This window comes from Haliotis rubra, unplaced genomic scaffold, assembly GCF_003918875.1.
Source record: "Haliotis rubra isolate DU_JTF1 unplaced genomic scaffold, ASM391887v1 Scf147, whole genome shotgun sequence".
In the NCBI taxonomy this organism is placed as follows: domain Eukaryota; kingdom Metazoa; phylum Mollusca; class Gastropoda; order Lepetellida; family Haliotidae; genus Haliotis; species Haliotis rubra.
In genome coordinates, this window is record NW_025765414.1 from 13,328 (window position 1) to 279,821 (window position 266,494).

Sequence of the window (266,494 nt, forward strand, 5' to 3'; positions counted from 1 at the left end):
TTTTTCCTATGAGCTATGACTAATCATTCTAAATAGTGATTCGTGTTAAATTCTACCATGGCTACGTGAAATGCTCGAATTTGATTGGTCAATCAATAAAATCAGACACGGTATCAATAGACCGACCCAGTCTGTCAATCAAAACTGGCGCATGCGTCAATTTTGGCCAATCAGCAGGCCGGGCGCGCTGTGTGGATTTGTCAAACTTATTTCCGGGGTCAAACGATGCATCCGAAGCGATGTGCTTCGAATTATGCCATTTACACTCGCTATATTTATTACATATTGCTGCCATTTGATGTGTATCTTAACAAAACCATTACGGCCAAGACAACAAAAATGGAGGCGGATCAAGAAGCGCGATAGGCCTAACGATCAGTTAAATGTCTGCACCATCGTTCAGGAAACCTACGTCTGCCTGCTGATGAGAATTTGCACGAATTTCCACACTTTTGCACATGTGCAAAATCATTACCAATTGATGACAACAAATAGCAGTTTAAGACTTTGCAAGTGTTATAAACACGGACAATTCTTGTAACTACAAAATTGTTTTGCTTAACGTTTTTAGTCACTACTAGGCATTGAGTTGGTACGCCATAAAGCTCAAATGAGACAGGCGAGAAAGCCGTGACACAACGTAAACAAATCTTCATTTCGGTTAGGGTCAACCGAAATAGCAAAACTTGTTACATGAAAGAACAATGTGGCGGATATTGTTCCCTTCGCTCTTAGATATTCTTCAATGTGTCACACATTGTAGGATGTTTTAAGTTTCATAAGCACAATCTGAAGGCCTACAGTATCTTGTTAACAGAGCAAAATATTCGAGGAGTAATATTTTATTCAAACGGAAATATTGTCAGTGTCAAGCAGTTGCCTATCATGCAATATCCAAGTATCAAAATTAGTTCATATGAGTGCCTATAAAACCATGCTTTAAATATTTCAGATTTTTTATAAAGAGTTGCATGGGACTTTGAACTGAATTACCTTCCTCCATCCAGGTTGATCGAATACGAAAACTATGTGAGAAGAATAGTGACTTTCTGGAGTATTGGACGGAGTGAAATAAAGTGTATATCTTAATTACCAGAACATTATTTGAAGTTTTGTTACCACATAAATTATTCACATATAATGGTACATTTTAGGAGTAATATTACAACTGTAATTTTGATTAATTCACTGGAAATGATAGCAAGGTATGTTTTAAGAATCTTGCTGTTTTTAGTAAACGTGGAAGGGTAATAAAATTAATAATAATCTAATCAATAATAAATAATTGTTCAATTGATTGACATATCAGATTTTTTTAGATTTTAAGGCAGAACTAGGCAAACAAACACCATACATATCATGGCAGGACAATCACTTGGTATTAAGCTTTTAGATGTTTTTTTAAATACTACATTTACTAATAAGATAATTCTGAAAGTGATTGCTAGTATCATAACTCATTAAAGTTATTTCAACATCCAGAAAATTTGAAAAAGCAAAGGCTACGTTTTGGTCAAACCCTGGTCAGGCATTATCCAGTCCTGGAACAGAATAACTTACAAAAATCTCAGGTGCAGACAGTATCTTGGATCTTCTTTGTGTTCTGGTGCTGTGACATACCTGTACATAAACGCTGCGAGTTCATGAAGTCCAGTATTGTGGAAGTTTGTATGTAAATTAGGATTCCACAACAAAGTACATATAGAAAAATTAAATGGAAATGATGATTAAAAAAATGATTTCCTTATATTCAGTGTCATTTTATCATGGTGTACAGACTTTGAAGAGAGAAACTTTACTGAGAGTTGCTGCAGATCAGCTGTTGAATATTTGCTTCTGGGTATGTCCAGATACGTCCATGGAAACATATTGTTTACAAGCCCAATTACTTTTTCCAGATTTCCAAATAAGATCAAATATGTTATGCTGTGATTGATTTGTTTACATTAATTGTACAGACAAATAAGGTGCATGAAGTAGTAGACTGGAAATATTTTTCTGCTTTTTATTTACCATTCTCTTAATTCATTAAAAGATAGAAACCCATGTTTTCAGATTATTGAACTAAATTTGAACAACGCCAACGGATAAGTAAAGGCGCCACGCGCAGTGTTGATAATCTTTTTATAGATACCGAAACGATCTGCAACATGAACATGTGGTTGTGTTCACGAGTTTAAAAAAATTATAAACCCAAACAACAAAATTCAGCTATCCTTCCCCTACTAATATCTGTGACGGAGGTGAATAATTGCCAGATAGATTAATTGATTCGAAAGAAATTAGAAATTCTACGCTTCCTACAGTCTCAGCAGCTAGTCGAGACGCTTTTTCATCGGGCATGTAACTCATTTTCACTCGCCAGTTGTAATCTGCCAGCTAAAATATATTAAAATTCACATACGTATAACTTGCCTCTTTAAATAACATTCACAAACGACGGATGCCAAAGTATCACAAGCAGAATTCACCAACAACGTTCGCAATCACGTAACGTTTCGCCGGCGGTGACGCCATTGTGATTTGCCAGTGGTTGTCCCCCCTAACGTCAAAAACGAAGTGGGCGGGGCTTATCGGCCGGGACTTTTTTGGATTGAAAATGCGTCTGATTTCACGGCGCTTCACTGCGCACGTATACAACACTGTCGCACTACTTCAGCTTGACCACCAACATGACTAATATCAACACAACAGACGTGATGTAAATGCTTATAAACCATTTATTAAAATTCGAAAAATACAATTATATGATTTTTCCTCCACAAGTATTAGCGAAACTCACTATCATATTACCTTCTATTATAAAAATATTCAAACTCAATTCAACCCACAGCCCCAAACATAAACAAACAATATCTAACTTATAAATCAGTAAGCCTTGTAAAAATGCATCCCCATCTATACCAAAAAAATAACAGCAAAACGTTGGTAAACATTTGCCTACCTTGTAAATGGTATATTTCTTTCCGTTTAGAATGGGAAATTCACAAGATAACGATCGGGCGAAACACCAAATTTATGCCACTCATACTCCATCATGTCCTGTTGCATCGTTCAAAAAATAGATGTCAAAACTTGAACCACCAGAAATCTGTTCTCTGCTAGCTTCCCCGCAAGGCTGTCACTGCTTTGACAAAATGCTTGGCCATAATCCAGTCCGAAGAGATGAAAACAATGTTCCAAGGAATCCAAAGCAGCACTGTCACTCTTCCGTCGCATGCGGGGGTGGAGGCACGTACGTGAAATCATGATCGACACTCGCCGGTCATAAAAATCAACAGTCTTTGATGAGTTACAGGTCGTAGGTTGATCAGGAAAGGATCTATTCTTCGATTCTGCAGGGTTCAGATTCGACAGTCAGTCAAGTATTTTCCACTGCCACTTCAAATTTCAACCTTTCTCAGAATGTAAACACTTGCTCGTCCGCCATTTCAAACTGTGGCGCTGTCAACAACTACTTCCAACATTCGTCACTACTCGCCCCTTTCCGTAAACTCCAAGAAGACTCGTCCCCCACTCGATACTTGTTATGTGCGAAAATACGACAAACCAATCAGAACGCGCGTAAATGAGCGCGGTGCTTTGATAAAAATAATCCCGAATACTTAAATCGTTTATGGCATTATGTCATTGTTTAAAGAATCATGAAAAATATATATCGTCATATTGAAAGTACAAAGAACGTAGCTAAAAGGATTTTGCTGCCTATCATGAAGTTTTTAATAAGAATCATGCGATTGACGGCGAGAGGTTCAAATATACGCACGTGCGTTTGTTGACATAACTGCTGTCATGGGTCCAACTGAGTGTATTTCTGACGATCTTGCGGGGCTTGTTATGGAGATTGTACGTGCGCTTCGACCAATTTTAGGACATGTAATTATAATCGCTACGAGTTTCAAAACAATAACATCGTATTTGTATGTAACTAATCAACCTTAATCTTTAACATTGGGCTTATATTTAATAGCTCTGGGGATATTTTAGTCTGTTTTGGGTCATTCATATTTTTTTCAGCGATTTCATTTGAAATTCCACCTGGGGTGTGACAGCAAGGTTACACGAATCTTCAGTTTGAGAAATATGTTAAAGTCATTTTTGAGTATCTGCTTTGGGATTTAATGTAGCTGAAATTTTGTTTTTTGTATATTCAATAAAACATTTCCAATTTGTGATGATTAAACCCTATTTAGAAAATTAACATAATTGGAAATATAAAGTGAACAGCTGGTAATAATTACATTAGAATATGTCTTTAACAAATATGTTTTTCTCCTTTTAGTTGTATCAAAGAGGTTTAATTCTTTAAAATAAATAAGTAAATAAAACCCCAAAACAACAACAATACAATGTATATGTGCTTCTGTGATTTTTAGAAACATTGGAATCAAACAGGGATAGAGTTATCGTTCTTGTTTCAAGTAGTTCTGATGTTCCATTCGTGACCAACTCGTGTTATTCCGGGACAAGCCGAATAGCGGCTGGTGCCCCTCTGGAAGGATTTCATATTGGCGCATGAACATCAGAACTACTTGAAACAAGAACGATCGCATGATTCTTATTAAAAACTTCATGATAGGCAGCAAAATCCTTTTAGCTACGTTCTTTGTACTTTCAATATGACGATATATATTTTTCATGATTCTTTAAACAATGACATAATGCCATAAACGATTTAAGTATTCGGGATTATTTTTATCAAAGCACCGCGCTCATTTACGCGCGTTCTGATTGGTTTGTCGTATTTTCGCACATAACGAGTGGGGGACGAGTCTTCTTGGAGTTTACGGAAAGGGGCGAGTAGTGACGAATGCTGATGTTCATGCGCCAATATGAAATCCTTCCAGTGGGGCACGAGCCGCTATTCGGCTTGTCCCGGAATAACACGAGTTGGTCACGAATGCTACTTCCAAGTAAATAAGTAGGTCAGACGATTCCATTATAGTGTGACCAGGGGGGTAGAGTAACACGGCACACAAAACAATAGGCTGGTTTCGGTATTGTGAAGTTGGGATTATATAAACCAAGCTCTTAGGTATCACATTATTGCATTGAATGTAGTAGTTTGTTTTCTTTGGACAGAATAATTTTTAAATGGCAGTGTTAAACAAAATACGAACGGCACCTACCACTCCCTTCACAGACGAGTTCAAATCGCTTCTCGACCCATGCCGGATAACGTAGTGTCTTCCGCAGAACGAAGAAGTTCCATTTCAAATCGAGTATGGTAGAATGGAGATAAATTTCAGAACACAGTACGTTTATCTCCTAAATGTTTCTAAATGCCAATCAAACAGATAAATAGTTTATGTTGGACGAAGCGCGCCATGTTTGTTTTTCGTACGTGTAACACGTTGGTTTTCTGTGGGCTTGTGTCGAAAATAATGAACCATAACACCTGAAATAAGGACTTGTGAATATTCATAAATGATATATTTTATTCTGCAGTTTTCATTACATGACACGTTGGAATAAACGTAATCCACTTGAATAATTATGTGATGAACGTTTTCGATTATTTTTTTTAGAAATGTTTTCGCACTGATGATTGCCGATACAAATATACGAATTTTAAGTCAGATAATTATGAGATATCGGAAATAAGAATATTGAAATCGGTTTGCGCTAATTTAACGATTTATTCAGGTTCCTTATATGAAACGCATTCCACTGTCAATCAAGTAATTCGGGTAGATTCAGGAAAATTTACATTATTTCCATTTGCCTTGTCATAAACCTCTGTATGTTTGAAATTATCAGGATATTTTTGAATAATATGTTCATTTTTCTATTTAGTATTAATGTGCAAAATATTTTTTTAGTTGTCCCTAATTTAATGACACGCCGACTGTTTGAAATCACCCATCTTCTTTACAACGCCTTATGCTGAAATTAATTCAGCAGGCTTAAGGAGACGCAATCAGCGGTAATCCAGGTAAATGACGGCAGTTGGTAAATAATTGGGTCTGGATCAAACAATCCAGTGATGTCGCATTGTCGCCCTTTTGTGAAACCCAAAATATCTTTCAAAGCACGACAATGCGACAAATGGCCAAAATGTCGCGCCATCGGATCATCGTGCTTTGGCGGATTTTGACACTTTATCCTTGTTTTGTAGTGAGTGAGTTTAGTTTTACGCCGCTCTTAGCAATATTCCAGTCATATGGCGGAGGTCTGTAAATAATCGAGGCTGGACCAGACAACCCAGTGATCAACAGCATGAGCATCGATCTGCGCAATTGGGTACCGATGACATGTGTCAACCAAGTCAGTGAGCCTGACCACCCGATCCCGTTAGTCGCCTCTTACGACAAGCATGGGTTACTGAAGATCAATATTCTAACCCGGACCTTCACGGCTATCCTTGTTTTGTAAAGACGACAATGCCCTTCTACGTTTCCATAGGTTTTGGTGATAGCCGAATGACATACAAAGGCACAGTTTAAATGAGGCCGACCACTTCTTGTTTAATCCCCTAAATGCCCGCTACCATGCAGGGAAACAACAAGTAACAGCTTTTTAACGCAGATTTGTTTGAAGCCTTCCATGGGATCGAAATCACTGACTGTTCGCTCTCCTGGCAGACTCCCTGTCCGCTTGACCAGAGAGGCGACCCAGCGTGTAGGTTTTCAACAATTGCACGCTCCCTTCCCCTCTCACTCACTCACTCACAAATAGTGGAATGTACATCTCTCTAAAAGGTTCTTCTGAATACAGTGGTGGACTAGAGATGGGTTTGGGTTTTTTTAATTTTGATGCTTTATCAGTAGTCATAAAAACTATAACCCACTCACTCACTCATTCACAGACCGCGCATGGACTTGACAATTCTCGAGGATTATACATGTGTGTCCTATGGACTGACGTCACGACGGGTGACAGGGCTGCTCAAGCGTTTGAAGAAAAATGCAGCGTTGAAGAATTTCAGGCAGGTAGTTAGATCACTCATGGCCGAATGTATATCGATGTGGCCTTTAAACAATGTCATTATTTTTAAAATGATGGCGGTTCAGAAAGTTAAATAGTGCATTCAATACACGCCGAGAACGCGGTATATCACGGTGGTCTGTCGCTTAAAATGGGGTCCATATGCTTAGAAGGGGCTGCTCAATAAGACAATGGGGCATTCCTGTGAACCGTAAACTGTATACCAGAACGATCAGTCGACAGCGAGTCAGGTCCAGCTGTCTCGTCCCTGTACCCATGCCACGTTCCTCCGAGCTCCTGCCACCGACAGCACGGACTATGCAAACTCGTCAGGTTCAGCTTTGTCTGATTGTGTTTGTTTAGCAGGAGACAGTTACGTAAGAGCTGTCGTCTGGCTGACCATGACCATGGTGCATGGGTCTAGGTTTAAGTGTGGGAATAACGACTGCCTTAGCGCTAAGACCGCTTTGTGGAACCGGATCCCGGGCTACTATTTCTCATTACCGCTACGACTGTCAAACGTCCATCTTTAACATATACTACTCAAAAGTTGCTAAGGATCACCATGTTAAAAAGTGAAAGTGTTCACGTGACACGTGTCACGCAATGCCAACAAATAATATTTGACCAACGATCAGTCAGATCACCTGTCAAGAGAAGTGAGTGAGTATGGTTCCACGCCGCTTTTAGCAATATTCCAGCAATAATACGGAAGGGGGACACAAGAAATGGGCCTCACATATTGTACCTATGGGGGTATCGAACCCGGGTCTTTGGCGTGAAAAATGCACAATTAGTTCTCAGTGTGAGATCCACGTGATCCGACGACAGCCTGGCTCTTTTTTATTTTATACTCCTCATAAATGTCCGAATGGTTGCCAAGGAAGATTGTTATCGTCTTCAGTAAGAGCATTCCCGAGTTCCTGAAAGCAGAGACCATATGAGAGAGGGACGGCCCTCAAGCCAATGCGCAAAACCATCAGCGCTAAGGCTTGTACTGCGCAGCCTATATCCGGAAGCTTCAGTCATCGATTTCGCAAAGGTAAGATGTAAATTTTTTTCATTTATTCTCATGTATATACTTATTTTTGCAACAGCGCATCTGAGGTTTGTTAGGGGTGCTAAAGCATATATTTGTCTTTGTATTTGATAAATACTGTCATGTGTGCTCGTTGTTCTGTGAGAACAATGGCGGAGGTGTAAAATCGGCGAAAGTACCGATTTTGATTTTCAATAACGGCTACTAATTCTCAATACAAATTGGAAAGTGTTTACTATTATTCAGGATTAAGAATGAATTCAGATAAAGCTAAGGCAATATGGCTTGGGTCAATGATTGGAAAGAATATTAAAGTGTGCGAAGATGTTAATCTAGATAGGGTTCATGGTGACTTTGAAGTTCTTGGTATTCAACTAAACGCAAATTTAGAAAAACTATGGGTTATCAACACCAGAAAAAGACTAGAAAACATTAAGAGACTATTAGCAAATTGGCGTAAACGTAAATTGACATTAATTCGAAAAATAACTGTGATCAAAACTTTAGCATTATCTACTCTTGTTCACATATTCTCTGCTTTGCCTCAACAACCCAAAGAATTTGTTGATGAACTAAGTTCAATTTTTATAAGGTTTATTTGGAACTCTAAATAAAATTCGACCGTCTGATAAAATTAAACGGTCGAATTTGACAAGAAGCTATGAGAATGGTGGATTGAGAATGGTAGATATAAATGTGTTCATATCATCGCTAAAGCTCAGTATCCTAAAAAAAAGCATGTTTAAGAACCTATATAAAAGCTACTTTCCTTTAAAACTCCTTTTTCAAATGGGTGCCCATGTACCGTCTTACAGACTTCGTAAAATTTATAACCCCTACTAGCAGGATTTGATATATATTTGGAGTAAATACTATAGGTCTCATTTGACAGATGCAAGAGATATTCAGGCTATTCTAGCTGAACCGATATGGTTTAACCACCAGTGTACAGAGGGGCGGTGGGGTAGCGTAGTGGTTAAAGCGTTCGTTCGTCACGCCAAGGACCCGGGTTCGATTCCCCACATGGGTACAATATGTCAAGCCCATTTCTGGTGTCCACGGCCGTGATATAGCTGGAATATTGCTAAAAGCGGCGTAAAACTAAACTCACTCACTCACTCACTCACTCACTCACTCACCAGTGTACAGACTCAAATTTTATTATAGAAAACTGGTTCTGTAAAGGAGTGCATTATATAAGAGACCTTTGTGACGAGAACAGGCTCTTATCCTTTGTAGACTTGACAAAAAAATTCAACCTCAAGGGTACTTATTTGGACCATCATCGAGTTGTTGGTAACCTCCCTAAAGAATGGATAAAGGTCATAGACAATTCTAAACCTATATTTGTCTACGATCTTAGGATTAATAACTTCTTATGGAATGGACTAAACCATCAAAGGGATCTCGGAAGATATATGATATACTTGTGCAAAATAATTATCTCCCTATTATCTGTAGTAAATGGCAACAAATGTTCTTAACTGACTTAAACTGGAAGGAAATATTTAGTCTTCCTAAACAATGCTGTAGAGATATCAAGCTACAAGATTTCCAATGTAGGTTTTTGCATCTCATTAAATACACCAAAAAGGAATTATTTAAAATGAAGTTGATCGACAATAGTATTTGTCAAAGATGTAACAATGAAAACGAATCGATCGTGCATGTATATTTTGAATGTCTACAGGTTCGTCATTTTTGGTACAATCTGGAACGATTTTTGAGACAACATCTGTGTTATGAGATTCAGCTTAATCTTAAATCCATCCTCTTTGGTATCCAGGGGACCGCAGACTTCAAACTGGTGAACCACATTCTTTCGGCCGGAAAAAGATATATATATATAAGTTGTATTAGAAATGAATCTCTATCATTCAAATCCTTTATTGCTACCTTGAAATATATTTTTCAAGTTGAGAGATCTGTTGCAAGAATGAAAAACCAAATAAATGAATGTATGAGCAAATGGCTACCACTACTCACAATATGGACTGAAGTGTCATGACTCTTCAACAGGCTTAAAGTGGAATTTTGAGATAGTGAATTACAATATGTGCCGATTCACGGACGGGAAAAGATATACATATTTATATCCATAAGCTGTATTAGAAATTTAATTTTGTCCTTAAAATCCTCCATCGCTTTTTGGAAAGATATGTTGCCAGAATGAAAAAAAACCAGCCAGACGAATGTGGAGTAAACGGGCACCCATTACACAACATGGTCTGATGTGTTATGACTCCTCAATGTATACAATCTATGATCTTTGTGCAGTAATACTTGAATGTACCTACTCATGTTTGAAGACTGATGTGTTGTGATCTGTCAACATGTACAAGCTTGTATTAGGCATGACATCTGTATAATAATGTATGAATGTTTCTACCTCTTGGTTACCCAGAATGATATGATGCTATTATGAAAACAAACCCAATGAACCCATGAGCAAACAAGTAATATTACCCATAGCACCGACTTACCTAATTGCTCAAGCTTAGACGATCCGCAATTATACAACCTTGATTGTATGATTTTTGTATAAAATGTTTGTAACTAGAACTGTCACCTGTCACTGTGTACGATTTTTGTATATAATGACTGTACCTACTGATGAAATAAATTCTCAGTACAAATCCTCAGTTACCGGGGTGTAATAAAAGCAGATAAGATAAAGATTGGTTTAGTGGCATTTATAAGTCTGTGGCGGTCGCGTAATTCCTTATTTTGACTCCTGCAATGCGACGAAATATGATGTTTTCCGAAATATTTACTCCACAACACTTGATTTTCGCACACTTTCACAAGAATAGTTTACTACTAGCATTTTTAAAATAAATATGTCAACATTCACGGCGATTTCTTTTTTTGCTTGGTAACAAATTTATATGGCTACGATAAGTATCTTATTTTTTATGATTTTTGACGTAAACCCATATTGGCGCCGTATACTGAACATTTCAATTACCTTGTAGCAGACGACATAACATTCCTTTTGTTTGTTAATATGACCCGAATATATCATTAAATCATTCTACAAAAATCTCATTCACCTAATCGGTTGAAAATAAATGTACTTTTTTCCATTATTGTTCACTGTGATGATTATGTTTGTAGAAAAGGTCCTTAGTTTATCATGACTACAATTAATAATATTCTTCCTAATGAAGTTTGATTATGAGTTTACCTGGGCTTAGACAGTACCAACAGCCTGTCTTATGCAACAATAAAAATGAACTCATTATTCAACATTATATTTATATCATAAAATTATCATTTGTTTTGTAGATGCCCATGGCAGGAAAAAGAAAGGTTTCATCGGCACTCATCGGAAGGGCTACTCAAAGAGCCTTCTATTAAGTACAATATTCCCATCTTGAGTAAGTAGATAGACCTTGTTTGAAAGAGCATTGGCAACCAACTATTGCATTATTTTAACACGTATTTAGAACACTTCATATTATTTTTTCTTTAATATTAATATTGTGTATCTCCTTTTTTCAGTTCTAGAGATGAACCCACAGATACCCTATGCCCGGAAGAAGCCACAAATGTCCATCTGGAAAATGTCCGAATGTAGTTTTCTTTAGACTCTGTACTTGTATGGAGGCTATCGATTAGGGCCTAGATGTTTTGGCCACTTCTTGTCTTCTTTTTAGCAGAGCATGGACAATATATCCAGAAATATAAAATAGTGCAGCTTGGTCATTTCGACTGATATGGTTTACTTGCTTACCATCAGCTGTCTTCATCGATTCCGAAAGAAAGTGAAAGAGCGTTTGAATGATGCGGTCTAGCAAACACTTGGTGAAGATGTGAATAAGTCTGATGTGATGGCTGCTGACTTCTTTTATATAGGTGTGCATGCTTGAAATACAATCTTCCTGTATGCACATCTGATGGATACCTGCTCCAAATTACCTCTCGGTCATTTGTTTTAAACATGTATTGTTTCAAGAGAAATAAATTTTGCAATTTGGATCAGATCTTGACCAACTATTGAACCTGACTGAGATGCATCCATCATAGGGTCGCAAATGATCAAATTTAATATGTAATAAATTACATGAGAAGAAGTTATGGAAATTAAATTCCAATGTATAATTCACTTCCTGGATATTTAAAATATCAGTTTACGAATGTATTTTAGATTGCGTACAGATTTGTATGGTTTCATGTTTTTCATTCACAATCTAAATCCTAAATGGACACCATAACTGTGCAGTTTGTGTTGCACCAAGTTTATAAGTTATCATGTTTTAATATTTTAATGAATTAGTATATTCTTTAGTCTTAAGTCTCAATTTCAAATTCAGTTTAGAGTTAATTAGCAGCAGTTGAAATTCATATTTACTGTGTTTTTAATGAAAGAATATCTGAATGGTTGAATTTAGTAATACATGATTGTGCATATAGATCTATGGTCCTATTCTACAATAAATACATTGTTCATATAAGAACGTGTGATGTTGTGTTTAATTTAACACGAATATTTCATGGGCTCGGAGGAAAGTGACTTTAGTATTTAGTGGCTTCCCTTTGAAAAAAACAAACAATTGTCTCCGTACGGCCCAAAGCATAATCACTGCTAGCCCCAAACTGGCATTATAAAAACATTAATGCTCTTGGATAATGTGAAATCGTGTTTCGTTGGGCCGGACACTTCTAGGTTGCACCCTACCCGACTGCGTTGCCGATCGCTACGCTACCATCGCATGCAATCGATTAAAACTTAATGTAATGTATTGATGATTGGCCTATCGAGCAACACTCATGACACCTACCAATTCTTTATTGTTGGGCCGGACACTTCTAGGTTGCACCCTACCCGACTGCGTTGCCGATCGCTACGCTACCATCGCATGCAATCGATTAAAACTTAATGTAATGCATTGATGATTGGCCTATCGAGCAACACTCATGACACCTACCAATTCTTTATTGTTATTTCTGCAAGCCGATTGAAAACCGATTTGGACTCTAAACGATCTTGACACAAATGGATGACGATATGTCCGCACACAACAGGGGTGTGGTCGAAGCAAGTCCTCTGATTGGCCAACGCTTGCAAATATGCACATTCTTTATAAATTCACGGGAATCGTTACTTTCATCGACTGCTTGGCTTAATGTAAATGTCTCCTTTACAAACATCAACCAACCAGAGGGCTTGCTTCGACCACACCCTCGTTCTGTGCCAACGAATACTTGCAAGTAAATCTTGAGTTAGCCATGTGATGATACGCGTAGCGAGCATCGGGGATATTGGCAACTGTAATGTTAAAACTGCCTTTACCTGACTGGGTTAGTTTGAATTTTGTATTTTTGGTTTACAGTATATTCTGTGTCCTGTCGTAGTCTGTAAATTCTCCTAGTAAAGTATCGAGGTCCAAGTCGGAATCATCCCAGTGAATGAATTAAGTCGTCCATGGCCATGCCGAATGTTGAAACAAATATTCCAGGCTTATGACGACACACATTTCGCGAATGATACATGTTCTGCGATGTTGTCAGCTGACATGTGCAAATGAGAGATAAGATAAAAATTAAGATTTGTAATCAGTTTATTGGAGCTGTCCATGTAATGTTTAACTGTCAAACGCAGCCGGTGAAATCCCGCTAAGGGAATTAAATCTCGGCCCGGATATTACGCAATATTGTTTACGTGGACACTCCGGGGCAGTGATGACTTAGCATAACGTCACTGCCATAGGCTAATTTGCATATCACGTGACCGGACTTTTCTCTTGTTTGTAAACAAACGCGCATATTCATAATAAGAAGAGACTGGCCTGGGTAGGAGATTGGTTGGCTGCATGGAGCTCTGGGTAGGAGATTGGTTTACGTGGTTACCAGAGTGCTCATTTGTGAATGTCTGCGCATATGTTGTCGATGTGTATCGGCTACATTCCAGGCCGTAGCGCTGATGGTTAGTGATAAACTGTTGGGAGGGCCGTCCCTCTATTATATGGTCTCTGCTGAAAGTTGGCGGAATGACGTGGCATTGTGACGTGTTCGAAAGGGTTTAGGTCTTGAGGCTGGGTACTCTACGCGGAGCAAGTGGGCATCAACGACCCGACGTCCGTGAGGAGGAAGTCCGATTGTCAGACGAGGCTGAAAAGTACCCTTGCAATCACAATTCTAGATATGGGACTTGCTTCCCACGGAAAGCACGTGACAGTCACGCATCGTACCTTTGCATGGCATCCTTGAGTGATTACTCCTGTTACCTTGTACATTTCATTTTCTCGCTAAAATGTATGTTCAGTATTTTACATGTTGTTAGAATTTGTAAATGATATTTAACATCACAATCAGTAATATGCCTCCTATATTAAACTGGGCGATGAGGTAGCCTCGTAGTTAAAGCGTTCGGTCGTCACGCCGAAGACCTGGGTTCGACTCCCCACATGGGTACAATGTATGAAGATAATATTTGGAGTCCCCGCCGTGATATTGCTGGAATATCGCTAAAAGCGGCGTAGAAACATACTCACTCACTCTAAGACAAACTATCTTCAGTTAAGACGTCTTTCGTTATTATTTGAGAGAGTAGTGAATGATTATTTGAGTGAGTGAGTATGGGTTTACGCCGCTTTTTGCAATATTCCAACCATACCACGACCTATATCTCTTGTCTATCCGCAACCTCCTTAATCTAAGTCAGTGGATTGAAACAAAATGATTAAATACGTCTGGATATGCATAATGCATAAGGAGGATGTTCACATTATGTATTGCATGGGCGGTGGGGTAGCCTAATGGTTAAAGCGTCCGCTCGTCACGCTGAAGACCCGGGTTCGATTCCCTATTTGGATACAGTGTGTGATGCCCATTTCCAGTGTCCCCCGCCGTGATATTGCTGAATATCGCGTAGAACCGTACTAACTCACTCACTCCGAGGCCATTATTGACTGAGTCACAGCTACGCTGCTATGTTTCAGGTTGATGGTGTACCACTCCCCCACTGTACAACATGACAATGAAATGGATGCAAGGGGTGGTGATCTGCCTGGTGGTGATTGTGACGTCACTAGCTGTGTTACTGTCCAGCCCCCTCCGAAAAAACATGACGTTACTAACAAGTGTTGATCGGAGTGGCTTCCAGGCGTGTCAGCGAGGTAAATGTGGGAGAGAGGGGTGCATGTCAAGATAAAATTGGGGCGGGTGGTATTTAGGGGAGTTTGTTGATCACGACCGAGTGATCAACGGCATGAGCATCAATCTACGCAGTTTGGTTACGATGACATGTGTCAAACATACACCCAACTGACCACCCAATCCCGTTGTTCGCCTCTTACGACATGCAAGGGTTACTGAAGACCAATTCTCACCCGGATCTTCTCTGGTCTATTTAGAGAGGAGGGTGGGACATGTGCAATTACACTTGTTTTGGAATACTGCCAGCTGGAGACCTCCTTGGTCGCAAGTCAGTGTGTTGAATCCCGTCAAACTATTGGGCTCAACGTTTGTTGACCCTCTTTTCTGTTTTTACTTTTTGCTCATTTTCCAAAATATACAAAAGAATAGGAATGAGGGAAATTTTGGGGTAAGCAATTGATATAACACCCGCCACTGAAATCGTTGTTAACCACGTCGTTCAGTAGCATTCACTCGCTTAAATTCCCAAGAGGTCGACATTATCGTGACACTGTTGTTTCCTATATGAAAAGTAGAGAACTGCATAAGATCCGGATTAGAATGAGCCTTCAGCAACCTGCTTGTCCTAAGAGGCCACTAACGGGATCGGGCTACCAAGGCTCGCTGACTTGATCGATGCATGTCATTATATCCCAAATGCGTAGATCGATGCTCATGATGTCAGTCCCTGGATTTCTCGTCCAGACTCCATTTTGTACAGGCCGGCGTGGTATGGCTGAAATAGGCCTGTAAGTCTCGCGAGGAGCTACTTCCGGTACTAAGCTTGTTCTCGACTCCCTTTGCGCGCGCCAGCTCTCGAGACGGGGCCCAGCTTACTTCCGGTACCAGATTTCCGTTGATAAACGTGTATTCAAGAACCAGTTCTGGAACTAAATTGCGCGACCGCCAGATATGACTTTAATAGACCGGACCAAGTGTACAACCATGCTTGGCCGTCACAGCTGATGACAGTCGTAATAGTTGGCTAATTTAGGGATGGTTAAATCGGAAATTTATTATTCATGGAAGGATTATCGGTTCCTTACTGCCATCTGACAACCATGAGACCATTCGGAAAGGTATGAAACGTTGTTTGTCATCGGAAGTACTAAGGTCTCGGGAAGTGCCGTGACCTACTTACGAGCCCTAGATTGGCAGGCGAGGCGTTGAACAACAAACGTCGTTGACGTTACCATGACCTTCATGTTTCAGGTAGGTCGGTGGCGGAACGTCTGAGCAGCGTCCGTCTTCTATGCTGGGTGATGACGATGCCCAGCAATTTGCAGAAGAAGGCTAGATACGTCAGAGAGACGTGGGGAAAGAGATGTGACGTACTCCTGTTCTTCAGCTCGGTAGAAAATAAAGCCTTGTCCGTCATCGGCCTCAACGTTTCAGAAGGACGGCGCCATCTTAGTGACAAAACCTTCAGTGCTTTCCGCTACGTCTATCAACATTATTTCAACCAGGCAGATTGGTTTCTAAAGGCGGACGATGACACATATGTCATCGTTGACAATCTCAAGTATTACCTGTCCAAGTTTGATAAGAATCGGGGACTATATTTCGGAGCTACTTTTTCGAGAATCACACCCCAAGGATACAACAGCGGAGGTGCCGGTTATGTGTTGAGTAAAGAGGCTTTGAAAAGATTTGGTGAGCGTGGAAGGAATCAGACGGCGTGTCCATATCACAGGGGCATTGAGGACGTGGCTATGGGGCACTGCATGTACAACTTGGGGGTCAAGCTGGTCAACACGCTGGATGAGAAGAATAGGACCCGGTTCCACGCCTACCACCCCCTCACCCACATGGAAGCTGGGGACAAATACCTGAACTCCGTGTCTGCCTATGGCTACAGAACTGTAAGTATAGAGCAAGTGAAGCAGTTTGTTTGTTGTTTGCCGTTGCTAATACATAAACACGATTGGTTGGTTGGTTGTTTAACAGCAATTCTTTTAGCTATATGGCGACGGTCTGTGAATAGTCGAGTTTGGATTGGTGGTGTTCCGATTAATTGAAATAATCGAAGATTGGTCGCAGTGACCAAACGACCAAGCAATCGATCACATTTTCTCATAATCGAACATGTACGATTTTGGAACTACTGTTTTAGTCTTTGCAACACTTGACAATGGAACATATCGTTGAAGTTGTCAGGGCCTGAAAACATGTTTAATTCTTAGAAAACTCACTTCACTAACTGAAAAGCCATGACTGAATATTTCTTGAAGACTCCGGGAAGTTTATGTTCATGATATATTAGTCATCACTTTAAAGTAGCAAGTTACATCATGTTATACATATCTGCAATAACAACTTGGATAGGAAAATCTGAAAAATGACGCTAACCAATTTTTTCAGATGATTGTTCGTTGGTAATGAAACAATCATCAATTGTGAAATTTCAACCAATTCCCAACACTAGTTTGGACCAGACAATCCAGTGATCAAGAGCATCGATCAGTGATACGATGACATGTGTCAACCATGTCAGACAGCCTGATCAGCAGATCACGTTAGCCGCCTCTTACGACAAGCATGGGCTGCTGAAGATCAAGATCCTAACCCAAATCTTCACGGGTCTTAGTGAGACAGTAAGAGTTGAAGGCCGCCCCAGCAATATCCCTAATAAGGGGATACGGTTGATTGAGCAGAACCAAGATGCATTAGGAATACCATTGGTACAATAAAAGATTTCGAAATTTGGCATGTGGTATCACAGATACAGGATCTAAGAGAAACACGTATGTATTAATTCTTTTACACCGGGGAACATATTGGCTTAGAAGCTCGATCGGTCTGTACTGGGTCGAAAAGGAACATTTCTTTATTTGGTTAGTTGTTTTAGGGGAAAAGATTATTTTCATCACGAATCGTGTATGGTTGCCTATGTGTGAGTGGGTGAGTTTAGTTTTACGCCGCACTCAACAATAGTCCAGCTATATGACGGCGGTCTGTAAATAATCCAGTCTGGACCAGACAATCCAGTGATCAAACATCGATCTACGCAAATGGGATACGATGGCATGTGTCAACCACGTCAGAGAGCCTGACCACCCGATCCCGTTAGTCGCCTCCTACGACAAGCTGAAGATCAATTCTAATCCGGATCCCATGCCGTCAGTAACTGCTTCAAAATGCGATTACTTAGCGATTGCCGTGATATTGAGGGAATGTTGCCGACTGTGGCATTAAATAAATTTCACTTACTCATACGTTGTCTGTTACAGGGAGCGATGAACATCAGTGATCTTCCCCTGACGTTTCACTACATTCAAGGCCGTAACATGAAGGCGGTTGAGTTCTACTTATACCATGTCCACCATGTTGGCGATGGAGGGACAGTCTTAACTTAGAGCAGCGATCTCTCGGTTTCCTTCCTCGCGTGTCCAGGGAATTATATATATTATATATTTATGTGTGGAGTCTACATTGCCACAGTTTCTTCTGAAAATGAAGAAAGTCTCTGGGCTTCCTTTTATTGTATTTAATTTTCATTTAAAAAGTTGTTTTTGTTTTTATTTTTATTTTTCTTCTGTAAAATATGTACATGTCAGTGACTAGATGTGTGTCTAAAATACCACCTGAGACTGTATATGGAAATGGATATGCATTTCACGTAAACAAACAACGAAGGAAATGTAGATCCGATGCTAAGCTTTGCTTGACCTGCGCTAGGAAGAGGGGCGGTTGGGTAGCCTTGCGGTTAAAACGTCCGCTCGTCAGTCAGAAGAAACCGGTCGAAGAATTAAAACGATGTTCAAATCATTTGTTCCCATTTGGCATTTTTTCGGTTTTGCTTCGGTCATTAAAACAATGCTGAAATAATATGCCAGCAGTCTGTCATACAGACACTGAATGGAAAATGCACCAAATACAGCCCATGCAAGTCTAGAATGTGTGCAGTCTACATTGCCACAGTTTCTTCTGAAAATGAAGAAAGTCTCTGTGCTTCATTTTATTGTATTTGGGGCGGTGGGGTAGCCTAATGGTTAAAGCGTTGGCTCGTCACGCCGAAGACCCGGGTTCGAATCCCCACATGGGCACAACGTGCGAAGCCCATTTCTGGTGTCCCCTGCCGTGATGTTGCTGGAATATTGCTAAAAGCGGCGTAAAACCAAACTCAGTCAGTCAGTTTTATCGTATTTAATTTTCATTTAAAAGTTGTTTCTTCTGTAAAATATGAACATGTCAGTGACTAGGTGTTGGTCTAAACTACCAGCTGAGACTGTATATGGAAATGGATATGGATATGCATTTAACGTAAAGAACCATTCTCGGAAATGTAGATCCGTTGCTAAGCTTGCTTGACTGCGCTAGAAAGAGAGGGCGGTGGGGTAGCCTTGCGGTTAAAGCGTTCGCTCATCACGCCGAAGACCCGGGTTCGATTCTCCACATGGGTACAATGTGTGGAGCCCATTTCTGGTGTCCCCCGCCGTGATATTGGTGGAATATTGGTGGAATATTGCTAAAAGTGACGTAAAACTGAAACTCACTGATCATTATATACTGCCCGTAACTCAATCATTCAATCTACACGTATTGATTAAGTTAAGTTAGCATACCTTTTTTTCTTATTCTTTTTTTTTTTTGCATCTTACGTATTTCAAATCAATCACAAAAGACAGTGACACGACGTTAAATGTACCCACTCGAGATGGACATGGTGAACGAAAGAAATTCTGTGAAGGCGGCGACGAAATGATGGTAATAGGGTTCGGGTATTTATCGTTTAAGGTGAGCTACATCACCCTGGGTTATAGAGGATGTTTGGTCCATGCAGACAGCCCTGGAACCAGTCCATCTTTGATGCAAGGGATAACATGGAACATTAACTCATCAAATCCATCAAGTGCTACAAAGAAATGGCCACCTTGTTGGACCCGTGCTACATTTAAAGAGACATCGTAGTGCCACATAGTGGATGAGAGTGATGTCTGTGAAAGGTGGAGCAATATATATGGTAAATAATTGTTGATTAATGTCTGGACCTGAATATGTATATTAAAGAACGCACGTCACCGGATGTGACTTTAAATTAAACTGCTTTTTCTGAGTTGACTGTTGTTCCTGGATAATATATAGTGCATGGTACTGATTGATTTATTGATTGATTGATTAATTGACGTCACACTCAGCAATACTCCAGCTATGTGGCGGTGGTCTGTAAGTAATCGAGCCTGGACCAGACAATCCAGTGATCAACAACATGAACATCAATCTACGCAATTGGGATACGATGACGTGTAAACCAAGTCAGCGGGCCTGATCACGTGCACCAGTCGCCTTTTACGACAAGAATGGTTACTGAAGATCAATTCTAACCCGCATCTTCACATTATTATCTTAGTATTATTTTTATTAAGTAAACGTAATAGTTTTAGTAATAAATATAGCTGCGAGCAGCGATGTAGGGCTCCTTGGATTGACTTCTTTCGAGCCTTTTGCATCTCTCACATATCTCATGAATGTAGTAATGGTATTAGTTAATATGAATCATATCACTGCTAGTGGAATTCTCTTCGACTGGAAGTACTGGGAGGTCATTAAGTTTCGATAAACTCATCACAAAACCTATTTTCGTACTTTAAATAATATTACTTAGGTATCATGAATATCAAAACAGAAGAACCCTTTGTTTAAACGGTCAAAGAAACAGAAAATTTTGTGGCCTCAACTAAATAATTTGAAACGTTCACTGTGACTGACATTATGTGAATCTAAATGTACGTCACATGTAGCTGACAAGTCGTGATTCACATTTAACAGTCAGTAAAGACAACTCATCTGTCATTTTACCGAAAGAAAGACATTTTCATGCTCTTTATTATGGTGCATTGCTACTGATAGAGGTACCTGGCGAGTTTAGTGCGGATTTTTTCTGCACTGTTGGTAGACACCATTTCCATCTAAATATCAACAGCAACCAAAAAGACATGTCGACACGAAGCACGTATTTCTGTTTTTTATCAATATCCATAAAGCTGTTCCTCTCACGCTGACACAAGTGAACATGTGGTTTTACAGCAACTAAGGTACTCAAGTAGGGGTATTCTCGGGACGTGGACACCCTAAGTCGTGTAAAAAACAAAGTCTAGAAAAATGTGTCCACTTTGGGTTACTAAGCTAATTAACCCTAGACAATAGACAGAGTTTGTGATTGCAAGACTTCGGGCAATACTAGACTGTGTAATTATAAGGAAACGAAACAAGGGTTTATTTACAGTTTTAATAAAATTATAATACACTGTGTCGGCAATGACGCTAATGTTCCCACGGTTATTAAGCATCGACAAATCTCAGTTTCATTTGGATCAGCGGGGTAATTGTGCGAGGATGTCGTTACCTGTAGACACAAGTGATTTACAACACTTGATGCCACAAACACCAGTCATTTCTTCTTCTCTTCAGGATTGTGTATGTGTGTCAATTCACGCAGAAATATCTTCCACCTCGAAATGTCAGAAGAAATTTGTAATCTAACTGTACGTTTGCCATAGTGAAAGATGCATTAACTTCCTCTTGTCAGAATTATATAGCACAATTTCCTGACACTGATTATTACTCACCTAGCGTGTACACTTATCGGAGTGAACACATTTTATGAATTCAGCCAACACTGCAAACGATTTCTGAGTGAACTCACTCACCTATCATAGTCACATGCTAACCACGCTTACAAGATTGAACTCCCAGAGTGAACAGAGTTCACGACACCTTCACAATTCGGATAACAGTTAAGATTTTAACACTTTCCGACCAGTTAATCCCTTACTTAAAACAGACGACATCAAAGGAAAACCGTCTGTCCACGTCCTGAGAAGACAGACAAATATTTATTTAAGTCTCACCTCATGTAAAAGTACAGATATATACACACTTTAAGGGTTATGAGAGACTATTACATAGAAGTGGCAGATATGACAAAAGTAACACTATGAAATTAGCCGCATAAAATAAGTTTTCTTCTTTGAAGAACGCAGGTTTTGGCTGTAAAATAAACATGTTCTTTAAATAGTAAAATCATTTTTTAATTATCACATAAATCTAGGAAGTTGAGAGTTTCGCAGATTATATAATATCACTTAGGTATCATGAATATCAAAACAGAAGAACCCTTCGTTCAAACAGTCAGAGAAACCAAATTTGGTTGCCTGAACTAAATAATTTGAAAGGTTCTCTGTGACTGACATTATGTGAATTTAAATGTACGTCATATGTAGCTGACAACTCGGATTCACATTTAACGGTCAGTAAACACAACTCATGTGTCATTTTACCGAGAGAATGATATTTTTATGCTCTTTATCATGGTGCATTGCCTACTGATAGAGGTACCTGGCGAGTTGTGGTGCGGATTTTTTCTGCACTGTTGGTAGACACCATTTCCATCTAAATATCAACAGCAACCAAGACATATCGACACGAAGCACGTATTTCTGTAGCGTTTATCAATATCCATAACGCTGTTCCTCTCACGCTGACACAAGTGAACATGTGGTTTTACAGCAACTAAGGTACTCCAGTAGGGGTATTCTCGGGACGTGGACATCATAAGTCGTGTAAAAGCAAAGTCTAGAAAAATGTGTCCACTTTGGGTTACTAAGCTAATTAACCCTAGACAATAGACAAAACAAAATAAAAATAAAGAAAAGAAAATAAAGAACAAGATACCAAGTGCATTTTATGTTCATACGTTGTTACTTGAATTCCGTAAAGCGGTTAGTTTCAGTTATATAATTCTGTACGGATTTTATATGATTTTCATTGTCTAAAGGAGATAAATCGTCATTGCCGTAACGGTATTTGCATTCTTACATAGCTTTCGGAACCATACACAATTCTCTCGTCATTGTCAATTGAAATTGACATCGTCTCCCATATCTGCACGTGGACCACACTTTGCAGTGGTAGGTTCTTTATAGAACATTTTATGAGAGGAATATTACGCCGACAAAGAGTCGCCAAGGCATCCCATGCACATGTTGATATGTAAATATGGATGTAGATGTTGTGACTGCATACTTACCAATTAGTTTCCATAACTATCCATGCTGACACGGTGAATAAACGTGTACAACCTGCTTGCGTCTGTGGGGAGTCGATAAAAAAACAGCTTGAGTTCGTGTTTGAAGGAGCAGACATAATCGTCCTCGCGCTTTCCTACAGACTGTCGCATGCTTTGCAAGCGGCCATAATCGTCCCCGCGCTTTTCTTCAGACTGTCGCATGTTTCGCACGGGTAACCTGCTGTATAGTTAATGTGGGAGAAACCTATGACACATTCGGTAATATAAACCTTGGCTGTCGATGATATAAAGTACTGCCATATAGCTTGAATATTGCTGACTGCGGCGTAAAACTAAACTCAATCAGTCAGTCACACTCACGCTCACGCAAGTGAACTTGTGATTACACAGCAGTTAAGGTACTTCAGTAGTTTTGTATCAGTATCCATTACACTGTTACACTCGGGCTGTTGCAATTGAACATGTGTGAATCGAGAGCAGGTATATATACTGGAAATACACCTAAACTCGATACAGGTCACCTATGAAGTTTTAAAATCCTTGCAAACAGCACCGAATTGTTAGCAAAAGCGTATTACTCTTCGGGCATTTCAAAGCCGGCGCCTGGTCGCTGTTGAACGATTTTACTAGCGTTTACTTCAGCTAGACCAGAGTTACCCCCCCTTAGACCACAGCTACAACTTTCACCACCTCTACTGCACTGTATTTCAATTTTCTGTAGCCCAATGGGTTTTTTGGCTCATAACAGATCTGCTTATTATTATTAACATTAGTATTACCTCTGTGCCAATCATTACATTGTTATACTCTTGGTCTGCATTAAATGCCATTACGTGTAGGTGACAAGTCGAGATTCACATTTAACTGTTTGTAAATACAACTCTTGTGCCACAATGAGGTTGGTCATATATCATAGCATATAGTGTTCTCTCTAAATACTCAATTCCTTTATTTATGAATGAATGAATGAATGAATGAATGAATGGATGAATGAATGTTTTTTATTTCCACCAATGGTTTGGAGAGTTATACATTCTGTTATGTATATATTTTTAGAGTATAACACACATATTTGTGAAAAAAATGGAAAGTTCAATATAACACCAGCTTGGTCGCCAGCTCTCGTCATTGTCAATTGAAATTGACATCGTCTCCCATATCTGCACGTAGACCACGCTTTGCAGTAGTAGTCTCTTTATAGGAGATATCGTCCTTGCGCATTCCTTCAGACTGTCGCATGTTTTGCACGGGTAATCTGCCGTGCTGTAAATGTCGATGAAACTTATGATACATTCGGCAATGTATCCCTGGGCCGTCGGTGATATAAAGTACCCGCCATAAAGCTTGAATATTGCTGGGTGCGGCGTAGAACTTAACTCACTCACTCACTCTCTCACGCTGACGCAAGTGAACTTGTGATTGCACAGCAATTAAGGTACTTGAGTAGTTTGTATCAGTCTCCATCACACTGTTACACTCGGGCTGTTGCAACCGAATTTGTGAATCGAGAGCAGGTATATATACTGGAAATACACGTAACAATTCGATACAGGTCACCTATGAACTTTTGAACTATATGCAAACTGTAGAAATCACAAATGGTACCAAAAGCCCATTACTCTTTGGGTATTGCAAAGTCGGCGCGTTGGTGGTGGTGTACGATTTTACTAGCGTTTCCTTCAGCCAAACCAGGGTTACCCCCCTTAGACCACAGCTACAACTTTTACCATGACCAAGAACGCTCATTCACTGACAATCTTTAAAAGCTGTCTAAAGACATACCCCTTACAAAAGATTGAATTACAATGAAGATATAACGCCGCTACTGCACTGTATTTTAATTTTGTGTAGCGCTATTCCAGATCTCCAATAAGCCAAAGATAGCGTGCTTAGACAAATTATTTCTTATTCAGTATCGTCCAGCTTGTGTTTCAACCCGCTGAAGTTCCAGTTCAGATTTGACAGCTCCTCGTCATTGTTAATTACATTTGTCGTTGAAATTCACTTCGTCTCCCATATCTGCACGTGGACCACGCTTTGCAGTGGTAGTCTCTTTATAGGAGATATCGTCCTTGCGCCTTCCTTCAGACTGTCGCATGTTTTGCACGGGTATTTTGCTGTATGTAAATGTGTAAGAAACTTTTGACACATTCGGCAATGTATCCCTGGGCCGTCGGTGATATAAAGAAGTCCCTATTTCATTAAATCTGTCCAAACTTTTGGGGTTTGAGTGTAAGTACTATTTATGATGACTGGTACGTTGTAAACAGTCTGTTTGCGTGATTTTTGGCGTGGTGTACCTGGAGATAAGGGTCAGTTTGTTTCGCACTCGTTTTCTTTCATTCGGGGAACGTCTCAAATAGTTTTTTCCATTTTAACTACCATACGCTGTATTCACATGGAATATGTTGCACAGATGTTTTGATCAGCAACTTTGATGGCACTCGTCAGAGGTGACATAAATTAATGAATAAGTGAAGTTTTCAAAACGTTTAAAGTGTTGTATGTGCTAAGTTTGGTTTGGCACAAAATGGCAAAGAAGCCCGTGAAAGTTTTTGAAGACAACTTTTGCCCAGAAGTAGCGTCCAACATGGCGGCCATCAAATACACATAGCCACATTTGACGATGCTACTGTGTAGTAAGGTGCATAGACACAAAGTATGCAAAGTTTGAAAGCCGTAGCTCTTGAAGTTTCAGTGCAGCACATTTTGGGAGGAAAGTCGTCAGCATTTTGCTGAAAAACATCACCAAAACTTCAATCCAAAATAGCGGCCAAACGGTGCATTTTAGCGACTTGAGCCGTCCAGGCGAAATTGTAGGCATTTTGATTGCGCGTCTGCTCAAGAACTTTGGCACACATTGGAGCATTAGTTTTGGAGATATTTGCATTTGAAATTGAAATTTTTGAATTAATTTTGAATTATCTGCCCTTTGCTATTGGGCCTACAGCCTAGAGATTTTAAAGCGCGATATCTATCCCTCGGTGGGCATCTGGGTGATTTTTGTCAAGGCATTCTGTCCAGCGGTGCTCTCTGTAGCTCTGGTACAAAATACGGCGGAAGAATAAATAATAATAATAATAATAATAATAATAATAATAATAAAACACGAACGATTACAATAGGTCTCCTGCCTAATGGCAAGGAGCCCTGCTGTTATTGTGTACTAGTAATTACAGAAGCGAGTGGCCTTGAGTGAACGAAATCACGTCAGCTGTTATTTATATTTCCCAATGACTACATGTCGCGTAATTCATTACATTGTTAAGTGTTACAGTGTGTTACAGACATATAAATATTTTGCGTATTAGCAGTGCAAGGGTCGAAGCCAACGCTGGACTTTGTTTAAGTGTACAAAGAGCGAACGCTACGCTTTTTTGAACAAGTCAAAACATTGATTACACAACAGTCTCGTTTCCTGTTGATTGGGTTCCGTCCTATTGCGCAACTTCAGTACAATAACCACTCCAGAATTTGAGACCATTCATTCAGCTGGATTCATAGATATTAATCAGTATTATTGGATACATCTAAGCACTTGTATATTGCGACACTATGCTCCTTGTAATCCTTGCAAACATGTCGTGCCGCGTGATCTGTCGTACAGCGAGCACTGACAAACAGAAACCTGGAAATCGTGAAAATCTCAAACGAGGCTCTGCCGCTAGAAAAGTTTGGCGGTCTGGTACGGACTTGATATTATATCAATCACATTGTGCCTAACAGAACTACACTGAATAAGCGCAAAAAAACACAACAGAGTGTAACCAGAGAGCCAGATGCATTGTGAATTTTACGACCTCATCAAACTGGAGTCGTCTGTGACGTCTTAGTTGAGGTCATGCTGCTACACCTCGCCATAAAATATAGAAATACAATGTTATTAAAGTTTAAAACTAAAATTCTTTGGTAAATGCCATTATTTTATGAAACAAGGAATTGGAATTCAGTGTAACCATAGTTGTTCGTGATGTCTATTTTCACTTTCACACGGGAAAATTCGGATCGGTTGAAAAGTAGGTCATTGTCTGAATAGGTTAATGAGACTCGTGTTTCGGTTTGATGTGTACAGAGCGAACGCTGTCCTTGTTTGAATTGTGTTCAGAACGAACGCTGTCCTTGTTTGACATGTGTACAAAGCGAACACTGTCCTTGTTTGAAATGTGTACAGAGCGAACGCTGTCCTTGTTTGAAATGTGTACAGAGCGAACGCTGTCCTTGTTTGAAATGTGTGCTGAGCAAACGCTGTCCTTGTTTGAAATGTGTACAGAGCGAACGCTGTCCTTGTTTGAAATATGTACAGAGCAAACGCTGTCCTTGTTTGAAATGTGTACAGAGCGAACGCTGTCCTTGTTTGAAATGTGTACAGAGCGAACGCTGTCCTTGTTTGAAATGTGTACAGAGTGACTACTGTCCTTGTTTAAAATGTGTACAGAGCGAAGGCTGTCCTTGTTTGAAATATGTACAGAGCGAACACTGTCCTTGTTTGAAATGTGTACAGAGCGAACGCTGTCCTTGTTTCAAATGTGAACAGAGAGAACGCTGTCCTTGTTTGAAATGTCAACAGAGGGAATGCTGTCCTTGTTTGAAATGTGTACAGAGCGAACGCTGTCCTTGTTTGAAATGTGTACAGAGCGAACACTGTCCTTGTTTGACATATGTACAGAGCAAAAGCTGTCCTTGTTTGAAATGTGTACAGAGCGAACACTGTCCTTGTTTCAAATGTGTACAGATCGATAGCTGTCCTTGTTTGAAATGTGAACAGAGAGAACGATGTCCTTGTTTGAATTGTGTACAGATCGAACGCTGTCCTTGTTTGAAATGTGTACAGAGCGAACGCTGTCCTTGTTTGAAATATGTACAGAGCGAACACTGTCCTTGTTTGAAATATGTACAGAGCGAACGCTGTCCTTGTTTGAAATGTGTACAGAGAACGCTGTCCTTGTTTGAAATGTCAACAGAGAGAATGCTGTCCTTGTTTGAAATATGTACAGAGCGAACACTGTCCTTATTTGAAATATGTACAGAGCGAACGCTGTCCTTGTTTGAAATATGTACAGAGCGAACGCTGTCCTTGTTTGAAATGTGAACAGAGAGAACGATGTCCTTGTTTTAAATGTGTACAGTTCGAACGCTGTCCTTGTTGAAACATCTACAAAGCGAACACTGTCCTTGTTTGAAATGTGTGCAGAGCGAACACTGTCCTTGTTTGAAATGTGTACAAAGCGAACACTGTCCTTGTTTGAAATGTGTGCAGAGCGAACACTGTCCTTGTTTGAAATGTGTACAAAGCGAACACTGTCCTTGTTTGAAATGTGTACAGAGGGAACACTGTCCTTGTTTGAAATGTGTACAGAGCGACCACTGTCCTTGTTTGAAATGTGTACAGAGCGAACACTGTCCTTGTTTGAAATGTGTACAGAGCGAACACTGTCCTTGTTTGAAATGTGTACAAAGCGAACACTGTCCTTGTTTGAAATGTGTACAGAGCGAACACTGCTTGTTTGAAATGTGTGCAGAGCGAACAATGTCCTTGTTTGAAATGTGTACAGAGCGAACACTGTCCTTGTTTTAAATGTGTACAGTTCGAACGCTGTCCTTGTTTGAAATGTGTACAAAGCGAACACTGTTCTTGTTTGAAATGTGTACAAAGCGAACACTGTCCTTGTTTGAAATGTGTGCAGAGCGAACGCTGTCCTTGTTTCAATATGTACAGAGCGAACGCTGTGCTTGTTTTAAATGTGTACAGAGCGAAGGCTGTCCTTGTTTGAAATGTGAATGGAGAGAACGATGTCCTTGTTTGAAATGTGTACAGAGCGAACACTGTCCTTGTTTTAAATGTGTACAGAGCCAACGTTGTCCTTGTTTGAAATGTGTACAGAGCGAACGCTCTCCTTGTTTGAAATATGTACAGAGCGAACACTGTCCTTGTTTGAAATATGTACAGAGCGAAGGCTGTCCTTGTTTGAAATGTGTACAGAGAACGCTGTCCTTGTTTGAAATGTCAACAGAGAGAATGCTGTCCTTGTTTGAAATATGTACAGAGCGAACACTGTCCTTATTTGAAATATGTACAGAGCGAACGCTGTCCTTGTTTGAAATATGTACAGAGCGAACGCTGTCCTTGTTTGAAATGTGAACAGAGAGAACGATGTCCTTGTTTTAAATGTGTACAGTTCGAACGCTGTCCTTGTTGAAACATCTACAAAGCGAACGCTCTCCTTGTTTGAAATATGTACAGAGCGAACACTGTCCTTGTTTGAAATATGTACAGAGCGAAGGCTGTCCTTGTTTGAAATGTGTACAGAGAACGCTGTCCTTGTTTGAAATGTCAACAGAGAGAATGCTGTCCTTGTTTGAAATATGTACAGAGCGAACACTGTCCTTATTTGAAATATGTACAGAGCGAACACTGTCCTTGTTTGAAATGTGTACAAAGCGAACACTGTCCTTGTTTGAAATGTGTGCAGAGCGAACACTGTCCTTGTTTGAAATGTGTACAAAGCGAACACTGTCCTTGTTTGAAATGTGTACAGAGGGAACACTGTCCTTGTTTGAAATGTGTACAGAGCGACCACTGTCCTTGTTTGAAATGTGTACAGAGCGAACACTGTCCTTGTTTGAAATGTGTATAGAGCGAACACTGTCCTTGTTTTAAATGTGTACAGTTCGAACGCTGTCCTTGTTTGAAATGTGTACAAAGCGAACACTGTCCTTGTTTGAAATGTGTACAAAGCGAACACTGTCCTTGTTTTAAATGTGTGCAGAGCGAACACTGTCCTTGTTTGAATATGTACAGAGCGAACGCTGTGCTTGTTTTAAATGTGTACAGAGCGAAGGCTGTCCTTGTTTGAAATGTGAATGGAGAGAACGATGTCCTTGTTTGAAATGTGTACAGAGCGAACACTGTCCTTGTTTTAAATGTGTACAGAGCCAACGTTGTCCTTGTTTGAAATGTGTACAGAGCAAATGCTGTCCTTGTTTGAATATGTACAGAGCGATCGCTGTGCTTGTCTGAAATGTGTACAGAGCGAAGGCTGTCCTTGTTTGAAATGTGAATAGAGAGAACGATGTCCTTGTTTGAAATGTGTACAGAGCGAACACTGTCCTTGTTTTAAATGTGTACAGTTCGAACGCTCTCCTTGTTTGAATATGTACATAGCGAACGCTGTGCTTGTTTGAAATGTGTACAAAGCGAACGCTGTCCTTGTTTGAAATGTGTACAGAGCGAACGCTGTCCTTGTTTGAAATGTGTACAGAGCGAACGCTGTCCTTGTTTGAAATGTGTACAGAGCGAACGCTGTCCTTGTTTGAAATATGAACAGAGAGAATGTTGTCCTTGTTTGAAATGTGTACATAGTGAACGCTGTCCTTATTTCAAATGTGTACATAGTGAACGCTGTCCTTATTTCAAATGTGTACATAGTGAACGCTGTCCTTGTTTGAAATGTGCAGAGCGAACGCTCTCCTTGTTTGAATATGTACATAGCGAACGCTGTGCTTGTTTGAAATGTGTACAAAGCGAACGCTGTCCTTGTTTGAAATGTGTACAGAGCGAACGCTGTCCTTGTTTGAAATGTGTACAGAGCGAACGCTGTCCTTGTTTGAAATGTGTACAGAGCGAACGCTGTCCTTGTTTGAAATATGAACAGAGAGAATGTTGTCCTTGTTTGAAATGTGTACATAGTGAACGCTGTCCTTATTTCAAATGTGTACATAGTGAACGCTGTCCTTATTTCAAATGTGTACATAGTGAACGCTGTCCTTGTTTGAAATGTGCAGAGCGAACGCTGTCCTTGTTTGAAATATGTTACAGAGAAGAGAGCGCGCGTGCGCCCCCCGCCCCCGCAAACCCCATTTAATTTTCATTTAAAAGGTTGTTTTCTGTAAAATATGTACATGTCAGTGACTAGATGCTGGTCTAAAATACCACCTGAGACTGGATATGGAAATGGATATGAATTTAACGTAATGAACCCTTCTCGGAAATGTAGATCCGGTGCTAAGCTTTGCTTGACCTGCGCTGGGAAGAGGGGGCGGTGGGGTAGCCTATCGGTTTTAAGGGTTCGCTCGTCACGCCGAAGACCCGGGTTCGATTCTCCACATGGGTACAATGTGTGAAGCCCATTTCTGGTGTCAGCATCAACCCTCGACACACACGCTAGCCATAAACCATGAACGGCCCCTAATCCTCAAAAGTGTTGCCTTCTGGTTTGATGTAATAACAAGAAGACAAAGTCATCAATATCCCCCGCAATGGCAAAATACTCTTCATGATTATGTCTACGAGTTATGATTATGTCAAATATTTAGGTGTGTATAAAGAAAAGTGGAATCTGAACAAACGTATTACCGGGAATGTGTGAAGCCCATTTCTGGTGTCCCCACCGTGATATTGCTGGAATATTGCTAAAAGCGGCGTAAAACCATACTCACTCACTCACCATTCCCGGGAGAGAGACGAATATCAACATATCGCGCTGTACATACATGACCAGCATAATATCTGCACATTGTTGTAAGTGGTGTCCAGTCCTTAATGACACTGTAACTTCATAACACAAACATTGGCGTTATCAAATAATATAATACTACTCGTTATAATATTATATAGACAGTATGTCCACCCTGCAGGCAAGTCAACGCTTGCCTTTAAAGGCCGGGGTTCAAACCGATACACAGATGGGGTGTGGCCTCCTTGCCTTGTCAAAGCTGTCTTTAGATGCAAAGCAATGTAGTATTCAAGTACATTCCATTAAATATCACAAAACTGACTTACCAGTTCAGGCTGATATTAAGTCATAGTATAAAGAAGTATGTTGTGAAGACTCACAGCAAAAAGTATGGATGCAGAGAGTCTACAAAACATACATTTTGAAAATATATTTCACATTTTTAAATCCAGATTTGAATTTCCCACTGTGTCAGTCAGGTGGCCAGAGGAGGTGCGTTTCCATAGAAACAAGCCTTGGAGTGGGAAAATGTTTCATTCAGGGTTTCATATTTCAGGCAGGCTGGGAAAATGCACACCCACAACACACACACACACACACACACACCATGCTGTAGGGCTAGGGTTGTCCACTTATCTGATGCTGACATCTCTTTGTGAAGATTTTATATTCAGAATATAAGTAAAAATTGATGTTTCATATATGATAATCAAATTAATCTCTTTAGTCATCAAAATATGAAGTGAAAGGGACATTTACTATAAGGCACATGTTTATTCTAGTAGTAAACTCCAAGGTTAACCTTTGACATCGCCAGGCTCTTGCCAGACACCCATAGCCGTTACAGCCTTGTCATTCACGGGCTGATAACATCTTCACTGCTGAGGGGTAGCAGATGGGAGACTATTTGGTAACCCACGGGGGTTGGGGCGTTTGCGCCCCGGTCTTTAAGGTTTTTAATAGTTACTAAAGCATAAGTAAAATAACTTCAAGAATTTCTTAAGAAGTGGCTAAAAGCAAAAATGATATGGAAGGTGTGCATTTATTATAAAAAGTATAACCACAAATGGTAAAACATGCAACTGATCAGGATATGTTTTCACAAAAGATCGCGTTATTAACGAAACTGTTTCGCACATTGTACCTATGTGGGGAATCGAACCCGGGTCTTCGGCGTGACGAGCGAAGCTTTAACCTCTGGTCTACCCCACCGCCGCAGAAAAATAATAACAACGGCTGTAAGGGAGCAACCATGTGATTTGTGATTTCTAAGGTGGGTAGTAATGGAAAGTTTGTGCAAAAATACACGCAAGATGAATAATGTGTTTTTCAATAGTGGCATTATTTATTTATTTATTTATTTATTTATTTATTTATTTATTTATTTATTTATTTATTTATTTATTTATTTATTTATTCATTCATTTATTCATTCATTTAAATTTATTTTAGGTATGTGTTTTGGTGATATTGAAAATACTTTAATGTAATAATTGTTTGTGTTGTTAGTTCAAATGAACATACATGTTGGTGGTGCTCGGTACAAACAATGTTTTCGTTAATGCAGCTGGGGAAAAAACAGATTGTATCCAAACAACAAAAATCTCTCCTCTTCCTTATTGCAGTATGAAATGGATGCTGCATAACATCTGATTTTAATAGGAATGGTGCCAATATTTGAGCCGACCAGACAGATTGAGAACAGGTAGCAAACAGTGAGCCATCATTTTATCTTTGATTGTCTAAAGTTAACATATTGTCTCTGAAAAGAGCACATCTGTACAAAATATTGTCATCGTTTATTGGCGAGAATATTTCTAGTGGTATCTGCGCTTATACTCATGACGAGTCGTTTCCCTTCACAGGGAACGCCGCGCCGGAAGTGTGTAAACCCCACTGTCTCCCTTTTAGAAACATACTGCCAGGTGCGTGGATGTATGAGATACACATGCGTTTGAATACGAAAATTCTTTATGATCGTGATCATTGTCATGATTCATACCACACGACATGAATTAAACACTTATAGTTTAACGTTTAAAGAAGTAATCGTTTCAATAACATGTCACATTTCCTACTTAACAAACTTTGAAATAACGTGTACCGCAAAAATGATGGTCCCCACTTCCAACATGGCTGCCCCCATGGTGCACGCTTTCCATACATATTCCGTCAATATTCGGAGAGAAGGAACTCTGGTACAAAAGTCCGTACAGCTGGAGACGTCCGCGCATTCTCTGTCTAATAGCGCGATAAGTAGCCATTTACTTTGGGCAGGACCTGACTTCTCATTCGGGATGATGTGAAAAAATGTGACTCGTAAGAATATCGTGTTGAAACGGAAAATAGATCGTGTCTAACATCAGTCTGTCCAGGGATTGGGAAAGGCAGATGCCATGGGCCATTTTGCACATAAGAGTAAAAAATGGCCCATTAAAATTTTGAAGTTTACTACTGATGCAAGGGCAGTGGTCTATTCTAAATTCAGGAAATGGGTAATAATCCTGAAAATGACCCATTGTCAAAGTTCTCTATCCCAATCCCTGTCTGTCTGCACCGCATAGATCATGCAGTGGCTTTTCGACCTTTAGAGTCTTTGTGTGGGTATCGTTACTCCCAACTCTCGATTGCACTGCTCTCTGTGATCCTTATGGTTCGGTACGTGAAGATCGTGGTTAGAATTTGTCTTCAGCAACACCTGCCTATCATAACAGGATCGGGTTGTCAGGCTTGCTTACTTTGATGAATGTCATCATATCAATTACTTTGATCAATGCTGGGGCAGCCTAGTGGTTAAAGCAGGATCACTCGAAGACCGGGTTCAATCCCCACATGGGTACAATGTGTGAAGCCCATTTCTGGTGTCCCCTGCCGTGATGTTGCTGGAATATTGCTAAATGCGGCGTAAAACGAAAACTCAGTCAGTTGATCAATGCTAGTGATGGTCAATCACTGGATTGTCTTGTTCAGACTTGATTCTTATAGCTGGAATGTTGCTGAGTGCGACATTAAAACAAATAAATAAATACACACACAAACTTTACTGTTGGGTAACACTTGCCTTTCAACAACCCCTAAGCTGATTTTTGTAACTATTTGTACAAAGGATGTGGAACTGGCTCGTTTGAACACTCAATAATTGACAGTGACCTGTCCTAATCCTTGATGCTTGCTTCAATCTTCAGCCAAGATGGCGGAGAACTGGGATGAATCAACAGCAGCAGCTGCCCCTGAAATTCCCGAAGTGAAATTGTTCGGCAAGTGGTCCTCAGATGATGTTCAAGTTAGCGACATCAGTTTGACTGTAAGTGTTGACACACTTTCCTTCATAAAATCAATGTAGACTACAAGGTGTTATCTTATATGGGTGGGTTTGTGGGCAGGATAAAGTGCCCTTAAAGGCAACAGATAACCAACATATCCTTTGGGGGCACATACAGATAAAGATGAAAATATGCAAGGTGAGCTTGGTATAGTCTGTCGTACAGACCCTGAAGCAAATATATCCAAGAAAGCCCACGCAAGTCTAGAAAATGTGGCAAGTCTACATTTGTTTAGTCTCTGAAAATGAAGAAAGTCTCAGGGCTCCTTTTCATCATATTTTCTTTTACTATGAACTTTTTTCAGTAAAATATGTTCATTTCAGAGACTAGTTGTTAGTCTAAGCTTGGTAGTACTGTCATTGTTTACAAACAAACATGGCAAAGCCCTTAAGTAGGAGTACACCACCTAGAATATGATAAAACGACCTTAGTTGTTGTTAACATTATGAAGACAATAGTCTAAGATGCTTGAAAACAGTTTCTGATTGAGATGTATCAGGGCACTTTACAAGTTTTGGCAAGGTTGTATGTATAAATATTAAAGCAATTTAGCAAGGACACTTGCCACTATCAGTATCCACATCCATGCTTCCAAACCTCTACAAGTTATGTCCTTTTCCCTAATTTATTACAGTTTGATTTGTCTGAAGTGTGTCCCAATTGACTTTGTTTCACTTTGGGTACATTTGGTTCTGTACTTCGTATTGTTATTACAAAACTACCTTTGATCAAGGGCAAAAGGCAAATATAATATTTTGTTTACAAATGTTACTTTGCTTGTATGAAGTTAACCACTGTCTAAGAAACAGGTTTCAGTTGGAACTATGTTGTCAGGGGTTCAAAAATCCCATCGTCCGACGCCCGGGACAAGTCCGTTTTCATTTCAGGCAATCAAATAATGGTATCTTACTTGTCTGTCGGCTTATAGATAATTTCCACTTATGGTTTCAAACTGCAAATAAACTTTGATTTAATTTCATATCTGCTTAAGTTTTGCAATGATAATAAAGTAGAGTTATCTTTCTTTGCTATTTATCACTTTTCAGTAAATAGTCCAGTAAACATTAACATCAAATACCATGTTGATTTATTCTTTCATAATTACATCATCATGATTATGTCATAAAATCAGGGCAAGTGGAATATTAGTCAGGACAAGTGACTTTCTTAAAGTCACTTGCCCTGTGGCAAGTGGCTTTTAAAAAAAAATTGAACCCCTGGTTGACTTTTGTCACTTTCCCACCTACATATCACTGACATTCTGATGTGATATATGTTCATGAGCACATTCCTAGGATGCTTGCGTGTTAGAAGTGAAAATAGTTGGGTTTTTTGAAAGATGTTAAGAATGACATAGATGGGAATAAATGCATTTGCTATTGAAAATACTTTTGATAGAGTAAATTATTTTGTGATGAAATGGCTGGACTAATGCAAAACTGTTCCCAACATATTTAAGATTTCACTGACCCAAGATCAACAGCATCAAACCTGGACGATCAAAGATGTTGATGGTTTGCTTCTGTTTTTTAGGATTATATTGCTGTGAAAGAGAAGTATGCCAAATATTTGGCTCACTCCGCCGGCAGATACCAGGTGAAGAGATTTCGCAAGGCACAATGCCCCATTGTGGAGAGACTTGTGTGTTCCCTCATGATGCATGGTCGTAACAACGGCAAGAAGCTCTTGGCCATGAGGATTGTGAAGCACGCCTTTGACATCATCCATCTGCTAACAGGGGAGGTAAGTCTGTCTGGATGTTCAAAACTTTGTAATTGATACCAAAAGTGTCTACAGAATATAATCTCATAGTAGGCCTGATACACACCACTTACCTATGACCATCTAGGTCAGAATTTGTCCCCAACAACATATATTTGTCACGCTGATTTGACATTATGCCCCATCACTGAGGATCATAGCTTGCGGTAACTGCTTGTTTGACTGGTACAGAGTGGAAGCAAGGTAGCCGAGTGGTTAAAGTGTTCGCTTGGCACGCTAAAGACCCGGGTTTGATTCCAGACATGGGTACAATGTGTGAAGCCCATTTCTGCTGTCCTCTGCCGTGATATTGCTGGAATATTGCTAAAAGCGTCGTTAACTAACAGGCAAAGCAAAGGAACAAACAAACTTTAGTCTGCTTGTTGTCCAGTCTCTACAACAATAATGGGGTGAGTTTCTACTCCCATCCATTTTACCATACCATGGTGGATTTGTTTGTACAGTCCTCTACAATGATCCAATGTAAACACATCACCCATGATAATCCAGGTTAGAATTGACCTTCAGTAACCCATGCTTGTTGTAAGAGACGACGAAAGGGATCGGTTGGTCAGGCTTGCTGGCTTTGTTGACACGTCATCATGTCCCAAGTGTATAGATCAATGGTCTTTCTGTTGATCACTGGATTGTCTGGTCCAGACTCTATTATTTACAGAACGGCGACATATAGCTGGAATATTGCTAAACTAAACTCACTCAATGCAAACATTCACGTGAAGTACAAACTGGTTAATTGAAACCTTGTCACCAAGCCCCTTGGAATTCCAGTCAAGATCAGTACAAATTGAATATCGTGTTAAAGACTCCTTGTAAAAATAAGAGACCCTTACTATATCTGTCAACAGTGCTGTTTTACTACCTAATATCTATCCAAGTTTCTGGTGTCCCCTGCCATCATGTTGTTTGGATATTGCTGAAAGCAGCAGTAAAACCAAACTCACTCACTCACTCACTCAACTATCGAAGTTAATTTAGGAATTTCTAATTTTACTGTGACATTCATGCATACTGATTTGACATGAAAGTTCATGATCTTAACTAGAGGAATTTTTTCTGCCATCAGAACCCCCTGCAGGTGTTGGTGAATGCCATCATCAACAGCGGACCCAGGGAAGACTCGACACGTATTGGACGTGCTGGTACCGTGAGGAGACAGGCCGTTGATGTGTCCCCACTTCGACGTGTCAACCAGGCCATCTGGCTGCTCTGTACCGGATCCCGTGATGCTGCCTTCAGGAACATCAAGACCATCGCCGAGTGTCTGGCCGATGAGCTCATCAACGCCGCAAAGGTAGTGATTTATTTTTACATAGAATTCACAGTACAGGGTTCTCTTGTAAATTATTCCTGTGCTTTTGTAACATCTTTCAAAATGCGTATTTTTGTAACATCACAAATGAAGTGTTATTTTTGGGAGTGATATTAAGTGTTAAAACATGGCTAAGAAATCTTGTCTTAATTAAAGTAAGTGTCCTGTTAAATGTGTCCTGCAAACAGTATATTCAATATATTTCTTAAAATGTTTCGGTATCATGCTACTTGGTAAAATATCTTGATTTTTAAAAATAATTTGAGTCTTAGAAGGGTCGGTGGGGTAGCCTACTGGTAAAAGTGTTGTCTTGTCACGCAGAAAATCCGTGTTTGTTTCCCCATTTGTAAGCCCATTTCTGGTGTCCCCACCGTGATATTGCTGGAATATTGCTAAAAGCGGCATAAAACCATACTCACTCACTCACTGAGTCTTAGAAATTCATAGAATGATGCAATGAAACAAAAGAAATGTTTAACCCTATAATTAAAATCTTAGCCATTGTCCACAATTTCTATTTCATCTGTTACCAGGGTGTAAATTAGTTCAAATAACTTTATCCCAATGACTGTCACCATAGCAACGGTATACTCAGTATTTCATGGTCTAAATTATGTGTTATTTGTGTGTTCCATGGAACTTCCTCAACTCTACATTATCTGTTTCGACCGCCTCCGTGGTGTAGTGGTTAGAGCGTCCGCCCGGAGAGTGGAAGGTCGCAGGTTCGATCCCCGACCGCGTCCTACCAAAAGACGTTAAAATATGGTTCTTGTTGGCCCCTGCCTGGCACTCAGCATTAATGGGTATAACAAGGACTGGTCGGCTCGGAGTCAGTATACTGTGTCTGAGTTGGGTATTCATGCTTCACTGCGGCATGGTATCTCAGTGGGCTAGCACTATAAAACCAGCTTCAGTCCGGGTTAGTACAAGCAGCCGCACATACACATGCATGCCTCGTCATATGAGCCGAAATATTTTCAAGCACGATGTAAAACCCAACTTCACCTCACCTCACATTGTCTGTTTCAGGGTTCCTCCAACTCCCATGCTATCAAGAAGAAGGATGAGCTGGAACGTGTGGCCAAGTCCAACCGTTAAACACTGTCAAATATGCCTGTATGCTTCTGGGGAAATTAAAAAAAGTACATGTAAATTTGTTGTGATGAGTTGTCCCTTAGGCATGTTGACAAACCTGTAACAGAGATGCCAACCTCTAAGATTTTATTGTAGTCGCTACGAATTATAGCCTCAAACTACGCCAGTACGATTGCACTAGAAATTCTACAAAATTTGAAGAAAATTCATTAAAATTCGGATATATAGACAAAAACATATATTTTCGCCTATTAAATACATTTTCGCCAATAAGAGACAAGAAATGTAAAGCTGATATGGAAATCTACTGTTGGAGGTATGGGACTTTATAGCTTCACTCTTGATTAGTGTCTTATCTTTCTCGGAATCCATCATGATTTTAAGTATTTACAGAGATGCCAACCCTTACGCTTTAGGCGTAATTATTATGATTTTGACCAATTACTTATGCCATTACACTTAATCTGCGAAAATTACGCTTTTCTACTTCGCTTTTCTCAAAATCAGTTAAGTGGATAAATGTTCACAGGGAAGTGTTTCCGTGAATGCACAGGGGCAGAAATGGCCTTGCACCGATAGGGAATCGCTTACTCTTAGCATCGCACTCATTCCAATAACTTGCAAGTATAATTAAAGATATTGAGTCACATGACCAACAATTTTTCGATGTATGGAGATTCATAATGATTGGTTACGCGTGTTTGTCTAGAATCTTCCTTTTCGTGAAAAACGTGTGCCATGTTGAAGGGATCGGGCAGACAAGTACTACACTTTTTAACCGCTAGTATTACACTTAGGGCCTAAATAGGGTTGGCATCTCTGTATTTAATTGAGTACTAATTTTATGGTTAAACTACTAATTTTGATCCTTGAAACTACTATTTGCAACACTTAGGGGGTGGCATCTCTCGGGGTTTGGTGTTTTCAGGGTTTGATTACAAACATAGTTAAATATTATCACACATACGTTGATGTTTGTACCGGTTTGCATTAATTGTTAAGACTATATTGAAAACAATGTGCTGTATCGCGAAGTACACGTGTTGATTATATGGGGGAAAAATTTCGATTTTGACACATTGAAGCAAAAATGTCAATTTAAGATGCCGTGTCAAGCCTTAATATCTCCGCATCAATTCAGGCATTCTCTGCTCCATAATATGCCCTTCATCAAAGTGATGATTGTCCGACACTAGCATGAATTTGGCTTTCCTCACACAATAATCTGACATGTCATGGCAACTTGACTAAAATATTGTGTTAAGCAGCATTGCACATGTTAGACTCAGTTTGTAACTGAGTACTGTAAACAGGACGTGCACCCATGAAGTTCCGGGTTAGAATGTTGATCTTCAGTAACCCGTGCTTATCATAAGAGGCGACTAATGGGATCGAGTGGTTGGACTCGCTGACTTGGCTGACACATGTCATCGGTTCCCAATTGCGCAGATCGATGCTAATGCTGTTGATCACTGGATTGTCTGGTCCAGACTCGATTATTTACAGACCGCCGCCATATAGCTGGAATATGGCCAAGTGCGGCGTAAAACTAAACTCACTCACTAAACAGGGCGTGATCTCTTGTTTATGCTGTACCTGTGAAGATCTGGGTTAGAATGGGTCTTCAGCAACCCAAGAGTCAACTAACGGTATCGGGTGTTCAGACTCCCTGGCTTGGTTGACACGTCATGCCATCTGCATAGTTAGATGCTCATGCTGTTGAATCACTGGATTGTCTGGTGCAGACTCATTATTTACAAACATCCGCCATATTGCTGAGTGCGGCGTTAAACATTGCTGATTTAAGTTTGATTCAATCCAGGCTTAATTTTGCATGGGCGTAAATAAGGAAAACCTACCAACAAATGCAAATATATTTGGTGTGATCCAACCACGGAATCGACCTGCTCTCTAGGCTGATGGCATAAACCAATACGTCACAGAGGTGGTCACCGTCATATGGTTGTGGCTGTCAAAAGCCCAGAAATTTACTCTCAGATCTACCTACAAATAACACAAACAGGAGTATATCTAAAAGGTTTATTTCTGAATAAGTACCTCTGTAAACAATTATTTCAGAGACAAACACAATATTGCAGTGATAGAATATGCTGAGAAATATGATGCAAGACTTTTCACACAACTTTCTTAAAGGGATCTGATAATGGCTGGTAGCCAAGGTACTAATCTCAGAATTTGAGGTATGCTCACCATCAAATTACTTACCTAATCTGGTTGAGTATATTTACTTTCCATTTATAAATTATAAAATACATCAGTCTACATTATCACCATACACAATTTCCTTGAAGGATGAATGGATGTATTTTAAGATAAAAAAAAATAATATCACTTTTGTCTCATATCCATGTGATTTTAATTAATTACTTAAATAAATGTTAACATGAAATAATAGACTACATTTATTAACACCACTACCACTTATAAGACCATCTAATGAAATGTATCATGTATGATATATATGAGATCACATCGGTGAATTCTTTCATCGTCGAATACTAATATGTACAGATAACAGGGTTGTAACCATCAGGCAATGGTCAGGTTACAGTCTTGGCACAACGCTCTTAACAGAAACTCTTCCCTCCTGTTCTCTGAAGACGATCTTTTCCTTTTAGCCTTTATTCATATCTTGTGATAACTTGCATTCTTGTAGTGAAGTCCATGGGTTGGATTCTCAATGGAGTAGTAGAGCAAAGTTGGTAGGGACGTTACTTTGTAAGCTGACTTGGTGGGGTAAAGAACCCAGTGCCCTGCTTGCTGGCGGCCCGGGACGGAGCGAGACCCAGCATTTTCTGGATGTTCTGAAACATGAGGGGAGTGAGAATGTTACTTGTGTTATGTTAATTTGTGTTAATTATACTAATATTATGTGGATAACCCAGACTCATGCAGATTACGGTATAGTGAGTGAGTTTTAGCAATATTCCAGCAATATCACGTCAGGGGACACCAGAAATGGGCTTCACATTGTACCCACATAGGGAATTGAACCAGGGTCTTCGGCATGACTAGCTAACGCTATAACCACTGGGCCACCCCATCACACCATTGCTGCTATGGACATCTGACACTTCAATGAAATTTACATTGGCAAGTTTCTTCGCAGTGTGTAACACCTTCATTGCATTACGTCAGTCTTCCAGTTCCTACAAAACAATTTAATAAGGAGCCCACTGAAATTTTGAATGATTGAGCTGCCTCAGCTCAAATTAAGAATTGTTCTGATCTCCTTTTGAATTATATGTATTCTTTGTTTGTGAATCCATATTTTATTAAGATTAGAACTTTATTTTTGGGACGAAATGTCATAGTTGCAACATGGTTCCATGACCTGTATAAATCACGGTGAGGCCCGAACATGTAGCAGGGTAACCCAAACTGATGCAGATTGTGGACAATGAACTTCAGTTCAGAGGGATACTTGCCCATGAAAAGTAGGTGAATATCGAGTTCCTTTGCAAGTATCGAGTTAAAAGGGTAATTTTGCTTGTTGGGACCATGAAATTATATCGAAATATCTGAACTAGCGAGACAACCGTATCGAGTTAAAAGAGCTTGAATAATGATAAATTATGAAGGATTTTGCTGGGACCAAGATGTTATATCGAGACAACCGAGATACCGAGTTATCAGAGTTCAAAACAACGGTGCTCGACTGTATATCTCTTTGGGATGCATCTACTTGTGTCCTGTTTACCTGAGGAATTGATATTTGTATAATGAGCAGGTTTTAAGATTGCATACAAGTAGAAAAAGCATGCCAATTCCTCACGTTCTCAATGTACTAATTACAAGATAGTTAGAATTTAAATAAAACGGACAAACAAAACAAATTATCTGAAGCATCATCACAATCATCATTTCTTGGTAAACATAAGAAGCAGTCAACTGCAAGTTCAACACTAACACAGTGGGAAGTTGTGACTAGGGCATGAATAGTATGGAGACCGCGGCAAGGAGCTATCACTGTGAGCTGTTTGCTGCTAAGGGAAGCAACTCTTCATTGAATTGGGGCACAGAATGACATGTAATCAGTATCTAAATGCCAAATATCGGCCGAATAACACTCGATCACCATGGCAACAAATCACCGCTGTATCTCAATAGCAACTCACCTGTCTGATGGACATGGTACAGAGAATGTAGAGGAAGATAAAGGAACAGTCAAAATAATCTTCTCCCGGCAAATTCCGATGTGAGATTCCTTGCATCAGTGAGATGGGCATAAATGGCAGCTTGGCAACAACTCGACCATCAAATCTGAAACGAAGAAATAGAATGATTTTAACGCTTTGTAAACTAATTCTTTCTTCTATGGCAGCACCATCTTGAGACCTGGGGAAGTGAATTACTCATCGCATCATGATTTAATGATTCTGGTACTCATGTAAAACTCCAAATTGGATCCGTATATCATGTACATTTTGAAACACTTGAAGTAACACAAACATTTTCAGACTCTTGCTCCAGTACATCATCATCAAGGATGTTGTAATCTTCAGTGAGTGAGTGAGTCAGTCAGTAGTCAGTGAGTGAGTTTAGTTATATTCCGCACTGAGCAATATTCCAGCTATATGACTGCAGTCTGTTAATAATCAGAGTTGGACCAGACAATCCAGGCATCAACAGCATGAACATCAATCTACGTAATTGGGATACGATGACATGTGTCAACCCAGTGAGCGAGCCTGACCACGCGATCCTGTTAGTCACCTCTTGCGACAAGCATGGGTTACTGAAGTTCAATTCTAACCCGGATCTTCACAGGTCAAGTCAGTAAGTAAGTGAGTGAGTTTAGTTTTACGCCGCACTCAGCAATATTCCAGCTCTATGGCGGTAGTAAGTAAGACAAGGACAGGTTTGGCACTGACAAACCTGGAAACATAATCAGGAATTATATATGGAAGAACAGTCAAGATTTAAAAAGCAACAGAATGATGGTGACCATGTCTGAAGAAATGCATCATCTGTACTAATTGTGTCTAAGAGGGAACATCAACTTACATTGAATTGAACATGCTTAGAAGGGCAGTAAACGCAAACCCAATAGCAAACATTGACTTCATTTTCACCTGAAACATAAAAAACCCAGATTACAACCATTTCACCATGAATGAGTCAGTGTTTCCGCTGACTTAATTATTTATCGGACACTGTGTCAGGCGACCTAAAATTTTACCGGTCATGAATGAAATTTGCCAATCGTATCCTATTGCCATACTGTGGGTACTCATTTTAAAGTTATTTTTAGCCTGGGAATTTTCGAAACAAAAGAATTTTTGCGACCATGAAAGCACAGCCAAGACTGTCATTTCGCTTTACCCATGTTTTTTTTATTTTGATACATGATTATTTACCGGACACAATGTCCGGATGGGTTTCAATTTACCGGTCCACAACAAATTTTACCGGTGATTTTCAGGTATATACCGGAGAACGGAAACACTGTGAGTGTTTGAACATTGTTACACAGTCAGGAATATTTCAGTACATCATGGTGGCATGTACCTTAATCAAGTCTGGAGCACGCAGTAGAACAAAAAATGTCCCTCCTATGTTTTCTGTTGTATGTTATCAAATGAAACTAAAAGTTAATAACATTCCATTTGCATATAATTTCTTTGTTTTATCTGACTGACAATGTTTTAGCTATGGATAATCAGTAAACCTAGTAATACAAAGATCGCAGGTTCGATCCCCCGATCGCGTCATACCAAAAGACGTTAAAATATGGTACTTGTTGGTCCCTCCCTGGCGCTCGGCATTAATGGGTACAAGGACTAGTCGGCTCGGAGTCAGTATAATGTGTCTGAGTGGGGTATTCATGCTTCACTGCGGTATGGTATCTCAGTGGGCTAGCACTATAAAACCAGCTTACGTCTGGGCTAGTACAAGCAGCCGCACATACACATACACACGCATGCACGTCGTCATATGAGCGAAATATTCTCAAGCACGACGTTAAACCCAATTTCATCTCACCAATTAATACAAAGGAAATGGCAGAAAAGAATGTTATGGTTACCATGGTTACAAACGCGATGAAATATTCATGGTTACCCATGGTTACCCTTCAATGGAGATAGTTGCAAAACAAACGATCAAGATTACAAAACTTACAAAAGACAAATCACGACTGTTGTTTTTCAACTTCTCTTCCTGACGTTCTGTAAAGAGAAGAAATCTTTGTCAATCATGAGTACATTAAATAATGATAAAAAGCAGCTGGTAGCTTTATGGTTCAAAGTGTTTGCTCATCACATACAACATTAGTAGTGTTGGGAATAGGAAACCAAATTCACTATCGATTATCGGAGGATTGTGGTGAACGATTATCTATTATAATCGAAATATATACATTTTTAATGAAATCACCAATTTGAAGGTTTTTTCCCCAGGTTTTTTCTAATAAATGTTTCTTATAACTAATACTGTCATGCAAGAAAGACACTGGAATTGTAATTAAACAATAAAAGTAGTTAAATTTTACAATGAGCATAGCTTTACGCTGTTGAGGGCATGTTTGTTCATGAATATTCGTCAAATTTAATCTCTAGTTTACTTCATTCAAGTGTCTTAAAGTAAAACAACAAAATTCCAATTAATCGAAAATATGTTTTTTTACAATCGATAATCATTTTTAATCCTTCTTTCGATGGATTTTCGATTATTTTCGATCAGCGGAACACCACTAAATATTAGTACAATGTTTGAAGCCCATTTCTGGTGTCCCCGCTGTGATATCATTGGAATATAACCACCTGCTTATATAACTAACAGTTCATTCATAAATGGGGCCTATTACACTTCTCATAAATGGGGCCTATTACACTTCTCATAAATGGGGCCTATTACACTTCTCATAAATGGGGCCTATTACACTTCTCATAAATGGGGCCTATTACACTTCTCATAAATGGGGTCCTTGTAAAGTCAGTTTTAAACAGCCTTGTACAATCAACCCAAAGAGGGCCCATTATAGTCACCACCTTTGACAGGCCAGTCAAAACACAGCTTTATTCAGTTAGTCGGTTTAATCTCCAAATATACTGAAGTAGTATTATGTTCACTTTTTTAAATGTATTTCACGTTTACTTCCCACTCACGGTTCATACCACTGGCTTCAAACACTCATACCGTGAAGGTCCGGGTTAGAATTCATCTTCAGTAACCCATGCTTGTCGTAAGAGGCGACTAACGGGATCAGGTGGTCAGGCTCGCTGACTGAGTTGACACATGTCATCATATCCCAATTGCGTAGATCGATGCTCATGCTGTTAATCCCTGGATTGTCTGGTCCAGACTAAATTATTTACAGACGGACGCCATATAGCTGGAATATTGCTGAGCGTGACGTAAAACTAAACTCACTCACACACTTATGCAACATTTTAATTTACTATATGTAGTGCTGGATCAATCAATCGATCTCACTTGCATCAGAGATTACCGATAGGCTCGGGAGACTAATCGATATTGATAAGAAAATTTAACATAAAATTTCACTTTAGAATGTATGTTCCTTATTGTAGTGTTTGTTAAATCAAGACATAAACAATTGCAATGTAAACAACATACTTTAGTGGTGAGGTTTACGATTACAATCGATCATTGATCGAAAACGATCACTCTGCATATTGTGAGCGATAACCAGCACTGATCAGTGATCATACCTAATTTCTTCTTCTGACCACGATCAGCTGCTTCTCCACCAGCCTCTCGCTGCTTCTCCACTGGAAAACAGGCAATAATAGTATCACCATGGCTACATGACGTTTATTATCTACATTTTCAACAAAAACTTACAAGTATACAAGTATTCCAAATTAATGATACGATCCATGTATAATATTATCAGGCTGTTCCTACTAATACAACTACATAATCATATAAAAAAAGACTGATCTTAAGATAATGTTTCACAACATTTTAACAAGTAGACAATACTTGTCAAAAAGTTCAATCAGTTATTTTTGTTTCTAAATGTGATATCCAAAAATGACTACATATCATTACAATGTTTTACAACCATTCAAGTCACCATTCAGACTAATTAATACTTTACAATGTCATTCAGTTATAATATCGTTCATAACCATGGCAACAGAATGTTTCTACATACACTTTTTGCTTTGCTTTTCTACTTCGGCTTTCAGCTTCTTGTACTTCTCAGTCCTGTAAACTAGTAGCCATGTTAAACCTGCAAGAAAACAATCAAAATTTAACTGTTGATCTGTTGATGACAGATATGGTCACATGAAAGTTAACATTTGGCATAAAAGTTTCCCCAAGGGCATAATTATTATCATTTTTCTGAAAATGAACCAGAAAATGTAGAAGGTATATTTTGAGTCTAAGAATCACTGTGAGCAAGTTGGTCTGAACACTGCTTTATACAGTATTCAAGTTAACCACTGCCTGTCAGCTTAATGTCATAATAATGCCTAAAGTGCAGTTCTCAAACATTTACTGCTGCATGAATATATTCATAGGTTGATCAAAATTACATGATCATAGAGGAAAATCTAACACACACTACCCATCCCCTAGTTCTCATATTCAATAGGGGCCGTGGGGTAGCCTAGTGGTTAAAGCGTTGGCTCGTCACGCTGAAGACCCGTTGAATCCCCACATGGGTACAACGCTGAAGACCCATTTCTGGTTCCCCCTGCCATGATATTGCTGGAATATTGGGTACAGTCAGTCAGTCATATGAATAGTCTAAGTAACAACACTGGTGTCCCCACACCATGATTATTGCTAAATATATTAACTAAAATGAAGGAACACAAAACAAACTCAGTCAGTCAGTCAGTCATATTCACACACACACACACACACACACACACACACACACACACACACACACACAAGTACACACACACACACACACACACACACACACACACACACACACACACACACACACACACACACACACACACACACACACACACACACACACACACAGGACACACACAAATGACACACACACACACACACAGACACACACACACACACACACACACACACACACACACAAAATTTGCACCCATCATTAGCTATCGTGTGAATTTGTCTTGCTAGCTTGAAGCCAGGGTTGGGTAAAAAGAAATCTTAACCAGCTGATTAACCCAGCAAAATTCTTTACTTATCATAATGGGTTTCTTTGAGAGGCATTTTAGAAATTGTAAGGATGAAGGAAAACCAAATTCTATGGGTAGTCAACTTCTTTATTGCAGTGAGTGCCACATTTTGGTGTTGGTACTAACATCACTTGCTTGATTTGGCTTGATAACCATGATAACGGTGTTAGTACCTACACAGAAAGAAAGAAGTTGACTCTCCATACGCGAGGAGGAAGCACAAACAGTCAAAGCTTTCTTGACCCGCGACAGGTTTATTACGTGAGTTTACAAAAGACGCGCCGGAAGAACGACGCGGATAACCCGGCTGGAATATGATGTAAGGTATTCCTAATAACTACTGGCGGGACCACTTTTTCTTCTCTTAACTCTTTAAGTTGAGAGTGACGAACTGGACAAAAGGCGAATGTTTAACGGAATGAACACTGGAATGGCTAACTGCCTGACTAGAATTTAAATGTCCATGAAAAGTGTCTGGAATGGAACGGAGAGAAATACAGAATTAAAAGTCCATATAGTAATCATCAAATCTTGTTGGTGGTCTCCTTGAACGTGAGGTGCGTCCGGCTGGAGTTACAGCACAGTCTCTGTTTGGGTGCTCGGACGTAGGTACTTCAGAATTGATACCTCCACAGGGTGTTTGGTCCTCAGGGGGATGAATCATGGGAGGTGGCTCATCTTCCATACTGGGAGGAGGTGTGTCACCGGGTGGGTGGGTGTGGTGTGGTGGTGGTGTGTGTGTTGTTATCTCCGTGGGGACATCTGACAAGCGAGGAGGGGGGCAGTCGCTGAGAGGTGTAGTGTCGTCGTCATGGTCCGAGTCACAGTAGTGGGGCTGGTACAGAGGTATTTGACTCGGTGGCTAACAGTCCGTTAGCTTGACACAGTAGGATGTGCTGCGAAGTTGGGAGCCAACAAACTTCTTGATGTTGCACCAAGCGCAGCCAACAGAAACAACAAGATATCGCTTACGACCATACGACTTAGTACCGTCAGAATGCAGGTAAACCAGATCACCGACAGTGATGTTAGGTGTAGGCATTGAGAGCGTGCACGAGTTCAGCCGTGCTACAGCTGTGGCCAGGGATAGGGGAGTAGTGGCACCACCAACTGGGTCTTGAGACAACTGTTCTTTTTCTACCTCCTGGATCGCTCTCTCCGCCACAGGGTTTTTGTTACGATTCTTGGTTCTTCCTACCTCCAAACAAAGATTGTGTTTTTGAGTAGGGGGTCGTTCGTTAGAGTCACAAACCCAGGAGCAGGATCCACTCTCACTACACTAGGGGGCCAGCAAGAGGTTTCAACTGAATGCATAGCTGGATGAGAGCATTTCGCAGGGATTCATGGCGCTCATCTTGTATGAGGCAAGCAGCGGTGTAGGAGGTTACATATTCACGCACAACAAGAACAAGTTGCCTCTCCCTTTCCATTACATCAGCTGCAAAAAGAAGACCGATAGATTCTGGAGGATGACCTGTAGACTGTGCTCCAACGTGTGAGGAATCCTTGCGAGAGAAGAGCACACATGACAGGAGGTGGTGGTGAGCTCGACAGCTGTGTCCAAGTCTGGGGCAAAGAAGTATCTGTGCATGACAAGTTTAAGCTGGTGGCATGACGGATGGTCGAGTTGGAGGTGTAGGGCTGTCACAAGGCCATCAAGTACATCACGAGGCACTACGATGCACTCACGGGTGGGAGCCAAAGGCTCATTCTGTTGCACAATTAATAACCCATCCCGAGCAATAGTTACAACGTTTAAGTAGCACTTAATGTACTTGACATCAGTCTGCTTCCTGGATGGTCGAGTTCCTTGTGCTAGGGGAGAGTGTCCACGTTGGAGATCGTGATTCTCTGACTGAATGGCATGCCATGCCGCTCTGTTTGTGTAGGGCAGTTTAGAGTCCCCATTGACAATATCCTGGACAGATACTTTCAACACGGTGGCTTCCTCAGACTTTCTAATGAACATACACACTTGGCAAAGTTCATCCTTGCATTCGGCAGCATTTCTACTGGCGAAGTCTGACGGGATGTTGGCACTACCAGATAGATGGCGGACGGAGGCTTGATAACGGCTTACTGTTGAGAGAAAAGGCGATACACGTGGGCTGGCTGAAAACTCACCACGACACAATTTCTCATATGCTTGGACGCAGGTTTTGCTGTCGGTGAGTATACAAGCCTTGTGTTTGGACTGGATGAGGTACGGTGAGAAGTGTTTAGTTGCTACACCTATGGCGAGAGCTTCGATCTCACAAGGTAGCCAAGTTATCAGTCGGACGCGGAGCTTGGCACTGAAGAAACCAGCGACTCTTGGCTTATCCTGTCTTGTCACATATAGTGTGGCACCGATCCCATTACACTTCACTGAACCGTCGGTGACAATCCATAACAGATCAGCTAGGCGAGGTAGAGTTATTGTTCTCGTGGAGTTGAGAGCAGCCTTAGCAGCTGTAAAGGTGTCCAAGAGGATATCCGTCCATGCAACTTTGTCTTGTGACTGTTTGCCTGCCTGGGCATTATCCAAGAGCGAGATGTACGATGCACAGTTAGGAAGGACACGTGCCAGGACCTTGTATGCCCCAATAAAGGATCTCAACCCTGTAACACACTCTGGTGGGGGCAGGAAGCAAGTGCAGATACACGATGAGAGCAAGCCGTGAGGGCACCTTCCTTCCATCTCCATCCGAGGATGCTGACAGAAGATGGTGCGATGAAGGTCTTCTTGGCTGACAAGCGGAGGTTGTTTCGGTAAAGTGCGTCTTGAACACGACGCTAATTTGACAAGAGTTCAGGGATAGAGTTGGCACCACAATAAAGGTCATCAGCCAGTTTAACCAAAATTCTTCTTAGGAAATGCTGTGTGACGGGTAGGGAGGGTCTGTTCATGATTATGTCTAGAAGTGGCAGCTCTCATAACTTTAACCTCTCCAGAAGTACGGACCTCATCCAGCAGTGAAGAGAGTGCCTGAGATATTTCCGGTTTGATGATAAAGTTCTTGATCGTATTCAGTACCATACCTTTGTTTCACCAATTTCGGCAAATCTTGGTGGAGCAAGGGCAACTACGTCCAAACAACAAATTTCTTGAGTGTGGGGGTCATATCTTCGGCTTGGTCTATGTTGGCACCAAGGTGACTGATACCCCCATTTTGGCGAAGAAGGTTGTCTTCAACAAAGGCAATTAAACGCTGGTATAAGTCCTCAGGCTTCTCATCAGGTTGTAACTGAATATCACTGAAATCAAGGAAGTGCCCTCCAGTGGACTGAAATCCATAATGGAGTCTAATAGTTTGCAATATCCCATCAACAGAGGTGGAGTTCTTAACAATTGTGTTTCTTGATATGACAGGACAATAGTTGGCTATCTGTCCGAGCATGAGCTCTAGCATGGTAACCTTCTGTTGTGCAGTGAGTCCTCCCCTAACGTCCCTACCATCATCCACGAAGCCACGTAATGGAGCTGCACGTGTTTTCTTAGCCCACTCAATACCAGTGAGGAATGGAGCAAAGCTTGGGTCATGGGAAAGTGTATAAATAATGTTCTGCTTCCAGTTTTCGAAAGAGTTCACTGTCTCTGACTTTGTCAAGCACCACTGCTTTGGTGCACGATGTGTGTTAGCCATTGTGTCGAGCGGTTAATTGAGTCGTACACGCTTGATATAAGGCGAGTGACTGTTCACTTATATTGTGAGGTACCTCTGAAGACGTGGATAAGATCAGCACTGCCACCACGCCAGGAGGAAGCACAAACAGTCAAAGCTTTCTTGACCCGCGACAGGTTTATTACGTGAGTTTACAAAAGACGCGCCAGAAGATCGACGCGGATAACCCGGATGGAATATGACATAAGGTATTCCTAACAACTACTGGCGATAGAAGTTAGAACTTGGTTTTCTTTGTTTGACCGGGGTATTTAACCCTAATTATCATAAATGCAGACTTGATCGGAAAGTGGATAACTTCACAAAACTTAAAGATCAGTGGAAAGAGGCACAATAAAGGGTTATATTTGCGCTTCCCCGTAAAGTCCAGTCTTTCCCATATGAACTGGACCTTTGTTTTCAATTGGATGGAAATTTGGGTAATAACGCTTCATTGATCGAAAACTGGACAAGCTATATTCTGAAGTACGATATGATTCCATATAACTGTTACATGGGAAACAAAGGAAACAACTTTCACACGGTGTTTATGCATCAATGGCGTTTCGTGAAATCAGCAATTACCTTCTCCAAGCAAAGCTGTACATATTGATATGAACACAATAAGAACACAGTCTCCCAACATCTTCGGGAATGATCAGATCAGGCACAAAACGGAAGCGGAAATAGCTGTCCCGTTAATAATAATTATGTAAAACTATTCTTTAGTCAAACATATTAATAACGATAATACTGAAAGAGATATGCATCAATTTAATTTTGATAGCCTTTAGTAATTTGATATATTATATATATATATATTATAACATATTATTCTCAATAATAATAGTTTTAAAACTATCTTTACGGAAGTAAAACACAAGAAATATATGAATATATGTTAAAAGTTGGTTTGAAAACAGTATATAATTGTGTCGCTTGTCAACTTCGAAAATGCTTTGACAGTGAACATTACGTTTTGTAAAAACATCTTCCTAACATCATTAGCAGTTGATAAACGACATCATGGAGCTGCAAAGTTTTGTAACTGTACAAATTCAAACATTTGATCCCAATGCAAATTTGGTGAAGGTAAGCGTACAATAATTCGCCATGCCTGCTTCGAACTTTTTCAAACAGTCGACAGGTGGTTACACCCTTCTGAACTGCTGTTTACTGACAGGCTGTGACGATTATGGCATAGGCGACAGCACCTATGGGTCAGAGTGACAAGATACCTCGTCAACCCACTTGTTGTCATGACATCAGAGCGATTATATCATAATCAGTGCAACCGAGTGGGAGTGTCATGAACTTGTTGGCCTCCCCTGCACTGGTTTTATAGTGTTTTAAGATGTCAACTGATTTAACCAAGTCATTTCACCAATATTACAGTTTACACAGGCCATGGACCCGTTTACATATATATGTAAACAATCTCTGAAGATTGAAACACCTATTAGTATTACAGAAAACTGATTAATATTTACCCTGATCGCAATACTGTGTTTCACTACTGGCTAGCGAACAGTTATCACCATGTAACAGATATCGCCAGTACATCAGTATCCCATCTGCGCAGTTCCAGTCAGTTACAATTCTGGTATTTCTTCCTACAGTATTTGACAATACAGGACAGAAAAAGAATATTCTTCACAGCAAGTAACATAAGAGAAAAATAAAACATAAAGTTATGAACCCAATGAAATTTTTTTAACTTAGTCAGGGGGATGTCCCATGACCTATATAATAACAAGTTAAAAAGTCATTAAGGCCTAAAACAAAATGTGGTTCCGATTACACGACCGACCCTTGAATTCTGGTGCCGACCCTAGTTTTTTTACAAGGTATGAATAAAATAAGCTTTCAGATACTATTGTTTTTTTCCCGGCACCAGCGGACATTGGTCTTTCTTATAGAGAAAGTCGACATTGATAAATGTGTTATTAGTTCTTAGTGTACTTCTAAAAAAATGTACAAAAAATTCCTTTCTACCTACCTACCCTAAATTTTAAAGAGGTGTAATCGGAACTACAACATTTGATTAATTTGGCCTAATTGTTTCATTCTCTATCAATCTACTGTAAAAGAAACACTCAAATAGTCACACAATCAAATATTCGAGGTTACTGTATGCTATATAATAAATATATATTATTTCACGAATTGCATGAAACTTTCTGAATGGCAATAACTGTTTCAGTTTGTTGTAAGAAACATCTATTTATACTTTCATGATTAACTTGCGTTATATAGAAACATGATCAGCAGCAGTGAACAAGCTGGACACACCGGTGAATAGCTAATTAAGTATCATAATTAATTCTGTTTCATTAATTTAACGAACGACGGAGTAATTTTGTAAATACCGCTAAAATATGGCGATAACTGTTTGCTAGCCAGTATTGCTTATTGAGTTCTGCCCATGAAGGGGTGTAGTCCTACACAGCTGAAGTCATGTTGTACTTCTATTGGAAAGACTTCTAATCAGATCATATTACCTGATTTTATATATCTTTTTCCCTATGATTATAATTTAGGGGGAATACGGGCAGAAGCCTTACCCTTCTATTACAGGTACCCTAGCTCTCATTTTATGGACTGCTTTATCATACTATTTTTGTGCATTTTTAGGCTTTATGTGTTCATAAACAAAGAGTCTAGAGACACATATGATGAACAAAGCCTTACAGAATCTGCAGGCATTGTAATATGTGTTCTATTTTGTTCAAAATGATAACTGCCTTTATTATGTTCACAATTCCTGAAATATTTCAACATTGTATTCATCATGTTCATTTCAACAGTAGACAAATAAACATTAGAGCCTGTCTTTATTGGTCCTACTATCAATGAAATACCAGTAAACCTGCAATGCAAAAAAATTTTTAATTCTGGTACTCTAATTTCATTTACCTTTAACCGCCTCCATGGTGTAGTGGTTCTTTTCCTGTTTCAAGTAGCTGTACTGTTGTCTTTCAGCTGTCGGTCCCTTCAGAGCAAGACGAGGTGTCTGTCCACACACTACATTCTAAAGTCTGTGAACACTTAGGTATGTGTAATACTGTATCCATTGGCTACCGGTACTTTATCCCAGTTCGCTGGGTAGATTGTAGTCAAGAGCCACACTAGGGACCAACAGCCGAGATGCAACCCTGCAATCATGTCGTGATGTTGGTCATTTCTTCACTGTTGGAGCCCATTGCTGCTCTTGGTTAGTTAGATCGACTCTTCAGTAGGAATCTTAGTCTGCCATACAGACCCTAAAGCAAATATATCCAATACAGCTCATGCATGTCTATGATATTTGATAAGTCTAGATTTCTGCAGTTTTTGAAAATGAAGAAAGTTTCAGGGCTGTTTTTCATTATGTTTTAAAACAAACTGTAGTTTTCTGTAGAATATGTTAATTTCAGAGATTAGTTTTCCATACTGGAATCTAAGACCCAGCTATCATTGTTGACTGTTCTAATTTCCCAAGTTTTTGTTTATATATACAGTAATAGTAACTGGCTGTACGGTAATGCTGTGGTCATTACTTAGGTGCCTTGAGAAAACAAGATTGTATTAAAAAATGAAATGATCCCCATCTGGAATGTGTTCTAACTACCAGTTACTAAAAACATTTATTTTGTCAAAATTGGCACCTTTTAAGCCTATATTTTCTAAAATTCAGAAGTTTATTTTCTTGTATAGTCTGTACAAGTTATCATTGTTAAGCATGTTTTGTTCAAGTGAAGTCGAATTGAACTTTGTAAGGCTAATGTTTGTCGCCCATGATTATTTTCATGGATGCATGTGTCATGGGTCATGTTATAAGATGTAATTCCTCAATACATGAGTGAATCATAGCACTTAAAGTCTTTATGTAAATATACCCATGCTGAGAGTTATTACCATGATTACTGATGCTGCTTGCACCAATCTCAGTAATATATCCCAAAGCGAGCTGAATTTGATGTTCTGGTGTTCTCGACAATTGCGTTGCTGGCTATATCGGGGGAGTACGTGCGCGATCGGTGAGCACAAGTAATTTCATAGGCAGGGCAGATGCCCAGTCACTGTCGTGAGAAGTTTTATTGACAATTGAAAACCGGAAGTTAAGTTGTTTAAAAAACATCAATATTATTTACCCGAGATCTTTAATATCACTTCAGATGCAAAATCAGTTGCCTTTATAACAAAAAATATCAAGCAAAAATTCAGTAAGATCATTCGTGACTGGTGACAGGCAATATTTAAAAAGAAAGCCACGTTATCACAACACTCCCTCGCAGTGCGGAGAGAAAAGTATGGCTCATCGTCGAAAACCCATAAAAAATCCACGGATGTGGCGAACGGCAACAGTTTCGCCAATAACGATGTCATCAACTTTATTTTTGTAGGAAACACTTGATATTTTTGTGTGAAATAGATGAATATATTCTTTATCACCCAAGGTTAGTAAAATTAAAACTTCAAATGATATTACAGATAAAAATTACGTTTTTATCTTACATCGTCGAAAACCCCTGATACCGGGATACTGTATATTTACAGTGTCTGAAATAAGGCCCGTCCAACCGCCTGAGACGGGCTAGATTTCTGCTGGACGGTCTAATGTTACAGCTAGCCAGTCTGATGGACGGTGAAAACAATATCTGGATAACGTGTCCACTGACACTGTCTATTTTGTATTTAGTGAGTGAGTGAGTGAGTTTAATTTTACGCCGCTCTCAGCAATATTCCAGCTATATGGCGGCGGTCTGTAAATAATCGAGTCTGGACCAGACAATCCAGTGATCAACATCATGAGCATCAATCTGCGCAATTGGGAACCGATGACATGTGTCAACCAAGTCAGCGAGCCTGACCACCCGATCCCGTTAGTCGCCTCTTACGACAAGCATAGTATTTTGTATTTAAGAAGGACTGGTTAAATCTCTTCTGGGCTGGTAAGTTTTTGGAGTTACTAGCCCTGGGGCTCCTTTCATGAAACAACCTTTACTAAGGTCAACCTTAACTCCCATTCTTTAACATGGCACTAAGGTTACCTTAGTGACTTACACCTTAGTGCAATGTTACAGAATGGGAGTTAAGGTTAACCTTAGTAAAGGTTGCTTCGTGAAAGGAGCCCCAGATGTCTGGCTTGGTTTTTGGTTTATTTCATACACTGATATTTATACATATTTTTTTATATTTTTATATTCCCTAGAGAAATGGACACAAAAGTAGAAGAATTTTGTTATTAAAGAAGTTGTTCTAAAATGTGAAAATGGTTTGACAGTTATAAAATTGTCCAGTGTAAAACATGCTGTGCTATTTGATTTAAACAAATTTATTCATTATGAGTAATGAAAAGGCTTAGCTTAATGCCGCTCCAATACAACTGCATTATGTACTACAGTCAGGCCGCGGTAATCCGGTCCTCGTTAATCCGAATCCACCGACTTCCGAACACTACTCACTGAGCACCAAATCATCTCCCTATATATTGTATATAATTGACACCTCGTGAGTCCGATGATTCAGTTTCCGCCTCCGAACGCTGGTCAGTCAGAACGGATTGAACTAATTAAGTTGTAAACAGCTGCGTTAATCCGAACGATTGAAGTTGACCGCGCTGCTGACTGGTCCACCCAAAGTGACACGTTGTTTGTTTAGCGACTCATCCCTTTGATCCCTTTATCATAAAGCCTAACCAGTCCAGTTAACACTTTAACAACTTTTACTCCAAATATATTGAGTGAGAAGTGTCAATGTGTGTTGTTAAAATATTCCGCTATAAATATGTACAGGTAAACATTTCACAAAGCAATGCATTTTCACTATGGCTAGCCAGCCTGCTAAGCGTAAGCGCTTCGAAATTACTGCTGCTCTAAAAAGGGAAATTTGCCTATACAAAGAAAGAAATCCTAAAGCCAGTTTCGATTTTTTAAGTAAACATTTTGGCGAAAAATTCGGTCATTCTGTCGGCAAAACTACTGTTTCGGACATTTGGAAAAGTAAGGATAAGTGGCTAAATATTTCGGAAGATTCTCTATCTCTCACAAGAGAACGAAATGCTAAACATGCCAAATTAGAGGAAACACTTTATCTTTGGATGACAGAAATGAACACAAAAAATGCTTCAGTAAATGACCAAATGTTAACTGAGAAAGGCATGGAATTGGGCTCAAAATTAGGAATCAATGATTTTGGTTATTCTCGCTTGGCTTTACCGCTTCAAATCCCGTCATCAAATTAAGAAACAAAATTATCAGGGGGAAGCTGCCAGTGCTGATAAGAATGCAGTAGTTAAAGGTAGAGAAGAATTGAAATCATGCTTGAAAAATTACGACGAAGACGACATCTTCAATCTTGACAAGACCGGCTTGTTTTATAAGCTCGGACCCAATCACACACTTGCCTCTAAGAAAACACCTGGTGTGAAGAAGTCGAAAGAAAGAGTGACAGTTGCATTATGCTGCAATGCAACAGGTACCATCAAAGTGAAACCCTTCATGATATGTAGGGGTGTCACGATACACCAATCTCACGATACGATACATATCACGATTTTAAGGTCACGATACGATACGTATCGCGATACATAATTTTCGCGCCTTTTCATAGCATTACCTTACCGGCAACGGACGCGCTCACTGATTGGTCCATCAAAATAGTCTAGCCAATCACAAAAGCTGTTAGTTTCCAACCTATTTTTTAAGTAAAGCTAGCTACATCTATTTATCGGAGCGGTCTGGTGTAATTTTACTATCAAGACTTTGACGGAGATGGATATAGCATAAAAATTTGAATCGATAAAGTTTTAAAATAGGAATCGATACACGCAAGCATGTATCGCGTATCGTATCGTCAGTAAAACTGTATTGATGCATCGATACATTCGCGTATCGCGACACCCCTAATGATATGTATGACATTTCAACAGTAAATAAGTAAGTGACATTGAATTTGATCAATGAAATGAATTCATTTACAGTAAGTTTACAGTTATGTATTACATTGTGTTTCAGTACATTACTTCTTAAAACTTAAATCGACAAGATTTTTCAATGAAACAATGAACAGATTTAACAATTTGCAAATTTTCAATTTCTGATGCTTGAATATTTCCATACAGGACCGATTTTAGATTGTATCCATTTCTATCAAAATGCATATCATTTCTTAAATTATCATAATTTGGACACAGAAAGAAATAGTGTAAATTATCTTCACAAACTGCAGCACAAGAACAAGATAGGTCATTAGATATAAAACGATTAACTTTGTTTAGATCACTACATCCTAATCGATGTCTGCAGTGTATAATTTGACAGAATCTGCTTCCAAAATTTGGATCTTAGGCAAATTTAATACCTGAGTTGTGTGAGATTTTATCTGTGAAAGATTTAGAAGATTGTATTCAGGGGTGGAAATAACTTTAAAATTGATAGTGTACTCCGTTACAGTGGCACATGTAAAGTCACTTGCCCTGATAATTTTTGCGCTATACAGACCGTTTTCTTGCTGATTTTTTAAATAAACAACATAATTAACATTGGAAAGTCAACTGCACACTGGTACAGTGGGATATACAAATTTGCTTGCCCGACAGAAAAAAACACTGGACTCGGACGTCGGGCAATGGGTTATTTCCACTGTATTTCTGCTGTATTTGTTTAATATCACCTTGTAAAAGGTTCAAAAGTTCTACAGTGCTTGGTAAGAAAGCGTTACTGTAGAAGGTTGTTCTTGAAGGAACGTTTTGTAAATTTGTTTAATTTCTCAAATCATAGGAAATATTTGCCGATATGGGTTTTGGAACCATATTACATAAATAGCTAGGTGCTACTTCATCACATTTACCTTTGCATTTGCCTGCTATGCACTTGTAACAGGGACCATATAATAAAATCTGTGCTTGTAATTGACAAACGCAACTCTTGATCATTTCAGGTTTGAAGAAGAGTAGCTGGAAACATTTTTGCTTATGTCAAGGTTTTGACAAACCTGTGAAGAGATACAAAGCTTCTGAGATGCTTCTGGTGCCTGTGAAAGGTGAGGACGATTTGGACATGGCAGCTGCATTTTGCTTTCTCCCTTTATATGTATTCTACACAGGTTTATGCTATCTCAATTGCCTCAAACAAGTGGTACACTTATACCTTATCTTACAAGGATCAGTGTGATCTTTTGTTTGGCCTGAAATAGTCAAGAATTATGACTTGATTGACATTTGTTGAATTTCAGTGTTCACGTATAGCGTCTGACCCTCTGACAAATCGGGCAGATTTGCCAACGGTCCGATAGAAGTCTACAACCCCCCGGCCCCAGTGTCCGACTGTATATTTCACAATGACTTTGACTGAAGTTGTTATATGGGACATGTGACACCTGTTTGCTGTTTATAAATCTTATGTTTGTTTATACTTTCATTGCCAATTATAAGAAATGTTAAATCTGAAATGTGTGTTTAATTTTATTCTATGGGTCCTGTGAATTTTCAATGGGTCAGACAGACATCTGAAACTTACAGGACCCAATGTCCTGTTCCTTTAAAACACCATTCGTGAACACTGGAAGTTTGTCTACTTTCAACAACTTGTTCAAATCTCAGTGCTATTCATACCCAAGCTGAGGGTGGTGGTGCAATACAGACAGGCCATGTTGGAACAATGGACACCAATCAAGGCCGCATTGCATACAATAGAGAGGAGCTGGTGGCTATTCCACAATCAGCATCAAGCCTTTCTAAGCCAAGACTTTCTCCTGGAATGTTTGAAAACCTCAATCAACTTGGGATTTCAGTTGTACAGAAAACAAAGAGAGGAAAACATGCTGGCAGAAAGTTAAAGAGAAATATTTGTGAACAAAATCTGTCAAAAGTTCATCCACAGACTTCCAGAAAATATGTGAGTGTGTCAGTGTGGAATTTACTATCATCAAACAAAAAACTTTAGATTAGGGACATGCTGGTCAGTGGAGATATTGATGTACTTTTCTTTACTGAGACATGGTTACGATCTAAATGGAGATAAGTTTACCAGATATAATTTATATCTGATAGTCCTGAATGTAACTGCGGGCATCACACCGAAGATGCGCTTCATTTCTTCCTCATCTGTTCCACATTTAACGACATAAGATTAATTAGATCAAACACATACTTCTTTAGTAGAGGATTTAATTTGTCATCAATCTTATATGGTCATTCAGGCTCAGTGAGTTTATTTGCCTTCAACGATTCTTTGCAAATTGTCACACATTATATCGTCAGTATTGTCCTTGTAGATTTCCAGTTATGTTTTCCATTTAATTATTAATGCTATTGTACCTAAAGTAAACCTTTGTATCTTTGAATATATAGACATTGTCATTTCATCTTTCAACACATCTCTCAGAATTGTCGACCGCCTCCGTGGTGTAGTGGTTAGAGCGTCCGCCCGGAGAGCGGTATACCAAAAGACGTTAAAATATGGTACTTGTTGGTCCCTGCCTGGCGCTCGGCATTAATGGGTACAACAAGGACTGGTCGGCTCGGAGTCAGTATAATGTGTCTGAGTGGGGTATTCATGCTTCACTGCGGCATGGTATCTCAGTGAGCTAGCACTATAAAACCAGCTTAAGTCTGGGCTAGTACAAGCAGCCGCACATACACATACACACGCATGCACGTCGTCATATGAGCGAAATATTCTCAAGCACGACGTAAAACCCAATTTCACCTCACCTCACCTCAGAATTGTCGGTTTATACTGCCCACCACGATCATCAAGAAATAAGCTCTAACATGCTGACTTTGACTGTGACTCTGATCACTGTGCTATGCGGTTGTCTCTTAACATGCAGAGGCCAAACAATGAAGTAGCTACAAAAGCAGGTCGTAATGTTAAAGGCAGGGGTTCACACCTATACACAGATGGGATTTGGCCACATTGCCTGGTCAAAGCTGTCTTTTTATGCAAAGCAATGTAGTATTCATGTACATTCCTTAAAATATCACAAATTTGACTTACCGATTCAGGCTGATATCAAGTCTTAGCATAAAGAAGTATGTTATGAAGTTATGGACGCAGAAAGTCTACAAAACATTCATTTTGAAAATATGTTTCTCATGTTTAAATCCAGATTTGAATTTCCCACTGTGTCAGTTAAGAGGTGTGTTTCCATAGATATGAGCCTATGAGTGGGGGAAAGTTTCATTCAGTTTCATATTTCAGGCAGGCTGGGAATATGACCCCCCTCCCCCACTCCCCTGACACCATGCTGTGCAGGGCTAGGGTTGTACACTTCTGATGCGGACGACCGCCTCCGTGATGTAGTGGTTAGAGCGTCTGCCCAGAGACGGAAGGTCGCGGGTTCGATCCCCGACCGCGTCATACCAAAAGACGGTAAAATATGGTACTTGTTGGTCCCTGCCTGGCTCTCGGCATTAATGGGTACAACAAGGACTGGTCGGGTCGGAGTCAGTATAATGTGTCTGAGTGGGGTATTCATGCTTCACTGCGGCATGGTATCTCAGTGGGCTAGCACTATAAAACCAGCTTCAGTCTGGGCTAGTACAAGCAGCCGCACATACACATACACACGCATGCACGTCGTCATATGAGCGAAATATTCTCAAGCACAAGGTTAAACCCAATTTCACCTCACCTCTAATGCGGACATCTTTTTGCTGACGATTATATTTTCAGAAAATAAGTAAAATTTGTAGTTTCATATATGCTAATTAAATTCATCTCTTTAGTCATCAAAATATGTACTGAAAGGATTGTTGGACATTTACTATAAGGCACATGTTTTTCGAGTTGTAAATTCCAAGGTTCAGCTTTGACATCGCCAGGCTCCTGCCAGGCACCCATAGCCGTTACAGTCCTGTCACTCATGGGCAGATAACATCTACACTGCCGAGGAGTAGCCAATGGGAGACTATTTGGAAACCCATGGGTTTTTGGGAGGTTTGCATCCCGACCTTTAAAGGAATTGACAATGTGAAATTCAGTCAAGATTTGGCAACATGGGATCTTGTCACAAATCCTGTATCAGACTGGTGGGCAGACTGCTTTGTATAACAACTCACTTCGCCAATTGCTGGACTGTCACGCACCTCCGAATGAACATACTTTAATACCGCGTACAGGATGTCCCTGGTACAGTGAATCTGTTCATGAAGCTAAACGTCAAAGACATAAAGCAGAACGTAGGTGGCGAAAATCTCAACATGAGATACATCGTCAAATCTATAAATCTCAAAGAAATGCTTTTTGCAAGATCGTCCGAGAGCAGAAGCATTTGCACTGTAAACATCAAATTACAGAGTGTGTAGGAAAACCTAGAGAGCTTCACAATTTCATGAAATCTATTATGGGCAAGACGAAAGAAGTTGTTCTTCCTCAAAGTGATAACCTTACACAACTTGCCAATGATTTCAACTCATTCTTTGAGAATAAAATTCTGGATATCCAGAAACTTCTCAGGGAGTATAAGCAGCCAGACATGGTGTTCGAGGAAACCTTGTTTGATGGCGTTCCTCTGAGGGAGTTCGCACTTTGTACTCCACAAGATGTTCTGACTCTCAGCAGGGCGGTGGGGTAACCTTGTGGTTAAAGCGTTCGCTCGTCACACTGAAGATCCCGGTTCGATTCCCCACATGGGTACAATGTGTGAAGCTCATTTCTGGTGTTCACCGCCTTGATAGTGCTGGAATATTGCTACAAGTGGCTTAAAACTAAACTCACTCACTCACTCACTCTGATTCTCATCAAATCATTCAACAAAACCACTTGTCTGAATGATCCAATGCCAAGCAATCTTGTGGTTGATCATCTCGATCATTTACTTCCAGTTATAACAGACATTATCAATAAAAGTCTTTCATCTGGTGATTTCCCTACATGTTTGAAAGGTGCTATTGTTACTCCAGTGTTAAAGAATTCCAAATTTGATACCAACACACTCAACAACTATCGGCCCGTTTTAAACTTGACTTTTCTTTCAAAACTTGTGGAGAAAGCTGTTACCAGACAACTGATGAAGCATATCCACCTCCATGACATCCTTGATGACTATCAGTCTGCTTATCGTCCGCAGCATTCAACAGAGACCTTGCTCCTGAGAGTTGTTAATGATCTCAGGTGTCTAGTGGATTCTGGTGACATGGCAACGCTGACTCTTTTAGATCTCAGTGCAGCGTTTGATACAGTTATTGATTCCAAGCTTCTGGATATTTTACAGCATCAAGTTGGTATCGGTGGAACAGTGCTCCCTTGGTTTGCATCCTATCTCCATGTCAGGCGACAGTCTGTATATGCCTCGGGACAGTTTTCGGAGAAGACAGTGCTCTCGTGTGGAGTCGCACAAGGCTCAGTGTTGGGGCCTGTGCTGTTTCTCTTATAAGTAAACTGTCTCAAAACCATGACTGACAAGTTTGAGACACCTCATTTCTCGTATGCAGATGATGTCCAACTGATGATTAGAATCACCGAATCAATGTCTGACACCCTACAACATATTGGAAACTGTACGTCTGAAATGAACTCATGGATGACTGAAAGAAAACTAAAGCTAAATGATGACAAAACTGAGGTATTGTTGAACATAGAGAATTATCTGGATTTCATCTTCTTTTTATATTAATAAAAATAAAATAGAAATAAAAAGAGCGATGTCGACTCGGAATTGACAGCCCTGTGATTTTTTTTCTGTAATGCCGACAATGTATCGCGTTCACGTTCTAGTTGTTGTTTGATCTCGCATATCTGTCGCAAATGAAACCTGTCTACGGTTTCCAGTGTTTTTGCTTCTTCGTCGGCAACCGGATACAGTCCCATCTTGTGTATAAGATTTTTTATAACATAATATTTAATTGTGTTTCCGTTAATATCCGATCGATGTATTTGAGGCTGATAAGGTTTAGATTATCATACACATAAATATTCGCGACACAAATCCAATTTTTTTTCTATAACACAAACTCCATCGAGGGTTACTAATGGTGTCGATCCCGGTCTTATGACGATATGACACCGTTGGTGATTGTGTCTGTCGAACCAGCATATTGTCAACCCAGTCAAAAGTGCTCATTCTGACCCACGAGCGTCTGCGAGATAGACTTCTATTACGAGCGTGGTGTGTGATTTTATAGTCAAATTTGGATCGAAAAAATCCCGTTGGTAATCGGGTACGTGGAAGGTAAATGTGAAGTCACCTCGTGTTGCCCGTGTGACCTGGTATTCGTAAAACTTGTATATCAAAACCTGGAGTGAAAGAAGTGAGAAGGATCCCGTTGTTCGTAATTTTGGAGACGTTAACATTGTTTTTAAAAGATAAGTGGGGTGAGGTGAGGGTCATGTCGATCAACCAGTCGGGCCGTTTGAAGTCTGCTAGTGACACCCGCTCGTATTTGTTTTCTTTTAAGTGCAGGACGTACAAGATGTTTTCCTCGCAGGGCAGATCGAATCCCCGCTTGTCCCCGAGATCGGCTAGCATTACGTTGGGATGATGGTTCATCGTTTTTTATACAAAATTACGAAACTGTTTTCAATTGGTTATCGGATTATTCCTCGGACGTGCACTTCAAACCCATGAGATGTATGTTGTTGAATAGGAAAATTTTGGTGATCGATATTGTGTCTTCCATGGTCACGGTGACTCCCTGCAGACTGGTGTAAGCGTTAACGTTCACCCGCACATAAACGGAGCAAACTTGGTATTGTTGTTGTTTGGACCAGCAGAGTTTTATCCCTTTCACGATTTCGATGACGTCACGCGCCGACGGTGGTTCGCCGAGGTAGACTTGGATGTACAGCATGGATTTCACCAGCAGATTTTCCAGGACATCTTCCACGCTGTCGAATTCCGACACCATTTGCAATCCCACGTTTTACGTCCCGGGTTTGCTCAACAGCATGTGGGCTACTCTTTGCCTCAACGCGTGCTGACATTCACGCTAAGCCACTAGCTTTCGGCCGGGACTTTCGCCAGGTAGTGATCTTTGTTGTCCGTGGAAAACGGAGGAGAGCGGATGTTGAGATGATTCCAGTCGATTTGGGATGGCACTAATACCCATTTGTTTTCGTCGTTGAAGAGAGTGTAGTGTGTGCTTCTTGAGACGTCCGTGGTCTCTACGTGGGGTTATCATCAATTATTGTCCTCCTCCTTGGCGGAGCAGGTCGTTACCGAAAGTGTTGTTGACTGCTCCTTTGGTATCGAATTTAAATCGCCTTCGAGTCGTTGTTCTTCTGCCACCACCAACGGCAGTAGAGGGCTGCAGTTCGACGCGGTTTGTAAATGTTGTTTTCACTTGCAAGCCGTACAGTTTGCCGTCGAATCCGCACTTGTCCCAAGGTCGGAGATCGCTATGTTGGCGCATTTTCTAACTCGTGTTCCTGTACGTTGAGACTCCGTCATTGTCGCATGTGCAGCGTCGCGCTGAGATATCCTCTTCTTACGGGATCGTGTTTAATGTCTAAAACCGAAATTTTCAATTCCGTGATGTTGCCTTGGATTAATTTCTTGTACTGCCGCGACGAAAACGATTCGGTTCTGCCGTCGTTGTACTTTTCCGTTTTCACCGGCACGGCTCTCAGCAGGGTCGAAGGTCGTTGGCCTTGAACGTTGTCAGTCGTGCTCAGCTGATCGAGATGAATGCACAGTTCGCGATACAGAACGAGATCGGGTAATTTTATGCTGATGACGGTGGTTTCCTGTGGTATGTCGTTTGACGTTAACCCGAGAGTGTTAGGCAACGTCCGACTGAGTCGTTCATTTTGAGTTCGGCTCCCATGGGTTTGAAGGTTTCTTCGTTGTGTGAGCACATGCTTTAGTAGCCGTCCATTATTTGGTTGCGAGCGTTATTGAAAAACAGCCTGTTGTTCCCTTGACGTTGACTGATGTTGGTCCATCGCGGGTAGTAGGTGATGACACAGAGCGTGACTTCGAGCTGACCGGACGTGTTATCGATCGCATGCAGCAGTTGAGCGGACTCGCCGCTCGTTATTCCCGGAAGCATCGCGTACATATTGAAAGGTAGATATGTATACTAAGATTAAATATATAACAATTCAATATGTACAAACCGGGAGTGTTTTATTCTAAAAGTGATAATATAAGTGCTATATCACGCAACCGAGTATTGTGGTCGATGCAAAGCATGGTTTACATTTCATGGTTCAGTTCATCGAGGTGTTTAAAAATTACGGGTTTTCGGTCACGAATGTGAAAACGGTGCACGATTGGTTTTACACGATGCAGGTCTAGCAGAATCAGTTCACTTTTGCCTTGTGGTGCACGACCACCGGGTGCAGCATGACGTTGAAGGACACTTGTCGCCGCGGTCCGTTGAGTCCGTCTGTGTTCCTTTTTCACGTGTACTACCAGATCAGACGTTTTTTGAAAGAGATCAGCACCGCGATTGCACAGGACAAGGCGTGGAACGCGGTAAACAATCCGTACGATCGACGCGTCGTGAACGAACGCTGCTTTTGTGAATGAATTTGAACTAGATCCTAAGATGGTGACGATTGCCAGGTCGCTTTGCGGTTTGGGCTTTCCCATCATTCAAAACATGTCTCTCGCGGAAGCCATCAAACAGCTGGTGAAAGATTGGGGTTACAAGTCGTATCATTATGTCACGAAGAACGAGTGGAACGACGATTACATGGCTTTCGATGACAGCAAGGATTACCTCGTTTGGAGGTTTGAGCAGGGACCCGCGGACGATTGGAAAATGTTCATGCTGGACACTTCGAAAGGGTTTACTCGTGCAATTGTCGTCAGATTGAACGATTTGATTCGAACGTATGTGTGGGCCGTGCTGGGCGCGCAGACGCAAACGTGTTCTGGCATCTTGGGTCATGAAGGGGCGGCTTACGACGACAAGAAACAGTTTGTGGCTAACGTCGAGGATGCCATTGCTAGAAGGGTCGATCTACCGAGTGCAATAGAACGCGATGAAAACACGCTGGAATACGCCCGTTCGAAAGTCGACTACGTGTTCGGTGCGGGACTGTACATGGCTCCGAACCACATGCAGCTGAGGGTGAACAGATTGGTGGGCTACAACAATGAAATCGTCATCGCCACCGGGGATCAAAAGTTGGGCATCGCCCGATCGCCAATAACGCGTAGAAGTAGAACCACCAACAGGCATCATGGCATTGCCACTGGAAGAAGTAGAACCACCACCACCACGACAACACGTGCAGGCAAACAATTAGCGGCACGTCGATTGCAAAACGGCTCTGGTGTTCGGCGGGATCGCGGTTGGACTGTGCCTAATTTGGTTAAAAATTCTTTAGCGGTGGCGTACACCAGACCCGCCAGGCCGACGACGACTGCCAACAGGTTCTGGCCAAGCCACGTGACAGTTTTCGACAACAAGCCCAGCAACCAGGAAACGATACTGCCCAAGATGCCGGGCAGGGCTTCGGCGGCTTTGCCGGCCAGTTTAGCTAGGGCTTCACCGAGCGATTTCAACTGTTTTTTTATCCAGTCTCTGACGTCGCTGCTGTCTGATGGTGTTGTTGGGCTTGGTGGTGGTGTGCCTCCCGTCAGTGCTAAGACGAGGGTCGATATGATGAAGCCCAAAGCCGTCAGAACGCTGACGATTGTGATCTCTTGCTCCCGGAACAACTTTCGGATCCTGTCAGCCAAAGTGGTGTCCTCTACGAGGACTCGGTCGATGGTTTCGCGCACGCGGCTGATCTGGGATGGAAGTGCTTCTCGGTTGTATGACGCCGCTTCTAATCGGGTGGATCGTTCGTCGCACAACTGACCGAGTCTTTTCCTCGATATGACGCCGGGCTGACATCGCCAGTCCATATCATCTGCTTGTTAAAGTTTAGTTTGTCTACCGTAGTTTATATGTTCGCTTAGTTCTTTCAGTTTGGCCATGTTGTCCACAAGCCGCATCCAATGCAATGTTTCTCAAGGCCTTGTCTCGCCGCAGTTCCCCTGAGGGGAAATTCAAAACCGGCATGGGTTCGTCTCACAGATGCGTGCAATATTTTTCGATGCCGTCCGGGCGAAGTTGGGGCACGCCTCTCAGATCGCCTCCGAAGTTCCGCCCCTTACGCTTGTGCAGATCTTGACCGACCTTTGGGCAGAAGTTGTTTGGGTCATGCGCTGACGTAATCACAGAGTTTAATTCGCCGCTAATGACGAATTGGACACAGTGTTTTCCGGCCGGAGTCGACAGAGCGAGCGTTTTTCTCGTGCGGGTGTTCATCAGATTGATCTTCACATCCGCTTTCAATAGCAGTGTGCCCTTCCTATCGATCAAAAACTTGGAATAGTCTCGATACGGTGGCTAGACGTAACTTTTATCTCGTCTCAAAGCATCGAAATAATCGTTGACGCTCAAGAGGTCGCTCTTAACGACGTGCATAATCTTCATCATCATCATGCAACAGGGTTCTATCTTCCCCAAATCGTCCATGGGAATATCGTCACCACCTTCGGCCATGGTTCTATTAAATATATGAAAACATACTTTCAATATAAAAGATGTCGTTGGCGTATGGACGAAAACTAGATCCTTTCCGAAGATTGAGAGAACCCCTGGCGGTCAAAGCTGTGCGTCAGTCGGTGACCATCACCAACAATCCGAGCATGGTCGATTAAAACCAAACGCTGCTGGTTCGATTCCCCATCCTGGGCACGAACGACAACATCGTCCCCGGCACGGCTCGACTGGCTTTTCAGATCACGTTGGGAGTCCACGAACAACAAACGCACGATCTCGCGCAACCTGGGTCATGCCATCGTCAAGAAAACCGCCATCAAAATCAGCGGGAACGAGGTGCTGAGCATCGACGACAGCAACGTGTTTTTAACTTACACGGACCTCTGGAGAACCATCAACGAACGCGCTGACATGTTGTATCAAGGACTTTGTTGGGATACCTGCCGTGCGAACGACCTACCTGTGGGAAAATCTTTCACGCAAGACGAAGATAGGATAGTGGCAGGGGACAAAGCCATCACCAAGGCGTACGGGAACCGGTTTTGCATACTGCTCGAGGGGCACATGCCGTTTTACCAGGCCGCGCTGGGCGACCGGCTGTAACACGAACTCACGTTCAACCTCTACGGCAAAGTTATCTTCACGCCAGATGGCACTGAGGCCAGCTACGTCGTCGACAACATCTCTCTGGAATTCGACATGGTCATGAGCACGGAGCTGGCCCGGCAGATTAGCAGCCAGTACTCGGGAAAGCTGTCCATCCTGTACGATCGCGTGCTACAGCAACGGACGGTCGTCAAGGACGAGTGACACGCTGTGGAACATCAACCTGAACGTGCCGGCCCGATCAATGAAAGGCATCTTGATCATTCCCGTGGCGGAATACGAGTTGTTTCGAAGAGCGAACTCACTTGGAATCCCGAGATCATGAAAGTGGAAGTGACCATCGAGGGCGCGCCCAACCAGCTGTTCAGCCAAGGCATGCGATGTCACCAGCAGTGGGATGAGATAAGAAAACTACCGGCCATCAAGAGACACTTGCCGGAAGTCAAAGAACTGGGTTTACCCTACATGACGCTCGGTATGTACCTGGATGAACATTACGCGCTGTGGCTGGACATGCAATCCATGGACGATGACAGACTTCACGCATCGACAACGGCAGCGAGGGGATCACCATCAAAATCACCAAAAAAGCTCAAACTGCAGGTAAATTAAACCTATATTTGTACGTTATTATGGATGCGCAGCTTAATATAGACAATGGAAGATTCATGCAAGCCCTCTATTGATCTGCCTCTAGAGCCACGCTGCGCCATCGTCAGACAGGATGTGGGAAGATATGCTGGAAGGGTACTATCGGGAGGTGTTCAATCATATCGTGATTCTTTGCCCTACGATACACGTGAATAAAACGTACACTTAGTGAGCATGGGTGATGAACGATGCGGAGGTGTATAAAATCGACCCGGGAGTACGTTTACAGGACTGGTTGCGAGACTTTCACGAGAAGTTCGAGGGAGAATCGACGCTGTTTATCCTAGACGATTGCAGCGCGAATAAAGAGATCACCAAAAAGAGAGACATGTTATCGTAGCTGGCGTTTTTGGGACGTCACATGATCTGTACTTGAATACAGACGTACTGCTGCTGGCCGACGTGTTCGAAATATTCAGAAAAACATGCTCGAAACAGTACGCCCTGGACCCCGCGTGGTATTTCTCATCCCCCGGTCTCTCTTGGGAGACCTTGTTGAAAAAGACCCGCGTGGAACTGAAACTACTGATGGATTACGACATGCACCTGTTCGTGGAGAAAGGTCTGCGAGGCGGGATTTCCATGACATCCAAACGGTATGCCAAAGCCAGCAACAAGTACGTTCCCGGTCACAACACGAACAAACCGACCAAACACATCCTCTATCTCGACGCCAACAACCTGTACGGCTGGGCAATTAGTCAGTATCTCCCCACCGGGGGATTCGAATGGGTCTCTACAACAGATATCGACGTGAATGGCATCGCACTGAATTTCGAACAAAGGCTACTTGTTCGAAATGGACTTTGACTATCCCGCAGAACTACACGAATCACACAACAGCTATCCCCTAGCTTCAGAACGATTGACGGTGAACCCAGACTGGATGTCCGAATATTAACTAAACTTGCTGGGAAACAACAAGCCAGCTAACGTTGAAAAACTTGTGCCGAACTTGATGAACAAGACAAATTACATCGTTCACTATCGCAACCTGCAGCTGTACTTGTCGCTGGGAATGAAACTCACGAAAATACACAGGGCTCTCCAGTTCGATCAAAGTCCTTGGATGGAGCCCTACATCAGAATGAACACGGACTTAAGAAAGCTGGCCACCAGCGATTTCGAGAAAAACTTGTACAAGCTCATGAACAACTCGGTGTTCGGCAAGACGATGGAAAATTTGAGAAAACGCGTTAACGTGAAGCTAGTCAGATCCAGCGAGGAAGAAAAACTCAGGAAACTCATAGCCAGCCCGGCGTTCAACCGAAGCAAAATATTCGACGACAACTTGGCAACGCTGCACATGAACAAAAGCCACATCAAGCTCAACCGGCCCGTTTACGTGGGGATGAGCATCCTCAACTTATCCAAACACTTGATGTACGACTTCTACTACAATGAGCTGAGGAAACAGTACGGCGACAAGTGCGAAGTGCTGTACACGGACACGGATTCCCTGCTGATGGAAATTCGAACCAAGGACGTGTATGAGGACATGAAGAAAAACATCCACCTATACGACATCAGCGACTACCCTATGCACAGCCAAGTCAACAAAAAAGTGCTCGGCAAATTGAAGGACGAATGCGCGGGCATGCCGATCGCCGAGTACGTCGGCTTGAGACCCAAGATGTATTCCATCAAGAAAGCAAACAACGACGAAATCAGAAAGGCGAAAGGCGTGAAAAAACGTGGTGAAAAAACACATCAAGCATGCCAGATTCAAGGAAGCCCTGTTCAAGAATAAAATGTTCAAACACCAAATGAACATGCTGAGAAGCGACGGACACAGGATATACGGACTGACAATCAACAAGACATCGCTGTCTCCCATGGACACGAAATGATAGATTGCCATCGACCGAAGTCTACCCGAGTCACCACTTACGCGTACGGACATGCACTTATTAAATAGTAAAAACGCACGCTATACATACATGGAGAAAATTTATTACAGCCCGCGTGGGTACTGGAAAGGCGTGGATGCCATCCCGATAGTCGCCAAAGTCGCTAGAGTCTGGGAAGATAAAGCCAAAGCCTGGCTTAAAAAACAAGCCATCTGACAAGTCTACCTGCCGGCACCTCGGTACAGAGACCCGTTGAAGCCATCAAAATGAAATCTGTCGAATCGTCGTCAGCAGCGGCACATCGCGATAAATCAGAGAAACAATTACCGGACCGGGTCAGCGTTAGGTACTTGTACCAGCTGGGAGAATACGATGGAGACAGCAGAAAACGTGCCACCGATCCGATATGGTCCATGAAAATGTACAACGTAGACCTGGTCGACATCAAAGACGGCGAACCGAACTTGTACTACTTGAAAGAAGGGCCTCCGATAGCATTCGTCCAAGAGGAATTACAAATCATACCACACGATACGTTAGCTGACTTCGATGAAATTATGACAGACCCCCATCCATAAAGTCATCGCTCAATATTACGGCTGCATTTTAGTATTTTTAGGTTCAAATAAAAATAGCAAAATGCCCTGTGACCACAACCCACGGGGAGGGAGAAATTTGTTTGTTTTGTTGGTGTGGCTGTTCTCCCATGGAGTTAGTGTCGACTAAGCCCTCATCGAGAGCTCCTGTTTGTACCAAAGTGTTTCAGTGGTGAACGGCAGGCTTGAACCTCAGTAAAGAGCTGCGTAACACTGCACCTTGATGCGTAAGCAGTCATCCGACTGACCACAGAGGACTATAAGCCATCGCGGTGTAGCCTATCCTGAGCATATCATCCTCTTAAGCTGAGCTCTGTCTATAGTAGACAAAGAGATTCTATAAGTTTATCCAATTTTCAGTTTCTTTCGGAAGGACCTGATGCCGTACCCGCTATTGTGTATACTACTAATGCCAATCAAGCATCTGAGGTAGTGTTGGTCAGAAGACAACAGCACATCGACAAGGTAGATGTTGAGCATGTGAAGATTGCTTCTGCCTGTATCTCCCCATCACGACAAGTTAAAGATCTTGGAGTACAGCTACAGTCTGACCTTTCCATGTCTGCACAAGTGGATCATCTGTGTAAGACATGCTACTTTCACATTCGTTCCATTGGCACCATCCGAAAATACATCACTAAAGAGAGTGTACATATCCTGGTCAGATGTCTTGTGTCTTCCCACCTATCCAAAGAACACATGAAAAAACTCCAGAAAGTGAAGAATACAGCCACTTGAAGTATATCTTCAAGTTCGAAATATGATCATATGACCCTTGTAAGAAAATCTTTGCACTGGCTTCCTGTTCAATACCGAGTTGACTTCAAAGTTCTGTGTACAGTCTTTAAGTGTCTCAACAACCTTGCCCCTCCATATCTCTCATCTCTCTTAACCCAGTATGTGCCTTCCAGAACTCTGCGTTCCCAGGATCAACAGCTCCTCAAAGTACCTCAAGCTCGGCTCTCCTCTTTCGGAAAGAGGAGTTTTCAGCATGTTGCGCCTCTCTTATGGAACTCTCTACCGCTCCAAATCAAACTCACCCCAACCCTGGACTCTTTTAAGAAAGCACTAAAGACATTCCTTTTTACTACCGCCTACAAGTGACTTTTTCCCTTCTGTAAATAGTTTCAATGCGCCAGGAGCATGTATGAGTGGGTGGTCACTGGCACTTTACAAATATCCACTATACAGCCTTGCCACATTTATCCGGACACTTGTGTTTTTCTTGAAATTATCTGGATAAACTAATTTCCGGATATCTGAATTAAGGACCATATGTAAAAAGACATACAAAGAAACGTAGTAGCTGATCAACTATATTTATAAATGTTCATACCCGTGAAGTTCCAGGTTAGAATATTGATCTTCAGTAACCCATGCTTGTCGTAAGAGGCGACAAATGTGATCAGGTGGTCAGACTCACTGACTTGGTTGACACATGTCATCGGTTTCCAATTGCGCAGATGGATGCTCATGCTGATCACATGATTGTCTGGTCCAGACTCAATTATTTACAGACTGCCGCCATATAGCTGGAATATTGCTGAGTACCGCGTAAAACTAAACTCTCTCACTCAATAAATGGTTCATTGTGAATATCCTTCTCTTGATAGATTTTAATTTGAATTGAGAAGTTGAAGGTGAAAACTTCAACAGTTGAAAGTGTATTTGCTTTTTACTTGTATTCTGTCTATAAAAATTATAATCATGATAATATTGTGTAAATTACTGTCTAAATAATTTATATACAATGTTCATAACATGCATATTGATTTATCTATTAATACATAATTCAAACACTAGACACACTGAACTTTGCATTTTGTTTCTCATAATTGGAACTAACTTGATTATCATATACATCGTTTACTTCAACCAGAATATTTCTGATGTAAACATTTATTATTTGGTTGATTTTTTAGATTGTGTCCATGATATATATGGTTTTGGTATTTTGTCCCTCTTGCCTAACATGCATGTTTTCTTTCAGATCTGAGTTTACAGAAATGGTGCTTCAACCCTGCCGATGAGAGGAGGATGCTGAAGACTGACAGTCAAGCAGTGCATCTTCTCAATCTCCAAGCTCAGTACCAGCTAAGTGAGGGTGAGTCCTCCGTGACAGGGGCTTCTGGTCCACTTGGTTCTCATGCTCACCTGCCATTTGGGAAGCCAGGTCCAAATAGGTCCATGTGTGTCATCCTTACCTGCCACTTGGAAAGCTGTGCACAAATAGTCCCCTGTATCTCAGGTTTAGATTTTTCTTCATTGTGATATTTGGCTGTGATCATCCAAATCCATTAAAGAATGAATAAACTTTAGTTTTTTGGACGCTTTTAAACATTACATATGAAAGACGTGTGGTTAGTCTTAAGCGGAACACCAAATTCATTCTTCAAAAACTTGTGGTTAATTAATACCGAGTGATTAAAAATTGCCAAAAATTCCTCTGCTACTCTCTTGCCTGCCAACGAAACCACAGCGAGGTTAAGTAACTCTGTCGCCAGAGTACTGCAGCGAACCGGAAGTGATTTTCAGTTAGTTGTATATAAAGTGTGTGACAAGCTCATCATTTTGCTGCTTTCCTGATGTCAATGAAGACTGACATGCCGAATCGTTGCGTTGCCATCAATTGCGCCCAGGGGTCGGGTGATGGTGTCACCATGCACAAATTTCCACCGGAACCCGCCAGTTTGTGCTATATGGGTTACTGTAAACGCATTCTATTTATTTTTTCGCGGAATTGAAAGTTTAGACTACATCGCTGCGGTCAATTATTCGCGCAATCAGTAATTGCCGGAACTGCCAGCTGTCTCTTTGGCCGCCACTAATAGCAGTGAAAACAAACAGAGTGGCTTTACCTGTCAGGTGGCGTTTATTGCTTACTCACAGGAAATCCCTATCTGTGCGATATACTAGTACACAGTAATCCGTTTACTCACGGAAGTGATGAAAAACACATCAGTCTTATGTTCCGCGAATTCTGACGATCTGACGAATTAACTTCTACTGTACTAGTATATGAAGCTCTTTGTGATTTCAAACAAGCCGGGTTGTTGTGAATGAGATGATTGAGTGTTAAGTGACTATTCGCTTCATGATGTACTGGTAAATAAAATCTTAATGAATAAATAAAATACTGCTGTATTATTTCTTTCCGAGTCGTTTCATGGTTATCTGTTTTGTATCAAACCATCTGTCATGTGACCAATTTCCATGGCGGCCACAACACACATTGCTGTTTTTGCTAATTCGGCGATGGGATTTCGCTCATTATTTAATTATGTTTTGGGAAATCCATTACAGCGACAGTTAAGTATGATTCTTTATGCTACTTGATGTGTTATGGTAACAACTCAGGGGCGAGCGTGGCTAGACTGAATGAATGACAGGTTTATTCGCGGTGTATAAATTTTCGCGCTAAAATGTTTTGCGAGAAAAGCGCGAAAATAAAACCTGCGCGAACTATAATACGTTTACAGTATATTTGTGAGCGCGAAGCGAGCGTTGTGGAACGATAGCTTACTTGTGTTCAGATCACTTCACGGAAGTTACACAAATCAAAACTATGTACTACTTGTAGTTAAATATGTATTTGAATCATGACCAAAAGGATTTTGCTTGACACAACTTGTAACATAACGATTTCCTCCTCTGAAGCGAGGTTGTGGTCGAAGTGACAATATCTATCAATATCCACACTAAAGGAACGATATGCCATTCGTCTGCAGCTGACAAATAATCCTGTGTCTGTTAATAGTCTAATATATGAAAAAGTTATTTATCATTTCAGTTTTTTCTCATTGGTGTATAGTCCCATTGGTCACCCATTGTTCACCCACACACCTGGCAACTAATTGCATGATTTCCGCCATTCTTTAAAAAAGTAATTTAGTTAACCAATAATGAGCAATCAATCATTGTGTTGGCGGTTAATCCTTTGAAAGAAGGACGTTGTATTTACACAGACACTTACGACAGGCTGTATTCAGTATAGATTATTAAAAAAATATATATATAAACACTACCTTTTAACAAATCTGCTGTGCAAGATAAAAGCAATTAGTCAATCAGAATGTTATTGGTTAATCCTTTGATCGATGTTTGTTTTTGTAACTCAGCTGATAATTCCTCTTGCTGCACTTCAATGTGCATATTACATAAGATGTAATCCTCTTGCCACATCAGACCTTAATTCCTCATGATGAGTACTCCAGACACGAGAAATGCCAAATGGGAACCTTTGTCGGGTAATCTGAGTGGTGTTGCCACTAATTATACCTGTTATAAATTCATTAACTGACCAACAAGTTAATGATGACAAATAACATGTTTGGGTTTACCACCAAACAAGGGTTACAGCAAGAGAGTAGTAATCGCTGAACTGAACTTCATTATTGCATAAGAAATGCATATAAGCATTTGCTGTGTACTTAGTTACAAATTGTTATAACCTATTTACCCAAGTAAATTTTTTGATTTTTCTAACAATGGCAATGTGGGGTTGTTTAGATTACAGATTCTTCTTTTTTAATATCGTAGCAGGAAATAGACATCATATTTTACATAACATGATTAAATGTCGAGGTAAAAACACAGAAATAGGATCATATTGGATCAGTCATTATACCATCCAAGCATTAGAAAATCTGAAAAATCCTACGCTGTTGGGATACTTATTACAATCAGACAAGAAGTACCGGGGATATATCTTCAAATTACGGCATCTGATGGGCATCCAACTTTCCTAATGTCCCACTATGATTTTGACAATCTTCTATGAAAACAAGTTGTAATTCGGAAGCTAGGCAAAGCAGGTGACAAGATTTAATGACAGTAGATTGTGAAAACATAAAGCTTTATTTTTCACAACAATTGTCACAATTTCAGGTTCAGACAAACCTGTAAACAAGATAATCTACCCTTGGAAATGTACATGAATTCTATATCGCCCCTCTTATGTATACCTCACATTATGTCATGGAGACACGCCCCTATGATTGATTGAAATTTCGTTCGCGGGGAGAGAATTGTGCACTGTTGTCATATAAGGTCAAATTAAGTTGATTAAATGTCGAAATGAGTAGTTTTAATGACAGGGTTTCATTTGTAACGATGCCTATAAATGATTTATGCATTTGTACCCCCCTAGGGTATATGTGATCTTTAAAAGTCTAGAATTAATTGCCTCAATTTGATGATCATCCTATAATCTGTACTTTTTTAGAGCAAATACATGTGAGTTATGGTAGCTATATACATGTAGTTGGAAGAAGGCATTTGTTGGTGTGTCCAACTCTTCATCATAATATTGCTGCAGTATTTCTATCAGCAACTTAAACCTGTCATTGTCCTTACATACTGCGTAGCAAATTGAAACTAAGACCTGTCAACCAACTTGTCACATGACAGAATTTCCATGTTCTTTTTCTTTCTTGGGGCGGTGGGGTAGCCTAGTGGTTGAAGCATTCGCTCATCTCACCGAAGACCTGGGTTCGACTCCCAACATGGGTACAATGTGTGAAGCTCATTTCTGGTGTCCACCACCGTGATATTGCTGGAATATTGCTATAAGCGGCGTAAAACACTCACTCACTCCTTCTCTTTCTGTATAGGTATATTACAGCCAACAGAAGCTGAGAAACTGAAACTTGAAGGTAGGATTATTATTTCAATAGGTTCTAAGAGAAAACAATTGACACAATTATTGTATTTGAAACAACAGATGTCTGCTAATTCAGACACATAAATATGATTTTAGGAATTACAAATTTAATTATCTCTTTGTCTCCGTATATAATTTTGGCAAAAATGTTGGGGCGCGGTGGCTGGCGAGCTGGCTAAGGTGCCAGGCTAGTGATCCAGCGAGGTTGAGGTGTCGGGATCGAGCCCACCTGTGACCGGGTGTAAAAACCTTGGAGTCAAATTTGTTTGCAGACTCTTTCAGTGTTGTCTCAACCCCTAGTGCACAGTACACAACCCAGCGCACTTAAAAGAACCCACGATTCCGTTGGTATGTGACCAGATGGTGGCCACATGAATACGTGCCAACACCTAGTTGCGGGTACAGCAATGTGCAGTCAACTTGGACAAAGTACTGTGACTATGTGTCCCAGTCCACCCAGCTGTGAATGGGTACCTCGTTAGGATGAGAAAGCCACAATAACTTGGTGTGCCTAGTGGCTGCAAGAGTTGTATACTCCCCAGGGAGTTGAGATTGATAACACGATGTGCCGTTGAGATTGACATCCAATGATTGAGAGAGAAAAAATACCAGCGCCTTGAGCAAGCACTTGTTTCCTGGATATGTGCGCCATATAAATATCGTATAAACAACAAATGAAACAAAGAATGGTTAAACAACAACACTTTCTCTAATTTAAAAAATAATTTTTCCTTATTACCCAGAATGCCTGGAGCCCACCTTTGTGATGGAGGAACAGTATGTTTCTCTGTGTCAGCAACTGCCCAACTACTACACCACCTGTGTCCGCAACTGCCAGCTATGTCACACGCTACAACTGCCGACATCGACCCCTGCTGTGAGTATATCTTCAGTGGAAGGTGGGTCACTGATGAGGGCTATGTCTCAGGTTAAAACGCATGTCATCGGTTCCCTATTGCGCAGGTCGATGCTCATGCTGTTGATCACTGGTTTGTCTGGTCCAGACTCGATTATTTACAGACCGCCACCATATAGCTGGAATATTGCTGGGTGAGGCGTTAAACTAACCTCAGTCAGTCACTCACTCAGGTTAAAGATTCACTCCACACACTCATGGGGTAGTGGGGTAGCCTAGTGGTTGAAACATTCGCTTGTCATGTTGAAGATCCGGGTTTGATTCCCCACATGGTATGATACTATCTAGTGCATGTAGCCCATTTCTCATGTCCTCTATTGTAATACTGCTGGAATATTGCTAAAAGTACGTTAAACCTCACTCACCATGAGTCATTGTCGTGTTTATTGTCAAAGTAATCTTACTGTTGATAGATTATAAATCTGTCTTTGTAATTTGATTTTTTTTCTGAATTGTTTTCTGTATTTTTAATGTGAGCATATCCTTAAACCAAACAAAAAAATGAAATGTTGTAACTGATCAAAAGCAGGGCTCCAGATAATTTTTCAACATCAGGAGTACGTACTCCATATTTTTTCACTACAGGAGTACTGGAAAACCTTAAGAGTACATTATTGTTTCGCTTCATATACTCATGCCAATAATGGTTGCCACCCCCCTCCCCACACCCACACCCCACACCCCTCTCCAATAAAAAAAATTGAAGGGGGTGACAACCATTATTGGCATGAGTATATATGCACCACAGCATTGATAGTCTTGTGTATACAGGTCAATAAACAATAAACCAATATTTTCCTTCAGATAAATTTGTCTGTAAGTGATTCTCAGACCGTACACTATTGCTGTGGTGCGTACCTGCTACGTTTTCTAAATTATTTGCTACCGTATTGTGCATATTTTTTATCCATACATACACCGATACGGCCCTTATCTGGAGCCCTGAAAAGATTCTTTTATGTCTTTAAAGTACCCACTATCCCGATACAGTGAATTTAGCTATGGACTGAATGCACTTCTTACCATTTTAAATGTGTATTTGCATGGATATTTTACAGGACAAAAGTAGTGCATCCCACAATAGTCTATTTTCTTATTTTACAGGTTCTCTTGGTACTTAAAGGGCTGATATTTTAAAACATAGTGTTAATGTTAATTTCAGGTTTCGAAAATATGTTAATATAATATGCAAACAAAAAGTACAAATATATAAAATAATTCCAAGTATACATGTTTTGTTTCTTCCCATTTCACTTTTACAAATATCAGATGAACCTGTAAAACAAGTAGATATATTTGACTTGATCATCTTTGTTTGGATTCTGAGAGAGTTTTTTAAAAGAAATTGTGGGGCGGTGGGGTAGCCTAGTGGTTAAAGCATTGGCTCGTCATGTTGAAAACCCGGGTTTGAATCCCCACATGGGTACAATATGTGAAGCACATTTCTGGTGTCCCACGGCGTGATGTTGCTGGAATATTGCTAAAAGCGGCGTAAAACCAAACTCAGTCAGTCAGTAAAAGAAATTGTTCCAGAAAATGAATAAGAACTTTTGGCTCACATGTGTTTTCTACAGAATCGCTGTTCCTATGACATGTTGCAGGGCATGAAAAATACAAAAATGAATTTGTTCAATTCCTCATTTCAGACAAACAATTTGAGTGGCTTAAAGTAGTGAAAAATATTCCCTAACCTTAATGGTCAGTCCCTTAAAAACAAATAATGTGATTGTATAGTTGTCTTAGATAGTTGACAGCAAATGGGTAGTTTGCACTCACAGTCTGATCCATCCTTGGTTACTTATTATGATTGATTGATGCTCATGCTGTTGATCACTGGATTGTCTGGTCCAGACTCGATTATTTACAGACCGCCGCTATAGCTGAAACATTGCTGAGTGCGGCGTTAAACCACAACCAAACAGATCCTTATTGTATGTTGTTTCTTTCCAGTGGCCGAGAAACAGTTTGTTGTCTGTTTTTGTTTCCAAGCATGGTTTGAAAGTTGTATCAGGTAGTTTGCTTATAATTTTCTTTGCTAATTTTGTGATGCCTTGTCAGTATTTCGTGGGTTGTTAAGAGATGTAGTGTAGCTGCAAAAAAAAGGGAACTACAATTATCACCTATATTCATGAGTCTGTTCCATAAACTACTAAATATAATGTCTTAAATTTGCCTTAGGGACCGTTCATAATTTATGGCAAGAGGGGGTGATGATGATTTTTATGGCAAAGCATGTACAATGTGAATGACCCCCCTAAAATTTATGTACAAAGTAATTCACACACTCTCTCTCTCTCTCTCTCATCACACCCTCTCTCTCTCTCTCTCACACACACACACACACATTTGCATATCATGTACAAAATCAATTATCACCCCCTCCCACTTCCCATAATTTTTCAGCACAAATCGTTTAAAATTGCTGACCCCCCTAATATATGTGTACAAAATTGATTCCCCCACCACCACCACCCCAGGACAAAATGGGTGACACCCCCACCCCACCCTGAAATCTGAAATCATCATCATCCACTCACTCACTCACTCACTCACTCACTCACTCACTCACTCACTCACTCACTCACTCACTCACTCACTCACTCACTCACTCACACACACACACACACACACACACACACACACACTCACACACACCAGCCATAAAAATTATTAACGGTCTCGTATAAGGCTACAAATATTGCTTTGGGGATGTCTAAATGCATTGTATTGTTTCCGGTAATAGCTTGAGTCACTGGTTAAAAACAGTGACTACACTGCCAAGTGTCTGTATTCACAGGCATAGTCGGAAAGTTGTGTATATGATTGTCTGGTCCAGATTCAATTATTTACAGACTGCCACCATATAGCTGGAATATTGCAGTGAACAAAGAAACAAATAAACCCATGAAGTATTGACAATAGTTGTGATGTTTTATAGATGATTTACTTTCATTAATATGTCAGTCCACACCTGTGAGAATTATTTCATAATCTAACAAACCCACAGTATCACTCACTCACTCCTGTAATGCTTCCAACATTGCTCCTGAGGCAGTCTAAGTAAACTTAGGCTCAGTATTATTCGTTACACTGCTATACTGAGTCTTACAAAACCTTATGGAAGGTCGCGTCAGGTAACCTTTTCAATTGACCAATCAGAACACAGCTTACCAAATCGCTGAAAGTTGACATTCGCACATACCTTTTGAACTTTTGAAAAAGTTTTGCAGCCGAACGATTCCGAATGCTATTTTCCGTATGATCGCTTGCGAGTGATGCACATGGAGCACGCCACAAGAGTGAGTAAACAGTCGCAGAAAATAGCGTTTTGTCAGTATTCAAGGGTGTCAGCTTGCGGAAATATTAGCTAAGGATAACCATGTCAACAGAAACCCAAAAGCGTATATTCTGCAGGTCATATATCTGTGTTTTATGTGGGTTTTCATTTGTTGTGAGATCAGTGTTGGTGACCGGGGAAGATAAAATCCATTTTGTAAGTCCCGCCGAATCCTAAATAGTAGCCGTTGTCTGATTGGTTAAATCCGTTCGGTTGTCTCGCGTTCGATTGGACGGTCATAGGTCGCTCAAAGGTTACTTGACGCGACCTTCCACAAGGTTTTGTTAGACTCAGTATAGCAGTGTAACGAATAATACTGAGCCTAAGTTTACTTAGACTTCTCCTGAAGCAGAATATGTCCTGGGCAGGAATTTGTGTGACCCTGATGATGATTGCTCATTGCTCATCTGGCATAGATTACTTATTGAGGGGCAAGGATGGCCGTGTTGTCTAAGGTACCCCATTTTTGTCCAGAGTTGCCTCCCTTGGACATGACAGAATGCTAAAAGTTTGGGTTTGAATCCAGCTTCAGTTATTTTCATAGACTTTTCAGCAGCATATCCTTGCTCATGGGTTTAGCTGATGTGGTGAAAATCTGAGACCTGCCTCACCTTGGGCCTTCTTCTCACATTTAGCTCAAGGTCCATTTTATTGGAACACTGTTCAAATTGACATTAAGCCCAGCTCAATCACACAGTAATAGTTTATGTTGCAAGTGTTTTTGTATGTTATAGCTGTAAATGGCCACCATGACTGACCATCTGCGTGCCTGTTGCAGACAATAGTGAAGAGCTAATCATATCATGGTATGAAGTTGTGCAGTGGGCATGGCATGAAGGGGAGAGAACTCTAACATACACAGTACAGCTACAAGAGTGTTCTCCCCTTGTTGAGTTACGTCTGATGACCATCCAGGCTGAATATCTTCTGTCAGCCACAATGGAAGGAGTGTTTTCACTTATGGTCAGTTCTTACTCATTCTTCTTTTTAGTAAATTTGTCAAAAAACATTTCACCAACAATGCCATCTGTAGTATAGGGAAAGATATACACGTAGTGCAGCTTTACGTGGGTACTGGGATTGTTTCATACTTCTTTTTCAAAGCAAAAACAGATGTAGTCTTCGATCTTGGTTCTTCTGAGTTTACACATTTTGTGGAAGTCGCGGTGGCTGAGCGGGTTAGGCGGCTGACTTTGAGTGCTGGCGATTAGGTGCCTGACTCTGAGAATGTGGGTTCGAATCCTGGATGAAACAAAAACGTAAAAAGTAGTAGAATTTGTACTTTGCTAAGAAAGTGTAATCCCAAATAGAACATGTTACATCATTTTACACATCCTCTCATTATTTCCATCATTTCCTGCACACACACAAACTATTTCTAAACAAAAATGAGACTAATTATTATTGTGACAGTGGTTGTCTGCTGACTGATGTAAATATAACAAAATATAATGATGTTAGATTACATTATACCGGTAAATACAGAATAATGAGGGTCTATTTTTACGTACGGCAGACAGTCCTTACATCGAAAATATTACCTACCTAACTTGCTAATCAAGCTTAGTCATATTATCTTTACTGAAGCGCTCGCAAAATATTCACAAAGTGACTAAAAATATAATCTCATATAACCGTAGATCTCCATAGATACATCAAGCTACATTTTGGCAGGGAGACCCACAATGCTCTAGATATTAGTGTCTCGGCAGCCAAGGATTATTTTAAGAGGTGAAACAAGGAGCCTTATACATAACTGGAAAAGTCATCATATAGGCTTTAGCATAGTGCTCCAACAAAAAAGGGCCATGTAATTACCTGTGCAGTGTTGTGTCCCTTAGCATGGCAGGATGCTATGATAATTGCAGATTTGGTTATGATCAAAGGATAAGGCGAGAACTGGTTGAGTAGTATCATTCGTAACTACTCGTGTCATTCCGGCAAGCCAGATTGCGTCTCGTACCCCTCTCGTGGCCATGTTTACGACTGGGCCCTGTCTAAGCGCAAACGGGCATGGAGATGAAAATAGTCTAGTGCTATTACCAAGGGAAGATAACTCTGAATTTCCAAACATGGCTCCTAGAATATCCTATATCCCGTGGGCAAAACAGCAATACAGTCATTCCCTTTGTAAATATGTTTCAGGATTTGAAGTTGCTGATCCTTTAGCTCAAAGTTTATGTTTATATTGTGCTTTGCATAGTTCAGCGGAGTTTCAAACTTCAACGGTGCCGCCATTTTCATGCTTCGAAATGCGGTTTACTACGAGCGATTTGATTGGTTTGCCACAATTCTTGGCAATAATGGCGTTTGATAAGGGTCCGAATCTTCTTGTAGGTCACGGAAAGAGGCGAGTAGTTACGAATGGGGTATTCTGTCTGAACTGTAGCACTGTATCACAGTGGGCTACCATTAAACATGCACACACGTACAAATTCACTTGCATGCATTTGTATAAGGGCAAATATGTTGAATGCATAATTAAACATCTTTGTAGACATGAATAATTTTACCAAGGTTTTGTAGAATCTAAACCCACTATGAACAAGATGGATGCCAGTTAGAGAGTTGTATGTTGTAGTTGACTTAAATGTCAGATATTGCTCCCCCTTCGTAAGAATATTTTGAATATTGCTCCAGGCGGATGACGATGATGCACCAACATTCCACGCCTCCATGATCAGCATGCAAGCAGACGGCAGCAAACAATGGAGCAACTGCCTGTTTGAACCAGCTAAAGCAGCAGAAAGCAAACGTCAGATGTAGCCTACGATGTTTGGCAGCTTCGTCTTTCAGATTTTGCCTGTGATATTTTTCAGTGTGTGGTGTTGAATTTTTGAATGAATTATTTTTTATCATAAGTATTATTCAGGAAGGTATACCATTTTTTAGAAAATGAAAGAGAATTTTGTGTTGTGATGAACATGTTCTAGAATTTCCTAGGATTCAATGATTTGTTTAGTGTCAAACACATGTATGTATATCATAAAAAAACAATCAAATTGTGACATTTGTTATCTCAATGTGTCTTTTAATCATGTTATTATGTGTTTCAAAATAATGGTCAGCTAATATTTCTTCTCTGACCACCTTAATATCAAACACGTGATGCTGTACTGTTTGAGGAGGTTGAGCCGATTCAGGTAACCAGTGGCCGTGAGCACATGTTTCTTGCCATTGTAGATACTAAGTAATAAGTTAACTATGCAGGAAGCCTTCAGTGAAGGTGTTACATATGTGTGTATGACTTGCCTATTTAGATGAGTTCTGTGTAGGTAAGACACTCCTGTGTTGACATGGCTTTCTTGTTTGGGTAAGATGTAGGTATAAGTTCTGTGTAGGTATGAGTTCTGTGGAGGCATGGCTCACCTGTGTAGGTATGAGTTCTGTGCAGGCATGGTTCACCTGTGTAGGCATGACTCACCTGTGTAGGTATGAGTTCTGTGTAGGCATGACTCACCTGTGTAGGTATGAGTTCTGTGCAGGCATGGCTCACCTGTGTAGGGATAACTCACCTGTGTAGGTATAAGTTCTGTGTAGGCATGACTCAACTGTGTAGGTATGAGTTCTGTGTAGAGGTATGAGTTCTGTGTAGGGATGACTCACCTGTGTAGGTATAAGTTCTGTGTAGAGGTATGAGTTCTGTGTAGGGATGACTCACCTGTGTAGGTATAAGTTCTGTGTAGAGGTATGAGCTCTGTGTAGGGATGACTCACCTGTGTAGGTATAAGTTCTGTGTAGAGGTATGAGTTCTGTGTAGGGATGACTCACCTGTGTAGGTATAAGTTCTGTGTAGAGGTATGAGTTCTGTGTAGGGATGACTCACCTGTGTAGGTATAAGTTCTGTGTAGAGGTATGAGTTCTGTGTAGGGATGACTCACCTGTGTAGGTATAAGTTCTGTGTAGAGGTATGAGTTCTGTGTAGGGATGACTCACCTGTGTAGGTATAAGTTCTGTGTAGAGTTCTGTGGGATGACTCACCTGTGTAGGTATAAGTTCTGTGTAGAGGTATGAGGGATGACTCACCTGTGTGAGGTATAAGTTCTGTGTAGAGGTATGAGTTCTGTGTAGGGATGACTCACCTGTGTAGGTATAAGTTCTGTGTAGAGGTATGAGTTCTGTGTAGATATGACTCACCTGTGTAGGTATAAGTTCTGTGTAGGCATGACTCAACTGTATAGATATGGGTTCTGTGTAGGGATGACTTAAATGTGTAGGTATAAGTTCTGTGTAGAGGTATGAGTTCTGTGTAGGGATGACTCACCTGTGTAGGTATAAGTTCTGTGTAGAGGTATGAGTTCTGTGTAGATATGACTCACCTGTGTAGAGGTATTAGTTCTGTGTAGAGGTATGAGTTCTGTGTAGATATGACTCACCTGTGTAGAGGTATTAGTTCTGTGTAGGCATGACTCAACTGTATAGGTATGGGTTCTGTGTAGGGATGACTCAAATGTGTAGGTATGGGTTCTGTGTAGACATGACTCACCTGTGTAAGTATGAGTTCTGTGTAGGTATGACTCATCTGTGTAGAGGTATGAGTTCTGTGTAGACATGACTCACCTGTGTAGGTGTGAGTTCTGTGTATGCATGACTCACCTGTGTAGGTATGAGTTCTGTGTATGCATGACTCACCTGTGTAGGTATGAGTTCTGTGTATGCATGACTCACCTGTGTAGGTATGACTTACCTGTGTAGATATGACTCACCTGTGTAGGTATGACTCACCTGTGTAGGTATGACTTTCCTGTGTGATCATTATTTATGGGTGTGGGTATGTATAACTTCAGTTGGTTACTTGGAGCAGGACAACATTTAATTCTTTTGTTTGTTTTAAACATGTTATTCATGAGAAAAGGGTTTCATTTTTTATTAATGGAACTATGAAATGGGCATGTACTCCTATAGCTGAAGTGTTTCCAATTGCACATTTTGTTGCTTTATATTGTTTATGCACAGTATACCTGCTGGTAAATCTCTTTAAGACATTTTGTCACTCTGTGGCTGTAATGCTGCCTCTTTGAAAGTCAGCTTTTATCAAAGACACGATCATGGAAAAATATAGGCCTATCACGACTTTTAACTATTATATTTCTAAGACATGCAAGTGTTTCTTTTAAAAATTCTTGTTTTTAATTAAAACTTTTATGACATTTTCCCCCAACACTTCTTTTTTTTAAGTGCTATTTTGCCTGTTCTATCAGGCCAAAGGACTTTATCAAACACCATTCTTTGATCAATGAATTAAAATCGAGCACAAATTAAACACCTTTTGAAACTAGTGGTGTTCTGATTAATTGAAATAATCAAAGATTGGTCGCAGTGACCGAACGACCAAGCAATCGATCACATTTTCTCATAATCAAACACATACAATTTTGGATCTACTGTTTTAGCGTTTGAAACACTTGACGATGGAACATATCTTAGAGGTTGTCAGGACCTGAAAACATGTTTACATCTTAGACAACTCCTACTGAAGGGTCATGACTGAATATTTCTTGAAGACTCCGGGAAGTTTATGTTCATGATATATTAGTCATCACTTTAGAGTAGCAAGTTGCATCAAGTTATACTTATTTGCAATAACAAAACTTGAATAAGAAAATCTGAAAAATGTTGCTTACCATTTTTTTCAATGATACCTTGTTCGTAATGAACCAATCATCAATTGTGAGATTTCGACCAATACCAACACTATAAGCAGCACATGAGATGTAACTATGGTTAAACATGAATAACTATGGTTATCTCACACTATAGCGTGACTATTGTTATCTCACTCTATATCATATGTATGGTTATCTCACACTATAGCGTGACTATGGTTATCAGACTAAGGTTATCTCACTATAGTTATCTCACTCTATATCATATGTATGGTTGTCTCACAGCTGTTATCTCACTGTAATCATGGTTATCTCACTCAATGCTGTAACTAAAGCTATCTCACTCTGTGCAATAACTATGGTTATCTTACAGTCTAAATAAACTTAGGCTTAGTATTATTCGTTAGACTGCTATACTGAGTCTAACAAAACCTAGTAGAAGGTTGTGTCAGCTAACCTTTTGGACTGACCAATCAGAACACAGCTTACCAAATCGCGAAAGTTAACATTTGCACATACTGTTTGAACCTTTACCTCGAAAAAGTTTTGTACCCGAACGATTCCGAATGCTATTTTCCGTACGATCGCTTCTGAGTGATGCACATGGAGCACGCCACAAGAGTGAGTAAACAGTCGCTGCAAATAGCGTTTTGTCAGTATTCAAGGATGTCAGCTTGCGGAAATATTACCTAATGATAGCCATGTCAACAGAAACCCAAAAGCGTATATTCTGCAGGTCATATATCTGTGTTTTATGCAGGTTTTCATTTGTTATGAGTTTTGTGTTGGCGACCGGGGAAGATAAAATCCATTTTGTAAGTCCCGCCAAACCCTAAATAGTAGCCGTTGTCTGATTGGTTAAATCCGTTCGGCCATCTCGCGTTTGATTGGACGGTCAAAGGTTACCTGAAGCGACATTCCACAAAGTTTGTTAGACTCAGTATAGCAGTGTAACGAATAATACTGAGCCTAAGTTTACTTAGACTGGGTTATCTTAATGTACAATTTAGAAATGAGATTCAATGTATTGAACCAAATATACTTATATGTACCTTGTCCTGTCATTTTATTGCAAGATTCAGATTTTATACCATTGATTTATAACCATGATTGAAGACCTGTTGCCAAGCTATGTGTTCAATGTTAATGTTTTTTCTGTGTTCATTTGCTTTATGGAGAGATAATGTAGCTTAGTGGTTAAAGTGTTTGATCATCATGCAGAAAACCTGGAATATTGCTAACAGTTCACTCACTCACTCACTCACATATTGACTCACACACTTACTTACTCACTCAGTATGGGATTGTGTGATGTCACGGTATGTTCCAGATGTATGATGGTGGCAGTTAATTAACAGTGTCTGTGTTAGTGAAACCTTGGGTTAATGGTTTCTCCAATGGTCCTTGCCTTAAAAAACTGTGATCTTTTTCAATCAACTCGGTAGCGAAGACTTATCTGACTAAAAACATGAGGAGAGTTTCTACCACTCATCTGACCAGAAAGGTCAAAAGAGTTTCTACCACTCATCTGGCCAGAAAGGTCAAAAGAGTTTCTACCACTCATCTGACCAGAAAGGGCAAGTGGGTTTCTACCACTCATCTGACCAGAAAGGGCAAGTGGGTTTCTACCACTCATCTGGCCAGAAAGGGCAAGTGAGTTTCTACCACTCATCTGACCAGAAAGGTCAAGTGGGTTTCTACCACTCATCTGGCCAGAAAGGGCAAGTGAGTTTCTACCACTCATCTGGCCAGAAAGGTCAAGTGAGTTTCTACCACTCATCTGGCCAGAAAGGTCAAAAGAGTTTCTACCACTCATCTGGCCAGAAAGGTCAAAAGAGTTTCTACCACTCATCTGACCAGAAAGGTCAAGTGAGTTTCTACCACTCATCTGGCCAGAAAGGTCAAGTGAGTTTCTACCACTCATCTGACCAGAAAGGGCAAGTGAGTTTCTACCACTCATCTGACCAGAAAGGTCAAGTGAGTTTCTACCACTCATCTGGCCAGAAAGGGCAAGTGAGTTTCTACCACTCATCTGGCCAGAAAGGGCAAGTGAGTTTCTACCACTCATCTGACCAGAAAGGTCAAGTGAGTTTCTACCACTCATCTGGCCAGAAAGGTCAAAAGAGTTTCTACCACTCATCTGACCAGAAAGGTCAAGTGAGTTTCTACCACTCATCTGGCCAGAAAGGTCAAATGAGTTTCTACCATTCATCTGACCAGAAAGGTCAAGTGGGTTTCTACCACTCATCTGACCAGAAAGGTCAAATGAGTTTCTACCATTCATTTGACCAGAAAGGTCAAGTGGGTTTCTACCACTCATCTGACCAGAAAGGTCAAATGAGTTTCTACCATTCATCTGGCCAGAAAGGTCAAGTGGGTTTCTTTCACTCATCTGGCCAGAAAGGTCAAATGAGTTTCTACCATTCATCTGACCAGAAAGGTCAAGTGGGTTTCTACCACTCATCTGGCCAGAAAGGGCAAGTGAGTTTCTACCATTCTTCTGACCAGAAAGGCCAAGTGAGTTTCTACCATTCATCTGGCCAGAAAGGTCAAGTGAGTTACTACCACTCATCTGACCAGAAAGGTCAAAAGAGTTTCTACCACTGCCTGGCCAGAAAGGTCAAAAGAGTTTCTACCACTGCCTGGCCAGAAAGGTCAAGTGAGTTTCTACCACTCATCTGGCCAGATAGGCCAAGTGAGTTTCTACCACTCATCTGACCAGAAAGGTCAAGTGAGTTTCTACCATTCATCTGGCCAGAAAGGCCAAGTGAGTTTCTACCATTCATCTGGCCAGAAAGGGCAAGCGAGTTTCTACCATTCATCTGGCCAGAAAGGCCAAGCGAGTTTCTACCACTCATCTGACCAGAAAGGTCAAGTGAGTTTCTACCATTCATCTGACCAGAAAGGTCAAGTGGGTTTCTACCACTCATCTGACCAGAAAGGTCAAGTGAGTTACTACCACTCATCTGACCAGAAAGGTCAAATGAGTTTCTACCATTCATCTGGCCAGAAAGGTCAAGTGGGTTTCTACCACTCATCTGACCAGAAAGGTCAAAAGAGTTTCTACCACTGCCTGGCCAGAAAGGTCAAAAGAGTTTCTACCACTGCCTGGCCAGAAAGGTCAAAAGAGTTTCTACCACTCATCTGGCCAGATAGGTCAAGTGAGTTTCTACCACTCATCTGACCAGAAAGGTCAAGTGAGTTTCTACCATTCATCTGGCCAGAAAGGTCAAGTGAGTTTCTACCATTCATTTGGCCAGAAAGGGCAAGCGAGTTTCTACCATTCATCTGGCCAGAAAGGCCAAGCGAGTTTCTACCACTCATCTGACCAGAAAGGTCAAGTGAGTTTCTACCATTCATCTGGCCAGAAAGGTCAAGTGGGTTTCTTTCACTTATCTGACCAGAAAGGTCAAAAGAGTTTCTACCACTGCCTGGCCAGAAAGGTCAAAAGAGTTTCTACCATTCATCTGACCAGAAAGGCCAAGCCGAGTTTCTACCACTCATCTGGCCAGAAAGGTCAAGTGGGATTCTACCACTCATCTGGCCAGAAAGGTCAAGTGAGTTTCTACCACTCATCTGGCCAGAAAGGTCAAGTGAGTTTCTACCACTCATCTGGCCAGAAAGGTCAAGTGGGATTCTACCACTCATCTGACCAGAAAGGTCAAGTGAGTTTCTACCACTGCCTGGCCAGAAAGGTCAAGCGAGTTTCCACCATTCATCTGGCCAGAAAGGTCAAGTGGGTTTCTACCACTCATCTGACCAGAAAGGTCAAAAGAGTTTCTACCACTGCCTGGCCAGAAAGGTCAAGTGAGTTTCTACCACTCATCTGGCCAGATAGGTCAAGTGAGTTTCTACCACTCATCTGACCAGAAAGGTCAAGTGAGTTTCTACCATTCATCTGGCCAGAAAGGCCAAGTGAGTTTCTACCATTCATCTGGCCAGAAAGGGCAAGCGAGTTTCTACCATTCATCTGGCCAGAAAGGCCAAGCGAGTTTCTACCACTCATCTGACCAGAAAGGTCAAGTGAGTTTCTACCATTCATCTGGCCAGAAAGGGCAAGCGAGTTTCTACCATTCATCTGGCCAGAAAGGCCAAGCGAGTTTCTACCATTCATCTGACCAGAAAGGTCAAGTGGGTTTCTGCCACTCATCTGACCAGAAAGGTCAAATGAGCTTCTACCATTCATCTGGCCAGAAAGGTCAAGTGGGTTTCTTTCACTTATCTGACCAGAAAGGTCAAGTGAGTTTCTACCACTGCCTGGCCAGAAAGGTCAAAAGAGTTTCTACCATTCATCTGGCCAGAAAGGCCAAGCGAGTTTCTACCACTCATCTGGCCAGAAAGGTCAAGTGGGATTCTACCACTCATCTGGCCAGAAAGGTCAAGTGAGTTTCTACCACTCATCTGGCCAGAAAGGTCAAGTGAGTTTCTACCACTCATCTGGCCAGAAAGGTCAAGTGGGTTTCTACCACTCATCTGACCAGAAAGGTCAAGTGAGTTTCTACCACTCATCTGACCAGAAAGGTCAAGTGAGTTTCTACCACTCATCTGACCAGAAAGGTCAAGTGGGTTTCTACCACTCATCTGGCCAGAAAGGTCAAGTGAGTTACTACCACTCATCTGACCAGAAAGGTCAAGTGAGAGTCTACCACTCATCTGATCAGAAAGGTCAAGTGAGAGTCTACCACTCATCTGACCAGAAAGGTCAAGTGAGAGTCTACCACTCATCTGACCAGAAAGGTCAAGTGAGTTACTACCACTCATCTGACCAGAAAGGTCAAGTGAGAGTCTACCACTCATCTGACCAGAAAGGTCAAGTGAGTTTCTACCACTCATCTGGCCAGAAAGGTCAAGTGAGTTTCTACCACTCATCTGACCAGAAAGGTCAAGTGAGTTTCTACCACTCATCTGGCCAGAAAGGTCAAGCGAGTTTCTACCACTCATCTGACCAGAAATGTCAAGTGAGTTTCTACCATTCATCTGGCCAGAAAGGTCAAGTGGGATTCTACCACACACAGGACAGTTGAGGTCGAGTGAGTTTCTACCATTCATCTGGCCAGAAAGGTCAAGTGGGATTCTACCACACACAGGACAGTTGAGGTCGAGTGAGCTACATCTCTGTTGAGCTGAAAGTAGTTGATGATTATGAGGCACCACATGTTTCACAGCTCATTGTCAGGAAAAGCAGTTCCCAAAATGTTCCCATACAAGATAAGTCCATTAGCAAATAAGCTGGGTGTGAACGGTTGTTATCCCCCGCAACGCGTTTTACGGGGGGGTATTAAAATAGACTCCATCCGTGCGTGCCTCCATGCACTTTTGTCTTTTCCAGAGCAGAACTCTAAAACCGTTCAATATTTCTTCACCAAACTTGGCACATACATGGATCTGATGGTGTACTGGTGCCTTTTGGTAGTTTTGGAATTCTGAATAAAAATATTTTTAGCGTTTCCATGGCAACAAGTTTGACATAGACTGAAATTGGTGGTAGTGCTCCTTTCTTGAGCAGAACTTTAAAAACCTTTCAATACTCTCCTTCCACTTTTCTATATACACACCTAAATATTTGACATAATCATAACTCGTAGACATAATCATGAAGAGTATCTTGCCATTGCAGGGATATTGATGACTTTGTCTTCTTGTTATCCTGTTCACATTGTACTGGAAACAACAACAGTGGATAAACTGTTTTCTCGTCACGCAGAAGAACCGGGTTCAATTCTCCACAAAGGTACAATGTGTTCAGCCCATTTGTAGTGTCGTACTTTGAATGATCAAGTGGTAAGGCCAAGTTACTGGGTTGATTTTTCATGTCATTGTAACAAGAGTGTTGTTCAAGGCTCATGGGGCGGTGGGGTAGCCTAGTGGTTAAAGCGTTGACTCGTCACGCCGAAGACCCGGGCTCGATTCCCCACATGGGCACAATGTGTGAAGCCCATTTCTGGTGTCCCCCGCCGTGATATTGCTGGAATATTGCTAAAAGTGGCGTAAAACTAACTCAGTCAGTCAGTCAATTTTGGCTCATAATATCAATCACTAGATTATCTGGTCCAGACATAATTACTTCAGACCTCTGTCATACAACTGGACTATAGTATTGTAAAAATACACAAGTATTGGTTGTTCAACTGCAACTGTGACGTTTCGCATGATCAGTAACATTGGAATATTCAATGACCTTGAAATGGTACACCGACCTTGACCTTATGCTAGTTGTTTGTACCCAAAAATTGGAGTTTGATAATTGAGTGGTCCCCTTTGAGCGGGGTAGAAAATTTCAATCTTTTTCCAGCTGTTTTACGTTCAGGTTCCAGTGATGATGGCGTTGATTTTGAAGGCTTGTTGGGGGAGGTGGCCCTCTATGTGGGGTTGCAGATATACTGCAGTATATGGTACTTAGTGTGTGGGGTGGTGGGGTAGCCTTGTGGTTAAAGCGTCCCCTCATCGCTCCTAAGACCCAGGTTCAATTCCCCACATGGGTGCAAAGTGTAAAGCCCATTTCTGGTGTCCCACACTGATGTTGCTGGAATATTGCTGAAAGAGGTGTCAAACCCAACTCACTCACTCACTCTGTGAACTATGTCTATATTTCATTTGGTAACAGTCAGAATTACAATACAGTACACTATGTTTACACGCTTATAATGGACTAACACATAACTATATTTGGGGGCCCAGCCACTTGTAAATTTTGGTCAAGATGCATCTAACGAGCCAAGGTCATAACGAACTAAAATTAATATTCCCTCGAGTTTGTTATGATTGAGTTTACTGTACTTGATGGAGCAGCTAAATGTCCCTTTCTAGATTCAGTATTCTACAAGTTGTATTTTCATTTTTGTATGTTTTTAGTATTTTTCTACATTCCAAGCATCATTGATAACCTTTATATTTTTTATTGTTGTGAATAATTACAATATTGCATGATTTTTATATAAAATCAAATAGATGTGTTTATGTTTTATACAGTGAATATTCTATGTTTATGCACAGGAACAGTTTCAGTATTGTATTAGTGCTCAGGGCTGTGACTGATATGATTGTACATGTATTATCACCATGACCTGTTTGTAATTCAACTACAGTCCGTTTGAGTCAGAAACGGACCGATGAATTACAAATTTTATCAGTGTACAAAATTGCCACATAAAAATATAAATAGTACACATGTTTATCATTTACGAATACCCAACAGCATTCTTATATTTGAAAATTTTCCGGTTCCCACCAAAAACCTTCTTTAAGAAACTATCATTAAAATTTTGACACAGTTCACTATTTATTCATAGGCCATAGAGGAGATAGTGCAGAGAAAGGGACAAACAAATCCTTCTGGCTTAAGAAACCAGGATGGATTCGGCACAGCACAGGCTAATGAATAAATAACTTAACATAGACTTAATATCCCTTTGTGGAACTTTTAATATAGCTTTGGAACTCAAAAGGCACAGATAACTATTTGCATTAGCAAAAGCTAAAGTCTGACTTAAAATGTGTACACAAGATAAAAAAATAAAATTTAAATTATAACTGTTATTGTATTTATAATAATCAGCTGAGAAGGTCTCAACATGACATCCTTGATTATCAAAATTGAGTCTGCTCTGCAGTTAAGCGTAGGTGGGATGAAATGGGTTTCAATAATGTGGTGTGATAGCAAGCCACAGAGTGAACATGAATACCTTTCGTAAGTACAGTATTCGGTCTCTGACCACTCCTGCTTTTTCCCTTTACTCCCAGCGACAGTCAGGTTGAGAAGCAACTTCTATGAGAAACATTTTGAAGTTGACAGGAATGATTGAGCATTAGAGGAGGATCACCTTGTTTGGTTATTAGAGGAGGACCAAGCAACTTCCTGAGTCACCTGTCCTTATCAAATGTCCAGGTAACCCGTATTGGTTCTTTCCTCTGAGTAAAATGTTTTATATTTATATTTTTAACTATGATTTTCCTGTAATTTTTTGGAATACATAACAGACTTTACTCATTGTTGATTATATATTTTTAGGGTGAAGATCTCTGGTGCAGCTGCATCATCATGTTGTTACAATGGCTACTTGAAGGGAGGTGGGCTAGCATGGCTGGGTTCGATTCCTACATGTCTGCTGTTCCCCCACTGGAATATTACTTTAAAAAGGCATAAAACTATAATCAACAAAAGTCTAACATGGGATTGTGCAATCATTGGGGTTTTTTTGTCAGATATCACCAGGGCTGTATCTATATAATATACAATGTTTACACGCTTTGTGTAGCTTTCTAGCTCAAGAAGAAAAGGGTCCTGAATTTTTTCCCTCTGTTGGAGGCTGATTATTATTCCATTATCATTCAGATGTTCTTGTTTTTCCTTTCCTTAAGGCAGACTGTCTCCACGTGAAGATCCAGGTTAGAATTGTCTTCAGCAAGCCATACTTGTCATAAGAGGTGACTAACATCGCTGACTTAGTTGACACATGCCATCTGATGCTCATGCTGTTGGTCACTGGATTGTCTGGTTCTGCCATTTTGCTGAGTGCAACAACAAACGCATTACATTCATACTCCAGACAAATACAACCATGCCATTATAGCTGACCACTGGTCAACCTATCTTTATTCCACTAGTGCATGTATTACAATGAGACTGCCATGTACAGCAACACGGTGGAGACAACAGTGACACCACTGAATACATACTGACAGTTACCATGGTGACCCTTGAAAGAAGGGAGATAACTCTGGCAGGATAGGTTTAGCACAGTGGAAGCAATGATTCAATCTGGTTTTCAGCATACAATACATTGTAATGTTTCTTACCTGACCCCTAAATATACAAATCCACACATTTCCCACTCTTACAAGGGTTTAGGGGCCCTTCAAAAGAAAAGTGTTAGACATGTAAAAGGTAACCTTGTCATCAAAACAAATTTAGATCAAATTCTGTATGACTTTGTTACCATGAAATTTTGTGTTACTTTTCAAAACATTTGTCAAAATTATATAAAAATAAAATCTGAATTCTGGTGTAAAATCACAATGAGAAACACTTGTGGTATCATGTCACATAATCCACAAACCAGTCATATACAGCAACAGACGACTGATGTACAAATAAATTACTGACACACAAGGACTTTCTTCCAGACATGACGAGAGCACATAATATCGCACATAACTTCCAGTGAAAGACATAGTACACAAGTTACCTTCAACGATCTTCATCTATGATCTCCAACCAAAGGCAAAAACTGGGCCAATGGGTAGCCAAGTGGTTAAAGCATTCGCTTGTTACGCCTAAGACCTGGGTTTGATTCCCCACATGTGTTAAGCCAAATTCTGGTGTCTCCCTGCTGTGATATTGCTGGGAAAAGGCTAAAAGCAGCTTAAAACCCAACTCACTTACTCAAACCAAAACTATGATCTGCAAATACAAATTCCAAAATTGACAAGTGTCATAATTTAATGGCTCACCAGTTACATCACAACATATCAGCTGAATATGGGAGAAATTCAGGTAAGATGACCATCTTTGAAGTCAGCAGACACAGAGGAACTTTGAAAGCCCAGAAAAGAAAACATAAATAAATATGCCCATTATTATATAAAAAAAAAAAAAAAAAAAATACACAAATTTGGTATCACAGGAATGGATAAGAGTTTAACAACACAGAAGTATGACAGAATGCGACATACATGTATATAATGTTTATAATATCAGTTACTGATGGTCAATCAGGACAATTTCTGAGGGGGACCAGACAAATTTCACTGTATATACCAACTGAAGATATATATATATATAAATTATTACTCATTTTAGAGTTATGTGCAGTTCCTTTCTATCTGTATTAGAAAACTATCAAGGGAAATGCTGTACGTAACAGGACGCAGACACACACAGAAATTACAAGAACATTAATAACTAATAAATAACATCAATCCAGGTAAAATGTATGAATAAACATTAGTTCCTCTTTCTACAGGCAAATTGCCTTCACCACATATACAAATTTATACATCTGCAGATGCTGCATATTCGATAATCTCCAAGGTTTACATTCCAATAAATCTCCACTAGTACCTGGATGCATCTATGGCTCGGCCCGATAATTTTATTACCTCCCTTTGCTGGGTCCGCCTTCTCACAGTAGCCAATCAGATAAGCTGTTACAACTGATCTTACCAGTTTCAATAAAGATACCAGCCGCAGCTGTTTGTTCGCTGTACAACTCAGACTGAGGGGAAAAATCATTGAAACAAATTGGCAGGTCTGAAACCTTAAAAAAATATATGCACAACAATTATGTTGCCAAGTTTAATCGGTTTGACAAAGAAGCGAAGGTGAGTTATTATAGAAGCCTTGTCTTCCCAGCATAGACACCTGATTGGATAAAAAGCCAGCAAAGGGAGGTAATAAAATTAATGGGCTGAGCAGTAGATGCATCCAGGGTACTAGTGGATATTATCGAGGATGTAGATGCTGGTGATGTATAACCATCACGAAAATATTTGACCCCATGAGTGCTATTGCTGAAGAATCTCTGCTCAAACGTGCTGCAATAAATACCATTGTTCCACCGTATTTGACCCAAATAGTGCAGAAGTGCTTAATAATAAATGACCCAGTTCATACTGTATTAGTATATAAGACATAAAAAAATATGAAAACTAGACAGGTTTTTTCATGACAGGTAAAAAGATGATACTTCCTGATATTAATCAGTTTACTCTGTTAGATGCTCCTAAATTTGGTATTATATCAGAATTTTACCAAATTCAGAAATATGAACATGATAAAAAGACAGTATATATTATGCTTCATTAAAGACAAAAAATGACTGGTAATAAGTTAAAAAATATAATTCTACAGACAAGCTGAGAGCCCCCGTACCGTTCTTGGTGGCTTATGAAGAAATAAATAGATAGATTGGTGACAATGTTTGTGTATCCTGAATACTGACAATGTTACCATTCCTTATTTTCATAAGTGTTACACACAAAAGTAGGATTATAGAATGGAATGAGAATATTTCTCACTTCTCTCTTAACAGGCAATATGATATGGTTAAGTGTATATTTTCTGTTCACTAAAATGAAAAGATTTACCAACATATACTGTAATAACTCTCAATTAGAATGTGTAGAACATAGAAAAATAAAACCTCCATCACATAATTTGTGAAATCAACATTGGCATATTAACACTGTCTCTACAACATTGCAACTTTGGCAACATCGGATACATGCAACATGATTACAATCTGCTGGTAACAGATAACATTGACATGGGCAACACTTTCCACACAACAACTTACATTGATAAATACAGAACAAATATTTTTAGGGATCATGTATATTTTGGGATAATTTTTGTAGTTAAGACTGAGCAAACAATTTTTAAAAATTCCCCATAAATAGTCATGTTCCCTAACATTTTTTGTTGAGTATATATACATCAGTGACTTCTAACCACAACCAATACTGTTCCCCTAACACAGAATTCCGACACAGATTTATAGGATGTGAGTATTCTGTATGTTACACACTCCGCCTGCTACAATGGCGACTTAAGTATTCCACATGTTATACACAGTCACACTGTTGTGTCAAACATACTGGTGTGTCAAAATGTCCCTTGAAGTAAAATTCCCTCTTTCCCTCTTTAGTCGTCAATTTGCGGTTGTATCAAACCGTGAGGATAATTTGAAGTATACTACCCATCAAAAGTTTAGACTCACTTAAAGCACTCACTATACCGGTATGTTACGTATATACATCTGGTTACATCGAAGATGAATTTCTCCACTAACTTTGCAGAATCACCTGCAAACCTTGCACGAGGATCATGCATCAAATTACTGACAAGCATGTGCAAATATCATGCATAAGAACAGATGCGTTTTGGTGTAAAAGTTTTGGTAAATATTCAGCCAGTTTTCACTGAGTTTCATCATTTATTGAACTCATGACAATAATCTTTTCAACGTTACAAATTTGTCTTACAATACATCAGTTAACGCGTAAACAGTACCTTTAAACATTATGGGATATTTTGCCAAATCTAGTTTAGAACAGTTGACTGAGGTAAGTGGCTACATTTACACTAGTGAGTCTAAACTTTTGATGGGTAGTATAGTTACTTAGGTTGGAGGGGTCGTCAGCAGGGGTAGTACAGATGTGTATCCCAGGTATGTTTACGTATACAGAAATGTACCGTAAACAAAATCAAAATACAGGAACCTACCCTTGGATGAGTCCATTCCGCATTGTGCCTTTCTCTTAGTTGGAACTGTCAAACAGTTGTAATAAATGCATTTCATTGTGTTTTACAAGAAACGAGGAATAAGGAATATTTCACGATGCACAATACCTCAGGCAATCAGTTGAACGGGAACAACAACATATGTTTGTGGTTGTGGAATATGGACTCATCCCTCGTTAGGGTACCAGGTGGGTTTCTGTATTATGACTTTGTTTAGGGTACATTACTGTATACAGAAAAGTACCTGGGGTACATATCTGAAGTACCTGTGCCGATAATGACCCCTTCAGCTTTACTTAGGTCTCTTTGACTAGGTCACCACTGTTTGATCGTTCTCCACCTAAGGGTTCTGACATTAAGGTTGTGGGAGGACCTTCACCACCTTGTGACAGGGATATTCAAACAAATTGCATGTTGTCTTTAGGGAACAATAATCATGGATTCAGTATGCATTTCATTATTATCAAGCAATGATGACGGTGTTAGTAGCTACACCGAAATGTCACTCATATTAATAATAAAGAAGTTGTATATCCATAGAACTCTCCCCACTCATCACACTAACTTCTACATGCCACTCAAAAAAGTTAATTTCATGATTACCATGGATACAATAAGCATTTCATTATCTCCATGGATACAATAAGCATTTCATTATCTCCATGGATACAATAAGCATTTCATTATCTCCATGGATACAATAAGCATTTCATTATCTCCATGGATACAATAAGCATTTCATTATCTCCATGGATACAATAAGCACATTATCTCCATGGATACAATAAGCATTTCATTATCTCCATGGATACAATAAGCATTTCATTATCTCAATGGATTCAATAAGCATTTCATTATCTCCATGGATACAATAAGCATTTCATTATCAATCACTGTTTACAATCGGTACAATCCTAAGAGGTTCAATAACAAGACTTAGTCCATGACTAGTACCATGTCCTTGTAACTACCAGACTTATCATTACATTGGTAGTACGTCCCCAGCAGATCACAGGGAAAGAAACCTATCAAAATTTCCCACTAGACCACAGGACCAGTGAGTGGACAATAATTATTGGTCATGTCTGTACTTCACTGGTCCAAAATAACATTGGTAGATTTACTTAACTATCAATACAAAATTCACTGGCCACAAAGACCACTGCAAGCTTATAAATTAGTGGTCCTGATGAATTTTTACTAGCCAGGGACCACAGGACCAGCATAATTTCGCACACTGGATCACCACTGCAAACTAGTGGCAACAATTTTATGAATATACTCATAGAAACCAATAAGGGAACACATGAAAGTACAAGTGTTCCTTTATTTATTTCCAGAATTTCACCCACAGTGCAATATATACCTTGTGAAAAAACCTGGAAAAGGATAAAGGAACACTTGTACTTTCATGTGTTCCCTTATTTGTTTCCATGAGTATATTTTCCAAAAATGTATATTTCTTATCATTCTTTGAGTAGAATATGCAATATAAATCTTGTTCTACATTTTTCAGGCATAACACTTCAGTAATCTCATGGACAAACCACCTGGTATCATGTAATCAAAATAATCATAATGTATTATGCTGTGATATGACCAAACATCAACAATGGTAATAAAGAAAATATGTCATTCATTTTCAAAGCTGACAAACAGTAAACACACACAAACATTCATACAAACGTATTGATTCATTGCTTGAAGCATTGTTATTACACACTCCTAACACTCTCCAGGGCTCCAGATAAGGAACATATCGGCGTATGTAAGGATATAAAATATGCACGATACGGTATGAAATAACTTAGAAAACGCAGCAGATACGCACCACAGCAATGGTGTACGGTCTTGGAATCATGTACAGACGTATATATCTGAAACATTATTGATTTATTGTTTATTGACCTGTTTACACAAGAGTAGCAATGCTGTGGTGCATATATGAAACGAAACACGATTACTGATACTCCATTTTATCATCCAAAACTGTGTTCCACAGGAGATATCGCTTGTGTGAGATCAAACGATATCTCCTAGGAGATATCGTTTTGACAGTAGATTTTGTACAATGCCCTGACAATGCTATGACGTCATGTACTTGATAACATCACAATGCTATGACATCGCTGCACTGCAAGGTCTAATGGCAGTACCATGTTCAGAGATGTACATTTTTCATTGAACATTAATTAAGAGTGATTTTTGATGATAAATAGAATCTCACCCTCGTGTCTTCTAATATCAAATATATCAACACTCGTTGATATAATTGATATCAGAAGACACTTGAGTGAGATTCTCTATAAATTCCATTCAGTACTCTATATGTACTCTTATTGTTTTCCAGTACTCCTACATTGAAAAAATAAGGAGTACGTACTCCTGATCATGAAAAAATATCTGGAGCCCTGACTCTCCCAATGTACACGTCACACAGGGGACGTGGGGTAGTCTACTGGTTAAGTGTTCGCTCATCATGCCAAACACCTGGGTTTGATTCCCCACAAGGGTGAAATGTATGAAGCATACTTCTGGTGTTCCCAGATGATGTAGCTGAAAACCATATTCATGTTATGCAATGGGAGATTAACTACAAATGTATAGAGACAACATTGACAACGATCTAGCGACATGTAAGTTTTTGTTTGTCGAGCCCCTGTAGAGGTTTGGTTGTGTTGAACTTTCAACAGGTGGACAAATGTTTCTGAACACAATACAAAATGGTGCCAGATGTGAAACTCTATGTGCCCTAGAAATATTGTGCAACATGTTTTGAGACATCAGTTCAAACTTGCTTCTTGTAATTATTTCTAGTTAACTTTAATAGTGTTGATATGTGATATATTTGAGCTGAGCTTAATAAATTGGAAGACACTTTTCAAGAGTGGTTCCCGTACAAATTTTTTAAAGCGTCTTTGAGATATGTAAAGTATTGGGCAATGTGTCAGTTTATCAAATGCAATCCTGTCATTTGAATCATTATTTTTATGATCTGCAGAACCACATAATGAGATAGCAATGTTTATAATTACGTACGAAAGTCAAAGGATCCTTATCAAAACCATAGTGTTGAATGTCAAAGATTTGGGGATTCAAATACTTATGGTTAAAAATTCTAGGAACCCCATTAATTTGGAACACTGATAGGCCAGTCTAAGTAAACATAGGCTCAGTGTTATTCGTTACACTGCTATTTACTGAGTCTAACAAACCCCAGTAGTAACCTTTAAGCGATCTATAACCATCCAGTCAAACGTGAGACAGCAGAACGGATTTAAACAATCAGACAACGGCTACTACTAGTATTTAGGGTTTGGTGGGACAAAATGTTTTGGATTTGCTCTTCCCAGGTCGCCGACACTGTGATCTCTCAACAAACGAAAATCTGCATAAAACACAGATATTTGACCTGCTTAGGGGTTTCTGATGATATGGTTACTATTAGCTTATATTTCCACACGGAATATTGACAAAACACCTATTTTCAGCGACTGTTTACTCACTGCCATGTATATCACTCGGAAGCGATCGTGCAGAAAATAGTATTCGGAATGATTCGGGTACAAACATTTTCGAGGTAAAAGTTCAAACGGTATGTGCGAATGTTAACTTTCGCGATTTGGTCAGCTGTGTTCTGATTGGTCAATTCAAAAGGTTAGCTGACGTGACCTTCTACTATGGTTTGTTAGACTCAGTATAGCAGTGTAATGAATAATACTGAGCCTAAGTTTACTTAGACTGGTGTTAGGCTTATCTGGAATTATCTAAGCTTAACGTGACGAAATATTTCAGTCATCTCGACATTCACACAATACCTCCATTTCCATTGACATCGGCTTTCTTGGAATACACACTCTCCCACTTCCGCACCTTGCACACGCACAGGAAGTAGTACATATTTTTGCACACACCCTCGTCAAATGGATTATAGTCATCATCAAGATATTTCAGATATGTGATCCTCTCCCGGGACGCAGCTTCCCATGTGGTCATCCCCTTGACCATCAGGTAGGAGTGGAAGCACAGGAGACCCACGACGACGAACCCTCCGAAGATCAGGATGATGATGTCGATGAAGAAGAGGAAGTTGGCTTTGAACCACTCTGACCAGTCCAGGCGGAACACGATGGCATTCCTGGGAATTGAGGGTAGACTGATATTTAGTCTCAGAAATATACTTATCTAAAAATATATATAAATATATTAATCTACAAAACAAATCCAAATGGTTGGTTTGTTGTATAAATCTGTATTCAGCAATATTCCAGCTGTATGAAGGCAGGCTGTAAACAAATAGGTCTGGACAGGACAATACGGTGATCAACAGCATGAGCATCGATCTATGCAATTGGGATACATTGTAAACCAAAAGTCACTGTGTTCTTTAATCTGATTGGTTGAAAAACCTGATCAAATGGTATTTGATTCCCGGTAATTCTCTGCGTATTAATACATACAAACATCGCTCACACCATTGTATTGTTACGTCATCAGCTCTGATGACGTCATTAAAATCATATTGTGTCCGCGTCACAAATGAGCAGTTCAGATGCTACCATGGGTGACAGCGAGCGGCCGGCTGATGACATTTCACTGCTGTACCGTACTTTCGATGTCAATGAGAGCAGACACAAAAACGCGTGTGGACCTTTCGGTTTACTTTTGTGTTTACAATGTCAATAAACATCATGTGTGTTGGCGAATTTCTGGGTGTTATTGAGTATTTGAAGCACGGAATTCCCATCATTTCAAATACTCAATAACTGGTTCCACATGAAGTTTATCTCCTAAAATGACCTATGTCAACCAAGTCAGCGAGAGTCTGACCACCCAATCCTGTTAGTTGCCTTTTCAACAAGCATGAGTTGGTGAATGCCAATTCTAACCGGTTTTCATTGAACCAGAACAATCCTTAATTTCTGGAGCTGAGGACATCTAGACTTGCCAAATCATTATAGACCTGACTAGGACACCTCATTTAATCACTACTTGGGTCTGATCCGTAAACTCCAAGGTTAGACTGGATCCCTACATACTTGTTGCTTGCGAAAAAATACGACAAACCAATCAGAGCGGCCAGAAATGAGGCGGTGCTTTGATAAAAATAATCCCGAGTACTTAAATTGTTTATGGCATTATGTCATTGTTTAAAGAATCATGAAAAATATATATCGTCCATATTGAAAAGTACAAAGAGCGTAGCTAAAAGGATTTTGCTGCCTATCATGAAGTTTTTAATAAGAATCATGCGATGCTTAGAGGTTCAAATATACGCCGCGCATTTGTTGTCATAACTGCTGTCATGGGTCCAACTGAGTGTATTTCTGACCCATCTTGCGGGGCTTGTTATGGAGATTGTACATGCTTCAACCAATTTTTGGAAATGTAATTATAATGCGCTCTGAGTTTCAAAACAATAATATCAGTATTTGTATGTAACTAATCAACCTTAATCTTTAACATTGGGCTTATATTTAATAGCTCTGGGGATATTTTTAGTCTGTTATGGGTCATTCATATTTTTTCAGTGATTTCATTTGAAATTCCACCTGGGGTGTGACAGCAAGGTTACACGAATCATCAGTTTGAGAAATATGTTAAAGTCATTTTTTGAGAATCTGCTTTGGGATTTAATGTGCTGAAATTTTGTTTTTGTATATTCAATAAAAACAATTCCAATTTGTGATGATTAAACCCTTTTTCAGCAAAATTAACATAATTGGAAATATAAAGTGAACAGCTGGTAATAATTACATTAGAATAAGTGTTTAACAAATATATTTTTCTCCGTTTTAGTTGTATCAAAGAGGTTTAATTCTTTAAAATAAATAAGTAAATAAAACCCCAAAACAACAACAATACAATGTATATGTGCTTCTGTGATTTTTAGAAACATTGGAATCAAACAGGGATAGAGTTATCGTTCTTGTTTCAAGTAGTTCTGATGTTCATGCCAATATGAAATCCTTCCAGTGGGGCACGCGAGTTATTCAATAACACGGAGTTGGTCCTTTGTATATTTAATTATTCACTTGGGTCTGATCTGTGAAAATCTGGGTTAAATTTGATTCTAAAACATAGAACAAGTTTAAGAATCACTAGTGTAAGCGTAGCCACTTCTGTTCTAAACTAGATTTTGCAAAATATTCCATTCAGTTTATAGGTACTGTTTACACATGAACTAATGTATTGTAAAACTAATTAAGTAGCGTTGAAAGATTATTGTCATGAGTTCAGTAAATGATGAAAATCAGTAAAGTGGCAAATTCTTAACAAAACATTACAGCAAAAGCATGGCTGTTTACATGAGCGATATTTGCACATGCTTTTTGGCAATTTGATGCATGATCCTCGTTACAATTAATCTGCATAAAGTTTGCAGTTGGTTCCCCAAGTTAGTGGAGAAATTCATCTTCGATGTAACCATATATATATACAAAGGTAACAATATAGTGAGTGCACACACACACACACACACACACACACACACACACACACACACACACACACACACACACACACACACACACACACACACACACACACACACACACACACACACACATATATATACATAACATATAGTGAGTGCTTTTCGTGAGACAAACCTTGTTAAACTAATCACCTAATGCTAAAAACACTAGTACCATTGTAATCAATGCAACACAAAGCATCTGTTCAATCATTATCAGGTGAGGTTAAATATGCTTTCCAGACAACAAAACTCATTTAGACACTGCTCCCCAGTACATATAGACCCAAGTGGACCATGTTTATCCCCTTCAAGGTAAGCCGAGATCAAACCTTTCCAGGCAGAATATCGACCTGAGTGAGTGAGTATGGTTTTCTGTTGCTTCTAGCAATATTCCAGCAATACCATCGTGGGGGACACCAGAAATGGGCTCCACACATTGTACCCATGTTGAAATTGAACCCGGGTCTTCAGCGTGACAAGTGAACGCTTTAACCACTAATCTACCCCGATAGGTTATTTGAAGGAATAATGGTTGACATTGGGGTTTGATATAAATACAGAATTATTTGCTGTTGTGTCACCCAAATCTGTAAATCTCATAACAAAAACTAAAACAAAGTAATGACTAAGTGGTAATTTGCGACAATGGTACATGTTGGTCAATGATAAACCTTGGGTTCTACAAAATCATATCAATATAATTTAGTTTAAAATAGATTCTGCCAAAATTGTTATGGTTGATAGGTCTGCATAGATGGTATAGGTCCAGTGAGTGAGTTTAGTTTTAAGCTGCACTCAGCAATATTCCAGCTATATGGCATTGATCTGTAAATAATCAAGTCGGAACCAGAACATCCAGTGATCAACATCATGAGCATCGATCTACACAAACTGGGATATGATGACATGTGTCAACCAAATCAGCTGGCCTGACCACCCGATCCCATTAATCGCCTCTTTCAACAAGCATGGGTTACTGAAGATCAAACCCGGATCTTCACGGGTTGAGTTTAAGTCAAATATTTCACATGACATGCTCACCAGGCAATGTAGAACGTCCACAACACCAACATGGCCGTGGCCAGGAGAAACAACAGGAAGAACTTGTGGTTGCGCTCCCCGACACATGCCTCCAGCCACGGACAGTGGTGATCATACTTCCTCACACACCGCTTGCAGTCCTCACAGTGCTTGGCTCTCATTGGTTGCTGCAAGTATATCATCATCATAGGATATTTATATAGCGCACATATCCACGCACTAGAGCTCACTGGTATTTTTCCCTCGATCATTGGATGTCAATCTCAACAGCACATCGCATTATCAATCAACAACTGGGAGTATACAACTCTTGCAGCCACTATTTCATTGCTTACTCACATTAAATGTCTACAGTGAGTATTTTCTTTACAACTGGAGTATATTCAAAGGTAAAATCATTGACAGTGATTGACACCAATTGTACATCCTTATTTTCTTTATATTACAGTAAAGGTTACGATGTGTGGGTCCGAATGGTAAGTGGCTGCCATCTTGTCATGGATACAGATGGCAGCCACTAAGTCCAAAACTAGTGGCTAAGTCCAAAATTTTCCGTGGAAACCATGAAAAAAAATGACAAAAATCTGCAAATAGCAAAAGGCACCACTTCATGATCTGTTTGATATATCTGCCAAGCCTTGTAGAAAGATACTGAACGGTTTTCGAGTTGTGCTCCGGAAATTATGCCCACCCAAGTCCGAAACCATGGAAACCAAGAAAAATAAATATGACAAATATCTGTAAACAGCAAAAGGCACCACTTTAGGTTCTGTTTGACATATCTACCAAGTTTCGTTGAAAACTATTGAACGGGTTTTTTAGTTATGCTCCAGAGACAAAATAATTACAGACGGACAGACAGACAGATGGACGGACAGACAAGCCGAGGCATTGACTAAATCCCCCCGCATTACATGCTGGGGTGATAATAATCACTTTCACATTTGCAATGGTTAGTCAATAAATACCAAATGGAATTAATTTCTGTGTAGATTTCTGTTTTTAAGATTTTAAAGACAAACCAATTACTGCATGTTTTTACCTTTGGACAGACAATAGAACTCACTACTTACAGTTAATGTCATTATTTGTCAGCATTTCACTGACACATCTTTCTCATTACTTTCACACATTACCACAATAATACACTTTCATCACAAAATAGGGCCCGTAAGTAGGTCACGGCATGCGAGACCTTAGTAGTTCTGGTGACAAACGTTCCATTACCTTTTTGAATGGTCTCATGGTTGTCAGTTGACAGTAAGGAACCGATAATCCTTTGCAGGAATAACAAATTTCCGATCTAACCATCCCCCAATTAACCAACTATTGGTATTACGACTGTCAACAGCTGTGACAGCCAAGGATGGTTGTACACTTGGTCCAGTCCAGTAAAGTCATATTTAGCGGTCGCAATTTGAAACCAGAACTGGTTTTTGAATAAACGCATGTCATCGGAATTCTGGTACTGGTGTTAAGCTGGTCCCCGTCTCTCATATCGCAAGTTGGCATGTGCAAAGGGAGCTGGGAGCCAGCTTAGTACCAGAAGTAGCACATAGCGGGACTTACAGGCCCTATACTACAAGTTTTTTCTGGCAATTAGAGTTCTCTCCCCTTTCATCACCATCATCATAAATATATTAACTGAAACATTTTGGTACAAGGTGATCATAAAACTAAATAAACACATTGACGTATCATTTGACCTTCTATGTAGCTCACCTGTATTTCACAGCATTCAAACCTGTTCCACTTAGCTCACCTCTATTTCACAGCATTCACACCTGTTCCACTTAGCTCACCTGTATTTCACAGCATTCACACCTGTTCCACTTAGCTCACCTGTATTTCCCAGTTGTCACCTGTTCCACTTAGCCTACCTGTATTTCACAGCATTCACACCTGTTCCACTTAGCTCACCTGTATTTCACAGCATTCACACCTATTCCACTTAGCTCACCTGTATTTCACAGTAGTCACACATGCGGTATTTGACATCTTTATCTCCATTCTTCAGCATGCTGCTGTCTTCATCAGAGCCTTCATCTTCAGAATTGTTATTGACTGATGCTTTCTGAAAACAAAACAATTCTTGCATTTATAACTACTTGCTACTGCTGCACAAAGATCTGAAGACAACCCATTACAGGTCAGGTCAGAATGACATTCTGCAGACTGACCGACCAATGAAGTGACTAACAGGAAGTTGACACTAACCAATGAGAAAGTAGCTTTCTTGAAGGTAACAGCACTATAGTACTGTCGGAAATAGAAAAAAACTGTTTTTAGGCTGTTACTCTGTATCCCTAAAATTGACACAATTGCAAATAGCATATGTCGAAATAACCCACTTCGGCCTAACTGAGTGTTCAGTGGGATGCGTAATACGATATCCAGAAAAGCATGTTTACTCGTAAAATCAGGCAAAACTGAGAAAAAATACAAATAGCTGCTGAAAACAATAGATCAGACTATAGATGACAATTAGGTCGCTCAGCCAGGTATGACGACGGACCGTCCACTCACCTGGCATGAAATTCCGCGATGCTGCCGACAGGCACAAAGGGGTCATCTCAAAGATATTTTGTGCTTTTCATGTGTGTTGACTATGTCTCATCTATTGATTAACATCTTTAGTGTCTTTCTTTCATAAAGTTTATGTTGAGATATGTAAAAGAGTATGATACCGAAAACCATAGAAACGCATCGTAGTATATAGGTGGCATGACCACCCGAAATTTGACAGGACTGGATATTATTTGGAAATTGTTATGACGTGCCGTGTACCTCCCCAGTATAATTGCCCTAAAGGATTATCTTATCTTAGCTGATATCTCTATCCCCAAGCCCGACCCCAGGTTTTGCTTTTGAGGCGACCCCTCCTATCTGTTTCCTTTTATAGTGACAGTGAGACTGCATGGTAGCTACATCCTTAATAGTTTCAGCATAAAAGTTATTATTTTTTATGTCAGCTATCGTTTATAATGAATCTACGTCTAATTTCAAATTGGGCATTTAAAAAGTGTCCTTTGTAATGCAATATCATCGCACACTAATTTGCATAAAGCCATGGTCTGTTCCAAATAAGCCTTTTTGGACTTAGAAAAAACCCGCATTGCTCATTTCTGCACTAATTTCCCTTCAGTAAAGTCCCTTTTCTCCGTTTCCTATCTCTCTACCACTGAGACTGTAGTTAGGCCGAACTTAGTTGAACAGATATTTCACACTTTCACATATCAACTACATAAATTGTAGAGATAAATGAGAAAATACAGGGTTTTTTCTATTTCCGACAGTACTATAGTCTCAAACTCGCTACATCCATCATGACTATCTGTTAAAACTGTTTTGATGAAGTACTCAATTCAGAGTTTGATAAGTGCACAAAAGAAAATCCTTTAACATTTGTTAAATGTCTAATTTATGGTTGAGATAGAAAGGCAATACTTTCTTGAATAGTCTTGTTTATCTGATTATCCCACTGAATCGAGATAGATGATGATCCTGTCAATACTAATTAATCCTCATTCTGTCATCTCTTTTACAAATACTGGGGTACCATTCTGATCTGGAAAGAAATCTAGTGCTGCCGAGAGTGTTTTAAAGGCTTGTTTGTTGCTATATCGAGGCAATGTTCTAGTTGTGCAGGGGCGGTGGGGTAGCGGTTAAAGTGCTCGCTCGTCACGCAGAAGACCTGGGTTCGATTCCCCACATGGGTACAATGTGTGAAGCCTATTTCTAGTGTTCCCGGAAAGACTTCCGCCCGTATCCCCCGTTAAATTTCATTCTAGTCAAATCATATCACCTGAATATATATTCCTCATCTGATAAGGATGAGTTTTAACATGTTTCTTTAATTGTATCTAAACATACTGAGAGACATATTCAACTTCTAAAAATGCCACTCAAAGTAATTTTTCTTTATCGTTATAATCTAGTGGGGATACGGGCGGAAGTCTTACCAACCAAACCCTAAACGTAACCCTAAAACCTCGAAATAATCCAAATAAATAGAATACATTTCAAGCGGGGTTTACGGGCGGAACTCTTACAAGTACCACGGTGACACACAATCAACCAAATAACCAAGTCTGCCCATGTCTCTTCCGGGACCAGATCTAACCTAGAATTCCTGCAGGGTTTATATAAAAGTGTGCAGACAGCAACAGGATTAGGGATGTAAGTTATTGTAACAATACATGAGGGTTGCAATGACATGTTGGTTGTGTTATGAGTAGATCCACGGAAAACGTATCCACACATATAAAATGTCATTTAAAAATCTGTGTTTGGTATTCCCTGTAGTCATTAGTACACAATAAAGTGGGACCTACCACTTTAGTGAAAGGGTAGAGGCAGTACAATTTGTAACCACTGGTGCGTAAAATTGTTTATTTAAGACTGAAGGCGTTATTCCCTGTAGGCATTAGTAGACTCAACTCCACTCCAGACCACACAACAATGTAAAATAGTTTTAATAATGGCAATCTATATATATGTACCAATATGAAAAGCAAGTATTCAAATTTTCTCAGGAAAATAATTAAATTTACTCAACAACCTTCTCATGATTGATTTATATTTCTACAATGGCTTGTTAGACACACACAACTGTAACTCTCTAACTTATGACTACTTAGAGAATAGTTGTATTTCATGTTATCTGTATATATTTATATATATTTAAAAATATTATATTTATGCAATGGTCAGTATCGATGACGTCAAATCCTCCATTTCATGTTGTATTATACATTGCATGGGAGCAGTGTTAACATAAGCAGTAATGCTTGTTCACCAACCCCATTTTATCTTCATGAAAAAAAACTATGTTTAAATCAAGTCTTACTTTGTTAAACAACTGTTCCTGTTCCAACTTACTCCTCAGAATAATAACACTTAATCCATCATATGAAATTCACTCAATACCAACATGGCATATTCAGTTCAAACTTGCCAACATGGCTAATCCTTTCATTTCATTTCACTCACGACCTGGGCACTGAGCACTCTGTGTTTTAACCTTGCTTGGAGAAGTCAAAAGCCCAAGCTATAATTATATAACCCCCTTTGTTGTCTGACCACCCCAGCTGAAGCATAGACAATGACAAGTGGTCAGTGGTAAGCAGAGTGTCTGAGTTAGGGTGAATAGGTATTTAAGAGAATATAAATATATTTGAAAATCAGTTCAGATTTATAAACATACATACAGATTTATACTAGATAGATATATAAGAGATTCTCATAACAATTAGTTTGTTCTTTAACGCTGCACTCAGCAACATTCCAGCTATATGTCAGCAGTCTGTAAATAATCCAGTCAGGACCAAATAATCCAGTGATCAACAGCACGAGCATCAATCTACGCAACTGGGATACAACGACATGTCAACCAAGTCAGCGAGCCTGAACACCCGATCTCTTTAGTCGCCTCTTATGACAAGCATGGGTTGCCCTATAGGTATCCCGATACAGTACTTCTGTTTCAGAAGTTGATAGTGATACTCCTTCTTTTCACAAGTGAATTACAACCCAGGGGTTTTAAGTTTCAGAGGCTAGATGGGATATTACAGAGCAAAAAACATACAGGCAAAAGAGCAAGGTAAATACCTAACAATATGCATTAGTGGTGATCCGATTAATTGATATAATCGAAGATTGGTCGCAGTGACTAAACAACCACTCAATCGATCATGTTTTCTCATAATCGAACACAAACAATTGTGGAACACTTGTTTTCATCAACAATATTTTTCACATGGTTGGTTTTGTCTGTTACATTTCATAAGCACTACAAGCTCGTTCCAAGTCATGATTGAATTTATCTTAAAGACTCCAGGAAATGTATTTTCCTAACATACTAGTCATCCTTTAAAGATGTGAAATGTTACCCAAAAACAAACAAAAATAACTACATTGTTTTCCTTATTTTTGGTGCATTAACAAATTTCATCAATGATGCAAACCAATTATTTTCGATGATTGATCGGTGGTAATGAACCAATCATCAATTATGAGATTTTAACCAATTCCCAACACTAATATACATAAGGTTGAAAGGTTTCTGTTTTGATCCAAAATAATTTCTTCATATGACATATACTGTTTAACAATGATTGGCGTCATTTCTCGCTTTTGCAATATTTATATAATCATTCACATTGTACATTCATCATGACATGTTTACTCTTCCTTCCATTGTATCCCGGAGCGGTATTCATATAAGCTTATGCTTGTTTTCCAATCCGGTTCCTTTCTTTGGAAATAAATATGTTTAAATCAAAGGTTTCTGTTTGTTAGTATTCATGTATTTCACGCCAAATTAATTTGTTTGTTTGTTATTTAACGCCATACTCAACAATATTTCAGGGATATTACATCAGTCTGTCAACAGTTGACATGCATCAACCAAGTTAGCAAGTCTGACCACCCAAACCTGTTAGATGCCTCTTACCACAAGCATAGGGTGACGAAGACAATTTCTGACCCAGATCATCAATATAATTTATGACCTAATGCATCCTTTGTATCATAATACAGGACTACTAAATCAGTGTACTGTATCATGAGTGAGTCATCAATATTATTATTTTATTATTATTGGATATTTATATAGCGCACATATCCACGCACTAGTGCATGCTCAAGGCGCTGGTATTTTTTCCCTCGATCATTGGATGTCAATCTCAACGGCACATCGCATTATCAATCTCAACCCCCTGGGGAGTATACAACTCTTGCAGCCACTAGGCGCACCGAGTTATTGTGGCTTTCTCATCCTAACGATCGAGGTACCCATTCACAGCTGGGTGGACTGGGACACATAGTCACAGTACTTTGTCCATGTTCACTGCACGTTGCTGTACCCGCAACTAGGTGTTTGCACGTATTCATGTGGCCACCATCTGGTCAAATACCAATATTCCAGCTAAATGGCGGCAGTCTAACATATCATGGGTCTCGTTTGGGGATATGATGCTGCATTGCCATGCTGCTACACTACTAATAATGGAGTACCTTCTTTTTGAGCGGCAGATATCCTGGGTCGATGAAGCAGGCAAGGTAATAGAAGATGATGGAGAGTGACATCAAGAGGAGATAAGCAATACCATACAGTAAGTCCTGTGTCTGTATCACCGCCCGACTCAAAACTGAAATGAAATGTTTGAGGCTCTGTAGTTCACCCGACGTACAAAGTTACAATGACATTACACTTTACACTATATCAGTACAAATATCTTGAGCCTTAAGTATCAGGCCTGTGACCAGATTTTATTAAAAGTAAGACTTGGAAAAAAAACTTGGAACTTATATACCATACAATAATATCCCATTGAGAATAACATGTGAGGTGAGGTGAAATTGGGTTTAACGTCGTTCTTGAGAATATTTCGCTCATATGACGACATGCATGCGTGTGTATGTGTAGGTGCGGCTGCTTGTACTAGCCCAGACTGAAGCTGGTTTTATAGTGCTAGCCCACTGAGATACCATGCCGCAGTGAAGCATGAATACGCCACTCAGACACATTATACTGACTCCGAGCCGACCAGTCCTTGTTGTACCCATTAATGCCGAGCGCCAGGCAGGGACCAACAAGTACCATATTTTAACGTCTTTTGGTATGACGCGGTCGGGGATCGAACCAGCAACCTTCCGCTCTCCGGGCGGACGCTCTAACCACTACACCACGGAGGCGGTGAGTATAACATGTACTAAAAGGATTAACCTGTACACTGATAGAGCCAATCATTCTGCTACCCGGAGTTCCTTGCTGCAAGCATAGGATCTTGTTTGAGTGGCATTTAGAAGTTGGTGTGATGAACAACAAGGAGAGTTCTATTGATATACAACTTCTTTAATATAATATGAGTGACGTTTTGGTGTAGCTACTAACATCGTTATCAAGCATCATCATCATCGTTGAGCATAGGACCTGTCACATTTTCAAAGTCATGTCATGTATTTTTCATCTGTATCATTTTACAGGAATCTGCATATCTAGATTTTCATTCCTATATTTCACCCCCACATGCTGTCATTCATGCCCTACTGTCACATGATGTGGAAAGCTATGATTTAAACAGTATTTTATTTCCCGGAAGACATGTAATATACATTAAACTTTAATAAATTACAAAAGCAAAAAGTATCAGAAAACAGGTTGCATCAGCCTATGTAAATACTTCTCCTAAACATAATATTATAAAGAAAGAGTTTATAAATACATTTGTGGAAATAAAAAATTCAATAATTTCAAACTAAGTACACCATATGGTACCACACTTTATGGAAAACAGCTGGTGTCATTTAAGAAATTATTAACCGATTTTATTATCAATTAATTTTCATACTGGGACAAAGATTCATCGCCGCTTAGAATAGCATGTAAACTTATATTATTTTGAAAGAAGTATTTATTAAATCTAAATCTATCATAAAGAGGACACTGAAGGAAATAATGGAAAGGGTCCTCTCACTGTTGAAGTGGTAGTAGTATATTTAAATAGTCATGCAAAAACAACATGGAAAGTGCACCCAAAGACTAGCGTTAAGAGTGTCGAGCGAACACTTTAATCACTAGGCTACTCCACCGCCCCTCTCAGCAGTCTGACAATCCAGTGATCAACAGCATGAGCATCAATCTACGCAATTGGGATACGATGACACATGTCAACCAAGTCATCGAGCCTGACCACCTGATCTCGTTAGTTGCCTCTTACGACAAGCATGGGTTGCTGAAGACCAATTCTAACCTGGATCGTCACGAGTCGGTCCGTAAAGTAGACTAACAACTAGTCTCTGAAATGAACATATTTTACAGAAAAAAGTTCATAATAATATATATATATATAATGAAAAGGAGCCCTGAGACGTTTTTTTATTTTCTAGACTTGTCACAGATTCTGGACTTGTATCAGCTTTTTTGGATATATTTTTTTCTGGGTCTGTATGACAGACTAGTCCCTTAAGGTGTAGACTATTCATTGGTTTCACATAACTTTTCAACTCGCTGTGCGCATGGGTTGGATATAGCGTGATTGCACCCCTTACCATTTGCACGTAGCAAAGTTTTAAGGGTTTTGCCAGACGAGAAAGTGGTGTCAATGCTGGCCATTTTCTTTAGGAGTCTGCTGACTTGGTGGCTGATGTTAACAGTTACTGTTCAGTTTTACCTGATGATGGGGCCAGAACAAGCCCTGAAACGTTGTACTCGAGAATAAAAAGAAGATGTAACCCAGAAAATATCTCTATGTTAAGGCAATATTAACATGGGGAAAAATACACTTTCTCATGTTGTTTGTTATCAGAAAGGATGTGGCTAAAAGATGAGCAATAAATACTAATTCTTAAAAAATACAGAAACATGCCAGCAAAATATATCTTGGCACGGTATGATATTGTACTTTCTACAGTTATAAAACGTCATTTTGCCATACTAACTTGTATCTTTGACCAGGAGCGTGACTGGCACTCCAACGCAAAGTGCCGTGTGGATTGTCCTCACGAGGATATTTGCGCCACATCTACAGTTCCAACAGAACATCATTGTCGAGATCTTTACACAGAATATCACTCAAACAATATTTGGCCCAAGGCGATCTGCCAAATCTGGACAGGAATATGAACCCCAAACCATCAGAAACATTCAACAATACACAAATGGTCCAGCGCGTTAAATCACATAGCAGATATTTCAAGAACACATGTGCCACACCAGTATGCCTTTTTGGTGTCCTAATTTAAATGGTATTCTTGAACAATCACACAAAAATGCAACAAATTGTAAAGGTGATTAACATTTTCTCGACATTCAGGAAGCCATAATTGCGACCTTGACCTTAGATCGGGTTTTACAATAACCCGGAATGAGACTAGCTGAAACGGACTAGGCATGCGTCGAAAACGGATCACACAAAAACGGAACTTGACATCACCTGGAATAACTTAATTATCCAGTTATTGGGATCCTTTGTAATTAAACATAGTTAGCATTTATAATCTCCATCATGATATAGTTGAGGTATGTGTTTAAAAGCCATGTTGACGAGATATTTCATAACAAACAGCTTACAACTCCTTATTGAACAGCTGTACGATATTTATCTCAAACATTTTATGTACTAACGGCATAAGCTGACGGAACAGAAAACAATGTGCATATAAAAATATCACTTACGATATCTCTATGCATGATCATCTGACAATCCATCCTTGAGAGATCGCATCAGGTGAATTTTCTTGTCAACCAATCAGGGTCGAAACCTTTTCATATTTGTGTATGGACAAACGAGGAAATCAGGGCAACATGTCCAATCTCTGCCTCTCTAAACGAACATATCTGGGCAGTTCCGAATGCACAAAATGATAAAGCCTGTGATATTATAATGTGGATAATTACTTTTGAGAGTTTTACATGTTGCGTGTGATTTTATTTCTTTTTTTGAATGTCGAAATTTCGCCCAGTGTTCTTTTAACGCCAGGTTTGCGAAATCTTATGTAGATAAGCATCGTAAAAGGACCATATAACTAAACGAGACTGTTTTTAAGGGGTACATAAGTTGGGCATCACTTTTCAACCGTATGTTTTTCATTCATGAGAACTGTATGATGTGAGAGACTTTAATTAACAATTTAACATACCCAAGGAGACGCATAACCAGGTTATTGTGACACATTTCCTTCCGGTTTATTCTACCAGCATTGGATACCCCCACCCACACCGTTACGCTTTCATCGCCATACCCATAGGCGGATCCAGAAATGGAAAGAACCAGAAATGGGCTTCACACATTTTGCTCATTTTTGGTATCGAACCCGAGTCTTCGGCGTGACGAGCGTACGCCTTATCTACTAGGCTACCCCACCGCCCCCAATCACAATGAAATGTTATGGTCTTTGGAAGCTGGTACGGACAAACCAATGTGTATGATTCTAGAGAAGTTGATCTTTTAACATTCATTTGAAGGTGTAGTAATCCAACCGTGCGTGAATTACATACAATCCACCTTAATCTGGTTAACACCTCTGCAGTTGATAAGAAAGTAAGATACTATATGGATGGCAACTTCTTTATTATATATGAACCCGTGAAGGTCCGGGTTAGATTTGACCTTCAGTAACCCATGCTTGTCGTAAGAGGCGACTAACAGGATCGGGTGGTCAGGCTCGCTGACTTGGTTGACGCATGTCATCGTATCCCAATTGCGTAGGTCGATGCTCATGCTGTTGATCACTGGATTGTCTGGTTCAGACTCGATTATTTACAGACCGCCGCCGTATAGCTGGAATATTGCAGAGTGCGGCGTAAAACTAAACACACACACTCGCTATTATATATGATGGCACGTTTGTCAAGCAACAGTATAAGAATCTATACCGAAACGTCGCATCATATATAATATAGAAGTCATCCATAAAGTATCTTACTTTCTTATTACTCACCAACTTCTAAAAGCCATTCAAACAGATCACTGCCGAAAATCTACTTCAGGATCTTATCGACATATAATCAACAAGACATATACAGGATCGGCTAACATACCAACACGTTCTCCAAAGCTGTTGACCAAGTCGGTTGTTTTGCAGTGTCAGTGTGATCCAACGCTCAAGTTGGCCAGCTGAGTGAGGTAGTTCGTTTAAGAAATTGTTGTTTTAAAAATGATGCCACCCATTGATGACTTACTGTCGGTGAATCTGAGCACATAAACGTCTCTTTCAGTTCACCCGTGAAGATCCGGGTTAGAATTGATCTTCAGTAATCCATGCTGCCCGTAAGAGACCACACTAACGGGATCGGGTGGGCAGGCTCGCTGACTTTGATTGACACATGTCACCTTTCCCCAGTTGCGTAGATAGATGCTCATGATGTTGATAATTAAATTGTCTGGTCCAGGCTCGGTTATTTACAGCCGGCGGCGTAAAACTAAACTCACTCATTCACTCCGTTGCTTGCTTGCTATATGGGTGTCAATGATTACAAGGGTATACCATTTGCACTTCACGCGGTTCCCGTCAACGATACTGGTTCACGGACGTGTCCCCTGTATATATATAATGCCGGGCTGTCTGCGCTATTGGTGGTTTATGGATATTGCCTGTATGGTCTAGAAGCCAGACCCCCCAAATGGTGAAAATGTGGTGCAGTTCTGGCGACCAAACGGGATGTGATTTTTCATAATCAGGAATGATTTAGCTTTGATTTAAAGCCGGTTGTCATCAGCTACCGTGCGTGACTACCATACAGAGGCCCTTTTAAGGTGCAACATGTCATGTCAGTTATGGCAATATTTTAACCGATTACTGGGTGGTTTAATTTAATAACTTTGGTTTGGAGTAACCGTTTTCATCAAAATAGTAGTTTTGGAATGCTCAGATCATGATTTAAAATTGTGGACAATAATATAACATATTTGCTCATCGCAAAAATATTTTGGTAAGGTCAAAGGTCAGTTTTAATAGAAAGGGCATTTGATGAGAAAATGTGAGTTGAACTTTACAAATCAAAGGTAATTGTTTCCAAAATTATGTTTTTCTAATTCAGCTATATCATTTGAAGATCATATATACCTTTGGTTGGCACTGCATGCATGAAACACAACAATTCAACTGATGTCAGAAGGAGATATGTTTTGATAAGAACGATGTCAATATTGTTCTATATATGTGTCACTTCACGCTCCAGCTGCAATGACATGCTGTGAAATGCACAGTTATGAAGTTGAAGAAGGTCCACTTTGCAACTTTATCAATTTTACAAATTTAAGTTGATGAATAATAATATGACATACCTTTGAATGAAAGGTTTACAAGTTTATATATGACATTATGGTGTTCCATTTTTACAAGTCATTATGTTTCCACACATGTGAAATATTACGACTTTGGTTTTCTTTTATTTATTTTACACCGGCAAAGATATGACACACTGATCAGAAAGGCGTTATGGTATCTTACCACCAAATATACACACCCGTCATATACCTCTGAAATACACAGTATTCCCAATACATTCCTGTTGATTGTAATAGGTGATGTAATTTCCGACTCTTTTCTAAGTTTACTTGGGTTCGAAATATGAATATTTCCTTAGGTGGGGAAACATTTGTAAATTTGCAAGTTTTCAAATGTTTTCATGGCTTAAAACTTTGTGCATCATTCCGGATATCAAGGGTATGTATTTGAACACTTTTATATGCTCATGTTACCAGTACTAAAACAAAATGGTCACAGAAAATCTGGGTTCATATTGTGTTATTCACATTGAGGTTTGATAGTTGTTTAGGCTATGCAATATGTTATTACTCTCTCCTGGTTTATTGGGAGTTCACTGACAACAACATTACAGTTTGCAACATGTTTCGCATCCATGTATTATACAGCGCAGTTCTTGATTCATGATTCATGCATTCAATCAAAACAAATCATCTGTAAAAATACTTGTGATCGGAACCTGCTTAAAACTGCATTGCTCACAAGTTCTTTCACACAGTGTTGTTTTACTTTTCAAAGTTCTTTTAGGTAAGCTTGTTTTCAAATGTATTGATTTAGTATTTCAAGCAACGCTGCAGGTTATCTGGATGTCTGGACGTATCAACGCATTAACGCCTTGAACATATACCTCCCATCTTTCCTCTATCTCCACTACCCCATGGATAATTGAAGAAAATAATCATCCTGATTAAGAGATCGCACAAGCAATCGTACATACAATGTACTTGGATTAACCTTTCCATATTCCATAAAATATCAAGCAGATATTCAATATCATAAATACACGACGTTTCTGGACTACTAAGAAGCAGCCTAGAAACGTTGTGTTGTAAATAATAAAGAAGTTGTAAATCCATACCATACGTTGTTATGTTAGCTTCCAACTTCTAAATGCCCATCAAGCATCTACATGTTGATCAGTTTACAGTGCAAACATTATGAAAGTTTACCCATGAATAAATATAGTGATTACGATGTAGTTGTGTGGCATTTCACCAATCAGGACACACACACGCGCGCGCGCGCACGCACGCACGCACGCACACACACACACACACACACACACACACACACACAAAATCAATTAATCCTGCTTAGGTGGATTTCATCTTGAATAGCCCCAGCCCATACAAATGCAACAAAGAAAATAATAAACAAACGCACGCACAAAACCCATTGCCATAAAAAGGCTACACAGCGTGCAAGTTTAACAACAGTTGTTAGTGGATCTAACAACAGTTGTTTAATGTGGGAGAAATTCAGAAACATAGATATGGTCTTGAAAAAACAATAAGCATATCCGGAGCATGTTTGGGTCCATAATTACAGGATCCTGGCACGTTATACCAAGCGGAAGCCTCTGAAAATAGGAAATTTTGATAGCAATACATAACTCCGTATATACTGAATTAGCCCCAGTGAGTTTGGAGATTCAGAACTAGACTGGCTTCATTTTGGACTATTGCATTACAGAAGGGGTTGGGCCGAAAGTTTGAAGTATGAGACAGACTACTGGCATGTGTAAGGTCCCAGCGATACAGAGCGAATGTGGTTCTTACAAGGAGGGAAACGCATTTAAAAACCTTAATCCTAGTAATATTAGCATTCGTATTTCGGAAACTAAATATATAGATCTAGGCAAGCAGGAGATGTCCTTCATTTGAAACACACTCTGCTGATCACAGCTGGTGGCTTCGTTATATCTGTTGGAACAATGCAGTTGACTACAGCTGACTTGGTAATGTTCATCTAGGTGAGGTCTGTCAATATGTTAGAGCTGACGTTGTACTGTCGACGTGCATCAGCTGATGAAGATAGTGATTCACGTGAGCCAATTCCATGATGCGATAACTATTGTCAGTTCATTCACTCTCTGCTTGAAGGACAACGTAGTCATGCGACATACTGAAATCGGGAATGGAACGACAGTTCGTCTTTTAGTATCCATCTAGACGAGGTCACTCAATACTGTCAATATGTATACACGATTCAAGGTTTTCCGCGCAAAATATAATTCTAAAGCGTCTGTCAACGTATATACATGTACCAACTTCTGTGCGTGTACGGAACAGCTGATATTAATTAAATGCAGCTTGACAATTGGCTCTCTGAGGTACGACTTATGCAGAGACCAGAAAAGATATTGGCGACATACATTCTGTTGTCAGTAATAGCATTTGGAATGATCTACAATAGATATCATGAGACTGACTATGCATTTATTCATTAACCATTCTGGCAGGTTCACAAATATGCTGGGTCAAATTTAATCTTCAGCAACCCATGTTGTAAGAGCGAAGTAATGTGATCGGGTGATCGTTCTCACTTACTTGTTTGATGCATGCTACCGTATCCCACTTGTGAAGATCAATGCTCATAGTGTCATGACCATGCTATGTGTAACTCTTTTGTGTATATCATTACATATTACTAAAACCGAAGTATGCATATTTTTATGAAGTTACAGTAGAAGCAAGATGTTTATATGAATATTGTCTAGGAATTTCTTTTTGAGTTGTCCACAAAACTAGGCACTTAATGTTTTGTATTTAAAGCAGTACGTTTCTTTCGCAATAGATCTTCATCAAATATTCCTCTGTTCCTCTGTGATAAGGTTGCAAATAAGTTAAGACTAAATCGTTTCCGTGGACCTTCTTCAACATATCTGTGCATGTAAACGCCAATGTACAGGAAGGTGTAACTGCAAGAGGTTGAACCTGTTGTGTGCTTCGGCATGTGGATGTGGACATGAAACATGTTCCCATGATCTTGACAATGTTGACATTGACTAACATGTCAACTGGGAATACACTATGACTATTAAGAACAATAAATACTAATTGATATGAAGGTAATGTTGCTTGTGTTATGATGACATGACTGTGTGTATATTTGGTGGTAAGATACCATAACGCCTTTCTGATCAGTGTGTCATATCTTTTACAATGTATCAATGATTGCCGGTGTAAAATAAATAAATAAAACCAAAGTCGTAATATTTCACATTGTAAACAGAAAAAATGGAACACCATAATGTCAATTGTAAACCTTCCATTAGGACGTCATATTATTATCCATCAGCTTTAAGGGTTTCACAGCATGTCAGTGCAATACTGACACTTATCAAAACATATCTCCTTCTGACATCAGCTGAATTGTTGTTTCTGCTAGAATGTCAATAAACGCAAATTTGTATGATAGTTCAACAGTATCTTCGACATATTTAGTATTGTTGATACTTTGTAAAGCATGGAGCTGAAATTATCTTATGTTTTGCTGATCTAAATACAAAGTACCAACCTTTATTTCCTTGTAATGGTTTTTCATGAATACAATGCCAACCAAAGGTATATATGATCTTCAAATGATATAGCTGAATCAGAAACACATAATTTTGGAAAAATTACCTTTAATTTGTAAAGTTCAACTCACATTTTCTCATCAAATGCCCTTTCTATTAAAACTGACCTTTGACCTTACCAAAATATTTTTGCGATGAGCATATATGTAATATTATTGTCCACAATTTTAAATCATGGTCTGAGCATTCAAAAACTATTTTTGTTATGAAAATCGGTCAAACCAAACCAGAGTTATTAAATTAAACCATCCAGTTATCGTTTAAAATATTGCCATAACTGACATGACATGTTGCACCTTAAAAGGGCCCCTACACGGTAGTCACGCACGGTAGCTGATGACAACCGGCTTTAAATCAAAGCCAAATCATTCCTGATTGTGAAAAATCACATTCCATTCGGTCGCCAGAACTGCACCACATTTTCACCATTTGGGGGGTCTGGCTTCTAGACCAGTATTGTCAGACTGCAGTAGAATACTGGATGTTCTTCGGCGCGAGTCCTGTAAAAACATCTTGGTCGTTCAGGAGTTTCCCTTTACATAGTGCTTGATACTGTCTGGATTGTTGAATGTTCGTTGGTGTGTAATACTGTCTGGATTACTGAATGTTCGTGGGTGCGCCCTGCATAGTGTGTCATGCTGTCTGGATTACTGAATGTTCGTGGGTGCGCCCTGCATAGTGTGTCATGCTGTCTGGATTGTTGAATGTTAGTGGGTGTGTAATATTGTCTGAATTACTGAATGTTCGTGGGTGTGTCATACCGTCTGGATTACTGAATGTTCGTGGGTGTGTCATACTGTCTGGATTATTGAATGTTCGTGGGTGTGTCATACTGTCTGGATTATTGAATGTTCGTGGGTGTGTAATACTGTCTGGATTACTGAATGTTCGTGGGTGTGTCATACTGTCTGGATTATTGAATGTTCGTGGGTGTGTAATACTGTCTGGATTACTGAATGTTCGTGGGTGTGTCATACTGTCTGGATTATTGAATGTTCGTGGGTGTGTCATACTGTCTGGATTACTGAATGTTCGTGGGTGTGTAATACCGTCTGGATTACTGAATGTTCGTGGGTGTGTCATACTGTCTGGATTATTGAATGTTCGTGGGTGTGTCATACTGTCTGGATTATTGAATGTTCGTGGGTGTGTCATACTGTCTGGATTATTGAATGTTTATGGGTGTGTCCTGCATAGTGTCAAACTGTTTGGATTATTGAATGTTCATCGGTGTGTCCTGCATAGTGTGTCATACTGACTGGATTATTGAATGTTTATGGGCGTGTCCTGCATTGTGTATCATACTGTTGGATTATTGAATGTTTATGGGTGTGTCCTGCATAGTGTGTCAAACTGTTGGATTATTGAATGTTTATTGGTGTGTCCTGCATAGTGTGTCATACTGTCTGGATTATTGAATGTTGATGGGCGTGTCCTACATTGTGTATCATACTGTCTGGATTATTGAATGTTTATGGGTGTGTCCTGCATAGTGTGCCCTGCTGTCTGGATTATTGAATGTTTATGGGCGTGTCCTACATTGTTTATCAAACTGTTGGATTATTGAAGTTTATGGGCGTGTCCTGCATAGTGTGTCCTGCTGTCTGGATTATTGAATGTTTATGGGTGTGTCCTGCATAGTGTGCCCTGCTGTCTGGATTATTGAATGTTGATAGGCGTGTCCTGCTGTCTGGATTATTGAATGTTTATGGGCGTGTCCTACATTGTTTATCAAACTGTTGGATTATTGAAGTTTATGGGTGTGTCCTGCATAGTGTGCCCTGCTGTCTGGATTATTGAATGTTGATAGGCGTGTCCTGCTGTCTGGATTATTGAATGTTTATGGGCGTGTCCTGCATAGTGTGTCCTGCTATCTGGATTATTGAATGTTGATAGGCGTGTCCTGCATAGTGTGTCCTGCTGTCTGGATTATTGAATGTTGATAGGTGTGTCCTGCTGTCTGGATTATTGAATGTTGATAGGCGTGTCCTGCTGTCTGGATTATTGGATGTTTATGGACGTGTCCTGCACAGTGTGTCATACTGTTTGGACTATGGAATGTTAATGGATGTGTTCTGCATAAAACATCATACGGTTTGTACTACTGGTTTTTGATGTGCGTGTCCTGCACAGAGCATCATACTGTTTGTACTACTGATTGTTCATGAGGATGTGTTCTGCCTAGAATGTCATACTGTTTGTACTATCGGTTCTTAATGGAGGATGTGTCTTGCATTGAATATACTGCATTGTATTGCATTGCCATACTGGTTTTTTACAATTGGTTGTTCATGAGGATGTGTCCCAAATAGTGTGTCATACTGTTTGCACTATTGCTTGTTCATGGAGGATGGTGGGTGTCCTGTATAGATTCAGTGTGTGTTCCCTGTTTAGAAAATCAGATTGCCTTCACAACTGGTGGTTCAATGGTGTGTTTACTGAATCGAGTATCATAAAGCCCATGTTTGAATGTCAACTATTTATCCACAGTCCATATATGTCCATCTAACAGAATAACAAAATAAAAACACAGCTTTAACATATATAACTTGGTTACCGTTATGTAGCACTTGAAAAAGGTCTTTCAACGCAAATTTAGCAGTTATTTTTACATTTTATTTACAAATTTCAATAATAGCTTTACAATAAGGTCGATGCCATTTTGACACAACATAAGTTACATCTGACATAATGCTAATTATGCAGCAAATTAAATAATTTTGTTTATGAAGACTTAGATCACAAATGGCACAGTCATCAAGACTACAGAGATATCTGCTAGCAAGAAGCCATGAAAGTAGGCTTTGTTTCAAGTGACATAAGCACCGTCTTCGTGAAAGTAGATCGCTACAAAATAATCCTTACAACATATTCATCAACTGTGAAAGTTTATTGGCCAGCCATGGAGGGAATAGGTCATCATGATATATACGAGTGAATGTTAATTTCTCTGCCCCGACAAAAACAGAAACAGATTTTGGTGTGTATTTTTATGTACTGACAGTGCACAAAAATACCCATTGCATATGTCACTTGAAACAAAATCCTTAAGAACTTATATCTGTACACAGAACATATCTGTTAGAATTGCACTCATTAAAAGTTATATAGTACACTATTCAAAACAAGTTAATGAACGCTGTGTGTCGCAATACCCACAAGCCATGACTAATTAACCATAGCCATATTAAAAAACAATTGTATGTTCCTTAACTTCTTTTGATCAGTATATAATCATCCAGTGTCTTTGTCTAATGAACACAGGTATACAAGTCTGGTATAAACAGAAAAAAAAGGAACCATTTTCTTGCAGTCATGATAGGTGTGGAAAATATCGTAATAAATAAATACTTAAAGCTTCAGGAAACAGCCTAGCATGTTTGATCTAATGTTTAATGCAGTTCCCCACCAACTTGCAAGTCAAAACCTAACAAGCTACACAACTGATGATGTACTTGACAAAAATCGATTCAAGTTCAAAATGGGCCATGCTTACAGTTTGCTAGGACATTAATATCATTCAGGAGAGATTTTTAATCAACATAATCACATCGTAAAAAGACTTAACGCACTTAAAATCAAAGGGAGATAAAAACAATATCACCATGCCACTGACAGAGGCCTAAGGCTCTCAAAATGTCAGAATATATTCTTATTCATACTTGATTAATTCAACCTCTTCCAGCCAAAGCTCAATAAGCTAACTGAGAATTGTCCCTAGGGCCCCACGAATAAGATCAAGGCAGAGTTAGTTCCCTTTGTTTGTAACATGATTATCAAATGTTAAATGGCAGCAATGATGTGAATCGAATCCGATGAAAAGAATATGGTCATGATCTGAGCAACTATTGTAAACAATACACCCGACATTGAGTTCATTACAATATGGCTTTGAAAGAGGCAACTTCACTAAAAGTATTATTTCAATAATCTGAGCAAGTAACAGAGACGCATTTTCTCCACAGGTGAGACGTTCTTATGTGATTACAGTCATAGCATGAAAAGCCTTGACACCAAAATATCCATTATTCGTTGGGAAAAAATGCAAACAAGAACAAAAGAAAACTCCAGTTTCCCCTACATCACAAACATTTGGTAACCATGGCAACATAAATATATATTTTTTTGACAACTGTAGTGTGGTTTGGTAATGTAGTCGTGTTTGAAGCAGTTTTAATCCTTTTTATCCTTTGCTCGTTGTCTGAACTGGTTCCTCGGTATATATTAGTCCTATAGGAATCTTGGTTTGAGGAACATCAAGAAGCAGAACAGAAAATGGATGAAGGTACAGAGGGAAAGTGGGTGGATATCTTCATCACTAACGATAGAGAGAAAGTGGAGGTTGGAGAGAAAGAGTGAGGGTAGAAGAGGAAGGGAGCAAAGATTCAGCCAATATCAACATATCTATATTACAGTGACCCACAGCAGGGAGAAAGAGCTTAAACACTAATGCAGTCCGGGCATGCTTGCCTCCACTTTCTTTATGAGCAACTAGATTCCAATACAACATTCTGTGGTACAAATGGAAGGGTGGACTGTGATGAGCAATTTCTATTTTACAGAGGCAGAACATGTATTGAAGCTTGCCTACAGTTCAAGGAAAACTAAATCACATGGTAGAAATGTTCTTGGACATACGTGTACTGACATCCACAAATTCACTGAGTGACAGCATCACTCTGATCCAAACGTTCTTGGTTGTTCACACAGAGATGCTGAGTTATCTGCAAAACGCAGAAACGGGTTACACCTCGTCTGCCATCTTAACAGTGCTGACAGCATCGCTGCAACTCACATCGAGGATAATACTATAGCACACACAACAGGTCACAAACATTCAATCAGCCTAATATCACTACTCTTGATTCTTAAAATACTCTCAAAAAGTATTTCCCGTCTGTAAATAAAGTCTGTATGTCCGTCCCTCCCTCGAGGTTTTATCACCCAGTCTGCCCTCGAGGGAAGGTGAAGTGGCTAAAAGGCCGTAGATATACAGAAATATCCATCCTCTCTGGAGAAGACCAAAGTTATCTCCCTCCCTCATCTGTCAATGACCCCCATAATTTCTTTATTCGTGCTCTGTATATCGTTAAGCAGCCTCCCACCCCCAGAAGGAGTGCTGCTTGTGTACGTTTTCAAATTCTGACTGTGGGACTGCAGCCGAGACAACAGCTCCTTAGCATGGAATTTTGCATGAGGGGGAAGGGAGTCAATGTATCGACAACACAGTGCATAGAATGCTTGGACCTCCTCCGAAAGAAGCATGAAGTTGGTGCTGGACTTATTCCCAGCCAGAGCCAGTTTGTCTATACAAGACCGCAGCTTGTTGGAAGCATCCATGATCAAATCTTTGGACACTGATGAAGTCTCCGAGTCTGATGATGGCGGGTCGTTGGCGTTGCTCTGACCCAGGTCGACCAGCGACCTCTCCATGGGATCAGTCTGCTTTAGTGGGTGTATGGGTACGTTGTTCCCAGCTACCGGTTTCAACACAGGGAATACTGGCTTATAAATACCTTCATCCTTTTCTTTAGACTTGTTGGAGGAATCATTTGTTCCCAGATTGTCAGCATTAACATGATCTAAGTTGGTCTCCTTTACAGCATTTGCTTTACCAAATGTCTTAAATGAGGACAGCTTATTGGTGGAATCCTCTGGTTTTTGTGACCCATGAAAATTGTAATCAAACTTATTTTTATCACCGGATGCATCAGCATTTTCTGAAGGTTTCGGACTTTCCTCTGATGATGAGGACCTCCCTTTAAAAGGAAAAGGAGGCCGGGGTGGCGCCTGTTTGGTGTTGTTCTCCATAGAACTGTGGTCCGCATTTCCTTCATGGGCAGAATCGGACCCCTGTTGGTGAGGCAACGGTCGAAGAGGCACTCGTGGTCCCGGGCGGGTGTCGTCTGCCAAAGAAGCATCTTTCACGTTAGAATTCTGCTCTGAATTTTCAGCAAATATTCTGGAAAACCTCGGACTCGGTTTGGGTTTACTGACAGACACATCAGTCTTACTCCCAAGAACCGATTCGTCCCCCTTGGTAAGATCTGTTTCCGATTTGTATGTGGACAGGTCCCCTTTGCTCCCCAAACCATTCCCCTTGCTCGATGTCAGATCCGACTTGTGCCTTTGAAGCAAGCCTGAATATTGAGACTTGGCCTGTGTAGGAGGCTGATTATCCACTATAACATGGGTCGATTGTGACTTAACTACAGCAGATGGTTTCACGTTAGGCTCCTGCTTGATCCCAGGATCACTGTCTTCTGCCTTAGTCGTGGGAGGGGGGTTGAAGACAACCGTAGGTCCCTGCTCTATATTGAGAGGAGGACATGATATCACACTGGCAGTATCCGTGCCGGAGTCATGGTCCTCCACCGTGGGCAAGTCACGACTATGATTGTTCTGCTCATGCTCCATAGAGGCAAGATATGCTCCAATACGAACACCTTTAGGGATGGTCCCATACCTATTTATCGCCTTAGCAACATTGGCCACATCCAGTTTGCCCACGGTGATACTGGAGTCCTCACTCTCATGACCTGAAGCTGCTTGTTTCGCATCTCCAGGTCTAGACGCGTCCGAGAATTTCTTCCTAGCACCAAGTTGATGTGCTGGTAGCGGTAGAGCCTTTTTGGGATACTGTCCCCCTAAATGAGGTGATTGCTGACCCTCCATCTCCTCTACCAATGATTCTTTCTCAAAGCGCGCGCGCTGATCGCTCCAACTTTTTATCTAGACTAGCACCATGAGGTAAGCTTTTCTTTCTGCCACTACGCCTTTCCTCAGTCCCTTTTTCAAAACTACGAGCATTTGCCTCTGATATCAGATATTTTGATTTGTCTATATGGGCATGTTTCAAGGAATCACTTTTGCCTACACCACTATCATCGGTCGATGGTTCACGTGCCTCATTCCGAGACAAGAATTTGGGCGAACCACTTTCATGTTTTGATCGAGGCGGAAACATTCCCGCACGAGCTGATTGTTCCATAATGGACATTTTACTGTCCCAGGGTCCCTCGTACATATTTTCCTCCACCTCAGGAACCACAGCACTTTCGATTTTGGCTTTCTGTAACTTCATTCTGGACTTAAGTTCAGAGTCCAGGTCTGGCTGCTGTGGCTGCTGCTGTTGTTGCAGCTGCTGCATCTGCTCTGGAGTTGGGTCTCTACACGAAGTGGTGCGCCGTGGCGGCGTGGGAGCGGGGCCACTTTTCTTCTTGGAGGACTTCCCGAGATAATATCTCAGACACTCTGTTGAGCGTAACGTCTGTGTCCTCCAAGGGAGGTAATACTCGTCTACCAGCAGGAGGGGTTGGACCTGCAGAGAGACAACAGTGATGCTGCATGGACTTGGATGATTCAGGTGGGAAAACCTCTTAGAGAATCATTTATTACTTAATAGAAAAGTGGGTGAAAATCTTTAAATCAAGAGGAAGAGGTTGTTTTTTACAAAATGGCATTTATATAACATCAAGAACTAGTCTGAAACAGTTAGTAGTAGTTCGATAGGAGTAATGGTGTTCAGCAAAAAAAAGTCTAAGTACTAGTTAATTTTAACTTTAAAATATTTTTCCAGTATATTTGATTTCATTTGCCTAAAATTGTTTGAGTGGCCAGCCAGTGTTGTATGGCTTTTATTAAGTAATATAATATTCAGAAACCTGTCTACACTTAAATGTAATTTGGGGAAAAAGAGCTACTTTTACAATTTGATGCTGGTGGTATACCACTGGGCCTCTAAAATGAAAGTGATCAGTGAAATCAACAAATATCTACCTGCACTACTGCGACCATCCCCGAGATGCTCTTGGCTCTCAAAACTCTGAGTCCGACCTTTCTTAGAAGGAAGCCCAGGAGCCTTTTTCTTCTCACTCTTTTCAAGTTCTTTTTCCACCTCTGTCAAAAACAAGTTGGAATAAATGAGTTCAATCATGCAATTATGTAATTTTTAGAGTAAAATTGATATTTTATACTTATCCTGACTCATGCTCTTTTGCTTGTCTTCTTCTTCTTGCGAACATAGTGGAACACTTGTATCTCCTTATTTGAAGCTCCCTTCAAAATAAAATCACTAATTGGTACTCACCACGAGTTGCTCCCCTTTGTCTCCCCTGGCGGGAAAAGGTGTCGCCACCCTCTGGCCATGTGCTCCACTCTCTCTGATTTAGCGAGCCCAACACTTGAATTTACAGGGAAATCCAAAGTGTTATGTGGGGAGGATGGGAGGAGCTAACCTCATGAGTCAGGATAAGTATAAAATATCAATTTTACTCTAAAAATTACATATTTTTCCTTATCCTGACTCATGCTCTTTTGCTTGTAGCATCCTCACGGAACGGAGGTGGGTAACAGAATACTTTGGATTTATAATTAGTGATTTTGTATAGATATACTGTAATATCCCCTCACGGGAACTTCATGAAGTCTTAGATTTAGGATGTTTCCTGTATAAAGAAAACCATAGGTTATATAAAGCCATTAAAGGGAATTACATTATGAATATATTGAACAATACATATAAATTATATATATATATATATATAGGTGACTCTGATAGAGGCACTGAAATTGACTATATCAAGTATATGCTTAAGGTAGAATACTTAAGCTGAACATATATACATAGCCCTAAAACTCCTTAGAGTTATAAGCTAGATGAGTATGTATAAAATACATATTAATCTTGTGAGGCTAATATTTTAACGCCTCTCTGAGGGACTGTCAGTTGCTGGCGAGGGACCAGTGGTCCGAATGGTGAATGCCAGAGACATCTTCTGTAGTGATGTCTCTTAGGTAGTGATTAGCAAATACCATGTTAGATTTCCAATAGCATCCTTCCATAATCGTGTTCAAGGAACAGTTACCGTGTAGAGGCTTAGGGTAGAGGCCAGTGCCCTGATCTCATGTGGATTTGATGCTGTTGGTGGGTCCAAGCCTGCTGCCTTGTAGGCACGAGAATGACAGTCCTTATCCAAATAGATATTGTGGTCCGTGACACTTCTGTTTGATTCAGAGGGCTTATAATGGGATGAATAAGCGTTTGAGAAATCTTCTCCTTGTTTTGGATCGTCAGAATAAACTTTTGAGCTCTTACCGGACACAGTGATAGGTCTTGTGTATCTTGTGATCCAGAATAGAGGATAGCGCCGGATGTGGAATAATCTGTCTGGTTGACCTGGCAGTTGATTCTTTGCAATGAAATCCCATCTTAATCCGAGGAAGCGCTGTGTTATGATTGTCATCAAACTGTATCCTCTCGTAATCCAGAGCGTGAATTTCAGACATTCTTGCTGCTGTGGCTAGCGATAGCAGAAACAATGTTTTCTGTGAGAGAAATTCAAAGTTTGTCGATTCCAAGGGTTCATAGACCTCACTCGTGAGGTGTTGTAACACTACATTCAGATCCCAAGCTGGGGCGTGGAACTTCCGCTTTTGGTCCTCAATCGAACATTTCGTGGTAAGGCCAGTAACTCTGGAGATCTTGTCAATTTGACACCCGTTCTCATGGTGATTACAGAGCTAAAGCGGCGGCAAGATATGTTGATATCGTTGAACCTTTTAAATGTTTGTTTTGGCTAGGTAACACAAATAGTCTGCCACTTGAGGTTGTGAAGCCTCTCTTTGCTGTAAAATATCCTTTCTTTGTTGCATAATTTTCCCGAAACTGTGCCAGTGTTGGTTGACCCGATTTCTTGAATTAGTATGGGAAACCATTCGGCTAGTAGGGCACCAAAGTGAGTTGTAGGCTCTGTGTTTGTCTGTAGAGTTGAGGTATTATTGCTGGCGGGCGGAACGCTAGGCCTTCCCATGATAGACTTAGAGTCCGTTGCAAGCTTGGGGGTCTGACTGCTTTTCGCAGCTGGCCTATCAGGCTCCCTAATTGAATATCCGGTCTCTCTGTTTAAACACAGTTTGTACTACAGTCCATTGAAAGCAGGTTCAAAAGTAGTTGGAACATTGCTGTCTAAGTACTCCAGTTAATTTTGTTTAATGGAGTTTGCATTCTTGCTGATTCCATAACCCTGATATCTTACAGATAGGTTTTGATTCCTGCTCTGCTAAAGATGTGGTCTGAGATAGGGGACGTAACAATCTGCCTGTGACAGTTGTCTTGGGCTGATGTGAGAAGACTTCTGCCATTGTCGCGAGTTAACGGAGAGAGTAGAGCTGTTGGAATGAATCTGTTGTATCTTGAGCCATCTTCTGGTACCATAATCCAGTATATTTGATTTCCAGGGGCTTTGAATTTCCTGGAATCGTGAATGGGGATGTGCCCATAGGGATCAATCATCTGGCTTAACTAAAATTGTCTTGGGATAGGAGTGATGAGACTCTTTTATCTTTGGTAGTTAACGGCAAAACTCTGAGTCCTTCTTGACCTTTCTTAGAAGGAAGCCCAGGAGCCTTTTCTTCTCACTCTTTTTGACAAGTTCTTTTCCACCTCTGTCAAAAACAAGTTGGAATAAATGAGTTCAATCATTCAATTAATCTTTTTCTGGAATCCTGAGTGATTCGAGTGAGTGAGTGAGTTTAGTTTTTATGCGCCGCTTTTAGCAATATTCCAGCAATATCAATGGGGACAACATAAACGGGCATGGAGATCTTCACACATTGTACCCATGTGGGGAATCGAACCTGTGTCGGTTCGCCGACGAGCGAACGCTTTAACCACAAGGCTACCCCACCGCCCTCTTTTTCCTGATGAGTATGACTGTGAACTGTGTTAGATTAGCGGTTAAGGTGTTCGTTTGTCACAATTAGATCCGGGTTCAATTCCCCACACTGGCATGAAGTCTATTTATAGTGTCCCCCATGGAATACTGCAAGAAGTGGCATTAAAGTAAATGCACTAATACCATGACACTGCCCTTAGTAAGGGTGAGTGATTTGGGTAAAACACCTCTTTGAACAGTTTTCTAGTTATAACACAGCTTGTCATCTTAGCGAGGGGAGTAAATACCCAAAGTGACGCAAGGGCTTAGACCCCTTTGGTGAAACCTGTGAGCACAGGTATGGTGCTGGCAAACCTAGAAATACAATCAGACTGGATTCAGAGATCACAGATTTCTGGCGTTTCCAATAAATGCAACCTTGCTGAGTGAGTGAGTGAGTGAGAGTGAGTGAGCGAGTGCATTTAGTTTTACGTCACTTTTAGCAATATTCCAGCAATATCACAGCGAGGGACACCAGAAATGGGCTCCACACACTGTACCCATGTGGGGAATCAAACCCAGGTTTTCGGCGTGATGAGCGAACGCTTTAGCTACTAGGCTACCCCACAGCCCCTCAACCCTGCTGAGAGAACTGCAGTACCTTAGACAATAGTAACAGAACCCACCAAATGTCACATAAACGTACATTTTCCTTTCTCCCAGTTTGCCAAATACATAATATGTTCAATCGACACTTCAAGACTAGACCCACAAAGTTGGAGTGTTTGTTAAAATGGAATCTGGATGGGAAACTGTTTATTTGTCTGTTTGTCGTTTAAAGATGCATGCAGCAATATTCCAACTCCCTGAGGGTGGTCTGTTTACCAGTCTTGACCAGACAATCCAGTGATTGACCTCATGAGCATCAATCTATCTGATACTATGACATGCATTAATCACATCAGCATGCCTGACCACTTGATCACATTAGCTGTTTAACGACAAGCAAAGGTAGCTGAAAACCAATTCTGACCCTGATCTTCATGGGTAGCCCAGCAATAATCAGTTCTGTAACACATTATTTTTAATAACCAGTCCTACCTTCACTGACACTGGACATGTCAAACATGTTCTCAAGGGCAAAATGGATGTCACGGAATGTTGGTCGATCCTTGGGCTCCCACTGCCAGCCTGCAACACAGTTTTGGCCAAACTCAAGACAAAATTTTCACATTCCTGGACTAAATTGTATATTAGTGAGTAATAAACTTTCAAATAAAGTCGATACATAACATATACTCAAAGTCAGTTTTCATGGATAGTGAGTGAGTGAGTGAGTGAGTGAGTTTAGTTTTACGACGCAATCAGCAATATTCCAACTATATGGCAGCGGTCTGTAAATAATCGAGTCTGGACCAGACAATCCAGTGATCAACAGCATGAGCATTGATCTGCGCAATTGGGAACCGAAGACATGTGTCAGCGAAGCCAGCAGGCCTGACCACCCGATCCCTCTTACGACAAGCCTCTTACGACAAGCATGGGTTACTGAAGATTCATTCTAACACGGACCTTCATGGGTCTTTCATGGATAGAGCTAAAATGTCACAAAAAGTTGTAACATCAAACTCCTTGAAATAACTTCTTTGAGAGGCATTTAGAAGTCGGAGCAACAAGGAAGGATAACAATGTTTGGATGGACAACTTCTTTAGTGAGAGCAGCATCTTGTCGGTATCATCCATATCCTTCCTTGATTTAAGGAATTAATTCTTTTTACATCTGATAACTAACAGTATCAATATTAAGACTGGATATGATCTTTTCAGGAAGTATGACTGATAACATCTGATCTTCAACTTTTGGATAGTATCAATATTAGGACTAGATATGATCTTTTCAGGAAGTAAGACTGATTACATCTGATCATGAGCTGGTAGACATTGGCAGGACATCCGGACGGCCTCTCCATGCGATACCCCCTCTCCAGCAGGTGGTACACGTCGGTCAGGTCCACCCCAGGGTACGGAGACATTCCATAGGTAGCCAGCTCCCACAGCAACACACCAAATGCTGAAACAAACAGGCACCATTACCACTAGTCTGTCTCACAGTCCCTGAACCACATTATTTTCCGCTACTGCCTAGCCCTCCCTGCAGTGCTAAAGCTCTAAATGAAGCAAGTCTAGATTTCCTCAAGTTCTGAATCTCTGGTCTCCCTGGGGCTCCTTTTCAATTTAAATGGGTTTATTTGTTACTATCAAAATTATTTATTCAGAGTAGTAAGCTTTAGTCTACAATACCACCAACATTATACAGGCTTTAGCACAATAGACATCAAGGCCTTCAAGATAGTGATCATTATCATCCATACCACATACACTGGGGCATACTTATAGTCACCATTAACACCCAAACTATACAGGTTTTACTGCAACAGGTATCAGATGCAGGATGGTAGTCACACTAATCACCGACAACAGAGGTTGTAGTGCAGCATGTAGACTAATATCTTGTCTCTGAAATGAACACATTGTTCAGAAAAACAGTTCTAAATTTATTAATAAAATATAATAAAAAGGAGCCCAAATACTGTCTTCATTTTCAGGAACCGTGGTAATTAAGACTTGCCACATATTTGGGGAGTAAGTCTGTCGCAATTTCCCACAGTATAGTGGTGCCAGTACAACAGCCACTGAGGGTATGGAGGTGTCGCTATATCACTCCATGGTGAAGAGTTTCAAATCCCCCAGTTTCTCTGCAACTTACCCCAAACATCCGACCTGGTAGAGAACCTATTGTATGCCAGTCCCTCTGGCGCCGTCCACTTGATGGGGAACTTGGCCCCTGCATGAGCCGTGTAGGTGTCGTCTTTCATGAGACGGGCCAGGCCGAAATCAGCCACCTTCACCAGGTGGTTCTCCCCCACCAGACAGTTTCGAGCAGCCAGATCACTGAAGTAGATAACATTTCCAGTGTTAAAACAAGAACGAACAAAATTGCTTCACACACCGTGATATGTAAAATTACAAACTATTTTATATACTATTTTATATATGCTATATGGTAGGGCAAGAGAGTGATTGACTTCTGTTTTATGCCGCTTTTAGCAATATCATTGCAGGGGTACATCAGAATTGGGTTTCACACAGTGTACCCATAAGGGGAATTGAACCTGGGTCTTTGGCGAGACAAGCAGATGCTTTAACCATTAGGCTACATGATTAGTACAATGGAACTCTGTTACCGCGTATTAAAACAATGAGGACTTGAGCAGTTTCAAATCACACTCACCGAGCCAAGTCAGAATGAGCCTGTTCTCTGATCAGCTTATTTCAAAAGCATACCGATTTGCTCTGTAGAATCCAATGAACTTGTGAGTAAGTGCGTATGGTTTTACGCCGCTTTTAGCAATATTCCAGCAATATCACGGCAGGGGACACCAGAAATGGGCTTCCACACTTTGTACCCATGTGGGGATTGAACCCGGGCCTTTAGCGTAACAAGTGAAGAACTTATTTAATAACCGGTGATGTTTGGCTGGTGTGAAACAAAGCAGTGAGGTGAGGTGAGGTGAAATGGGTTTTAACGTCATACTTAAGAATATTTTGCTTATATGACGATGTGCATGCGTGTGTATGTGTGGCAGCTTGTACTAGCCCAGACTTAAGATGGGTTTTATAGTGCTAGCCCACTGAGATACCATGCCGCAGTGAAGCATGAATACAACACTCAGACACATTATATTGACTCCGAGCCGACCAGTCCTTGTTGTACCATTAATGTTGAGCGCCGGGCAGGGACCGACAGGTGCCATATTTTAACTTCTTCTGGTATGACATGGCTGGGGATCAAACCCGCGACCTTCCGCTCTCCGGGCTCTAACCACTACACCACAGAGGCGGTGGAAACAAAGCAGTGACTGACCGGTGAATGAACATCCTCTCCTCCAGGTAGGCCATGCCGAGGCTATCTGGGTGGCCATGTACATGAGGACTGTGGGTCCCAGCTCCTCCTTGTTGCTGCCCCTCAGGAAGTCCAGCAGGTTGCCCTGGACCATAAACTCGGTGATGATGTAGAACGGCGGCTCCCTTGTACACACGCCTGGAGAATGGCATTTAGAAAATCAGGAAGAAGCTAACATTCATATATTTACGAATCCAACCTGTTTCAGTTTGTTCAAAATATACAAGTCTTGTTCCTACTGGTATCTTAGCATCATTTCATTTTCTAGGTTTGGGTGACTACATAATTAAATCAAAATTTGTTTATGACTTAAACTATCAGAAATTTTGTTGAACTTAAAAACATTCAACGTAACACAGATGGCTTCTGTGATATATATCAATATTACGGCCTACATTTTTATACCATGTATCCAGACTTTTCTGCTCTTTCCTGATTAGTGGAACACTATGGAATCCAGTTATCATTCTCTACTCCTTTACAACTCATATTGCGCTGGAATGTTTGTTCATCCACCTGACATATTGGGTAACCCTTCCCTGCTGGGTGAACAGGGGCACATTTGATCTCATTCGCCCAGGTAACATCACACCTTTTGACTTTTGTGTTCCAGGTGCATGAAGTATTCGTCTCATCACCTACTCTCTGATAATGGGTTTAGCTTAGTGAGTGAGTATGGTTTTACGCCGCTTTTAGCAATATTCCAGCAATATCACGGCAGGGGACACCAGAAATGGGCTTCACACAATGTGCCCATGTGGGGATTCGAACCCGGGTCTTCGGCGTGACAAGGGTTTAGCTTAAGCACACAGTGTGGGTGTACGGTAAGCTAGGGGTACAGACAATTCTGTAAAAACCTGTGAACCTAGTTGCTCCAACAACCACCTCGTGTACATTAGGAAACAACCACCCCAACAGGTGCTTGCTAGCTGGGTGCTTCAGACTGCACAAAGATTTCATCCGTTATTCAGATAAGTCCAGTCCAGAATTCAGACTTCATGCAATTCAGTGAGTACTTACCTAATAATTGCACTAAGTTGGGATGTTTCATTTCTTTCATGATGGTGGCTTCTTCCAGGAAATCTTTTAGAGCCATTGTGTCTTCCTGCAGAACACCAGTGTCACATGTATTGGTATACAGTAAATATACAACTAAGAGAAGGTGAGGTGAGGTGAAATTGGGTTTAACGTCATACTTGAGAATATTTCGCTCATATGACGACGTGCATGCATGTGTATGTGCGGCAGCTTGTACTAGCCTAGACTTATGATGGTTTTATAGTGCTAGCCCACTGAGATACCATGCCGCAGTGAAGCATGAATACCCCACTCAGAAACATTATACTGACTCCGAGCCGACCAGTCCTTGTTGTACCCATTAATGCCGAGCGCCAGGCAGGGGCCAACAAGTATCATATTTTAACTTCTTTTGGTATGACACGGTCGGGGATCGAACCCGTGACCTTCTGCTCTCCGGGGTGGACGCTCTAACCACTACACCATGGAGTCAGTTACTAAGAGAAGGAGCATAAATGGTCATCGTTTTTAATAGTTTCATATTTGTTTCCTTTACAAAAATATAGTTTCTGTACTTAAAGAGTTATTTTCTAGTCTATCTCCCACCCTCATCCCTCCCTCCCACCCCACCCCAAAAAGAACAATAATAAAGAAGAAACTACATAAAAAATACATTCCCAGTATATCATGTTATAGTATAAATCAGGAACAATGTAGTATAAGTGGTTTACTTCAGTAATGACATATTACGTATAAACAACATTACATTATAAAAGTGACAGAGAATTAATCTTGTTCCTTTAGGAAAAATGTTGTTGGTGTAAAAAATGTCAACACCAGAGAATACTGGCAACCAGTGTTGATTATCCATCACAACAGATTCCATTAGGTGTTAAAGGCAACATCATATCAATGGATCACTGAAAATCAGAGATGACACCAGGTGTTCACTGAAATGTGCATATCCCTCTCTACACACCCACAGTTTGTGTTAAGATTAGGGGTGGGTATTGCAGAGAATTTTCATACTGCGATATATTGCGATGCGAAAGCATATATTGCGATATGTATTGCAATATATTGCAAGAATGTTTTTGTGTAACAAAATCTATTTATAATCGAGTTAATGCTTGATTTATAAAGTAAAAACACAACTAAATCCTTATTCTTGATAACGCTTTACTAAAAACTTTTAATCATGACAAACAAAATAATATTTGGCACAAATGAAACAAGGAAAAGAACAATTTACCATCAACACAGTGGTTACTAGTTTGAACTAGTTTCTCCACTCTAAAAAAAAGCCCTGAGATTTTAGACAGCAAACTTGACCTGGTCAGGACATATCAGAGATCACTGGTCATTAATGAGTAAATATTTAACAAATTCAGATCCAAAACATTGCGAAACACTTGAACAAAAATTAAGAACACAACTTCAAACCGAAGAAGTTAACTTGACTTCCGGTGTGAAAAACGGAAATATCCGAAAATTTCTGAGTGTTACAAAGTTTTCCGAATGCATGTTGAAATACCGTTTTTTCATCAGCGTATTGCAATACGTATCGATTTCATATCTCAACCGGTAAATACCGGTAAACCAGTTATATTGTGCAGCCCTAGTTAAGATGTACTTGTTAACAAACCTTTAGAGTCTTGACAGCGACGGTTTTGTTGTACCTCTTCCATACTGCTTCATACACATCCCCGTACTGCCCTCCACCTGGAACACATGGACACATGGCGGTGAGGACACAACTACACTGAGCACCTGTCTGGGTCAAGAATTACTTTTTCATACCCAATTACTTTTCATACCCAATTAGCCAATTATATCCTTGTTAATAACAGCTTCTTCCACTGTTACATAGTGTCAAGTAAAGAACTTTCAGTGAATATGGTGGGCTTATTAAAAAATAAACCCATCAACTTAACAACCACCACTAGCATTGCTATTGTTGTACACTGTCATATATTTAGCTTAAAGCGAATTCAGTGGGCTTATTCACAAATACATTAAGTTGTGGATAATCACTTAACATCTGCTATTGTGGAAACTGTCCAATACTGAGCTTACAGAGAATACAGTGGGCGTATTCACCAATAAATATAAAGTAAATAAAGATCAGATCTACCACCTGCTATTGTTACATAGATTCAAATACCAAACACATAACTTGCAAATATATACCTGGCATGTGCTGTAGTGATACTATTTTAGACACACAGCTAACAGAGAATACAGCGGGCTTATTCACCAATAAAACCTAGAATCTGCTATTGTTACACAGGTCTAGCCATCAAGCCTGATGTGAATACATTCAGGTTTATTCATTCACTAACACATTAACTTGCAAATATATACCTAGCATGTGCTGTAGTGATTTTTATACAGTGGATTTGATAGCCAACACATCAACAATAAATACCTAGCCTGTGCTTCATGGCTATCTCCGTTCTCTCGATCTCCCACTTGTCGGGCTCCGGGCTTACACCGAACACAGTGGGCTTATTCCTCTTGGGTGCTGGGTACAGGAGGGTGGTGACGAGGCCGTCAGCATGGATGGAATGGTGGTGGACGAGTTCAGCTAGTGTGTTGAATCTGTGCTCAGATGTTACAAATACCTGAAATAATTGAAATATACACTAGTGGTGGTCCGTTTAATTGAAATAATCGAAGATTGGTCGCAATGACTAAACGACCAAGCAATCGATCATGTTTTCTCATAATCGAACACAAACAATTTTGGAACATGTATTTTGCTTTATCAATATTTTTCACAAGGTTGGTTTTGTCTGTCACATTTCATTAGCACAACCAGCTCGTTCCAAGTCAGGATTGAATTTATCTTAAAGACTCCAGCAGCTTTAGGTTCCTATCACACTAGTCATCCAAAAATGTAAAATTTGCAAATGCATTTTGTGCAATTTGCAAAAAAATCAAAAGAATTACGTGGGGTTTTTTTTATTTCTTGTGCATTAACAAACATAATCAGGAAAATTTGATAAATGACGATAACCAATTATTTTCGATGATTGATCGGTTGTGATGAACCAATCATCAATTATGAGATTTTAAACAATTCCCAACACTAATATACACATTTGATCATTGATACAAGATGACTGTATTGACTATCTTTGACAAACCATCCAGGTATAGTGTGAGCACATTGAGCATGGAGCTGCATGATTTGGTTTGGTTTGTTGTTTAACGCTGCACTAAGCAATATTCCAGTGGTGGTCTGCAAATAATCGAGCCCTGACCAGTCAATCCAGTGATCAACAGCATGAGCACTAATCTACACAAATGTGTCGACTAAGTTAGCGAGTCTGACCATCCGATCCTCTTATGACGAGCATGGGTTACTGAAGACCAGTTCTTAAACAAATCTTAACAGGGTGGAAGCTGCATGAAGTTGGCAGGATTGGAGCACTCAAACCAACCAGGAGTGAGCATCAAACCTGTACACTTGAGAATTGAGCTCCACTCAGTCAGGAGGTCTGGAGCACACAAACCAACCATCGAAAATATCAGCACCAAACCTGGACCTCAGGGCATAGTACAATACAAAATCAGTCAGGCTTGAGGAACATGGGAATATAAGTCTACCCTGAAGCACCATGATCAAGTTGAGTCATAATTTAAGGCTAAGGGGGGATGATGATGATATTTATGGGGAAGCATGTACAATGTGAATGTCCACCCCCGTTAAATTTTATGTACAAAGTAAGTAATCCCCCGCATGTACAAAATCAATGACACTTCATCCCACCCCCGATAATTTTTAAGCATATTTTAAAAATAATTCCTATGTACAAAATTGCTTACACCCCCTAGTACATGTGTACAAAATTGAAGGCTATAAATTATGAACGGTTCCTAAGTGCTAAATCATAAAATAGTACCGACTTTTTGTCATAAACCTATCCAGTATCCATATAATCAAAAGTGATATTATACACAAAGTCAGATCTCTTTATAAAGTCTATCTCAGACATGATTTTTTTACATCATCCCAAACAGGTTACAAAAGACAGAAAATCTGCAAAATGTAATCAAATTCATATGAATACAGACGTCATCCAAACCCTCTTACTGTACACATCCTTATCAACACCATCCCTGGAGCAACAACTTGAAACTTCTATTTTGAAAGTTTCAAAGTTTTAAAATGCACTTAAATTAAATTTATGAGATTTGACAAGCTGCCAGCATCAGTTTAATGGCTTGGGCAGGCTCCAATAAAACATCTATTTATACGAAGACTAACAGATGTTGTAGCATAGCACAAGCAGTTGGCCATCAAAACTAGATTTCTTCGGTAAATACACTTGCAATGCTGATCTGTCAGTCAATGATCACATCTTAATGAACAGATTCATTCAGGAATGAACAGAAGCTCCCATATTTTGCTTATAAGATTTAGCACTTTTATTCACACTGCTCAGTGTTTTTGATATTAGAAAGATGGCAATCTATTAGCAATGTCTTTCCCAAGCGGTTTGTTTATCCGTACAACACTCAACTATCACAAAGCAATCGAGAGCAGTGGTGTAGTCTTGTGCTGGTTTGATACGTTGTGTAAATCCATTCTTTGGTGTGATATTGCACGATTATTCTAAAAGGAGTAAAACATTTGGTTTGGTTGATGTTTAATGACACACTCAGCACTATTCCAGCTATATGACGTCAGTCTGTAAATAATCAAGTCAGGACCAGACAATCCAATGATCAACATCATGAGCATCGATCTACACAATTGGGATGTGTCAACCAAGTCAGTGAGCCTGACCACTCAATCATGTTAGTTGCCTTATACGACAAGCATGGGATGCTGAAGACCAATTCTAACCCGGATCTTCACAATTGAGTAAAATCAAATCCAAACAAAACAAAAGAATACGATTACTGATAAAAATGTGGTACATGTCAGTTCAACTCTTGGCTGAACTTTGTTAATCTGGTTCAACCAAGTTCTGGCAATGCCAAGTAATAGTCTAAATTATAATACTCGAAACTTGAGCCTGACACCTAATTCCTAGCCAAACAGCCTACTCTGTGCCTTTAAAATCAAAGTTAAGTAAGAGTGTGTCTTGTGTCTCACTGACAATAACCCCTGTAGTGCATCAGTACGTTCTAATCAGGACTTGGTTTAAGGAAATGGAACCTAATTGCGCCTGGTGCAAACGTAGGTAATAACCTTGCTGCACCAGACAAAAACTGGTTGAACCTGCTGCTCAATATAAAATTATATGCAATGCTTGTGTTTTGATATTGATGATTTTGAACATCATTATAACCAAATTATCTTGTGTAATATTTTACAAGAAATGAATAAAGTGAACAACGGTTACAACGCACTGAAATTAGCAGTCTCAATTGTCCGTTATAACTGTGGTTTTACTGTACGAGATGCTGAAAGCCATTCTTCCTTGAAACCCAAACTGGGTTCACCAACTCACCTTGCCAGTGTCCGTGTCTTCGCTGATCCGGTAGTGATACACCCGACCCTCAAAGCGGACTGATATTGACCTCTGACCTGGACTACTTTCACTTTCTCGGACCAGGAAGCTGCCATTTATTCCACTACTCAGCAGATACTCTGATGCATTGCGGGATATCTGTCCATGGTACCAGGAGAACTTGTCCAAGCTGTTGACGGGTGCGATGTAGTTGCTTCGGCACCCAGCCCACGTCTCCTGCTCGGTTCTTCACCTCACACCATTCTCCTCCCTTGTTGTAGCCGAGGATCGTCATCTGCTCGCCTGTTGTAACATGAACCAATGGTTAAAGACACAACGTCACACCACATTTCTCTCAATAATACTAACTACCAGCCATCAGGGAAGCTGCCATATAATTTATTCCCCCCCCCAAATTGCGTATTTAGATTTAAATTAAAGTTTGATTGAATTAATGCAACGTTGCATTAAATCGACTCCTGCGCCTTCTACCGACCGAGGGGCGGTGGGGTAGCCTAGTGGTTAAAGCGTTGGCTCGTCACGCCGAAGACCCGGGTTCGATTCCCCACATGGGCACAATGTGTTAAGCCCATTTCTGGTGTCCCCCGCCGTGATATTGCTGGAATATTGCTAAAAGCGGCGTAAAACCAAACTCAGTCAGTCAGTCAGTCTACTGACCGAACATTATTTCAAGCGAACCCCATAGAGTTATGTCCCTTGGAGTGCGCTTTACGATATCCTATAACGCCACTTGTGATTGAAACCAGTTCGGCAAACACACACAACACCACTTGCGACAGTTTTCGAAGTACATAGCAATCGTTTACATTCCATACAAAGCAAGTATTATCTGTTTGGAAGCTGTTTGCCACGAAGTTTCAATTATCGATTTCAGGTGAGTCGTAAGGGATATAAGTCTTTTATTGCATCAACAGGAAGCTAAAGTGAATGCTTATGCCCCCAATACATAAAATATAGGCCAAAATAATGTTGAAAATGTGTGACATTGTGCCTTTTTTTGTTCGTACGGCCACAGGGTGTATGATTTAGTTGAAATGCATCCAATGAAATATGGTTAGAACAAACTAAAATTAGTTGTCTCTTTGAGGTTATTAAAATTCCAGTTTAGTGATTTCAAGATACCATGGCAAAATGCGTAGAATGAACGACAGTTTTAACAAACGAAAAGTAGTGGTCCCATTGAGTTCATTATAACTTTACCCATGAAGATCCGGGTTAGAATTGATCTTCAGTAACCCATGCTTGTCGTAAGAGATGACAAACGGGATTGGGTGGTCAGGCTTGCTGACTTAGTTGACACATGTCATCATATCCCATTTGTGTAGAGGCTCATGCTGTTAATCACTGGATTGTCCAGTCCAGACTCGATTATTTACAGGCAACCACCATATAGCTGCAATATTGCTCAGTCCAACGTAAATCTAAACTCACTCACTCACTCATTATAACTCTAGTTTAGTGAATTCAAGTTACCATAAAGGTTATTCAGAATTTATGCCTTTCTTAAATAATCCAGTAATTTTAAACCTGTGAAACCCTGTAAATGCTGAAAATATTCTAGTTAAAGATGAACACAGCAGTTATTCTACAGAGAGGGTATCTGCATATGACTGCATGATGATATAGGTGAGCGAGTACAATACTCAAGCAGCAATCTACACTCTCCATGTGGGAAAACAAATCTGTGAGCTAAGTCTGTCACACTAATGACATAACCACAAAGCTACCCCACAACCCATAAAACTTAGGCAAGGAAAATACATTCAAACACATTCCTAACAGCACCCTACCAAACAAGACAATGTTCTATTTCTTCATCATAAACAAATGAACTGATTTATACAGACACCTGACTGAATCTAAACCTCGACCAGGGTTGAAGAATATTAAAAAATGTCCACTTATGACAATGTCCAAAAACCTAATAGGACAGGCCAAGTGAATCAGTAATTGGTCTGGAATTTTTCTTGTAAATGAACTGTTTTAAAGATAGCACCCCAAATAGCCCTGGAGGAGTGTGTTGAGAAATGGTTAAAATATTCATTTATTCTACAGCTAGGACTATTAAAGTGTTCCCGACAGCGACAAAAGATCCGGGAATAAATTGATCCTTGCCTGTTCCTCTCTTAACCTGAAGTGTCAGTAATCATTCCTCTGATACAGGGCACAGTATGTTCCTAATTCTGACTTGTAAATCTCTTGGTGGTGACTTTTTAGTCAATAGTTACCGTATATCACTCTGTACAAAGTGGGTTTTTCGTACCTATTACGAGAGGGACTGGAGTGAGTGAGTTTAGTTTTACGCCGCACTCAGCAATATTCCAGCTATATGGCGGCGGTCTGTAAATAATAGTGCCTGGACCAGACAATCCACTGATCAACAGCATCAGCATCGATCTACGCAATTGGGATATAATGATGTGTCAACTAAGTCAGCGAGCCTGACCACCCGATCCTGTTAGTCGCCTCTTACGACAAGCATGGGTTACTGAAGACCAATTCTAACCCAGATCACGGGAAGAAAGGGGCTGGAAGTGGGATCACCTTATGTATGGGGTAGAAGATCTCATGTTTTTTTCATAGTTGTATTACTTTCAAGTTCCATTGGCGACATCAACCAGCTTCTAATAGCCACTGGTGTTGTTTGACAGTAAAACTTCGCAGTTCGTCAGAAATAGTAAGTGAGTGAGCTGGGTTTTACGCCGCTTTTAGCAATATTCCAGCAATATCTAGGTGGGAGAAAAACGAAAATGGGCTTCACACATTGTACCCATGTGGGGAATCAAACACGGGATGTATTCGGTGACGAAATGGCACGCTTTAACCGCAAGGCTACCCATATCTAATCACTGCCTGTCAGAAGTAACTGTTCTAAGAACTATTTTGGTATTTAAACTTCCATTGTCTCCTAATTCCTTGTTCATACTGAACCTTTTCTGCAAATAAAGTATAAATCGGTCTTGCCTCAATCACGATCACCCAGGCGGATGGCACAGTGAAAATATGGAGAGCCAGAAGTAAATCGTGAGTGGGATCATCTTAATTTATCTGATAACATTTGGCATAACAGTTATTTATACATATTTATTTCATTTAAATCATCACTGCATATGAATTATTCACATAAATACATATCTAATTTAAGGTTGTATTGAAATAAACTATGACATTTTCAGTTGCCCATGTGAACTCATGCTATCCCACAAGTGAACCTGAAAATGAAATCAATTCCCTTCAGCAAGTGTTGGAGCAGGTGTATACCGGCTCATAGTTAAAACAAAACTAAGCCTGGTAAATGAACACATAGATAATTAGATATTAATTTGTCGGAAATTTGCCTCTTCGTCTGAATTACTTCAGTACTTAAAATGAACAGATTTATTTGTGCTCACCATGTCAACACACAATAGCATCATGTGCTTAAGTTAATATTGTATAAAAACAATGGAAGACAGATCTACAGATTGTGTATGTGTAGGTGATTTTCAGGATCCTTGTATAGATGGGGTATATAAATAAGCAGGGATAGAAATACTTTTTTTTCTAAGTGTGCCTTAGGGCATCAGACAAATATTTTAGGTGTGCCTTTCTGAAATCGAGTATGCCAACATATTTTTAGAATAAATGACAATGATGATGATCATTTGAAATTTATTGTTAAATAAAGAAATGGGTTTATGAGCATTCAAATATGTATGGTATTATTCAATTTGGAAAAAATAATTGTTTTGGGGATTAAATAACTAAATGTGAGTTATGTCTCTTAAAAAATTAGACGTGTCAAAAGGGCACCGAGAACATTTTTAGCCGTGCCATTTCTGTATTTACCGTGCCATGGCACACTAATATATGGGGTATTTCGAACCCTGATAAGCATCAATTTTGAAGGTTTTTACGGGTGGGGAGTCGCCTTATACATGGAGACGGTTTATGGACATCGGTATATGACATCTCACAAATTGCACATTGCCTTGGCAGCATGGGCTTCATGAGTGTCATGATCTGTAACAGTTCCCAGACATCTCACAATCAAGTCTTTATTTGTTCTCAGACGTATGACTTAGACATTGGCCTTTATGACTAAGCATAAGTAGCTCTTGTTCTTTTCTCACATGTATAAATGATGGAGGTATTGTGAACACAAAAATAAGCATACTGCGTAATTGTAAGCTAGTAAACCTCAAGTTCTTCCCGAACACCCATCGATGGCCTTAGCCAAAGAAGTAACAAAGTCTCAGTGTTATCAAAGAACAAGGAACCTATTTAAGCTTCAGAATCTAAACAAGAGCCCAAGAAGCTACATGAAATCTTTCTTATTGACTTACACTTTACCCATCTCACCAATTTGTTGGTGCAATATTTCATAATTTTCCATCTTGAAATCTTGGGTATCCAATGCTAAGGTTTAGTTCCATTACTCTGGGATAGTATTATTTCAGGGTCATTGTGCAATATCTCAAAATGGGATATCGGCACCATCAGCACAATTAGAAGGTATGGCTTCATAATTTTTGCAGCACAAAACTAAAATATCTCCACATATAATATTTATATAAAATACAAACTTTACAAAACTCGAAATCTTTATTATTTGCAATATTAAAATATCTCTAAATTCAAGAAAATATTAAAAATGTGTTTCTTTGTCCATTTGCCTTCAATTGACCTTAACTAAGAACTCCAACATTGATCCAAACATCTGTTGTTATGATCAACAAGTTTGCGAGGGTGCGCCTACCTTTGACGATGCTGAGTTGGTTGTCGCCGCCAGCCTGGAAGTCGTACAAGGCCACAAAGAGATTGGGATCCTCCTCCTGCTGACCCACCAACAGGTTCTCCTTGGACATCCATTTTGAACCCAGCACGTCCAGGGGCGCATCAGGCAGGGGACGGTTTTGGAGCAGCGCTTCTGAAGTACAAGCATCACAATTAGGGAATATGGTTTGGATATGTTGGGCAAAACGTGCAGCATATGAAAGCAGCAGACACAAGCAAGCGAAGACATCAAACTTAACACTGATCAGGCAAAAGAATCTGTCACTGTTGAGAAGTATCTGAAAAGACAAGTTTTCATGTAACCAATCTGGGTTAAGTTTGACTCGTACTGGCTGCAAAAACTCAGAAAAACTCAGACAAGAAAGCACACAGACCACTGAGTTGTGGGAAGGAAGAAGACGGCAGAATCGTAACAGGAAATTTCTTCATTTGACATGTAGATGATTTGCCTCTTCAGATGAACGCTACAAAACACTTGACCAAGCACCACCTTGTTATAAAACATACTGAAACGTCCACAACCCAGCCCGATCCACCATGGACACATACATATGGTTTCTGTCGAATACCAGGTTACAGGTTAAGTGTTCCTTTGTCTCCTAATTACCAAAGAACACAATCAATGATATGTATCTTGTAAACATCATCAAAATCTGTTGATGGAAATCGCACCAAAATTATCTACACGTGCGCTACATCAAAGCAAGAGTTGACATAAGGCTGATGATGAAGAAATCAATATGAAGGAATACAAACAATGTCTTCTAACCAACCAAACAAATATTTCACAAGGGTATGAGAGTGTTGTGGTGTTAAGGTTGGTCTCTACCATCAATAATGTAAGCTTGGTGATTAACTGGAGGCACCTTCAGATTATGTTCTCTATAAATAAACATTGCCATACCATACACAACATACATGTGTCGGGACAAAAGGCCATTGTAATCTGATTGCCTGCTGGTACAACACACAGTTACACCCTTTCCCTGAACTGAATATTTCTGTATCCCTCCCTCCCTCCCTCACAGTTACAGCCCAGCCCCCTCCCCCATTTTGTGTGTGTGTGTGTGTGTGTAAGAAAGAGAGAGAGACAGACAGAGAGAGAGAGAGACAGACACAGAGAGAGAGAAAGAGAGAGAGAGAGTGAGTGAGGTTAGTTTTATGCGGCTTTTAGCAATATTCCAGAAATATCATGGTAGGGACACCAGAAATGGGCTTCACACATTGTACCCATGTGGGGAATAGAACCTGGGTCTTCAGCTTGAAGAGCAAACGCTTTTACCACTAGGCTACCCCACAACCCTGAGAGAGAGAGAGAGAGAGAGAGAGAGAGAGAGAGAGAGAGAGAGACAGAGAGACAGACAGAGAGAGAGAGAGAGACACAGAGAAAGAGACACACACACAGAGAGAGAGAGAGAGAGAGAGAGAGAGAGACCCATCCCTGCTTATAGGCACACCCCATCCACTCCTTACAGGAAGGTAAACGGACACTGGTTGACAATAAGAAACTAACAAGGGATCATGGTAGGACTTCAAGTTTGAAAAGTTACAACAAAAGCTTGCCACTCCATGTTCCCATAAGACACAAAATGTAGGATGGCACTAAAATTAGGCACATGGGTCAGTGATGCCCCTGATGCTGGTAGATCCTAATATCAGACCAGCTTGACATTCCAATGTTTATTTTTTTGCATAAATGAATATCAGGCTGGAGTGGCATGTGCCTGGGCTCGTTACAGTGTAACTCATGACCTTTGCTGGGCTGAAGATACATTATAAACAGGGCAATTGTGATATTCCAGTCTGGCTGAGGAGCATCTCGCATCAGAGGGAAATGTCAAGTAAACATAGAACTGCACCCTCTTTAGTTTTGATGTATAAACTGAACTTGTCGACTTTCTAAACACATTTGCTAAAACTCTGGCATTGTTCAAAGCTATCAAGTCGTCAAAGAATCGAACACTGTGATAAACTTTCATCAGGAAACACAACTAGTATAAACATCTGTAAGGGAAGACCATCCCCAGGTCGAAATCCTTGACCTTAGGATCCACTTGCACAAAGCGATATTAGCGAAATGAGTGAGTGAGTTTAGTTTTACGCCGCACTCAGCAATATTCCAGCTATATGGCGGCGGTCTGTAAATAATTGAGTCTGGACCAGACAATTCAGTGATCAACAGCATGAGCATCGATTGACGCAATTGTGAACCGATGACGTGTCAACCAAGTCAGCGAGTCTGACCACCCGATCCTGTTAGTCGCCTCTTACAAGCATGGGTTACTGAAGATCGATATTCTAACCCGGATCTTCACGGGTAGCCTCTTAAGGCTGTCTTAGAGTACGGATGTTAAGATGATTGTAGCGCTCTTGTATTGCTTTGTACAAGAAGGGACCAGGGCACTCCAATAAATATTTGTGCTAATTTCTTTGGTAGTCATGCATACCCACAATAATATATACTTGTAGCCAACAACATGAGGGTTTAGCAATGGGTCTCAGGAAATGCTTTCATCACATTTTCCATATTTTACAGCAATCATAGTCAAGTAATGCTTATTATCAAGATATAACACGTTATTTGGGATTACATTTTCCCAGTACAGATTCTAGTACTTTTATTGGGTTGAGTCCCATCTGGGATTCGAACCCACACCATCAGAGTCAGCACCAAATGCCATCACACAAAGTCAGCTGCCTAACCCACTCATCCACTTATTATTAAGATAGTTTTACCATACCTTTAAGTATCTTCAATATTGAAACTACATAGAGCTCCCAACCCCAAGCATGTAACACTTAGCCCCTTTCAATTTTCTCCCAGTAGCTTGTAGTGAAAAGCTGTTCCCTTGTGCTATCTTATTTACAAATACCAAATATATGTACAAAACAAATCCAGAAGGAGCCCAGTGGAATCCTCAATACCTTTCCATAGAGCTAAGGCAATCTAGACTTGCCAAATCATTTTTGATGATGATGATCAGGGCTACAGATAAGGGGCGTACAGGCGTAATGTACGCCTCAAAATCAATTAAGTACGACATAATATAAGATTTCAAGCGTATCATGTACGCACATAAATACCTTTGTACGTCTAACATGTAATTTCCGTGCGTATCGTGCAAATGGAAATCTATTTCGGATAAATACTTGTCAAGTTTCTTTTGCGAAACACGATTTGACACATGAGGAAACCCCGACAGTAGGAATCCCTCGCGTTGCCATGCAACGATATGCGTCACTATTTTTCGATTGGCTAAAAACTACACTGTTCCTATTTATACCCAGTCGGACCTGACATTTCGCGCATCACACGGTCGCTCAGTTATTTCTCAAGCGTCTTCAAATACAAATACATGTTTGGCAATAGTGATCGATGAATCATCCAGACAAACCACATCACCAACTCGCTCACACAAAAACATGTCAGTACTCCTTCAAAATTCTCAGTACACCTCCACTTGCAATATGATGTGTAAGTACACTCACACCCCCAAAAGTTATCTGGAGCCCTGATGATGATGATGATGATAAATGATGATTTGGAGATTTAACATGCGCCTTCCGACTTATTTGACTATTATACAATTTATTCCCTATTCAGACTGTTGTTCCACCACCCAGAGCTAATACAAGTGACATCAGATATCTTTTGATGATGATGATGATGATTTGGAGACTTCTTCAACTATTGTTTAATTTATTCTCTATTCAGACTGTTGTTCCACCACCCAGAGCTAATACAAGTGACATGACATATCTCTCATGTAATTGAACCATTACATACCAGAACAGTGTTATACACACAGCTGGCCAGACACTAGCGTGTGTAACAATAATGACAACCACAAACAATACAAGGTGCATTTCCCTTGTTTCTGTGTCACTCACCAACACATCATGTGATGACAAGACAATGCAATCACTGGGGCTGTCAGTTTTCCACACAAACAATGGCAGACAAGGGGCCATCTCAAAGAAAATCATCAATAATTATTGATGACAAGGAACAGAACCTTGGGCTATTTCTACCAGATACGCCAATCATGTTGGTGAGGAGGGTTCACTGAACGAACAAGCACGATCGACTGATCCAGGAACCCTCAATGCTCATCACAGAGCAACGATTGTGTCCAACAATTCAGAAATCTTTTTACAGACCTCAAACATAAACAAACAAATGTGCTTGTGCTACATAGGAGTTCTGAATTCAGTCGGAAAGCTGCAGCAAAATGCTTTTATCTGGTGCATGTTATTAATGAGGCAGTTAATAACATCAACACAATTTGTTGTCTAAATAAGAGCAATTAACAATATTGGAAAGGCAGTATTCCTTTGAGCTGGAAAATATCTAATCATAAAGGTAATACAAACAGGAAACAATCTCGAAACAAACCATCCCATTCGCTGGTTATCACCCATGATGGCAGATACCAACGCCATATTGTAATGCTAATGACAGTCTGTATTGAACAACACAATGGACATCAATAACCGTGCTGTCGGTGGCGATGTGCATGTATTCTTTATCAGTCAGTGTGAACTGGATGTCAGCTTTGATCACAGCGGTGAAGGCTTTCAACATTGACATGAAGAGCTGATCAATGTTCAACAATTTCCAAGTCAGTGACCACAAAATTAACAAGCTGTAAGCAGCTAGTCAACTCAAATTGATCTTACAAGTTTCTGGACTAAAGCAGATGATAGACATATTACCTAATGGAACACGATGCCCTGCATATCATCTGAAGCAGCGCAAAACTTTGACTTTATTTTTATTTTATGATTTAAAAAATTTATTTGGTCTCGTTATCTGGACCACCCAACACTCATTCCAGGCTGTTTTTACGTTTTCAATTGCTCTGGGATATTTAGTTTGTGTTGGGACAAGTAAAATCAAGAGTGCAGAATAATATAGAGTGAACAGGCTTCATTAATAATTGATAGCAACACGACACTTACCAGAAAAATTAATTGATTACCTGCAATATTCTATCATCATGTGTATTCCATGCATGGCTGATACCGAACTAAGTGATATTATTACATGTATGAATAATTCTCTTCAAAGACGGATTAAACAGTACACTGAAGTTAAATTTGATGCCTCGTCTACACAACAAATAGTTAACAATTGATTACATGATGACAATTAGTGCCAGATGCTCATTTTAGAAATATTCCGGGACCAGCCATCAGAGCAGCTCCTTGACACTGGGAAACGAGAGCACTTTGCAGTGGATTTCGAATCAATAAATCACATAACCAGGCATTGACTTCACCGTAGGACGTGCGGCTGGGGAGAGGTGTGGAGGTATCAGCTGACAACGATTCAACAGGTACACGACATCAACATGTTATTGGAACACTCCATACATGAACAGACTTAGCAGGGCTTCAGGAAGGCAAACAGTCTCACATAAATTGTCCATATACTGGTGATCGTCCCTATATGCAGATTGAACAGGTGCATCAATCACTGAAAGCTCTACTTGAAGATGTGGCATGCATGCTAGGACAGTTTTAGCTATATTCTCCTGACCTTGAATCTCAAAAATACTGCTGCTGACTTCTTGGTATTGGTTTCACATAAACAGAGCCACCAGGTATTACCTGTATCAGTCTTACCCTGCTGACATTATTCCTAAGGGTTGCAGAATCGGTTATTTTAGATGGTCACCCTATCCCTAGGGGTATAGAATGGGTGATTCTGACTGGTGATCTTATCCAAAAGGATACACAATGGGTTATTCTGACTGGTGATCTTATCCAAAAGGATACACAATGGGTTATTCTGACTGGTGATCTTATCCAAAAGGATACACAATGGGTTATTCTGACTGGTGATCTTATCCAAAAGGATACACAATGGGTTATTCTGACTGGTGATCTTATTGAAGAGGATACACAATGGGTTATTCTGATGGGTGATCTTATCCGAGAGGATACACAATGGGTTATTCTGACTGGTGATCTTATCCAAGAGGATACACAATGGGTTATTCTGACTGGTGATCTTATCCAAAAGGATACACAATGGGTTATTCTGACTGGTGATCTTATCCAAAAGGATACACAATGGGTTATTCTGACTGGTGATCTTATCCAAAAGGATACACAATGGGTTATTCTGACGGGTGATCTTATCCAAGAGGATACACAATGGGTTATTCTGACTGGTGATCTTATCCAAAAGGTTACACAATGGGTTATTCTGACTGGTGATCTTATCCCTAAGGATACAAAACGGGTTATTCTGACTGGTGACCATACAACATGGGTTACTCTGGTTGGTAACCTCATCCCAAGGGGTATAGAGAAGGTATCTATGATGGTGACCTTATTAATATTCTCCCTTATTTCTCATTATTACAGTAGACAAGCACAGCTGATAAAGAGATGAGTGAGTGAGTGAGTTGGGTTTTACACCACTTTTAGCAATATTCCAGCAATATCACGGCGGGGGACACCAGAAACGGGCTTCACACATTGTACCATGCGGGAAATCGAACCCGGGTCTTTGGCATGACGAGCGAATGCTTAAACCACAAAGTTACCCCACCGGCCCTGATACAGAGATGGTTACAACATGGGGACTCATAAACGTATGTGAAGCGATTATACCCATAAATTGGTGCATGAAGATCATGGTGAGCAACTGGTGTTCAGCAATCCTTGCTTTAACTGACTGATTGACTGAGTTTGGTTTTACGCTGCTTTTAGCAATATTCCAGCAACATCACGGTGATACACACCAGAAATGGGCTTCACACATTGTATCCATGTGGGGATTCAACCCGGAGTTCGGTTTTATGCGAGCTTTTAAGCAATATTCGCAATATCAATGGGGGAACCATTAATGGCTACCCACATTGCTTTAATACATGTGGGATTCAACTTCGGTCTTTCTTTAAACCATTAGAGACGTTTTAAAGAGAGATGATTTATGGAATCATTCTGCTTGACACCCTGACTTGCTCGGAGCAGGTCATCATCGTATCTCAATCGCACAGATTGATGATCATGATGTCAATAATGGATTGTCTTGTCAAGATTTGATTATTTGCAGATTTTGATTATATGCAGACCCCCCGCTATCTCTATGAAATGTTGCTGAGGGTGATGTTAAACATCAAGCAAAACAAACAAAAACATAACAGAGCATCTCCACAAGTGCAACTTTACAGTGTACTCTGAAGGGTTCGCCAATCAGTGAAAAGTGTGAGCATCTCAGTTTATCAACTGATTTAGGGAAGTAGTATCCGAGCACAACCCTAGGTTGACTCATTCCAGGGTGCGGCAGCCTGGCATCTCGACACCACACAACCCGCTCACATCCCCACACCCATGAGATCCTTACAGTCATGTTTTTCCTGACAAATGTTTGTGTGTTATCAACCAATCGCCTTGATCCCCCAAACACCTATACAGTCAAAGAAGACCTATTTCAGTATCCAGAACACGTCTTGTAACAACCAATTTCATACAGTGAGTGAGTGAGTGAGAGAGTGAGTATGATTTTATGCCGCTTTTAGCAATATTCCAGCAATATCACAGCAGTGAACACCAGAAATGGGCTTCACGCATTGGACCAATGTGGGCATTCGAACCCGGATCCTTGGCGTAACACGTAAACGCTTTAACCACTAGGCAGGGGTGGAAATAACTTTAAAATTGCTAGTGTACTCTGGTACAGTGGCACATGTAAAATCACTTGCCCTGATCATTTTTCCACTATACCGGCCGTTTTCTTGTTGATTTTTTAAATAAACAACATAATTAATATTGGAAAGTCAACTGGACACTGGTACAGTGTGATATACAAATTTGCTTGCCCGAAAGAAAAAAAACACTGGACTCGGGCGTCGGGCAATGGGTTATTTCCACCCCTGCTAGGCTATCCAACCGCACCCCCATTCCCCTAATGAAGGAGTAAGAATATACTCTAAAATGACTTGTTCCTCACATTCCACAAGTTGAAATCCATAAACTTTCCCCCAATGTGTATCGCTTCAAAAAGCCATTCAAAAACTTCAATCTCATTGTAAATAAACCACATGCAAAAAACCAAACATTCTCTATCTTACTAACAAGCTCCTTTCCCACCAATCAGCAATCAAAACCGATCAAAGTAGGTCAGACATCTCATAATCCCATCAGTCCTCTTGAACTATCCAATCATCACTCAGAGAGTCATTATCCAACACATGTAATATATAGCATCAGCTCTTGACAGTGTAATACCAATCTAATCCCAGACAGAACCCCTGGGGTTAAGTCCTGTCTGGGGCCAGTGGAATCATCACATTCAGTAGATAATGTAACACAATGTGCCTCATTAGCGTTGGTCTGTCATAGAGACCCTGACACATACATCCAATACAGATGGTGCAAGTCTATCATTTTGGGCAAGTCTAGATTACTGTTGTAAAATGAAGAAAGTCTCCGGAGTTCTTCTGATTATATTTGATTATGGCAATTTAACTACTTTTCTTTCCCTATATTTTCATTTCAGAGCCAAGATGTTAGTCTATATAAGTTTCTGAAGACTCACAAGAAGTAACCACAGACTCAATATTGTCAAAGTTGGTACTGGAAACAGGACAACTTATGGCACTACAAATCGCGGTGGTGGCGCGTGGTCCTGTGCTCAAAGCTCAGGTCACAAAAATTGTTGAAGTTAAGCAGCCAAGCTCGGAGAGTCCTTGGATGGGTGACCGTGTTTGGCAGCTTGACTCCTGCGAGTTTCTAGGATCTTCAGTCCTGCCCCACAACGAAGCACATGTGACACATGTGGTCTCACCTTAGGCAAGTGAGTTTGTTCAAAATTGTCTCTGTTCACCCAGCAGGAAAATGGGTACCCGGTGGGATAAGTCATATGACTTATAACCTTCTAGCGCCTGGGCAGCTTTGGTTATCCGGGGTAATAATGTGCTGTGCCTTGATTGTTAGCGCTATGAGCATACCTAGTGTGGAGTTTGGCGCTATATAAATGGACACATTATTATCCCCATTGCATTCATGAAGTCCTTGACCTGTGAAGATCTGGGTTAGAATTGGTCTGCAGCAACCCATGCTTGTCATAACAGGTGACTAAAGGGATTGGTTGATCAGGCTCGGCTGACCCAATCAATGCCATCATGCTAATTGCATAAATGGATTGATCATGCTATTGATCACTGATTGTCTTATTCAGACCACCATTATTTCCATACCACTGGAATATTGCTGAGTCGCGGTGAAAACAACAAACAAATAAACAGACAGAAAAATTACACCTCTGATTCTCATTATATCTTTTAATAATTTAACTGTATTTATCATGAATTTAATACTTGTTTAGAAACAATAATATGGCTGAAATATCCGATGTGACTATAAATCTTAACTCACTCAAACCCTAATAGTTTCTTACTTAACAGTAATTTTATCCTTTTCACAGCAAGTATGCATAATACTGCAACGTGAAATCAGTGTACAATAAATATACGGTCAACAAGCAGAGACAAACTTTGCCCCTGTTCAGTCAGATGGATATTTGAGTGCTCACTATAAATCTGCAACTGTTTTTACAGAACTCCCCACAGAGTCCGAGGCAGCAATGTAAACAGGTTCTTGTGATGGAAGATAACATGGATGGGTTTTATTGGTGCTGTTGACTGGCTCAAGTCTAGCTCCTCACAGTGTCATCTTAAGGCAGCAACTGTTTATCTTCAGCTGTAATTGCTAAAAAGCCAGTAATTTGATCGCCCTTGCTAGAACTTGGCAGGCGCAGCTTGTTGAACAACTTGTCATTACTGGTGTAAATGGAATGACTCGAGGTCAACATGAACATATCCCTTCTCCCATTATGAGATAGAGATGATGTTATGGGACTTTTCTTGCAGACAGTATGCTTCACGACCACTTGTCATTAACAATAACATTAACGGTGAAAGCTGTACATTGTTCAGTATTTCGAATTCATTCTTAAAAAAAGTAAGAATTAATGAAATAAATGAATGAAATAACATAACAGGACAATCTGTCTCAAATAACTAGACAACTAGTCTCTGAAATGAACATATTTTACAGAAAAAATGTTTATAGTAAACAAAAAAAATATAATGAAAAGGAGCCGTGAGACTATCTTCTAGACTTGCCACGTTTTCTAGACTTGTGTGGGCTTTCTTGGATATATTTGCTTCAGGGTCTGTACGACAGACTATCGAATAACACAAACCATCAGAATTGTACAAGTTAAATATAAAAATACACAAAAATATAAACATGAATACAGTTGTCGTCATGGAGTTGCAAGTAAACCAAAAATCAAAGCTTATACATGCTGGATAACTGTTCATCAGTCAGGTAAGACATACTAGTGCTAGATTTCGTAGAACCGACAGTAGGCCAGGTCACATGACCCAGAGATGCTACAAACGAGCGGATATTTTATTCAATGAATGACAGCGTGACCGACCCAGTGATCAATACCATCCTGATGCCATCACCACGATGGGTGTTACTCATGCTGTGGGTGTGTAGCAATGCCGTGAGTTTACTGTTACAAGCCCTACACATCTCAGTCCCATTTACTGTCCGTTCATTGACCTCCCCGTCATGAACAATCACACCGGTCTTTATCCAGATATTCATTGATAACTCGGTGACTAATTCAATCATGGTTGAGTCAGTGTTCCACATGGGAATGCTGAGTCAGGCTGGCTGTGATTATTGACGTTGCAGCAGTATTACAGTGATTCATGGCGGTCTGGTTGTTGGGGGAGAAACTGCAGGAGGAACCCTTCATTATTGAATTATCAACAGGAGTAATGTCAAACTCTTTGTCTGTTGTATAACGATGCACTCAGCAATATTCCAGCTATATGACGGCAGTCTGTAAATAATCGAATCTGGACCAGACAATCCAGTGATCAACAGCATGAGCATCAATCTGTACTGAACATGCTGAAGTTCAACTACTGCAGCTCCAACACTTGATATACAAATAACCATATAACATTTTCCCTATCAGCCTGTTATGATGACAACACAACCATCCCGAAGAGAAGAAAAATGTATCTAACTTCCTAATACATGGATGTCTCTCCGCCCATCCCAGCAACATTTACACAGCTGCCAGCCATTCATTACTTTCTCAGAGAAAAAAATCAAACAAAATTGAAATAAGTTCCATGCGAGCTTCCTGCAAGTAATGAACCAACAGTCTCCTATTTGCCTCCAACCCTGACAAGACAGTTCAGTAGTTCAACAAATCTGTAAGAAAATCTATTTCAAGCCAACGTCGCACTTTGATTTTACTCAGCCATTATTCTATGGAAGCTGTGACGTTATATTCAGAACATTTTTTCCCACCCCTTTTCTATAATTACATGCCCAAGGCTACAGACAAAGTAAGGCAGTTTACCCCTCATTACTTGTAGCAGTTCGGACATGGAACTCTGTTCTTTCCATCAGCTTGCATAGACTTATCTCTACCGGCATCGGCAGATACGTTAGACATCCTCTCTGAGCCTTGCGCTGCTTATTAGGGGTTAACTTACCACACGAGACTGCAATAACACTTTGTTACCAACCTACTCATACATCACATGCCTATGGTCTCTGTAGACAGACCAAAGTGTGTCGCAAGCAACCTTTTTCCCTGCACCATCAAACATAGTGCAAAAACACTGTATCTTATGGGATGGTATATGGGTCTCGTATATACTCTAAACATCATGGCTTGTTGGTAATACGACAATGAGCCAACTACTTTTTCAGCATCTAAATATCACACCTACTTCAAAAACACTGTATATCATGGGATGGTATACGGGCCTCATATATACTCTCCACATCATGGCCTGTTGGTAATACGACAATGAGCCAGCTACTTTTTCAGCATCTAAATATCACACTTCAAAAACACTACATCATGGGATGGTATACGGGCCTCATATACACTCTCTACATCATGGCCTGATGGTAATACGACAATGAGCCAACTACTTTTTCAACACCAAATCATCACATCTATAACAAGAGCATTGTAAATTATGGCCAAGCATTTTCCTTTGATGATCAAAATAATAGCTGTATGAAGGAATGCCATATCATTGTGTCTGCATTATTGCCAAGCCATTTTCTAGCCATGATTCACAAGCAAATGATACAAATTTAAATCAGGAAACTATATTCATTTTCTGTAACACAAACCTTTGGAACTATTCATGTGGTTGGCAAAATTTTACAGTTGTAATCTAGAAAAGGCTTTCATCAACAGAAGAACCGTCAACATGTCTAGTATCGTCAGCACGTTCTAAATCTGTTTGTAAACATTCCAAAAGCATGTAGAAGAAACGCTTTAGTAAACAATGATGACAGAGTTAGACATGTCACTTTACTTTTGCTCTTGTGAACATGAAGACCGCTCCATCCATCCTCAATCGACCCCTACCATGATACATCAACCCACCCCTACAATATACCCCTCAATGATACCTCAATCGACCCCTACCATGATACGTCAACCCACCCCTACAATATACCCCTCAATGATACCTAAGTTCACCCCCACAATGACACCTAAACCCTTCCTGACAATGACACCTCAACTAATCCCTACAAAGACACCTACAGATACCTCAAACTCCTTTTACAATGACACCTAAACCAACCCACAATACCACCCCTACTTCTGTTGACAAGATGACAACCCCTTTCCCCCTACAGCCCCACCCCACCCCACCCCCGTCCACAAGCAAACCACATAGTTTAATGAATTCTGATGACACGACTTTTATGCACACAATCTTTGCATCTAATGCTCTTCTGAAAAGAAAACACTCTTCATATGACACGGTACTGTGAACATTCGCCATGTAACACACACTATAAAAGAAAACGAAATTTAATCTAATCTAATGCATCCTGAAGCCATATGTATGACATTCACGCCTCCATTATCCTTCTCATCAACCAAGGACAAGAGAAGGGGTTGTATGATCAAATCCAGTGTTCATGTTCAACACTTCTAACATTCATTTATTTTTCTAATAATTTTCAAGCACCACGCCACAGTGAACCAAACGAGTAATACTATTTAAAAATAGCACACTGGGTTGTGAGAACATCCCCAAGGCAAGATTGTGGGTCAGTTGAAGAAGAGTGACAGGTAGGTCAGGTGGACCAGCTGACTTTACCTGCCACAGGTAACGAGAAGTCGTTAAGAATCACTCATTGCACATCCCATCATGCAGGTGGCAGGAACATGTACATGGGTGACAAATTGCTGGTTGATTCTCACACTCGGCCTCACTGCTCCAGGGAACCCTCAGATCAACCAGAGCGGAAACTTATAAAAGGAATGCGAAATAATACAGAGCCACACATCCTTTTCAGGAAAACCTGTTAGCACATGTCACTAAATTCAAACTGACTGATACACTGACTACAAACATGATATGATTAAACAGGCTGGTCTTTTTCTGATCCTTAATAATGATGACTCAAATAACTGAGTTTTAGTTTTACGCCGCTTTTAGCAATATTCCAGCAATATTCCAGCAATATCACGGCGGGGGACACTAGAAATGGGCTTAACACATTGTGCCCATGTGGGGAATCGAACCCGGGTCTTCGGCGTGACAAGTCAACGCTTTAACCCCTAGGCTACCCTACCGCCCCAACTCAAATAACACTACAAACAGCAGCAGCCCACCGAGTCCCCAACCTCTCCACAAAATCCACCACCCACAATAACTACACCTTCCAAAACAATTCGATATCAACCTAACCAGCATACCATATCGATCATCATTTCAGTTCCCGGCTGCTCTTTCTCATAAAAGCTGATGGAATGACTTTATTGAAGCGGCTAAACAAACTCCGAACTCCAATAAAAATCCAAAAACCATGCCTAGTTTCCTGTGTTTTTTGTTCCCTTACCAATGGCAATGAAGATGCTCCTACTGTAGACGATCCCATGCTGCATGTTCCGAGTGGGCATGGCTCCAGATCTTAACACACGTGGAATCAGATTAGCTATGCCACAGGTCGTGTTTACACACCCATGGCAAAACAACAAACTGAACCAGTCCAGTTATTTGCATCTTGGCCAAGTATCCTCATGGACAGTTGTCAACATTTGCAACATATCTGAAATTGTCTCCACATGTACGACCCACACAATGATTATCCACTTTTCCTTGTGCAACTTCCTAATTCATTTACAAAGTATGTAACACTTCAAAGTCACCTGATACCAACTGGGAAAAGATTAGGGGACACAATAGTCAAATATTCAAGGATAATCCCTCCAAAGTATTCCAGGATGTCAAGGAAACGTGCTTGAATATTTTTCACATATATGCAGCTTTCCTTAAATGCAGGAAGTTTATGCTTTACATAAATGCCCTAGGTCATGTAGTGAGTTGCTTGTAAGTAAAAGATCTACATAGCTGAAACGGAAATGATAGTATTGCATAGGTGAGGTGAAATGGGGTTTAACGTCGCACTTAAGAATATTTTGCTCAAATGACGATGTGCATGCATATGTGTGGCTGCTTGTACTAGCCCAGACTTAAGCTGGTTTCATAGTGCTAGCTCACTGAGATACCATGCCGCAGTGAAGCATGAATACCCCACTCAGACACATTATACTGACTCCGAGCCGACCAGTCCTTGTTGTACCCATTAATGCCGAGCGCCAGGCAGGGACCAACAAGTACCATATTTTAACGTCTTTTGGTATGACGCGATGGGGATCGAACACGCGACCTTCCGGTCTCCGGGCGACGCTCTAACCACTACACCACGGAGGCTGTCCCTATTGCATAGCTAGTCAAAACATTACCAAAACACTGTCACATCAAATACATATCACATACAATTCTCATCTCTGCTGAAGAAGAGACACTGCCTTAAAAAAACATTAATATGCTAAAAAGCAACTTCCAAAACATAAATTCACATTTGATGTGTTTGTGCAAATGTTTTGCAGTGGTGTTTTACACTGCACCTGTTCTTTAATGGAATATATTTCATTGTATGGAATATATATATAAAAGCTTACTTCTTGTATCACATGCAAATCAGGCACAAAATGTTCACATGTACTGGATATCACAGCTCTGTTCTTCCAGATGAACACTATTTCACGTCTCAGGTAAATATTCGTAAAATTCTCCCCATTTAATTGTCCTTCCTCTTACAAATGAGTATAGTATACTAAGCTTGTAACAAACACATTCATTACAAACTGGCAGTGCTGTTTTTCTGCTCCGACCAATTGCTGTGTAGTTGAAATGCGTATTATGAACACACTTATAACGAACTTACTTACATATCCAGCTGTTTTTCTGCCCCGGCAACTTGAGGTATAGTCAAAATGTGTACAACAAACTACAGTTAAAACGAACTAAAACCATTTGTCCCTAAGTTTGTTAAAACTGTAGTTTACTGAATTTTTAAAGCTTTATCAAAAAGTAAAAACAGAAAAGTCAGCATTAATTTCAAATAATGAACAAGAAATAATAATAATGCCAAGAAATAATCTGACATTAAACATACAACTTCAGATACATCATACTCGTTAAAGAGTCGCTATACATAATCTTCAGTTGTTATACATAATTTCTATTGTTACTCTGACCTTTAAAGCATATGCGTTAACTGAATATTGCCACTATTTCTGCATGGAATGTTTGATCAAATATACCTTGTATCTACCAGAGAACAAAACTAACATGGTTTCACCTTGACCTATACAACAAGGCAGGGGTGGAAATAACTTTAAAATTGCTTGTGTACTCCAGTACAGTGGCACATGTAAAGTCACTTGCCCTGATAATTTTTCAACTATACCGGACGTTTTCTTGTTGATGTTTTTAAATAAACAACATAATTAACATTGGAAAGTCAACTGGACACTGGTACAGTGTGATATACAAATTTGCTTCCCCAACAGAAAAAAACACTGGACTCGGACGTCGGGCAATCGGTTATTTCCACCCCTGCAAGGGGTCCTCTTTGGACCCCTAATAACTACATTCAGATCCTAACAGGAAACATAAGGGTCCTGTAAAGTAAAAAGTGCAATGGCATAGTTTATAGTACTGTAACATTAACAATTCCTTTACCAACAGGAACTTTACATCTCTTCTCAAGAATTTACTGCAATAAATATCCCTTGACCCAATACAAAAATGTCTGTGTCTATTAAATACATTTAACATGGACATGCATTACTGCGCAGTGTTAAACCCTTAACTGATGTTGTGACCCTTGAATAATAAATCGTGGAAACTCTTGACATATTGACATGGACAAAGCACGACCTCTTCTCACATTCCACTTACCCAAGGACATAACATAAATCAAAGCATTCTTATTTGGGCTGTATGTTTTTATGTAAAGCATTTATTACATACATTAGAGTCACTACAGACAGTATCTTCCTTAATGGAGGAAACTAGGCTTTATCACACTTCCACAGACAAACAAGGGAACAACTGTTGTTGTCATGCTGACTTGTACTATCAGTGGCATCCAGGACTATCACCCTCCCCCAATATCCTGCCTTGCTCAGCCTTGAGGAAATGTGGGACCACAAGTCAAATTACTCAATTGTTTCTTATCCAGTCTGCGGAAATGTCTATGGGTCACCTCACATTCCTCTTGACAAGTTCACAACCTACCCCAAGCTGTAATTTCATCCAGATGCTCCCCCAGGGCCTTCTCAGAAACACCCCCACCCACTCCTGTCACTGGAGGCCTACTTTCACTACCAAGTCTCAACAGCCTGTTCTCTTGTCTGTCTAACAGTCCCTGAACCATATGATTTCCACTTCCCCCAAGGACTTTTTGCAAAGCAAAATCACTAAATAAAGCAAGTCTAGAGTTTCCAGGTTCCCATCTCAATGAGACACCTTGTCAGTTAAATGGAATTAACTGCTTCTGTCAAATACTAGTATTAATATTCTACTAGTATTATTAAGTACTGTTCTCCCTTTTCTCAACTACTGCTCTCCGTATAATCCCTCTTCTTTTCTGGGTCGTACAAGAATCATCCAGCTTAAAAACAGCATTTTTAGCTGGAAAAATTCTCAGCAATTTTTAAAGTATTTTACTTTCAATTTCACTAAATATTCAGTAAGCAAAAGACACCGAATGTTAATAGATATTCCTTAATCCTTGCCAAACTGTCACTGACCAATTAAGGTATAACGGCAAAGTAGAAATCTGCCATTTTTGAGGGCTTGGTTATGTGTTATAGTAATAAGAACCAGCAGACGATAATTGTCAATCTCTATTGCTGCATTTTACACAAAAATTCCTAACAAAAATCAAAACAAACTCTAATCCCAATCCTTAGACTCCACCCTTACCACGTACCTTCAAGTTCTTCCTACACATGGAACAAAATGTCAGCATTAAATAATAACAAATGTGAAATACCACAAGAAGATCAGATTCCTCCTTGCAGACAAATATTTAAAGAGAACCTGTTCAAACGACTGACTTGGCCGAGAAGTTAAGGATGTCAGCTACACCAGGAGGGCATCACTGATAGAAGCACAGATCTAAATATGGGCATACCAGCACCGTGGTTGTATATTGCTGTAATTGTGCAATCTTTATTGATCCCTATGCACAGAGAGTGTGTAATCCCCCTGACATTCCCACTTGCAGGCTGGCTGGCTGTCTTACGTGGCCAGACGGACTAGCTCCTCCGCTGGGAGAAAAATAGCAATATCCACACTTTCCTAGACCAATGCTTAGTCTCTGTATATATATAAGTTTGATAGTAGGCAATAAACCCATTTAAATTGAAAAGGAGCCCCAGTGAGACCAGAGATTCACCTGAACCTGAAGAAATCTAGACTTGCTTCATTTAGGGCTTCAGCACTGCATTGTCGGCTAAGCATTGGAGAAAATAATGTGGTTCAGGGACTGTGAGACAGACTAGATGGCTGGCTGTCTTACGTGGCCAGACGAACTAGCTCCTCCGCTGGGAGAAAAATAGCAATATCCACACTTTCCTTGCGAACCCTTCCTCACTGGGGAAATGTGTTGAAAGATGAACCATGTGTTGTGTCGTCAAGATTCTCATAAAACAGGTTTTATTATGGCATTAAGAATCTGTTTGTTGCTTTTTAAATAAGTCCATATTTTGGTTATAGACCCTGGTTTGTGTAACTTGTATGACACTGTCAATGCAATATTTCTTTTAAAAAACCCATTGATAATGAGATAAGACCTACAAATACTGAAGCTGACATGGACATATTCTGTAACAGATATACTTGACCTTTATACTTATTTTCTGGAAACACGATGAGCACCAACTTCAGGGATGTAATGACAAACCACTGGAATATGTGTTGCCTTATAACATATATACTGATGGAAACAAATAAGGGAACATCTGAAAGTGAGTGAGTGAGTTAATATTTAACGCCACATCGGCAATATCTCAACCATATCGATCTGCGCAATTGGGAACATCTGAAAGTGAGTGAGCAAGATAACGTCCACATGCTAATAGGTTAGCCTATTCTACCCCGGATCTGCTCCTGAAAGTGAGTGAGTGAGTTAATATTTAACGTCACATCGGCAATATCTCAGCCATATCGTGACGAACATCTGAAAGTGAGTGAGCAAGGGAGCTAAGGTTAGCTTTACACTGCTTTTAGCAATATTCCAGCAATATATCACCAGAAATGGGCTTCACATATTGTACCCATGTCGGGAATCGAACCCAGGTCCTTGGTATGACGAGCGAACACTTTAACTGCTAGGCTACCCCTCAGCTCAAAACACATGAAAGTACAAGTGTTCCTATATTCTTTTGTGGGTCTCTCTGCATGCTTTGTATTGCACTGTGGTGAAAATCTGGAAATAAATAAAGGAACACTTGTACTTCATGTGTTCCCATATTAGTTTCCATCAGTATATTCCAATGTTATCTTGCCAAACTGCCTTGCATAATGCATGTTTTAACACTGAAATTACACACAATTAATGTGCAATTCAGAATAAAATACAAAGCAAACAGCACTAAACAGCAGTATAGTTTGGTAAAAATCAGTAAAGATAAAACTTTGACACTGCAAGGCCAATTTGTCTATCATCATCTCCAAGTTGTTGAGAGTCCAGGTTTGACAAGTCTGAGATGACTTGAGTATCCTAAGCTACACCCAGACCTCAAACTATTGAAAACATCAGCCTCTGATCGTTGTGATCTGACATGCATGCCCAGTCATTCATCAACCGGTATGGCACTGGAATTCCCCCTTGAATGCTGCTATCTACCTCAGCAGGAACACCTCCTTGCTGACACAACAGATGATAGAGGCAACAAGGGACTATCCCTGTCTATCTGTTACTATCACATTCCCAGAGAGATTGACGCAACGTTATCAAGAAACTCAGGAACTGTTTGTGAACGCAGAGGTTTCACTTCAAGGCTAAATTGTTAGCTCTTACCAAACTGAATGGAAACTTCCAGGAATCAGACCAAAGTTTACACACTTCCAAGATTTATCTAACTGACTGAAGACGTGTAAGTGGTGAGTTTCTTTTATTATCTCTGTGTTACAGCACCATAACGAGTGAAGGAACCCAGAACTGACTCGTCAGACTGTACAGAAAACTGCACACCAGCATACCTACCAACCAAGTCAACTAGAAAACTTGACACCAGACAGAATATTAGAATCGAATTAAATCAAGACAAGAATGATCTGGCAAGTCCAGATTGCCACAGTTCTATGAATTAGCATTGTTCTACGACCCATTTGGATTTATCTTTTATTTAGAAGACATATTTTTTTTCATTAATAACTTTATTTCTGGAAATTAATGTCAGTCTACCACCCTGAGCTGCTTCCAAATGAAAAGTTTAACTCCTGAATATCAAATATCCGAGTATTCCGGCCTCATTTCAACAAACCCTACCTAAGTCACGGCAATCCCCAACATCGGTGAACACAAGGAAATATATATCAAATATTGGCCTTTAGATTTCCGCACAAGATTATATACCTTAGTCATAAATATTCCAGCAGCATTCCAACAAACCGTTCAACAACCACAACATACACAAAGCAGGTCTATCCCTCTTAGAGACTGATGTATAATATTTCTGAATCGTTATTTACATGGCCATCTGAAGCAGCCTCTCCCACAACAAACTGTGCAGTCTCCATCTCCAGCTGCTACCTATCAGGAATGTGCTGCCATCGCATCAACAATCTGTTTTGTCAAATATCAAACCTGCTACCTCACTGTTTCTCCCACCATGCAACAGCTGTCTATCCTTCAGCTATCTGTGGTAGGGACATACCCATACAGCATGGGCTCATGCTGCTCCCAAACATAAATCTCAAATTTTCTTTACACCAGGTCTTACAGCAAATATACCACAGGGATGATGTCCTTAAGTTTGATACCGCAATGTCTACGAGAATGGGTGTGTTTTACATCACAGGCAGGAAGTTATGCCATAGTCTGTCTCACAGTCCCTGAAACGCATTATTTTCCCTACTGCCTAGCCTTCCTGCAATGCCAAAGCCTAGTCTGTCTTTCAGTCCCTGAACCATATTGTTTTCTCCACAGCCTAGCCCTCCCTGCAATGCTAAAGCCCTAAATGAAGCAAGTCTAGATTTTCCAGGTTAAGGAATCTCTTGTCTCCCTGGGGCTCCTTTTCAATTTAAATGGGTTTATTTGTTACCATCAAATTAAATATATTCAGACACTAAGCGTTAGTCTATGCCAAAGCCCTGAATGAAGGAAGCCTAGATATCATCAGGTTCAGGTCCTCCCATCTCACTGGGATTCCTTTTCAATTCAAATGGGATTATTTGTCCCTATCAAAATTATATATTCAGAGACTTAAGCATTACTCTAGTTAAGCCAATACCATGCAAACTACTGGTAGACTGTAGTGAGCAAAAGAGTCATCCACACATCCAACTCTTGACCTCAAAACCAGCCATGATGATGTGTGGAAGGAGCCATCGATCCATTTCCTATATGACCAAACAAATAAATGGTCCATGTGTGAACAAGAGACATTCATTTACTATTTATAAAACCAGCGGTAGATATAGTGAGCAAACAGTCCATTTACTACCTTTGAACACATGTCTTCGTACCCCAATTGCAAAGATCGATGCTCATGCTGTTGATCACTGGACTGGTCCAGACTCAATTACTTACAGACCGCCGAGTACGAATATTACTGAGTGCTGCGTTAAACAACAACTCAACCAACCAACTACCCTCGACCATATTACAAACGTGTGACTGACTGAGTTTGGTTTTACGCCGCTTTTAGCAATATTCCAGCAATATCAGGGCGGGGGACACCAGGAATGGGCTTCACACATTGTACCCATGTGGGGATTCGAACCCGGGTCTTCGGCGTGACGAGCCAACACTTTAACCACTAGACTACCCCACCGCCCCCACAAACGTGTAAAGACCCTGTGCTAAGATGGATTTGAGCATTGACTCGGGTGAGAGCTACGACACCTTAACGACAATGTTACTTTAGACAGCTCCATGAATGGGCAGCTAAAGGTTTAACCTACCACTTAAGGCTTCCCAGTATTATGACTAAGTTTATAATGATAATGGAAGGTTATTTCCTATAGCTTGCAGCACTACAGCCTCATCTCTGAAAACAAATCCTCAGAAATACCTAAACCCTGAACCCACTCTTTGATGTACGACAGAATGACTAATAAACATTATACAGACAAAAACCTGCAATGCTGTGGAGGTAATGCAGATTATACTACAATCCCTTTCTTCAAAGAACATGTAGATTCCATTATGACAACACAAAGAGACAGCAACAGGATATCATAGGTTGGGCTGTGTTGATCTACAACCAGAGAACAAGACTTCGGCATGAATACTTCTGATGTGGCTGGAACTAACAAGATCATGTCTATGGTTCCAGGAAACACAATTACCAAAATAACTCCTACATTCCAGTGTTTAAGGTGTGGCGCTCCCATACAATGCTAGCAGAACAACAGGACCCCGAAGCAAACAGCCTTCCTAAACATACAGAAGAACAGGACACCACACACATTAGCAGGAAAACACCCTAGCCAGAACATGACTGGGCAAGCATACACACGCACATGCATGCATGTTGCTGCATGAGGGAAACAATCTTGAATGGGATGATGTGAAACTGCATTCTAATTCAAATTAGGAAAACCTCAAGGATTGGGGGGCGGTGGGGTAGCCTAGTGGTAAAAGCATTCGCTTGTCACGCGGAAGACCTGGGTTCGCTTCCCCACATGGGTACAAAGTGTGAAGCATATTTCTGGTGTCCCCTACCGTGATATTGCTGGAATATTGCTAAAAGCAACGTAAACTAAACTCACTCACTCAAGGAAAAGCAAAGCCTTACAGCCTTCGCCAAAACTGTTCACCCTCAAGCAAACGACCAAAAACACCTGTATTCCATTTCAACATAAAAGTCTAATTATAAAACTCACAATCAAACATCCAGTCTGTCTACATCCACAAGTCTTCCAATAGTAAGTGAGTGAGTGAGTTTAGTTTTACGCCGCACTCTGCAATATCCCAGCTATATGGCACCGGTCTGTAAATAATCGAGTCTGGACCAGACAATCCAGTGATCAACAGCATGAGCATCGATCTGCGCAATTGGGAACCGATGACATGTGTCAACCAAGTCAGCGAAACTGACCACCCGATTCCGTTAGTCGCCTCTTACAACAAGCATAGTCGCCTTTTATGGCAAGCACATGGGTTGCTGAAGACCTATTCTATCTCGGATCTTCACGGGTTCTTCCAATAGTACCCCATTAGATCTTAACAGTCTGGGAGAGTATTACTATTCTGTAGTACTGCAACGATTTGGTTCGATTGAGCGAAAATCGAACCTGTCACCTTAGATTTTCGATAACCATTATCACTATTTCAATTCGATACTTGAGTACCTATTTAGATTATTTCCTAATAGCCAGAATGAATTTTTGACTCCAACTCAAGTAGTTTCGAGTGCTGAAATAAGGCGAAACGTGATTGGTTGACGCCAGGCTAATTATCCAATGAGAATTGCTGTTAGTAGACATTGCCAAGTTGATGATGGATTTCATGCTAAAAAGCCGACTCTGAGAGTTAAATGAAATCTGATGTTTTCATTTGTATGAAGAATTGAATCGAAAATGATAGAATCGAGGGTCCAATATCAAAAATCGAATTAAATCAAGGTCTGGGTGAATCGTTTCATCCCTACTATTCTGTATCAGTTTACAGAAAGCAAGATATACACAGCTAAAGAAATATTGGTGTAATGTGTAGTGTCAACAGATTTACGTTTTCTGTTTTTTTATTAAGTTCTCAAAAGAAGACATGGTCAGACTGAAATGCGTCATTATAATAATGCGAGAAGAGTACAGACGCATTTTTCGCATTAATAAAATGCTCACATTAACTTCATGATTTACAGTATTGTTAACATGGATACCAAATATCAATGTTATATAAATATTATACAAAGGTATAATAACAGAGTCAGAAAGTATGGCTTGAGAACTGTCCCAGTGATCCTGTCAGATTTGACAGCCATAAAGGGAAGCAGTCTTGTCATCTATCTAGGTGAACACACACACAGCATTGTGTTTATCGTCAACATAGCTTTGATGTCCTCTCACCACCAGGTAACACTCACCTATCAGGGCTCTGTTATACATATTATCACACAATAGACCAACTGGAGAGAAAAGATCTGACAATAGTATCTGATAGAAAACTCTGTAGAAAACTGTACTGACTGACTGACTGACATACACAGACCAACAGACTAGCATCTGTGTATACCTGAAAGCCTGATTTTCACAGAGCCTAGTTTGACACAAGCTATATGGTGGTTATTTACATATAGCAATATCACTACACATTAGTTCAGTTAGGGAAAACAAATAGTGAAATGTCCAAAGTTCCACTGCGTGACTTCTAAAAGCTGCACTAGTAAAATATTTCAAATGAGTGGGTGAAAAACCATTATCACTTTATTGTGGATTTTCAATCTCTAACCAGTATGGGGGCGGTGGGGTAGCCTAGTGGTTAAAGCGTTGGCTCGTCACGCCGAAGACCCGGGGTTCGAATCCCCACATGGGTAAAATGTGTGAAGCCCATTTCTGGTGTCCCCCGCCGTGATGTTGCTGAAATATTGATAAAAGCGGCGTAAAACCAAACTCAGTCAGTCAGTCAGTCTAACCAGTATGCAGGCCTTGTACCGAGTGAATGAGTGAGTGAGTGAGTTACCTTCAGCAATATACAACAATATCACTGCTGGGAACCCTATAAATGAACTTGACACCATCCTTACAAGACAGCACGGCCTTCATACACATGTTCACGAACAAGTTTGTCTGAAGTTCTACGAACTATTACAGAAGGCCTCTGACCTAATACTGCACACACCCACATGTTAGTCTGAGATTGTGTTCTAGATAAATAATATAACATCAGTATTCATGCTATCACAAGGGAAATATTTCTATCAATATTCATTCCCATCCGTCTCATCATCTCCAGCCTTGCCCTTGCTTCAGTCTGGCATCCATTATTTGATGATGAAAGAATAATTCATTTACTAACTCCATGTGACCCTACGTAGTCTGAAGCCTCATTACATAAGCCACAGACTACAGGGCACACACCACATTGTGTCTAGTTGGCAGATTGTACCCTGAAATGATGATATATTCAATAATAAGTGCACACCACTCCTCGACCTATAGGAGACAGTAGTATACTTAATGTAACACATGTACAGGATGAAACAGGTATCTGGCTGACTGAGTTTGGTTTTACGCCGCTTTTAGCAATATTCCAGTAACAGCACGGCGGGGGACACCAGAAATGGGCTTCACAAATTTTACCCATGTGGGGGTTCGAACCCGGGTCTTCGGCGTGACGAGCCAACGCTTTAACCACTAGGCTACCCCACCGCCCCGAAACAGGTATCTGTGCACTGGAGTGAACAATATGTGCTGAGTCGGCAGATTTCACACTGCCATCAGGACATATTAAATAACAGGTACACAATACCTCTAAATTTTCGAAGCTCTCTTAGAGCTAAGATGGTCGTAAGTGCCATACATTAACATTAACTTACGACAAATCTTAGAGCTGAGAGAGCCTCGAAAATCAAGTCCGAGCTGTTATATATATATATGAGTATATTCAAAGTAACCAACAAGAAGAAAGCACATGTTTTAACATGTTAACCACATAATGAAACACAACCATCAAAATCCCATTTTGTCTGAATCTCAGGACTTCTTTAAAAAACACATTCTTTGGGGCCAATTAGCATTCAAGGCACGAGATGTGAATATTGGGAGCACCAGAGTACAGGGTAAACACTGGACATTATAATTAACTGGCACTTCAATCTGTATTAATTACACCAAAGCATAGTCTGCACTTGCTTAATTTTTTAAGTCATACAACCCCACAGCTGTTTATGATTTTCTTCAACACAAGTTTTAACTTAAAGACACGTGGAAGAAAATTTTAATAATGCAATATTCTGTTCCATTCAGAAACTGACTTGTTGAAACTGCCATGACAGCATGTTTCAGGGCTTTAACCTTAGCCAGATGGAAAGCCTCTTGCAAAGTCTGGGGAACTGGGAGCAATGAGTGCAGTCATGAGGCTCCTAACTAAGGCAAAACACCCAACTGTAAAATATGCATCATTTACACAACACAAATCATGAACAGCTACTTTCAGTTTCTGAAACATTAATAAGCTCTTCACAATTACAGCATGAACTAAAAATTGTCACAGGGAAATTAATTATTTGTAAAGAACATAATCCTCTTTCATCTGGGGCCTCAAAGAGATCTTGACATCTGCCTCTCAATGGAGATGGAAAACAACTGTCTGACAAGCTATAAGCTCTATACTGGCTGGAGAATAAATAGAGCAGTAAAATTGACTTTATCTCCCCATTACAATACACAGGGCTGCTGGACAAGTCTAGTGGAGGAGATGAAAGCGGAAGGGAAGGACTATCTGTTTATATCTTTAGGTTACAACACAGTGTTACTGGGACAAGGGTATGTAATACAGACTAGGTCAGATACAAGTGACACTTTGTATGTTTTGTCCCAATATAGACCATATACCCTGTGTGATATGCACATAAGTACATTATACAAGTAGTATAACTTTTAATATCCTATCTTTTTATTTCTACTATTTGTGGTGTACCAACCAGGACAGATACACTTGACTCTTTCTACCTTAATTGTTTGTCTCCATAAATGCTATCTATACACATATTATTCTACACTTCATTTTCCTTGAAAAGATTTTGAATTTTGGAAGCAAAAGCAATATATTAGTTGAATAGTGCAAACAATGTGGTAGACTAACATCTAGTCTCTGCAATGAACATATTTTCCACAAAAAACACGGTTCCTAAATGATATTCATAACATATAAAAAATGGAGCCCAGATTAGACTTGCAACAAAGTCTAGACTTACTGACTCTTTCTACCTTAATTGTTTGTCTCCATAAATGCTATCTATACACATATTATTCTACACTTCATTTTCCTTGAAAAGATTTTGAATTTTGGAAGCAAAAGCAATATATTAGTTGAATAGTGCAAACAATGTGGTAGACTAACATCTAGTCTCTGCAATGAACATATTTTCCACAAAAAACACGGTTCCTAAATGATATTCATAACATATAAAAAATGGAGCCCAGATTAGACTTGCAACAAAGTCTAGACTTACAGGGGCTGTATTGGGGATATTTGTTTCAGGTCTGAATAACAGACTAACAATGTGGCAATGTAATGAAGTGAACCCATGCTAACTTCATGACAATCCAACACACAACCTGGCCAGTTGGCTAACTAGGTCTGGGATGTATAAAGTGTCCCAATGTGTTCTCCAGATTGACACACAGAGGTAATGCAGCTGCCTTCTTCAAGTCAAAAGGACAGAAACCTGTGCAAGATGAAACTCTGAATGTAATTGATCTGATTCCAGGTCAATATCCACACTCTGAAGCTATGGAGAGAAACCCCGCCTTGAGAAGCAGTCAAGCCCAGAATGAAGGCATGAAGTATGCCATCAAATGTCTCAAAGGCCACTGCAAACTAGTTGCATAGGAGAGTGGGAACTACCATCCATTCCATCTGTCAAAGTAGTTCCACAGTTGTTGACACGATAATGAAAGATCCTTAATTACAAGCAGAAGACAGGAATTCAATGACACCTCCAAGCTGAGAGTTCCCTCCTGTGCATATGACAGTTTTTAAGATAACCACCCTACGCATGACAAGCAAGCACCTGCTTACAAATGATCAAATACCAGTGCTCTTGGTTCTGAAAAGGTTCTAGATGCAGTTGAGAGTAGTACCAACATCAAAGAAGCACTTAAAAACTGGAACCTTTATCGTCTAATTTTCACCATCAGATTCCACTGGTAGACACGAAGACAAGCATGTATGTTAAAAATCCCAGGTCTTCCTGTTGGCTCAGGTCCAAACAGCCACCTAATGCAATCTTCAACAGAGCGTAACACACACACATGATATCAGGTTTCATCAAGAGTGAAGGGAACATACTTCGGAAGTCTCCAGACCTAAAGTTGACCTGCAGTAGTCTCTTTTAGTCATTCATGATTCTAAACTTCAGAACCGAAATATTCTCCATTGGCATTAACACCAAAGGATGTTATTCATATCAGTAACAGACATTGACAGAAAAGTCTCATGAAGAACATGATTTTCTCTCATTGAGAATTTGTATCCTGTACACTGCTGACATATCCCTGTTAATATGAAACACTCTGCTTGTATATCCTGTTCATATTCCACACCCTATACCTTATCCCATATCCTATACATTGCTTACATATCTTGTTGATATCCCACATCCTATACACCGCAATTATATCCTGTTCATATCCCATATCGTATACACTGCTCATATATCAAATTTTATCTCCCCGTGAAGATCCGGGTTAGAATTGGTCTTGAGCAACCCACTCTTGTAAGAGGCAATCAACTGTATCGGGTGGTCAGGCTTGCTGACTTGGTTGACATGTGTCATTGTATCCCAACTGCGTAGATCAATGCTCATATGTTGATCACTGGATTGTCTGGTCGAAAGTCAATTATTTACAGACTGCCACCATCTAACTGGAATATTGCTGAGTGTGGCACTAAAGCAAACCAAATTAGAATTTTACCTCAACATCAATCTTATCCAAAACCTTCATGTCCTATATCTTGATTAAAGAACACTGTCACTGATTCTTCATGCAGCATTTTCACAATAAAGATTGTGTATCTTATGTCAACAGTGCCATATCCATATTGACATGCCATATCACATCCCATGATCAGCACAGATCTCCTATCAGATATCAACACTTCAAGATCCCTTAGTTTTAACATTCCATATCATCCTTCAATGCCAAGTTTTCATTTCCCATATTGACAGTTTCAAGAACAAGAGTCTTAATATTCCACATCAACCATCTCACTTCCCCAACCAGCATAGTTCCATATCTTACAGTGACAGTCTCACACCCAAGGAGACTTTTACCCCACAAATATCACATTCTGAAATGGGAGAGTAAATTCAATCTGTGATGCTGCTTGCAGGAAATTGGTGCTGAAGGACTATTGTGGTTATACCCTGACACTGCCAATAACTGTCATAATCAATCATCTGAACATGATCACTGATTGGATAAAGACAAGACACCACAGATTTTGATCTGGCCAATGGCATCCAATATTCACACAAACTGAGCCCATGGCCAAGTTGTTAAACAAATCAGTTATTCTCAGATAGTCATCAGTTCACTTCATCAAAATAAGGACACATACCATAATATTAATCCATATTTTACCCATGTGCTTGAATAAGCTAGATTACTACAAGTGTTACATGTAACAGTTAATATTTCTCCACATAAAAGTTAAAATGATCACAGTTTTGAAATCATCTAACATCATCAAGGACAACAAGGACATAAAGCATAATATAATTCCATAGTTTTACCCATGTATATGTAAAACTAAAATTGTCATATGTAACATTAATACCTGACATAAAACTTAAAATAACACATGAGAGAAAAATATTTAAAACTTCCAAACATTTGAGGATAGTTCTTCATATTTTCTTAGTGAGACATTATACAACCTCAGTTTAAAGAACAGATTTAAAACTGTATTGGGAGATCTCAACTAATTACACAACGGAAACGATGTCTCCACGACATGTGTTCCTGAATTCAGGTCCTGTAAAATATGTCCCTATATTTGTTTACCAGCAGCCTGGAGACCTTTAAATATTCCCAAATGCAAGGAAGGGCAGCAGGAAAGATCCTCACATTCTTCACAACAAGCCTGTACACTGAACCAGGTAGAGAGGATTAGATTACAAGACTCTCCAGAACACAACCTGCCCTTTGACCTCAATGAAAAGCAAAATCAGTCTGGAACCTCAAAAGGCCACTGACCAGAGTACCATAGTCTGTCTCAAAGTCCCTGAAACACATTTCTTTCCCTCAGTCCCCTGAAACACATTTCTTTCCCTCCACCCAACCCTTTCTGAATGCCAAGTCCTTTAATGAAGCAAGTCTAGATTTCCTCAGGTTCTGAATCTCACTTTTATGGCAAGCACATGGGTTGCTGAAGACCTCCTAAATGAATAGGATATTGCTGAGTGCGGCATAAAACTAAACTCACTCACTCACTCTCACTGGGACTTCTTTTCAATTTAAAAGGAATAATTTGTTTTGATCAAAATTATATATATTCAGAGACTAAGCTTCAGTCTAAGATTACCATTTCCCATGGCAACCTAAGACCTACTAGGATCTCAACACTATAATAAAGCATGCAAGTTATGTAACGTTTAAAAGCCCTTTGTGAACTCAGGACATACTGGATACAAAACAGCCTTAGCAATAAGATTATTGTTAATCTAAGATGAGGTATGGAGTTACTGTCATCTTAGCGCTAAGATCACTTTGTGAATTAAAGATCTACTGGGTGTCATTGTACAGAACAACTTTAGCACTAGAACTGTCAAAACTCTATGTTGAAGTATCTAAATAACTATCACCTTAGCACTAAGATCCTTTTGTGGAAGTGAGTGAGTGAGTTTAATTTTACGCCATACTCAGCAACACTCCAGATACATGGCGGCAGTCTGTAAATAATCAAGCCTGGACCAGACAATCCAGTAGTCAGCAGCATGAGCATCGATCTACGCAACTGGGATATGATGACATGTGTCAACCAAGTCAGCAAGCCTGACCACCCGTTAGTTGCCTCTTATGACAAGCATGGGTTACTTAAGATCAATTCTAACCCAGATCTTCACAGGTTCAGTGTGCAACCGTTATGCTGGGTGAATCATAAACCCTATTAACTCCATAGTAAATTCTACTGCATAAAAAAAATAAACAGTGGTTCCATACTTGCAACACAAGGGGCTGTAATTGACCTCAAATGACCATCAATGCTAGTAAGCTTACATCAGAGTAATCAGACAGACTAAACCTGGGACTAACATGGATCCCTTAATGCAGACCTGTCACACACTGAAACCTGGAGATTGTTTTCCAGTAAGTCTCATCCCAACTGCCACAGCAACATCAACACGGGCACTTGCCACAATACCGTTAATTCCACAAGTCAGAATCAGACTCCTAGTCACAAAAGCCGGATCCAATTCCTAATTTTTGACTCAACTTTACACCTCTTGGAGCAAACATAGACACATCAATTACTTCCAACAAGATCCTATTTGATCAGACACACATATCCCTTCCATATTTGCAATGGCCAGTCAATAATATTTACTTACTATAGAGCAGTGGCGATGCAGGTTGATAGAAAACTGAGGATGATTGGCATATATTTACCCAGTCTCAGACAGGTACTACAAGAGCAATGTGGTAACCTTCTTATAAGAACTTAGAACCTGTAAGATACACGATAATCAAACTGTAACATTGCTTAAATCAGTCTTCTATAAAATGGATTACTGACTTAGACAAATCTTACCATCACATTTGCAAAGGATAAACAATTTCACATTGGATCAGGTAATCTGAGCTATACCTAATTTACATATTTATTTAAGTAATCAGCCGGCTAGCTACAGGAGATGATTATACCATTTCAAGCCTCAAAAAGACTTTTTGTTCACATGGACAACAGTATGGTAACAAAATGAATAGAAAAACAGATACATACATACTTGTCATCACTAGATCAAGTTATGTTTTGCTTCAACTTTCAAAATAATGACTGTTTTATTATGTTTGTTCCACCAGACTTTTTTCTAGCCAACAATGCGACCAGCTTGGTTACAAGTCTAAGAGTCTGTTTCTTTGTTGATTACCCTGCACTCAGCTTTATTCCAGCTATATGGCAGTGGTCTGGAAATAATCAAGTCCAGACAATCCAGTGATCAACAGCATGAGCATTGATCGACGCAACTGGGATATGATGACGTGTGTCCACCAAGTCAGTGAGCCTGACCATCCGGTCCCGTTAGTCGCCTCTTACGACTAGCATAGGTTGCTGAAGACCAGTTCTAACCCGGATCTTCACGAATCTAAGAGTCATGCAGGAGAGTGAGTGAGTGAGTGAGTGAGTGAGTGAGTGAGTGAGTGAGTGAGTGAGTGAGAGTGAGTGAGTGAGTGAGTGAGTGAGTGAGTGAGGTTTAATGCCCACAAGATTTTAACGCTATCCCAGTGGGAACACCAGACATAGTTTTCACACATCTGCCACAAGTGGAACTGGAAATGAAAGGCCAGCACAGTCTACGGAGCGTGTAGCTCGAGTCTGTGTACAATAGCCAACACATTAAGGCTTTCCTGTGGTCATCTTGCAGTATTCTATTGATACAATCACTGGTAATACCACAAGCCTCCACAATCCCAACCAGGCCAGGAATGTTGGGGTGGTTTTCCTGTTATCTTAAGCACCATGTCCGTTTTCGTCACACTCAATCTAGCCTAACATAGTTTCATTATTTGGAAACCTGCCACTTCATAGTTACAGAAGAGGGCATGTACTTGTTGAGAACAATCAGCTGACTGTATGTTTACTGTCATGATAAGGATAGCATTATATCTGAAAGACAGATCCACTGGATATGAAACACATTTGACATTTTTTCTCAATTGGAAACATTGATGTAAGAGGCAGGATTGGGATAGAGAGACAATGGGCCATTTTCAGGATTAGTAGCCATTTTCTGAATTTAGAATGGGCCACTGCCCTTGTATCAATAGTAAACTTCAAAATTTTAATGGGCCATTTTGTATTCTAATGTGCAAAATGGCCCAGGCCCCTGCCTTTACCAATCCCTGAAGAGGTAAAACAATACTGAATCTCATTAAATTCAAATGATGTGAATTCTTACTGTTGTATTCGCTCGTCCCACTGAAGGCCCAGGTTCAATTCCCCACATGGGTATAATGTGTGGAGCCTATTTCTGGTGTTCCCTGTCATGATATTGCCAGAATATTGCCAAAAGCGGCGTAAAACTAAACTCACTCATTCACTTCTGTGGGAGGATATTCCGCAGCACTCCACAAAAACAATCTTAGTGTTATAATGGTCGTAAGTCTATGTTAAAGAATGGGAGCTGTGGGATGGGACCCTGGTTTCATGTTACCCGCTTTGCTGAACCCAACAGTCAAGATTATGGTGCTGGCAAACCAAGAAACAAAATGTGGGCAAACTCTTATTTAAATCAATGATCATAGCTTCCAGGCACGCCCACGGGATGCAACTCTGTACAGCAAATCTAGTGCTACATTTGCAACACTTTAGCACTAAACAAAAAGAGGTTCACCATGAATGGTTTAACAAATCTGAAAATCAACCCTGGCATACCAAACACTGCCCCACCCCAAGACTGACTGACTGAGTTTGGTTTTACGCCGCTTTTAGCAATATTCCAGCAATATCACGGCGGGGGACACCAGAAATGGGCTTAACACATTGTACCCATGTGGGGATTCAACCCTGGCATACCAACGCTTTAACCACTACTGCCCTACCCCAAGAGATGTCAAATACCAAATGAACCCATCAATCAACAAGTACAGAGATGACACTAAAATCAGCGATAATATCTTACCCAAAATCAGGATGCCTGAAAACTTGTACATGTGACAGTTTAACATCGACATTTATCGTGGAATAAGACAGATACCATTATTTATCCTTGTTTACGGTATGGACAAACATGACACATCTGATGTTTAGGGTAACATGATAGTTTTGCCTGCTTCACTTATCTATTACCTACAGCGAAACTACGGTCTGATAAGATACTTCCAGCATGGGTTTCATACGAACTCCAGGGAATACTGTTTTCAGTCAGTATTACCAGCATATATGTAAACCCCTGTATGAAACTGAAAGCTTCAGCAACATTTCTAGTAAGAATATGAACTATTTATGAAGAATCCAAGACATTTAAAGATGTTCTGTTGAACTTAGTGCTACACCTTATTTTTTTTATTTTTTTGAACGCCGCACTCAGCAATATTCCAGCTATATGGCGGCGGTCTGTAAATAATCGAGTCTGGACCAGACAATCCAGTGATCAACAGCATGAGCATCAATCTACGCAATTGGGATATGATGACATGAATAACAGCTTGACGAAAGTGTAACTCGTAGTAGATAAGCCGACCCCCTTCTACAGGCTGCTTTTTGGTGCTCAAAATTCAGCTTACCTACATTAATATATACGGTATGTTCTTGAGGAAAACAAAACGAATCTAGAAAATGTGAAAGCAAAGCTAGTTCTATTAAATGAAATTCGCATCAGGAAAAAAACATTTTACAGGAGAGATGTACTGTCATAAAATATTTCATGTTCGTCTATATATTGGAAATAGTTGTGAGTAGACAAATATCTAAGATACCACACCCAGTCACATCTGACCACATCTCATTTCAGTGACAGAAATGTTTAACGTAGTTTGTCCTTCAACACATTGTGACAGTTACCAAACACAGTAAGAACTGATCTTGTAAGATGCCAAGCAACAACCCACTTCACAAACGCTACTTACATTCGGACCAGGATCCAGAGATTTACTTTAGTTTGTGTGACTGGGTCAGTGGTCAATCTGGAGATATCTGTGGTCCATTCTCCACATACCTCCTAGCTGACCGTCCCACAACAAGCACCTGTCATGGCATCCAAGTCATGTTCAAGGGTAGCCACACAAACTCTCAACCTACTAATGTCAGCAAACACATGAAACACACAGAGGGGAATTAGCAATAATTCTCAAGTCTTGGCCAAATGTCAATTGGTTTTTACCATGAGGACACACCATAATGATCTCTCTTGGGTAGCTGTTGGTGTGGAATGAAAGTATCAGACTTTTTCATTTGGCGCTATTTTTACATCCAACAGTCTACTCACTTAATGAGTAAAAAATGCTTATTAACTGAAACCCTACGTGACGTGTAGACTGAGCAGGACTTCTGCTACACATTCAATTCAGATTCCAGTGAATGAATTGGATTTAATGCCACTTTGAACAGTAATCTAATTATATCATGGCATGGTAGGAAAGCCCGAAGTGATGTAGGCTTCAGACGTTTACAATTCCGAGAAACTGACATGCATGGACATGGAGTTAGAAACATAATCAAAGTGAACTGGGATTCAGCCCTTCATGCCCTCGGGGCACCTCTGCATGTAAAATTGCACCTCCTCAGATGACTGAATCATCCAGTCCCCAAACAATGAAAGTATGTGAAGTGTGAAACAGACCCAACAGGACTCAATTCAGAACTACGTTTTTAAAAAAAGAAGTCTTAAATATACCTGCAAAAAGGCATCTCAATAATGAACATCTCAGACAGCTTTACCTCCTTCAGTGAAACTTCATCAAAAGAAACCATCAACTGTAACTCACAAGGCATGGTGGCGGTGGAGTAGCCTAGTGGATAAGGCATTTGTTCATCACGCCAAAGACCCGGTTGATTCCCCACATGGGTACAATGTGTGAAGCCCATTTCTGCTGTCCTCTGCTGTGATATTGCTGGAATATTGCTAAAAGTGGCGTAAAACAATACTCGCTCACTCAAGGCATGATTCAACACAAGCCATCAACTTGCAAACTCTTGAGACTTGATTCGACACAGGCCATCAACTTTATAACCATCACTGATTTAATCATGAGCAGTCAAGAATTAAATAAACAGGCTGACAATATGGACATATTGTGCAGCAAAGTATCTCAGAATAAACAAACATGACCGACAGCTTCACCTCCTTTGGAGGAATTTCACTCTCTCACAACTACGTTCATGAACAGGCCAGACTTTACGAAACACAGACAATATGTGTGTATTGTGCATCAAAGTATCTCAGAATAAATAAACATAACACACAGCTACACATGAACTTCACAGACTCAAGGTATCAACTTCCTAACACTCAAAGCTTTACTTGAAACAAGCCATCGACTCCATAACTTCATGAACAGATAAGAACTTACAAAACACATATATGCACAGATTGTACATTAAAGTGTTGTCTGACAACACAAACAGTGTACGGAAGTATACATAAACACCAAGTCATGTTTCCTACAAAGCCCTGATTGTGAGACGATCACCAGATTACAGATCAATACTACTCCAGCTGGCAATGGGGAGAATTACTCTTCAACTGTAAACTGCCCATCAAACCTCCATAAAATCACCCACTTGTGACAACATGCAGAATGGTGTAGAGGGGAAATTGTCAGTGATCTGTACCGAGTTATCGAACACGCTCATAAATCTAACACCTAGGTGAACGCCCAGTCATTATGAGCAACTTTCATGCAATCACTAATGGCGGTATTTGGATGATGCATGGCGATTACTGACCTGGAAATTGAGAAAATAGTTTTTTATGGATATCTTTCTTCGAATTATTGATTCTAATTTGTCCTACTTCGTATCGTGATCACTTTGTATGAAGTGATGCATGAACAACTGGCCATTTATTAATTCTATTCCATGTATTCATTATCTCCAAGTTTATTATTAAAACATTACAGAACATTTCTGCAGGCATTATGAGCTTATTCAACGGTGATGTCAGACAGAAAACTTATGCAGCATTCTATATCATATTCTTTTTATTATTTCATACATGAAACACATTTGACATTTTTTCTCAATTGGAAACATTGATGTCAGACATAAAACAATACTAACTCTCACTAACTTCAAATGATGTGAATTCTTACTGTTGTATTCTCTTGTCACACTGAAGGCCCAGGTTCAATTCCCCACATGGGCATAATGTGTGGAGCCCGTTTCTGGTGTCCCCCGCTGTAATGTTGCTGGAATATTGCTAAATGCAGTGTAAAACCACTCACTCACTCACTCACTCACTGTTGTAACCTTTCCCACTGAAGGAATAAATAATTGGAGTTTTATGTCAGCTCCATATCATGCCAATATGTCAGGCTAACCAGAGTGATAAATGCATAGAACAGATATAATTTCTTCTGATGCCTGCAGTAATGGACCAAACAATGTCATAATACTAGCCTCAACAAACAGGCACCCACCAGTATATATGTAGAGCAAGGAAGAGCCTTCAACCAAAGAAGGAAAGAGCCTAGAGTCAACCTACTGACCTGGATAGGTTTTTTCACAGCTAGTCATTTCAATCACCCCGAAGGATCGGTTTGACAAGCCACAACTCCCCTCAGGACACATCAAAGCCTATCCTTCATAGTAACCAACTTACATTCTAATCATGCTGTACTTTGTTGATCTACTTCATGAAGGACACTGATAGCCACATCTTGTTATTTGAACATATGACCAACTACATGGTCGAGTGATTGATTGATTGAGTTTTACGCCGCTTTTAGCAATATTCCAGGAATAGCACAGCGAGGGACACCAGAAATGGGCTTCACACATTGCACCCATGTTGGCAATCGAACCCGGGCCTTTGCTGTGACAAGCAAACGCTTTAACCACTAGGCTACCTCACGTAGACCAGTGAACAGAGCTGCCTGGGGAGGGAAGGTCAGTGGTTTCATTCCCAGCCACATCATACCATAGAACGTAAGTCCCAAACACTTTCACTCACTCACTCACTCATACCATAGACTTTACGGAACTATGGAACTTGTTAACCTGCCTGGGACAAACAGGATAAAACAATAACAGGTTGGCTTGGAGTCAGTATAATGTTTTTGCGTCCATTTACACATCAGCATGTATGTCAGTGAGCTATAGACTAACGCTTAGTCTCTGAATATATATAATTTTGATTTTAACAAATAAACCCATTTAAATTGAAAAGGAGCCCCAATCAGTTGGGAGATTCCCTGAACCTGAAGAAATCTAGACTTGCTTCATGTAGGGCTTTAGCATTGCAGAGAGTGAGTGAGTATGGTTTTATGTCACTTTTAGCAATATTCCAGCAACATCATGGCGGGGACACCAGAAATGGGCTTCACATATTGTAACCATGTGGGGAATCGAACCCGGGTCTTCGGCATGACGAGCGAACGCTTTAACCACTAGAATACCCCACCACCCATTAGCATTGCAGGGAGGGCTAGGCTGTAGGGAAAATAATATGGTTCAGGGACTGATGAGACAGACTAAGTGAGCTAGTGCTGTACTGTGGACTAGTGCAAGCAATCTACACTCAAGTTATGTCAACTACCATGGGCTGTATTACATCACACATGCTGTCAGCCATAGTCCTAGGAGTTAACACAGGTAATGACTGCCAGCTAGTACGGGTACCAAACAGATCAATCAACATCATTATCATCTGGAACTCCATTATCGCCATATCGAGTGAGGAAAGAATGGATCTGCCAGTGGAGGGCAATCAGACAAAGCTAAACCCCTGGCAGAACTCCTCGAGCTGTCATAAGGATTCAACATCAATCTACGACTTATCAGACTCCACTCCCACTGAGTCTCTCATATCACAGCCAACATATCAGACTCGGCCATCACTTCCCAATGACAGCTATTTGATCACAATGGTCTGTGTCACATGTACAGGAGAATTCATTAATAAATAGGGCTGCTAAAGACATGATAATGATGATACTGTGTTTATGTTTAGGTAGAGAAGATTATGACCAAAAAGCAATAATTGAAATGTATTTCTGTATATTCTGAAAGCTAAACACATCCTAAGAAATCCTGCATAAACTGGTAAGAGTTTCTTACGTAGCCTCCACCTATTTTTTGTAAAAAATACAAATGTATACAAGTAATGAAAAGTACCTTATAAAATAGGTGGGGGGTATGTAAGAAACTCTTTCCCATAAATTTCATAATTGTTATTCGCAAAATAAATATATTCAAACTTAGATCTGTCATAATACAAACAATATCACTGTGATGTGCATCTATAAAAGAAAGAAAGGTTTGCAGCCTAAAATATGTTAAGCCTGAAACACTTCAAATGAGGCTTCTGGAAACAGTATGATATTTAGTCTCACTTTCACGATCACTGGACGTCTCTATAAGCAGCTCCAGATCATATATCTAGCAAAACAATCACATCACCCCTACACTAACAAGTAGTCTCTGAAATAAACATAAGAAAAGTTCATAGTAAAAATAATAAAATTTAATGAAAAGAAGCCATGACACTTTCTTCATTTTCAGATCTAGACTTGGCACATTTTCTAGACTTGCATGGCCTTTCTTGGATATATTTGCTTCAGGGTCTGTATGACAGACTATATCACCTCCTTCCCTTTCAGATTCCACCCCTTGTGTAACAGTGAGTGAGTGAGTTTAGTTTTACGCTGCTTTTAGCAATATTCCAGCAATATCACGGTGGGGGACACCAGAAATGGGCTTCACACATTGTACCCATGTGGGCTTGTGTAACAGGTTGACATACAGACCCCTGAACATACTACTAGTAAGTGCTGAGTGTGGTGTTAACCAACAAACTAACAAACTACCGTACTACTCAAAAGAATAGTAGTACAGGTCAACCTCAGGTCACATGAAAATATCACAAGGGAATCACTTGTACAAACAATGCTTTATTATGACCAAGAATTTGCTACTCTCTCTAAAAAAGAACAATTTCTAATAATTTTCACAAACAGAAGTCCTGAAACAATTCCCAAAATATGTCACCATCTTTACAACTTTAAATGAAATCTGTATATTACCATGGTCTCCTCATATATTATTTATTATATCCAGGTTATTGTTATAATGTACATCATTTATGTGTGAAATGTATCTATATTTCTTGTACCTGCTGTGTTTATATTTGTAGTTTATAGAATATTGCCACTGTTTCTTCATGGAATGCTATGCAATAAATATCTTATCTTATCAGGTTTCCTTTACTTCTTTTGAGCAGCATGACATTCATATCCACAACATTCACATCCCTTTCTCAGCTCAGAACCATTTCATATCTAAAACTACAAGACTAAAATGTAACCTAACATCTAGTGGTTGCTTAATTTTTTTAACCTTACATTTAACATTATTTCTGGGAATATAAAACAAGATCAATGACTACATGAATATATATATATATATATATATAAAAAAGATTTGAATATTTCACACACACCTTTCAATATCGCAAATACCAACTTTCTTACTAGGCATATCATTTAAAAAACATGCAATTTCAGCCAAATTCCTATCCTGGAGTTAATGAAAAACAACAAAGTTTACAAGGTAAATAATCCCGAAATAAAGAGAAAATGATTCATTACCTGTCTGTTTTTTGTGGAGACCAAACAGCTTGAGCATATTTCTACGTAGCAGTGTTGTCCTCTAGATGGTGTAGGAACTACAAACACCAGCTCTTTACCACAACACGCGACTCAAACATGTGATAAAGTTGCGAGAGCGGGCAGGAAATTATGACTCGTATTTTGAATATTTACACAACTGTTATCGCCCCACATCCATCTTGGTTTCAATGAGAAATCTTACTTAACTACTTCTGGTTTCGGAAGAGAACAATTACAGCAAGTGCAGGCCCTTAGCTGAGTTTTCACCATCTTGTTTGCACATAAGAGCCACAGGTTTCTGAAGCTGATAGCCAGGGCAGACTGGAGTTGTTTAATGTCCTTGTGTAATGTCATGGTAGTCTATCAACTCTTCATCCTCAGATTGGGAAAATGAGTTCGACAGCAAAAGAAAGGTTGAGGTGACACAGGAATTTGGTTTTGAGCAACATTCAATGGAATGAAAAGGTTAAAAAGGACAAATCAACACAATAACGTTTACACTGAATTTACAGAAAGTGTAATCATGATGTACGGAGATGGGTGTGAGGTGAGAAGTTATGTTTACATACAATTTGTATGAGTGAGTGAGTGAGTGAGTGAGTGAGTGAGTGAGTGAGTGAGTGAGTGAGTGAGTATAGTTTTACACCCGATAACAACATTCCAGCAATACCACTACAGGGGACACCAGAAATGGGCTTCACACATTGTACCCATGTGTGGACTCAAACTCAGGTCTTCAGCACTTTAACCACTAGGCTACCCCATAGCCCCATTCTATCAGTAAAGGTAACCTAAATATAAACATAGAAGTAAATATGTTTTTCATAAGGAGTCTGCTTAAATCAATGCCCTTGTCCCTACCTGTCACCAAGGACACGTACTCTCTACCCTAACTGTCACTAGGTTAATAAGAAAGGTAACTGAAAGTGATACTCTGTCCTATGTCCTCATTTACCCACTGCCCCAAAAGCTAAATACATTTCTTTGTCATGTCAACATGATTCTAGTACAGATAAATTTCATAACGATGTTGAGCTGGCCGATCAAAGAGAAGTGTAGACCTAAGCTCCGTGTGCCTGGAACAGAGGTTACCAATTAGCTGTATGTCCCTAATTAACTTCCTGAAGCAGTCACAAGAGGCATCACAAGCTCCAGTTTTGGTCCATACTTGCACCGACTCCAGTAAATCACAACTCTCTTCTATCCTATTAGCCAAAGTAATTACAGTGGATTTCGCACTCAATAAAATCAATTTTGTTTCACTTCCTCCCTTCTAAAAAAGTCGTGAAAAAATCGGTTAGTTTGAGAAATAGTCAACAGTGTTCAAAATTAAACACCAACTTCTAGGAGTCCTTGTCATGATCCTAATGTTACAGGTTAAAGATTGCGTGGGGTCCTGAGATTTAAATACTATAGGCCAGCAATGTTCTGATTTTGTCTCGGCAGGTTCAATACTTGATTTTCCACTCTGTTTGGTGATCATGTGATAAAGGACATACCAAAGGACAAAATGGCTACTGTCAAACTCTTGGTCATGTGATGTACTAGTCCTGTTAAGATCCATTCTTGTCTTCAGTGAATCAAACCGTATCCCTTCATGAATTCAATTCATTATTCTTGGTCACTAGAATCAAATGTTTATGAACATTTTTGAGAGTGTTTTTATTTCGCACTTGTTTGTTGTCTATCTAACATTGAAATACACAAAATGGAATATATCCAAGACACGCAGAACTTGTGTTATTTTGATAAGGCCCTTTACAGCACTGTCATTAGGCTATAAGCGACATTGTTCGCCATGTATTGCTCTTTTTGCTTTATAGAAAATATCATTTAAATTTTGTAACCTATTAAATAATTACATGACATGTTTGTTATTTTAATTTCTTCATATTAAACATTAGTTATTCATGAATAAATATTTATAATATATTGGGAAAAGATATCATATTCACTTTAAAGTGTATTTATTGTAGCCCTACAAGAGAGATATACGGATATGGTGACATCTGTATGAAGTTTAAATCCACCTTATACCACCTATTTACATACAGAGAATGGAAGCCATTGTTTCAATGTCTCCGGCAAGGTAGTGTGTCCTCAGTGAGTGAGTGAGTGAGTTTGCTTTTACGCCGCTTTTAGCAATATTCCAGCAATATCACAGCTGGGGACACCAGAAATGGGCTTCACACATTGTACCCATGTGGGGATTCGAACCCAGGTCTTCAGCGTGACTAGCAAACCCTTTAACCACTAGGCTACCCCACCACCTCAGTGTGTCCTCAGAGTTGTGTTACTTGAGAAATAACAGTCAGAATCTCTACTGAACTTGTGAACTGGAACATGGACTTAATTGTGAAAAATACAGATATAACATATGGGCAATATTTCCTTGAAAACCTAACCTTCATTACAATATCCTCATTAATGACAAGGACCTTTAAACACTGAAAGCACAACAAAGTGATGTGGATCAACAAGCAAGAACAGCTAATCTTACGGAAACAAGTTGTTTATCTACTACAGTCAGCACCTTCCCACTCTTCACCATAGTATTTCATTTGAAAGTTTCATGCTGTTAATTCAGACAAATATAGAGATTTCTACACTAGCCCAAACATAGGTGTTGGGTTCAACAACAAACCAACCTTCTTTCCAACCAACAGGAACACTAGTTAAAACGGATAACAGACAGACACACGATGAAAACCCATTAACTATCTTAGAAAGTATTAATCATCCGTTGGTCATTCCACACACAAACAAGTGGGCCTGCTTGTCTCATCCAGGTTGTTTAAAAGGCACTTTATTTCCCTGATAGTTGTACAAACATTCTATCTGTGCTTCACAAACATACTTAGCTTGCGCTATAACACTGTTTCACTTAACATCTGGCCACATGAAACATCCATTTTCTTTTTATTTAAGAGTATGAAATGTTCGTAATCTCAATTTAATGTCACTTTATGAAAGGCCATAGACTTCAATAAATGAAGTGCTTACATTACATTACATTACATAATCATTTACAAATAGATCCACAAGCTTCACTTCAATACATCTCTGATCTTGAAAACATATTTGAAATATAACTAAACAGGCTTTAAATCTTATATTTTTTTGGCAACAATATTTACATAATCTTTCAAGTTTTGGATGCTTGTGGCAACTCCCACTATGCAATATACCATACAAGTCATGTACAAATATTTGAAGCATTGAAAAGTGTGTTGCAAATGTACATAAAGTCAAATCTCAAAAAAGAAATTCTGCATCCATCCTTAACTTAGAAAAAGTGTACAACAGGGCTCCAGATAATTTTTCATGATCAGGATTACGTACCGGTACTCCTTATTTTTTCAATATAGGAGTACTGGAAAACAATAAGAGTACATTTAGAGTACTGAATGGAATTTAATGGCGTATCAGTAATCTTGTGTTTCGTTTCATATATGCACCACAACATTGCTACTCTTGTGTAAACAGGTCAGTAAACAATAAAACAATACTTTTTCAGATAAATACGTCTGTAAATGATTCTTAAACCGTACACCATTGCTGTGGTCCGTATCTGCTACGTTTTTAAAATTGTTTCCTACCGTATTGTGCTTATTTTATATCCGTACATACGCCGATAAGGCCCTTATCTGGAGCCCAGTACAACATTCAAATCACTTAATGTACAAAAATTATAAGATGGAAATGAATAACGGAACACACAACAGTACATTTTTGTTTCCCCCACAGTGTAACATGAAAAGAAATCAGGAAAAGGATATAGGAACACTTGTACTTTCACCTGTATCCTTACTTATTTTCATCAGTATATGTTAACCTGAGTGAGTGAGTGAGTGAGTGAGTTTAGATTTACGCCGCACTCAGCAATATTCCAGCTATATGGTAGCGGTCTGTAAATAATCGATTCTGGACCAGACAATCCAGTGATCAACAGCATGAGTATCTATCTGCGCAATTGGGAACCGATGACGTGTGTCAACCAAGTCAGCGAGCCTGACCACCCGATCCCGTTAGTCGCCTCTTACGACAACCATAGTCGCCTTTTGTGGCAAGCATGGGTTGCTGAAGACCTATTCTACCCCAGATCTTCACGGGTCTGTTAACCTGAAGACATGTAAACAAAGTCTACTTGTTAAACAAAGACATATTTTAGATGACAACTTACTGTGTTTTCCTTCTAAAACTTCACGACTCAATATCTTGGTAAAACTATCAAAGGGATGATCGTGTAAACTGATCAAGCATATTTTGTTTGTCATACACTTTGTCCAAACTCCACAGCACTAATGTAATTACACGTGTTTATGAATCCATTCCCATTTTTTATTACCTGGAGCCTGCAATACAAGTTGTTTCCTGCTCTCTGAGAATCATCAGTTCAGGATGTACAACTAATGTAAACAATCAGTTGTCTGGTGAATACATCCTATATCAACTCACATGAGAAAACCTGTTGCCTCTACCTCATTGCTTGCAACGCTCTGATAATTAGGTCAGATGTATTCTACAAATGTGGATTATACCAGTGCAAGGACACCTTGCTGTACTTACTACATGTTTAACCAAGTGAAAAACAGGTTCTCAAGGACACAGATACTTACAGGTTTGATTACACTAACTCTCCCTTTACTGAAGTCAATTTTCTCCATGATATTCACTTGACAAGGTCATTGACCCAAACAAGACTTATCCTGACATACTAATTCTAATTTTTGTCTGCTCTAAACACTTGAAATACTTTTTTCTCCAAAATACTGGTTTGGTTTGGTTTCAGTGAGTGTGTGAGTGAGTGAGTGAGTAAGTGAGTGAGTGAAGCGAGTGAGTGAGTTGAGTTTTACGTCATACTCAGCAATATTCCAGCTATTTGGCGGCGGTCTGTACATAATCATGTCTAGACCAGACAATCCAGTGATCAGCAGCATGAGCATCAATCTACTCAGTGTGGATACAATGACATGTGTCAACCAAGTCAGCGAGCCTGACCAACTGGACCCCGTTAGTCGCTTCTTAGGACAAGCATGGGTTACAGAAGACCAGTTCTAACCCGGATCTTCACGAATCTAAGAGTCATGCAGGTGAGTGAGTGAGTGAGTGAGTGAGTGAGTGAGTGAGTGAGTGAGTGAGTGAGTGAGTGAGTGAGTGAGTGAGGTTAAATGCCCACAAGATTCTAACGCTATCCCAGTGGGAACACCAGACATAGTTTTCACACATCTGTCACAAGTGGAACTAGAAATGAAAGGCCAGCACAGTCTACGAAGCGTGTAGCTCGAGTCTGTGTACAATAGCCAACACATTAAGGCTTTCCTGTGGTCATCTTGCAGTATTCTATTGATACAATCACTGGTAATACCACAAGTCTCCACAATCCCAACCAGGCCAGGAATGTTGGGGTGGTTTTCCTGTTTTCTGAAGCACCATGTCAGTTTTCGTCACACTCAATCTAGCCTAACATAGTTTTCATTATTTGGAAACCTGCCAGTTCATAGTTATAGAAGAGGACATGTATTTGTTGAGAACAATCAGCTGACTGTATGTTTACTGTCATGATAAGGATGGCATTATATCTGAAACACAGATCCACTGGTTTCCTTGTTTCCGAGTTAGATCAACAATATGGCTACCAAAGTGGTTGGAAGAGCCGCCACATGGATGACAAAGTAGGTTAATGGTCATAAGTAAGGCAGAATATGATATAGTAACTGAGTGACTGACTGACTGAGTTTGGTTTTACGCCGCTTTTAGCAATATTCCAGCAACATCACGGCAGGGGACACCAGAAGTGGGCTTCACACATTGTGCCCACATTGTGGGGATTCGAACCCGGGTCTTCGGCGTGACGAGCCAACGCTTTAACCATTAGGCTACCCCACCGCCCCAGTAACTGAGTGAGTTAAGTATTACACATATTTACAAATTAAAGATTATAACAAGAGACAGGTTTTTGCTAGTCTCAACATAGTGAATCCCAAAACGGGAGGTTTACATTATGCTTTGGTCTGCACTAAACTCAAAACAATACAATAGTATTCTTTTGACTTCAACAAATACCTAACATGCCTAAAAGGGCTTAAAAATCCTCACCACTAACTTCAAAATCTCTGTATGTCTATTTAAAATGGCATCCAAACAGATTACAGAAAGTGTAAGATAATAATGTGCAAAATAATGATTTTGTAATGCATATTACACAAGAGCATCCAAGGTTTACGATATTTGATGGCAAACTCTGAAATCGACCTGTTCAGAAGATTGATGTGAAAATTCCATAATGGCTATGTTATTACGACCGTTATTACATGGCGCCATGGCAGCAGCGTGTGAAACAGTGAGTCAGTACTAACCATGTCAAGCACCTGCACCAGTATCACTGATCAGCTACGAGTGTTTGTGTACCAGAACCTTGATCAGCACTCTACACCACTGCAGCTCTTATCAAACTCCTACAGCTCAACTGATGGAAGTGATAGCAATAGAACAACAAATGTTTACAGGCAGATTGTCATCTTACTGCAGACTTACGAAGTACTTATTTCATACTAATTACAGTTGGTGACAGCCTTAGAGAATAATGTAGATGGTTTATAATGCCTGAAGTGGACACTGTCATTAACAAAAATTAATATCTTTGATAGTTGGTAGGGTTTGAGTCTTTCTGTGCATTTAACGGCATGTTTATCTTGACTGATGGAATTGTAACTGTCAAATTCCTTTCTTTCACTCAAAATATTGACATGAATGAGTAACCATTTACTTATTAAATGTGCTAAGACTGATAAAATAGATTAATGTTCTCATATGCATGGCTCTTGTGAGGAAAACTGAATTTAGAGGCTGCCTTTGCTATAACCTTTGAGTCTAACACAAACTTGGCTCTTTGCATTTTCTTTAGTACAGTTTTGAGTTATTAACTTATTATTTGGACTATTATTAGCTTACAAGACCAAACTGATTTTTACTAGACTCAAGCATCAGACAAGCGGCTGAAGTCAGACTTTAGAGGTTTCCATTGGATACTTCCACATAATCCTGTTTTGAAGAATTAGATTCAAGCATTCTTTCATGTTGTGCGAATTACGCATACACCCCATTTTAGAAAATATGGGGAATTGAACCCCGGTCTTTGGCGTGACGAGCGACCACTTTAACCACGAGGCTACTCCACTGCCCCAAGTTAATTTTTTAATCTGGACATGAAGTTGTTGCAAACTGATTATGAGGATTGGGTATTTTTTACCCATGTAAGGTCTAATGAGGAAACTATAATTACTGTGAAAGTCTTACTCCAACTCTTAAAGACAATATACAGCTATGTTGTGTAGGTCAGGAAATGGAAACATGGTGAAAACAGGGTTTGATCACATCACCATCTGAAAGGCTGGCACACTCTGATACACTATCATAGCCATCTGTGGTTCCAAGCTGATGTAGCTATCATCAGTGAGACCTCCCCAGGATTCTTGTGCTTGAAGTATTGTGTGAGAATATCATGTAATCAGTGAGAAAGTTTCAAGAAAGAAGAGCATGTATAAGAATGATACCACATTGGTGATACTGCAAGTCTTGATGAAGGTCAAAGTGCCCACAATTTGCAAAATCCTGCTCAAATTTTGCAAAGTCCTCTCACATTGTGCAAACTCCATTAACAATCAGCAATATCTGCAAACAATTTACAACCCTCCATGATTCCTGATGTAGCTATCATAGATAAGATTTCACCTGGATTCTTGTGCTTGTTGCATCATGTGAGAATATGTGTGTAATCAGTGAGAATGTTTGCTTTGACCACACTTGGAAAGTAACTCAGGAAAAGTGGAGCATGTATAGGATTTATACAACTTTATACTGTCACAGTGGTCGTCATGCACAAAAGATGATAATCCTGGTGAATCTGAAATAAAAACTCTTCAAGAATGCTTGAAGAGCAGACTATGCTGGGTACCAACCTTCCAACTGACTATCTGGTAGCAGGATTGTCAGATGACAACCAGACAATAAACACTGTGTGCTCCAGACAGCAAGACCTTGCACACTGCTGTGAAATAACTGTAGTAAAGGACAGAACTTACTGTCTTGTCTGGAATGTCCTTCTCCATAAAATGTTCACAATTTGCAAAAACTGCTTACAATTTGCAAAGTCCTCGCAAAATCTGCAAAGTCCTCTCACAATTTGCAAAATCTGCTCACAAATTGCAATATCTGCAAACAATTTGCAAAATCCACTCACAATTTTGCAAAATTCTCTCCAAATGACACATATTCCTCAAACATATGCAAAATACAGTTACAGATGACAGAAGACCAAAAGTATCAAACCTCAGTTGCTGGTTTACCTGAACATCTATTGCAGCATCAAATATATAAGCAAGGTTGAAAAAGAATTACATTTCCGAGACACATAATAATCAGTGCATGCAAACCCTAGCAAAACATCAAATATAATCTCTTGACAGCATCACATCAAAACTTCGTCATCTGTCTTGGAATTACAAGGAATTTCACCGAGGTGGAACTCATAACCTTAACACTCCATTACGAACAGTTCATGCAGTTACAGAAGCAAGATAATAATCCATGTTATATAACATACATCTCGATCATCCGTCTAACATAATACAACCAGTTTCATGAATAATAAATATATCACATGGCAGTTTTCAAGATCATGCCTCGGTATAACAACCAGAACACATTGTAGAAGCCAGTATATTGTAGAGAAGGGCAGCCAGAAGATATAGCCAGGATATACGGGCAATACAAGCATTGATATACGTAAAGCAATAACATGTCATATTAGTCATTTGGTGACATCAACACAACTTGTAGTTTTCTAATACCAGGCTTAAAACATGGAATCTCTAGAATTCTGTCAACTTGCAATGTTTTCCTAGAAAATGACCCCATTTCCTCCAAAACAACAAATATGTATGTGCACAAACTTGCAATAGAGTTGGCACATCTTATCAGGCCTAGCTGGATTCCATTGATTTTGTTTTCAGGCTAAACTTTCTAAATGATTTAGAAAGAACAAAATGAGTTGAAATTGACCTTTCAGGTTTGGCTAAGATGGCACTAACATTTGAGACGACTAGATTCTGCTATCAATTTGTAATTAACCCAACAATAAATTCAGGTTGGACAAAATACTTCCTTAAACTGACAACCAGTAAGAAGGTAAACATTGCTTCAGATCCCATTGTTCTTCCTTACATGGTAGCACATTATATCAGGTAGCCATTGCATCTTGAAGCCTGGTATCACACAACAATTAGTAAAACTGCAAATAAAAGCTTGTTAATAAATAAACCAAAGATGTGTACAGAATGATAGGTAGAAGCTGAAGCTGTACAACTCAAACAAGTCACTGTGCCACCTTCCAGTCACTCCAGATAAACTCTTCTACTTAGCCGAGCTTCAAGCTGCTGAAGCCAGTATTAAGCCACTGCTCTCATTAACAAACAATTACTGAAAGCAGTTACCAGCCCTAAAGTATGGCAGCTACACACTGTTGACATGAAACTGGATGATGTCCGTTTTTGAATTCTAAGAAAATACAGATAATCGTAATGGTGAGGACACAGTCACCTAAATTTGGACCTATCGTCTAGGTTATGGTTGGGCCAAATGTTGACATCAGCCTCTTGACCCTTGTCTGGTAATAAAACGTGACAGTTATATTTTCCATATCTAATATTCATATCAGTGAGTCAGTGAGTGAGTGAGTGAATGAGTATGGTTTTACACCGCTTTTAGCAATATTCCAGCAATATCACGGCAGGGTACACCAGAAATGTGTTTTACATATTGTACCCATGGGGGAATCGAACCCAGGTCTTCAGCATGACGAGCGAACGCTTTAACTATTAGGCTACCCCACCGCCCAAATATTCATATCATTACTTCAAGGGAAGTAAGAACAATTTATGCTAAATTTATATATATGTTTATCCAGAGGCTTACAAGATCACCCACACAAACTCTGCTGATTACAAAATATGGGGAATCTGTTACAAACGTATCAGTGAAATAACGCATTCAAAGGAAAAACTGTGTCCATTCCCTAACATAAGCAATATCAAAGCAGATTCTCATTTCAACATTTCAAAAGGCATTACTTTTAACTGTTATCTATTCATACTACTGACTGCACAACTGCTTTCATTGTAACACACAACACCACATGGACTGCCTGCCTATCCAGTGTATAGCGATAGTTTCTCACTGAAAAGGTTATCTGGTGGAGTGACTGAGAAGATAGCACAGCGCAATACTAGAAATACATGATTACTTTTTGGAAGACTGGGATCATCACCTGGGAGAGAGCTGGGGCTCAAGGGCTGCTGTGGCGCCGGGTCTGACGACAGACAGAGATAGAAATGTACATTGTATCTGTCAGTGGATAAACACTAAACATACCATGAGATACGTCATGGTAATAACTGTCGTACTTACTGGAACAGGTATCATGGTATGACACTGTGGCACATACCTACAATATGTATCTGTCATGGCAATCACAATGTGGTACAAAATATGGATATGTTCCGGTACATCAACTGTGGCATGCACAATCGCAATACTAAGGCATTCTGTCATGACAGTCATAACGTAGTACACAAACATGGTTTAGTTACACTTATACACTGTGGCATATAAAACACAATACCAACAGGTGAGTAAATGTTATATTACACTGACAGCAGTAACAGCTTTATCACCTGTAAGTAAAAAAGCCTAGATCATGCAAACTTATGGTTGACAACAAGAGCAATAATCCACCTACTGTATGATGATAAACAATAAGGCCACAGAATGTGACCACCCAATACACATAGTTGAATAATGACAACGTGACTGAACTGGATTCAACACCTCTTTAACAGTATTCTGGTTCCATCAAAGCTTGTCAGCTCACTGTGGGAGGGAAGTCTGCAGTGAACCTGTCTCATGATGTTTATTCCAGTGAAGCTATTACGCATGGATATGGTACAGCCAAACCTTGACACATAATCAGGGCGGACCAGGGTTTGAACCCTCAATCATGGCCAATGTACGCAATTCTTTACAGCAAACAGTAAGGCTGTAACGATACACTCGCATATTTAGTGAATCAACAGCCCTTCATGAATTCAATTCGGCCACCAGAACCGATTCCGTTTTTACATGTTTTACTTGAACCCTTGTCACTTTTGGAAAGTGAGATATGCAGTAATGGAATATGTACTAGCCTGCAGTAAGTCATGGTTTGCCACACAATGCAAATATAACTATTACAAACCAAATTTAAGTGTCATAAGATGACTGGTTATTGCTGTGACAAATCAAAACTGTCAACATGGGCATTCCATATTGTACATCAATCACTTAACTACAATATTGTATTCGTGAATAATTATATTCATGAGACGTATCATATTCGCCACATAGTGTATTCGTTGCAGCCCTAGCAAACAGTGATACCTTAGACATCAGGGCCACCCATTCCACCGAAATCATGACATACTAAGGGCACACATTGCCTAACAGAATGTCTTGATCTTGCCACATTGTGGCACACATAAAAATACATCAACATGCATGTACCTAATATAATACCAACAGAAAATATGGGACCTTTGAATGCAGCTATTGTCGAGGTGTACATTTTCATTTGTGGGATGTTGCATCTGAATGCATCCCATGACCAGCATGTGATGCATACCCGATATAGATCTGCACGCCTGAAAATAGTTTAACACTCATTTAACACCATTACACCATCATTCAATACCTTCTCTTATTTTTGTCTGTAGTATGTTATTGTTTATTTGTTTATACACTGTGGTATGTAAACAAACACTTATGCTGGTATTCACAATCTGACACATAAAGTAAATGCCTGCAATAAAAGGTGTGATGAATCATGTATTCAAATATACATATGATGCAACACTAATGATGGTGTACTCAGGCCGTCCTCATGTCAGGCTGCCTGTGTCTACAGTGTGGGATGAATGTACATCAGCTTATGTACTTCATTGATTCATGTCTTTCTAAAGAGCATTTCATGTTACAAGTACAACATTTCATGTTACAAGTACAACATTTTTGTTACAAGTACAACATTTAACATTACATGTACAACATTTCATGCAAAATTGATCATTTCATGTTACTTGTTCAACATTTAGTGTTACACATACATTTTGTGCTACAAATACAACATTTTGTTACATTGTACATTTCATGTTACATGTTCAACATTTCATGTTACATGTTCAACATTTCAACATTTTACATATCAAGATACATGCACATGTACAACATGGCAAAAATGTCATCAAGGCATGTTTACTTATAAATTTTGACAGGGTATTCTTCTGTATCATTACCAAACCAATGTACCTGAATATGTTCAGCACAGACGCCTCTGTGGATAGAGCATCTGCTTAGACAGCGCAAGTTTGTTGGGTTAAATATATCAAAGATGTCAGAAGATGGTTACACTGGAACTCAGCATTAAAAGGATGACATAAGGACAGGTCATCACAGAAGATTAATGTATTACAGTAGTGCCAACTGAAACTTGATAATTCAGTGGGCTTACACTACATGACCAGCAAATGTCCAAACTAGACAAACAGCCACACACATATGTGCATGCACATCTCGATACCAGTCCTAAAATCTTGAATTTTATGTTAAACCATGTTATAACTCATTTCAACCCAGGTTCCGAACATTTCTAATGTCAATGTGACAATCCGATACATGATCATACACAGCACCTAGTCTGTATACAACTTTTAGAACCCGGCCTACCAGCGATTGTGATCCACATAATCTGGGACATGCTGACACATAGTCACCCACACAGCCTATTCCCTGATCCAATCTAGTTGCCCCTTACGACCATCAATCAGTGCCGTCAGGTAGGACCCTAGACACTGGTGTGATGGAATATTGATACTGATGTCACAACACTTCCTCTGATGCTCTATCTACTTGTTCATGAAAGGAGGCAAAATATGTATATATTGTTCTAAAATACATTATACATAGATCATTTATGTGCTGTCGGAAACAATCACATGAGTAAGTGAGGAGGTCAGGTTTATGCCTCTTTCAAAAGAATTTCAATTATTCTATCTGGGAATTTCAGCTTGATATGAGCAGAGCTACAGATAACTTTTTTGGGTCATTGAGTTTAGTACTCGGTTGTGTTCATCTCAATTGGGTATTCTAATTTTCCTTTGAGTAAAACCAAACAAATTATACCCACCTCACGCAAACTCAATTGGGTATTTTGCCATCTTCCATTAATTGTAAAAATAAAATAAAGTTTAAATATTGGTTTACATGTTTGTTATTTATATTTGATCTGTAATATGAGAAACGATACGAAAAACTGCAAGTTGCCAAGTTTATGTGTTGAAATAGAACCTCTCAATATAACTCAGCTGACTTGACATTTTTTGTGTGTACGCATGTACGATAAAATTTATTGAGTATTTACAAAACTTCAAGCGTACTTGTACGCTATAGACTTAATAGGAATTGAGTTTTCACATAAATATTTGTGCAATTTATGCAGATACGCAGCTTATCTGTACCTCTGTATGAGAGGTAAGACCTAAATGATTTGGTAACACCAACAAGCAAAGGTATTGTGCAGACTAACTTTGACACAAGCTTCGCAAAACTGGGATTCAAACCCATGACCATAGATTCCTGGCACACCTATCAGACTTTAATCCACGGAGCAAATTGTGGCACCATGGACAACTATACATTCATGCCCCAAATAAATCATAATAACAAAATCAAAATGGATTACGTAACTGACAACTGAAATTACAAACAGTTTAGACATTGAAAAACACGTTGACATTTAAATACATCACACGACTGAAATAAACAAAACGACAGCATTATAATGAGACACTGAGTCATTGTACTGTCACACCCTCCATAATCATCACAGACTGTACTAAACAGGTAATTAAATCAAATTACACATTTCATATCCAAGTTTATCGCATGGGAAACACAACAAATGCTCAAACCATTAGGTATTGATTAAGCTTCATCAATAAGACAAGCTTCTGGACCTATTGTCAGGGACATTTGACTGACTGAGTTTGGTTTTACGCCGCTTTTAGCAATATTCCAGCAACATCACGGCGAGGGACACCAGAAATGGGCTTCACACAATGTACCCATGTGGGGATTCCAACCCGGGTCTTCGGCGTGACGAGCCAACGCTTTAGCCACTAGGCTACCCCACCGCCCCAGGGACATTTGAAAGTGGTTCTTTATCACAGAGAGAGAGGTTAACCTTAACCTTGACATTGTACTCTTCCTGACCCTGACCCTGACCTTCTACATAACACCCTTGCTGAGTGAGTGAATATGCGAACATAACACAAGTGAATAAGTGAGTTTAGCTTTACACTGCTTTTAGCAGTATTCCAGCAATATCGTGACAAGGGACACCAGAAATGGGCTTCACAAATTGTGCCCATGAGGGAATTGAACCTGAGCCTTTGGCATGACGAGCAAACGCTTTAGCCACTAGGCTACCCCCATGCTTACACCCTTGCTGCATTACAAAGACAGCAGACCTGTGAAGGTCCAGGTTAGAATTGATCTTCAGTAACCCATGCTTGTCATAAGAGGCAACTAACGGGATCAGGTGGTCAGGCTCGCTGACTCGGTTGACACATGTCATCGGTTCCCAATTGCATAGACTGATGCTCATGCTGTTGATCACTGGATTGTTTGGTCCAGACTCGATCATTTACAGACTGCCACCATGTAGCTAGAATATTGCTGAGTATGACGTACAACTAAACTCACTCACTACAAAGACAGCACCCTAAGCCAAACCATGACATCTTTGAACCGGGAGAGACACCACTGGTCATATCTGACGAGTCGGCAGGTCATTGTGAAGAAGTGAAATAACTGAATAACTAAACAAATTTGCAAGTATGCTTTTTTATAACTTTCAGCATTTTCAGCAGCATCACAAAGGGGGAGGGACACTAGAAACGAAATAAAACAAATAATCTGCCTAGATTATCATTAGTCTCAAACTGTGGCCATATCTATCCTTGCTAAAGAGTTCACACAAAACCTTGCAAATAGAAGATTTTGTATACCTCCTAGCAATACATGTAGTTTGAAAAATGCAATATACACATGATAACTGTAGATTCTACAAATTATCTATGCAAAAGCATCAATCAATCTAACTTTCACTGGGTTTATATAAAATGTACGTCAGAAAACAAATTTTAGCAACAGAAGTACATTTCAACACTGGTACTGTGACTCCCATGAAATCATTAATTACACCCATCCCAATTGTTGAATCTTATTTTTAATCTAATGTCATTATTTTGACTTGTACCAATAACTAGGGCTACAACGATTCACCCAGACCTCAATTCGATTCGATTCTCGATATTTGACCCTTGATTTGATGATTTTCGATTCGATTCTCCATACAAGTAAAAACATCAGATTTCATTTAACACTCAGAGTTCAAGTGAGTCGGGTTTTCTATCATGAAATCCATCGTCAACTTGGCGATGTCTACTAACGACAATGCTCATTGGATAATTAGCCCAACATCAACCAATCACATTTCGCCATATTTCAGCGCTCAAAACTGCTCGAGTTGGATTAAAAATTATGTTCTCGCTGTGTGGAAACAATTGAAATAGATATTCAAATATCAAATCGAAAAGTGATAATAGTTATCGAAAATCGAAACTAACGACTTTTATTTCCCAGCCTCAAGGTCTAAAGCCTTTCTTTACCCTACCTAGTATGTAACAACTGACATCTCACCAGTGACAGTGAATAAATACCATCTGTCTCAAGTCTGATTGAAAGCCTACTTGTGTTATGCACAATCTTAATGCCCCTGACTGAATGTGTGTTGTACAATAGGTAATCACAGCTTGCAATAGCGTTTCCCCTTCAGTGGCCACTGAGAACTCGTCCATCATATGGAAAAGATTCAAATTCAGCCGATTTCTTACACCGATAGATTTCTTTCACACACTTAAGTTATGCTAAATCTTTTACTGAACAGGCCAACCAGAAAAGACTGTCATAATTTTCCTCTTATGACCTCCTTTCCCACAGTCAACAACAGATATGGCTTATATGTACAATGAGCTTATATTGAGCTTGGTAAAAACTCTTAGCGTGTGATAGCTCTCGCTTTTCTCATGGTATACCTGTTTGAAATGTACTGACAAATTGGTGACAGTTTAAAAGCTATTTCATGATTTTTAATAAAGTGAGTGAGTGTGGTTTTATGACCCTTTTAGCAATATTCGAGCAATATCTTGGCTGGGGACAACAGAAATGGGCTTCTCAAACTGTAACCAGTTTGAAAATTTGTCCTACTGGTGGGTGAACACTTTAACCACAAGACTACCCCCCAACCCCCCTGTATTTCACGCAATTTCTAATGGGTTTTTTTCATAGATTCAGCCAATTATATTTATGTACCGTCTAGGTAGCCAAGAATAACAATAAGCGAATATTTGAGGCGCCCAACCCCAAACCATCGGATCCTCCCACAGCAAAGGGAGGCAACTCCCTACTACTTAACCCTATAACATTTTTTCCAAAATTTTCTCTTATTTCACTATTTCTAAACATACTTTCCAGACTACAAAACAGAAATCTGCATAAAAGATTTTCAGGTAAATAATTTTGTAACTTAGAGTTGAAAATATATTCATAACTAACGGTACAAATATCTGTTTCTACAGCTTACAGCTGGAAAAACAATACTTGCTAAATCAGTCAGAAACACATTATTTTGTGTGGTATGCGAACAATGTGACAATACATAACAAAATGATTTAGCAATTGATTTAGATAACTGTTGGGCTGTTCAGGTTGAGTGTTGTTACCACAACATATAATGCTGCTTCCAGGATCACTTAGCAACACTCAACGTTGCTCAGTGACCTGGCGGTTCTTAACACCTGACTCACATTATTTGCTTCAATAATTATCAAAATTCACTTCACAATGTTTTTCTTGATTGTGGAATAAGAGCCTATTTTTGGATCACAAAAATGACATATTTGAAAGATACCTCTGCACTAAGTAACTTGAATATAGTCAAATTCAGTTATATTAGTGACAGACACTCTAGCCTGATATTCGCTTTTATCTGAATCTTGCCAATATTGAAAATATTGTTTGTATTATTTAATAATAACATGACCCTTCAAAACAGTCAAGTAGTCTAGTATTTAAATACAGGTTATTGACATCAAGGTAGCCTGTTTCACAGTCCCTAAACCACATTATTTTCACTGCTGCCTAGCCTTCCCTGCAATGCTAAGCCCTAAATGCAGCAAGTCTAGATATCTCATCTCACTGGTGCTCCTTTTCAATTTGGTACCATCACTATCATATATACATGTGGTGTCACCTTAAGCAAGTGAGTTTGCCTCTGTTCACCTAGCGGAAAATGGGTACCTGGTGAGATAAGTCATGTGACTATAACCTTCTAGCGCCTAACAGGCAGCTTGGGTTATCTGGGTTAATACTGTGCTGTGGTATATATTGTTAGCGCTATGAGAATACTTGGTGTGGAGCTTGGCGCTATATAAATGGACACATTACTATTATTATTACTCAGAGACGAAGCATTAGTCAAACATCAAGGCAGTTACAGCGACACAATTTGCTATGAAATATCGCAATACAAATGTGAAATGTCTAAATTATATATACAAATTATTAATATAACATGGTGAGGGATGATTTCGTGCTTTGACCTAATTCTACATTCTTTCAATCCATTCTGATCACAATAAACCCTTATGTCCCTGCGCAATACTGGAAGCTGCTCATATTGTACTCGAACCAATTTCCTCTTGGCCAAATATCAAATATGGAACGATTATCAACATAATTGTGCGTGATCTTGCTGAATGGAATGCAAAGCTTGGAACATACTGCACGATATGGAACGGTTTGTCATCATCAGAAACCCTACAGAATAGAATCAAAATAAGAGTAGGCGATATGAATATTCTACCTTTAGGGTGCTGGTACATCCCAAATGTGTATCCTCTACAGGTTGTTATCCAATGCTTACAGCATACAATATCCCTGAGACTAAATCCAGCAAATATCAGACTGTGTCAATCCGTCATGATGTGGTGCCACACCAAAATAATATGTCTGTAATTCTGTAATTCATGCCTTGATATTTTCACTCTTGACATTCCTTGTATCCCTCAGTATAACGCCCTCATTATAATGCAACTACTGGAAGGTGGCGACCACATGTTCAGGACATTGAAGGAAAAACGGAAATTTAATGTCAAAGAAGCATTAGACTCAAAGAGCAGAAATGCTGTTTTAATTCAAATTGGAAATAGGTCCATTAACTAATATTGATATGAATTTATGGTGTAACGAAAAACTTACTTTTTGTTCATGACTTCAAGCTGAGCACTGTATACAAGTCGAGAACAGACAGGAAACCTATTTTTGATTATGTAAAGAAAGCAACTGAAGATGTCCTCAGGCCCAAAAAGAACTAGGTTACAAGGTGTCTTTTGTTACTGTGCCAGGTTTTCGAAATATGGGTCACATTCAGCAAAACTTCAAATTATGGAGTTGTAGCGAGTGCGTATGGTTTTACGTAGACTAACGTTTAGTCCCTGAATATATATAATTGTGATAGTAGCCATAAACCCATTTAAATTGAAAAGGAGCCCCAGTGAGACCAGAGATTCCTGAACCTGAAAATCTAGACTTGCTTTATTTAGGGCTTTAGCATTGCAGGGAGGGCTAAGCATTGGGGAAAATAATATGGTTCAGGGACTGTGAGACAGACTAGGTTTTAGGCTGCTTTTAACAATATTCCAGCAATATCATGTATACCATAAGTCGTCAAGAATAAACAGGAATGAGAATTGTCACCTGCCACCGGTGGATCGTCAGAAACTGTAAGTCTCAGAACTCCAGGCTTGTTAATTCTGTCAACAGGGGTCAATATGTCTGGTGTTAATGGTATCCTAGGGGTTAGTGCATGAAGTAGATAATATTTGATTTGCCATCACTACTCATGATAATAAAAATTTCACATCAATTTGCATCCCTGACTACGGAGAAAGACCAAGTCAATATGTTTAATCAAAAGACTGACTGAGTTTAGTTTTACGCCGCTTTTAGCAACATTCCAGCAACATCACGGCAGGGGACACCAGAAATGGGCTTCACACAATGTACCCATGAGGGGATTCGAACCCGGGTCTTCGGCGTGACGAGCCAACGCTTTAACCACTAGGCTACCCCACCGCCCCTTTAATCAAAAGAATACACAAGCCCGTTCAAAATATGGCTTAAACATATTTGATTTAAAGTCAATGTCTTGAGTTACATGAGTCAATAGCAGGATGTATGGGGAGCTGACTTGGCTTGTTCACCATGAAACTTAGTCAAGGGGTGAACAAAATGTTCATCTTATAAAATCCTGGACACCCTGTATTTACACAGATAATGAGTTTAGATTTACAAATTCAAAAGTTGTGAAGAATTTCTGTGACAATTAGATTGACCTTACGACCAGCACGGACTATCAAGGAAACCTCACAAAATGAACAGGGCATTAATGACGTGGCATCACACTTAGGTTATGACATCCATACAAGCTTACCAGCATCTGTACAACCTTACCAGCAACTGAACAAGCTTATCATCAACTGAACAAGCTTATCATCAACTGAACAAGCTTTCCAGTAACTGTACAAGCTTACCAGCAACTGTACAAGCTTACCAGCAACTGTACAAGCTTACCAGCAACTGTACAAGCTTACCAGCATCTGTACAACCTTACCAGCAACTGAACAAGCTTATCATCAACTGAACAAGCTTATCATCAACTGAACAAGCTTATCATCAACTGAACAAGCTTATCATCAACTGAACAAGCTTTCCAGTAACTGTACAAGCTTACCAGCAACTGTACAAGCTTACCAGCAACTGTACAAGCTTACCAGCAACTGAACAAGCGTTCCAGCAACTATACAAGCTTACCAGCAACTATACAATCTTACCATCATCGGATATACAAGCTTACCAGCAACTGAACAAGCGTTCCAGCAACTATACAAGCTTACCAGCAACTATACAATCTTACCAACAAGTGAACAAGCGTTCCAGCCACTGAACAAGCTTACCAGCAACTGTACAAGCTTACCAGCAACTGTACAAGCTTACCAACAACTGTACAAGCTTACCAGCAACTGTACAAGCTTACCAGCAACTGTACAAGCTTACCATCATCGGATATACAAGCTTTCCAGCCACTAAACAAGCTTACCAGCAACTATACAAGCTTACCAGCCACTGAACAAGCTTTCCAGCAACTGTACAAGCTTACCAGCATTGGATATACAAGCTTACCACCATCCATACAAGCTTGCAAACCTTTTTCACCATACAGTATATGCCACTTTGGATACTTGAGTTTAAGAGTTTACCCATGTTAGCACCACAAGTCATACAAGAAAACAAAGTCTGAACCTTGGCATTTGCCAAAAGGGCTTTTTACCCATTGTTCTGTTACTCATTCATTTTGTACTGTCATTCAGCATTCATTTTAACATTAAACATCATCAAACAAACACTTAATGTTTCACACACACAAAATGTCCAGACATAACTGTGATAAATGTAACCAATATTTCCATCCTTGCCTCTAACAAATTATCCCATAATTATGAGGCAATATTAGTGGCCCAGCATGAACAATCAGTTCTTATCCATTTGAAGGCTATTATTATCATGATTATCCCAGTTTCCACATCAACTAATGCTCCCTCAATCAATGGCTGGAACAAAATTGCTTGTGAAAGATCCCTATGTGACTGTTTAAAAATTTGAACCAATCATATTGCTACAACTGACTGCCATAAATAGCAAGTGCTGATGCAATATTTCTTCTCTGATGGTCGTTATAGGGTTACATTGTGTCAACAATAAATTGATGACCAATTATTTCATTCAGTGTTGGATAAATGAAAAGATTGTTCACCTTTTTATTCTGCACTGATTCCATGACATTAAATCCATAATTTCAAGAAACTGATGCTACTACATTTTCATTTAACTTCAAAATCTTACATCTCTTCATTTGAACATGTTGAAATCCAGGAACAGTTTACGACAGACTTTTGAACAATGAAGACTCTTAAACAAAGATACCGCCTCCGTGGTGTAGTGGTTAGAGTGTCCGCCCGGAGGTCGGAAGGTTGCGGGTTCGATCCCCGACCGTGTCATACCAAAAGACGTTAAAATATGGTACTTGTTGGTCCCTGTCTGGCGCTCGGCATTAATGGGTACAACAAGGACTGGTCGGCTCGGAGTCAGTATAATGTGTCTGAGTGGGGTATTCATGCTTCACTGCGGCATGGTATCTCAGTGGGCTAGCACTATAAAATCAGCTGCAGTCTGGGCTAGTACAAGCAGCCGCACATACACATACACACGCATGCACGTCGTCATATGAGCGAAATATTCTCAAGCACGACGTTAAACCCAATTTCACCTCACCTCACCTTAAACAAAGAACCCTTGTCAAGCTTATCCCTGACTTACATTATACATCCTTATACACGAATTGATCACAATATGTTTGTCTGTTTCTTTGATACTGCACTCTGCGATATGGTCACTAGAGCATAGGTTGCTGGAGACCAAATCCAATCCAGGATCACCAAATGGAGGTCCTGCCACATATAATCGAGTCTCGAACAGACAACTGTACCTCCAGTTTGACGGACTGATTGATTGTTGTTTAACGTAGCTCTCAGCAATTTTCCAGCTAAATGGTGGCGGTCTGTAAATAACCAAGTTTGGACCAGGCAATCTTGTGATCAACATCATGAGCATAAATCTACGCAATTGGGATACGACGACATGTGTCAACGAAGTCAGTGAGCCTGACCACCCGATCCCTTTAGTCAACACTTACGACAAGCATAGGTTGCTGAAGACCAATTCTAACCCGGATCTTCACAGGTGACATGTTTGCAAAAAATATGGACCATAGAAGAATATGGAGACTATGGAGACTCCCCAACACTGCATCCTTCTGCATTACCCGGAGCATCAGAAGGACTGTGCTCCTAGTGGAGAACCCCGGCACTCTCCTGATCAGGAGGTACCAAACCAAGTACACAAAAAACAATGGGAGTCAGATGACAGTGTACTTATAATGCAAAGGAGGCATTTCAAAGGCGAGATCCGCCAACTTAGCATGCTTTTCCACAATCTTGCCAATCACACTGCTGTCAAAAGGGACAGAAACTTCAATAACATAAATAAATTATTGCTATTATTATTAATATTATTACTTTACGTACAATCCAAAGGATCAATGCAAAGAGGATCTGTATAACTGTCATCCATCCATCCCATTGTCAATATAATTCTTTACAGGGCATTTTGTTTTTAAATGCCATGTCCACATTCCTTGTCCACAAAAAGTTACATAAATCCTTGCGACATGTAGCCACACCTTTTCCTTCACAGTCAACAACTACCAAGGTCAGCTGGACTAACACAATCCCCAAGTATCAGATCTAGGTGTTTGTGTTGGGCAATGGCAGGTACAAGGAATGCTCATTTAAAATCAAGGTCACATTTTTCAGGTGAACATATCAAAAAAGAAGACTTAAATTACCCATTTCTTACTATGTTCACTACAACAATATCGACTGATTGTTAGTTTTCTCCCATAGTGTTCCAACCAAAATCAGCATTAATAAACCTCCAAATAATTATAAGCCAAGTAGAGAAGGAGGTTAAATTTTAAAACAATCTAACAATAGCAAGAAGCAACTGAACAATTACAGTAAAGGTTATGGTAAAATTAAGTGTTTTAATTTAGTGATTATAAACAACTAATTCACATCTTCTTTATCAGTAGTCATGGATTTTAAGACAATACCTGAAAATGATATCAATCTGGGTTTTGTCTATGGTGAGTCAAGTAAGTATCAAATGAACATGTCACCAAATATTTTAGGTCCAATTGGGATAACATTGGTTGGAATATCAAGGTATGTTACTCATGACTATTTGTTTTGTTTTTCTCTGTTTAACACATTTAACGCCATTACTCAGGCTGTAATTAAACAGACTGACATCAAGAGCATCCTTCTACATAGCTGGGATATGATGACATTAGTCAACTAAGTCAGCCTGACCACTTGATCCTATTAATCGCCTCCTAGTACGAACATAGAAACAGAAATCAACTTCACACATTGTACCCTTGATAGTTGTCATTTATGACAGGCACACTTCTAACCCTGATCATTCTGGATCTGCACAGTCACAAGTCAGCATATCATCATGACAGTGAGTGAGTGATTTAGTTTAATATTACGCCCGATCAGCAATATTCCAGCTATATGGCGGCGGTCTGTAAATAATCAAGTCTGGACCAGACAAACCAGTGATTAACAGCATGAGCATCGATCTGCACAATTGGGAATCGATGACATGTGTCAACCAAGTCAGCGAGCCTGACCACCCGATCCCCTTAGTGGCCTCTTATGACAAGCATAGTGTTGCCTTTTGTGGCAAGCACATGGGTTGCTGAAGACCTATTCTACCCCGGATCTTCATGGGTCTCATGATGACAGAGCCCAGGTTGATAAAGACCAGTTCTAACACAGATCATTCTGGATCTCATCACAGGTCAGCATATCATGATGACAGAGAGATTGTAGATCAACCCATAAATGGGAATGGTGATATATTTTGCTGACCATTTAGCAGGTGCTTGGGATAACAAGTCATTAAATCCATCCTCGTCCCTAATGGACACATGTCTCTGAAGGGGTTTAGTAGCTCTTTGAAAATACATCAACAGGACTTCAAAGGGTGATATTATTGGCTGTTAATGGTAACTGAACACCACTCCAGTATATTGCTGTGACCATCACTGCATATGGCTAACAGCAGGATCACGCTGACCAGCCTACAACACAGGCAGGGTTCACTGACCCCTCAGCAGGCACTTGCCATCACTTGTACATCAAGCAGGGTTCACTGCAGGTTCCCCAGTTTAAGATGGTTTCATGACCTTGAAATCAGGTACATCACTGAGTTTAACCCATGACATTAGAACTAGGCATTATAACAGTATCCTTGTATTCAAACTGTCAATATGATGAATCAGTTTGCAGGCACAACTGAGCCTTAGTGGGGTCAGTTTGGGATACAAGCCAAACAAAACCTTACATGAATATGGAATCCAGACAACTTTATAGACCATACATATGGCTGTACTTGAAATATGTATTTCGCTATAAAGACATGATGATTCATTCTTCTGAAAAAGCTCTTTTCAACCGTTCTATTGCAAGACAATCAATACTTTGAAAATAGCAAGTATCTTTTTAGCAAAAATTTATAATGCACCAGATTTCACATGACACTACATTATCATTACCCCAATTAAAAGGATCAGTGTGCACATGATTTTTCAATCCCAGCTCCCTGGGGAGTATACAAGTCATACAAAGATTAAAGCTGCCTGCAAGTCACCAGAAAGTTAAAAGACAACACTACCATCTCATTCTACCTGTTACCCATTAACTGCAAGGTGAACAGTGAGTGACTACCATCTCATCCTACCATTTACCCATTAACTGCAAGGTGAACAGTGAGTGACTACCATCTCATCCTACCATTTACCCATTAACTGCAAGGTGAACAGTGAGTGACTACCATCTCATCCTACCATTACCCATTAACTGCAAGGTGAACAGTGAGTGACTACCATCTCATCCTACCATTTACCCATTAACTGCAAGGTGAACAGTGAGTGACTACCATCTCATGCTACCATTACCCATTAACTGCAAGGTGAACAGGTGAGTGACTACCATCTCATCCTACCATTTACCCATTAACTGCAAGGTGAACAGTGAGTGACTACCATCTCATCCTACCAGTTACCCATTAACTGCAAGGTGAACAGTGAGTGAGTTTAGTTTTACACCTTTTTTAGCAATATTCCAGCAATATCACGGCAGGGGACACCAGAAATGTGCTTCACACATTGTATCCATATAGAGATTGGAACCCGGGTCTTTGGTGTGACAAGCGAACACTTTAATCACTAGGCTACCCCACCACCCCTCAAGGTGAACAGAGGTATATTCTGAAGAAATTGACTTGAATAAGAAGACCACACATTTGTTACATGTGCTTCAGTGTGGATCAGAACTGAAGCCCTTGAAACGCTCAGGTGAGGTGAGGTGAAGTGAGGTGAATTTGGGTTTAACATCGTGCTTGAGAATATTTCGCTCATATGACGACGTGCATGCGTGTGTATATGTATATGCGGCTGCTTGTACTAGCCCAGACTTAAGCTGGTTTAATAGTGCTAGCCCACTGAGAATACATGCCGCAGTGAAGCATAAATACCCCACTCAGACACATTATACTAACTCCGAGCCGACCAGTCCTTGTACCCATTAATGCCGAGCGCCAGGAAGAGACCAACAAGTACCATATTTTAACGTCTTTTGGTATGACGCGGTCAGGGATCGAACCCGCGACCTTCCGCTCTCTGGGCGGACACTTTTACCACTACACCACGGAGGCGGTTGAAACGCTCAGGAGTTACACCCTATTACAAACAGCAGTTTACAATAGCTTTTCCCATTGGACTATTTTGGTTAATAGCAAGCAAAGTCACAATCTGAGGAAAGAAATGCTTAGTTCTCATTCTGACCATTCTGTCACAGGCGATCAAATCACAGTATTGTTGGTATACCAGAATTATTTGTGCTGATTAACCTAGAACCTGTACAAAAATCATTCACAAAAGATGTTTTAGAAGTGACGGATAAAATGGCAGAATAGAACGGTGGAAATTTGCTGTCATCTTGTTATTCCCTATTACAATGGGCCCGTACAATCATTCAAACACTTTAGCTCACAACATACCACAAAGCATACTGCAACACACACATATGTGTACATATCTACAGACTGCAATATATTGCATTACAAAATTCTTTGCCCAAACTGTAACAAACCAAAGTCTGAGTTATTGCATGAGGTTTACCAACTGACAGACCATAAGATAGCCTTGACCTGAACATCATAGAACATGGCTCACTGACCATGTAGCAGGTGCTTGTGTTTATTTGCGCAGCCCCCTAAATCCTCCCAAGACCCCTTGTGGCGGACTATTTCACAATAGAATGACCATGCCAAAACACAAATCCCTTCATCGATTCACAGGTTGGATGTAAGACTGGAATGTAAAGAAGATTCATAATGGTTCATTCACCAAATGTCTGCAGGTTGTTCTGTTTATTTTCCATAAGGGACGTACCCAGGTGTATTGTGGGAGGTTCAAGTAGTCAATCTGGCTTGTAAACCTCATGCATTGGACTGTTTCAAAGCACTTATGATAAAAATTTCTTAAATTGGCCTGTTCTTACAATGACAATATTTTTTCAGTTATGTTCTAGAATGCCCAATGTACATTTTTGTTTCCACTTTTCCACTGTGTATAGATTAATATTTTATATCCTTATCACTCAAATGGCTTCTACACATCCAAACTGACGTGGAACACGTAAGAAAACTGAACATGAATTATTGTGTTGTTTGTACAAATATTCCCAGAAGACTGTTCTTGAAACATACTGCTATCCCTGCCAACATGTCCAAATCCAGGGCTACAACCGATCAAACCAATAGATGTACTGACATTGAGCACAGTCTAATCTTAATACATCATTGACGAGTGAGTGAGTGAGTGAGTGAGTGAGTGAGTGAGTGAGTGAGTGAGTGAGTGAGTGAGTGAGTGAGTGAGTGAGTGAGTGAGCATGGTTTTACGCTGCTTTTAGCAATATTCCAGCAATATCTTGATTGAATCAAACCCAGGTCTTCAATGACAAGTATTTATCAAAGTCGTGACTTTAACCATTGAGAAGCTACCCAACCACCCCTCATTGACAAAGTATTTATCATTGAGTGACACTGTATACAGCTGACAAATGTTTTTATATGAAAAACATGCTTTTTTTAGCAATATTCCAGAACAACATCTATTGCAATGGTAAAAAACAAGTATGCTTTCAATCTGTGACAGTATTGTCAAAACATATTGACTCAATTCCTGTATTGCCTTCAGCAATCAATTCGGTGGGAAACAACAGAAATGACCTGCACACATTTTACCTACTGTGGAATTGCATTTGACTTACTGACTGACTGAGTTTGGTATTACGTCGCTTTTAGCAATATTCCAGCAACATCACGGCAGGGGACACCAGAAATGGGCTTCACACATTGTACCCATGTGGGTATTCGAACCCAGGTCTTCGGCGTGATGAGCCAACGCTTTGACCACTAGGCTACCCCACTGTCCGTGAATTGAATTTGAACCTGGGTCTTCAACATAACAAAAGCTTTAACCACAAGGCAACACCCCCACCCGTTATATACGAAGATGTCAAGTCTGTTGGAATTACATCTTGCAAACAAATGTTTACAACTGAATACATCATCATGATGTCCATGACGTTGATCACTGGATTGTCTGGTCCAGACTTGACTATTTACAGATCACCACCATATTGCTGCAATATTGCTAAGTGTGTCATTAAACAACAAACAAACAAAACAAAATAAGATAAAATATAATTATTGCAAAAATCATTCCATTAAGGATACACACAATGCTTTATTATGACCAAGAATTTACTACACTCTAAAAAAAAAGAACAATTCCTAATAATTTTCACGAAAAGAAGTCCTGAATTAATTTCCAATATATGTCACCATCTTTACAACTATATCTTACCATAGTCTCCTCATATATCATTTCCATGTCATTATACCACATGATTTCTAAAAAATTGTTATAATGTACATCATTTATGTGTGAAATGTATTTATATTTTTTGTACCTGCTGTGTTTATATTTGTAGTTTATAGAATATTGCCACTGTTTCTTCATGGAATGCTATGCAATAAATATCTTATCTTATCTCAAGGATGATAAGCAATTTTGCAGACATACACACATTATCTCATCAACATACAATCTAATAAAGTGATAAAAAAACAATCACATTCCATAAGGGTCTCATCCACAGCTGATGAGAGATGAGGGATGGGAAGTGATCCTCCCCAGCATCAGTTTGTGGAGAACATGTGTTGACCTGCAGGGTCAGGTAATCAGAGATCACAGGACCCCAACACTAACATACACAGATGTTACAGTACACATCCAAGCCGTGGATGGGAGGGGCTGAGCTACATGGGCCACATGTGGTATTGTCAGTCAACTGAGGGGCATCTGTCAGCACCCTGATGTAGTGGTATCAGAAGGAGCATGCACACTGAAACAGGATACTCTCGGGGCATGAAGCACATTTTTTGTTTATAATCGCAGTGTAACACACACAAGGACTGATAACAATCTATTCTCTGGCATTGTCCTTCAAATGATGGTCAGTTCCCAAACCTTCTGAGCCTGGTAGCTAGGACCAGGTTCCTTGTATCATTTTCAGTTGATTTCAGTGTTATAATATGAGTCATATTTCTGTGCTTACAAAATCAAACAAACTTGTACTAGACTCTGGTTTCGGGCTATTGGCTGACTGCCTGAGTATTGATTTACGCCGCTTTTAGCAATATTCCAGCAATATCATGGCAGGGGACAACAGAAATGGGCTTCACACATTGTGTCCATGTGGGGAATCGAACCCAGGCCTTCGGTCGTGATAATCGAACACTTTAACCACTAGGCTACCCCACCACCCACTATTGGCTGAAATCACATACTCCAGGGTTCAAATTAAGCAAACGGGTCCTTGTCGTAAGCCAAATATTAAAGAGTAAGGGTTATCAGAGTTCCTGGTTTCAAAACCTAAAGGACCATACCTGAAGTCCTCCAGGACCTCTTAATTTCAAACACGGCATGATACAGATGACTTTTATAAGGCTTAGGATAGATGCAACTCTATCCACTGCAGTTGACACTAGTCAAGGCTCTTGCACTTAAGACATACAATACCATTTTAGCCAATATTTGTTAATTCTTTGACATGAGGGGCAGCGGGGTAGCCTCGAGGTTAAACATGGCCCAGGTTTGATTCCACACATGGGTACAATGTGTCACAGTGTGAAGCCCATTTCTTGTGTCACCCGCCGTGATATTGCTGGAATATTGCTAAAAGGGTCATAAAACTTAACTCACTCACTCGCTAACTCACTCTTGTACTTGAGACATTCAATACCATTTTTGCCAATATGAGTTAAGTCAAAGACCTAAATGTAGTAGTAAATCCAATATTAGATGGTTAACAACCTATTTGGTCCACCATTAGGTAGCTCACTGAAACAATTCATGAAAACTAGAAAGTTTTAACTTGGCAGGTCACTGAGATGATGTTGTATACACACAATAACTATATCAAAGTCAAGGGTAGGAGTATATCAAAGCTGTTCCCACCATTCATTTATCACTTAATTGGTTCAGGAGCCATTAGCATGTAAATGATGGTAGGCGTGCCCTGAAAACAGCCAAAAATTATGTCACTTCCGTGTTCCCGATATGTCATCTAATCATGAAAGATAGACAAATAGACTAAGAACTTGTTTGATGTATTTTATTATATCCTAAATTCAGTTTCATCAGAACTATCAAAAGTGCATTTTTCTATTGGTTATCAACTCAAGAATGAGTGAGTGACTTGGGTTTTATGCCAATATTCCAGCAATATCACGGCGGAGGACACCAGAAATAGGCTTCACACATTGTACCCATGTAGGGAATCAAACCCAGGTCTTCACTTGAACATGTTTAACCACTCGGCTACCACACCGCCCCACTAACCTATGAGTGAGTGAGTGAGTATGGTTTTACGCCGCTTTTAGCAATATTCCAGCAATATCACGGCGGGGGACACCAGAAATGGACTTCACACATTGTGCCCATGTGGGGATTCGAACCCGGGTCGACAGTTGCGTAACGAGCCGACGCTTTAACCATTAGGCTACCACACCACCCCACTAACCTATGAATCATGCCGCTGGGAAATAATCAGATGTTCTGCTTGAAGCGAGCGTGAGTAAGTTAAAATTTTACATTGCATTGGCGTTCTGCTTTTAACCAAAATGTGTCTGACTTGGTACATAATAAAAGACCCCAACTAGTGTCATTTTATCAAGGACCCTTATGAAACTGTCATTTCGCTAGAAGCAGCATTGTCATGATGCCATGTTTGTTTTAAACACAATATGACGAAATGTTTAACCTTTATGACTAGTTCAATATTTCAATTCATTATAAACATAAACTATTCATCAAAAATAAATATTCGTATCCATTTACCTAAATTCATGATACATATCGTACTCGCCTCATAATATATTCATTGAAGCAATACTCCCATGTAATATTGACAGTTATGTAGAAACTTCAGTTGTCACATGTAATACAGTCACTCTTGTACGCAATTAAATAGTCATATTCAATATTGTCAATCTTGCACAAAATCAAGTAGTCATGTTATGATGTCCATCTTGCATAAAATCAAGTAGTCATGTTATGATGTCCATCTTGCATAAAATCAAGTAGTCATGTTATGATGTCCATCTTGCATAAAATCAAGTAGTCATATGTAACATTGTCAACCTTGTACGAATTCAAGTAGTCTTATGTAATACTGTCAATCTTGCATAAAATCAAGTAGTCATATGTAATATTGTCAATCTTGCACAAAATCAAGTAGTCATATGTAATATTGTCAATCTTGCACAAAATCAAGTAGTCATATGTAATATTGTCAATCTTGCACAAAATCAAGTAGTCATATGTAATATTGTCAATCTTGCACAAAATCAAGTAGTCACATGTAATATTGTCAATCTTGCATGACTGCGCTGTCATCATGGTCACATCAGGGTATGACACTCCCAAAAACTTCAGCCATATACATGTCTAAATTTTAACCCGAACGTCAGGCAGGTGAATTTGAGAATCTGGCAGTCTGTGTTGAAAATAACCCGTCCATGACAGTCGGGTAGGCAGGTATTTCGAACGCTGGTCACATGTAATAATGCTCACTACAAAGCACTTCCAATAATAACCCTAAGAAAGTGCCAATGGGTTCGTTCCCATAGAAATACACTGGGATCATTAGGATGGTCACATACAATGTACACATGGCATAATGTGTGACTTAAAATGATATAATTACATATACCTTGAGGCTTCGAGCATGAAGTAATAGGTCTAGCTTCACCATTCACTGTTAACATTCATTATGCCTGCAGCTTTTATTTCAGAACTATCCCAATGTAAGGAGGTATCAAGTTGCAATTTGATACATGTAAAGATGGTGAAGTCACAATACGATACACATGAAGATAATGAAATCGTATATATGATATAGTGAAGTTGCAATAAGATACGTATCAAGATAGTTAAGTTGCTAGAACTGGAAGCACAAACATTGCATAAATTACAGCAAACATTAGAGAGAGAGTGAGTTTAGTTTACCCCGCTTTTAGCAATATTCCAGCAATATCACGACGGGGGGACACCAGAAATGGGCTTCCCACATTGTACCCATGTGGGGAATCAAACCCAGGCCTTCGGTGTGACGACCGAACACTTTAACCACTAGGCTACCCCACCACCCCTCAAACATTGGACATTAACCGAAACTAGGCATGAAATAACTACCTGAAGTTGCTGAACTAATGCATATTCATTTGAGTCTGAAATCAAAACCAACAAATTCAAAATAATGCCTTCCTTCGGTATTGAACAGTAATTGGGTAAGAACAAAATCTGAATCTCTGACATTTTAATGATGTCCAAGTTGGCAATTGCTGTCACATTGTAATGACCCACAGTCACATGTGAGTATGGAATGTTTTGGCCTTCACGTCAAAATCGTTCTAAAAAACAACAGGTCTGGCATTTCAAGTTAATTTTTTTTACGCTAATGCATTCTAAGCCAATTGGTGATAGGGAATGTCATATCTTCACCCGAGACATTTCATTTTCAGAAGCCATATCTCATCTCGGAGCTATCATCAGATAATTAATAAATTCCTATACGTAATGCACTATCCAACACATTTGCCAAGGTTACGCAGAACAAATGCCAACATGTCTCTCAGACAAACGTGATAGCATAACATACACAACTCACAACAAGTAAGAAAGATGACACTGTTTTAAAAATACCAAACAAACCCAAACAATTCAATCAAGCCGATATCATTAACAGTTAACACAAATCTTGAAGAAAAAAACCCACTGCAGCCATCCATCTCTGCCAAACAATAACCAATGCCTGCCGCGGTTAAAATGAAAGCCGTGTACTCACTCCTCCCCATAGATATTGTATACACATTAGCTCCTGTTGAGATCCAGGTTGGTAATAGCTCTGCCACTATCCCAGTGAACAGTTCCCGATCACTTTCCCTCTCCCAAGCAGCCCTTGGGCCATGTTATGATCGTGTGAGCCACACCTGCCTCCGTCATCACACCATCAAACATGCATTTCACACACCTCTGCTCAACAGCTCATGATCATATATAAATATAGATATTACAAATATACACATCTACATGTAAAAGTCTATGTCATTCCTATTAATAAGATAATCATTAAACAGTCTGGGCCAAAAAATGTCGTGGCCACTGGCCCATTTACTGTTATTACATCGCAGCTTTTAAATTAACTTGATGTTTGAGTGAGGTGAGATGAGGTGAGGTGAGGTGAGTGGTTGAGCAAGTGAGCGGATGGGTGAGTGAGTGAGTGAATGAACAAGTGAGTTAGTTTTTTACACCACTATTTATCAAAATTTCAACAATATCAAAGTGGGTGACATCAGAAATGGGTGTGACACATTGTAGCCATGTGGAGAAATGAATGTCTCTTCTGTGTAATTAGCTAACACTTTAACCTTTAGACTACCCATTGCCTCTCAACTTTTAAAATTTGAAGTTTGACAAGGTCCCCTCAACTTTCATGTTGAACACTGGACAATTTTGAACACTGGACAAAATATAATTGGTTGAGCTCACTCAGTGAGTGAGTGAGTTGGGGTTTACGTCGCTTTTGCAATACTGTACCCGTGAGCTTACTCAGCTGAACAGAATTTTACTAGACATCAGGCTTCAAGATGGAGACTAAAGTTGTATGTGGTATGACACATTTACTAATTTCACACCAACAAAATATATTATTACTTCTAGCAAAAGTTACTCATCTTTGACTGTAAAAGGGACATAAAGAAAACATATGAGAGTGTGCAATTAAAGAAGTGTATGCTCTATACATGAGTTATGCTATTGTCAAGCCCCAATGTGTAACTGTATAACTATGTAACAGTCAAAATTGGACCAGACTAAAGCAGAATCACTCCACTTCTATCCTGGCATTATAGCTGCTATTCCATGTTAAATGTCCAAAAGAATTTATTCCCAAAATTACAAAATAGTAAACAATGAGAATATATTGTTTATGACAACCAACATTGTCACTTGCCATAAATACAAAAAACCTGATGAAGCCTTACTCTAATATTAGTGTTAATTAGTGGTGGTCCAATTGATTGAAATAATTGAAGATTGGTCGTAATGACTAAACGACCAAGCAATCGATCACATTTTGTCATAATCGAACACAAACAATTTTGGAACACTTGTTTGCATTGACAATATTTATCACAAGGTTGGTTTTGTTTGTTGTGTTTCATAAGCACTACAAGCTCGTTCCAAGTCATGATTAAAATTTATCTTGAAGACTCCAGGAAATTCATGTTCCTAACATATTAGTCATCCTTTAAAGAAATGAAATTTGCCAAAACAACCGAAAGAACTACATGTATTTTTCTTTATTTTGTGTACATTAACAAACATAACCAGGACAATTTGATAAATAACGCTAACCAACTATTTTTGATGATTGATCGGTTGTAATGAACCAATCATCAATTATAGGATTTTAACCAATTCCCAAAACTAGTGTTAATAAACATACATGTCTCTGAACAAAGGTTTTCAGGGCTTCCTACAATCACTGTGAACATGAAAAAACATGTAAAAAAGTAAATCAAAGTTTCTTTATTTGTATGACTGAGAGACAAGCCTGAACCTCTTGTACTACACACATAAGCATGACTAGGACAACATGACAAGCATTGAAACGTGACCTATTTCAAGATCCTGAATCTAATGAGGTCAAGGGTCAAGTGACAGTGACACCCAACATAAGCCATCAATAATGACAGGAGGAGGACACGAAATTTCAGGAAGTCCTACTAGAGCTTTGTACATTACTGTACATGAAAGCAATAGCCTCATTAAAAAAAATATTTAGGGTTGACAATTAAAAATTTTGACTGTCAAATACACTCTTCTCACATCCATTTCATTGCATGGGTTGCTGAGACCAATTCTAACCCAGATCTTCATGGTCTGTCCAAACTGGATGCATAAGCTAAATTAAGATATGTGCTCTTTCAGTATCTTCTGCATTACAAAATAACAATATTTATGTCTCTTCATCAACATCATTGTAGTGATTATTTTCAGCTTTCACTCCTAATGACAAACCTTAATTTCCAAAACGCATGATTCAGAAATTGTAAAGCATAATTCACACTTGCTTTGGCATGTTCATGAACACTTAATATTCTGGCAGAACATAATTAACTGATAATTAGTTTTAGATCAGTGGAAACTGGTCACGATAGTTTTCAGCTCTTGGCCGTGGGAAACACTCCTCTCTAACCAGTGAGGTTAATCACAAATAACTGCATTTCATTGGCTCAGTCATTACTGGTAAATAAGATACCTTGCAACTCAGCTAGTATCATCCTTCATTCCACTATCCCTTTCACTAGCCAAAAGCTAAGGTAAATTTCACCTGATCATTGGCATATAAATCACGGGAGAGCCATGTATTTGTAATGAGCAAAGACTGACCGACTGACTGAGTTTTGGTTTTACGCCGCTTTTAGCAATATTCCAGCAACATCACGGCGGGGGACACCAGAAATGGGCTTCACACATTGTACCCTAGACTAAGGCTTAGTCTCTGAATATATATAATTTTGATAGTAACAAACAAGCCCATTTATATTGAAAAGGAGCCCTAGGGAGACCAGAGATTCAGAACCTGCGGAAATCTAGACTTGCTTTATTTAGGGCTTTAGCACTGCAAAGAGGGCTTGGCGGTAGGGAAATTAATGTGGTTCAGGGACTGTGAGACAGACTAATTGTACCCATGTGGGAATTCAACCTGATCTTGGCATATAAATTGAGCCATACCCGCGTAATGAGCAAAGAGGCGAAACACTCAAGTCAGCATGCTGCCATATAGCTGTAATATTGCTGAGTGTGGCGTAAAACTAAACTCACTCGCTCACTTAAGCCAGCAATAATGACAAAGTGACACAATGGTTTGTTTGTTGTGTCATGCCGCACTCAGCAATATTCCAGTTATATGTCAGTGGTCTGTAAATAATTTAATCTGGACCAGACAATCAAGTGATCAACAGCATGAGCACCAATTTATGTAAATGGATATAATGATGTGTCAACCAAGTCAGCGACACTGACAACCCAATCTCGTTAGTCACCTCTTACGATAAGCATGGGTTGCAAACCCAGATCTTCAGGGGTTTCCACAATGGTAAAGCAGTTGAAGATTGTAAAATAAGCATAGTCACATACTGGTCTCAGAAATATTCCTGGCTGCAAAACAGCTGATGCACTACCACACAATCTTATCGCATCTTTTTACTACATGAATATGTAAAGGTCGTACTGCAAAGGCTGCTGGTGAGTAAAAATATCCACTCTCAACAACAGTATGTACATCATAGAAGCACTAGCAGGTGAGTGAGTGAGTGAGTGAGTGAGTGAGTGAGTGAGTGAGTGAGTGAGTGAGTGAGTGAGTGAGTGAGTGAGTGAGTGAGTGAGTGAGTGAGTGAGTGAGTGAGTGAGTGAGTGAGTGAGTGAGTGAGTGAGTGAGTGAGTGAGAGAACGAGTGTTACACTGCTACATCTACATTCCAACAATATCACGAGGGACATCAGAAATGAGGAATCGAACCTAGATCGTTGGCATGATTAGTTAAGACTAGGCTAACAATTGCCCCTTACCTATAAGATTAGAGGGGCGGTGGGGTAGCCTAGCGGTTAAAGCGTTCGCTCGTCATGCCGAAGACCAGGGTTCGATTCCCCACATGGGCACAACGTGTGAAGCCCATTTCTGGTGTCCCCCGCAATATATTGCTGGAATATTGCAAAAAGCGGCGTAAAACCCAACTCACTCACTCGCTATAAGATTAGAGTTATGACAAGTATGTGAGTGGAGGTAAGTCCCAGCATGAACTGTAGTTCTTGAGTAACATTATGGCAAGTTAACCTGAAACTGACAGGAAAGCCCACAGGAGGGCAGATGTTTACCTGTTAGCTAAAGCCACAAACACAGGAAAAGAGAAAATAAACCAAGGATATTAATCAGCACGGATCTTTGATTTGACCTTAGATCATCAGATCCTGGCTCTGTTATGGGATGTAACTCTGCACAAACAAACAAAGCCCTGACACAGGAGGAAAATGTGAAGGTCATTCTGGTCACAGAAATATGACTGCTATATGATCCTGTTTACTCTTACTGAAGTTGCAGGGTTTTCTTGAATTTTAATTATTTAAGTCATATGCGTAACAAGTGAAAAAGCATTATTAGCTAGGTATCCTGTAATTTGTACACTGGAGAATCTAGTTGAACAATATGTCCCACTGGGCAGTGTTCACGAATAGCGTCTGACCCTCTGACAAATCCGGCAGATTCGCCAACTGTCCGATAGAAGTCTACAACCCACTGGCCCCAGTGTCTGACTATGTTTCACAATGACTTTGACTGAAGTGGTTATATGTGACATGTCATGTGACACTTGTTTGCTGTTAATAAATAATTTCAATGCCAATTATAAGAAATGTTAAATCTGAAATGTATGTTTAATTTTATTCTATGGGTCCTTTGAATTTTCAATGAGTCAGACAGACATCTGAAACTTACAGGACCCAATGTCCTGTTACTTTGAAACACCATTCGTGAACACTGCACTGGGTGCACCCCAATCTGGAATAGTTTGAAGTGGCTCTATATACCACAATAAAACATGCAATGGATGAATGTGATGTTGAAGTCTCCCCTAAATCACAAAAAACACTCGACTCCCATGCTTAATTTCAATACTGCATTCACTAAATCCTTAACTTCAAGAGGTTTAATACTGATTTAAGTATGTAAAGGTTACTTATTTGTAAACATAAAAATGACGGACCCCAGGGATTGGGAAAGGCAGGGGCCATGGGCCATTTTGCACATTAGAATACAAAATGGCCCATTAAAATTGTGAAGTTTACTATTGATATAAGGGAAGTGGCCCATTCTAAATTCAGAAAATGGCTAATAATCCTGAAAATGGCCCATTGTGAAAGTTCTGTATCCCAATCCCTGCGGACCCCAAACCAAGTTTCCCTGTTTGGAACTTGGATGCGTTGCCATCACTTAAGATTCTTTGGATACAAGGCCTCAGGGCATCACTTAGAGAATAAATGCTGTTATAAGTTACAGTCAGTATATTCACATACTTATCACTGAGGCATGGAGGCATGATCAAATCTAGACCAGACAAACCAGTGACTGACAACAGGCATGGTTAATGCCTCCGGCTACAATGACACAACCATCAAGGTCATACACATAGTACCGAATGAGTCAAAATCTTCTCAGCGTACCAATCGAGTTCAACACTTGTAATATTTCTTGATAAACTGTATTAGCTTAACTGTTATAAACATACTTGACTATTCATCCATGCATAATGTAGTCTGTGACTTCATTCACTTGCCACAGTTCCAGTCTCATCTCTCTGATCTAGTAAGCTGGGTACTAAGCTCATCAAATATCATGCAATATGTTAACACTACAATGTACTACACATGATGAGCCCAAATGTTGGGATCGTGCCTTGTGGCTATTCTGGAATAAGGTCTCTTGTTTTTAACTTATTTAACTAATGCCACTTCAGGATGTACCAACAAAATATCCCAAACATTCTGGACTTTGCATTTGGTGATGGTAAAATCATCATGTCGGTTGTATGAAGTGCAATGATGAGTAACCACCCACTTAAGTTTAAACTCTTTGAAAAGTATAATAACACATGTGCATTCCTTACGGGAGAAGTGCCAACGTAGCTTGTGGAGAACTAGGGTTACTGTTTTGTGACTAGTAAAAAATATTACAAATCTTGCCAGATATCATTTGCTTGATAACAGTGTTAGAATCTACACCAAAACTTTGCATCTATTACAATAAACAAGTTGGGTATCCTTAAAAAGTGTTGCTCTTCCTCATACCAGCTTCTAAATGCCACTTAAAGTACTGAGTGAGTAAAGTTTTACGCCGCACTCAGCAATATTCCAGTTATATGGCTGCAGTCCATAAATGATCGAGTCTGGACCAGATAATCCAGTGATCAACAGCATGAGCATCGATCTATGCAATTGGGATACGATGACATGTGTCAACCAAATCAGCAAGTCTGACCACCCAATCCCATTTGTCAGCATGCTTATCGGTATAACGTAAGATATTAACATATTCCTTCCAGCAAAGTTAGACTAACATAAGTCGGAAAGAAATCTTATTTAAAATATATATTAACATTAACATGAATATTCAAGTGGATTCCAGGACAATTGTTAAATTCAGTAAGAGAGTGATTCTAGGTTTATGCCACACTCTGCAATATTCCAGCTATATGGCGGCGGTTTGTAAATAATATTGCCTGGACCAGACAATACAGTGATCAACAGCATGAGCATTGATCTATGAAATTGGGATACGAAGACATGTGTCAACCAAGTCAGCGAGCCTGACCATCCGATCCCGTTAGTCGCCTCTTACGACAAGCATGGGTTACTGAAGATCAATTCTAAACTGGATCTTCACAGGTTACTTAAAGAAGTCCAGATAACCAGATTAGAATCCAAATTCATTTATTCCTGTTCCTTATCATAATCCAACAGACAGTGCAGGAATATTAACTAAAAAACCAAGGACAAATCTGCTCAACATTCCCCTGGCAAATATATTTCGATTCAGGACTAACTCGTCCATGTCATTTGTCTCAAATATCAAAAAACTAATTAACAAACAGACCTTGATTAGGTTACCATTGTTTACCTAACTAATTAGCTGCTCCACAATGGCCTACTCTGACCAGTCACTAATTAGTAACACACAGCTCTTCCTTTACCCTCCCCACAGGCTCTCCACCACCAACTGACAACAGAGGTGCTTAATAACAAGGCCAGTAATCCTATCAGCTGGGGTATCAGTGACGCTCAGTGTGTGTATTACATCCCATTAGGATGATGTAAGCTCAAGTATCTCAAGTAACACCACAATATACACCAAATGACATAACTCAAACCCACAATTAAGTTCAAAGGTTAACTTTCCTCAAACCCAGTGGTCTATGTACACATGTACACAGGGACTGCCGTGAAGAAACACACATGCCTACACTGTAGGCATCTACCTGGAGTAACTATGACACTCAGTCCTGTGCATAGACTTACCTTGAAACTCTAGGTAAAAAATTATGGCGACCATGTCATGAACAAGAACAGGGTCCCAGTCATGAGCATGAAGGTTTTGTTCGTTGTTTAATGCCACACAATATTCTAGCCATATTATGTAAATGATTGTGTCTGGACCCTACAATCCAGTGATCAACATTATGAGCATCGATCTACACAATTGGGACACAATGACATGTGTCAAGAAGTCAGTGAGCTTGACCCTCGATCCTGTTTGTAGCCTCTTACAAGAATCATGGGTTGCTAAGGACCAGTTCTAACATACATCTCCACGAGTTTGACCATGGAGGTCCAAGGCATGAACACGAAGGGTCCAAAGTGTGAACATGGGGTTTCAAAGCATTAACATCGAGATCCCAGGATGGCAACATGTGGCAGACCTTCCTGATATTATTTGACTGCACATGCTCATAAGCCTTAGTCTATTATATATTTAGATTTCAGTAAATCAGCCACTGATACTGAAACTTATTTCTCAATAGAACAAGAAATGTCTGTGTATGTGACATGCAATCTACAATTTTAATTTGTTTAATGGAACCAAACAGCAAATTGTTTTTTGCTCCCCGAGGACTCACAATGTAAATTATTTGCACCCATTGATCCTGTATACAGGATGCTATGTTTTGTCCAACCCATGCCACAGGTATCACCTAAACTGTATTCAAGCCTAGAATGTAAACGATGTGGACAGTGACAATGATCATTAACAGAGCACCCCTCAACAAGTTTGGAATTACACCAACTCTCAGGTTACCTCTCAATATGATGAAGGGAGAGTGTATTACAGATTTATGCCCCTTTCCAGTCGTGGTCTATAGTCTGAAGCTTACAGAATGTTTGTGATGTTTCTGGCATGTGCAGTATATCACTTCATTCATGAACAAACTGTCATAGTAAAGCATTTCCCTATTTTCATGCAACATACCATTGTATATGAAAGTAAAAATCAACATTCTCACTGAAAAGTCACCTTGTAAAACACCCATCTCTACAGTTGGAACACCTAAGCATGGCAGTACTGACTGTTCAGTTAACAAAATGACAGTGTTTCTACTTACATGACTATTAGCAATCCTGCAAATACTTGCAATATTTTCATTAGTAGTCAAATATTGAATAAACAGTCAACTGCAATTCCTTTGGCTTCAGCCATGATCAATGTGTCTTTTGTCAAAATAGATATCCCGTGAAGGTCCGGGTTAGAATGTGCCTTCCGTAACCCATGCTTGTCGTAAGAGGCAACTAACGGGATCGGGTGGTCAGGCTCGCTGACTTGGTTGACATATGTCATCGGTTCCCAATTGCACAGATCGATGCTCATGCTGTTGATCACTGGATTGTCTGGTCCAGACTCAATTATTTACAGGCTGCAGCCATATAGCTGGAATATTGCTAAGTGCGGCATAAAACTAAACTCACTCACTCACTCCAAAATAGATATGCTTTAACAGTACTAGACCTTACTGACCATCATCTTGAACTCCCTAACAGTTCATATTGGGGGCGGTGGGGTAGCCTTGTGGTTAAAGCATTCGCTTGTCACGCTGAAGACCTGGGTTCGATTCCCCACATGGGTACAATGTGTGAAGCCCATTTCTGGAAGTCCCCAGCCGTGATATTGCTGGAATATTGCTAAAAGTGGCGTAAAACTAAACCCACTCACTCACTTATAATGCCTTCCTGAAAAAACAATTACTGAGGTCAATCCCTTTTTGGGACTAGTGTGACCATTGAGTCCTGTGTCCCAAATCAGAGTCCAGTAAAATATCTGCTTGTTCAATAATCTTAAAGAAAAACACACCTGGTGACTGTGTGGTCAAACATTGATTGTCGTAAGCAGCGTCTTAATCCGGTAAATGGATCATGTGGGCAGACTCCACGACTGGGCTAAGTCGGTTAATTTCAGGTAACTGTACACCACTTATTTGTCTGGCTCAGACACACTTATTTACCAATCACAGTGATATTACTGATAAATCAAATGACATTATCACATTACTGACAAAATTGAAAAAGTGCTGACTGCGGCTTTAAAACAAACAAGAGTGAAACAACAAACCCTGACAATGTTTCACTTTTCTCAGAAAAAAGCACTTACAATCCTAACCTTATGCATTGTGAAGGCCATGCAAGGACAATTCTCCCTCCTAATTAAGTATCTTGAGAGTCTGAGTGAGTATGATTTTACACCGCTTTTAGCAATATTCCAGCAATATCACGGCGGGGGACCCCAGAAATGGGCTTCACACATTGTGCCCATGTGGGGTCTTGAAAGTCTGATAAAACACACTAACCCTTTACACATCACAGCATCCATAGAGTAAATTCAACTCCATAACCCATGCAGTTTGACTACAAACTAAGTACAGGCTTTAATTCAAGTTCAAACTTCAATTCTACTGTTACGATTCATCACCTCTGAATCACTGCCTGCCAAATGGCATCATTCGCTGATTCTCATCAATAGATCTCTCTGTGTAAGGAGATATCACCAGCATCAGGAGCATGCATCCTCATTATTTATCCTGCACTGCGTGTATTTATAGAACTCAAGTCATAATCACAGCATGGGATGCCATGCTGTGAGAGCCCCCCTTTGCTGTACTTGCAAGTAGTGAATGATGGACATTCCAAATAGTTTGATGAGGATCAGATCACAAATGAGGATGATTATTCCATAACTATATGCAATGGTTCCATATAATTTCTCTCAAGCATATAATATCTATTCCGCGTAAGGTAACTGTTTCTAAATAATCCCTAACATGTTTCCATAGTTACAAGGCAGCAATGCTGTTCTAATGTTGTCATGAGATGTATACATTTCTCAAAAAAAGATTACAAATGAATTTTTATATGATCAAGGTAAGTTGATATGACATGACATTATGACTCTAGGCATATTAAGTTAAAGAAAAAAAATCAAGTTTTCTTTGTAGTACATATTTCAAATTCACTCATTCGCTCTACTGCATCAACATGATCAAATGACAAAAACACTCTTCCCCTTGTATTGTGCAGACCTGCTTATGCTGATTCAGCAAAATTTACAGTAAAACGTGTCTCTGTACCCTGGCTAATTTCTACCTCCCAAGGTCAGCGTAGATCATTTCTGAATTACCCAATCATCTAAGCTTAAGAATAGGAATATGCTCCCATAGTAATTTTCCCTGGAGACTAATCAAGATATCTGAATGTAAATCAGTTTCTGATGAGCTATTTATGGGCCTTGATTTGTCTCAACAAGCTAGCTTTATGGTGATAGGAATTCAATCAATATTGTCCTTGGTATATTTCCAAATTCTAAAAACTACACTTTGAGAAAAGACAGCATTGCAGACAGGCACGTCATGTCGTGGAAGGTTTTGAATTGTACCATATGGCATTATAGTCATGACACTTGGTATTTCCTCTGTAAATTAAAACATGGCATTGATGATTGTTTAGTTTGTTTATTTATTGTTTAATGCCACACACAGCAATATTTCAGCCACACTGCGCAGTCTGTTAATAATTGAGTCTGGACCAGACACTCCCATGATCAACAGCATGTTTTATGCGTAAAACCATTTCTGGTGTCCCCAGCCGTGATGTTGCTGGAATATTGCTAAAAGCGGCGTAAAACCAAACTCAGTCAGTCAGTCAGTTTCTGCGTAACAAGCAAATGCATCAACCACTAAGCTATGCCACTGCCCCAGACATTACAATGATTATTGGTAAAGTCAAATGTGCCCTTATATACTGGACAAAATAAGTTAGGGATATTGGTATTTTTATGATTGATATATTATCAGTGTGTCACTGAATAAATAGTTCATTATTCATAATTTCAAAATTTACATATATCCCTAACTATTTTTGTCCAGTATAGATCGGACCTGTATGTAGTACCTCGGGTTGACATCAATGCTCACATTCAACAAGTTCTCAGGTCTTTTCCGACTAGTAGATAGATATGAGGAGATAATAACTAGCCCCAGTACATTTTCACTAGTCTCGTACCAACAGACTAGAGTGTATGTCTGTCCCTACAGTACGCCATACGATGCATGCTGGTATGCATTCGTCAACACACCCCGCAACTGACACTGTCATGTATGATTGTTGTAATGACTGACACAATGTAAGTCCATTAACAATGACCTATCACCAACAGGAATCCAAGCCAGTAAGCCAAACCACAATCACAATATGTCATGATCTATCAAACAAAAAGGGAATTATCTAACACTTTGACATGTTGCATAATGCTTACAGCAGAGATGGTATTAGCTCCACAAGATTCCTTGGCTCAAATATTTTAGCTTGTAATGTATGTATTATATTTTGTGTGAAAACATTAACATTCAGAATGATTTATCTCTATATATTTGTAGTATAATGTAATCTTGGCACAGCAGTTAAAAAGTCCAACAATATGCACTGTGTAGATACTTTCCCTTTTAACAGATTTAAAATGTAGGAACACGGAGATGACACAAGTATGGTACTGACAAACCTAGAAATATAATCAGGTTGAACCGGGATTCAAACCAACAATCACAGGTTTCTGGCAAGCCAAGCAAAGCATCAATCAAGGAGTAACATTTAAACAATTTTTATCATTATTCAAATCCACTTGTATTTATGAGGATGCAGATAATAAGACTGAGTGACTGAGTATGGTTTGACACCGGTTTTAGCAATATTCCAGCAATATCACGGATGGGGACTCCAGAAATGGGCTTCACACATTGTACCCATGTGGGGAATCGAACCCGGGTCTTCAGCCTGACGAGCGAATGCTTTAACCACTAGGCTACCCCGCAGATAATAGGAACATAAAAATATATATACTTATTGTGGATCTGTAATTAATAATTAAAATTTGTATAAATGTTATTCCACGATACACCTCTCCACATTGAATTCCAAAGCTTTAGATGACTGTACCACCTGTGCCTCCATGTTGAAGGTGATAGTTGAATATTCTTAATACAGAACATCCTGATAATAATATCTAATGTTATCTAAACATGCTGAAAAGAAGTTCATGTCTGACATCTACAAGAAACAACAGCATAGTTTCCAAAAGCTGCAAATACCTGAGGTATTGCTGGTGCAGGTTAACCAAGGGCTGATCAAATTTCAGGCTTTTAAGGGGTGTTCTAACATGTTATCACTATTCAGGTCATGTTTTAGGTTTCAGTCTGGATTCATGTTGTAGTCAAATGTATTCACAGGAATATAGCAGTGTTCACGAATAGCGTCTGACCCTCTGACAAATCCGGCAGATTCGCCAAGGGTCTGATACTGATAGAAGTCTAAAACCCACCGGCCCCTGTGTCTGTCTGTATATTTCACAATGACTTTGACTGAAGTTGTTATATGTGACATGTGACACTGTTTGCTGTTTATAAATCTTATGTGTGTTAATAATTTCAATGCCAATTATAAGAAATGTTCAGTCTGAAATGTGTGTTTAATTTCATTCTATGGGTCCTGTGAATTTTCAATGGGTCAGACAGACATCTGAAACTTGCAGGACACAATGTCCTGTTACTTTGAAACACCATTTGTGAACACTGATATAGTGCATGGGTAAGTTGATTTTTCGACAGTATTCCAGTTATCACAGTTACATCATGGCTGGCCAGCTTTTTGCCTGAGGGAGGAGAGCTTCAAGGATGTGTGTCATTATATTTAGTACTTTGTGACCCCCACAGCAGAGCCATGGTTGAGACAAACCTAGAAATCTGACCAAACCAGGATTTGAACCTACAATCAAAGATATTTTGCATGTACAGTCAGCTGTGACACCTGGGCCATCTGATACCCTCACAGGTTTTACCTGTATGATACTTTACATTTTATAGGTAAAAGCATCATTTGATCTACTGCCAAATAAAATATAACTTTTGGCTAATAGTGAGTGAGTGAGTTTAGTTTTACGCCGCACTCAGCAATATTCCAGCTATATGGCGGCGGTCTGTAAATAATCGAGTCTGGACCAGACAATCCAGTGATCAACAGCATGAGCATCGATCTGCACAATTAGGAACCGATGACATGTGTCAACCAAGTCAGCGAAACTGACCACCCGATCCCGTTAGTCGCCTCTTACGACAAGATAGTCGCCTTTTTATGGCAAGCACATGGGTTGCTGAAGACCTATTCTACCCCAGATCTTCACGGGTCTTTTCGGCTAATACTAAATAGGTCCTGGCATCCCTCAAGTTTGCTCCTGTATAGTATCTCAGTTTAGGGATCTTCTACATCGTCCGCCTTTGGGGAATGACAAGGGCACAATGACTTCCATCCTTAATTTCAAACACCTTTTTCATATTGGTCAGTGTTGGAAATTACCACGAACGTCGAAGATACCTAGTTATTACTATGATACCTATAGTTTTAACCACAAAGATATATTGTGTCTTAGATTCAAACACTACTGGAGCAAACTCTGATCACCAACTTCCTCTCTTATCGTCCATTATTATTACAACTACTAGTCCTGACAACCTTTCACCATGAGTCTGCTAGTCCCAGACTAGTGGAAAAAAAAGAGGAACTAGTTGCTTTCTCACACAAACCACTAGTCTGAAATGAGCAGTGGACTAGTTACATATGGTCAGTTGTAGTTCATATGATTATGAATAAACTCGTATTCCAGCCAAGGCCACACCTTGGTATTGTGCAAAGTCGTCTAGTTATATGCTGGACTAGGTCAGTGGTGACTTTCCCTGCTGTTGCTGACTAGCAGCCTACTGTTAAATCCTGCTTAGAAACCCTACATCCTGTGATGCATGTTATACAGAACAGATATTAGTCATAATTGGCCTTCTTGATGTCAATATCCAGTTATAGGATTGGCAAGATGAAATGCCTTGCATTACCATAATTGCTACCAGCTTCCACTGTCAGTAGATGTTGCAATGTGTAACATTCAATGTGATACAAGCCATGCTTAAAGGATGCATCATTTCTACATAACCAGACAATATAAAAGCTGGCTGTATATCACAGCATCACATCTCAACAACAGAAACAAATCACTATAATAAACTTAAACAATAAACTCTATTGAAATATATTGAATATATTTAAACGGTTTTTAACAACAATACATCATGATGAATCCTGTTTGCTACTGATAACATTTCAAGATTTAAATACTGAATATGCATCTTTAGACATGAATTGTAAGAATTGGTGTTTTTCAATTACTCAAAATGAGACCACTCATCATGTTAGTAGATGATCAATAGAAAATTTAATAGGGTGTTTTGGTATATTGGATGCACTTCATCAGTGAAACTGAGAAATGCATCACCTCTCTAACCTTATGACAGTCTGTGATGATTAGGCTGACCCATGTCTAGCTGAGTATGACAATCTGACATTCAGACAATGACATTGACAACCGTTACATGACATTTGATGTTTGACAACACAGTTCACTAACGAAAGCTTATGAGTGTCATGTAAATAGGTATTCAAACATAGCAAATAAAAACACAAGCAATGCATCAATATGAGATGAAATCTCTCTCCTGGCGAGAAATCAGTGATAAAACATCATCCCTGTCACATTACTCATAGGCTTGCATGGCTAGACAACACAACGTGCGGGTGTGTTTACGTTGCAAAATCTCAGACCTGTGCAAATAATTTCGCATCGAAAATGGCTAAAATAGCAAGTTCTATTACAGTTAAGCTTACCATTATGTTCGGCAAAAATATTTCCAGACGAAACCCTTGGTTCTTTTGTCTTAGCTTTAGTTTTCCCGGAACTAACCCGAGGTTCCTTCCCCTGTTGGGCTCCCATTATTGGCGAGAGCAGACGAGGCTCCTAAATTAAGCCCTTGCGGCACAGAAGCAGGCATTAATCCATATTTGACACCATCTCCATGTATTTCAACCCGAATCAATGCATACAATATACTCCAATCCACATGGTTGTGTGTAATAGCGTTGCAATTTCAGCGAATATCTCTTTACTTCCTCCCTTATTCGGTCGCCGCCATCTTGACGAATTAGAACACGAAAGCGAGGCCGACAGGCACTAGCTGAACTTTGACCTCCCTTGTCACAGCCAAACGTCGCAGACAAGAAGAGTTTCATTTTTGGTAACCTTCAACATTGTAGTATTTAGTAAAATATGTTTTTGCTGCTTTTTCACATTTACGACTTTAAATATATCTAAATAGCTTCCATGTCACTTTTTCAACGAGGAAGGTGCATGGACCATTTTTACGGCCAACTGGAATCGAACAATAAAACAAGAGAAGATAATAGACAACTTATCGGTTAAGCATGGGGATGTTTAAACATTAATCAAAACAAAAACAAAACCGTGAGAACTCTTCTTTATATTTATCATTTAGTTTGTAATCATAACTTTTCATTCGGTGTAGATATATTATCCAGCTTATCAACATAGATCAAGATTGACACTATATATTTCAGAAAATATTATCTAATTCTTGAACATTTGAGGGTTGGTACACATATACTTTCTATCAAACTGTAGATGATTTGTACAGTCAGCTCTCGTTAATCCGACACTCGTTAATCCGACAATCACGTTAATCCGACAAAAACTTAGGGAACCATTTAAAACAGTGATAATTACTCTCGTTAATCCGACATTCTCGCATTCCGACTCCGACACACCATGTATTTGTATTTTTTTTTAAAAAAGGCAACACACCCAGATAATATAATTATAAATACACATCTTGCTTGGAGCCTTCTAGTTTTATACCCGTGGGCATTAGCCTTATCAAATGTGACCACAGATTTCTCTAAAGTCCAGGGTGCTGGAAAGGCTGCAAAGAGTTGCTACCGCTGGGCAGACCAGAGTGAGTGAGTCAGTAATATTCCAGCAATATCACGGCGGGGGAGACCAGAAATGGGCTTCACACATTGTACCCATCATGGGGAATCGAAAACGGGTCTTCAGCGTGACGAGCGGGCGCTTTAACCATTAGGCTACCCCACCACCTCTGGGCAGGCCAGAAACGTAACATGGTGTGTTCGTATCCCGATTTTCCTTCAGATGTAATTGTAAATCTGCCAGAAACTACCTGTGCCTGGCTGGTGATACACATTTAGAACCCGCAGCGCTTCAGCCATTACTACAACGTTAACCTGTCTGGCCATGATGTATATGGACAACTGTTCAAAGCGGCGTAAAATGAAACTCATTCATTCTTTTCAAATAATTCAATTCGGTCACTTAATCATTCTCATCTAGTTTCCCAGGCCGATTCTAGGGTTGTTTTGTTGTGAAACCTTACACACAACTATTTTTGGGGACTGGGTACTTTCATGCCCCTTGCCCTGCTAGTTGCCCCCGGAGCTCGTATGTTGCCTGCAGCGTTTTTATTTGTGGCAAGCGTATATTGTTCTATTTCACTGTGGCCATGTAGGTCTGTAAATAATAGAATATGGATCAGACGCACCGGTGATTAATGTCATGAACAATGCTCGAGCTATCGAGGAAATATTACTCTAAATCAAACAGTAAACAAGGTCTGCCTGACCGCCAGAGTTATTTTGACGCACCGTTCCATAAGCGAGGATGAATTTGGATGCTTGAGTCTCTGTGGTGTGGGCGAGTGAATGCATATGGTTTTACGACGCTTTAGACAATATTCCAGCAATATCAGGAAGGACGGGGGAACCTGGAAACACGGAAGTAACCAATGGGGAATTCTGTACACATCTAAACAATGAGATCAGGGGCGTAGCTACCATTATATAAAAACAAAGCCCGGGCTTACACATGTTTGTTGCTAAAACGATTGGGCAAGCCCTCAATACTATCTAAATATAAAGCTTTGCAACGTATCGGGCTTACACGAAAAAATAGGCTTGCTACGCACCTGGAGATGCAAGTATTCCAACATTGGATACCGTTTATACTTCTATATATTCTTTCATCTGGAGCAATTAAGAATTAGCACTGAAACGTCGTACAAAGAATAAAAGGTGAGGTGAGGTGAGGTGAAATTGGGTTTTACGTCGTGCTTGAGAATATTTCGCTCATATGACGACGTGCATGCGTGTGTATGTGTATGTGCCGCTGCTTGTACTAGCCCAGACTTAAGCTGGTACAAAGAATAAAAAGAAGTTGTTATCCATAAATACGTGTCATGTATTTCAAAAACTTTGTTGTTACCTTGCCTGACGCTTCAAGGTAACAACAAATACGATGTTTTTCAATCCTTCAGTGTGCCGCGGCCAAGGCTCTACCCGCCGACCTCCCTGTTATGAACTGCAATACTAGTTTGTCCTACTTGTTTGTTCGTTGTTTAACGCCGCACTCAGCAATGTTCCAGGTATGTGTCAACGGTCAGTAAATAATCGAGTTTGGACCAGACAATCCTGTGATCAGCAGCATGAGCATAGATCTACGCAATTGTAATCGATGACGTGTCAACCAAGACAGCGAGCCTGACCACCCGATCCCGTTAGTTGCCTCTTACGACAAGCATGGGTTGCTGAAGATCAAATTCTAACCCGGATCCTCACGGGTACATAAGTATCTCCACAAAAGTTGTCCTTTTCATAATCCTTTAATTTTTCAGAAAATATCTCCATATTTTCGATTATCTCTTGTAGCCCATGTGTTAATTCATACGTAATTGGGATACGATGACATGTGTCAGCCAAGTTTTAACCAGGTTCCGTAGTCCTTTGATAAAATCCACAATGTAAACAGATACCCATGGCTTTGTATAATAGAACCCAACTCATCATTGCACCCATTCCCCATCCAAACCCTTTTAATGACTTAGTGTATTGCGTATATCCACTGTTTACTATGAAAGGGAGAAACGTGTCTTTGTTATTGACTATAAACACGAGTCACCAATCAGAACGGTGATCCATCTTGTTCATTCTTGTGCAATATCCAAAGGGATTTCACAACATCAGAAAATTTGAAATCAGGACACGGATATTCAGTTTCCTTTGAAGATTTTATAATTGTATGTATTTTTGAAACCCTTTATTCGAAAAGTTAAATAATAGATATTGGTTAGGGATTCTATATATACGTTTCTGCAGACTTTCTGATGAAGTGCGTGCAGGTTGTGCTGCCCTTTTATACACTGTCGCCAGTCACGTGGTCTCCTGCTAAAGTTGAAGAACCGTGAGCGGGGATTATTTACGAGTTGAGTGGTTTTGAATGAAGTGCGAAACTATTTTAGGTCGCGTGGTGTTAGGGAAAAAAAATAATTTGATAAGCAGGTTCTCTCGCTCAATGGATAATTGTAGTTCCTAACCCTACACCGTGTGGTGATTTTGAGATCATTTTATCGCTGAGCGTTCAACACAGCACTAACACCTTTGCCCTCCGCGGGATCATGGCCTCGTCGATGCAGCTCGTGACATCCTGGCGCGTGGAGCGTCGCAGCTTCCGGTCTACATCCGGGCTAGCAAAGATGGAACCTATGGCTTCGAGAGTAAAGCGAATCGGTCGTCTCCGGCGCAGGATCGATGTTGAGCTTTGCAGATGACTGGTTTTAAATAGGCCACTAGACTGGTCACAAGTATTAATAGTATTAATGATTAATTGAATCCGTATAGTACCAGAGGTGTCCTAAATATGCAATTGTTGGTATTAAGATCGCGTGTATAGAGGCTCGTTGGTTCCAGACTCTTGGGATCGGGCTATTGTAAGTTTCTAACTTAGGTTTCCAGGCCCGGACAATCGAGACGAGAAGATGCGAGCAATCAGTGCCTCTATTGAACCTATCTACGATCTACAAGGCTGGATTTGGTTATATTATTTCCATGTTGCGTGATTTAGACCTCTTGATGGGAAATCCCACACAAGCAAGATACCATCGTCTGGTCGAGGATACAGGACGGTCGGGTTGTTGAGAAAGAACACTTACCACGGCAGACAATAGAAACGGACTAAATGAAGGGTTGTCTGTGTCATATAGAACACTAACAACGGGAGACAGCAAAAAGTGATTAAATGAATGGGTGTTTAAGTCAAATGGTGAGGTGAGGTGAAATTGGGTTTAACGTCGTGCTTGAGAATATTTCGCTCATATGACGACGTGCATGCGTGTGTATGTGTATGTGCGGCTGCTTGTACTAGCCCAGACTTAAGCTGGTTTTATAGTGCTAGCCCACTGAGATACCATGCCGCAGTGAAGCACGAATGCCCCACTCAGACACATTATACTGACTCCGAGCCGACCAGTCCTTGATGTACCCATTAATGCCAAGCGCCAGGCAGGGACCAACAAGTACCATATTTTAACGTCTTATGGTATGACGCGGTCGAGGATCGAACCCGCGACCTTCCGCTCTCCGGGCGGACACTCTAACCACTACACCACGGAGGCGGTCCGTTTTAGTCATATGGAGCACTAAGAACGGAAAACAATAGAAAGTGACTAAACGAAAGGGTATCTATGTCATAAAGAGCACTAACATCGGGAGACAGCAAAAAGTGACTAAAGGGGTAGTGGTAACAGCGTTCTCTCCTCACGCCGACGACCCTGGTTCGATTCCCCACGCGCGAAGGCCATTTCTTGTGTTCCCCGTCTGGAATATTGCTAAACGCGGCGTAAAACTAATCTCATTCACTCAATATCCCGTGAAGATCCGGGTTAGAATTTGTCTTCAGTAACCCATGCTTGTCGTAAGAGGCGATTAACAGGGTCGGGTTGTCAGGCTCGCTCAGTTTGTTGACACAAGTCATCGTATCACGATTACGTAGATCGATGCTCCATCTGTCAAGCGCTAGATTGTCTGGTCCAGAATCAATTATTTACAGAACGCCGCCATATAGCTGGAATAAAACTAGAATCACCCACTCAATATTCCTGCAATATGACATCAAAAATGATCTTCACACATTGTACCCATATTGAGGAATCGAACCCAGGTCTTTGGCTGTACGATCGAACACTTTAACCACTTGGCTACCCCACCGCTCTCGTAACGCTGAAGTCAGAATATTCCCTAGTGAGATGTTAACGGTGACCGCGTACTTAAACAACAACATAATCTGTGTGACTATAGGATTCGACCCCGACCGACAGGTCCAAGTTAGGTATACAACGGCCAGTGATAATATGTTTACGCCGAAGGAAAGAAAAACATATTTGATTTATCCCTGGTTCCTGATGCGCGAAAAATATTCATGATCGTGATCGTGTTATGCAAATTAGTGAATGGCCAGTCACACAGACACCACTGTGATAGTGTAATAACATACGACCATTACGTACACACAGGACAGAGGGCAGGCGAGGGCGTGAGTGTAGATAAGCAGGAGCCCTGTGTCGACGGGGGCATCAAGTACATTGGTTTTTGTAGACCTCAGCGTTATTTTAGCTGTTGGTTTTAGTATGTCACTGTATTGAGTTCATTGGCCAAATGGGCAAGCGTAAGCAGCTTTTTCGAAAGGGGGGTGTATTTTTACTAAGTCATCAATCTTTGCCCAATGAGTTGGTAGTCGTGTCATTGGATGTGTTCTTTGAGAAGCGTATGCTTTCATCTATCTATATTATAATCACAAAAAAGACCTCAGCGTTATTTTAGGTTGGTTTAGCATGTCACTGTATTGAGTTCATTGGCCAAATGGGCAAGTGTAAGCAGCTTTTTCGAAAGGGAGGTGTATTTTTACTAAGTCATCTTTGCCCAATGAGTTGGTAGTCGTGTCATTGGATGTGTTCTTTGAGAAGCGTATGCTTTCATCTATCTATATTATAATCACAAAAAAGACCTCAGCGTTATTTTAGGTTGGTTTAGCATGACACTGTATTGAGTTCATTGGGCAAGTGTAAGCAGCTTTTTCGAAAGGGAGGTGTATTTTTACTAAGTCATCAATCTTTGCCCAATGAGTTGGTAGTCGTGTCATTGGATGTGTTCTTTGAGAAGCGTATGCTTTCATCTATCTATATTATAATCACAAAAAAGACCTCAGCGTTATTTTAGGTTGGTTTAGCATGTCACTGTATTGAGTTCATTGGCCAAATGGGCAAGTGTAAGCAGCTTTTTCGAAAGGGAGGTGTATTTTTACTAAGTCATCTTTGCCCAATGAGTTGGTAGTCGTGTCATTGGATGTGTTCTTTGAGAAGCGTATGCTTTCATCTATCTATATTATAATCACAAAAAAGACCTCAGCGTTATTTTAGGTTGGTTTAGCATGTCACTGTATTGAGTTCATTGGCCAAATGGGCAAGTGTAAGCAGCTTTTTTCGAAAGGGAGGTGTATTTTTACTAAGTCATCTTTTGCCCAATGAGTTGGTAGTCGTGTCATTGGATGTGTTCTTTGAGAAGCGTATGCTTTCATCTATCTATATTATAATCACAAAAAAGACCTCAGCGTTATTTTAGGTTGGTTTAGCATGTCACTGTATTGAGTTCATTGGCCAAATGGGCAAGTGTAAGCAGCTTTTTCGAAAGGGAGGTGTATTTTTACTAAGTCATCTTTGCCCAATGAGTTGGTAGTCGTGTCATTGGATGTGTTCTTTGAGAAGCGTATGCTTTCATCTATCTATATTATAATCACAAAAAAGACCTCAGCGTTATTTTAGGTTGGTTTAGCATGTCACTGTATTGAGTTCATTGGCCAAATGGGCAAGTGTAAGCAGCTTTTTCGAAAGGGAGGTGTATTTTTACTAAGTCATCAATCTTTTGCCCAATGAGTTGGTAGTCGTGTCATTGGATGTGTTCTTTGAGAAGCGTATGCTTTCATCTATCTATATTATAATCACAAAAAAGACCTCAGCGTTATTTTAGCGGTTGGTTTTAGCATGTCACTGTATTGAGTTCATTGGCCAAATGGGCAAGTGTAAGCAGCTTTTTCGAAAGGGAGGTGTATTTTTACTAAGTCATCTTTGCCCAATGAGTTGGTAGTCGTGTCATTGGATGTGTTCTTTGAGAAGCGTATGCTTTCATCTATCTATATTATAATCACAAAAAAGACCTCAGCGTTATTTTAGGTTGGTTTAGCATGTCACTGTATTGAGTTCATTGGCCAAATGGGCAAGTGTAAGCAGCTTTTTCGAAAGGGAGGTGTATTTTTACTAAGTCATCTTTGCCCAATGAGTTGGTAGTCGTGTCATTGGATGTGTTCTTTGAGAAGCGTATGCTTTCATCTATCTTATGATCACATATCTGTATATCTACCACAAAACGACTGACTTATAGAGTTGTACATTTACGATTACCTAATATGTTTAACCAGGCTGGGTTATCCATTTTTATATCACCATTCTATAAAGTGGATAAAAAGGGTAATATTTCATATGTTCAGACTCGAGAACTCTAAACATAGACTTATGGAGTTGTCGTACATTTAACTAAGAACAAGCGATTACCTATTAAACCACGCTCGATTATCCATTTTTTTATATCGCCATTGTATAAACTGGATAAAAAGGGTAATATTTCAAACTTTCAGACTCGAAAACTCTAAACATGACCCAAGATTATTCAGTACATGATTTTTGTGTTATCGTCAGAAAACTTCCTTTGGGTCAAACACTTCATCATTTCTAAAAAAATTCATTTCCTGAAAAAGGTTTCGACACATTTGAATTTAGGTCCAGTTCCATAGTGTTTCTTTGTTGTTTGTTGCCGCACTCGGCAATGTGCCAGCTATATGACGGCGGTCTGTAAATAATCGAGCCTGGACCAGACAATCCAGTGATCAACAGCATGAGCATCGATCTACGCATTTGGGATACGCTGACATGTGTTAACCATATCAGCAAGCTTGACTACCCGATCCTATTAGTCGCCTTTGATGACAAACATAGATTGCTGAAGACCAATTCTAACCCGGATCTTCACAGAAGATCAATTCTATCCTGGATCTTCAAATAAGATAATTTATTCCAATACGTCGTACCTCTCTCAAAGTCGAATTATTATTCATATGAACACATGTGATAACTTCCATCATTATTTGTAAAGCTTTTCCTCATATTGTTAATTATGCACGGTTGGTCCACACGTCTGAGGCGCTGCGATTTGCTGTGCAGAGTTGCGTCCCTTTGACACACCAGACACCAGTGATCGTAGGTTTGAATCCCAGTTCGACCCGATTATGTTTCTATGTATGTCAGCACCATACCTGTGCTTGTGGGTTTCTAAACGTCTAGGGGCGGTGGGGTAGCCTAGCGGTTAAAGCGTTCGCTCGTCACGCTGAAGATCCGGGTTCGATTCCCCACATGGGCACAATGTGTGAAGCCCATTTCTGATGTACCCCGCCGTGATATTGCTGGAATATTGCGAAAAGCGGCGTAAAACTAAACTCACTCAGTCTAAACGTCTAAGACCTGTAACAAATAATGTCAAGCTTATTAACCAGATCTATATTAAAATATCTCCTTATTATGTAGCATACAATGAAACTGGTTTCATAGTTTAGGACTGTTATGTTTGTTTTGTTTCGGTCCGTTTTCTGCCTAGGGCCCCGTTCCTGAAAGCGTTCGTAGCGCCCATAATTTAACATAGACTTACGACTGTCTTAGCGCTACGATCGCTTTGAGGAACGGGGCCCAGGTAGATTATGACAATTTTGTAATGTTTTAATAATTTCCAAGTGCAGTCGACTATGGTTATAACGAACTTAGTGGGACCTCCGATCATAGTTCGTTTTAATTGTATACGCTTTACGCATTTCGAGTAAAATATATCAGCAAGACACCGAAAAACAGTTCGATATGTCCGACACTTCCTTATATGCGTGTTCGTTATATACGTAGTCATAGGATTGCATATGCTTCCTTTTGTTCTGGGGTGGTCGGGTAGCCTTGTGGTTAAAGCGTTCGCTCGACACACCGAAGAGCCGGGTTCGATTCCCCATTTTCATCCGTTTTCACGAGAGTTTCAATGGTCATTTAATAAACTTTCGGGACAAAAGGGGAGGTGCGCACCCCTGCACCACGCCTTTGTATCCGCCTGTGACCGCCGTGATATTGCTAGAATATTGCTAAATGCGGCGTAAAACTAAACTCACTAACTCAATCCTTTTGTCCTGCGCTTTATAAGCTCGGGTTACACACGTGCTTGTCTCGGAGGGGCTATCAAGCCATTAAACACCAATTTGCCTGTCTGCTAGCTTAAATCTTTGTTTGTCCAATTGTTGAGTAATTGTCCGTTACGTTACATAAATTATACACCAATGTCTCAGTTACACACATGACACTGACATTGCTGGGCGACCATTAGACCGTGCAGCGTACAGGCCGCTGTAAGTACCCGGAGCAGACTAAGGACGCCAGTCTGTTAGAGAACGGATTCTTCTCATTCATATATATTTGTTAAATACATTATCATTTAAATTAACTCCATTTGAAACTAGCCCCGGTTAGCGAGAAAAAAAACAAGAAAAAAGCCACAACAACAAAAATCTAAATAAAAATACCCAAACATAACAAAACAAAATAACAACAAAAACAAACCACCAAAACAAAAAAAACAACAACATCGAACAAAAATAAAACACCCACACAAAAAAACAGACCAAAATACACCTAAACACAAACTGCAAACAACAAAATAAGCCCCAAACCCCAAAACTAGGCACCTTACGCTACTACGCCCAGTCCTTATTGTTGAAAGTAGGCACGATAACAACAAATACCATTCTTTTTCTTCTTATTACGCTACCTGCATGGGTCAAAGAACCATTATATAATGGAATACTTGACTTGAAGATGCAACTTCGGAATTCGTTACTGTACGCAAAATACTTCACATTTGCACATTTTCAATCGACACGTGTAACGAACCACGCAAATGAATCTGAATAGTCTCGCAAAATACATGGATCAGTAAAAAATAATTAAAAATAATGTGTTTAATGTACAGCTACGAATTCCCGTGAACCTTCCCTCTTCCTTACTTAACACGTTCCTCTATGAACTTGTATTTGTTTGTTTGTTGTTTAACGCTGCATTCGGTCTATAAACAATCGTGTCTAGACCAGACAATCCAGTGATTGACGTCATGAGCATCGGTCTACGCAAATGGGATTGGTAAGTATTGCGATATGCATCACAAATACCCACTGAAGATATTTCAGAGTACGAGGACCGCCTCCGTGGTTTAGTGGTGAGAGCGTCCGCCCGGAGAGTGGAAGGTCGCGGGCTCGATCCCCGACCGCGTCATACCAAAAGACGTGAAAATATGGTACTTGATGGTCCCTGTTTGGCGCTCGGCATTAATGGGTACAACAAGGACTGGTCTGCTCGGAGTCAGTATAATGTGTCTGAGTGGGGTATTCATGCTTCACTGCGGCGTGGTATCTCATTGGGCTAGCACTATAAAACCAGCTTCAGTCTGGGCTAGTACAAGCAGCCGCACATACACATACACACGCATGCATGCATGTCGTCATATGAGCGAAATATTCTCAAGCACGACGTTAAACCCAATTTCACCTCACCTCACCTCAGAGTACGAACTAAGATGTCTGTGAAATTCCTTGATACTCTGTCATGTACCCATATCACAATTCTGATCTCGGACGTATGACAGCAACTGCCGTCTCGAGAAGCGGTACAGTGCTTCGTCACTGCATTGTGCTGGAGTCGTGTTCATTGTTGTTAGGCCGAGATTCACCGGGACGTTATGTTCACCTGCGTCATCTACACACAACAGCGACTGGAGCGGCCGTTGTTTAGCGTGGTCCCCTCAACGTACTAACCCCTAGCCAAATAAACACTGACATGCCTTCGTCCCGGCCGAGGTCGAGTGGTGTAGTGTCTGTGTGTAGACAACACATTAACGGGGAAAAGAATTGGTGGTGTTCTTGCGACGCATTTGTCGTTAGAGAACACGTTTCGCACGACTGTTTAGTAGACTAACGCCTAGTCTCTGTATATATGTACTTTGATGGTAACAAATAAACCCAATTTACATTGAAAAGGAGCCCCAGTGAGATGGGAGATTTAGAACCTGGGGGAACCTAGACTTGCTTCATTTAGGACTTTAGCATTGCAGGGAGGGCTTGGCAGTCGGTAGACTAATGCTTAGTCTCTGAATATATATAATTTTGATGGTAACAAACAAGCCCATCTAAATTGAAAAGTGAGCCCTAGGGAGACCAGAGATTCAGAACCTGAGGAAATCTAGACTTGCTTCATTTAGGGCTTTAGCACTGCAGAGAGGGCTTGGCAGTGGGGAAAATAATGTGGTTCAGGGACTGTGAGACAGACTAGGCAGTCGGGAAAATTATGTGGTTTAGGGACTGTGAGACTGTTTATAAAATCTAGTCTCTGAAAGATACAGGGACTTGTACCGCAAACATAAATAAATAAATGAACAAATGCTATAAGAATGTTGCATCAAGATATATTTCGTCACTATTCAAGAGGAATTTTGTGATCTATGTCTTATTGTGTAACTAACTCTATAAATTTGAAAAGCATGTATAGTTTTATAGAGGTATTTACATTGAGCATTCGTGAATTCACCCTGGGAAATGAACTCGGTGTGTAGACCTCGTTACACCCCTTTCGTTTTACATACTAGTACTATTTTACATACTAAGATCCCGACAGTGACAATATATACTTTGATGACATTTTTCAACGTTAAATTCATTCTTTTGAAATGAACACATTTTTCAGAAAATATGAGTTATTTAGTTATCTTAGTTAATTATATTATTAGGGAGCAAAGAGAATGTCTTAATTTTCTGTAATGACGACTTGTCAGATATTATTGATTTGCATTGGTTATTGGATATATCTGTGTCAGGGTCTGTTTGACAGACCAGTTATAGATATAGTTAGTACAATGATCGAATATCGTGATCGATAACAAAGGACTTGGGTTTCTGAAGAACATGAACATGTGCTCTAAATATATGCTGTCGGTTTAAGCAGGTGTTGTATGTCTGGATAACCCGTACACTCAACATTCACGCTTGTTATCGAAATACAACATGAAACTAACAATGAAGCGGACATAAACGTCCCAAAGAGCGCCTGAAGTCCTGACCTAGTTATCTCCCCTGATCTTGGAAAGCGCTTTTTGTGATACACATTTCTTATTAATTTCTGACCATGTACGCCTTATCATAACCATAGGCGGATCCAGAGAGAGAGAGAGTGTGTGTGTGTGTGTGTGTGTGTGTGTGTGCGTGCGTGCGTGCGTGCGTGCGTGCGTGCGCGCGCACCTCCCCTTTTGTCCTGTAAGTTTATTAAATGACCATTGAAACTCTCGTGAAAATGAAGTGTGCACCCCTCCTTTCTCAATAGTGTGCAAACCACCCCCACCCCCTTTCTCAAAAAGCTGTATCCGGCCCTGATTATAACCTGCTGGTCATATAAATGATTCGCATTTTGGCTGGCATGGCAACATTTATCAACAAACAATGTTTTAAGAGTTCTTATTACTTAGACACACACATACTTGTTCCACTAATCCTTGTACAATTTAAGCAATGTTTTTCCTCTTTATGAGAGCCATGCCAGGGCTAGGCGCGACAAAGTAGGCTTCACACATCCCAGTTGGAAATCGAACCCGGATCTTTGATGTGGCGGGCAAACACTCTACCATCTCCGCTACCTCACCACACCTGATATTATTAATTTACAGGATGGCCCTGGACTGTCAGTAGGAGATGACAGTGTGATTTCCGGCTGTTAACTGGGAACTCGCAACTCATCGTGAAACATCAATTGAAAGTAAGCCAACTCCGCAATAACCTATCATGTGTCCCCGTTATCTGATCAAAGATGTCGTTATCACATTAATATTTCACTTTATCATCCTGATATTGATTTGAACAAAGCCTTAATTTCCTTTTCCTACGAACTAATTGATATTCAGTTTGCAACAGCATATTTATTTTATTAATGGATTGTGTTTCGAGGATTACATAATGTATATAATTTGATTGAGTAATTACATTAACACGCCTACATTGCTCTGTGTTGAACAATATGGGAGTTTAGAGTGTTCTGTAGAATTCATCTTCAGTAACCCATGCTTATATTGAAAACGCAAATATTATGGTTGACAACTTCTTCTCTATTGTATGTCACAACGTTTCTGCGATATTCATTGCCCCTTCGTTAAGTGGATTTATATTATGGATGACAACGTCTTCTCTATTGTATGTCACATCGTTTCTGGGCTATTCCTTGCCCTTTTGTCAGGTGGACAAGCCTTACAATACAGGCTTGTCCATGTGACCTTTGGGCTACGACGTAGAAAAACCTACAGTCGGCGTAGAAGCTACACCTACAATGACGTTGACAAACAAAGGATCGTATCACGGGCAAATCTAGGATTCGCACTCATGATAAGCGGATCCTTGCTCGACAAAGGAAAGCAACTCTGCACGGCGGTTTTATACGCTTTAGAATACTAAACCTCATATCCCGATGCCTCGATCTCATAGGAAATCCATTGTTTGTTTGAACATATTTTATTCAGTGTTGAAATGGATTGGGCACAAGTTATGTAACTTATTACCGCCCGCTCCCATCAGAAACATGAACAATAATGAACAATAATGATTGGACGTAATGGATGGATATAATAATATTGAGACATATTCATTGAAGCGCTTACTTCGTACTGATGCTATGACCTTCTCTGCTTTTAAATGACAATGTAATCAATATATGTCTTTGAAATAAAACTCATTCCGAGTATGTACCTACAATGTTTACTAATGCAAACTTGTTCTCGTCACTATATGGCTGGAATAATGCCGATGTGACGTAAAGCCCAACTCAACTCAACTCAACTTACTTCGTACAATGTATTTATGCACATGTCTAAAGATTTTTTCATTGATAGTATTTGGCAGAGCAGGGTTGCCGTAAAGAATGGTATCAATGTCGAACTGAACTTTTTGATAGTTCAAAGTCTTTCTTCAGATCAAAACTGACAAATTTTGGACATTTTAAGAAGAAATGGTTAGCATCTTCCACCGGAGCACCACAATTGCAAGCTCTACTCTCTGATAGATTAACACGAAACAGATCTGCTTGTAATGAACTACACGAATGTCTTAACTTCGTGTGTAGTATATTTGTCTTTCTTTCACCAGATAGAAAATATTTTGGAATGGAAATCCATTCGTCGTGCATTCAACGATAACATACTGCTACTTTGCTTTTAACCTGCATAATCAGCAGAGACTAGAGTCAGTATTGACAAATACCCCATAGCATAGGAAAATCACATGAGAGGTATCGTTAAGGGTAGCAACCCTCACCCTATCGTTGCGGGGGCGTTGGGGTAGCCTAGTGGTTAAGGCGTCGCTCGTCACGCCGAAGACCGGGTTCGAGTCCCCACATGGGTACAATGTGTGAAGCCCATTTCTGGTTTTCCCCGCCGTGATATTGCTGGAATATTACTTCAAACTAAACTCACTCACTCAGCGAGGTAGAGTTTGAATGAGTGTAGATTGACGTACAAAAGAAAGCTCACACCTGGTGCTTTGGGATTATTTTCCCCCAACAACGTAAATATTTTGAAATGTGTTTTGATTACGACTTACAAGCCACAAACATTGTGTCCGTGTTACCAAAACTGAGAGAAAAAAAACACTCCCAAAGAACAGGTGTGCATTTTCTTTACATACGTCAGTTTATATAGCTGGCAATAATCCGGGAGGAACGCAGCATGGTGCAGATTTTGACAGACTCATGGGTTAAACAGACTCAGGAAGACGATCACGGAGAGCTGAGATTCGAACCCGTGACCTTGATCTTGTAAAACAAACTGAGACGACTTGGACTACTGGGCCACCTGTGTTCATCTTTTCTGTTGTGATTCTGAAGCACATTCGCACATAAATAACATAAATGACTCATAAATGACGAATATACCTTCGCGCTCACGTAACCACAAACGCATACACGCACACACACGTGTATATATGCTGACATAACACAGTTATTATCAATTTTATCTTAAACCAAAAATATTTCATGGTTCTTTACACAAACAGTCCGTTTTGACTAGAACCCAGGCTATTCTATAGTTTGAATGAACAAGTGGGCTACAAGAGATACTTGTAAATGCATGTATATTTTCGCAAGGCCTAAAGCATCTCCATTGCATCTCCTCTATTGTGCTTAAGTATAATATTAATACAACAGTTGGCCTTCTCGTAAGTTAGGAAAATGATGTAAAATCGAACGAAAATTGATTTTTCCAAGAACATGTTTACAAGCCAGCAAGGTACATTTTACGTCCGTTTCCTAAAGTTTTTAGAAACTGTGGTGGAAACGAAACGGCGATAAACGTTGCTACAGATTTTCCTTTCTGTTTGTAGGACAGGTGAAACACTGTCCCTAGGGTTTGGTTAGAGAGGGTTGGTGATCGAGAGGGGACATCGCTTTATCGCCTTCATTCACGGGAGACGAGAATGCATATGGCTTTGTCGCCTGGTGTGATCACTTTCTGGTCTCGCGTTATCACTTTCTGCTCTCGCGTTATCACTTTCTGGTCTCGTGTTATCACTTTCTGGTTTATTGTTATTGCTTTCTGTGTTTGTATTGTGGCTTTCTGGGTCTCATGTTGTGGCATTCTGTACCGTGTTGTGGCATTCTGGTCTCGTGTTGTGGCTTTCTGGGTCTCATGTTATGGCTTTCTGGGTCCTGGGTTTTCTGGGTCTCGAGTTATGGCTTTTGGGGTCCACGGTTTTCTGGGTCTCGTGTTGTGGCTTCCTGGGTCTCGTGTTGTGGCTTTCTGGTCTCGTTTTATGGCTTTCTGGGTCTCGTGTTGTGGCTTTCTGGTCTCGTTTTATGGCTTTCTGGTCTCGTGTTGTGGCTTTCTGTGCCCTGGGTTTTCTGGGTCTCGTGTTATGGCTTTCTGGGTCTCGTGTTGTGGCTTTCTATGTCTCGTGTTGTGGCTTTCTGTGTCTCGTGTTATGGCTTTCTGTGTCTCGTGTTATGGCTTTCTGGGTCTCGTGTTATGGCTTTCTGGGTCTCTTTGTGGCTTTCTGTGCCCTGGCTTTCTGGGCCCTGTGGCTTTCTGTGTCTCGTGTTATGGCTTTCTGGGTCTCGTGTTATGGCTTTCTGTGCCCTGGGTTTTCTGGGCCTCGTGTTGTGGCTTTCTGTGTCTCGTGTTGTGGCTTTCTATGTCTCGTGTTGTGGCTTTCTGTGTCTCGTGTTATGGCTTTCTGTGTCTCGTGTTATGGCTTTCTGGGTCTCGTGTTATGGCTTTCTGTGCCTCGTGTTGTGGCTTTCTGGTTCCTGGTTTTCTGGGTCTCGTGTTGTGGCTTTCTGGGTCTCGTGTTATGGCTTTCTGGGCCTCGTGTTATGGCTTTCTGTGCCCTGGGTTTTCTGGGTCTCGTGTTATGGCTTTCTGGGCCTCGTGTCATGGCTTTCTGTGTCTCGTGTTGTTATGGCTTTCCTGTTATGGCTTTCTGTGTCTCGTGTTATGGCTTTCTGGGCCTCGTGTTGTGGCTTTCTGTGCCCTGGATTTTCTGGGTCTCGTGTTATGGCTTTCTGGGCCTCGTGTCATGGCTTTCTGTGTCTCGTGTTATGGCTTTCTATGTCTCGTGTTATGGCTTTCTGTGTCTCGTGTTATGGCCTTCTGGGTCTCGTGTTATGGCTTTCTGGGTCCTTGGGTTTCTGGCTCTCGTTTTATCACTTTCAGGTCTCTTGTTATTGCTTTCTGGGTCTTGTGTTGTGGCTTTCAGGGTTCTGGATTTTCTAGGTCTCGTGTTGTGGCTTTCTTGTCTCGTCTTGTTTCTTGCTCGTCTCATGCTACTGCGTTATATAAGGCGATAAAGCCATGCCGCTTCTCGGCCAAAACAGTTCGGTGACATTTGACTAACATCTTGTTCTGAAATGAACATATTTTACAGATTAAAACAGTTATACAAGACAAATCTTATGGATAACAACTTCTTGATTTATTTTTCACAACAAATAAATCAGGAAGTTGTTATCCATAAGATTTGTCTTGTATTACTACACCAACTTATAAATGCCTTTGAAGAATTTCAGATAAAATGGTTCCTAAATTTTGATCATTAACTGCAATAATAAGGGGCGCTTGCTTTATTCCCAGGGTAATAACAAGTACCGTGTTATTTGATCTGGCGCACACGGGAATCGAACAATCGACCGTTCTCTCTCCAGGCTGACGCTCTATCCACTATCCTATAGAGTGAGTTGGGTTTTATGGGACTTTTAGAAACAGTCCAGCAATATCTAGGCGGGGGACACCAGGAATGAACTTCACAAAATGTGCCCATGTGCAGAATCGAATCCGGGTCTAGGCGTGACATTCGGGCGCTTTAACCACTGGGCTACCCCACCGCCCCCCTACACCACGGTGGGGGTCTGTCAGTAGGTAAGGATACGATTACAGTTGTACGTCTTACAGGTAACGCTAGCGGCATTAACTGCATTAACATCACATATTGATCATGAAATAAAACACAGTCATATATGTCGTGGCAAAACTTCACAGGTGTATAGTTTGAGTAATTGAGATACTCGCGAACATCCGTGTTAGAATTGTTCTTCATCAACCCTGGCTTGTCTTAAGAGACGACTGACGGGATCTGGTGGTCAGTCTTGGCTAGCACCGGTCATCGTTTCCAATTGCCGTAAATACATGCTCATGATGTCAGTCACTGGATTGTCTGGTCTGTGACTGGACATCATATGGTAGGTCAGTCTGGTCAGCGATATTGCCGAGTGTGGCGTTAAACAACGAAAGAGTAATATTGAACAGTTTTCAAGTCGTTACATTTCTTGACAAACCTATGGAAACGTCTATGTTCCTATATTTTGACGTTCCAGTACATATTCCTGTACCGTTGTGAGGCAAGGACTGACTGACTGACTGAGTTGGGTTTTACGTCGCTTTTAGCAATATTCCAGCAAAACCACGGCGGGGGACAGCAGAAATGGGCTTCACACATTGTACCCATGTGGGGATTCGAACCTGGGTCTTCGGCATGACGAGCCAACGCTTTAACCACTAGGCTACCCCACCGCCCCTTCAGGCAAAGACTTTGCACAAGAATCTGTGTCCAAATGTCGCACCCACGAAATAGAGAAGTTGCTATCCATACCATTTGTCTATATTGCACTTCCCAAAATCTAAAATGCCACTCAGAGAAATTACATTTCTTTATTGCATAAAAGTCCGATAGTTCGATATAAAATAATGAAATATTTTGACAGGAAGAAAGGGTGTCGCATCTCCTCGTGAGAATATTCAGTCTTTATCGGCGTTGAAAATAGATTTTTGTTTGATAATATACTGCCTTTCAAACGTTGAGACTCACTTAAAACCCTCACTATATGTTATATATATATTATGATTACATCGAAGATGAATTTCTCCACTAACTTGGGAGAACCACCTGCTAACCTTATGCAGATTAATTGCACGAGGATCATGCATCAAACTGCTGAAAACCATGTGCAAATATCGTGCATGTGAAGAGCTGCGTTTTGGTGTAAAGTTTTGTTAAGAATTCGCCAATTTCCACTGAACTCATGACAATAATCTTTTCAACGTTACGAATTTGTTTCACAATACATCATTTCATGTGTAAACAGTATCTTTAAACAGTATGGAATATTTTTCGAAAATTCAGTTTAGAATGGTTGCCTGAAGTAAGTGGCTATATTTACACTAGTGAGTCTAAACTTTTGAAAGGAAGTAAAAGTATATGAAAATATATCATGTTATTGTATGTTGTACTACAGTAACGGTAAACAGTAGTTGTGCGGGGGCGGTGGGGTAGCCTAATGGTTAAAGCGTCGGCTCGTCACGCCGAAGACCCGGGTTCGAATCCCCACATGGGTACAATGTGTGAAGCCCATTTCTGGTATCCCCCGCCGTGATGTTGCTGGAACATTGCTAAAAGCGGCGTAAAACCAAACTCAGTCAGTCAGTCAGTAGTTGTGCGAGTGTGAAATGCATTGTATATGTATGTATATGTATATGTACACATGTTACGACAGTCCACCATCACCTGCAGAGCTACGTTCCTGTTACAACCAGATTTCTGACACCGATACGACACAACCCGACATGCATGTTTGAGCAGTTCGAGGAATGACCTTTCCAGACCTTTTGATTCTGGCAAAGAGTGTGAATATACTGAAATATCGTATGGATCCTGGTTTGAATGTGGCAAGCATATGATCCGTACCCGGAAGCGTACCCACATGTGACTACACTCGTGTTTTGTGTCTCCCACTTAATGGTGTCATATGTTGAAGCACCATGTGTTATCCTGGTGCAATAGTATAAATACTGCTGAAACACAACGTTACCGAAACAGTCGACATCAAGAAGTTTGCCGCGGTCCTGGTGTTGCTCTTCTTCACCGTTGTCGGTGTTGCTGCCGGTGCTGCCGGTGCTGCCTTTACACCTGGAGGGTCATTCGAAGGTAAGGAGACTGATACGTAGCTTTAATTTAGTTTTGTAAACACTTTGTGAATCCTTCACAAAAGGTTACGCATATGTGATAATGAAAATATTCATTCCATTTATTTTAGAAAACTTTCGGTTATAACATAGTGCTTCTGCTTCTTATAGGTCACGGGGCGGTGGTGTAGTGTAGTGGTTAAAGCGTTGGCTCGTCACGCCCAAGACCCGGGTTCGAATCCCCACATGGGTACAATGAGTGAAGCCCATTTCTGGTGTCCCCCGCCGTGATATTTCTGGAATATTGCTAAAAGCGTCGTAAAAGCCCACCCACCCACCTCTTTTAAGATCTGGAACAGGGTCTAGATCTAGATTTTCGAAGCTCTCTTAGCTCTAAGAGAGTCGTAAGTGCCATACATTAACGTTAATTTACGACTATCTTAGCGCTGAGAGAGCTTCGAAAATCTAGGCCCAAAACTGTTCTTCAGCACCCATGCTTGTCGTAAAAGGCGATTCACAGGCTCGCTAACTTGGTTGATAACCTCAGCTGGTAGATGCTGCTGCCTGTCTAGTCTAGATGCAATATTTTACAGACTGTCGTCATATATACTCCCCATCAAAAGTTTAGACTCACTAGTGCAAATGTAACCATTTACTTAAAGTCAACTGTTCTAAACTAAACTTTGCAAAACTTTCCATACTGTTTAAAGGTACTGTTTACACATGAACTGATGTATTGTAAAACACATTTGTAACGTTGAAAAGATTATTGTCATGAATTCAATAAATGATGAAACTCAGTTAAAATTGACGAATTCGTAACAAAACTTTACACCAAAACGCAGCTGTTCACATGCACGATATTTGCACATGCTTTACAGCAATTTGATGCATGATCCTCGTGCAATTCATCTGCATAAGGTTGGTTCCTCCAAGTTAGTGGAGAAATTCATTTTCGATGTAACCATACATATATACATAACATATAGTGAGTGCGGACCGCCTCCGTGGTGTAGTGGTTAGAGCGTCCGCCCGAAGAGCGGAAGGTCGCGGGTTCGATCCCCGACCGCGTCATACCAAAAGACGTTAAAGTATGGTACTTGTTGGTCCCTGCCTGGCGCTCGGCATTAATGGGTACAACAAGGACTGGTCGGCTCGGAGTCAGTATAATGTGTCTGAGTGGGGTATTCATGCTTCACTGCGGCGTGGTATCCCAGTGGGCTAGCACTATAAAACCAGCTTAAGTCTGGGCTAGTACAAGCAGCCGCACATACACATAGACACGCATGCACGTCGTCATATGAGCGAAATATTCTCAAGCACGACGTTAAACCCAATTTCACCTCACCTCACCTTTAGTGAGTGCTAATCACTGATGGGTAGTATAGATGGAAAATTGCTGAGTGTGGCGCCCAGCATGTATGACATATACCAGGCTGTCGCTGTACTACGCGATGGTAGCGCTAAGGTGATCGTAACTCGAATACCTTCACACAGACTTACGACATTTGGTTCCATATCTAACAAGTGGTGTTGGTGTTAGAATGATCATAACTCCCATTCCTTAACATAGACTTACGACAATCGTATTTCTACGAACGCTTTATTTTCGAAGCTCTCTTAGCGCTAAGATAGTCGTAAGTGCCATACATTACGACTATAGTCGTAAGTCAATGTTAAGGTATGGCACTTACGACTATCTTAGCGCTAAGAGAGCTTCGAATATCTAGGCCCTAGAGCTAATAAATGGCTGGCCAAGCACTCAGGGGTTGGTGCATTCTCTTACCACAGAGGTTACTTGTCATATCTTTCGTAGGAGGCGGGATTTAGTATTTTATAGTAAAGGTACACTTCGTTGTGTCGAAGCTGAAGAACCTACGTAAATACTTCGAATTATCCGAAACTCGGCACAACTGCAAAACGATGACTAAATTAGGAACAGACAAGACAAAGCTTTCACTTCGAGACAACCATTTGTAAAGCACAACGGTGTTTGACTATACACTCTTCAAAAAAAGAAACGCATAAGCCAATTTTAGACGAATTTATTGCGTTAGTTTAAGAGCAATTAGTTCAAGTAATTTCAATGGTAAAAAGGTGAAAATCAACACGTCGATAGACAAAGAGTTCGCCTTTATTGTTGGGTTTCTGTTTACTTGAGTCCACAAGTCAGTACTTTGCATGGACACCATCGGCACCGTCTCGGCTCAGACTCCGAAGTCGACGAAGCCGCTCATTTCCCCCATGCTTCCTGTAATGCTATGGCCAGTTGTGGAAGTGTATGCGGCGTGTTTTGACGTTGACGTACACTTCGATCGACTTCATCCCATAGGTGTTCTATCGGGTTTAGGTCTGGTAACCGGGAAGGCCATGGCAAGACATTGACATTAGAATTTTCAAGGTAGCGGGCCGTGACGCGTGCTGTATGTGAAGTAGAGTTGTCATGTATGTGACGGGCAAGTATGTGACGTATGTGACATGCAAGGACTTCGTCGATGTACCGATTTGTTGTCAAGTTCCCCGGAACCACCACTAAATCAGATCTTTCTGTATTGGATATCCCAACCCAAACCATGACACTGCTTCCCCCGAATCTGTCGACCTGTCGTATGCAATTTGGGCCAAAACGTTCATTTCTCCGACGGTAAACACGTTGTCTTCCACCTCGAAGAAGAAGAAATCGTGATTCATCACTGAACCAGACTCGCCTCCAGTTTCTAAGGTTCCAGTTTCAGACTCTACGACACCACCGCAAGCGATTGCGCCGATGGACGTTTCCCCAAACAGGGGAGACAACTGGCCTTCTTGGTCGAATCCCGACCATCGTAATCTTCATCGTAATAGAAACAAACGACAGCTTGGTTGGAAATTATTCTCAAACCAGGGATGCGTTGTGCAGTCTCTACGGCTGTGGCAAGACGATGAGGCAAGTGAGCAACCCGAATGTAGCGGTCATGGGCTTGTTTGATAACTCTTGGATGGCCGCTTCTCGGGCGATCTTGGGCGGGATTGGTCTGCAGGAAACGATTCCAAAGGCGAGATATGGTGCTCTGATGAACGTTGAAATGTCGAGCAACTGCAGATTGTGACTCCCCAGCTTCAAGGCGGCCTATGACAGTGTTTCGATTGGCTGCACACATGCAGTCGTGGCATGATGATTTCCTCTTTTCCAGGCAAAAACGAATGACAAAATTATACACAACGTTTACCTTTTTTATAGTGATCGATACCGCATGTTTTTCCGATTACGTTTTCTTGGTAACGTTGTGGCGAATATTTCTTCAAACGCTTCTAAAACAAGGGGGAAAGTTATAATTGCCGCGTTCTTGCTGTTTACAATCACACAAAGATGACGTTTTGAAAAGAAATAGTATATCTGTATTGTTTTTGCCGCAGCTACATGATTGCAATATTCTCTAAATCACCTATGCGTTTCCTTTTTTATCGGAAGAGTGTATAAATATAACAGCATCACCGTGAAGGAAGGATACTTCAGCCACGTTAAATGAAGTTTGATATAGGGTGAACCTTTGGATCTGGTTTCAGAACGTTCGGGAGAGAAGATCGTTGATGGCATTGATGTGTCCAAATTAGACAGCCAGTCCCTGAGCGCCTTCATGGACGCGGAGGATGAGAAGCTTGTTGGTGAACTGGGTGAGTACTAAGATACTGATTGTTCTGGTTCAAGATGTATCCCGGGGCATGTTCTGCAGGGTGAGTACTAAGATACTGATTGTTCTGGTTCAAGATGTATCCCGGGGCATGTTCTGCAGGGTGAGTACTAAGATACTGATTGTTCTGGTTCAAAGACGTATCCCGGGCATGTTCTGCAGGGTGAGTACTAAGATACTGATTGTTCTTGTTCAAGACGTATCCCGGGGCATGTTCTGCAGGGTGAGTACTAAGATACTGATTGTTCTGGTTCAAGATGTATCCCGGGGCATGTTCTGCAGGGTGAGTACTAAGATACTGATTGTTCTGGTTCAAGACGTATCCCGGGGCATGTTCTGCAGGATGAGTACTAAGATACTGATTGTTCTGGTTCAAGACGTATCCCGGGGCATGTTCTGCAGGGTGAGTACTAAGATACTGATTGTTCTGGTTCAAGATGTATCCTGGGGCATGTTCTGCAGGGTGAGTACTAAGATACTGATTGTTCTGGTTCAAGACGTATCCGGGCATGTTCTGCAGGGTGAGTACTAAGATACTGATTGTTCTGGTTCAAGATGTATCCCGGGGCATGTTCTGCAGGGTGAGTACTAAGATACTGATTGTTCTGGTTCAAGACGTATCCCAGGGCATGTTCTGCAGGGTGAGTACTAAGATACTGATTGTTCTTGTTCAAGATGTATCCCAGGGCATGTTCTGCAGGGTGAGTACTAAGATACTGATTGTTCTTGTTCAAGATGTATCCCAGGGCATGTTCTGCAGGGTGAGTACTAAGATACTGATTGTTCTTGTTCAAGATGTATCCCGGGGCATGTTCTGCAGGGTGAGTACTAAGATACTGATTGTTCTGGTTCAAGATGTATCCCGGGGCATGTTCTGCAGGGTGAGTACTAAGATACTGATTGTTCTGGTTCAAGATGTATCCCGGGGCATGTTCTGCAGGGTGAGTGCTAAGATACTGATTGTTCTGGTTCAAGATGTATCCCGGGGCATGCTCTGCAGGGTGAGTACTAAGATACTGATTGTTCTGGTTCAAGATGTATCCCGGGGCATGTTCTGCAGGGTGAGTACTAAGATACTGATTGTTCTGGTTCAAGATGTATCCCGGGGCATGTTCTGCAGGGTGAGTACTAAGATACTGATTGTTCTGGTTCAAGATGTATCCCGGGGCATGTTCTGCAGGGTGAGTACTAAGATACTGATTGTTCTGGTTCAAGACGTATCCCAGGGCATGTTCTGCAGGGGACAAGATTCATATGATTCACCCAGTGTATCAAGACACATCACAGTTAACAAGCACTGGCTCCTGAGTCGTTCTTCTGTTTACTTTTAATTTTGTTTATTTGTTGTTTGACGCCGCACTCAGCAATATTCCAGCTATATGGTGGCGGTTAGTAAATAATTGAGTTTGGACCAGATAATCCAGTGATCAGCAGCATCTACGCAATTGTAATCGATGACGTGTCAACCAAGAACATGTTGAAAGACAGGAACAGTTTACAACAGACTTTAAACAATGAAGACTCTTAAACAAAGAACCTTTGTCAAGCTTATCCCTGACTTACATTATACATCCTTATACACGAATTGATCACAATATGTTTGTCTGTTTCTTTGATACTGCACTCTGCGATATGGTCACTAGAGCATAGGTTGCTGGAGACCAAATCCAATCCAGGATCACCAAAGGGAGGTCCTGCCACATATAATGGAGTCTCGAACAGACAACTGTACCTCCAGTTTGACGGACTGATTGATTGTTGTTTAACGTAGCTCTCAGCAATTTTCCAGCTAAATGGTGGCGGTCTGTAAATAACCAAGTTTGGACCAGGCAATCTTGTGATCAACATCATGAGCATAAATCTACGCAGTTGGGATACGACGACATGTGTCAACCAAGTCAGCGAGCCTGACCACCCGATCCTGTCAGTCTCCTCTTACGACAAGCATGGGTTACTGAAGACCAATTCTAACCTGGATCTTCACGGGTATTTTACTTTTAATAAAAAGCAGATAACATATGTTGTTTTTTTAAATATAGGAAAGAGGACAGAAATGCTTCTTACTGTGTGTTTAGGTCCCCTAGCCATGAAGACTTGGTGAGCTCATGCTGTCACAAGTCGTTCTTCGTCCATAACCTTTTGCACTTTCGACTCGAGAACTGACCAAAATGTGTTGTGCTTTAACTGCGCCATAAAGGTAAATGCCGGTGTGACCCTGAAAGATCTTAAAATTGATCTTCAGCAACCCACGTTCATCTTAAGAGGCGGCGAACGGGGTCGAAGGTCATGTTCGTTGACATGGTTGATGCATGTCATCGTATCCCAATTGTGTAGGTCGATGCTCATGGTGTTAATCACTCGATTGTCTGGTCCAGACTCGATTATTTACAGACTGATGTCATATAGCTGGAGCATTGCTGAGTGCAATATTCAATATTCAACAAACAAACTTGTTTGCCCACAGTGTCAATTCGCGAAGGAAGAGTGTGAAACATTGCCACATGGAACTATTGTTCTGTTCTTCCATGTTTGTCTTTCCTGTAAAACAATGCCATTTTTATGTTTCTTTCGCAATCATATTTTTGTTGTTAGATCTTTAAGTTGCAAGTCGAATTCTGTCAAGCAACACGACGGAACAAAAGAGATGGTTTTCCCTTGTGAGGTATGGACCAAGAATTTTCAAGGCGGCAAGAACCTTCTACAGAAATTTCCGACGCACCCCGGTGTAAACCTCCCGGAGAGGAAAGTGGGTCACTCGCCAGTACACGAATCCGTCAGGCACGTTCGGGCAAGCAAAGAGGGACTTTTTCAAAATGAAACCGACCCAGGTGAAACCAATAAATGGAGGATACAGAGTAAACTGGGAAAACACAACATCATCGTCCGTCAAAAAAGCCGACCTACAATTGAGATTCAGACAAGGAAACCAAACATGAATCTGAAGAGAAAGTTCCGCTACGGCCCTGGTAACTAACACCGAATCGTCAAAAGACCTCCTGGACTCAATAAAGTAATTGCATGAATCTGGTTCTGTTTGCATTTTCCCTAGGTCGTAAGTATAGGTTTATACTGCTCAAAACAGTAGTCCAGCTTTTAGGGGCGGTGGGGTAGTCTAGTGGTTAAAGCGTTGGCTCGTCACGCTGAAGACCCGGGTTCGAATCACCACACGGGTACAATGAGTGAAGCCCATTTCTGGTGTCCCCCGCCGTGATATTGCTGGAATATTGCTAAAAGCGGCGTAAAACCAAACTCAGTCAGTCAGTCAGTCCAGCTTTTAGGAGTGAGTGATTTTAGTTTTACGCGGCTTTCAGCAATATGCAGCAGGGGACACCAGAAACGGGTTTTACACATTGTACCTATGTGGGGAATCGAACCGGGTCGTCAGTGTTTGAGTTCCATCTGGGATTCGAACCCACACACTCAGAGGCACCACAGTTCGACAGCACACAAAGTCAGCGATCTAAACAACGTAGCTAGTGCTGCAAATCTGGAAATCTGATAACTGGTAGTCTAGATCGGTACATTAAGTTTGAATCCGGATGGGATCTCGAAATATGAAAAGACTGGTTCGGTTCCTTTGTGGTTAGGCAAGTGAAAACCCTACATAAATAAAACCAGAGTCAACAAAAGTACTGAGTATGAGTTCGTTTTGCGTTTATGTCCTTTGTCTGAGACCATACCAGTTCGAGAGGTCCCGACTCCTGAGACAACACTCCCCTGAATGAGAGATAGAGTACCCAAGAGTCCCCCGTCTAAGAGAATCCCGTGAATGCGGGAGATCTGTATCCAAAAGAGGCCGTCTGAGATAGTCCTATGACTGGGAGAGTTCTGTATCTGAGCAAGACCTGTATCCAAGACTTTCCTGTGTGAGAGTGCCCCCTGTCTGAGAGAGTCCAATGACTGGGAGGGTTCTGTATCTGAGCGAGACCTGTGTCAAAGATAATCCTTTGTCCAAGACCCCCTGTCTGAAAAACTCCTGTGACTGATAGAGTTCTGTATCTGAGAGTCTTTCTTTCTTTGTTCAACACTGCACCATTCTAGCTATGTAATGACACTGTAAATAATTATTATTATTATATCATAGGATATTTATATAGCGCACATATCCACGCGTACTAGTGCATGCTCAAAGCGCTGATATTTTTTCCCTCGATCATTAGATGTCAATTTCAACGGCACATAGTATTATCAATCTCAACTCCCTGGGGAGTATACAACTCTTGCAGTCAGTAGGCGCACCGAGTTAGTGCGGCTTTCTCATCCAAACGAGGTACCCATACACAGCTGGGTGGACTGGGGCATATAGTCACAGTAGTTTGTCCAAGTTCACTGCACGTTGCTGTACTAGGTGTTTGCACGTATTCATGTGGCCACCATCTGGTCATATTCCAACGGATTCGTGGGATCTTTTAAGTGCACAGGGTTGTGTACTGTACACTAGGGGTTGTGACAACACTGAAAGAGTCTGCACACAAAGTTGACTCCAAGGTTTTTACACCCGGTCACAGGTGGGCTCGATCCCACACCTCAAGCTTGCTTGATCACTAGCCTGGCGCCTTAGCCAACTCGCCAACCACGCCATTCACACATTGTACCGATGTGGCGAATTGAACATAGATCAGTACCTTAAGTTTGAATCCGGACTGGGATCTCGAAATTTGAAAAGATTGGTTCGGTTCCCTTATGGTGAGACAAGTAATTTTAAAAACCCTACATAAATAAAACCCGAGTTGAAAAGGTCCTTAGCATGAGTTAGTTTTACGTTTATGAGAGTGCTGTGTCCTTTGTCTGAGACCATACAAGTTCGAGGGGTCCCGAAACAGCATTCCAAATTCACGACCATGCTGTGAATGAGAGCTGTGTCCAACAGTCCTCTGTCTAAGAGAGTCCTATGACTGGGACGGTTCTGTATCTAAGCGAGACCTGTGTCAAAGACTATCCTTTGACCAAGAGCCCCTATCTGACAGAGGCATATGGCTGGAAGAGTTCTGTATCTGAGCAAGACCTGTGTCAAAGACTATCCTTTGTCCAAGAGCCCCTGTCTGAGAGGGTTCTATGACTGGGAGTGTTCTGTATCTGAGCAAGACCTGTGTCAAAGACTATCCTTTGTCCAAGAGCCCCTGTCTGAGAGAGTCCAATGACTGGGAGTGTTCTGTATCTAAGCGAGACCTGTGTCAAAGACTATCCTCTGACCAAGAGCCCCTGTCTGAGAGAGGCATATGTCTGGAAGAGTTCTGTATCTGAGAAAGACCTGTGTCAAAGACTATCCTTTTTCCAAGAGCCCATGTCTGAAAGAGTTCTATGGCTGGGAGAG

The 266,494-nt window shown here is 40.2% G+C and overlaps 7 protein-coding genes and 4 long non-coding RNA genes across 13 annotated transcripts; 7 read left to right on the forward strand and 4 right to left on the reverse strand.

The window, feature by feature from the left end:
• The first annotated feature begins 14,942 nt into the window (after window positions 1-14,942).
• Window positions 14,943-18,462, forward strand: LOC124269711 (glycoprotein-N-acetylgalactosamine 3-beta-galactosyltransferase 1-like). The gene is made up of 3 exons (XM_046704744.1): window positions 14,943-15,087; window positions 16,319-16,968; window positions 18,337-18,462. Exons 1-3 carry the CDS (start codon window positions 14,943-14,945, stop codon window positions 18,460-18,462), a joined length of 921 nt encoding a protein of 306 aa, XP_046560700.1.
• A 1,676-nt stretch (window positions 18,463-20,138) lies between these two features.
• On the reverse strand, window positions 20,139-39,307 carry LOC124269729. The gene is made up of 4 exons (XR_006896591.1): window positions 39,202-39,307; window positions 35,075-35,079; window positions 31,563-31,566; window positions 20,139-20,149 (listed from the first exon to the last, which is right to left on the reverse strand). It is a non-coding gene; the product is annotated as an uncharacterized LOC124269729 (long non-coding RNA).
• LOC124269727 (40S ribosomal protein S5) lies at window positions 33,495-39,155 on the forward strand. The gene is made up of 5 exons (XM_046704755.1): window positions 33,495-33,513; window positions 34,774-34,892; window positions 36,445-36,654; window positions 37,757-37,984; window positions 39,032-39,155. Exons 2-5 carry the CDS (start codon window positions 34,779-34,781, stop codon window positions 39,098-39,100), a joined length of 621 nt encoding a protein of 206 aa, XP_046560711.1. The 5' UTR covers window positions 33,495-33,513; window positions 34,774-34,778; the 3' UTR covers window positions 39,101-39,155.
• Window positions 39,308-41,123: 1,816 nt separating the features above from the next.
• Window positions 41,124-52,601, reverse strand: LOC124269732 (calcium load-activated calcium channel-like). Its single transcript, XM_046704760.1, has 7 exons — window positions 52,497-52,601; window positions 47,244-47,321; window positions 46,795-46,854; window positions 45,242-45,288; window positions 44,126-44,193; window positions 43,237-43,381; window positions 41,124-41,922 (listed from the first exon to the last, which is right to left on the reverse strand). Exons 1-7 carry the CDS (start codon window positions 52,555-52,557, stop codon window positions 41,830-41,832), a joined length of 552 nt encoding a protein of 183 aa, XP_046560716.1. The 5' UTR covers window positions 52,558-52,601; the 3' UTR covers window positions 41,124-41,829.
• A 252-nt stretch (window positions 52,602-52,853) lies between these two features.
• LOC124269730 lies at window positions 52,854-85,827 on the forward strand. Of its 2 annotated transcripts, XM_046704756.1 has the most exons (9): window positions 52,854-53,003; window positions 54,894-54,963; window positions 59,835-59,936; window positions 75,036-75,149; window positions 78,658-78,699; window positions 79,451-79,584; window positions 81,574-81,634; window positions 83,739-83,923; window positions 85,601-85,827. In XM_046704756.1, the coding sequence occupies exons 1-9, from the start codon at window positions 52,938-52,940 to the stop codon at window positions 85,724-85,726; spliced, it is 900 nt and encodes a 299-aa protein (XP_046560712.1). In that variant the 5' UTR covers window positions 52,854-52,937; the 3' UTR covers window positions 85,727-85,827. The 2 variants fall into 2 exon arrangements, with proteins under 2 accessions (XP_046560712.1, XP_046560713.1); XM_046704757.1 differs by lacking the exon at window positions 59,835-59,936.
• LOC124269731 (palmitoyltransferase ZDHHC12-A-like) lies at window positions 82,717-118,162 on the reverse strand. Of its 2 annotated transcripts, XR_006896592.1 has the most exons (6): window positions 117,771-118,162; window positions 115,344-115,477; window positions 110,287-110,400; window positions 108,327-108,493; window positions 104,035-104,945; window positions 82,717-82,762 (listed from the first exon to the last, which is right to left on the reverse strand). XR_006896592.1 is itself a non-coding variant. In XM_046704758.1 (5 exons), the coding sequence occupies exons 1-5, from the start codon at window positions 117,874-117,876 to the stop codon at window positions 104,615-104,617; spliced, it is 852 nt and encodes a 283-aa protein (XP_046560714.1). In that variant the 5' UTR covers window positions 117,877-118,162; the 3' UTR covers window positions 103,149-104,614. The 2 variants fall into 2 exon arrangements, 1 of the variants encoding a protein (XP_046560714.1); XM_046704758.1 differs by lacking the exon at window positions 82,717-82,762 and having other exon boundaries at window positions 103,149-104,945.
• On the forward strand, window positions 86,344-89,094 carry LOC124269733. The gene is made up of 4 exons (XR_006896593.1): window positions 86,344-86,519; window positions 87,070-87,232; window positions 87,309-87,382; window positions 87,493-89,094. It is a non-coding gene; the product is annotated as an uncharacterized LOC124269733 (long non-coding RNA).
• LOC124269720 (repetin-like) lies at window positions 90,034-91,413 on the forward strand (the record flags this gene model as incomplete). The annotated part of the gene is made up of 2 exons (XM_046704747.1): window positions 90,034-90,898; window positions 90,971-91,413. Coding segments are annotated over 2 exons (1,179 nt in total), but the record flags the coding sequence as incomplete, so codon positions are not given.
• Window positions 92,621-93,960, forward strand: LOC124269734. Its single transcript, XR_006896594.1, has 3 exons — window positions 92,621-93,159; window positions 93,376-93,591; window positions 93,664-93,960. It is a non-coding gene; the product is annotated as an uncharacterized LOC124269734 (long non-coding RNA).
• A 9,112-nt stretch (window positions 118,163-127,274) lies between the features above and the next one.
• Window positions 127,275-238,184, reverse strand: LOC124269735 (tyrosine-protein kinase Abl-like). The gene is given in 17 exon segments (XM_046704761.1): window positions 127,275-131,413; window positions 131,415-131,905; window positions 131,907-132,001; window positions 132,460-132,579; window positions 136,437-136,526; window positions 137,254-137,406; window positions 138,103-138,287; window positions 139,261-139,300; window positions 139,303-139,437; window positions 140,320-140,404; window positions 141,962-142,038; window positions 142,745-142,940; window positions 145,782-145,997; window positions 145,999-146,084; window positions 150,541-150,711; window positions 200,745-200,786; window positions 237,869-238,184. Coding segments are annotated over 17 exon segments (3,981 nt in total). The 5' UTR covers window positions 237,975-238,184; the 3' UTR covers window positions 127,275-129,720.
• A 19,202-nt stretch (window positions 238,185-257,386) lies between these two features.
• LOC124269738 lies at window positions 257,387-264,067 on the forward strand. The gene is made up of 3 exons (XR_006896595.1): window positions 257,387-257,531; window positions 261,056-261,163; window positions 263,773-264,067. It is a non-coding gene; the product is annotated as an uncharacterized LOC124269738 (long non-coding RNA).
• Window positions 264,068-266,494: the final 2,427 nt, after the last annotated feature.

Coding starts and splice junctions, on each gene's coding strand:
- LOC124269711 (XM_046704744.1), top strand. CDS start 14,943: ATGACAATGAAATGGATGCAAGGGGTGGTGATCTGCCTGGTGGTGATT. Junction 15,088..16,318: donor CTTCCAGGCGTGTCAGCGAG/GTAAATGTGGGA, acceptor TTCATGTTTCAG/GTAGGTCGGTGGCGGAACGT. Junction 16,969..18,336: donor CTGCCTATGGCTACAGAACT/GTAAGTATAGAG, acceptor TGTCTGTTACAG/GGAGCGATGAACATCAGTGA.
- LOC124269727 (XM_046704755.1), top strand. CDS start 34,779: ATGGCGGAGAACTGGGATGAATCAACAGCAGCAGCTGCCCCTGAAATT. Junction 34,893..36,444: donor TTAGCGACATCAGTTTGACT/GTAAGTGTTGAC, acceptor TCTGTTTTTTAG/GATTATATTGCTGTGAAAGA. Junction 36,655..37,756: donor TCCATCTGCTAACAGGGGAG/GTAAGTCTGTCT, acceptor TTCTGCCATCAG/AACCCCCTGCAGGTGTTGGT.
- LOC124269732 (XM_046704760.1), bottom strand. CDS start 52,557: ATGTTGGGAGACTGTGTTCTTATTGTGTTCATATCAATATGTACAGCT. Junction 45,289..46,794: donor TGGTCAGAAGAAGAAATTAG/GTATGATCACTG, acceptor TTCTCTTTACAG/AACGTCAGGAAGAGAAGTTG. Junction 43,382..44,125: donor CTAAGCATGTTCAATTCAAT/GTAAGTTGATGT, acceptor TCTTCGTTTCAG/ATTTGATGGTCGAGTTGTTG.
- LOC124269730 (XM_046704756.1), top strand. CDS start 52,938: ATGGAGCTGCAAAGTTTTGTAACTGTACAAATTCAAACATTTGATCCC. Junction 53,004..54,893: donor CCAATGCAAATTTGGTGAAG/GTAAGCGTACAA, acceptor GTTGTCTTTCAG/CTGTCGGTCCCTTCAGAGCA. Junction 79,585..81,573: donor TGCCGACATCGACCCCTGCT/GTGAGTATATCT, acceptor GTTTCTTTCCAG/TGGCCGAGAAACAGTTTGTT.
- LOC124269731 (XM_046704758.1), bottom strand. CDS start 117,876: ATGATGTTCTGTTGGAACTGTAGATGTGGCGCAAATATCCTCGTGAGG. Junction 115,478..117,770: donor GCTCCTGGTCAAAGATACAA/GTTAGTATGGCA, acceptor ATTTCATTTCAG/TTTTGAGTCGGGCGGTGATA. Junction 104,946..108,326: donor TGGACGTTCTACATTGCCTG/GTGAGCATGTCA, acceptor CTCAATTCCCAG/GAATGCCATCGTGTTCCGCC.